Source organism: Triturus cristatus, chromosome 3_2 (assembly GCF_964204655.1).
Source record: "Triturus cristatus chromosome 3_2, aTriCri1.1, whole genome shotgun sequence".
Classification (NCBI taxonomy): domain Eukaryota; kingdom Metazoa; phylum Chordata; class Amphibia; order Caudata; family Salamandridae; genus Triturus; species Triturus cristatus.
In genome coordinates this window covers 515,025,101-515,313,458 of record NC_140584.1, presented here as the reverse complement: position 1 = coordinate 515,313,458, position 288,358 = coordinate 515,025,101, and the positions used below count along the sequence as shown (strand labels likewise).

Sequence of the window (288,358 nt, the reverse complement as noted above, 5' to 3'; positions counted from 1 at the left end):
TCCACGCACACCGCCAGCCAAGCACCATTCCACGCACACCACCAGCCACGCACCAGTCCACGCACACCGCCAGTCCATGCACACCGCCAGTCCACGCACACCGTCAGCCAAGCACCATTCCACGCACACCACCAACCAAGTGCCAGTCCACACACACCAACAGCCAAGCGCAAGCCTACACACACCGCCATCACATTTTGGATTTTTTTAGAAAAAAATAAAAACACAAACAAATTGCAAATAGATACAAATCTTCTAACAGAAAATCAGCAACTAAATACATTGCACTAACACCAACCTTGAAACAGAATCATATTTTCCAAAGAATACAGACCAGGCAGTTCACTTTACCACTCATGAATCTTCCCAGAAGTTTTTACGCGTGTGGTACGCTCGGAAACAAGCAGAGAGACACAGTGCAGGATGAGAGGGACAATCGGGGCAGTACATACGACTCTCCTTCCGCAAACCTCTTCGCCAACAGACTCTACATCTCCTACTGGGAAAATCTTTTGCGGGTGTGGGAGGAATGTGATCTGGAAAGTGGCGTTCTTTCAATCTAGCAACATCCTCCACCAGTCCAACTCTAGGAACACTTGCCTGTTCCACTACAACAAGGCTGCCTATTACAGACTCCTGAAACTTAGCAAAAGTCATCTTTGACTCAGGGCAAGAATCCTGGAACACAACAAAAGCATTAAACATTGCCAAGTGGAAAAGATGGATAGCCAACTTCTTGTACCAAATGTAAGCCTTACGAAGAGCAGTGTAAGGTTCCAACCTCTGATCTACTCTGTCAACACCACCCATGTACCTATTATAGTCTAAAACACATACAGGTTTGCGCGCTTCAGCGACCTGACCCCAAACAGTCACAGGTGCAGTGCTTTCATCATGGATGGAAGTCAGCATGTAGACATCTCTCCTGTCTGTAAACTTCACAGCAAGAAGCTCCTGGCAACGCAACGCACTGCACTGTCCCCGCACAAGCTTTTGACAAACAAGTTCTTTCGGAAAACCTTTACGGTTACAGCGGACTGTGCCACAAGCAAAAGTGTCCACTTTGGCCAATTCCCTGAACAACCGTACACCAGTGTAGAAGTTATCTACATATAAATGGTGGCCTTTGTTAAAAAATCCTCTTCCAAGTTCCCAAACAATTTTCTCAGTCACTCCAAAAGTGGACGGACAACCAGGGAGGTTAAACCTAGATTCCTTACCGGTGTACACCCTGAAATTAGAGACATATCCAGTCCTACTGTCACACAGCATATACAGCTTTATTCCATAGCGTGCCCTCTTACTAGGAATGTATTGCCTAAAAACCAAGCGGCCCTTGAACAACACCAAAGACTCATCCACTGCAATTTCTCTACCAGGGGCATAAATCTCAGAAAATCGATCAACAAAGTGATCAAGGACAGGCCTAATCTTAAAAAGACGGTCACAATCAGGGTGATCTCGTGGCAACGCTAAACCATTATCTACAAAGTGCATCATCCGAAGCAGAAGCAAATACCTGTCACGAGTCATGACTGCCGGAAAAATAGACGTTGCCATCAAGGGACTGCTAGACCAATATGAAGCCAATGATGGCTTCCTTAGCAAGCCCATCAAAAAAGTTAAACCCAAGAACTTCTTCATCTCTTCAACATTTGTGGGAGTCCACCGGGTAGCTCTAGAGTGTGGCTTAAGACTGGCACTGTTGTCCCTCAAAAACTGTTCGGCATACAAATTAGTCTGCTCAACAATCTCTGCCAAAAACACATCGTCCATAAACAACTGAAAAAAATTTACAGGCAAAAAGTTCTCGGTATTCACTCTAGACCCTGGAACACCAGTAAACTCAGGAAATTCCGGCTGCACCATGCCAGGGGCAACCCAGAGGTCATCACTTTCAACGGGAAGACTTGCAGCCCCAGCCTGCAGCCCAGATGTCTCTTGCCGCACTACACCAACGGAAAGGCTTGCAGCCCCAGCCTGCAGCCCAGATGCCTCTTGCCGCACTACACCAACGGGAAGCCTTGCAGTCCCAGCCTGCAGCCCAGATGTCTCTTGCCGCACTACACCAACGGGAAGCCTTGCAGCCGCAGGCTGCAGCCCAGATGCCTCTTGCCGCACTATCGGCACATCAGTCTCCTCCTCTAACACAGGCACTTCATCCGCACTAAGAGTATCTTCATCATCCGATGACCCCATACGGAGAGAAAACTCACTGCCAGAATCGTCCCCTGCCCCCTCTCCCTCAGAAGCAGAGTCAGTCTCTGACCCAATATCAGAGGAAGACTCAAACAGCAAACCAACAACCTGCTGAGCAGTCATCCTGCGGCTAGCCATTATACCTACTAAGATGGAAGACTGCACAAACAAGTCAACAACAACCAACAATGTGCAAACCAAGTAAGTAAAGAAATGTGTACCTTATATCAATAAGATCAATGTACTCAAAAACTATACAATCCAAAATCAAAAGAGACAGCTGCACTCACCAGAAACAAACTCTGCAGTGACACAGCAAAGACCAACGATATCAAACTAGAAAGAAGAAAAAAAAACAAATTACTCACAAGACAACAAAATACACATCGTGCACCAATGCAAAAAGTTTTTGAAACTCAAAAACCAAACATACTGCTATTATTACACCATTTGCAAAAAAAAACAGGCAGAGAAATCAAACACATTTGCATTGTACAAAAAAACAGTCTCTTACCAAACTACACAAACAGCAAAACCACCAGAACCAAAACGTCACCGTGAACAGAAGAAAAGCCTTCACCTAGAACAAAAAAGTAAACAAAAAAAACATTACAATTGGAAATCACAAAAAATATAACAATAAACATTAGAACATGCCATGTCACTACCCAAATGGTCAATCAGTTTGTGTGCCAGGTCAGGCAGAAAACAGCAGGAAAAAAAAGGCTATTCAGTCCCGGGGCAGGTGAGCCAAATACATATAACAAATTGCACCCTGGAAGCGAGGGGTCACTTCTATTTCTAATTGAACTAATTCCCTGGTGTCTAGTGGGCTTTTCTGCCCCCAATGGGAGCAGAAACGGCAAAAAAATAAAACCGATCTGCCCACAGAGGGGGCAGAAAAGTCTTCAAAACATTTAGGGGCCCAAGGAAGCGACCCTTGCCCAAGGGGTCACTTCCTACAATAATATTTATATCCCTGGTGTCTAGTGGGCTTTTCTGCCCCCCCCCCCCAAGGAGCAGAAACGGACAGAAAGACGACCAATCTGCCCCCAGGGGGGGCAGAAAAGTATTCTAAATAAATAGGCCGCAAAGGAAGCGACCCTTGCCCAAGGGGTCGCTTCCTACATAAAGAAAAAGACATCCCTGGTGTCTAGTGGGCTTTTCTGCCCCCCCTGGGGGCAGAAACGGGCAGAAAGACGACCGATCTGCCCCCAGGGGGGGCAGAAAAGTCTTCTATTCACTTTACCACCCTAGGAAGCGACCCTTGCCCAAGGGGTCGCTTCCTACATAACGAAATAGACATCCCTGGTGTCTAGTGGGCTTTTCTGCCCCCCCTAGGGGCAGACACGGGCAGAAAGAAGACCGATCTGCCCCCAGGGGGGGCAGAAAAGTCTTCAAATTATTGGGCCCCCCAAGGAAGCGATCCTTGCCTAAGGGGTCGCTTCCTACATAGCATAAACGACATCCCTGGTGTCTAGTGGGCTTTTCTGCCCCCCCTGGGGGCAGAAACGCGCAGAAAGCGGACCGATCTGCCCCCAGGGGGGGCAGAAAAGACTTCCAAAAATTTTGCCCCCAAGGAAGCGACCCTTGCCTAAGGGGTCGCTTCCTACATAGTAAAAACGACATCCCTGGTGTCTAGTGGGCTTTTCTGCCCCCCCTGGGGGCAGAAACGCGCAGAAAGCGGGCCGATCTGCCCCCAGGGGGGGCAGAAAAGACTTCGCCAAATTTTCATCCCCAAGGAAGCGACCCTTGCCTAAGGGGTCGCTTCCCAAATTCGAAATACTAAATCCCTGGTGTCTAGTGGGGCATCCCTACTCCACGATCGCGACGCTGTGCGCGATCGTGGAGCAGGAATGCCCTGTATTGAGACATCGGGGGAGAGGAAATACTCTTTCCTCTCCCCCGATGCCTCAATACTACAGATTTCACCGCCGCGGCCCCCACCGGACGACAAACACCTACCTCTGCTCCCCTTGGACGCGCTGGAAGAAATGGATTCCAGCGCGTCCAACGCTTCCTAATGACGCCGGCGCGCGCTGTGCGCGCTGACGTCATCAGAAAGCGTGGGGGGGCTCAGGGGGGGGTCGGGGGTGGCAGCGGAAGCTCTTCCGCTGCCACCCCCGTAAAGGGGGGCAAGATCGAGGCACAAGGGGGGGAGCGCCAGCGCTTCCCCCGGGGGCTGTCCTCATGACGGAACGGTTCCGTCATGAGCACAGCCCAACCGATGCTCATGACGGAACCGTTCCGTCATGAGCATCGAAGGGGTTAATGTAATAACTGCACTTTCACAATTGCTTTATTTACCTTCCTGCTTTCTCAAATTTGCTTGAAAATGCACCATTTGTCCACTCTTTTTTTCAAAATCTTCTTGGGGGGAACCCTCCGTAGGTTGTTCCGGCTCGCTCGCTACACTCGCTCGCTGCAGTGCAGTACGACAATAATTTTACGCCCACCACTTTCAAATGTCACCAGCCACCACTGCTCTCTTTGCTAGCTCAAGGATCATCAGGTGTAGCTCAGCCTTTGGTGCAGCCTCTCTTTGCACGTCCAGGGAACAGCGGGGCAGTCCTTCTTCGGTCCTCTCTCCAGTGCAGAAGTGATCTGATATCTGGGTGCCAGGGATACACCTTTTATGCCTAATACTTGCCCTTAGATCAGTAGCGCAACAAAAGTTGAGGGGACCCCCCTGCAAAGTACATGGAGGGGCTCCCCTCCGGAGTCAGTCAGGAGCACTCAGGCCAGGGTACTGTGCACGTAGGTGCCTATGTTACTCAACTGCCTCAGACACAGCTGCGGCTGATGCAGGTAAGAGCGGTGGAGCGGGGGAGGGTGCACTCGGCACTCGGTATTCTCCCTTCCACTCTGTCGACTCTCCAACACCCCACCTCTCCGCCCCACCGCACTTGCCTGCACTGGCCGCAGCTGCTCAGAGATGTGGTGGCTACTAGCCAATGAGGTACCAGCTAACTCCTTTAGTGTTAGGACACATGTCCAATTTTTATTTAGTTACATCACCCTGCCTAAGGGCTTGTAGGCCTGCCTTAGGGGTGTCTTACAGATATTAAAAAGGAAATTCTGACCTTTGTCATTAGTGAAAATGGTGAAGTCGAATTAGCAGTTCGAAAACTTTTGCTTTGTCACACTCGTGGTGGCACAAGTGCTGCAGTCCATGAGGGAAACTTTAACTTACAAGCCCTGGGTACCACGGTACCATATACCAAGGACTGATAAGTAATTAAACTTATGCCAAACCTGGCTGAACCAAATAGACTTAAACGTTCTATGGGTCAGGGCCCTGGCAATGAGGCCTGTTTAGCAGGGCTCAGTGCACTATCAGAGTGAGAAACTCATCGGCATCAAGTAACAAGCATTTACAATGCAATGGTCTCGGCATTGGTAAAGTTAGAGCTATTGGCATTGCTCATGACATTATTTTTGTTTATGTTTTTGTTTTTAAAACATTTAAAGAAACGGCATTGTCATGAGCAATGCCAATAGCTCTAACTTTACCAATGCCGAGACCATTGCATTGTAAATGCTTGTGTTCAAGTGAGAGGGCATTTCATTGGAGCAGGGGTTATGTTAGGAGGCAGCATTGTAAATTCTGCCACACTGCCAAACAAGCAACCAAGATGATGTTAATGAAAAATTTTCATTTCCCCAGCTCCTACGTTATGTGTTTAGAAAGTAAGTTGCCTAATTTAATTTAACTAGGTAATGTACTTTCTAGAAACAGTACGCAAAAGTCCAGGATATATGACTATACAAAGAGAGTTCCAACTGCCATGGGGAGCTTCAAGCAAATACCGCAGAAGGCAGTACCCAGCAAATCCAGGAACTTAGATCTGAAATATTTAAAACCAAGCAACACAGCAAACTAATCGTGAGAAGGTACAAAGGCACAGAAGTCAGAATGTCAAAATACTTAGATCTTGCACTCTGATTGGAGATAAAAACAATTTCTACGGTTGAAGTTTGGACTATGTGATGTAGGGGAGGTGTCACAATTGTGGAGACACGAAAGACAAAACATAAACTGACGTTTTTGTTTTTATAAAAAAAGAGTTCTTGCACATGTACTTTGCTGATGTCGGGCTGTCACACTACACAGGAAAAGGTTTTTTAATCCAACCATTTCGGGAAGCCAACATAGGAACCTGTGCTTCAGCAATTTTCATATGTTGTATTTCTCCAATTGATTTGTTCAAGGGAGAGGGCATTTAATTGGAGCAGGGGTCACGTTAGGAGGCACCATTGTAAAATCTTCCAGACTGCAAAACAAGCAACCAAAATGATGTTTCTGAAAAATGTTAATTTATCTAGCACAACTAGGTAACGTACTTTCTAGAAACAGAACGTAAAAGTCCAGGATATATGACGTTAAGAAGCATCATTTACTTCTTCTCAGTCTGGCACAATTTGCAATGTTTTTGCTTACAAAGCCTCAGCAAGTGCCTAATTTATTTCCTGCTGCTTTCATTACACAATTAGCAGGAAAAGGAGAAGCAAGCAACAGGAGAAGGACAGTGAGAAAAAGAAAAGGAAGGACAAGGGATAACGGAGGGGAGGGAAAGAGTAAAGATAGAGGGGAGGGGAGCGAATACTTACCCAAACAATTGTGTTGTCCACTTGGTGTTGCAGACGAAGTAACACCACACCAACAGCCTGCAGCGTTTCTGTTTCTGAAGTTGGCGGCTCCGGAAATCCTCACGCTGGCCGAATTTCAAAGCAAACCCCTCCCCTCCCAACTCGTCACCCTGTGATGACCTGGGGTGGTGAGAGGCTGCTGTAGTTGATTTACAAGCAGCCCCGGGAGTACAGGGCTGATACGGTACACACCCTGGGCTGCTTTAAAATGTGACGCTGCATCGCGTCATAGCTAGGAGGTCCCTGAGGACCCTAAGTACTGCAGACCTGGGCTGGCAGCATGTCAGCCGAAAGACTGCTTACGTTACAATGCTGCAACGCCCGCCATAATACTGGCACAAGCGCACTAGCGCATGTGCAATCAAAACCTGCCTGTCGTCCGTTTTGAGGAACGAAGTGCAGACTAGGCTGGTTAAGTAAGGCACTGAGTGAGTGCCTTTATTATAAGGCAAAAAAAGTTGGCCATATATATTACTCTGTTTCATTTATTTTATACATACATTATGTGGTCTGCTCCACAATCTTCGCTATTTCATCCACTATCTTTAAATCAGGATTTCCTGTCAATACTTTTTCCTGTATCTTTAGGTTGCTGGGTACAGCGGACCATTATCCCTAAATAAATGGCATTGTCATTTCTCTTGGCATTAGCTTTTTTTTTGCATATGTGAGGACTAACCATGTTATGCAAGGGCAGCCAACACATGCCATAAATGCCATTCTGCATAATAAACGTGGACAGTACCCAGATGGGGTCGTATGTACAGAGCGGTGCCTGATTTCCAACGACCAATCACACGATCACTGGGCTACATTTTATAGGGTTAAAGGGATATTCCTAAAGGGGAGAACAGTTACTCTTAAGTGTGCACCATCCCAAAACAGCAAGCAGTTTAATCACTTTTTTCATACTTTGTGCTAATAGCTCAAGGCAAGCAGAAATGGAGGCTTCGGAACTCGGGCCACCAGATGCATCGAACAGACAGACTCTGTATCCCCTAAAGAACCAGAACCAGACATTGCGGCATTAAGAAAGCTATTTCTGCTCATTAAATGGGGTTGTTAAGCCTGGGTGAATCCCACTAACACTATGGTACGTTAAGGAGAACAGACACTGGAAAATGAAGAATACGAGACTATTAAAAAAGCACTGGTAAAGGTAACAGGTCTTGTTTTTATGTGGTGCCTAACCCATACGGCAGTAGCGCATTAAAGCGAGACAGACAGGAGAGAGTCAGCAGGAGTGGACAAATGGGGCTTTAGCTGTAGTTTAGTTGTAAGGTAGGAGCGGAGGCAGAGGGCTGCCACTAAATATCTTTAGGAGAGAGGTGACTAACGAGGCTGAGGAAAGACGTGATGAAGTCACAAACTAGGGGCGGAATTAAGCCGATGGATGCAAGGGGCGGACCTAACAAAAAATTAAAATACAAAATGCCGAGTCGGTGCTCTGTCTCTCTGTCTCTGAGTCCTTGTCTTTTTTTTGCAGTTTTATATAAAGCGAACTCGACGCGATGGTATAGGAGCGCTTTACACGAGCAAAAGTTACATTACACGAGAACACATTTTTGTTAGGCTCGGGGAGAATAAGTGATTTGCCCAGAATCACGGGATGTTGAGCCGACGCCGAAACTCGAACCCGGTTTCCCAGATCCAAAGTCGGCAGCTTTGGCCTTAACGCCACAGTCTGACTCAACACTACTAGGGAATGACGACAAACTCGAACATTATGGACCAAAATATTCTCTTTGAACAGATGAGTTCTGTTATTTAAGCTCTGCGCTATATCCGGCTTTAAGATAGAAAAAGAACACGGGAGCTGGTAGAAAATTGTCTCTGGTTCAGACCAACGCCCGTAAGCATCTTGGTTCATGGAGGGGGCTCGAGCTGAGCGGCGGCAGACTGAAGTGCGAGGAGGATGATGGCGGCATCTGAAGAGAGGAGGAGCGCCCTGTGGGTTGGCCAGAGAGGACGAATGAGCTAACAAGCACACCACTGCCTTTCTCTGAGGCGAAGCAGAAATGCCTCGGAGAAACGCAGTGGCGTTTTCGGATTCCGGGGCGTGTTTTGCTTTTCTCTCCTCTTGCCATTGGCTTGAGGAGATAATTAGAAAAGTAACGAAAAAACACGCCCCCGAAGCCGAAAAGGACGGTGCCTGTTCGGAGTGACAAAGCCTCTTCTCCAATGGCTGGCCAGCATTCAAGAGGCCAGCCAATGGAGAACAGGGGAGAAGAGGGGCGGGTTCAAGCCCCTCTTCTCCAAGTCATTAAATCTCGCGAGCGAGACTGCACAAGCGCAGCCTTCGCTAGCCGAGACCTAAAAACTATAGGGATGAAGATGCAAAAAGAGGCTTTTCCAGGGCTTTAAGTAGGCTGGGTCTCACTGGTGCTTAGCACCGGCAGTTTTTTAAAGGTCGGTTCGTAACTGGTCTCTATCGGGCTCTGTTTCGTGCCCTGGCACAGGCGGTCCGTTTTTTTCTGGACTGCAGTGACAGCAGGCACATCGATGTGCTCGTGCTCACACTGCTCACTTCTCACTAGTGGAGAAGTTACGGCATGACGTCATGCCATGTGAGCGTTCTAGGGGAAGGGAAATCCTTTAAAGAGATTCATATTCTCTCTGGATTTCCCTTCTCTTTTTGACACTGAGGAGCAGCAACATTGTCGTGGTGTCACCAGGGCTTTCAGTGAAAGCTTTTTCAATATTATATACAAGCCATAGTTACTGCTTATTTATCTTATGCAACTAACAACCATTGACAAAGCCCATAGTCCTTACTTGTTGTAGGTATGCTGTTACTTGTATCATATATCTGGATGAAATGACAGAAACAGCAAATTACGAGTCGGAGGCACATTAAGCTAAGGATAGATTTTTAGCTTAGGTGTTTTTAAGCCACGCCCTTAATTACATTGGCCACGCCCCGTTGAAAGATCCCCCAGTTTTATCACCCCACTTAAAGCCCTGTGCTTTTCCTTACACTGTCCATCTCTGACTTTGGTTATATTGAAAACCTGCTATATTGTTGACCCAGAAGGAAAAAAATAAGGGTTAACTGGTATGCCACGAAGGAACAAGGGTACCAGGGCCGGCTTTAGGGCGGTGCGACCGGTGCCACCGCACCTGGTGCTGGCTTCCTAAGGGTGCTGTGTTTGAAAGTTTATTATGCTTTTGAAGCACCTGCTGCAACATTTCTTTCCCACGGCAATTACCAGGCCTCACATAAATGTCAAGATAACTTGTGTGATTAATTATCTTCCTGGAGAGAGATCAGCATTTTGTATAGTTGAGGTTTTGACTTAGGTGAAGTTAGTGCAGAGGGTTAATATGCCTGCTGCAAAGAACGTGTACCAAGTCGATTACAGAGTGCGTATGATGTAAACAGATCAGCAGGTTACTGCTTTCAAAAGAGGCATCCTTTTGTTACTTGCAATTTATAACTTAAAGTCCTAATATAGAATAGTGATCTATTAACTTTCATCCTAGAACTACATACACACTGTAAAGTATACATTATTAGAACATTGATTAATGTTGCAAAAAGGGTTAATTTGGCTAGAAATCGATTATTATTAAAGAAAACTCCCAACTATGCTGTTCCTTTTTCGACTCTGAGTTTGTGCTTCTCCTCACCAAGCACTCTTAAACGATACTGTCTACCAGTATGGATGACATGTGACTCCTACACTTTTAGTCCTTTGGCTTATGTAACATTTCCTATACACTGATTTACACATGTATGATTGATTTTCTCTGTGTAATGTGCGTGTGATGCAAAGTGCTCGGACACCCTACACTGGTATGAGTGGCGCTATATAACTAATTCAATGCATCTGAGAGAGTGTGGTTAAGGAGACTTGGTCACTGTTAAAGTGTGCTAGTGAGAGAATCCGTGGCGGAGGTGGTTATTGGGGGGGGGGCGCCAACAAACATTGTCGCACAGGGCACCACCAGCACTAAAGCCCTGAAGGGTACAATAAGACAAAAACAGTGACTGTGAATTAACTGTGAATTTATTCAATTATTGGCAAGTTAATGAGATGGGTGAATCCTCCAATGAGTTACACATCCAGTAACTTGCCAATAGTAATGAAATACGTCAACAGTCAGCGAGTCACTGTTTTTGTGCTGTGGTAGACCCGGAGCAGGACGCATCATGAGATAAATTCAGATATCTGTATCCAGTCTGATTTATTGATATCATATCGAATCCAGGGCTGTTTCTTTGCATTCTGGTACATAGGGGGAACCCACTCGGCACATTATTGATTAATAAAGCAACGGTGCTGCTGCTGTTTAAGTATGAGTTGTGATATTTTTAAATGGGTAAAGTTAATATTCCAAGCAATACTCATCGTACCAATTTTGAACAATTTAAAATAAAAATATCTCACACATGGACTGGAATGCAACTATATGTGGATGATATAGTGCGAAAATTATTCCTGACTGTTCCTAAATACAAACTGCAAATAATATTGATAAAGAGAAAAAAACAATTAGGATTGCCGCATCAATTCTCGTAGTGGTCAGGTCAATGCTGCCATCAAGTGGCTATTTAAAATATTACCGTTGTGAATCAAACTTTAAAACTAAAATTACACGCAAGCATTAACAAACTGCGGGGTCTATTTACTTAGGGCCTAATTCTGAGTTTCGAGTGTCCGGGTACTGCCAAACTCACGGTGGCTACGACTTTCCTCACCGCCACCGGTCTCATGGAGGTTTTTACTCCGTGAAACTGCTGGCGGCGAAAAAACATAGAGAGGGGGCCCTTTATGGCCCTGTGCACGGGGTGCATGAAGTGGGGTCCATGTTGTGCCCCCCTGTGTGCATGCACCCCATTCTTGCACAGCATGGACTGCACAGTTCATGCTGTGCAGAAACGTGCACTGGTGGTCCCGGAGCAGTGCAGTTTAAGACTCACATATGAACCATTAAACTACACCGCCATGGGACCGTCAGACCAAGATAATGCTCGTAATCGTAAATCCGGTATTTGCAAAGCAAGAACTACTCACCCTTACGGGTCTCAAGCCATTGGGGGCCGTTGTGGAAATTAAGTGAGCTATTGCCCAGAGTTACATGGCGCTGAGCTTATCTGCTGCCGGAGTCGGGGTTTGAACCCTGAGCCCTGTGCTCCGAAGTCAACTGCCCTGGCCGCTGCACCATACCTCTCCACCCACGTCACCGGCCCACTCCACTCAGGTGGGCGAGCGGGAGGTGGCCCTGTTTGGCAGTATGGGAGTGGGTCGGTGACATGGCGGCCCGCTCCCACACCGCCAAACATGTAATTAGGCCCTTAGATTTAACACTGTGTTTGCATCACAGAAATTGCACAAAACAATGCAAAATCTTTTTTACTAATTTAGGGGCATATTTACAAGCCCCCTGTGCCACCGGACCGTTCCTTTTTTGACACTCCAATTGCGCTGTGTGCTGGCCCATATTTACAAGGTCACGCAAAGCCAGGCTTGGGTGGCTTTCCATGGCCTTGTAAATATGGCTCCACAAAGATACGCTTGGGTGGCTTTCCGTGGCATTGTAAATTGGCTCCCTTTGACGCATTACTCTGCATGAAAGAGGCGTTCCATGGGTGTTGCTGTGTGTGTTCCCACACAACACCCATGGAATCTGATGTGTTCCCAGATTAACAAGGTTTCATAGGGCTGGGAATGTGTCAGATTCAAACGCCTCCTCAGGGGAGGCTTAAAAGTGTTGCAAAGAGGAGAAATACCTTAATTTGTCCTTGTTTTTTCCTCTCTCTACGTGTGTGCATTCTGCAGCACACATAGGGGCAGATTTACAAGGACTGGCGCATCTCTGCATATTAGCAGGGATGCGCCAGTAAAGATGCATCACGTAAAAATACCCTTGCGCCACCACGGATGCGTTGAATTTACAATGTGGCACAGCGTGGAGCAAGGATAGACAGATGCGTGTCGCATCTTTTGTCGTAAGGGCAGTGCTTTGCTGGAGTCGTGTCGCAAGCGCGACGCAACTCCAGCAATGCTCAGGGGAGGCCTATACTTATTGTGCTGCATCACTCCTTACGCCTGCTTCACGCAGGCGTAAGGTTTTGACACAGCGTGGCCGTAAAAGTGACTCAGTGAAATCTTGTAGCTTTCACTGCGTCACTTTTACGAGGCTTCCTTGCGACGGAACGCCCACCCTGCGTACATTATACCTGACGCAAGTATAATGTAGCACAGGGCTTTACAACATGACGCATCTCACTAGATGCGTCACGTAAATATGTCGCATAATGGCGCATTGTTTACGATGCCACTGCATCACAGAAGTGATGCAACGGTGTAGTAAAGATGTCGTAAGGAGCTTGTAAATCTGCCCCATAAAGAGAAGAAAATGACATCAATGATTGTTTATGTGCAAGAAGGTGTCCTTTCCTGCACATAAACAATCATCCCTGCAACACAAATACCTTTGCGCCATGGTGCAAGGGTGCTTGCATTTGCACTAGGCAGCCTATTCTGCGCCAGTGCAGAGGAAAGAACAGGGATGTGTTGTATTGCTGTAAATACGATGCATCTCTGCACTTTCCTAATGGTACAGCGCTGCATCATTATTTTGTAAATATACCCCTAACTTTCCAGCGCTAAACTTGTTTAGCACCCGGAAAAAAGTCTCGCAAAGCAGTGCTGCTTTACATAACTTAGCGCCAAGGGGGTGTACCATTGGTGGTGTATGGACATTCCCATGCAACTACCCAAGGTTTATGATGCTAAACCCTATTAACTTAAAAAAAACATAGACAGGGTTTAGTGTGAGAAAATACTATGAAGAAGAAATGCTTTTATTTCTCCTTTCTTTTCTGACTTTCTATGTGTGCTGCACTCTACAGCAGAAATACAAAGTGGGAAAAGGTTTAAAGTTAGTCTAAGCACTGTATTTTGTACTGGAAGTGTTCCCTTCCAGTACAAAACCTGTGCTAGACTCACGGAAACACCCTTGCACTATAGTGCAAATGCGTGTCCCTGACGCACAGCAGTATATCTCTGTGCTAGCGCTAGGGAGAGGGGAGGAGAGTGACATATTTCTGTAAAAAAGGCCCTCTCCAGCTCTCCTTCTCACTAAGCGCAGCGCTGCATTTGCGGCTGCTGCCCAGGGATCTGTGAGAATCTAGTAGATCTGTCCTTGAGTGTTTCGCAACAGTCTGACAGCGACTTGCAAGGGGACTTGACTACAAAATATTTTGTGGGCTCTATCGCTGCAGACAGTGTGTCACACACATTAGTGACTCTAGTCCATTGATATTTACACTGGAGGGAGAGGTGGATGCCATCGAGAATAGCCAGAGCAAAAAGGCTCCGGGCCCTGATGGTATGCCCATAAATGTATGGACCCATTTTTGATAAACGTGTTGAACTCTGTGTGTAGATCAGGGGTTTCTGGAAAATGGCCACATTCATTGAGTGTACCATTATTCAAGAAAGGCAATCGTGGGGACCCTACTTGCTACCACCCTCTTTCTTTATTACATTCCCCGGTAAAAGATATTGGAAGAATTTTACTTTCTAGATTAGAAGCCTGGGCTGAGAATCATCATAAAATTGTGGATATTAAGTTTTTTTTCCATAATTGTCTAGGGACCATCGATCGAACAATGTTTAAATTAAAATGTGTTCATCGGGAAGTAAACACTACTGAAGAAGGGGCCGTTATACTTGCCATTTATGGACTTATGGAGCAAATTTGACTGTGTTATCTACAGTATACTCTGGTGTATTCTTGGAGAATTGAGCATAGAAACCCCCATAATCAATCTCCTCAGGGAAATTTGTACAAGTTTTAGTGCCAAGGTGAGGTTTGGTATAAATAGAGAATGCTCTGCAGAGTTTGTAATATACATGATTGTGAAACAGGGCTGTGTCCTGGCGCCACTTCTCTTCACACTATCTAGAAATAATCTGAATAAGGTGCAGCACACTGTCCCTGTCCTGATTTATGCAGACAACGCAGTTCTTTTAGAAATGAGGGGGCTCTGGTTGACGCAGGTGTGAACCCACAACAAGCAGGGACCCTTTACTTCTTGTCAGGGCGAAGGATGACTCCCCAGAATAACCCCTGCTCACCCTCTAGGTGCGTGGCGCGAGCAGTCTAGGCTAAGTCTCAGGCGTACACGGTTAAGCAAATGCAATTACACATACAGTAAACCCCTTGCATGCACCACAAACGGACACCAATCAGGTAGTATATAAAAATAAGCTTTTATGTAGTTTCAGCAGCGTCAAATACAAGGCCCAGTAACGTTGAACTGATGGGGCCACAATTCTTAGGAATACGGTAAAGTTCTCTTTGTTACGGAAAGTTCTTTAGGCGGGCACAAGGTGACTGTAGGCCTCAGCGCACTCCGTGCTGAAGCGGCGACCGGGAAGCACACGGCAGATGACAGGGAAATCAGAACGTTGCGGACCCTGGATCCGATGCGAGCTCGCGGTCGAGTTCGTAAGTACAGTACCTTGTTTCTTGACGCGAAGGTGGGTGCGGGATTTCAGCGGCTCTTCGACAAAAGGGCGAGGCGGCGTCCGAGGCTCCCACACTTCACGATGGGTGTCTGATCTTCAGGCTCACGACAAGAGCGGGGTGTTGCAGGTGGCGGGTGAACAAAGCGGGGCAGCCGGGCACGCAAATACGTCCGGGCCGTCCGAGGCTTGGAGATGCTCACAAACGCCGATTCCGGCGGGAGGGTGAAGGTGCACAGCGACCCTCCAACGAGCGAGGTGACAGGGGCAGCCCAGCACAGCGTAGGGGGAGCGGCTCCGATCGAGCGAGGCTCTTCCCAAGGCGGGGGCGGCTAAGCAGTCCTGGTCACGGCTCAGGGAGGGACTGGGGCACGAGGGTCACAGCTCCGGCGAGGGAAAGGACACCACAGTCCAGCGGCAGGCGAGTGAAGATCAGGTAGAGCCCAATGGTCCTGGGGCTCAGTTCAGGGGGCAAGCTCAGTTCCAAGCCCTTGGAGATCGTTTTGGAAAAGCACAAGTCTTGAAAGTAAAAGTAAAGTAAAGTCTTCAGCAACAGGTTCTCTTCTCCCCTTTGGCAGCAAGGTCACCACTGCAGGCCAATCCCCCAGGATAGGGACAGTCTTCCTCCTCCTACAGCTTTCCCGGTGCCTCCTCCTCAGGCAGAGATTCTTCTTGGTCAAAAGCGGATCTAGATTCTCAGGAGCAGGGCTCCTCCATTTATACAGCAAATCTTTTGTTCTCCCAGGCCAGGGGGGCCCTTGCCTAGTTCAGTCCGGTTTCTGAGCACTTTGTTTACGCGATGCAGGCTTCTTCTTTCAGAGTGCAGGGCAGAGTCCTCAGACGCTCCACAGGGGGCGGAGCCGGCATTGAGGTGGTAAAGCACTGTCCTATTCAGAGCCTAGGAGCACTCCTCCCACCCATCTACCTGTCGATCGTCCTATTAACCACCAGGCTACCTAGCCCTGCCCATCTGGGTTCCCCCAGCCCTGTCACTCACACCAGCCAGACATCAGATACACATCACGCAGAGGCGGCTGAAATGTTTAGGCAAGCAAAGGCCAGCTTTCTAAAAGCGGCATTTGCAAACCCGGAATATTAAAATAAACCTTGCGAAAAGATGTACCTTATTATTCCGAGTTCAGGCATACTAAACTCGATCTTCTACCATGTTCCCTGGGTCGGTTAGGATCATAGGGTGTAACAATCCAAGCCGCCCATACTGGCCTATGAGAACAGGGTAGCCTTACAGTAGTGAACAACAAAATGGCGGTCATTCACTACCAGGACATGCCACGCATCCAGGCTTGTCCTACCTTATGCTTGCAACGCACCCTGCCCGTGGGCCTACCAGAGGGGTGACTAACATGAAGTTAAGGGAAGGTTTTAGGGACCGGCAAGTGTGGGCACCTGCCAGTCAGCATGTCAGTACCAGACTGCACGCGGGTTCTGCGATGGCAGACCTTAGACGTATTTTACCGGCCGCTTCTGTGGGTGGCACAACCCGTGCTGCAAGCCCACCAGCGGTGTTTGCATTTACATGCCCTGGCGCTCCTCGCGCACTTTACTGGGGTCTGATAGTAAATCAAACAATCCAATCATGGAATCCAACCAACATATACAATTTACAAGGGAGCACTCGCACCGCGACACTGGTTGGCAGTGGCACAGCGCGCTGAGCGGCCAACACCATAAAATCACATGAGGCACAGCGACAAAAAGAGGAAAGGAGACTCACGCCAAGGTGCCAGGTCTAACACGTGTCCCCTCCAGCTGAAAAGTGGGGAGAACTACCCTACCCCAGGGAGTTCCTCATCACTAAGGCGGAAAAATCTGGACAGACCGTCAGCATTGGCGTGATCTGTACCAGGGCGATGTTCCACCGTGAAATCCATCCCCTGTAGGGAAATGGACCACCTCAACAGCTTTGGATTCTCACCCCTCATATGCATCAACCATCTGAGGGGCCTGTGGTCCGTCTGAACCCGGAAGTGAGACCCAAACAAGTAGGGTCTTAGCTTCTTCAGCGCCCAGACCACAGCAAATGCCTCACGCTCAATAGCACTCCACCTCTGTTCCCGTGGAAGTAACCTCCTGCTAAGAAAGGCTACGGGTTGATCTAGGCCTTCCTCATTAATCTGTGAAAGAACAGCCCCCACACCATGCTCTGAAGCGTCTGTCTGAACGATAAACTCTTTGGAGAAGTTGGGAGCCAAGAGCACGGGCGCCGTGCACATAGCAGTTTTCAAGGCCTCAAAAGCTTTCTGACAGGTGTCAGTCCAAATCACTTTCCTGGGCTGCGTCTTCGAAGTCAGCGCTGTCAAGGGGGCAACCATGTTGCCATACCCCTTGACAAACCTCCTGTAGTACCCGGTGAGACCTAGGAAGGCTCTCACCTCCGTCTGGGTTTTGGGCGCCTCCCAATTCAGGATGGTTTCTATCTTGGGCTGAAGGGGTGCCACCTGGCCACTCCCAACTTGGTGTCCCAAGTACACCACGGAACCCTGCCCGATCTGGCACTTACTCGCCTTGATCGTGAGGCCTGCCTTGCGCAGCGCCATCAACACTTCCCAGAGGTGATGCAAGTGTTCCTCCCAAGTGGAGCTGAACACTGCGATGTCATCCAGGTAGGCTGCACTGAACGAATCCAGCCCAGCCAACACCTGGTTGACCAATCTCTGGAAGGTGGCAGGGGCATTCTTCATCCCAAATGGCATAACCCGGAACTGGTAGTGCCCATCTGGGGTGGAAAATGCTGACCTCTCTTTGGCCCCCTCGGTCAAGGCGATCTGCCAATACCCAGACGTTAAATCAAACGTGCTGAGGTAGTTGGCAGCCCCTAGCCGATCGATGAGCTCATCAGCTCTGGGGATGGGGTGTGCGTCAGTCCTAGTGACTGAATTGAGTTCTCTGTAATCCACACAGAACCGGAGTTCGGGTGTGGCTCCCGGCGCTGCAGCCTTTGGGACCAAGACCACGGGGCTGGCCCAAGGACTGCTAGAAGACTCAATTACCCCGAGTGCAAACATCTTGGAGACCTCCTCCTTGATGCATGTCCTCACCCTGTCAGTCACCCTGTAGGCCTTGTGCCGCACAGGTGGACTATCCCCAGTGTCCACATCATGGACGCACCAATCAGTGACACCAGGGACCAGGGAAAACAGATCAGAAAATTGTCCCAGCAACTGGCGACAATCATTCTGTTGCTCAGGGGTCAGGGTGGAAGAGAGGATGACACCATCCACTGACCCATCTTGCTCCTTGGCCGACAGGAGGTCAGGAAGAGGTTCTGTCTCCTCCTCCATCCCAGCATCTGTTGCCAAGAGCATGCCCACTTGGGACCTCTCCAAGTGGGGCTTGAGGCGGTTGACATGTAGGACCTGTAAGGGGTTCCTAGGAGACTTCAGGTCCACCACGTAGGTAACAGGACTCTTGCGCTCCACCACCTCAAAGGGACCGGTCCACTTATCCTGGAGCGCACACGGCTCCACGGGGGCCAAGACCCATACTTTCTGCCCAGGCTGAAGCTCTACCAGAGTGGCATTCTGGTCGTACCACCGCTTCATCTCCTCCTGGCTGGCTTCCAGATTTGCCTCAGCAAGTTGCCTGAAATGCCTAGTCTGATTCCTGAAGGCCAGCATGTAGCTATATACATTCTGGGGAGGTTTCCTGGTAGATTGCTCCCAGCCTTCCTTGACCAGACTTAGAGGTCCTCTGACTGGGTGACCATACAGAAGCTCAAAGGGACTGAACCCCAGAGACTTCTGTGGCACCTCACGGTAAGCGAAGAGAAGGCATGGTAAGAGGACGTCCCACTTACGCCTCATGGGTCCTTCTAGGCCCATTATCATGCCTTTGAGGGTTCGGTTGAATCTCTCAACCAACCCGTTTCCTTGGGGGTGGTAAGGGGTGGTGAACTTGTAGGTTACACCACACTCTTGCCAAAGAGATTTCATGTACTTGGACATGAAATTGGTACCTCGGTCAGACACCACCTCTAGAGGGAATCCCACTCGGGAGAAAATTCCCATCAGTGCACGTCCCACCACGGGGGCCGTTACTGTCCTCAGAGGAATGGCTTCCGGGTACCGGGTGGCATGGTCCACTAGGACCAGGATGAACCTATTGCCCATCGCTGTCCTGGGGTCCAGTGGCCCTACAATGTCAATCCCCACTCGCTGGAATGGAGTACCGACCACAGGGAATGGCTGGAGTGGAGCCTTCTGCTTCCTTCCACTCTTTCCACTTGCCTGGCAAGTCTGGCATGTCCTGCAGTGAGTATCTGAACTCCTGCGCATTTGAGGCCAATAAAAGTGGGTGACAAGCCTTTCAAAGGTCTTGTCCTGCCCCAAATGCCCTGCCAATGGCACATCATGAGCCAGCCCCAGTAGGAAGGCTCTGAAGTCCTGGGGTACCACCAGCGCACGGGCTGACCCAGGCTCAGCAACCTTAGGCTCTGTATATAGGAGGTCGTTCTCCCAGTAAACGAAATGTGATCCTGACTGATCACCTGCGGCCTGGTCTGCAGCCTGCTGCCGCATACCCACGAGAGAAGGGCACTCCTTCTGTGCCTTACAAAAGTCCTCCCTGGTGGGACCCCCTTCCTGCTGCCAATGGGTCAGCTCCGGCAGGTCTCCCAGTTCAGCTATTTGTTCCCCTGTAGGCTCCAGGGCATCCCCCTCAAGGTCTGCTTCCTCCTGGACCGTGGGAACTTCAGGGGCCGGCTTCCCGCGCCCCTTGCTCCTTCTCTCTGAGGCCGGTTTCTGGGCCTCCCTCTCAGGCTCCAGGACCTCTTGAGTACCTCTACTGGCTGCCATGGACCGTGTGGTGACACACGCCGAATCCGGCATACCCAACATCTCCAGGTGAGCACTCCGCTCCACCTTAGCCCAAGGTGAGCTCTCCAAATCGTTCCCTAACAAACAGTCTACAGGCATGGCGGGCCTCACAGCTACCTGAAGAGTACCAGAGACCCCCCCCCCACTCGAAGGGAACCTAAGCCACCTTGCAGTGCCTCTCTGTGTTGTCAGCGGCAACAACGGGATAGAATGCATTGGGGACCACCTGCTCCTGAGACACCAGGTGACACCTGACAGCTGTCACACTGGCTCCTGCATCTCTAAGAGCTTCCACCCTATGGCCATTTATGGTCACCCACTGCCTGTACTTCTTAGTGTTCTCAGGCAGCTGGGTTGGAGGGACCACTTCACGGTCTCCTAGCGAGACCAGGGACATCTCTGCGGGACCCCACCCACCTTGGACATCCCTCTCCTCCCCCAAGGCTACACTAGTCACCTGCCGGGGTGGAGCACCAGTGGGTGCTGGCTTACCAAACAACGGACACTTTACATCAGAGGCAAAATGCCCCAAATTGTTACACCTGTAACATCTTACGGGCCCCTTCTGAACAGGAGGACCTGTCGGGGCCCCGGTCGGTTTCTGGGGTGGGGGAGGCTGAGAACCCTTCCCTTGGTTCCCTTGGGGACTATTTTGGGGCCCTTTTTGGAACTGCTTCTGTTTACCCCTGTCCCCCCCACTCTACTGCTGGGGACCCTGCCCACCTTTGGCGTAATCTCCCACGGTACCCTTGTGGACCCTGGTACTGACCCAGCGGTCCGCCTCCTCAGCAAGCTTCCTCGGGTTAGTCAGCCTACTATCTATCAGGTGCTGGCGTAGCTCAGGAAAACAATTACTGGACAAGTGCTCCCATGCCATTAAATCAAGAAGCCCTTGATAATCATTTACCTTACTACCCTTTACCCAACCATCCAGCGCTCTGCAAAAGAAAGTCACATACTCCATATACGTACTATTGGGAATCTTAGTGCAACCCCTGAACCTCTGTCTATATAACTCAGGGGTCAACCCATACCTAGCCATCAATGCTTCCTTCATATGGGCATAAGAATTCTGAACATCAGCAGGTAAATCTAACAGTGTGTCCCGCCCTTCACTCAGGAACCGTCCCCACAACCCCGCTCCCCAATCTTTCTCAGGGACCCGGTGGGAAGACATGGCTACCTCGTAGGCTCTGAACCACTGCCCGATGTCGTCATTCTTGAAGAACTCCTTCACTACATCCTTGGGAATATAAACTCTTGGTTCCGACGGTACTGGCGGTGTGCTGCCACCAGAGGGATTAAGCTCCAAACTTTTTGCTTTCAGCTCCAGCTCCCTCAGCTTCATGTCATGCTCTAATTGTAGTTTCTTTTCTTCCATGGCTAATCTTTGTTTTTCCATATCCATCTGCCCATGAAGTTTTGCCATCTCCACCTCGTGTGCCCGGGTTGCTGCCCTGTCTGCCAACTCTTCTGGCGACAGGCCTCTGCCAAACTCATGGACACTTTCTGGTGGAACCATTTCCACCTGATTCTCTGGTGCCTTTGACTCATACCAGGCCCTCAGCGCCTTCACGAGTTGGGCCTTGTTTTTTAATCCAGTTTGGGCAATCCTGAACTTGGAGCAAAAACCTTTCAATTCTTCATTGGTATGATTCTGAAGTGCGTCTTCTTCCCAATCTACGTCCTCAAATCCAGAGATTATAGAAGCTGCCCTTCCGGCGGAAAGTGAACCAGGCATGGCTTTAACAACGGAGATTCTTGGCAAAACAAAAACAAATGCTAGTCTTGTGGCTGTGTTACTGGTCTGCTCTCACTACGTGGTGATCAGTGATTCACTATACGCAAACCACAAATGCAAATCCGTAAATCCTCACCGCTGCCACCAATGTTAGAAATGAGGGGGCTCTGGTTGACGCAGGTGTGAACCCACAACAAGCAGGGACCCTTTACTTCTTGTCAGGGCGAAGGATGACTCCCCAGAATAACCCCTGCTCACCCTCTAGGTGCGTGGCGCGAGCAGTCTAGGCTAAGTCTCAGGCGTACACGGTTAAGCAAATGCAATTACACATAGAGTAAACCCCTTGCATGCACCACAAACGGACACCAATCAGGTAGTATATAAAAATAAGCTTTTATGTAGTTTCAGCAGCGTCAAATACAAGGCCCAGTAACGTTGAACTGATGGGGCCACAATTCTTAGGAATACGGTAAAGTTCTCTTTGTTACGGAAAGTTCTTTAGGCGGGCACAAGGTGACTGTAGGCCTCAGCGCACTCCGTGCTGAAGCGGCGACCGGGAAGCACACGGCAGATGACAGGGAAATCAGAACGTTGCGGACCCTGGATCCGATGCGAGCTCGCGGTCGAGTTCGTAAGTACAGTACCTTGTTTCTTGACGCGAAGGTGGGTGCGGGATTTCAGCGGCTCTTCGACAAAAGGGCGAGGCGGCGTCCGAGGCTCCCACACTTCACGATGGGTGTCTGATCTTCAGGCTCACGACAAGAGCGGGGTGTTGCAGGTGGCGGGTGAACAAAGCGGGGCAGCCGGGCACGCAGATACGTCCGGGCCGTCCGAGGCTTGGAGATGCTCACAAACGCCGATTCCGGAGGGAGGGTGAAGGTGCACAGCGAGCCTCCAACGAGCCAGGTGACAGGGGCAGCCCAGCACAGCGTAGGGGGAGCGGCTCCGATCGAGCAAGGCTCTTCCCAAGGCGGGGGCGGCTAAGCAGTCCTGGTCACGGCTCAGGGAGGGACTGGGGCACGAGGGTCACAGCTCCGGCGAGGGAAAGGACACCACAGTCCAGCGGCAGGCGAGTGAAGATCAGGTAGAGCCCAATGGTCCTGGGGCTCAGTTCAGGGGGCAAGCTCTGTTCCAAGCCCTTGGAGATCGTTTTGGAAAAGCACAAGTCTTGAAAGTAAAAGTAAAGTAAAGTCTTCAGCAACAGGTTCTCTTCTCCCCTTTGGCAGCAAGGTCACCACTGCAGGCCAATCCCCCAGGATAGGGACAGTCTTCCTCCTACAGCTTTCCCGGTGCCTCCTCCTCAGGCAGAGATTCTTCTTGGTCAAAAGCGGATCTAGTTTCTCAGGAGCAGGGCTCCTCCATTTATACAGCAAATCTTTTGTTCTCCCAGGCCAGGGGGGCCCTTGCCTAGTTCAGTCCGGTTTCTGAGCACTTTGTTTACGCGATGCAGGCTTCTTCTTTCAGAGTGCAGGGCAGAGTCCTCAGACGCTCCACAGGGGGCGGAGCCGGCATTGAGGTGGTAGAGCACTGTCCTATTCAGCGCCTAGGAGCACTCCTCCCACCCATCTACCTGTCGATCGTCCTATTCACCACCAGGCTACCTAGCCCTGCCCATCTGGGTTCCCCCAGCCCTGTCACTCACACCAGCCAGACATCAGATACACATCACGCAGAGGCGGCTGAAATGTTTAGGCAAGCAAAGGCCAGCTTTCTAAAAGCGGCATTTGCAAACCCGGAATATTAAAATAAACCTTGCGAAAAGATGTACCTTATTATTCGGAGTTCAGGCATACTAAACTCGATCTTCTACCATGTTCCCTGGGTCGGTTAGGATCATAGGGTGTAACAATCCAAGCCGCCCATACTGGCCTATGAGAACAGGGTAGCCTTACAGTAGTGAACAACAAAATGGCGGTCATTCACTACCAGGACATGCCACTCATCCAGGCTTGTCCTACCTTATGCTTGCAACGCACCCTGCCCGTGGGCCTACCAGAGGGGTGACTAACATGAAGTTAAGGGAAGGTTTTAGGGACCGGCAAGTGTGGGCACCTGCCAGTCAGCATGTCAGTACCAGACTGCACGCAGGTTCTGCGATGGCAGACCTTAGACGTATTTTACCGGCCGCTTCTGTGGGTGGCACAACCCGTGCTGCAAGCCCACCAGCGGTGTTTGCATTTACATGCCCTGGCGCTCCTGGCGCACTTTACTGGGGTCTGATAGTAAATCAAACAATCCAATCATGGAATCCAACCAACATATACAATTTACAAGGGAGCACTCGCACCGCGACACTGGTTGGCAGTGGCACAGCGCGCTGAGCGGCCAACACCATAAAATCACATGAGGCACAGCGACAAAAAGAGGAAGGGAGACTCACGCCAAGGTGCCAGGTCTAACAAGTTCTTATCTCCGCACCCCTATTGATCTGCAGCGACAGATTAATGCTTTCGTGGATTTTATTGCAGATCTAGATCTGAGGTTGAATTTTGATAAAAACTTAGTTATGAAATGTGGACCAAAGGCTGATAAATCCTGCCAATTTAAAGTTGGGGAAAACCAATAATCTCAAACTAACACCTTTTCCTATTTGGGAGGTACTCTTCCACGATCGTGGGTCTTGGAAACATCATATAATGGCAAAGAAACTCCAATTTACAAAATCTGTGATGGCTTTATTTAATTTTGCAGCCTTACAGGGGCAGAAGCCACTGAAAAAATGGGCACCATTTATAAGGCGAAGTGTGTTTCAAGGGTGATGAATGGGGAGTTTGGGAACACGGTAATCTTTGAGATTTGCAACCACCCAAGCATCAGTTTTAGGAGGCTGCTTGTGGTTCCCCACAGCTGTACCTCATTTGCTTGTCATCCAAAGTTAGGTACGCCCTTTCTAGAGAATTAAATCAATATGCACCCTGTATTATTATGGACCAAGATTGCCACCCGAGAGGAGGCCCTGTTGAACTGTCTGGTTGTTTCAGATTGTTTATTGCTGGACCAAACCGCGGTTGTTCCTTGGCTTCAGCATATTAAGAATGTTTCCAATAGGCCTTGTAGATCTTATTTTTTTGTGACTCCAGAATCCTTAAATGAAATTGACAAGTTGGAGATAATAAAAAGCTCTGTAGGAACCTGCTAGAGGAAGAAGGGTTCAGCAGCGAATGTGGAAAGTCTGGCATCATCTACAACAAATTGTGGCTGATTTGTGAGGGCCTCCAACACTATTTGGAACATGCATGCAGCCCACAGCACAGGTTAGTGTCAACTAGGTTTAGGTGCAATACTGTTCATCAGCTTGTTACATTCCCTAGAATAAACGATCGGTCTGTCCCACTGATGATATGTGACTGTGATGGTCATTTGGAACAAAGCACTTTGCACTTTATGTTCTTTTGTGTATACTATGTTGCACCAAGGAAACAATATCGATTATCTTTTTTAAAGCAAAGGAATTTCAGGCAATGTAGGACAGCTCTTGTATTTCTACTGCAACTTTGCACAGTAGAGATTGGTTGTGCTATAACCACTTACATATTGCAAAGAGTTACTATTCGGAAAACTATGGGTGACATGTGCTGTTAATCTACGTATATTTTGACTACTGTAAATATTACATTGATTATTTTAAGTGACTTGGAATGTACTTTACAGTTGTACTTTTATGTTTTTTAATTAAGCTGAATAAAGCTTTTTTTCGTCTTCTTCGAAATCCTTAAGGCTAAAACGTATAGCCGGGGGTTTTATAATGAAACACAGCAGAATTCTGGTCTGGGAAAACAAGTTGCCTCAACTAAAAATATGATCACAAGAGTTACCCACCAATAAGTATGGATTTCTTGCATCATGAAAATGATAAAAGCTACAGATTTTATTCATTTAATGGCACTGTGTCAAGTGAGCTTTGGTGTGGGAGTTTATCATCTACTAAGCTCAATATTAACCTGCTCAGTTTTAGGTGGATGTAGTCAGTCTCATAAATAGGATTCTCCTTCATAGAATGTTACAGGAAAACCTTGTAGCACTTCCAAACTTACGAGAAAACTTTGACCTATTACTCTCTTGAACACGGAGCACAAATTGTTGCTCAATATATTAATAATCTGGCTAGTTTATTCGTCACCTAGAGATAGAGATCAAAGAACTACTATAAATATGACAGCCAATTAGTGGTGAACACTCATTACCCCCAAGTCCCTCCAGTCCTTGTCCCATTCCCTACTTATGGAGATGACCATCTCACTGACAGAAAAAAGAACAGAGGAATGTTGGCAACCCTAACCCAACCCCCTCCCACTGGGAGTACTTTACCAGTACTTACCCAGCATTTCGCCTGTTCTTTTTGATGTCTTTGACAGGGATGGGATGAGGTGTTGGGTGCCTTTTTTCCTGGCAGCTGTACTGTCGGGGGTCTGCCGCCCCCGGGTTGCGTCCATGTTGTGCATTTTCTTCTTCCTTCTATCTGTGATGGGCTGATTTGGGTATGGGGCTATTGTGTATGGTGTGCCATGGAGTTTCTGGCTTCTGTTGCGTGGTCTCTGTTTTCAATGGCAGTGTCTCTGCCAGATGTGTCACTAGTTCCTCTGTGGCAGGGTTTGGGTCCCTGCGGTTGTGGCAGGGTTCCATTCCGCAGACGGTCCCAGCATTCCTCTTTTCTTTTTTCTGTCAGGGAGATGGTCATCTCCATAAGAAAGGAATGGGGCAAGGACACCGGGGCCATGAGTACTGAAGATTACCAGTACGTAATAGAGCATTCCATAATAGATTATAATAATTATGCCATTGTAAATAGCTTTCCTCTAACTGTGGCAATCTTACATGCTGAGATGGTGTTTGGCCTGCTCAAATGAGAGTATTTGTGAATAATTACCCCCAGGTCCCTTATGTCCTCATCCCATTCATTGACATAGCGGAGATGATCATCTCCACAACAGAAAAAAAGACAGAAGAATGCTGGCACACTAACCCCGCCCCTTCCACTGGGAGTATATAAACCGCACCAACCCAGCATTTTCCCTGTTCTTTTTTTCTGTCTTCTGACAGAAAGGGATGTGAATTTTGCTCTTACCTGCTGAATGCTTCTGGGATGTCTTGTCAGACTGCTGGGCTGTCCTCTACGTCCCTGAAGTCTTCTTCGTTGTCTCGTCAAGCTGCTGGGCTTCTCGATGTCCTGTTTCGCGGTCTCCTGGCCTGCCTGGCTTGTTGGGCGGCCGGTCCTTTGTGGCTGGGGCGTCGCTCCTCCCGGTCTGTTCCGGGCTGGAGGTCGCATCTTCCTGTGGCTGGGCCGGTCAGAGAGACGCGCTGCTGATGCTGTTTGGGGCACCTCGGACCGGTCTTGGTGAGGCCCCTGGCGTTCCTGGATGCCGGTTGAAGCTGTAAGATTCGGCTTTCCTCCCTGGACGCTGCGTGGACACCTGGGGATGCCGGTTGCTCCTGGTTTTTACATCTGTTGACTCGGCGCTCGTGGTGTGAAGGCGTCTGGGCTGGTGTTTGGGGGTCAGTCTTTGTGTGATGGAGTTTGACTGCCCTTGTGGTAAGTACCGCATAGCGGTTTCTTTTTCCATACAGTATCTGGTGTCAGTTTGCCGCTAGTTCCTGGTAGCTACATGTGTTTGTCTGCTTGCCTATGGTGGCCCACAGGGAGCCTGGGACGTATTGCCATATGCTGGGGTTCCTGGTCTTTCATTTCTCCCTCAGCACATGGGGGTCTCTGTGAGTACCTTTCTCAGTTGTGCTTGGATTCGTGATGTTTCTCACTTGATGTCCGAATCTTGCCTGATGTTTTTTTACAGGTTGCAGAGGTTCTTCTACTTTTAGTATCCTTCTCTTGCTGCATTGCGGAGTCACTGTGGCCTGGTGGTTGTGGTCATATACTCTTTTTTTCGTTGGTTCTGTGTTTCACTCCCTTGTATTTCACTGCCTGTGTTGGCTGTCTGCAGGGGGTGGGGTTTTGGTTCCAGTTTGCCTCTTTCCCCTCGTGCCAACTGCTGCTATCATATATGTTTCTATATGGATGTGTCCATCTGTGCTGCTTGTGGTCTGATGTTGCACTTCGGAAGGATTTGGAGCTGGGGGCCATTGTTCGGGCCTCAGCGTCGCTGCCACTTCCTGGGCTTCTGGTGTTCCCTGGGTTGCGTGCTTTCTGCTTTTTTACCCTGCTGCGCGTTTCTTCAGCCTTTGTCCCCTTTGCTTCTGCATCTCTTTGCGACGAGCCATGCAGGGCGGGTCTGTTGGTGAATGCGGTGTCCTTGTCTGCCTAGTGGCCCCCTTTTTCCAGTATGTATCCTGCGCTGCATTTTGGTGTCACGCGATGGAGCCTGTCCTGGTCTTCGGGTGCCGCTACCCTGTTGTTTTGGTGCTGGTATGTTACTGGTTGGCGGTCCCTGTCGGGGTGTTCCGCTGGGCGTGCCTTGGCTTGGCTGGTCACGTTCCTTGGGGTTCCCAGCTGTTCCTTCTTTGCCTCGCTGTTCCTGCGATATGCTGTTGTCTTGTACTTCGCATGGGCCCTGGCGACTGGTTCTGTGCCCTGTGCGGTTCCACTCCGCGGCTTCTTAGGCTGCGTGCTTCCCATGCTGCACCCTGTGTGTACTCCTAGTTTAGGTCCTGTGCAGCCTGGGGAGGCCAGGGATTGGCCGGGGGGCCTCCTGGCTTCACGGAGCCTTTCTCTTCCTTCCTAGTGTTGGTTCTGGCTTTGTGTGGCATGGGCTGCCGGTGTTGGTCCCGGACCCTCCTGCATGTGTGGCTTATCCTTTGGGCTGCTTCGTGTGGCCTGACTGGGTGGTGATGTGTTCAGCGGCTTGCCGCTTCCGTGCTGGGTTTTGCTGTCTTTGTTGATCAGGGGTCTGGCACTTTCATTGCGCTGTTCCTGGCTTCTGTGGTATACTTGGCTTGTTCCTTGTGTTCCCCGGCTGCTGCGCTCCGCTGGGTTCTCAGGGGCCAAACTTTGAGAGCATATAAAAATCATTGGATAATTGATAAATCTGGATAAAAAAACTGAATATAGTGAATGCCTGGCAGTGAGAAATTCATTTTATTTTTAGGGGAAACCATCTGTGTGCACCCAGAGATGCCATGTTATTCAAGTATCCTCTCCAATGGAAAACTTCACTGGCAGACTACATGGAGAGCGGCCACAATCTTGATGTAATCTATGGCGGAACATCCACGTTGCTCAAAAAAGATGACTTTACAGACCTAAACTAGTGTCAGGATATAAAACCTTGGCGCAGTTGGAATCTTGACTAAAGCAGCAAGGGAGTCAGAGTAAATGTGTGATGTCTTGTGTATTGCAAACCAACCAAACAATACAGTTAAAGAAATAACGCACTTAATGATCCATACCAAGTGTTAGCAAATGGAGAACGTTTTAATAGGAAAATGTGCAAAAATGAACAAGACAAATCATTTATTGAGAATATATAAATAATCTGTGTTTATCAGAAGCATCAATTCAAAAGAATGGTTTCTAAAATATCCTCCAGAAAGTAGCATCATAGATAGATGTTTCTATAGGTACTTTAATTCAAGAGTGTTCACGAGTCAGTGGAGTTAGACCGGAACATTTAAGGGGCATATCAGAAACACCCGGCGATAATTATCGCTCAGCGCTCTTAGCGTGAGGATAATTATCGCCGGGTAACGTGGATTTTTATCGCTGAGATAGCGTGCTATTAGCAACGCTTATCTCCTCAGTGATAAAAATCCTCACGCTAACTGCCTAACGTGAGATTATTGCTGGAAACCCAGCGATAATCTCACGCAATGTGGCGTTAGCTTGCTGATAGGGACTCACAAACTTAGCCATGATATCCACCTTCCATAGGATATCATGGCTAAGTCAGTCCCGAAGCAGGCATACGGAAAGTAGCAATAACAGGGGGTATCGCTACTTTTCCTGACGCTATGCTTCATAGCGTGGGGCTTGATGATAGGAGAAATGTCGCTTAGCGACATTTCTCCTGTCATGTTAGGTCAGGAACGCCCACTTTGCATCTCATTAGAGATGAAAAGCTCGGCGTTAGGAATCCTGACGCTAAAGCAAGGTTTCACGCGTTAGCGTGGCCTTGCTAATTAGGCAACAAAATTATCGCCGCTTTTCGGCAGAAAACGGCCGCAAAGTCGGCAATAATTTTTTATCGCCTGCTTGTAAATATGCCCCTATGTGTGTGTTGCCATCTGCCTCGCTAAGCTGGTGTTGGTTGTTTCACAGGTGGAGACTGGTACTCTAGCAGTAGCGGTATCTGCTAAGCCTTCAGGACAGTCAAAGTAAAGTGTTTTTTTTTTTAATTTGTCCCATCAGACGATTCACATAGGGGCAGATTTACAAGCCCCTTGCGCCACTTTTGCGTCACTTTTCCCATGTTAAAAGTGACGCAAAAGTGGCGCAAGGGGCTTGTAAATCTACCCCATAGACTTCAGCCTCTAGGAATCAGATGGAATGGGCTCACTAGAGTTGGAGCGATTCTTAAATATCCTCCTGGCAGCAAAACTTTTAAGGTGAATCCTACAAAATAGTCACAAATCTCTTCTGGAAAGGGCGCTGCACCAACCCCATGGATTCTGGCGTTCTAGAGAAAGGCTTCCGCAGTAGGAGGCAGCTGTCCATCGCAGTATTGGTTCATGGGTCCCTGTGGACTAGGGCATCACTGCGGTATATCGGCCCCAACCCATTCCTGGTTTTAATGGGTACGGGAACTTACCTGGTAATACAAAAGGAGGAAAATGTGTGTGGAAATGGTCACAGAATCAAGGCAAACATGCATAATTTCAACTTCATTCCAGGTTTAGCATAGTTCCCCCCTTCCAGGCCTTGTAACTTAGAATGGGTGAAGATTGGTGTTAGAAAGGGGTAGACGGACCGGGAGGGTCGGCCGGGGTCAGGAGGAGAGGTCTCCGGGGAGAGCCGTCTCCAGCGATCGTACAGACAAGTAACTTCCCCCCCACAGACAGATACCACACACGGATAAGGTTCAGGGTTCTTTATAAGCACTTCTTAGGGTACGGTTGAATGGTACAAGGAGGTCTGGACTCAGGGGTCCCCTCGATTCAAGTCTCTCAAAGCAGGGTAAGGGGTAGCGGGACAGTCTGTCTACCAGTCAGGTAGTTTGGATGAGATGATGATTAGCTCACAATCCTCGAGCTTAGTTGGTACGGGCCGCGGCAGCGCCAGCAGGTCCCGGTGGAGATGGTCGGTACACGGTCCGCGGCAGCGCCAGCAGGTCCCAGTGGAGATGGTCGAGGTACGGTCCGCGGCAGCGCCAGCAGGTCCCAGTGGAGATGGTCGAGGTACGGTCCGCGGCAGCGCCAGCAGGTCCCGGTGAGGATGGACGTTACAACGGGCCGCGGCAGCGCCAGCAGGTCCCGACGAGGATGGATGTTGTAGAAGGCCGCGGCAGCGCCAGCAGGCAGGACGATGGTTCACAAGAGCGGGCTACGGCAGCGCCAGTAGTCCGTCAAGGCTGAGTTCTCTCGGTGTCTCTCGACTCCAGGATACAACTGCCTTCCGGCTCCGGAGTTGCCCCAGTTATAGGGCAGCCGCCCTTTGATGTCCGGACCCTCGCACTTGGAGGTCGGAGGGCCCGGGATGAAGGTGTCCAGACACCCAGCAGGGGGTGGAGCCAGCGCCTGGGGGAGCTGGAGGCGATCGGCACCTGGCGGGGGAAGAGCTCTTGACACTTCGTCCTCCCATTGACCTGCCAAGTGGTCCGCTCACCTCCCGGGTGGATGGTGGTGCCGGGATGTCGGGGCCGGCCAGGCCCGGGGTTAGGGTCGGGGCTAGGCCACGCGGCCTCGTGGTGCAGGGCCCAAGATGGCGGCTTGAACCAGCCGGGGGAGCCGGTGGGGCTGGGCCCCGTGATGAGTAGAGGTCCGAGGGCAGAAGATCCGTCGTGAGACGGGGTGCAGGTGCTTTTCGTGGGTTATGCCTGGTGGGCCGGAGCTCGGGCCCTGTCGTGCGGGGAGGGAGCAAGCCCTTCGTGTGGCCTGTCCAACATGCGTCCCCCCCAGCTGAAGGCGGGGAGAGTCACCCATCTCCTTGGGGACTCTCTTCGTTGAGGCGGAAAAAGTGGGACAGGCCATCCGCGTTGGCGTGGTCTTGGCCTGGTCGGTGCTCCACAGTGAAGTCCATTCCCTGCAGGGAAATGGACCAGCGCAAGAGTTTTGGGTTCTCCCCCCGCATCTGCATCAGCCACTGCAGGGGTCGATGGTCGGTTTGTACCCAGAAATGGGTACCGAAGAGATAGGGCCGGAGCTTTTTGAGGGCCCACACCACTGCGAAGGCCTCCCTCTCGATGGTGCTCCAGCGCTGTTCTCGGGCCAGGAGACGTCGACTGATGAAGGCCACCGGCTGGTCATGACCTTCGGGGTTTAATTGAGAAAGGACGGCTCCGATGCCGTGGTCGGAGGCGTCGGTCTGTACCACGAATTCCCGACTGTAATCGGGGGCCTGGAGCACAGGGGCGGTGCACAGGGCGGCCTTCAGCTTCTCGAAGGCCGCTTGACAATCGGGGGTCCAGTTAATCCGCTTCGGTTGGTTCTTGGACGTGAGACCCGTGAGGGGCCCCACGATGCTGCCGTAGTCCTTCACGAACCGCCGGTAGTAGCCGGTGAGCCCCAAGAAGGCTCGGACCTCGGTCTGGGTGACGGGGGGCTGCCAGGACTGGATGGCAGCAATCTTAAGTTGTAGCGGGGCCACCAGCCCGCTTCCCACTTGGTGCCCAAGGTAGGTCACAGACCCTTGGCCAATTTGGCACTTGCCGGCCTTAATTGTGAGGCCGGCCCGCTGGAGGGCCTGTAGGACCTCTTGGAGGTGACGGAGGTGGTCGGGCCAGTGGCGGCTGTATACAGCGATATCGTCCAGGTAGGCAGCGCTGAACTCTTCGAGCCCCGCCAAGACCTGGTTCACGAGGCGTTGAAACGTGGCGGGGGCATTCTTCATGCCGAAGGGCATGACCTTGAATTGGTAGTGGCCATCGGGGGTAGAGAAGGCTGACCGTTCCTGAGCCCTGGGTGTGAGGCCGATCTGCCAGTAGCCCGCTGTTAGGTCGAAGATACTGAGGTAGCGGGCGGCCCCCAGCCGGTCGATCAGCTCGTCTGCTCGGGGGATCGGATGAGCGTCGGTCCGGGTGACAGCGTTCAAGCCCCGGTAGTCGACGCAGAATCTCAGTTCAGGTGCGGTGCCGGGGGCAGCGGCTTTGGGGACCAATACAACCGGACTGGCCCAGGGACTGTCCGAGGGCTCGATGACCCCGATTGTAAGCATCTTGGCCACCTCCTCCTGTATGCAGGCCCGTACCCGATCTGGTACGCGGTAGGCCCGGTGTCGGACAGGGGGACTGTCCCCGGTGTCCACGTCGTGCAAACACCAAGGGGTGACCCCGGGGGTGAGGGAGAACAGGGTAGCAAACTGCAGCAGGAGGTTCCGGCAGCCCTGGCGTTGCTCCGAAGTGAGGGCGTCAGAGAGCCGGACCCCGTCCACGGAGCCGTCATTCTCCTGAGTCTTCAGAAGATCCGGGAGGGGTTCGGAGTCCTCCTCTGCCCCACTGTCCGTAGCCATCAGGAGGCTGAGTTCTGAGCGCACAAAGTGTGGTTTGAGTCGGTTGGTGTGGAGGACCCGAAGGGGGTTCCGGGAGGTCCCCAGGTCGATGAGGTAAGTGACGGGGCTTTTGCGCTCGACCACTTTGAAGGGCCCCGTCCACTTATCTTGCAAGGCACATGGTTCGGTGGGGGACATCACCCATACTTGTTGTCCAGGCTCGAACTCAACGGAGGAGGCATTGTGATCATACCACTTCTTCATGTCCTCCTGGCTGGCCTCGAGGTTCGCCTTGGCCATCTCTCTGAAGCGCCGGGTCTGGTTGCGTAGGGCCAGGAGGTATTTGAAGACGTCTGGAGGGGTCTTTAGGGGGGCCATCTCCCAACCTTCTTTTACTAGGCTGAGGGGCCCTCGCACAGGGTGCCCGTACAGGAGTTCGAAAGGGCTAAAACCGAGGGACTTCTGGGGAACTTCTCGGTAAGCGAAGAGGAGGCACGGGAGTAGTACATCCCACTGGCGACGGAGGGGCTCTTCCAATCCCCCAATCATCCCCTTGAGGGTGCGGTTGAAACGCTCCACTAGTCCGTTCCCTTGGGGGTGATAGGGGGTCGTGAATCTGTAGGTGACCCCGCATTGTTGCCAGAGGGACTTCATGTATTTGGATATAAAGTTCGTGCCTCGGTCGCTGACGACTTCTCGGGGGAAGCCTACCCGGGAGAAGATCCCCATTAGGGCCCGGCCAACCACCGGAGCTGTCACGGTCCGTAGGGGCACCGCCTCGGGGTAGCGGGTGGCATGGTCCACCAGTACTAAGATGAACCTGTGTCCTTGTGCCGTGCGGGGGTCCAGAGGCCCCACGATGTCTATCCCCACCCTTTCGAACGGGGTGGTGACCACAGGGAAGGGTTGCAGAGGGGCTTTCAGCTTCCGACCACTCTTCCCGCTGGCTTGGCATGTGGGGCAAGATCGGCAGTGGTTCAGGATGTTGTTCCTCATTTTCGGCCAGAAAAAGTGGGTCACTAGGCGGCTGTACGTTTTATCCTGGCCCAGGTGTCCAGCCAGGGGGACATCGTGGGCCAGGTTGAGCAGAAAGTCTCTGAAGCGGAGAGGTACCACCAGTACTCGACCGGCCCCCAGCTCGGCGATTCTTTGCTCGCTGTATAGCAGGTCGTTATCCCAGTAGACCCAGTGAGTTCCGGTGGAGTCCCCTGTGTTCTGGGCGCTGGCTTGTTGGCGGAGTCCCTCGAGGGAGGGACAGGTCTTTTGTTCCTGGCGGAACTGTTCTTGGGTGGGCCCCCCTTCTTGACGCCACTGAGCCAGGTCAGGAAGGTCCTGGGGTTGCGCGTCCCCTTCGGTCGTCGAGTCTGGGAGGCTGGCCTCGTCGTTGTCTTCTACTGGGGCGACTGGGGGTGGGGGTGCTGGCCATTCTGGTTCTTCTGATCGAGGGACGGCACGGGCGGCCATGGACCGGGTGGTTATGCAGGCCCAGTCCGGGAGGCCCAGCATCCCCAGGTGCTCTCTTCTCTCAACGGTGGCCCACGGGGAACTCTCGAGGTCATTCCCCAGGAGGCAGTCCACGGGGGCATCGTCCCGGACCGTCACCTTCAACAGGCCGGAGACCCCTCCCCATTCGAATGGGACGCAGGCCATTTGACACATACTTTCAGAGTTGTCTGCCGAGCGGACGGGGCAGAGAATGTTCGGCAGGATCTGCTCGGGCTTCACCAGGTGACAGCGGACGGCCGTCACACTGGCGCCTGTGTCACGCAAGGCCTCGGCTCGTTGTCCATTAATGGTCACCCACTGACCGTATTTCCTGGTGTTAGCGGGTAGGGGAGCCCGCGGGACCATGTCTCTTCCCCCTAAGCACGCCAGGACCATGGCGGCCGGTTCCCACTCTTGCTGGGCCGGCTCATACTCCTCTGGTTCCTCCAATGATCGCTCTTCCTCCAGGGCGGCAGCAGCTACCTGGCGGGGCTTGGGTGTTTGGTTCTGCGGGCAGCTCGGGTCATTGGCGTAGTGGCCGACTCGCTGGCATCGGTGGCACGTGACGTTGGCTCGGACCCCAGGACGCCACGGGGGGTTGCCCCGACCGGCCGGAGCCGGGGTGCTGGCCACGGGTGTTGCGGGCAAGGCGTCTCTCCCTCGCCCCTGGCCCCCTCCTCCTCCCCGAGGACGGTGCTGGCCTTGGTTGTTTCTGTTCTGTTCGTGTGGCCCCCTCCGGCCCACTCGGGTGCTTTCCCATCGGTCAGCTTCGGCGGCGAGCTGCCGGGGGTCAGTCAGCTTACTGTCGAGGAGGTGCTGCCTGAGCTCGACGAAGCAGTTGTTTGACAGGTGCTCCCATACCATCAGGTTAAAGAGTTGTTCGTAGGTGGTGACCTGGCTCCCCTTTATCCAACCCTCGAAGGCACGGCTGAAATAGTTCACGTATTCTACCCAAGTTGTACCTGGGATCCGGGTGCAATCTCTGAACCTCTGGTGGTACATCTCGGGTGTGAGGCCGTAGCGGGTGAGGAGGGCAGCCTTCATGTGGTCGTAGGACGACATTTGGTGATCTGGGAGCTGTAGTAGGGCATCGCGACCCTCGTTGATAAACCTCCCCCAAAGTCCGGCTCCCCAATCACTCCGGTCGATCCGGTGGGAGGTCATGGCGATCTCGTAGGCTTTAAACCACTGTTGTATGTCGTCTTCTCGGACATACTCGCGGACAACATCCTTGGGGATGTGGACTTTTTTCTCGATTGGCCCCGGGGTGTGTGGTCGCTCAGGCACCCCCAGTTCTTTATTCTGTTTCCGAAGTTCTATTTCCGCCAGTTTGCGCTCGTGCTCGAGCGTTATTTTTTTCTCCTCCAGCTCTCTCTGTCTCTGCTTCTCTTCTCGTTCATCTCGGAGCCGCATGTGCTCGAGGTTGAGTTTCTGTTCAGCTAACTTGAGTTCCCCATCCATCTTGAGTCGTGCCATTTCCAACTCGTGCAATCTGGTTCTTTCTCTTTCTCGGATCTCCTCCTGCGAGAGGCCCGTTCCCCGCTCCTCGGGAGCCGTGGCGTTCCCCTCTGGTGTGATGCTGCTTTGGTCGGAGGGTCCGGCGACCCCAGTTTCTGTCCATGACTCTAGGGCGTGTTTTAGATCATCTTTGGTACTCAGGCCGGTGGTAGCAATGCCAAGTTCTATGCAGAATTGTCTCAGTTCGCGGTGGTTGTATTCTTCTATTTTATCCATTTGGAATTTCTCGGTGGAGTTGCTATCTTTGGCTGACATCGTGTTTTTGTCGTGGGGTGAGCTACTCTCTGTACGATTACGCGTTGATTCGGATCGCGCCGCTGGCCACCAATGTTAGAAAGGGGTAGACGGACCGGGAGGGTCGGCCGTGGTCAGGAGGAGAGGTCTCCGGGGAGAGCCGTCTCCAGCGATCGTACAGACAAGTAACTTCCCCCCCACAGACAGATACCACACACGGATAAGGTACAGGGTTCTTTATAAGCACTTCTTAGGGTACGGTTGAATGGTACAAGGAGGTCTGGACTCAGGGGTCCCCTCGATTCAAGTCTCTCAAAGCAGGGTAAGGGGTAGCGGGACAGTCTGTCTACCAGTCAGGTAGTTTGGATGAGATGATGATTAGCTCACAATCCTCGAGCTTAGTTGGTACGGGCCGCGGCAGCGCCAGCAGGTCCCGGTGGAGATGGTCGGTACACGGTCCGCGGCAGCGCCAGCAGGTCCCAGTGGAGATGGTCGAGGTACGGTCCGCGGCAGCGCCAGCAGGTCCCAGTGGAGATGGTCGAGGTACGGTCCGCGGCAGCGCCAGCAGGTCCCGGTGAGGATGGACGTTACAACGGGCCGCGGCAGCGCCAGCAGGTCCCGACGAGGATGGATGTTGTAGAAGGCCGCGGCAGCGCCAGCAGGCAGGACGATGGTTCACAAGAGCGGGCTACGGTAGCGCCAGTAGTCCGTCAAGGCTGAGTTCTCTCGGTGTCTCTCGACTCCAGGATACAACTGCCTTCCGGCTCCGGAGTTGCCCCAGTTATAGGGCAGCCGCCCTTTGATGTCCGGACCCTCGCACTTGGAGGTCGGAGGGCCCGGGATGAAGGTGTCCAGACACCCAGCAGGGGGTGGAGCCAGCGCCTGGGGGAGCTGGAGGCGATCGGCACCTGGCGGGGGAAGAGCTCTTGACACTTCGTCCTCCCATTGACCTGCCAAGTGGTCCGCTCACCTCCCGGGTGGATGGTGGTGCCGGGATGTCGGGGCCGGCCAGGCCCGGGGTTAGGGTCGGGGCTAGGCCACGCGGCCTCGTGGTGCAGGGCCCAAGATGGCGGCTTGAACCAGCCGGGGGAGCCGGTGGGGCTGGGCCCCGTGATGAGTAGAGGTCCGAGGGCAGAAGATCCGTCGTGAGACGGGGTGCAGGTGCTTTTCGTGGGTTATGCCTGGTGGGCCGGAGCTCGGGCCCTGTCGTGCGGGGAGGGAGCAAGCCCTTCGTGTGGCCTGTCCAACAATTGGAGTGGAGATACCGGTGGAAATTGGTGACATCAACACCTGTATATCTACATCCACTTGCTGCCCACTCAGAATGGGGCTCTCTATGGGCTAATATTCAAGGACAGCTCTTCCGGTTTTCCATAGCAGCAAACATGAATTTGTTTTAGCAAGGCAGAGAGGAAAGCATTACTTGTTACTTGTCTTCTAAGTTAACTCTGTAGTGCCAGTGGGCCAACCATGAGTATCTCTATGGAAAACTATCACACAATTGGTGCATGATCTTAATATAATCCCTAACAATTGCTACGCTCCATATACAATGTAATGAGGCTCCTACAGTACCCATGCTAGTGACGCCCAAACCCTCAGAGCATCCTTTACAACCTAAAACTCACAACAGTGCATGGTACCTTTGTGACTATGGAGCACCCCTCTTCTGTCCAACTCCATTAACCTCTCGCCAGTTCAGCCCACTTCAAAGGCTTACCAGCACTTTCTGCTGTCACTGTTCCATGTTCTCCCACAGTGCAGTGCAGCACAGGGTTTGAAGTATGCCCTTTTAGGAATGGAGTTAGGTTATAACAGGACAACTCAATGACAAATGTTCAGGCAGTGAGCCTAGAATAGCTCCTTCTGACCTTCCAGGGTATTTTATGTGTTCCTTTTGAAACTCTTGGCCTGACAGATGGCGTAAGCAGGGTTGATAAGTGGTGTGAAGAGGTATGAAGTGGTGGTTCTCCTCCTGCCTTCAATTGAATATGGGGCAGCTCCTTAGTGCAGCTCCAGTGGCCTCGCCCCAAAAGGTATTCATACTGCGCAATCCTGTTTCATCTGGAGGCCCCAGACAGACGCTCCAGTGCTACTTCTAACCCTGACCTGTTTTTTAAGTCAAGACCCATCTGTTTGCCACACAGTGGCCACGAGAACACCAGCACTGCCCAAGGAACCCGAGGAGCTGTGGCGCGGGCCATGAGCATCCTGCTGGCAGACAGCGTCAATGCCTGGGACGTGCAGGTGCTGTAGCACATGTTTTACCGGTAAACCACATGCAGGGGGGTTTCTCCTCTTCTGTTGCCATCGCTGTGACCGCTGACTTATCCAACCCGTCCCTTCAGCCAAGTCGGATGTCGGACCGCCAATCCCCTACTGGCAGTGGATCCTGGGAGATGCTGGTGCTGCAGAGCATGCTCTAGTTGGTGAGCCAGATGTAAGGAATGAGAGGCACTCTGTGACGAGACAGCTCAACCACCCGGGGAATGATGGTATTGTGGCATGAACAACTATTGGCTAGCCCTCTCTGGGCCCTATCTACTTACTTGCTCACCCCGAGACTATGAGGATGCTCCACAGCTCCCACCATCTACCCTGTTAATGCCTCCACATCACTTTCATGCCGAGTCCTGTAGATCCACATAACAGCAGGCCACCCCTGAGTGTGAGCCACCATCTACTGCTACCTGGAATTTTCCCTACTGCATCATTGTTACCACCACCTGAATGGCAGGAAGATCCCTGCTTCGGACACATACTAGCCCTCACCATCCTACGTTATTCTCCTAATTGATGGGTTGCTATGAGGAGGGGAGACACACTTCTTTGACTCATTCTCCTCTGTCAGGCACCTCCTTCCTGCTTGGACTGTGCAAATGCCTTGCAAGAAGATGCAGCGGCAACTTATTTTTGCAGAAGCAGTTAAACCAAGCACTCTATTGACCCTGTTGCCCACACAATGGCACCTGGGGTGGTGCTAGAATCTATTATGGCTGAACTCAAATGTATCCAATCTACAATCTCCATGATTCAACATCAGAAACGAATAAGGAACTTAAGACAATTAAGAGCGAGATGTTGCACCTTTGCACCAGTCTAGGTACAAATAACAGGTGACATAGGGGATATTAACAAGCCAGGCGATAAAATTATCGCCGCTTTAGCGGCAGAAAACTGCCGCTAAAACGGCGATAATGGGCTTGATAATATGCTCTATGGCAGTGGTTCCCAAACTGGGGTCCGGGGACCCCCAGGGGTCCGTGACACATTCCCAGGGGGTCCGCAGACTGCAGTTTTAAAAGCACTGCAAAGTTCCTTGTATAATGAGCAGTTTTTGGGCAGCAATAAAAGTGTCATGATAGCTCCAGTGATTAATCTACATGCTTGAGAGAGATGGGGGTTTTGTCCAGTGGCAGCTTTGATTCATCTAAGGAAGTGTAGATGTTTAAAATGACTGCTGCAAACAATGTCTACCATGCATTAAAATACCAGTATTTTGTTTTGTGCATAGCTCAGTGGGTTCCTGCTTTTGCCACGAAGATTACTTTGTTATTGTGCAGTTCACAAGTTCCAATCATAATCTAGCACAGTGAGCTATAAACTGACGTCAAAGAGCTGCATGCAAACTGCATGGTACAAGTTAGTAAGTTATGCTTTTTCCCAGTCTTTCATGATCTCGATGCTGCTAAAAAGGTTTGCTTGGGTAGAAAAAAATCATTATTATTAAAGTCAACGCTAACCCCTGTGTTATATTCTGAATCTCGAGTTTGTGCTTCTCCAGAGCAAGCACTCTTAAAAATACGCCTACCAGTATGGATGACATGCGAATCCTACACCTTGTAGTCCCCTTAGCCTTATGTAACATTTTCTATTAACTGATCTACACATGTATGATTCATTGTCTCTGTATGTGTGTGATGTAAAGTGCTCTGACACCCTACAGTGGTATGAGAGGTGCTATAAAATAAATTAAATACATGTGCTATGGTGAGATGAGAGGCACTGTTGGAGGGTAGTATTGAGGGAATCATTGAAGATTGTCAATCATTGAAAATTGTCAATCATTGAAGATTGACAAAAGATTGTTGTATCCTGGTGCATAGTAAGGTCATTATTTACTATGCTTTAAAAGCTAATACAATTCAAAATATAATGACAAATGTCTTGTAAAATGCACCATTTCCCCCAAATTGTTTATGGGGAGAGCCCCTTTAAGCCCCCTTTGTAGTGGTCAGGCTCACTCGCAGCACTTGGTGTGCACTGTACAGGGACTGGTCTGACAACATTTGCCAGTGCAACGTTAGGTTTCCAGTCCAGCCTTGGCAGGAGGAGCAGCTTCGGGCAGCGAAATAAAACCAAACAATGAAAAGTTAGTCGCTAGATGCAGCACCATCCTTCTCATTAAGATTTTTTTATTTTTGCAAATATTTTTATTATAAAAATATTAAAATCTTTAGTAATTTAAGTCTAGTTTTTGTTTGATGTGCACACATGTGTTTATTTTTTTCGAATTACAGTTTTAATGTTTGACATTTAAATCATACAAATTGCTTGGGGGTCCCCGGCTTCCAGCAGTGACTCAATGGGGGTCCTCAGGAGTGAAAAGTTTGGGAACCACTGCTCTATGGAATTCCAATTGAAGCCATGTTAAATGTTCTTCACATCTAACATGGGTTTCAATTGGAATTCCATAGAGCATATTATCAAGCCCATTATCGCCGTTTTAGCGGCAGTTTTCTGCCGCTAAAGCGGTGATAATTTTATCCCCTGGCTTGTTAATATGCCCCTAGATGAGTTGGATCTTAGGGTTACGGAGGTCATGACATGAAGCATGGAACTCTGGAATACTACAAAAAAAAGTACAGACTTGGAAGACCGGAGCTGCAGGAACAACATCCAGAAATTTGGCATTCCAGAGACGGGGGACACAAAGGACATTGTGGCTTTCCTTCAAAAGATTCTACCAGATCTTACTGGTCTCACATTTATGCCTCCCATGGAGCTTCAATGAGCACACCGAAAAGCGAACCGCAACATGTCTGCCTGCACCACCCCAAGCAGATAATGTTCAACTTTCTCCGGTTCCAGCACGCATGAGCCATTCTGTCCACGGCACATAGGCACAGGTCTTATATATATAGTGAACACTGAGTTACTGTCTCTGCTGATTTCTCTTATGAAACTCGCATTCTCTGGAAGAAGTTTCTTGCACTACGTCTTGCCCTCAGGAAGCTTGATCTGCATTTTGGCTTGCTGGACCCAGCAATTATGATATCACAGTGAATGGTCGGACCAAGGAATTTTGCCACCCAGGGAATTAGAGCTATGGTTGGAAGGGGAGGAGACCCACTCCGCCCACATGGATACTTGCCAATCCTCTTTGAAGGCGCCCTTGGCTTCCCTCGGTCTCAGTCTCTGGTAACTAAGGGGCCGGTGTAGTGAAGACACAACTCCTTGTAGTAGTTCAATACTTTATTGAACAAGATACATAAACAGGTGAGCGCCAGGATACACCTCTACTTCCACCGCCGACCAACTGCTACTCTCCCGAATCCGAATGTCACTTACTCAGTGACATTCCATGCACGCTCACACTCTCACCTTAAAGACACATCCACACATACCAACACATCAACATCAAAGTAGGACACAACACATCCCCCCCCTAAATAACAAACACGACAAACCACCAAAAATTAAAAAAAAAAAAAAAAAAAAAATAACAGCTTCCATCCAGGAACACAAAACAAAAACAACACTACTACACAATATACTCCTTGAGCCAACTAGGCAAAATCCTTTTCCTTTTTCCAATATCACCTTCACCTAAAACAGCACTTCCATGTGTAGGTACCGTGACGCTTCCCTGTGCTGGAGCTACCATGACTGGCGGACGCATCACAGACCCTTCCCCCTCCGTAACAACAGAAGAATTCCCTTCACCCTCATGAATTAATTTATCCTCCTGAGCCACCTCACAATCCCTCGCTTCCTCAGCAGCTAACTGCGATTGTAGATTACTGTTCTCAAAATAATCCTCCACCCAGTCAAAATCTACTCCTTGATCTCTCATACGATCATCTCCATCCCGACCGCTAACCACGGCTATGTCTTTCAAATTCCACACTCTTCCATCACTCAATCTCACAGAATTCCTCAAAACCTCCATTACTTGCTTGGGTGCCTCAAATCTACTCTCTCCTTTAACGACTCTGAAAGGTTTCCTGACCCGTACCCAATCACCAACCTCAACATTGACCTCCTTAGCACCATGCACTCTGTCATAATAAACCTTTGCCTTTGAATGCACTTCTTCCAACCTTCCCCGTACATCACTAGGAGACCACTGTTGTACCTCACTTTGTACTAACCAATTTGGATTAAACTTACTTCTAGGCGTTCTACCCCTCATCATAACAAAAGGAGATAACCCAGCTTGAACTTGAGACGTAACTCTGTATGACCACACAGCTTTCTGTACTTGTATCCTCCAATCCAGATTTTTGTTCATTGAAGCCTGTATGACTCCTTTAATTACCCTATTGAAACGTTCTACCGTACCATTCCCACTTGGGTTGTACAACGCAGTAGTTTTGTGTTTAATCCCACACCTTCTAAAATACTCCTTTGCCATAATAGAAAGAAACTGCACCCCATTATCTGTAAGAATGCAACCCGGCAACCCTTCCATCACAAAAATGTTATCTAAAAATCTCAACACAGACTGGGTGTCCGCCCTTTCCACAATTTCCACCACCGGCCACTTGGTAAACAAATCAATAGCTACCAACCCATACTCTTTCAATTCACCCACCGGTCCAAAAATGTCTACCGCAATGGTATCCCACGGCAACTCAGGAATCAAACCCTCACTCATAGTGGGTCTTAGTGTTTTAAGAGACTTATCTGCTGAGCAGCAAACTGAACAACTCTTCACAAAATTTTCAACCTCCTTGTCAATTCCAGGCCACCAGAACATGCCCTTCACAATCAACTTTGTCCTGACAATCCCAAAATGCCCTTCATGGCATAATTGTAAAATCCTTCCACGCAACGTTGTTGGGGGAATTATTCTATCTCCTCTCAACAACACATCCCTGTCTAGAACCAATTCCATCCGTACCTCCCAATAAGATTGCATACTCCCGGTGACACCCGCCTTCCTCGGCCACCCATTAGAAACATATTCCAACACTTTTCCCAACACCTCATCCTTTAACTGCTCCTCCAACCATTCACCTTTACTAATAGCGGATGCACCAGAATCGTGTATGAAAGCCACACTACAATTCCCCCACGGATCATCCACACATTCCTCCAACGGAGTGGGCAATCTTGACAGACAATCCGCCACCACGTTTTCCTTTCCCGGAACATGAACCATCTTATAAATGAACTCTTTCACCCTCATCGAAATTCTGGCTAATCTAGCCGAAGCAACTGCCGTACCCTCACTAGATAAAATGCGAACCAATGGTCTATGATCCGTACGAATCAGCACCGGCTTCCCCCACACAAAAGCATGAAAATGTTCAAGTGCCCATGCACACGCCAATGCCTCTCTCTCTATGATCGGGTACTTACTTTCCGCTGGTGACAATGCCCTAGATGCAAATAGAATAATTTCCTCCTTTCCATCTTTACCTCTCTGTGACAACACAGCACCAAGCCCCTTGTCACTAGCATCCGTGGTCAACAAACTCTCCAAATTCGGATCAAAACTGGCAAGGGCATTCACCGCTTGAAGATCCACTTTGACTTCCATAAACTCTCTCTCACACTCCTTGCTCCACTCAAATTTGACGTTCTTCTTTAAAAGAGAACGAATATTGTAAACTTTTGACGCAAAGTTCTTTATGAACTTTGCGCAATACTCCGCCATTCCCAGAAACGACCTTATCTCTTCCTTAGACACAGGAGCTGGTGACTTAATAATGTTCTCAACCAAGGTAGGTTTAGGTCTCACCCCTTCCTCACTTATAATGTGTCCCAAATATGAGACACTCCTTTGCGCAAATTTACATTTAGTCAACTCAACTGTTAATCCCACAGACTGCAACGTTTCCAAAACCTGAATCAGTTTGTTATCATGTTCCGCTATACTTTTTTCCGCAACCAAAATGTCATCCTGAAAAAAACGCACACCATCCACATCACCAAACAACCTGTGCATTAGTTTCTGAAAAACCGCTGCAGCGGATGCAAGCCCGAAAGGCATTCGTGTAAATTGGAAACACCCAAATGGGGTAATAAATGCTGTTAAACTTCTTGAATGTGGTTCCAGTACGACCTGATGGTAGGCCGCGGATAGATCGATGGTAGAGAACCACGTAGCCCCTCTCAATGACGCTACCATCTCATTGATTTTAGGCAAAGGAAACTTTTCTATCACGATATTGTTGTTTAAATGGCGCAAGTCTATGCACAAACGGATTTTTCCGTTGGACTTGCGGGCAACTACGACCGGAGAAATCCACTCCGATGTCTCCACTTCTTCAATCACCCCCTTGCCTAGCAAGTTCTGTATTTCCTTTTTCACCTCATCCCTAATTAAAATCGGAATGGGCCTTACTTTGTGTACTTTTGGTATTGCATCCTTTTTCAACACAATCTTGTGTTCAAACCCTTTGAGTTCCCCTAAATCTTTCCCAAACACCTTAGGAAATCTTTTGCTCAAAACTTCACTCATTTTACTGCACTCATCCATTATCAGCACTTTCTCCACACTATTAGGGTCTAAGATTATATGCAAATCCTTCTGATCGAACCACCCCAAAACTGACGGTCCCCTCTTAGCTACGTACAACTTCCCTCTTGTGGACCTTCCCTTAAAAAGGAATGTTAACCACCTGAAACCTAACATGTCAATCTTTTCTCCTGTATAGCTAATGGGATTTACATCTGATTTGTTTAATTGGTTTCCGATCTTCCCAACAAATTTTTCTTTCCATATTTCTTCATTAATGATTGTGTAGGGTGACCCCGAATCCGCATACACCATCACCTTAACCCCACCTAGAGATAACTCACAAATAGGTTTCCCATCCATAGAGTTATCCTCTATATTCAACATGAAATTCCCTCTTACACTCTTTACACATTCGTCCTCACAATTATCATCCTCCTCATCACCATCCCAAATGTACTTTACATTACTGCGCCTACGACACATTTTGCTAAAATGCCCCAACAATCCACAAATACCACATTTTTTTTTTAAAGCAGGGCACATTTTGCTAAAGGCCAAATGCTCCTTGCTATCGCAACGGTAGCATCTTCTTTCCTCAGTCCTAAAGTCTCTCCCCTGGTTCCTCAATGGTTGATTTGTCCATCTCCCTTGTGGACGTTGAACGTTAGGTTTAGCTTTACTCTGTATTTTGAATACTCCTTCTGTCATCTTTTCCGGTTCTTTCTCTGCTGCCTTGACCACAGTTGCACACCTCCCTGACATTTCCGATTTTCTCATAATGGCCAAAACGTCCTCCAGTGGTGCATCACCATTAACCCATAAGCGGTCCTGTAGAGGTGAATTGTTGTTGTGCATGACTAAATGATCTCTAATTAAATCATCATGTAAGTCACCAAATTTGCAGTCTATCGCCAATTTCTTCAGATCATCCAACCAGTCATCCACAGTTTCGCTTTTAGCTTGCTTCCTTTGAAAGAATCTATGCCTAATTACTCCAATACAAACCTTTGGGGCAAAATATTTGTCCATATCCTTTATCGAATTCTCAAATGTATTTAAATTTGTGTCTATCACTTTGGACATCCTCGAATAGGTTTTCAACCCCATAGGCCCTAATGAATGTAAAAGTATTCTCTTTTTCTGTTCAGGTTTCATCTTCCCAGCTTCGTCCACCGCTGAAATGTAATTTATAAAGTACTCCTTCCATTCTAACCATTTAATACTTGGTTCCGCTCCTGTCGCCCAAAAGGTGTGTGGATTACTAATAGAGTAATTTTGATGAGCTATCTCCACACTTGTGGGGTCTCCTTCATTATCCCCATCACCCATGTTTCAACTTAAATGTGAAGTATTTTTTGTTTTTTTTTTTATCTTCTTTTGTTCCACTACTTTGTTCGTGGTGTTCCCCCCGGCAGCCTCACCTGTTTACGCTGCTTTCCGCTGCTCCAAACCCCCTGTGCCTCCCTTTCTACGGCACTTCTCTTCGGCGCTCGTATCCTTATGTTGCCAAGCAACCGACACCAAAACAGTTCCTCCAAAATGGCCACTACGTAGGGTCACGCAGCGTGACCTTGCGTGATTACCTTCCAATGCGCATGCTCCTGACGTGTCCGGACGCACCTCCTACGTCAGAAGCTCACACGCTCAGAATTCTGGAATCTCACCACGAATCGTATCACGCTCCCAGCGCGGGCCTCTCAACTGTCCGAAATCCTTTCCTTTCCAGCACGTATGTACCACCAAACTTCCTTTCACTGCTTTAACCTCGTCTTTGATGTCAAAAATCCGATGCAGGAGGGGTCCGATGATTCACGATATAATCCACCTTGCTGAAATCAATTTCCGTTGTTTTTTTTTTTTTAAAGTCCTTTGCGCACCGCTTCTCTTCTCCTTATCCCATCCGATCGTCGCCAATTGTAGTGAAGACACAACTCCTTGTAGTAGTTCAATACTTTATTGAACAAGATACATAAACAGGTGAGCGCCAGGATACACCTCTACTTCCGCCGCCGACCAACTGCTACTCTCCCGAATCCGAATGTCACTTACTCAGTGACATTCCATGCACGCTCACACTCTCACCTTAAAGACACATCCACACATACCAACACATCAACATCAAAGTAGGACACAACAGCCGGACAGAGCGCACAGCAAACAGGAGACTTGCTTGATTACATCTGACAGGGACAAGTCCTGCTCGCCTTTGAAACCTTGATGCTCGGAGGGTCGTAGCTTTCGGCAGATCCTGCCCAGGCAGTGGCTTTCTCTTCATTCACTACTCCCTCCTCTTCCATGACTTTGGATAGTTTCTCTGCATTCTGGATAGGCATGCCCGAATTGTTGGCTGCTTCTATCACCCCGTCAGCGGATTGTTAGTTAGAAGGGCCTTTTGTTGGTGAAGCCTTGTGTTAGACAGAAACCTGCTTCTTTGTTGCAAATCATTCCATACCCCCTTTCCCAGCAGTCCATCACCATGGCCTGCCATTGACTTATGGATCTACATACCTGGTTTCATAAAGCCATTGGTATGACCCACTTTAATAAATGGTAAAAGGTACTAACATCCCTCGGTTCTAAACACCCAGACATTGTTCTCTGACAGTAGACAGACTTATCCACCTTGGAATCTGCCAAATTGAAGTGTGATTGGGTGGGTAGTGTGATATTGGCCTCCAGATCGGATGAGCCCTCTGAAGCGCCTGCTAACCCCGCTGGTGCTAAGAGAAAAAACAGCGTTGCCATACTTCTCCATAAGAAGCTGCAGTTGAGAGTTCTGAAGACTTGGACTGATGACCACGGTCATTAGGCCTTCACACAGCTCCATATTTCAGATTATACTTTTGCAGTAGGCTCTGTTTATGCTCCGCTGGGAAATAAACTTCACTGGTTTGCTAAACTGACCAGGCTTTTAACTGAATTTGGCCCAGGTCCTGTCATTATCGGAGGGTGACTGGACCATGGTGCTGGATCCACTGCTTCACAATTCGGAAGGTCCTGAGCCTCAACGAGTGTGAGATAGAGTCCTTCTGAGTGACATTATGGCTGACTTTTTTTCTCCTTGATCCCTGCCGCTTATTGCACCTTAAGGGAGAGGAGTTGGCCTAACAGCTAGGGCGGTCGACCTCGAATCTGGAGAACTGGGTTCGAGTATCGGCAATGACGCTGAACATCCTGTGATTCTGGACAAATCACTTAATCTTCCCATGCCTAACAAAAATGAGTGTGCCCTCATGTAATGCAACTGGTGCTATGTAAAGTGCTCTGATACCTGATTCGGGTCAAGTTTGCGCTATATAAAACTCTGTGAAAAAAAAATTAAAAGGCGAGAGATTATAGATACATATCTCCAGCCCACAACAGGGAGTCCAGATGACTTCTTTCTCACAATGACATCTGTATTGCCAAAGTTCCATAAATGTGACATCCAAGTGGGAAGTGTCTCGGATCATACCCTGATTACTATCTCCCTGAATCTTCACATGGTATCATCCAAATCATGCACATGCTGCCAAGATGTATCTAAATTCAGGGTGCCAGATGTCAAACAGAAACTCCTTTCCTGGCTCACGGAATATCTGGACCTCAGTGGTCTAACTGCTCCCTCGAAGCACATATTATGGGCGGCGGGCAAGTCATACCTTAGAGGGCAGCTTATGATGGATGCTAATGTCACAAGAAAGACTGCAGAGCGCAACAGATGGGCTCAGGAAGACAAAGTCAAATCCCTGCAGGCAGCCTATAGGAAGCAGCCTACGCCAACTCTGTTATGCTCCCTTCTCAATAAAAAACACAAATTGTATACGACCTAAAATTGATTGAAGAGAAAGTGCTCATGAGGACTAAACAGAAAAACTACGAGCAGGATGGAAAGGCAGAGCAGCTCTTGGAACTACAGCTCACACAAAAAGAGGCAAAGACAGCAATTCCAGTGATACATGATGCCTCTGGATCCCTGCTTTCCAGCTCTAACCTCATTTCATGTGAGTTTGCCGCCTTTAACTCTGATCTTTACTCCTCAGACTATTCACATGATACTAACGAATCAAAGAATCCTTCTTATCGCGGATTCACCTTCCTGAAACTCCCCCTCCACCTCCACCTCAGGGAGGAGATGGAACATGACATTAGAAGAGGTGAGAGAGGCTCCCAAATGGATGGCAACTGGCAAGGTGCCTAGTGATGATGGATTCCTTATAGAGTTTTATAAAATTATACGGTCATTCACTGTGCCCCTCATTACAGCAATATTTCCAGAGGCTAAAGCCTCAGGCTCTTCGCAAGAGGAAGTCAATAGAGCTCATATCGCATTGATTCCTATGGCGGTTATTGATCTGCTTTTCTGTACTAACTACCACCTGATTGCCCTCTTGAATTGTGACATGAAAATCCTGGACAAGGTCCTGGCTAATGGACTGGGTAAGGTTATCTATCTTCTTGTTCATGAAAACCAAGTAGGATCAATGACAGGTCACTCTTCCCACATTTACGCTCTCTGGTGCATATCCCACTGCAGACTACTGTGAATATTGAAGCAAAACGTTTTTTCTCTTTAGATGCCAAAAAGGTGTTTGATCGGGTGGAGCAGTCCTTTCTTTTTTCGTATCTTACAGCGTTTCAGCATAGGTCTCAGCTTCCTATGAATGGTCGGCTGTCTATCACAGCTTCGATGGCCCAGGTCCTTTGAAATGGATTTCTCTCAGACCGGACACCAATTCAATGTGGCACGAGGCAGTGCTGCCTTCTGTCGCCATTGCTTTTCCTGTTTATTTGGGATTCTAATGTTCCTAGGTTGGCCACGGCAAAGCTATATGCGGCCATGGACAGTATTTCACTCCAAATTATGTCATCAGACCCCCATAACCCTATCCTTCTGGAAATGCACAAGATCTGCAAATCGACACAAGCACCTACAGGAGGATGGGTTTATCCACCTGGAAGCCCCGTTATGGCATGATGAGGCTGTGTCCATTTACTCTAAGCCCGTCATTTGAGAAGACTGGTGCCTCAAAAGCATTCTTACAATGGATCATGTCATAACTGATGGAGCTGTGACGTCCTCACAGTTCTCTCAACCATGTATGACCTACCCAGATCCCATTTTTGGAGGTACCTACAGCTGGAACATTGCTTTCAATCAACGTCGAAGACACACACATGGCTCCATAAAGCATCTTCGTTACATTCTTACTTGGTTTGCTGGGGCCATTACAAAAAACTGATCACAGGACAGTATGACCTACCGATCAACAGACTAATCTGGAACACCTCCTCTCATTATGGTGACAACAATTACTTGGCATCTCCTATTATCTGACGCAATGGGTGTACCTCATGGCTGACCATAACAGAGAACTCTGAGAATCACGGACAACATTTATTTATTTTAAAATTCTCCATGATTAGTACTGGTCTCCCAAATGTCTCTTTTGGGCGAAAATGGCACCATCCTCCGACTGCTGGAGATGTAGCTCTTTTCACAGCAATATTCTGCACATATTATGATCCTGCCCCTGAATAATGCGCTATTGGGCGTGGGTATGGCAAATCCTCATGGACACATGCGCTTTGGGCCAAGCGCCTTCGTCTGCCCTCATCCTGCTATGTGACACTTAGGGGATCCCCCCTAGTAACCAGGCATGAGAAATGGTGGCAATCTACAGATACGATGACAGCGAAAATGTGTATCCTATGAGATTGGTCCAGGCCCTTAGTTCCCGCCCTAGAGGATTGAATGAATAGCATGGCGCAGACGGCGGCATGCGAACACCTCATTTACATATTGAACAACCAATCACAGCTTTTCTTTGGACATCTGGAGTGATTTTTACACCTGTCTTACTGAGGATAGCTGAGGCTCTCCATGACATGTCAGAGGGCCGGTGTTGCCTAGCCATTAATCCTGGACATTTTAGCAGTTATATTGCCTCTTGGTATACCAAACTTTTACTGGTGAATACATTTATACCCACTCCCCATGAGACCGAATATGCTTTACTGCATCGTTCTATGTGGTGTTTTGCCGCCTTTATCCACTGACACTGTTGAGATCTGGTGTTTCGATTGGACAGAACAAATGGTTAGCAGGGGTATGTCATAAGTCTTTCTAGATCTGCTTTGTTGTCTTTACACTGCTGTTATGTTGTCTTTTTGTTTTCTTTTTGCACTGTATGTGATGATGTACTGGATACTTTATTCTGTCCGGATATTAATACAAAATATTTCAAACAACTTAGATTCAGGCACATAACATTTAAAAACCTATAGGTGTATTTAGATATTTTTGTAAATTTAACAGCTCCAACATGTTTAAAGAATGTATGTTAACTACATAAATTATGAGAATTGTAATGTTTGAAACTATTTTATGCCTTGTAAATGATTACTGTGAATTACATTTAATATAATTGGCTCATCCTTGCTTTTGTAAATATCTATCATTGTTCCTGTTACTGTAACCTAAATATGGTGACATTTAATATGGAGCACACTATGAAGGACTTTTCTTTCCTTTCCCTGAACTACTTCTATGTAGGGCTGGCAGGAGTGGGGTATGATCAGGATTAGAGGAGGGACTATTTGTATTTTCGAGGCAGTGTTGAATCTTCCTCAGATTCCTTACATGATTAGGAAAGTCTCTCAAATTAAGAGTTTTATTAATATTGCAATTAACTTATTATCTAGACATGGATCATAATAGGTCAGAACTGCAACACATTTTTAAATTAGTTTTTTAATATGTTCTATTGCTGGCATCATTGAATACATATATATGTGTATATATATATATATATATATATATATATATATATATATATATTACCTACTGGCGGTCGCCAGTAGGTAGTTATAGTTAGGACCACGTTTCCATAGGAAAACCTCAACATTCTATTTTGAATAACTTTGGCGCCGGTCGACGAATCCTCGCGAATTTCTCAAAATAGGTGGGGCGCTACGCTCCGCTCCTACCCTGAAAGTCTCGGGGGGATCCGTCAAGCGGGGGCTGAGATAAAAGGGGGGTCCCAAAACGCGTTTTTCCCATGCATTTTTCCATAGGACCTTTAGAACGAGCTACAGCCCGAACGGCTGAACAGAATTACTCAAAATTTGGCAGAGAGGTAGTCCCTAGGTCAAGGAAGTGCCTTTTGTAGGTTTGGTGTAAATCTGTTCAGTAGATTCTGAGAAAATAGCCTTTAAATCAATATATATATCTGAGCCCGCTTACGGTACGCTTACCGTACGCTTACGGTAAGCGTACGGCGGCGTGCGCGAGCGCGATTCTGATTGGCTGTTAGATCTTAGTAAACATTCGAATCGGCCGAAACCAGGAAGCGGCGGCCGCCATTTTGTGTATTTCACTCTGAAAAAAAAGAGTGAAAACAAGGAAAGGGGGCAATGAGGAGAGTTACAGACCCCCTAACATTTGTAAGGGGGTCAAAGAAGGACAGAAAAGTACAAAAAAAACATTTATTGATTTTAAAAAAAATCACGGGGTACGCGTACGGTAAGCTTACGGTAAGCGTACGGTAAAAAAATAAAAATAGATAAATGAAAAGCAGATTTAAGAGTTTAGAAATTAGGGAGCTCTAAAAAGAGCTGTTGTGTTTATGAAGTCATTTTTTTAGTGGTACCTACAAGTAAGTACCGATGCAGAGTCTAAGGTTCAAGAGGAAGACTCTGTTCCCTTCATCATTGAAGTGCACACCATCTCCTCTATAAATGTCTTGCATGTCATAACGCAAGTTGTTGTGGTAAATGGCACCCATACCATAGTCACGGAGGAAAGCAGAAACAGATTTGTTGATGTGCTTTCTTGCTTTGTCAATCTGTGGACAGAAATGATTGGACCAGTTCCATTTTTGCCTTTGGCATATGTTGGAAAACACAAAGGCAGTTTTAGGGAAAAGTGAAAACAGTTGTGCAAAGGTGTCCTTCATAAGCATTTCCAGACCTACCCCAGTCAAAGTGCCTAGGTCATTGCCACCACAGTGCACTATTATGAGGTCAGGGTGTTGGATTTGAATGAAGGATTTCACCAATGGCATCAATTGGTGCCACTTTAACCCTCTCTGACCAATCCATCTAATGTCTACATTTGGCAAAGCAAGGTCTCTCACCATATCTGTTTTCTCTGCATACTTTTCACTCCAGAAGACATAGCTGTGCCCTACAATCCACACTGTGAACATCTTCAAAGGAGAACTGGATGCACTCAGGAGGTGTCTTTCAGTAGAATGGCAATATGAAAAGAAAGACAGTTTGGAAATGGAGGCATACATATTTTTTTTAAAACAAAAAGAACTGATTGGCTGTTTCATACCATTCTAGAATAAAAACTAGGCTGTATGTGAAAATTAATAGAAGCATGTTTTGTATTGGTACAAAAAAATGTGTAACCAAAGAACAGTACTATGGATTTGCTGTTAGGTTTGAAAAGTCAAGCACTCTTGCTCTGTGGAATTGAAACATTGTGTGTCGAACTTCTGACCTAACTGCACACAGCAGTGTTCCATGAGCTGTTGCTATGGTAGCAGGCAGAAGTCAAGTTGGGGGAAGGGTACTAGGCAGAAGTCAAGTTGGGGGCAGGGTACTTTTGGAAAAGGGTTCGTTTTCAACCAATAGAAATGTGTGATTACATGTGAAAAAAAGGGGGAAGCACTGAGATTTGAAACTTACATGTATATGTGTGGAAAAATAGAGGGAAAGTTTGCCATTATCTGGTTCTGCTGAGAGGAGAGAGGTGAACACAACAGAGATCCTGGCTCTGATAATCTGCTGTTTGAGTGTCACATTTCTTTCACAACTAACTAATTTTAAAGGTGAGTTTACAGTTTGAGAGGGTATGTATGTGGTAACTTAAGAAATGAATAATAGAAATGGGAATTGTTTTTGTTGTAGTTACACATGGTGGTTTCATAATGTGTCAGTGTGTAAAAGTGATTTACACTTGCCCCGAAAAAAAAAAGAGCAGTAAGTGTGCTTTCAAATTGGCAAAGAAATTTCGTTTTGGGACTAATGTGAAAACATGACTCTGTGTGCATAGAAGAATTATAGGCAGAGATTTATTGCGTCTTGCTCTGGTGATTTCACAGTTGCATTAGATGGAAAGGGGGAGCGAATTTTTGGGGGAAGAAGCAGAGGCTTAGCACACACCCATGTGCTTGCCATGTATAGTCATGCACAGTATTTAGAAGCCAGTGGGGTTTTCAGGTTTAAGTCTGTAATGCAAATACATTCAGCATCACTAAGGCTGGTTGCCCTTGGTGGAGTGTAGGCAGTCACAGAGAATGCACATGGTGGTGGTCTGAAAAAAAAACAGCTTGGACACGTGCAATTAAATAAATCAAAAATAGTGGTTTCATAATGTGTCAGTCTGTAAAAGTGATTTCAAATTGTAAAAAGAGATTTTCACTTGGCCCGAAAAAAAAAGAGCAGTAAGTGTGCTTTCAAATTGGCAAAGAAATTTCGTTTTAGGACTAATGTGAAAACATGACTCTGTGTGCATAGAGGAATTATAGGCAGAGATTTATTGCGTCTTGCTCTGGTGATTTCACAGTTGCATTAGATGGAAAGGGGGAGCGAATTTTTTGGGGAAGAAGCAGAGGCTTAGCACACACCCATGTGCTTGCCATGTATAGTCATGCACAGTATTTAGAAGCCAGTGGGGTTTTCAGGTTTAAGTCTGTAATGCAAATACATTCAGCATCACTAAGGCTGGTTGCCCTTGGTGGAGTGTAGGCAGTCACAGAGAATGCACATGGTGGTGGTCTGAAAAAAAAACAGTTTGTACATGTGCAATTAAATAAATCAAAAATAGTGGTTTCATAATGTGTCAGTCTGTAAAAGTGATTTCAAATTGTAAAAAGAGATTTTCACTTGGCCCTAAAAAAAAAGAGCAGTAAGTGTGCTTTCAAATTGGCAAAGAAATTTCGTTTTAGGACTAATGTGAAAACATGACTCTGTGTGCATAGAGGAATTATAGGCAGAGATTTATTGCGTCTTGCTCTGGTGATTTCACAGTTGCATTAGATGGAAAGGGGGAGCGAATTTTTGGGGGAAGAAGCAGAGGCTTAGCACACACCCATGTGCTTGCCATGTATAGTCATGCACAGTATTTAGAAGCCAGTGGGGTTTTCAGGTTTAAGTCTGTAATGCAAATACATTCAGCATCACTAAGGCTGGTTGCCCTTGGTGGAGTGTAGGCAGTCACAGAGAATGCACATGGTGGTGGTCTGAAAAAAAAACAGTTTGTACATGTGCAATTAAATAAATCAAAAATAGTGGTTTCATAATGTGTCAGTCTGTAAACGTGATTTCAAATTGTAAAAAGAGATTTTCACTTGGCCCTAAAAAAAAAGAGCAGTAAGTGTGCTTTCAAATTGGCAAAGAAATTTCGTTTTGGGACTAATGTGAAAACATGACTCTGTGTGCATAGAGGAATTATAGGCAGAGATTTATTGCGTCTTGCTCTGGTGATTTCACAGTTGCATTAGATGGAAAGGGGGAGCAAATTTTTGGGGGAAGAAGCAGAGGCTTAGCACACACCCATGTGCTTGCCATGTATAGTCATGCACAGTATTTAGAAGCCAGTGGGGTTTTCAGGTTTAAGTCTGTAATGCAAATACATTCAGCATCACTAAGGCTGGTTGCCCTTGGTGGAGTGTAGGCAGTCACAGAGAATGCACATGGTGGTGGTCTGAAAAAACAGCTTGGACATGTGCATTTAAATAAAAGAAAAAAAAGTGGTTTCATAATGTGTCAGTCTGTAAAAGTGATTTCAAATTGTAAAAAGAGATTTTCACTTGGCCCGAAAAAAAAAGAGCAGTAAGTGTGCTTTCAAATTGGCAAAGAAATTTCGTTTTGGGACTAATGTGAAAACATGACTCTGTGTGCATAGAGGAATTATAGGCAGAGATTTATTGCGTCTTGCTCTGGTGATTTCACAGTTGCATTAGATGGAAAGGGGGAGCAAATTTTTGGGGGAAGAAGCAGAGGCTTAGCACACACCCATGTGCTTGCCATGTATAGTCATGCACAGTATTTAGAAGCCAGTGGGGTTTTCAGGTTTAAGTCTGTAATGCAAATACATTCAGCATCACTAAGGCTGGTTGCCCTTGGTGGAGTGTAGGGAGTCACAGAGAATGCACATGGTGGTGGTCTGAAAAAAAAACAGTTTGTACATGTGCAATTAAATAAATCAAAAATAGTGGTTTCATAATGTGTCAGTCTGTAAAAGTGATTTCAAATTGTAAAAAGAGATTTTCACTTGGCCCTAAAAAAAAAGAGCAGTAAGTGTGCTTTCAAATTGGCAAAGAAATTTCGTTTTAGGACTAATGTGAAAACATGACTCTGTGTGCATAGAGGAATTATAGGCAGAGATTTATTGCGTCTTGCTCTGGTGATTTCACAGTTGCATTAGATGGAAAGGGGGAGCGAATTTTTGGGGGAAGAAGCAGAGGCTTAGCACACACCCATGTGCTTGCCATGTATAGTCATGCACAGTATTTAGAAGCCAGTGGGGTTTTCAGGTTTAAGTCTGTAATGCAAATACATTCAGCATCACTAAGGCTGGTTGCCCTTGGTGGAGTGTAGGCAGTCACAGAGAATGCACATGGTGGTGGTCTGAAAAAACAGCTTGGACATGTGCATTTAAATAAAAGAAAAAAAAGTGGTTTCATAATGTGTCAGTCTGTAAAAGTGATTTCAAATTGTAAAAAGAGATTTTCACTTGGCCCGAAAAAAAAAGAGCAGTAAGTGTGCTTTCAAATTGGCAAAGAAATTTCGTTTTGGGACTAATGTGAAAACATGACTCTGTGTGCATAGAGGAATTATAGGCAGAGATTTATTGCGTCTTGCTCTGGTGATTTCACAGTTGCATTAGATGGAAAGGGGGAGCGAATTTTTGGGGGAAGAAGCAGAGGCTTAGCACACACCCATGTGCTTGCCGTGTATAGTCATGCACAGTATTTAGAAGCCAGTGGGGTTTTCAGGTTTAAGTCTGTAATGCAAATACATTCAGCATCACTAAGGCTGGTTGCCCTTGCTGGAGTGTAGGCAGACACAGAGAATACACATGGTGGTGGTCTGAAAAAAAAACAGCTTGGACATGTGCAATTAAATAAATTTTTAAAAAAGGTTTCATAATGTGTCAGTCTGTAAAAGTGATTTTCACTCGGCCCGAAAAAAAAAGAGCAGTAAGTGTGCTTTCAAAATGGCAAAGAAATTTCGTTTTGGGACTAATGTGAAAACATGACTCTGTGTGCATAGAGGAATTATAGGCAGAGATTTATTGCATCTTGCTCTGGTGATTTCACAGTTGCATTAGATGGAAAGGGGGAGCGAATTTTTTGGGGAAGAAGCAGAGGCTTAGCACACACCCATGTGCTTGCCATGTATAGTCATGCACAGTATTTAGAAGCCAGTGAGGTTTTCAGGTTTAAGTCTGTAATGCAAATACATTCAGCATCACTAAGGCTGGTTGCCCTTGCTGGAGTGTAGGCAGACACAGAGAATACACATGGTGGTGGTCTGAAAAAAAAACAGCTTGGACATGTGCAATTAAATAAATTTTTAAAAAAGGTTTCATAATGTGTCAGTCTGTAAAAGTGATTTTCACTCGGCCCAAAAAAAAAAGAGCAGTAAGTGTGCTTTCAAAATGGCAAAGAAATTTCGTTTTGGGACTAATGTGAAAACATGACTCTGTGTGCATAGAGGAATTATAGGCAGAGATTTATTGCGTCTTGCTCTGGTGATTTCACAGTTGCATTAGATGGAAAGGGGGAGCGAATTTTTGGGGGAAGAAGCAGAGTCTTAGCACACACCCATGTGCTTGCCGTGTATAGTCATGCAAAGTATTTACAAGCGAGTGGGGTTTTCAGGTTTCAGTCTGTAATGCAAATACATTGAGCTTCACTAAGGCTGGTTGCCCTTGCTGGAGTGTAGCACTGTGGACATGAGCTTTTTAAAAAATCAGAAAAGTGGTTTCATAATGTGACAGTTTGTAAAAGAGATTTTCACTTGCCCAAAAAAAAGAGCAGTTTGTGTGCATTCAAATTGGCAAAGAAATTTTGTTTTGTGACTATTGTGAAAACAAATGTAGTAATATATTTAAATACAATAAAGGATTTTTTTTTTTGTTTTTTTCAGGTATTGCTGAAGAACAGTGAACAAAATTTAAGATGCCTACAAAATCTCGAGTTCAAAAAACGCTAAAAAAAAAACTATATTTGAAGACAACTGGAGGACCAAAGTTAGTAGAAGATGCTCATGTTGGGAAAAAGAAAAAATCTTCTGGTAAGCAGAAAAAACAATTTCTTAACAAAATATTCAAAACAAAGAAAAATGTACAAAATGTCTGTCCTCGGAAAAATGTAACAAAACATAGAGAACAGCAAAAAATTGAGAATTTAGTTAATGCAAATATACCTTCTGCAATTGAAAAGTTTAACATAAACAGAAAAACAGCGTTTAAAGAGATACGTAGAAAAATGTTTCAGAGAAGAGTTATGTCCAATTTGATAAAGGATGTAAAGAAATATAAGCAAAAGGCAAAATATTACAAGAGAAAAAAAGAAATTGAAGCCATTGCAGCAAAAGCATTAGAATTAAAAAGGAAACTATTCATATTAATTTTGAATAGGATGCGTACATTAGATAAAATGGTTAATGTACTGAAATCACAAAGCAAAAGCAAAAGAGTAGTGAACAGAACAAACTTTTGTAAAGTGTTTTTAGGAAAGTGGATGCATAGTTCAAGTAGTGAACCTTTTTTTAATGAAGAGAGCTATTTTCAAAGTAATAGTTTGCTGCATGCAGTTGACACCAGAGGTCGTTCATACGAAGTAAAAAATGGTTGCATAATGGAGAAGGAGATAATGGTTCCAAGAGATGAGGTACAAGTGATGGCAGATGAGGCAATGGGGAGACGTCCTAAAGCCCCAGTGTACACTTGGAATTGTAGTAGTATTTGCACTGTGCGTCAGGAATCTATTGACAGATTTCGAGAGTTTCTAAGAGAATATAGTAAAAAAAGTGTAAAACAAAAGATTAAGGTGCTTCAAAGTCTGGATCCATGCAGAGTGAGAGAGAATACTGGTTTGCAGGGTCATTCTCTTGCTTGTCTATCTAGAAAAGTGTGCAATAGTGTTTTCCATCATTTTAGGATGCTGGCTGTTCATCATACTGAAATGAGAAAGTTTGTGAGACGGTTGTATTTTGCCAAAAGTCCAGCAATAAAGTTAAATGAATTGAATAGGGCTCTGTTCCGAGGAACGGTATCAGATGTAGAGAAGGTTGTTGATGAAATTCAGTTTTGTTACTTTGGTCCTGAACAAAACAGTGCAGAGAAGGACACAGTAAATGAGGCAGAAGTGGAAGAGAATGTAGAACCCTCTGTAAGTAACACATTTAATGATCACATAACAAAATTTGCAATAGTCTCTAATGAAAGACCAAATGTTACTTGTATTTGTTGCCGCAGAACTCATTATAGAAAACAAACTAGGAATGTTGATCTCTACAGAAAGAGTGAAAATGAAGATAATTATAAGTGGATGGATTTTGCCACATATATATTTCTTGAAAATTGTTTTGAATTGGGTGAAGATCAGCGTATTTGTAAATACTGTTACAACAAGTTAGAGGAAAATAGAATGCCGACCAGAGCTGTACATAATAATTTAGAATTGGATGCTATTCCTGCTGAACTTTCTGAATTAAATACATATGAGTCTATACTCATTCAATGTGTTCATCCGTTCCAGACCATAGTACGTATGGAGCCCAAAACTGGTAAATTACCTCCTTCAGATTTACTGAGAGGTTTAAAAGGTAGAGTGGTGTATTTGCCCTTGGATTTGAAAAAAAATATGGAAACTATTGATGCGGATACTTTGGAAACTGAACCATTAATTATTCTGGTTAATGGTGTACCTACAAAGAATAAGAAGATTTGGCAGGAGCTGGTAGATGTGCGGAAAGTACAAAGAGCAAATTTGTATTTGAAAAAAAATAACAAATGGTATGAATCAATTTATATAGAAGAAGAAGAAGAAGAAGAAGATTTTCAAGAACACACAGAAACACCAACTGGACAAATTGAAAAAGTGGACAAGTCAAAGGAAGAAGAAATTTATGAACATTTTAGCATACATCCTCTCCATTCGAAAGAAGTTATGGGAGACAATATTGATCTCTTTCAGATGAAGAAAGCAAAAGGAAATCCCGTGAGTGTATGGGAGGAGAGCTTGGAAGCTCGATGTTTTCCCCAGCTGTTTCCTAAAGGAAAAGGAGGACGATACGATGAACGTCCAGAACAGATTCCAGCTTCAGAGTATCGGACTACAAGACTATATGCTGAAGATCCCAGATTTCGACAAAGTATTCCTTATTTGTTCCATCTTTTATTTGAAAGCGACTTGTCTGCACTGTCTTATGCAGTAAATCACATTTTAAAAAGTGGAGTACATTTACAAAATGTGTCTGCTAAGGATTTTATGGAGAAAGTGCAGCACCGAGATGATCATTTGGAAACACAACTGATCAATCTGATGGCTTGTCAGCGTGGGACAAATGAATATTGGTACCGACGCCATGGTGAACTAAAATGCATGTTACGCAATTTAGGAACACCAACATGGTTCCTTACCCTAAGCTGTGCCGAGTACGCTTGGGATGATTTACTGGATTTTCTACGAGAGGCCAATTCAAACATTAAAAACATCGAATACAAGACAGCAGGAGAACTGTGCTCATTGGATCCGGTTAATGTTTGCAGATATTTCAATCATAGATTTGAGGCTATGATGTCCTTCATCTGCAATAAAAAAAATCCACCCCTTGGAGAAGTAGTGGATTTCTTTTGGAGAAAAGAGTACCAGGCAAGAGGTGCTCCTCATATTCATATGCTGCTGTGGATCAAGGATGCCCCAAAGTTTGGAACAGATACTGATGAAGCAGTGTTATCTTACATTGAAGAATATGCAACATGTGGTATACCAAAAAGCACAGAAGAGAACAAGTTAAAGGAGCAAGTTCTACGTTTCCAAAGTCATCGGTGTGGAAAATACTGTCGACGGAAATACAAGAGCAAAGAAAAATACTACACTAAATGTCGATTTGGATTTCCTAGACCTGTTCTTTCAAATGGAAGAGTCAACAGTTTTATGTCAGCTGTGAGACATACTATCACAAGAAAATCACCTAAGAATACCTACAACCTTAAAAGAAAAGAAGAATCAAAAAATATAAATGACTACAACCCAGTCATTTTATCCATGTGGAACGCTAACATGGATATACAGTATGTAGCTGACAATTCCATTGCTGTTGCACGATATGTAACGTCTTACATTACGAAATCAGAAAAAACAGAATTGAAGGAAATGTGGGAAGAGATTTCTCACGAGAAGACTGTCAGTAAGAAGCTGTACAGTTTCAGTTTGAAGATGTTATCGCATCGAGAAATTGGATCCTACGAATGTTCAGATAGGTTATCTTCTGCAAGTCTCTACTCGAAGTCAAGAAGAATAATTTGGGCAAGTTTAGGCCTTGCAGCAATGAGAAATCGGGTACTGAAATCTGTTGGAGAAATTGAATATTTGGCTGAGAATGACCCAGAAAGTACAGATATATTGAAAACAAACATGTTGGACACATATTATCCCAAGAGAAGTCATCATCTGGCGAACATGTGTCTCTATGAAGTGTTGCAGAACTACATTTATTCACGGAAAGCTGCAGAAGACATCAACAGTGGAAAATATAAAGTTGTTGGTGAAGAAGGATGTTTGGTGAAGCAAACCAAAGGAAGTTTGATAAATCACCGGAAGCTGAGTTGCGACACTACCGACAAGAAAGAATTTTACTACTTGGCTCTTTTACAGTTGTTTAAACCATGGCGTACAGAGGATGAACTACTGGGAGAATTCCAGAGCTATGAAGATTCTTTTAATGCTTGCAAAGACAGCATACAATGCAGTACATTCTCAACTTATCTGCAAATGTTAAATGAAGAAATTGAACAGGAAACTACAATTGCAGCAGAAATAGCTAGAGACAGTTCTCAGGACAGCCAAAGTTCTGGAACACTCAGTCAAGATCCCCTAGGACAACCAATCGTTGAAAATGAAGCATCAATAGCCATGAATGAAGTGGAAACGGCTATGAATCAAGCTCAAGAAGAATTTATAGACTTACAAAATTTGGAAAGACAACTGAATCAAGAGCAGCAACACATTTATGAAGAGATCAAAAACAAAATTGATCACGGATTTCTACATGAAAAAAAAGAGTGCTCATGCACATCATTTCATCCAATCAGGATGTATGTAAGCGGACAAGCTGGCACTGGAAAAAGTTTCCTAATTAAAGTCATCAGAAGCTACCTAAAGCAAAAAACGGATTCTACTTTGTCTTGTGTGGTTACTGCTCCAACTGGGTTAGCAGCATATAACATAAAAGGAATCACCTTACATCGTTTGCTAATGTTACCAGTGGAGCATGAGAACAAAATACAATTCAACAAGCTAACTGGAGAAGCATCCTTGGAAGTTTCAAGAGTATTGAAGAAGATGCAAGTTCTCATTATTGATGAGGTGAGCATGGTATCAAACTTAATGCTTGCCTTTGTGCATTTAAGAATGCAGCAAATTTTGAAGACAGACTATGACGTGTTATTTGGTGGAAAACACGTCATAGTTTTTGGGGATCTTTTGCAACTTACTCCAGTTAAAGGACAACCAGTGTTTAATACTGTGACACATGAAGACACGAAGAAGTCATTGGGAAGCATTGGAAATACAAATATTTGGTCCTTCTTTGAGTACAAGGAACTTACAACTAATATGAGGCAAGCAAACGATGAAGAATATGGAAGTATTCTGAAAGATATCAGAATTGGACTACTCACAGAAGTTGGGGAAAAAGCATTACAGAGTCGGCTGCTACATAATTTATTTCCAAAGGAAGAAATAGTTGCAGAGAAAATATACAAGAATATTGCAGAAAACAAAACTGTCATCTGCTTAATGCCAACTCTACGTGAATGCTCAATATTTAATGAGGAGCTTTTGAAATTGGAAAAGGAAGAGATCAGGAAATTGGAAGCAGTGGACAAAATTGAGGATGGAAGAATTACTATCACAGTAACAGGCAAACTGAAAAATAAATTGGACTCACTAGAGAAGAACATCTCCAAAACAGCAGGATTAGAAAAAAATCTATATGTTTGCATGAACTGTAGAGTATTTTTAAGGAGAAATTTGGATGTTGAGAAAGGCTTAGTGAATGGAGCGATGGGAAGAGTTGTGGGTTTTATTAATTATCAGAAAAAAGAAGGAATTGAATGTTTACAGATAAAATTTGATCAGATAGATGAAGTTAAAGATATTTGTCGTTGTACAGTTCGTTTTATGCTTGTGAAAGACTTATATGTACGTAGGAAGCAGTTTCCGTTTTCTCTAGCATATGCTGTAACTATCCACAAGTCTCAAGGATTGACTGTAGATTGTGCATTTGTGAACATTGGTTCAACTGTGTTCAAAGAAGGTATGGCATATGTAGCTTTGTCACGAGTCAAAACATTATCAGGTTTATTCATGATAGACTTTGATGACTCAAAAGTTAGTGCTGATACAAACTGTGTAAAGGAGTATAATAGATTAAGAAGAAGCTATGCTCCTCATTTAGGTCAGTATCCTGTGTTGGAGAAACGTGTAGTTTCTCGTAAAAGGAGAAATGAGAATATCTGTAATGAAGATATAGAGAAGAGGAAAAAAAAGAGGAGTGATGTAATTGCAAGCAAAAAGAAAAAGGACAATGAAGAACAGGTTGTAGGATGTCATTTTGAAAATAGCTCTGGTGTCAACTGCTACGCTAATGTAGTGCTGAATGTTGCATTTTATCTGGAAAGTTTGCAAGAGCAGATAATAGTAAATCAGGGAAAAAGATTCTGTTCAGAGCTGAGTCTCCTTTTTCAAAAGCTGAGTAAAGATAAAACTCAAATAGAAAGTGCTACTGATATTAGAAAACTTTTAGATGTATGTTCAGGACGAACACAGTTTTCTCAAAATGAACAGCAAGATGCACACGAATTTTTGATGTATTTTCTTCAGGTAGTGGAAGAAGAAGGAGTTCCCATTGACATTTTTTTTGGTCTCTCTTATAAATGGGAACATAGTTGTGATAATTGTTATAATATATGTGGCTCTATTGTTGATAATGAAAGGTTTATTTATTTGACATTGCCAGAGAGTAAAACAGTCACTTTTGCAAAATTAGTTAAAGATGCTAATCATAGCATGAAATGTGGTGAGTGTAATTCTGACATGTTTTCAACATTAATTTTAAGGGAATACGGACAGTATGTAATTTTAATGATGCAACGATGTAGAGCTGATGGTTCAAAATTGGATACTTTAATAAAGAAGTTTACAGGACAGCAATTATCAATTTCAGGAAAAACTTTTGTAACTGTTGCAATAATTTTCCATGATGGACCTACTGTTACTTCTGGACATTACACAGTTTATCTAAAATGTGAAAAAGGCTGGACACTGTGTAATGATTCCCAATTGATTTTCAAACAACGTTTGCCTTTTGATTTAGCAAATTCCTATCTAATCTTCCTGAAACCTAAATTTTAGAGAGACTTGGCAAGATCTGGACAAAATAATTTTACCATTTTACTGGATTACCATTGCAATTTTGTAGAAAAAATATTTTTAAAATTATCATTTGGCCTAAAGGAAAGATAACCAATTGTAATGTGGACTTTTTTAATTTTTAATGCAATTTTGAAAAACCAATAATTTAGAGATAATCGGTAACTTCTGCACATTTTAAATTTTGGAATGCTATTGGACTGCCATTGGAAATTTTTTCAAAAATGATTTAAAAAATTACTATTTGGCCATGTGGAAAAGTAAGCAATTCTATTGTGGACTAAATAAATTATTCAAAAAATTTTCGTGAACCAAAATGTTACAGAGAATCGGTGAGATCTGGACAGATTAAACTTTAGAATTTTAATGGATTTCCCTTGGAAATTTATTCCAAAAAAAAAAAAAAATACTATTTGGCCTAAAGGAAATGAAATCAGATGTATTTTGGAGTTATTTGAGATATAATATTGTGATTATACTTCTGAAACAAACATATCAGACGGTATTTTAAAGAAATAAGTATTGTTTTTAGATGATATTTTTTTAGAATAATATGCATTTCTGTAATGATAAGTTTAAGTGAGAAGAGATTCTGGGCTTTTTTAATACAATCTTTGAGATTGTTATTTTTTTTTGCCCGCTGTAAAATGATGAATGCAATTGCTTTCACAATTTATAGTGAAATGCAATATATTCTGAAAACAGCAAAAATAAGGCAAAAATATTTTTGGGAAAAAAATGTAAATATGTATACTGTATTATAAATTGTTAAAAAAATATTAATACTTTTTTCATTTTTTTCAGATCGATATAGAAAATTTTCGAAAACTACAACCATTTTTAAAACTATTTTTAAAAAAAACAAATGAATAAATATTTTTTTGAGTGAGTATGGTAAGTCAATAATAATAATTGTAGTCTCTCAAGGACCTTGTAATGTGATAATTGATTTTTAGTGTTTTTTTTAAAAAATAAAAAAAAGGTACGCGCACCGTACGCGTACGGTAAAAAAAAAAAAAAAAAAAGGTTTTAAAAAACATATGTAAAAAATAGATGAAAGGTAAGGTTGGCTCTTAAAAGAGCCGTTGTGTTCATGCAGGGACAGAGGAAAGAAAGATTGGGAATATTAGACGGTACGACAAGTGTGCTGATCTATTTTACTGTTCACTAGGGAAACACTGGTCTCCCTATAAGTAATTAGATCGTGACAAGTGGCGCACCGTACTTCAACCCTCGCAAACCGAGGGTTAATTTCCAGAGGGCCAGCAGAAGGAGATGCTCCCCCCACAGATGAAGGGCTCACCTGACCTGCAGAGGAAGGAGTCAGCCCTGCAGATGATGGTCCAGGCTGAGCTGCTGTGGATGTACTGGCTCGTCTTTCTGAAGAGTTACCTCCAAAAAGATGACCATGTGTCCTTCCGTGTACATCCTGGAGGTGCCTCTTCATGGTGTGATTCCCAAAGGAATACTTCCTGTCAGGATTACCTCTAGAAAGTACACGCTTACACAGACAGCAAGTAACTAAGGGTGCATTCACCTTTTGCTGGCCTTCTGGAAAAGTAAAATAATCCCAAACATAAGAAGGCTTTTGTTTCCTCGATCTCTGCCTCAAGACAGTGCTGCTGGTGCTAGCCTCACTCTCAGAAGAGCTCTGCTGTTCTGCCATCGTATCCCAAAGACAAACCAGCTCCTTCTCCCAAGGGATCACAAGCAGAAATGAGGGGAATGGGTGTGGTGTAGGAGAGTTCTAGAACTGAAAGTAGTTTCAACCAATCAAAAGTTGTGTTTCAAGATCACATGACCTACCGTACGCTTACGGTACGCTTACGGTACGCTTACGGCAAAAAGTACGCGTGCGCGTAAAAAAGACACGCGCTTGCGCGCATGCGCATAACAGTCACTCCCCGGCACTTCCGCGTAACGTGCGCGTGTGGCGTAAGCGCGCACGCGTCCCACGCGCAGTACGCACGGCTACGCAAAGTGCGTAACTATACGCAAGCAGCGTAGATAGATTACGGACGTTGCGTAAGCCGTACGCTTACCGTGAGCTTACGGTACGCGTACTAAAAAAAAAAAAAAAAAAAAAATCTGGAAATAAATTTTACATGTTTATTTTAAAAAATATATTAAAAAAAAATATTTAAGGATTTTAAAAATTTAAGCATAGTCTTTATAAAAGGAAAGAAAATTAAATTAAAAATATGTTTGAAAAAAATGAAAAAAAAAAAAAAAAATTAGCATTTAAAAAACCTTGCAAATTCACTGAAAAAACCATGGGTTTCACACACGTTATAGTTAGGAATTAGCATTTAAAAAACCTTGCAAATTCACTGAAAAAACCATGGGTTTCACACACGTTATAGTTAGGAATTAGCATTTAAAAAACCTTAGAAATTCACTGAAAAAACCATAGGTTTCACACACGTTATAGTTAGGAATTAGCATTTAAAAAACCATAGAAATTCAGTGAAAAAACCATAGGTTTCACACATGTTATAGTTAGCTGGACATTTTACTCGTAAAAAACCAATGAAATTGCCCCGTTATAGTTAGTTCAGCTAACTATAACTCGCGCGCCCGCAATGCACTGCTGATGACGTCACATATTACATCACTCATGACATGGTCAGTGACATCACTCATGACATCACTGATGACATCACTGATGACATCATCCTTGTGATAGAGTGGCAGACCTCCTCTCACCTTAATATAAGCTTTGATACACACATTCAAAAATAGAGACTAAAATTTTCAAAACAATGGACATACCAATACCAGTTACAACAATCTCTTCAGTAATTCTAAGATCCACATACACATCCACTCATTCACCAACAGTCCTATAGTCACTCATACATGTACTCACTCATCATATGTACTCATACACCTATACATCCTGTTACATAATGCCACTCATCCATAGAGTTACTCACACACATAGTCACTCATGCTAATAAAGAATCAAACATACATTCACCTGCATATACAGTTATACACACACCACCACACTTACTTCTACGGAAACTTACACATACTTAGTCTTTTAAACAATCACTTATAGAAACACATACTTATTCATACAGGAACTCTTTCAAGCTCTCACATATACTCACATATATACACCAATAGTCACATATACTAGTTTTAAACATATGTAGTTACTCATAAAGACACTATTGAGACAGTCATTCACTCACTAACACACCCATACACACACTCATCCACCCATACAGTCCTGCACACATGCTGTGTTCAACACACACAAAGAGTGAATTATTCATTCATGCACCTATGCACTACATAATACCCCCCACCGAACCATACAGACACTCAGACTGATACTCAAAAAAACAACTAATAACCTATATAGACACCCATGTAGCTACTAACCAACCCATGCAACCACTTATACACAAAGTGAGAGACTGATACAGATATTTTCATATTTAAACATTACACACTAAGCCATGTATTCACTATGATACACTTAATCAGTCAATTACACAATAAATTTTTCAAAAACAAAGCATCCATTTAGACACTTATATACCCATTTATTCTTCCATTGACCTTGAGAAATACATATATAAAGCATATTTAATTTTCAGAAAAACACACATTCACTGGATGATGTCATCAGTGATGTCATTTGAGATGTCATCAGTGATGTCATGAGTGATGTCACTGACCATGTCATGAGTGATGTAATATGTGACGTCATCAGCAGTGCATTGCGGGCGCGCGAGTTATAGTTAGCTGAACTAACTATAACGGGGCAATTTCATTGGTTTTTTACGAGTAAAATGTCCAGCTAACTATAACATGTGTGAAACCTATGGTTTTTTCACTGAATTTCTATGGTTTTTTAAATGCTAATTCCTAACTATAACGTGTGTGAAACCTATGGTTTTTTCAGTGAATATATATATATATAAATTCACTGAAAAAACCATAGGTTTCAAACACGTTATAGTTAGGAATTATCATTTACAAAACCTTGCAAATTCACTTAAAAAACCATAGGTTTCACACATGTTATAGTTAGCTGTACATTTCACTCGTAAAAAACCAATGAAATTCCACGTTATAGTTAGATCAGGTAACTATAACTTGCGCGCCCACAATAAACTGCTGATGACGTCACATAGTACATCACTCATGACATGGTCAGTGACATCACTCATGACATCAATGATGACATCTGAAATTACACATTGTGGATTGCGGTCGCGCAAGTTATAGTTACCTGATCTAACTATAACGTGGAATTTCATTGGTTTTTTACGAGTGAAATGTACAGCTAACTATAACATGTGTGAAACCTATGGTTTTTTAAGTGAATTTGCAAGGTTTTGTAAATGATAATTCCTAACTATAACGTGTGTGAAACCTATGGTTTCTTCAGTGAATTTGTACGGTTTTTTAAATGCCAGGTTATGTATTTATTTTTTATTTTTTTTTCTGGTTTTTCACTATGCGCACACCCTGCGCGCATGGTGCGCATAGCGCACCGTGCGCGCGCTGTGGGCGCTCGGTGCGCTTTGCGCACCGAGCACCCACGTTGCGTAGTCCATGCCGTGCGCACCTCGCCTTTTTTTACGCAGTAACATTTCTTTTTTTCTCCCTTGTGGGTCCTTTAATTTATTTAATAAATGTGATTGTTACTTCTTTATTTTTATTTTTTTATTTTTTTTTCCGTGCGCGTACGGTAAGCTTACCGTTCGCGTACCCCGCGATTTTTTTTTTAAATTATTAAATTTATTTTTCGTACTTTTGGGTCCTTCTTGGACCCCCTGACAAACACTAGGGGGTCTGCAACTCTCTTCGTTGCCCCCGTTTCACGTTCCCCACCTTTGTTTCTCAGTGTGAGAGACAGAAAATGGTGGCCGACACTTCCTGATTTCGACCGATTCGAATGTTTACAGTCATGTAACCACCAATCAGAATTGAGCTCGCGCACGGCACCGTACGCGTACGGTAAGCTTACGGTAAGCGCACGGAGCGCGCTTACAGATATCTATATTGATTTAAATGCTATTTTCTCAGGACCTGCTGAACAGATTTACACCAGACCTACAAAAGGCACATCCTTGACCTGAGGACTACCTCTCTGCCAAATTTCAAGTAATTCTGTTCAGCCGTTCGGGCTGTAGCTGTGTCTAAAGGTCCTATGGAAAACTGCATGGGGAAAACGCGTTTTGGGACCCCCCTTTTTTCTCAGCCCCCGCTTGACGGATCCCCCCGAGACTTTCAGGGTAGGAGCGGAGCGTAGCGCCCCATTAGTTTTGAAAATTTCGCGAGGATTCGTCGACCGGCGCCAAAGTTTCCTATGGAAACACGGTCCCAACTACAACTATACCGCCAGTAGATAATATATATATATACATATATATATATATAAATATATATATATATATATATACACATATATACACATATATATATATATGCACCACCGCAGAAAAAGCGGCCCGGAGGCTCTGTGAATTTCGAGCCATTGTCGGACCATTGGCAGGGCATTGATGTATTTGGCATCGCACTACACACTCCGTGAGGAGCCTATTGATGGCTGAATTGTGAACATTATTTCGATTGGCAGTTTGAGTTCTAATATGAATCGAGGCTTTGAACAAAGACTACTGCTCCCATAAGACACTGTGGATATTTAATGAGGCTGCACCTGGGGCCAATAAAGGTATTGATGTTATTTAAGCAGCCGTCTTTTTGCCTTTCATTTAACTGCCGCTCGCTGCCTGTGATCAAGGACAAAGGAGATGTCTGAAACGCGTAAGGCTGATGATTTACCCATGGATTGTGGTATGCGCTGCTGCCTTAAATGAAGTTGCCGATGGTGAGTGCGTCCTGAAGTGTGGACACTTGTGAAACTTGGTATAAAACACGGCAGTCCAGCCGTGGGGACTGCACCACCGCAGAAAAAGCGGCCCGGAGGCTCTGTGAATTTCGAGCCATTGTCGGACCATTGGCAGGGCATTGATGTATTTGGCATCGCACTACACACTCCGTAAGGAGCCCATTGATGGCTGAATTGTGAACATTATTTCGATTGGCAGTTTGAGTTCTAATATGAATCGAGGCTTTGAACAAAGACTACTGCTCCCATAAGACACTGTGGATATTTAATGAGGCTGCACCTGGGGCCAATAAAGGTATTGGTGTTATTTAAGCAGCCGTCTTTTTGCCTTTCATTTAACTGCCGCTCGCTGCCTGGGATCAAGGACAAAGGAGATGTCTGAAACGCGTAAGGCTGATGATTTACCCATGGATTGTGGTATGCGCTGCTGCCTTAAATGAAGTTGCCGATGGTGAGTGCGTCCTGAAGTGTGGACACTTGTGAAACTTGGTATAAAACACGGCAGTCCAGCCGTGGGGACTGCACCACCGCAGAAAAAGCGGCCCGGAGGCTCTGTGAATTTCGAGCCATTGTCGGACCATTGGCAGGGCATTGATGTATTTGGCATCGCACTACACACTCCGTGAGGAGCCCATTGATGGCTGAATTGTGAACATTATTTCGATTGGCAGTTTGAGTTCTAATATGAATCGAGGCTTTGAACAAAGACTACTGCTCCCATAAGACACTGTGGATATTTAATGAGGCTGCACCTGGGGCCAATAAAGGTATTGATGTTATTTAAGCAGCCGTCTTTTTGCCTTTCATTTAACTGCCGCTCGCTGCCTGTGATCAAGGACAAAGGAGATGTCTGAAACGCGTAAGGCTGATGATTTACCCATGGATTGTGGTATGCGCTGCTGCCTTAAATGAAGTTGCCGATGGTGAGTGCGTCCTGAAGTGTGGACACTTGTGAAACTTGGTATAAAACACGGCAGTCCAGCCGTGGGGACTGCACCACCGCAGAAAAAGCGGCCCGGAGGCTCTGTGAATTTCGAGCCATTGTCGGACCATTGCCAGGGCATTGATGTATTTGGCATCGCACTACACACTCCGTGAGGAGCCCATTGATGGCTGAATTGTGAACATTATTTCGATTGGCAGTTTGAGTTCTAATATGAATCGAGGCTTTGAACAAAGACTACTGCTCCCATAAGACACTGTGGATATTTAATGAGGCTGCACCTGGGGCCAATAAAGGTATTGATGTTATTTAAGCAGCCGTCTTTTTGCCTTTCATTTAACTGCTGCTCGCTGCCTGTGATCAAGGACAAAGGAGATGTCTGAAACGCGTAAGGCTGATGATTTACCCATGGATTGTGGTATGCGCTGCTGCCTTAAATGAAGTTGCCGATGGTGAGTGCGTCCTGAAGTGTGGACACTTGTGAAACTTGATATATATATACATATATATATATATAGGTACCAACTTAATTGATCATTGATTTGTGACTTTGCTTTGTTTGACTTTAAATTCTTCTTGAAGAAAGAAGGCGTTGGACTGTGTTTGATTTGACTCACAAAATTATTGATTAGATAAAGATTTTAAAACTTTCTGAGTTTGTGGTTATTTCAAAGGTAAATGTAATGTCATTTCTACTTTAAACTAACTCAGCAACCTGATTCATTGAGCGAAGGAAAATTATTGACAAGGAGATCGAGTTGGTAAGATTTGGTAAAAGTGAATATCAAATTACAGGTAAAACACAAAACTGATGTCAGCGGGTTTTTACTAGCGTATTTGTATGAATGTTATGGGCCCAGGTATGTGTGAGTAACCCAAGCTGGTAACCCGCTCCATCAGACAAACACATAGAAAGTGCGCCTAAACAGACACTCAGACATTCTTTAATGGATTTTAATTATCAGTTTAAAGTACACAATCTCAGACATTCAATCCCTCAATGGATTTATACAAATTCTTTCTGTCTGACCACATGACGCGTTTTCGCTACAAATTCATAATGCCTCGAATACATTCAGACATATTACAACGTTATGCAAACATGTTTGTTAATTTATGCATTGTATAAAGATAGTTTAAAGCTATTGAGTTTTCAAATTTTCTTTGATTGTCTGTAATATCGCTGCTGAGATACCTTGAAGATCTGTAGATCCCAAGGTTTGCAGCTAAAAACTTAATCACAGTATATTCTTCATTGTGTTCTTTTACAGCCTCTGTTATAGTAGGAGTCAAACAGTAATTTATGCCTGTATCTCTTTCCATCTGGTTGCATTTTAATATCTGGAAGGGCAACGCAATTTAGATGACTGTTTCAAAACATCCCAAACATACCAATACACACAAGTGGAATATATTTTAAATGCCAACAATGATGGCCGGCTCAAATCAAACCCGGTAGTGATCAATTACTAGTGGCATTTTCAGTTAGCGGAAAATGTTGCGTGGGCCACAGAAGTAAACACCGTGATGGCTTGTATATAAGGAAGACGTGGTGCGGCCTTTTGGCCGTTCTCATTGGTCGCAGCTTTAGATTCAATCAGGAATTAATGTGTCCGTGGAACATCTCGAGAAATGGAGGGCTATTAGTTGTGCTGATCCGTACAAAAGAACTGTGTGTTATAAGATTGCTCTTCAGCTGCATGCCAGCTACCGAGGTAAAAGAAATGAACATTTGGTCAATTGAATATGTTTGAAGCTTTGTACAGGCTCTTCTCTGTAAACCTATTTTGAGGCTGAGTTTCAGAATCTTAGTTATGGAATATTTGGTTTGATTCGGAGTGACATTGTAGACATATAGCTTAGAAATGTCCCAAACAAGCTGTATCTTAGTTGATTAAGTTAGTGTTTTTTCTCTCCAGTCCATAGCGCACTCTCGCCATGCCTATTCCGCAAGCAGGACCCATGGAAGTCTTCATAATAAGCAATATTATTCACTCTTCTGTAGCGACCGCCATTCCTATACACTTAGAACTTCACATATCTAATAATGAGCCACTCCCTCTGATGAGCGGTTACCAGTATTTTGATACATTCAACGCGATGTCCAGTCACTTGATCCATATTGGTGAGTTCAAATTGCCCTTTATTAAACGGACCCAGATTGTTATACATTTGGCATTCATTGCTCTCCGTGGTTTTCATCCTTCCAAACTGCACATGTCCTAAATGTAGGATATCGTCAGGATGTTCGGGAGATCCAGTAGCTATGCTGATCTTACTTATGTTGACCGGGCTGTTGAAAATAACAGTGAAAGTGCTTCCTGCCTGCACATTCTTTCCCCAGAAGAACTGACCACTGCTGCGGCATATGTGCCCCGGTTCGTACTGCTCGTGCACTTCTAGGGTGGTGAAACAGGAGGCGGGTGGTAGGGCATCCTTGTTTGCAGAAACCTCTTGAACCTCTGGCTGCTTTGGTTTGATTTTAAGGCTTTGGAAAGAAGACAAAGTGCCGACGTGCTGGAAGAGAGTGGGCGTCACATTTATCATTTGCTCTTGAGTTTTAGATTTGTAGAACTGCTCCAAAAGCCAGTCTCCCGGCATTTCATCATAGAACATCAGCAGAAACCGTGCCAGTTTTGGAAGATCTTCAGCATGAAACAATTTCCCAAGATATCCGAGGTTTGAGTAGGATATTGTAGTCCATGACGAGTCTATGTTTTGGAAGGATTTTTTGATTCCTGTCAGAAAATTTGCAGCACACACTACGTCATCTTCAAGCATTAAGTAGTACTCAGACAGGGGTGCACAGAAATTGACCAGGAAGGCATAGTCCACGTTCTGCTTTGATCTGAATTTTACCTTTTCTTCTGGATCGTCAAAGTTTCTTTTGAGACCCTCTAGAGTGGGATAGTTTTCCATAGAGCTGCAAATAACGATAAGGTTTCCCGCATCAACCTGCGGACGGAATATCTCCCCAATCTGCTTCGCCATCTCTTTATTATCTGAAGGATCTGTATTTGCTAGGTACACGACTAACAGCAACTCTTCCAGTTCTCCGGCGTTTGATGCAGTGAAAATAGATTTAATTGTGTCTATTAAATAATTATGCGAGTTCCTTTTTACTGATGATATGCCAATGGACAGATATCCTGAAAAATACAAGCATTACAATCAGTGACAAATTAGGCACTTAGATAAAATAAGAGGTTTAAAACGACATACGTATATTGGGTTAAGGTTTAATGCTTTACTCTCGATGACTTCATTTTGCTGCATATATTTTATGTTGTGATTGTTATGCATTCTGGAACTTGCTGAATTTTAGTCTCTATTTTCTACTGGAATTGCAGCTAATGATACACAAATTAGCGAGTAGGGTTTTTTCAACTATGATAATACAATGGGTCAGGGGGTACAAGCGCAGCAGGTAAAAAGAGAACAGATGTGCATTGAAACGAGAAAGATAGCCGGGACAATTAGGCTTTTTTTTAAACTTCACCTGATTCTTACTGTTCTAAAGAAATGTTTAAACAAAAATGGAAAAAACTTTGATAATATGCCTGAATTGGCAAATAAAGAGTAGTTTGGTAAACAGAAAGGACAGGAGTAGAATAGCTGAATGGCTCAGCATTTAGAAAAGCCTAGTCAATACAAATTACAACATGGTGCTAGATAATCAGGTAGATCAATGTTGTAGATTTGCACTACAAAATTGTAGAAATATGACTACGGGTCTGAATATAAGTTGCTTGTTCTATTCCAATCCGTGCGTAAATTGCTGTTTACGCACTGGGCGGAATTACTAGTCAAAAGGTATTTAATGCATCTGATAATTATTGGATGCGTTAAATATCTCAAGATTCTTTAAATTTCAGCAGGTCAAACATGCCGAAATGTATCAGTGGACAGGTGTACAGTATTTACTGTGCCATGCTGATTTGGTTTGTAAACACCAAAATCCATATGTTATTCCCCAATTACTCGTAATAGGTGCTATTTATCACACCCGATAAATAACGAACCCCAGATTATCATTACTTACCAGGTGTTATTAATAGCACCTTGTTGTGTAGTCAGGCCCAAAGTAGTTGTTTCAGTTGGTTGGTTAAAAAAATTGAACAAAATAGCAGTTCTTTGTTAGAGATAATATCAGAAGTGTAGTTAAATCTGAAGTGTAGTTAAAGAAACAAAAGTTAAAATGAACATATATGGTACTAATAGACTTTAATCAAAATTGTGAGTCAAAGTGCTTGGAAACAATTTAATTTGATCATCTAGTGACTGATAAGCATAGAAGACTATAATCCACCACTCGCCCATCCTTCCATCCATCAATCCATTCATCCATCCATCCTACATCCCTCATCCATTCACTCTGCCATCAATTCACCCACTCTGTCATTGATTCACTCATCCATCCACTCTGCCATCTATTCAATCATCCTTTCACTTACTCATTCATACCTTTACTAAGCCATCTTTTCACCTGTTCATCCACCTATTCAACTTTTTACGCTGCCATCCTTACACCTGTCCATCCATCCTTTACACTGCCATCCTTTCACCACTCCATATATCTATCCTTTTTATGCATTCACTCATCCACCCATTCCTTTACTCTGCCATCCTTTTCATCCGTCCATGCACCCCTCAGTACACCCACCCATCCATCCAGCAATCCCTGTACTCTGCCATACTTTCACCTGTCCATCTATCTATCCTTCATTCACTTTTCACCCACTCATCCATCTAGCCACTAATTCATCCACTCATTCAATCAATCAATCAATCAATCAATCAGGGGTTTGTAAAGGTCGGCTACTCACCCGTGAGGGTCTCCAGGCGCTGGGGGGAGTCTGCTGATCCGTCTGGGTGAGGAGGTTCAGTTGAAGAGCCAGGTCTTGAGGTCATTCCTGAAATGTGTCAACGACTCGGATTGCCTGAGGTGGAGAGGCAGAGAGATCCAGGTCTTGGGGGCGAGGTAGGAGAAGGATCTTCTTTCGGTTCTGGTCTTGTGGATCTGTGGGTAGGAGCAATAACCAAAGAGTGTTCCCTTTGTGATTCTTCCTCAATTATTAACACAAATAATAATAGCTCATACTCATTCATACATTTAAAGCATACAAGCAATAAGTCTTGTTTAAATTATATCTCCTCCTTTATTTTACAAAACAGATTATACAAATCGTTGATAAAAACACTTCATGAATACATTTTAATATCCCATTCATTTAAAAACACAGTAGTTCAACTTTGGAGTACACATCTCACACATTAGTTATTTATATTGATCTATTTGATGTTTATTTTAATGTGTTAGATGTGTACTCCAAAGTTTTTGAACTAACTTCTACACTTGGATAAAAACTAAGGATTGTCCCTTGGAGGAGAAATTAATTATAAATAAGAACTATGGTGTTTTTAAATAAATGGGATATCAAAATGTATTCATAAAGTGTTTTAACGACGATTTGCATAATCTGTTTTGTAAAATAAAGAAGGAGCTATATTTTTTCTAAGAAAAAGGCTTATTGGTTGTATGATTTAAATGTCTGAATGAGTATGAGCTATTATTTGTGTTGATAATTGAGGAAGAATCACATAGGGAACACTCTTTGGTTATTGGTGCTACTTTACCCAGTTCCCTTTGTATCTGAAGTACTCCTCTCTGTTTTGGTTTTGGATTCTGTGGGTTGGAGGCCAGGGCGAGTTGAGAGGAGCGGAGTTGTCTGAAAGGTGTGTGGAAGACAAGGCGGTGGCTCAGATATTCTGTTCTTGTGACGTGGAGAGCTTTTTAGGCATGTTTGAGGAGCTTGAAGGTGATTCTCTTGTTGATAGGGAGCCAGAGGAGTTTTCGAAGGTGTTGTGTCATCTAACTGCAGCTGGGGATGTCTAGGACTAGTCGGGCTGTGGCGTTTTGGACATTCTGTAATTTCATGAGCTGTTTCTGGGTGACGCCGGCGTAGAGTGTGTTGCCATAGTACAGTCAACTAGTGATGAGTGCGTGGGTGACCATCTTTTTGGATTCTGTTGGGAGCCATCTGAAAGTCTTTTGGATTATGCGGAGCGTGAGGAAACAGGATGAGGATACTGTGTTGATTTGACGGTTCATAGAGTGCGAGGAGTCCAATATGATGCCATGGTTGCGTGCATGGTCCTTAGGGGTGGGAGGGGTTACTAGTGCAGTGGGCCACAAGGAGTCATCCACTCATTTATTCACCCACCACTCACCCATCCATCTTTCCATCTTTCAGTATTCCTTCCTTCTTTCTCTTTTCTCTTTGTCCATCTTTTGTCCCTCCTTGCTCCTGTCAGGAGTTCCCATGTACATTCCATACCCTGCTTAATTTGTCATCATGCGTCAGTTATATTGCAGTGTACGGCCCCTTGATACACTAGTTCTGTATTGCAATGGCGTGAGTCATTTTGCAGTGTATGCCCCCTTGGTACACTAGTTCTGTATTGCAATGGCCAAAGCTTGTTTAAATGCTCAAGACTGAGACAATATAATGTTTGTATTAGCCAATGTTCATTTTTTACGAAGCATTGTAGTAACTAATGCTCGTTTGCGTGCCTATGCATTACATTTCATGCGCGCCGGCATTGTTGTTATGGTTATATGACAACTCCATGTTGTGGCAAAGTTCCCAGGTCACATGCAGCTGTCACTGGCTTTGTGCATGTTTCCCGTGCAAGTTCCTGGGTCATGTGTATAGCAAGGCACCCAACAATGATCTCCTGATTGGCCTAATAGAAGCCAGTCCCCCACTTGGCTTTTTCTTCCGGATTCCATGCGTCGTCATCTTCATTGCTAATTGGCTCCCACAAGTTCCTACGAGCTGGCTCCAACAAGTCATCTTCGTTGGCAAGACATCGAATTCTTGAAGCCTCCAGCCACAGCTAAGTGCCGCTTGATGGATGCTCGGAGAGCATGTTGTGTTTTCTTGAATGACTGAGAGATCCTTGGTGTAATTTGTCCTGTGATCTTGAACTGGGATCGAGGGAAGATATCAGACTTTCTCTTTATTCTTCCCCTGACTATTTGTGTTTGTGCATGGTTCACACAGACAGTCTGTATGTCATAGGTGAGAAAGTACATGAACAACACGATTTAGTTTGCACTATGTGAATCTCTGTAACAGTTCGCATTCTAATGTGAGACAAATGTGTAATGATGAGGTTCAGGTAGCCGGAGTGTAGTTTAAGATGATTTATTTAGTCTTCGTTGCAGGTTGGTTAACCCATGCAGCGCAGCCCCACCAGGAGCAGCTTGCCTGCTGCTCAGCCCATACTCCAACAGACACACCTCACGGCACAGGCATCCAAACCTTCCATTCGTCACCACTCCAACATTCCACGCTGCACATTCACACTGGCTGAGCAGCCAAGGCCAAAGCAACAGGGGAGATGCATAAATATAAATACAATATACCACAAAGTCTCTGTTCTTTTATTGTGCACATAGCATGACTATTTTGGGACATTACAGTTGTGAATCTTGGACGTGCATGTTTGAAAGTGAACCAGTTTTCCTGATTACTGGCAGATTTCAGTCACCTGCATAAATACATGTGTGATTCTTCCCTATTCAAGGTGATTGGCTTCGGTGCTTGTAATTTTTATACAATCATGGTGACATTAAGAGAGTGCCTTTGTAATACGATCTTTCCTCCATCCATTATAACTAAAGGTTTACAGAACAGACGGGACCTGCCCTGCTCTCCAAAGATTCGGAAACCCGGCTGGACCAGGTGGCAGACGCAGCTGTGTGTTGTTTCTTTTCTCTCATCCAATTCCTTTTCCCTTTTGGGACACCTGCCGGGACCCCTGTTCTCTTCTAGCAGTGCCAAGAGGTGTTCTAGGCTGTTAGGGGGCTGTTCATCGCCCCTGCAGACGGCCTGCTCTTCAGCAGGGCCGGACTGGGAGCCAAAACCGGCCCTGGCAAATTGCTTGACGGCCCCACTCCCCCCTCCCTTGGGGGGTTGGTGGTGCCACCGAGCTCTTAGCCAGAGCCGGTTTTCGGACGATTTTGTTACAGGGCCGATTTTGCAGCTATGCTGCAAAACCGGCCCCCACCCGTGCGGCGCACCGGGGAATTGCCCGGTGCCTGCTACGGCCAGTCCGGCCCTGCTCTTCAGGTGAGTGGTCGCAACAGCTCCTGCTTGCTCTTCTATCGATGCTCTACTCCTTTATCATTTGAATTATGAGCTTTTGTCTGCTGAGTTGCAGACAGAAGAGGCCCATAACGAACCCTGCTCCTGCTGTAGCTGCTAAATCGGGGGCTTCAGAATGCCGCTGCTGGGGAATTTCTGGCTCAAATCTGGCATTGGGTGGTGCACTTAGATATATCATTGCTCTTTGTCATATTCTGTCTGTACTCGGTAGATTTTGAGTGTGTCCCTGGTACATCATGACAGCACCCTAATTAATCTACAGGTGGCAACTAAACAACACTTTTGTTTGACTTAGTAACTCTTTTTTTAAATTAATCATCTTTACCTTCTAGTTGTTATTTCACTGATGTTTCCTGTGATGATATCAGAAACAAAGGTCACATGACATCATTTTTTGATGTCATCAGGTTCAATGGTCATGTTTATCACTTACTGTGATGCCAATAGGGTAGCAAACGGGCATGTGATATCACTTCCACTAACCTGATATTTTGCTCAATTAGGGGCATATCAACAACAACCGGCGATAATTATCGCTAAGCGCACTTAGCGCTAGGATAATTATCGCCGGCTAGCGTTGATTTTTATCGCTGAGATAGCGTGCTATTAGCAACGCTTATCTCAATAGCGATAAAAATCCTCACGCTAAGTGGCTAACGTGAGATTATCGCTGGAAACCCAGCGATAATCTCACGTTAGCTTGTTGATAGGGACAGACAAACTTAGCCATGATATCCTCCTTCCATAGGATATCATGGCTAAGTCAGAAAAATACCAGACGTAAAAAAGCAGCGTTAACCACGGTTAGCGCTGCTTTTTTTGTCTCTAACAGGATTAGCGATATTCTTGATAATAGGAGAAATGTCACTTAGCGACATTTCTCCTATTATTTTACTCTGGAACGCCCCCTTTGCATCTCATTAGAGATGCAAGGGGAAGCGTAGAGTAAATGGGTGCTAACATGCAGATTTGCATGTTAGCACCCTGTTGTTGATAGGGTGCTAGTTTTATCTCTGCTTTTTTGGCTTTTAAAGCCAAAAAAGCAGAGATAAAGCCCTTGTTGATATGCCCCTTGGTGTCCATGGGTCATGGGAACATAGCCACTGCAAAGAGAAAACTGTACCTGATAATCACTAGTATGAGGAGTAACATTTAATTTCTTGTTTAAATGTGCCTTGTTAATAAAGAAACAACGCCAAGCACAATCATACAGGAAAAACATAAAAAACACTTTTAGGATAAGACCTGATAAATGATAGAACAAATGTTGCTTGCTGGAAAAGAGAGGCACACCGTGGACACTGAGTCGCCATTACTACAATGGAAAGTGAGAATTACTATAAGATCGCTTATACGTATACATTCCCTGAATGGACATTGCGGCAGAACGAAGGAAACGGGACGGTTTATTATGGGGCCACTCCTGTTGAGAAATGTGTAATCTAAACAAGCGTGCCTGAAAGGAAGGATGGTGTATTATGGGACTTGTACCTAGAGGGCCAGAACTTCTACTAACTGACATTGTAAAACAAGCTCGCAATGGTTGTGTCTACAACAGTCCCTTGTTTATTACTGTCGTTCATCAACAAATGAGAGCATGCACAGTGACATAAATACCCGGGAATTAGATTACCCATGCGAAAGCCAACATTGAAAAAGACATTGCTTGTTAAAACTCTTTTGTTGGTCAATAAACTCGAATTTCGGAAAACCTGTGGAGTGCTTTTGGTTTCTTGTGTGCTGTTGTGAAATAAATTGTTGACATACAGCCACTTCCACGTAGTACAGCACCCGTTCTGAAAAGTGTTCAGTCACTCTAGTGTTTGAAATTCATTAATCCTGCTAGAACCATCGCTTACCGGAAAAGAAATGCACACCAGGGACACTGAGTTGTCATTACTACAATGGAAAGTGAAAATTACTAAATGAACACTTACAGGTAAGCATTCTTTTAATGGACTTTGCGGATGAATGAGGGAAACAGGACAGTTTATTATGGGCTGCTACTATTGAGAAATGTGTAATCTGAGCCAGCACGCCTGAAAGGAAGGATGGTACATTATGGGACTTGTACCCAGAGAGCCTGAACTTCTACTAACAGACATCGTAATACGCGCTGGCAATGGTTGGGACTACAACAGCTCTTTGGTGATTACTGGGGTTCATCAACCAATGGGAGCAAGCACAGAGAAATAAATACCTGTGAATCAGACTACGCATGCAAAGCCAACATTAAAAAAGACATCGCTTGTCGAAACGTATCTGTTGGTCACTAAACTCAGATTCCTGAAAACCCATGGAATGAGACGTTTTCTGCAAAAGTAGGAATAAAATGAGGTTCCAGTCTGGCCCAGGTGCGCATGTCACAAAAATTAAACATCAACAGGAAGCACTTACAAAAATAAACATACCAGGTGCTACAGTTGAAGTTCCACTTCAGTAAAGCACACACATTCATAACTTCTTGGGTCTGACAAAGGCAAATCAAATGTGTTTCTTCTTGTATACCAAGTTGAAACACTATCTGAAGTCCTTAATGGGGGTGAATGCATCATTGATCTAATGGAGTGCAATCTGATCTGTAGTGACTGTGACGAGTAGTTTCTTTCTTGTCGTCTCCTGGTGACAGCAGAGTCCATGGTTCACCCATTTAAATACCCTAAGTATGCACATACCCAAAATTCATAGTATCACTCACACACCCACTCAAAAACACACACACCCATAGCTCCACTCACAAATTCAGTCACAGACCCAGACAAGCACTCACACACCCACTCACAGATGCACACACCCACTCACAGACCCACACAGGCACTCACACATCCACTAACATACCCATAGCACCACTCACACACCCACACACAGACCTACACAGGCCCTCACACATGTACTCACAGACCCACACAGGCACTCACACACCCACTAACAGACCTTTAGAACCACTCACACACCCACTCTTAGAGACACACACAGCCACTCACACACCCACTCACAGACCCATAGCTCCACTCACAAACCTAGTCACAGACCCACATAAGCACTCACACACCCACTAACAGACCCATAGCACCACTCACACACCCACTCACAGACCCACACAGGCACTCACTCTCCTACTCACAGGCACTCACACACCCACTAGCAGACCCATAGCACCACTCACACACCTACTCACAGACACAAACAGGCACACACATATTCACTCACAGACCCACAAAGCCACTCACATGCCCACTCACAGACACACATAGGCATTCAAACACCCACTCACAGACCCATGCAGTCACTCACAGACCCATTGTGTCACTCACAGACCCAGTCACAGACCCATACAGCTACTCACACATCCACTCACAGACCCATACAACCAATCACACACCCACTCACAGACCCATACACCCACTTACTGACCTATAACCCACTCAGACACTCACTCTCAAAGGTAACAGGTTAGAGTAAAGAAATTAAAAAAAATAAAATTGGAATTCCGTAAAAAACATTATAGGTAGAAAATAGAATTTAAAAAACATAGAAATTAACTGAAAAAAACAAAGGTTACAGGAATGTTATAGTTAGGAAATTGATTTTAAAAAACCTTAAAAATGTCACAACAAAAACAAAGGGTATAGGGTTGTTACAGTTAGGCTCAGTGTGAGTGGCTCTATGGATTAGTGAGTGGGTGTGTGAGTGCTTGTATGGGTCTGTGCATGGTTATGTGAAGGATTGTGTGGGAGTGGGAGTGGGTGTATGAGACATTCTATGGGGTTGTGAGTGTGAGTGATTCTGTGGATTATGTCATCAGTGATGTCATCAGTCATGTCATCAATCATGTCATGGACCATGTCATGAATGATGCAATATGTGAGGTCATAAGCAAGGCATTATGTGGGGTGTAAGTTATAGTTAGCTCAGGTAACTATAACTGCTACATTTCACTGGTTTTGTATGAATAAAACTAGGCCTAACTATAACGTCCCAGTAACCTTTGCTATTTCAGTGATCTATATATATATATGTGTGTGTGTGTGTATATATATATATATATATATATATATATGTATGTATATATATACATATATATATATATATATAGAGAGAGAGAGAGACAGAGAGAGAGGAAGAGATACAGAGAGAGAGACAGAGAGAGAGGCAGAGATACAGAGAGAGATGTAGATATGGATATAGATATAGATTTACAAAACGTACATTTGTATTCAAAGTAACACTAGAATTAATACTCACTTTTGCTGCTTGGACGATACCCCAGCATATATTTGTAAGGAATAGGTAGAGGGTTCATAATTTCTTCGCTCACATCAAAGTGTTGAAAATGTTGCTTGGCAGATGATATTTCAGGAAAATCGGCTTTTACTATTCTGTTCAGTACAGCTGCATCCTTAAGAAGAAAATACATGAAATTCTAAGAATAAGATTATGTAAAAGTGATCCAGTCACTTGATTCTAATGTTTTTGTCTGTCTCAGTTCAAAATGTACCAAATGTAGAGGTCAGGGATTGCTGCTAAAAGCATAAAAATGGCCGGTGGAGGGGTTGACAAAATAGCGCTTGGACTACGAGACATAACATCTTACCATGTTAGGTGTTTGAACCATGGATACTGAAGTGAGATGGAACTTTCTCAGGTTCTTCTGAAGTAAGATCTTATGTTAAAAATATTTACACTAGATAATTTTCAAAATCATAGAATAACATGCATTCTTGATTTAATCAACTCCAGATGAGGTTCTTTGCAAGACAGGATCATAAGAGTATGTAAATTGCTTGTTATTCTTACCTTAGAAATTGTTAAACAATTCAGGTCCAGGTCACAAAGCTATTTCTGGTGTGTGTACATTTAAATTACATCTACGAATACTTTCGTTCAATAATGCAAAATTACATTTGAAATTCACCAAAGTTTTTGTACTCCTAAAAGATGTACTTACACAGAGGTTTTTTCATGTGAGCAAATTTCTTACTGTGCTAAGGGAGTGAGCACTCAAAGCAGGAAATGCCCTGAAAGTTAGTAAACACATTGGGGCAGATCTATATTGAAGATGTGCCACTTTTACGCCGCCGTTGCGTCACTTTTGTGACGCAGCGGCGGTGTAAACCCTGCACCACGCTGCGCCATATTTACATCGTGACGCATCTATGGAGATGCGTCACGATGTAAAGCCCTGCGCCACGTAAAACCTGCGTCAGGTTTCACGTGGGCGTGTCGACAGAGGGGGGGGCGTTCCGTCGCAGGAACGCCCCTGAAAAGTGACTCAGTCAAATCTATAAGATTTGACTGAGTCACTTTCCCAACGCTGATGCGCCAAAACCCTGCGCCTGCTTGAAGCAGGCGTAAGGCTTGACGCACCATGTTAGGGATAGGGTAGGTTGGAACAGTGCTGGAGTTGCGTCGCGCTTGCGACGCAACTGAAGCACTGCGCCAACCTTACGCCATCGGATGCGTCACGCATCTGTTTATTCCTGCGCCATGATGCGCCGCATTGTAAATGCGGCGCATCATGTGTGGCGCAAGGGTAAACTTGCGTGACGCATCATTCCTGGCGCATCCTTGCTGATTTGCAGGGATGCGCCAGGAAACATAAATCTGCCCCTAAGATACTTAAATGATTTTGAGCATTCACAAACTCCTTTTCAAGGCATACCTCCCCTGTAAATGGTCAGAGATTTACTCCTGGCAAGATCAATGGTAAAGTATTTTCCATGGTGGAAAAGGAAAAGTGGCACCCCCAAATTGGTCAGGATGTTGAAAAATTTAAAATGTTAGCAAATGCAGTTTCATTTGCTCTTGTGTCCTGAAAAAATAAACATATGTATGTTTTTGCATGAAAAATAGTACTTTCAAAGCGTTTTCAGGATTATGGAAGAGAAAATGAGACTGTTGTGGGTTTCCAGGCGTAACCTAGCAATATTATGAGAACCTGCAAATGTTTTGGGAATTTCAAGCAGTTGTGAAACTGCACTGTGCGAGTTAGTAAACCTGCGAGAGCAGATTTATTACTTATTTAGAGTTTGGTGGCCAAACTAATAGTTCCCCCACTCTATTATGGAACCATCATGTTTCAATCAACGGAAACTTTTGACCAACAGCCTGCTTGACATTGGACTATCAGACAATGGACGCAAGACTGTTTGCTTTATTGAGGGCGGCCATTCCGACATCATAGTGTCTTGTTTGGGACTACCAGTGAAAACCTCGAGCTGATCCCAAACAGGAGAAAGACCACCACGCCCTGGGAAAAAAAACTCTCAGGGCATCGCATCCTTTATTTTTTTGTTTTTCAACAATAAACTCTGACTTTGGGAGTTTGTTTTTCAAAAAAGAAACTTTGCTGTGCAGGCGCATTGAACATGGTGTCTGCACATCAAAGTTTCATTGCATTCAAAGCAGACGTCTGGGCTGTGGCTGCTTAAAAGTCACAAAGATCACTGCCTGGCTGGCTGAGAGCTCTAAATATGGTTGGCTTTAGTACACCAAGGCAGAAGAATACATCTCTCTGCTGACCCGATGGAACTGAGTGCAAATCTCCAATTGTGAATAAGTTCCTCTCTCTTTGACTCATGCACATCCTTTTAATTTACAGTAGCCTGAGGTAACTGAGGGCCTGACTTGCATTTCAGTGGGTGGGTTACTCCAGCACTAAAATAATGACTATCCCGTCCCTTGAAATATAAATCATATAATAACCTATGGGATTTGTATTTCGGCAGATGGGATATCCGTTAACATTGTGATAGAGAAACCTGTCTGCTGAAATCTAAATCAGGCCCTAAGTTTGATAAATGCTAGATTTTCACAAACCTAGGCCCAAGTTTACTAATGGCTTGCGTAGTCCTTGCGTCACACAAGGCGACGGAAGGCACTGCAAGCCCTTAACTCAGATTTACTAAGGCACACTAAGCCACCTAGTGTAGTTCTGCCTGGCATAGTAAATCAAGAGTAACACAAGGCAGCTTAAGTGAATGCCTTTCATTACTATTCATTGGTAAGGCATTCAAAGGGTGGAGTTTGGGCTTTCCCACGCATCCAACCATGAACTCAGCGCATTTCCGGATTTACTAAGAATAGTAAACCTGGGAATGCGTCTAAATGTATGCCGTCCCCACAAAGGCCTAATGAGGAGAAATATATGTATTTCTCCTCGTTATTTCCTCTATGTGCGATTCATTCTGCGGCACACATAGACAGAGGAAAATACCTCTGAGGATTGTTTTTGTGCAGAAATGTGTCTTTTCCTGCACAAAAATAATCCCGCCTGTAATGTAGGCACTCTTGCACCATGGCGCAAGAGTACCTGCGTTGGCACTAGGCTGCACATAGGCTGCCAGGGCAGAGAGAGAGCACGCATACGCCATATCTTAGTAAATATGGCTCATTCCTGATGTCTCCATTTGACACAGCGCAGCGAGTTGTCTTGCTGGACTGCATCAAATATTAGCAAATCTGGGCACTAATGGCTACAGCTACAGTTTAAAGTTAACATTTGATAAATATAAAATCTGAATACATCAATTTCAGCTACAGACTGCAAAACTGGTGAAACATCTGGAAATATAAACCTTGGCTACAATATTAGGAATGATAAAAATCTCCAAGGTATTCAAATTGAAAATTGGACCATGTGGGAGTTCATCACTTGTTGCATAGTCATGAACAAATGGAAATATTGTGCAGATCGTCACAGACACTATCGCTACGCTGCATATTAAATGCATTGTTTAATAAATATGAAATTGAAAGTTCTTGCTTTTAACTTTATTATTTTTAGATTAATTTCATATTAGTCTAAAATAAACGCTGGATTCATTGATTTGTTGGTCGATCGAATGGCATATAATGTAGAAGTGTAGCACTAATGAAATAGCAACTCATTTTGTAGTATACAATATCTAAATGTTCATACCCGTGAGGAAGACAGTAGTATGAGGAAGTGATTAACAATGTGAGAGGTTAAAGAATATGCTTAAGACATTTAAAAAACGTTTTTGGGGATCATATTTAACCTACTCTAAAATGAAACTTATTATTTACATTTCGATTGGACTTGTTGAGCAGATTGGATTTGTGAGACAGGAGGAGCAAGATGGCGGATTGACGCCGTCTAGGAGAGTAGAGTCATGGAGGCGCTTAGGAGGCTCAAGATTTGCTGATGAAAGATATGGCAGTGGAAAAGCATGAAAAGCATGAAAGCACGAGCAGCAGGATTGCCACTGCCCGCGTCCCACGCAGGGGGACATCAGCAGGGCAGCCCTCTAGTGGCCGCCCGTCGGAGCCTCCCCCCCCCCCCCCCTTGGTCCATCGCTCCCTGAGGCCGCGCCTGTGGGGAGGGGAGGCCCCAAAGGGCAGTGCTGGGGGAGGCGGGCCACTGGGCCGGGCGGGGCCAGGCCCTATTTATGCCTCCCGCCCCTGCAGTTCGCCCTCTGCTTCCTGTGTGCTCCTGGCCGCGCGAGATCCCACCCTCTCCGCTTACCCTGCACGGCGTAGGAAGCGCGCAGCTGGAATGTTATAATGTTTTTTCTTGCGTTGCAGGCGGAGTTACAGGGCGATCTGGAGGCAGAAGGGTACAGTAAGGGTACCTCTGCGACAGTCGGTACAGTAAGGGTACCCCTGTCCGGCACAGTAAGGATGCCCGAGCCAAGGTCTGTGAGCCGAAGGAGGTTCTGAGAAGACCGCGACGGCGCCCCGTTAGTCCTTCGGGCGGTTGGGGGGCCTGACCAACCGGGGGTGTGCCATAACACGCTCCGCCCCCGTTAAAAGGGGCGGGAGTATTAGACAGATCACGTGATCCAAAGGAGGATCCGAAAAGAATGTGCCGCACTGCCGGGCATCGACCAACCGTGCGTGCTGGCTCGCAAGGCGGGCGGAGCAGCGAGGGGCTGCCTGCCCTGGATCGCCCGTAAGATAACCCACTCTATCGTCATACTTATGTTGTATGAAATAAACCTGCAGCAGTTCTTCACCCATAACTAATGTGTCAGTGTAATCTTTGGGTGATGTCTGTGCATACGTTTGAGTGGAGCGGATGACGGTGTGGTCACTAAAGATAATAAGAAAAATATTACAGAATCCAGAAACGCCAAACTCGGTGAGAAGATCGGCAAATCTTTTTTTTTAAATAAAACAGAAAAACGGCAATACGGCAAACACGAAAACCTGAAATGGAAGTGGGATAGTGTGACGGAATTGCTGAACGGATACATGCTCGTTGGTACTTGCTGGTGTTCTGGCGGTCTGTGCAACAGGTGGAGGCTCACGCTGTGCTAATGAAAACTGATGAAAACAACCTCATAATCTTGGCGCTCTGTGCTTTTGTTTCCTCAGGGAGGAGAAACGCTCCCTGAGAAACGCTGAGCTTGGCAAAAATCACCGGTAAAAACGGCAAACGGCAGACGGGCTAGTGGCAAGCCCGAAGTGGATGTGGATTACTGGTGGAGGCTCACGCTGTGCTAATGAAAACTGATGAAAACAACATCGTAATCTTGGCGCTCTGTGCTTTTCTTTCCTCAGGGAGGAGAAACGCTCCCTGAGAAACGCTGAACTTGGCAAAATCACCGGTAAAAACGGCAAACGGCAGATGGGCTAGTGGCAAGCCCGAAGTGGATGTGGATTACTGGTGGAGGCTCACGCTGTGCTAATGAAAACTGTGAAAACAACATCGTAATCTTGGCGCTCTGTGCTTTTCTTTCCTCAGGGAGGAGAAACGCTCCCTGAGAAATGCTGAACTTGGCAAAATCACCGGTAAAAACGGCAAACGGCAGACGGGCTAGTGGCAAGCCCGAAGTGGATGTGAATTACTGGGCAGGAATTGCTGATAGATACATTTTTGCTTGGTAGCGCTGCTTGCTGTTGGTGCTTGATGGTGCTCTGGCTCTGGCGACCTGTGCAGTTGGAGGTGGCGCTGGGGAGCTGAGTGCAGCTGAGTGCAGCTGAGTGCAGCTGAATACAATTGAATGCAGGCGACAGTAAGGACTGACTTTCGGTGCTTGCCGTACACTAGGGTAGCGGAGTGTTTGGCTGCCCAACGACGAGCTCAAGAGAGCCGGCGAGCTGGTCGCCACGGTCACTCGGCGGTTAAATTGTATTTACTTCAATGGGCTATGGCCCCACCGAAAGCGATGGTCAGGAGTACTTGCGCTACTAATAGAGCACTGGTGAGTACAACAGCGACTCGGGGTAGTAACATGGATACCGAAGGTGTGGAAATACAGAGGGCGGACTCTCCCAGCTCAGCTTTTGAACTGGGGAAGGTGGGAAAACCTGTTGTGCAATTCTTGCAATCAAAGAAGTCAAGGGATTTGTTTTCTTCTGATATTGTGGCGGAAGCTGATACTCTTAACAGTGGCAAAATATTAGCAGATATGGTGAATCAGGCAATCGGGGTGCAACACAGTAGTGTGATTTCTATTTTTTCAGGGCACACTGTTTCAAATAACTTGCAGGGATCGCCTCAGACACTTCCTCAGCCTCAGTCTCAACCTCAGCCCAAGGAAGTCTCAGATAATGAGAGGGTCCCAGATTTGGCTAAGGGCTCGATTGAAGTGAGGGCTGAGCAGGGGAGTCCTTTCATCAGCCCTGCTGAATCAGCGACTGTTCGGGATCCCCCGAGAACACCGGGGGCACTCAAGTTTGTCAACCGCGGAGAGGATGAGACAGCAACGGAGCCTAGAATATCTAAGTCTGGTCAGAGTAATCCTGAGACGATTAGTAGCCTTGGCAATCTTGGTAATATTGGGACCCCTAAAAGCCCTAGAACTCCTGTAACTGCAACTGTGCCTAATGAACTGATATTGGGTGATTTGAGTATCGTGTCTTCGGCTTCTGTTATCAACACTGACCAAGCACAAGAACAGAGCCAGACCCAGACCCCCTTTGTGATGCAGCATGAAGTCATAGTCGGCCAACAAAAGAAAACTCCAGGGACAGTAATTGTTAAAAAGAAACATCAAAGCCAGAATCAAAAATTGAAAGTGGTGAAGGAGCTGAAAAAAGCTTTTGGGGGTCTAGATCAGGCAATAGAAGACAAGATGGCAAAACAACGGAAAAAGGAAGCTACAGCGCATAACTCAATATGGCGATGGGTACAAGCAAAAGGTGGGGTCAAAAATACGGTATCAAGACTATCAGAGACTGACATGATTGATGAAGCTAGCGGAAGAATGGGGCTGGTGGCTGAAGGCACCGGTGACCTAGGATCTGGCCCTGGGTCAGCTTTGATGATGTCGCTGGGAGAAACGAGCATGCAGCAACTATCTGGCGATCTGAAAAGTAAAGAGGAGCAAGGAATTGAAACTAAGATGCTCTCGCTGATTCTCCAGAATCTTAAAGACCAAAGAGAAGTGACTAGAGAAGCTCTTCTCCCATGTTCGATTAGACACCCAGGGCATTCAGCAGTCTCTAAAAGAAGTTACTACTAAAGTAGGATCACAGGCCGGTGAGATTGCTGAACTCCAACAGCGAGTGGCAGACACGGAAGAAACAGCTACGAAAACGGCTAGCATAACTGAGAAGCACGATCACATCTTGGCTACGATGCAATTTAAGCTAGAAGATCTGGAGAACAGGCAGCGGAGACAGAATTTGAAGATGTTTGACATTCCAGAAGGACAAGAGGGCACAGACCCCAGAACATTTATAGTGCAAACACTGCAGAAACTGTGTCCGGACCTTAGTGATTGGGATTGCCAGATCCAAAGGGCTCATAGGGTGACAATGGTCCAAAAGACAGCCGGTATCCTAGACCTTTCTTGATTTATTTTGGCAATTTTTTATTGAGGCAGGCTGTTTATTTAAAAGCTGGCCCAAGGTCGCCTATGTCTGTTGATGGTAACTCAATTTTCTTTCGTTCTGATTACTGTATGGTAACAATGGACAGAAGATGGCAGCTTAGGCAATTGATCGACCCAATGAAAGCTGCTGGAGTGCAGGCATATCTGCAAGAGCCGGCTCGACTAAAAGTAATTTGTGGGGGTCAATCTTATATGTTTCTTTCAGAAACTGAGGCAAAAAAGGTGGTATGTGGATGGTAGAAAGAGGGGACAGGCTAAAAGGGGGAAAGGTATATCTCTCTAAAGTAAATTCTTGCTCTCTTATTTATGCGAGAGTAGAATTTATTAGTGGTAAACAGCAGAAGTTACTACATTAATGCTTTTTCTTTATTTTGGTCTCTGTAAGGAAGGGATTTATTGTGGTATATGACAAAAATATTTCATTTATGCTTTCCTCTGTTTCATGACTTGCTTTTTCTCATGTTGAATAACATGGAGACCAGAAGCCTCTGGAACCTCTGTGACCTGGACTCCTAGTGGGCTGCCAAAGTTAATGGCAGCTTCGAGAAAGGGGATGATTCCTCCTTCTAGATGCTGGGGGAGGTGGGAGGGCCAATCTCTAGTAGAGATTAGGGGAGAGGGAGGGATGGGAGGGAAGAGTTGGGGGCTTAAAGAAGAAAAGGTCAACGATTGGGTAAAAAGCAATGATAAAAGTATTCAGATAAGTAAGGTGGCTACTAAAAGGAATAGGTATTTTATTTTATATGGAGGGGGTTAAATGCCTAGCATGGAATGTTGCAGGGTTAAATAGTAGGATAAAGAGACGACTTGTGGCAGAAGAGCTAAAAATGCATAATCCTAGTGTGGTTATGCTAACAGAGACACATCTATCGTATAAAGACCGGGGATTGCTAAAACAGTTAGGGTTTGAGGTTATAGTATGTTCTACTCAAAGTGCTTCTATACGTGGAGTTGCAATACTAAAGAACAAACGGTTTAGGGCTACAGTTGGTAAGACAACATCGGATAAGGGAGGTCGTTGGGCTATTTCACAGTTTATATTAAAAGAGAAGCCACAATCGAGAAAGAATGCCTTGCTCTTAAATGGGCGATGGAAGCCCTACAGTATTACCTCCTAGGACGCCCCTTTCTGTTACTAACTGACCATGCTCCTCTCACCTGTCTCTCTCTCCACAAAGACTCCAATCCCAAGATCTTACGGTGGTTTCTTTCTTTGCAGCCTTTCACCTTCGAAACGATTCACATGCCGGGTAAACTCCAAACGAATGTGGACTATCTTTCCAGGGTTCCGATGCTCGAATGGCCCGAACGTCCATTCCCGGGGGAAAGGCAGTGTGATGGAGAGCGACCCCCTAACCATCACAACAACGGCGGCGACCGACCCAACATGGCCGCCGTCAACGATCCCGGAAGTACAGGCAGCGGACTAGTTGCCTCTCCGGAAGGTGCGGGTGTTTCCGCTATAAGTGGCCGGCCGGAGTGGACGAGAAGTCGAGAGGTGGAGGAATCGAGACTCGAGGCGGAAGACGAGTGGAGAGCGAACGGCGACCAGGAAGAAGAGTGGAGAGCGAACGGCAACCAGGAAGAAGAGTGGAGAGCGAACCGCGAGGAGAGTGGAAACCCGGGACGGAGCGTTGAAAAGTGGAGAGCGAACGGCGGGAAGGAGAAGAAGGACGACGACAGCTCGAGGAGCACTGCCCCTGAGACCGCTGTTCTCCCAGGAAGTAAGGAGACTGGGTCTCCCATCACCACGGCCCCGGGGGAGGGTCGTGGCAGCAGGCAAGTGCCGAGCGGGTATTCGGGATTCTTTAGTGGGCTGTGGGGACGCATGAGGGGCACCCACGGACAGTCACCTACTATCCCTTCACCTTAGGCACCCAAACACGGACGACAGGGCCCTGGTGACGGGCGGCACTACCTTCTCCCTCCCCCCCTTTTCTTTAAAGCAGTATCCAGACTATGCTGTAGTCTAAAGCCTGGTTTCTTTTTCTTTCCTTTATCCCTCCCGTTACGTGCCTAATCCCACGAGCATCTGTGTGAAGATATTGGGGAACCAGAAGAGGCCCGAGTGACAGAACCAGCCAGAGGGACTCTAGCGTCAAGGAGACCCTGCGGAGTTATCTACCTATGTGATGTCAGCATATGAACCCTTAGAAATAAAAGAACGCCAAACCAGCAACTTACTTGTGTGAATAGTACTTGCCCGAAGGAGGGGTTTAGAGGGTGAGGGAACTCCCCACGAGGGAAAGACCACAGTACCCAAAGAATTTATCATTGAACTGGCAAGTTTTGCCCTAAAAAAAAGTTTTCACATTTGCAAGTGAGTTTTTTTTATCAGACAAAAGGTGTGGCAATGGGTTGTCCCTTTGCTCCAGAACTGGGGGTTCTGTATATGTCAATGTATGAGGAGAAATTTATTTACAACAATAACCCATTTAAGCAATTCATAACAACTTGGCTGCGGTTTATTGATGATATTTGTATGGCATGGTCAGGAAATGTTGAACAATTAATGCAGTTTTTGATTGGCTCAATCAAAGATCTTAAGACATCAAGTTCAGCATTAATTTTTCATCCCAAAAGATACCTTTTCTGGATGTTGAAGTGCATCCGGCTGAAGGGCGTCTAGTGACAACACTATATAAAAAACCTTCAGACAGGAATAAGGCTCTGTTATTTTCGAGTAATCATCCTAGAAGCCTAAAAGAGAACTTGCCTTATGGACAGTTTTTAAGGATTCGGCGGAATTGTTTTTACAAGGATGATTATAGTTCTCATGCCAACAACCTTGTTGAAAAATTACAAGATCGAGGTTATCCCAAAAAATTGGTGAGAACAGCCATGAAGAGAGCCTGGTGGACTCCCAGAGAAACATTGTTGAACAAAAAAGAAAAATCTTCTACAGAACGCCAAGTATTTGTTACTACCTTTTGCCTGAATTCTAATCAACTAAAAAAAGTGATCAATCAGAATTGGTATTTAGTAGAGAACTTGGATCCAGCTTTTGCGAGCTCCCCCCTATTTGCTTTCAAGAAAGAAAGAAGCATGTCTAATCACATAGTTATGGCAGCATCCAAAAAAAACTTTGAACCAACATTAAGACAAATGATGGGTCTAACACCTATAACAGGACATCATAAGTGCGGCACATGCCTGTGTTGTGATCAAACGATTGAAGGAGCATTGTTCTCCCATAAAGGTATCTATTGGAAGCATGATACTTTTTCCAATTGTAAGACGAAATATGTAATTTATGGAATTGTTTGCCCATGTCCGATGTTGTACATCGGCAAAACAAATCAAGAGGTCTGACACAGAATAACGCAACATAAGTCTCGATCAGGAAGAATGTTGAGACTGCCCCGCTTGTTAACCATTGGAACAAAAAGACACACACGGAAAAATACCTTTGTTGAACAGTTATTTCAAAAGTTGAACGTGATCCCCGAGGAGTTGATCTGGAGTTAAAACTATCACAACGAGAAGCAATGTTGATTGTGAAATTTGACACTGCAATTACAGGTTTAAATGAATTATCGGAAATATATAAACTTTGAGGGTTGTAAGTTTGGAATATATTTTTTCTCCAACACATCCCATTTTATCATGTTTTCACTTATGGAGTCATTTAATATACTGGGCGACAAGTCCTCTACATTCCAATACAGCAGTGAACTACATTTCCCAGGAACCCTAGTGGTTCATTCGCGGGAGCGTTGTCCGACAACGATTTACAAGCCAACGCTATTTTATGAGACAGTCTTCTACAAATAAACAAATATTTCACTCAAACATTGCATTCGCTATTGAGCTTGGCGAACGCTGTGGCACAACATTGCAATTTACATTCCGTCCGGGCGACAAACTACATTTCCCATCATCCCGAGCCTTCCCACAATTCCATATTGACGTTATACGGAAGTGCCGGCTTAGATGCAATTGAACTGCACATTGCCGGTCGAAACGTTCAAAGAACATTGTCTCTGCCACGGATTAGGTAAGAAGCGTTTCACGCTGAATTAAATCTGCCCGGCCGCTTTGTTATTTGTTGATTTCACTTTTCATTTCAACTTTTGAGCTGAAAGTAACCAGCCTTCCGTTTGTTGGGTTGTAGATTTGTTGGTATCCTGAAGGATCTTTACAGACCGTTGGGTCATTTACCGAATTTTTGTATTACATTCAAAGCATACGGCAGGTATGTGGTCGCCCTATTTTATATTCATGTCAACTACAAAGTTGGTTTCCATTTGTCTATTTTAGACACTTTTCCCTTGTATTGCAGCTCCAGGCTTGTTTTCCCCAAAAAATGGCTTAAATTGAATGAGAGGAGACAGGTCAACTGAGGCAGTAGCCTCACTTAACATCACAGAAGTTTTGGCCATCTACATAGTAAATCGTTTTTTGGATTTTGGTTTCCATCTCATGACTATTATTGAGTAAAGTCTTGACAGATTCTTTCACTTCTATCCTTATTATTGTTATTTTTATTCATTGTTTCTAGTGGTCTCAATTAGAGAATTCCGAAATTGTACTCATTGGTGAGCCGTCACTTGGTAAGAACTCTTGCGGGGATATTGCCTTAAAGGCGGTTTGTCTAATAGTGCTGCGCTCTTGGGTCTGTCAGTAATTATAAAGTAAAATCTTCTTTCTCCTTTTTCTATCCCACAGGGTCTTGGTCCTGAAGAGAACTCCTTTCCACAAACAAATTTAGACCTTTTTCTTCTTTTTTTATACCAAACACTGGTCCAAGTTGTTGTTTTTTGTGCATTGTAAAAAGAATTATGTGTTAAACTTTAGAACGAATTACCAATAGTAGGATTTATGCACATCAAATTAAGTTGGTTAACCCTTTTCCGTGTTTGGTGAGGTCCTTGGTCCATTCAAACTGTTGATATAGGTAACCAAGGATTGGATATATGAGTGTGTGTGTTTTGATGAATGAGGAGTGGTGTATGAATGATTCAGTTTGTATGTTAATGGTGAGATTTGCCAAATTGGCAGCTAGTCATTGTCGTCAATTCTTTAGTACGTGATTTGTGTAAAAATTCATCGTGGTGTTTTCTATTTTATGTGCGTTCAAATCATTCATGGATAAAAATTCAAATGAACAAAAAAGATGTTCTTCTAATAAATGCTATTAATTAATACTGACGTGGTGTGTTTGAAGTTCTCCCTCGTTTTCTTTATTATTCAAACTGTTGATCAGTATTGGCAATCAATTTGTTTTTTATACTAAAGGGCTCAGCCTTACTGATTAGAGCCACACCCATTCTTGTTCCCGGATGACCTGGCATTATTCTCTACAGACCCAGGGTGAGCATTAGGGGAAATACCAGCGGCTGCTGCTGGGTTTGGTCAGATATCAGGGTATAAATTAAATATTAATAAGACCCAAATATTAATTAATCATAAACCGTTAGCTGTTATACAGGGGGAATGTCCAGTCGTCACTTATCTGAGGGTGCGGAAATCTGCACAAATAGAGAAAATCATCATTCTGAATTATGAGGAGCTGCTGAAGGATACAATTAAATCATTTAAAAATTGGCCCAAACTACCGATAGGTATTATAGGTTGTATTAATATTATTAAGATGAAAATCCTGCCCAAGTTTTTATATCTTTTTCGCTCTATTCCAACCCCTTTTTCAAACGATTAGAAGAAGCAATTAGTAGCTTTACATGGGGATACATGAAATCTAGGCGACTGATAGAAAGATTAAAACTACCATTTGGTCAAGGAGGCTTGGAGCTACCTGATTTTAAGATGTATTTCTGGTCAGCTTTTTTTGGTCGCTTTCATAGTCTGATTAATCCTGCGAGTACTCTGGTGCATATTTACAAGGCGGCGATAGGAAATTATCGCCGCTTTTGTGGCCGTTTTCGGCCAAAAAGTGGCGATAATTTTATCGCCTAATTAGCAAGGTCACGCTAACACGTGAAACCTTGCATTAGCACACCTATTCTTAACGTCCAGCTTTGCATCTCTAATGAGATGCAAAGTGGGCGTTCCTGACCTGACATGACAGGAGAAATGTCGCTAGGCGACATTTCTCTTAACCTCAAGCCCCACGCAGGAAAAGTAGCGATAACCCCTGTTATCGCTACTTTACTTACGCCTGCTTCGGGACTGACTTAGCGATGATATCCTACGGAAGGTGGATATCATGGCTAAGTTTGTGAGTCCCTATAAACAAGCTAACGCCACATTTTTTGAGATTATCGCTGGGTTTCCCCCAATAATCTCACGTTAGGCAGTTAGCGCTAGGATTTTTATCGCTTTTGAGATAAGCGTTGCTAATAGCACGCTATCTCAGCGATAAAAATCCACGCTCGCCGGCGTTAATTATCCTAGCGCTTAGCGATAATTATCGCCGATGTTGCTGATATGTCCCTACATTTTTTCATACATTTATGTTGGGGGAAGAAAGTAAAATGTTTCTGTATAGAATAATGGACCCTAATTATTTCAAAAGGGTTAAATATAAGACCGCTCGGGACAGAATATATATCTGGCGGGCGATCTTGCATAAAGGCAATATATCTCCATATTATGATAAATTTCCTCTGTATTGTAACCCTGCTTTACCCAGTATATTTCACGATGCGGTGGGGAAAAATTGGATCAGATTGGGAGTAGGATGCTTGGGTGACCTTTTCGATTATAATGGTATTATTGCTTTCGAGAGACTACAACTCATATACAAATTGCCAAATCATATGCTGTTAAAATATTATCAGATCCGAGACTTTATAAAGCATCTGAAGTTGACTAATATAACTGGTTCTGAGGTTTGGGATTTCATATATGATGAAGTAAAGGATCTATGATTAGTAAGGTTTATAAATGGCTGAGCAGCAACAGAGCAGATGATTGTGGAAGATTGGCTAATCAATGGAGTAAAATATTGGAGATTCCTTTAGGGGCTAGTACTTTAATACAAGCATTGGGCACTATAAAAGAGGTGGTGCATTTCTACTAATCTGAGATTGCATCAACATCGGCGATCTGTCTTTTCTATTATACACCTGAAAGGATAGTCAAGTGGACGGTTAACAATATAATTACAGATAGGATGAAGTGCCCAAGGTGTGATATGTATAAGACAGATATCAAACATATGTTTGTAACGTGTTTGGAGCTAAACACCTTTTGGCAGGATGTCCAGAATATTATCCATCAGAAATTGAGGTTAGAAATACCCCTGCCAGTAGGGGAAATTATGCTGGGCCGTAGCAACATTGGATCTAAAAGTAGTGGTCTTTTAACTATTTTGCTAGTCTCCGCAAGGCTGATCATTGCTCGAGAATGGATATCGCCAAAGCCTCCAAATGTGATGGACTTCTTGTGTGTTTTGCTGTTCGCCCTATGTGGGAAGCGTATGCCCAGACGTGGGTCCCGTGCTCACTACGCCATTGAAGTCAAGCTATCCTGGCTGAAGAGGTGTGAAACCCCAAAACCGGTCCTAGGATGCTTGATTCCGGTCCAGGGAAGACATGGCTTGGCAGTTCGGGCTGGACTGTTCCCATGAGGCACAGGGTCAAGACTGATTTGCATATGGCCATGTCTGAACTGGGGTGGCATGGTGAGCAAAATAACAATGGATTAAACCCAGATCTGTGACTGGGGGTGAATGTTTTGCAATGTGCAACATTCCGTCCATCATCTTGTGTGTTTTGCTGGTGGCTCTTAGTCCAATAGACATATGATATGGAACATGCACTGGCTAAGTCAAGAGGCATACGTTCAGCTGTTAAATGTAATAAAATATTGGGGTTTTGGCTTTAGATAGCCTCTTGGAAATTTTACCATACTTAACATGGTGTAAATAAGAGGGTGAGGTTCTTGAATGTATCTCGGTATTTATTTATTTCTATGTGATTCTTGTTTAAATACCTTATCTGCGATATACTTTTTTGATATTGGCGGAATGCGGCACTGATACTGTTTTGATGTATTTGATTGTACTATGTATTACCTAATCATTGACAAATAAAAATATTAAAAAATAAAAATTAAAAAACGTACTTGTTGAGCAGAATACATAGAACATCTTCTAATTGTGTTCAACTTTTGCCATTGTCCTCTAACAAAAATTGCTGGATGCCCTATTTGAAAACTAGCCAGCGTTTAAGGTTCACTTACGTTCTAATCTTGGCTTCTCCACATTACAATTACCACAACATCCTGATGGAAATCTATTGTCTCCCTTTGCCGGCCTCCACCTTCTTCCAAACAAGATGCATCTTTTACAGAAAAGCCACTACGACCAGTACCCCTGATTATCTTTTCAGACAAGCTCACCACCTCTGGTGATTCTGGGCACACCTGCTGCCAGGACACCATCACACTGCAGAAAAAGAAGTGTAAAAAAAAGAAGACAAAATGCCATTTCCATCTATGCACTCAGTGACTGCACAACATCTCCTTATCCACCAGGACAGCCCCAACACTGCTCCAATCTGGAAACAGTTAATGACTCACCTCTTTAAAGAAAACCACATCACAATACATTAACCAACCCCAACTCAGCTGCTTCTATTACTTGTTAACTTGAAGCTTACCTTTGACCATGTACAGCTCTCGGCTGCCTTTTGGCTAGGTTCGCGTTACAGAAATATCATATACATACATAAACAAATACAATGCAAAATCTCTTCATCTGCAAAAGGTTCTCTTCTCTTCCTTAGAAGGCCTGCTATTGTTTAGAAATGTGCTAAATGTTACTCATATCTACTAATGTATCCCTATTCGTACCTCCGCTCAGGATTGCAAAAATGATTACTGTATCCCGCATTTTCTACAATCTCCTTTAACATATTAAAACTCTTAGAGAGGGAGTAGGTGTCAACTTCGGCTGCTAAACTACTCAACTATCAAACTGGCCTCTAGAGTCTTGAACAGTTTTGCATATGAAACAGTTCATTCCTGTGCTTGCAAAACACATTTCAGCAATAACCCATGCTTTTCTTCTGTATGCAATTATCCTGATTTCTTATACATGTAATCAGCACCATGCTCTTGAAGACACTACCTGCAGACCTGAAAGTGGAAATTCTGGCTTAGTGCGGATCAATGTCTCATCTACCACACCACAGTAAAAACAGGGAAAGGCAATTTACTGAACAAATTGCAGAACACGTGGAACTAAACACTCTTTTTATGATCATCAATCAGGCTGTTGACCCTAACCTGGTCAACATCAGAGAAGTAGTGCTCCTTACCGTGGACAAAGACAAGAAAACTAAACTGCTTCACCTAGATCTCTCAGATGCACATGACTCATTAGAAGGCAACATACAGCTAGCAGTTGCGGCCGGCATGACTCGTGGGTGGGGGTCGCGCGAGGAGGGGGGTTTAATTTAATAATAAATTACAAAAAACTGACTTTCGCCCCCAGTCCACAGTTGCGTCGAGTCTCCTCTCCTCTCCACACAGGAAGCAGGCAGCCTCCCGCCCCGCCCCTAAGCCAATCACAACGCTGCAATGGCAGTGTTGTGATTGGCTGGGAAGTCTACCCCCACAGGTGTCTATGGCGAGGCCATTTTCTCTATGTAGGCTGCACGCAGCCTACATAGAGAAAATGCAGAGTGTGCATGACTGGTTTGGTCGGCCCTGAGGCCGACCAAACAGGACCCACAACATTGGGCTAGCCACTCCTTCCCTGCCTGGAGCAGGATCGCCCACCCGCCCGTCTCCATCCAAACCCTGCCTTCTTCTTTCTCGCAGTGCGAGAAACAGAAACATAAAATGGTATTCATAGTACCATTTTATGTTTATGCTTCCCGCACTGCGAGAAAGCAGTGGGGCGATGCTCCTCCGCCCACGGGGAGGAGCCGCCCCCGACAGCTAGAGAGTGGCGTGCTGAGTAGCTGGATATGTCTAAGAGTGGATCCAATCCATTATCGGCAACTCCAGTCAACAAGGACTAATAAGGTCAGTGAAGATCCCCCACACAAGTGTTGACAATTTGTGTTGGTGCAGCTTTCAGAGCTTCTATAATACTAATGGGTGATATCTCAAGTCTGCACCAGTGCTACTTCAGAAAGTGGTCTTTTAAGCTGGCATTGCAACACGCACAAACCACATGTTTCACTAGATGAAACAGAGACTCCTCTACATTAAAACAGCTAGTGCTGATTTTCTTGGAGCTAGGGAAGCAGAGCCAACAGTTAGAACGGCCCTCATGCCTTGGAATGACTTCATCGTCCACAATGAATGTGAGAAACCAAGGTATTATTTCATTTTGTGCTTTTTTTTTATCCCCCAAGTCAATGTTCAAGGGGGTCAACATGTTGCTCTTCATAGTTTGGAAAATTCTACTTCTCCAAAATGAACGCTGGGAGTGGCTGACATAAAAGCTGGGTGTTTATTAATCACAGGTTATTAAAAAAACACCTGACTAGTCTGTCATATCAGGGGTAGTTAAATTGTCTCTTAAACGTCAAAGCCAGCCTACTTAATTCCAATGAGTGTAGGTGAATGCAAAGATATATTTCAAAGTTCTTTGACCATGCTCAAAGCATGTTGGGGCAGATGAACAGGATAGCTACATACACTGACTGACATTCCACTGCATGTCAGCTATAAACTAATTTGCATAGGGCAGGCCAATATCTACAATGGCACAGTAGGTGAAAACGATGGCCTGTAAAGTGGCCCATAACGTTTGCCGGTGGTTGGGATTCATTCGGGAATTCCTTCTATGACCTTGTTGTTGTTTCAAGGAAAAATTGAAATTTGGAACTATCAGAAGCTAATGCAACAGCTCTGAACTAAATACTTCAATGCAAATTAAAGTGGAAATTTATGGAAAAAACAATTGCAAGACAGCGTGAGAGCCTAGAAATCGGAGACAGTGATGCTGTCAATAAAAGGCATATTTGAACAGCTTGAAAAATTTCTAGTAGTCCAGTGGCCCAAGCGGTGGAACACTCTAAAACCTGTGCTACTTGTGAGCTTCAAACATTTAAAAAACAAATGTTGAAACTTCCCTAGTACTTATCTAGGTGGGGTGCGAATGAAGGATGACGGACATTGGTCAATAACAGGAAAGAGGTGGAGCGTGATGAACCTATTCCTTCTTTCACAAACTTATGCTAAATACCTTAGAACTCTATGATGATTGAAATATGGATGTACAGTATTTTAAAACCTAAGGAAATAAATATATATCATTGCAATTATACATACATGCTAATGTTAAATAGTGTGTACTTGCTAATCTTGTTCTGAGAGCACCAGGGGCCCTCACACAGAATCGTGTTGCCTTAACATGTCCCTCAAGCTGCCATAACGTTTCTTGAGAAGGAAGTGATTCTAGGTGTGTTGGCTTCCTCTATTGCATAAAACATGTTTATTGGTTGACAATAATGAGGGGATGTTTTAGATGGACATGACATATTTTAGTCTAGCTTTCGAGCTGCACTGACATAAGCAGAGCTCCTAGAAGGGGTCCTTTCAGATGGATGATTCTTGAAGGCATCTGAGACCTGCCAAATTCTAACTTCTTACCCCCCTGCTTGGCCAGGGCATCCAGGAGACTGATGCTTGTCACAACGTTAACATAAGCCCCTGAAGAAAACATAGTTCTCCCAATTCCTGCCTTTGCTAGAAGGCTCCTTTGTTGTACTTTTAATGAGAACCAAATGTAAGGATAATACACTCCCACCATTGTAATCTTAGGGGTTTCACTTCACAGTTGTTTGGTGCTATGCTTCCCAAATTTTGGTTTTTGTTCTTTTAGATTAAACAACAACTTCTGTCTATATCCTTATCATGAACGCAGGAGCTCTCAACAAGAGTTCTTCTAGGAAAGGCCAAATCTGATCTTTGCCAGGCCCAAAAGGACACCACATACAAAGGCTTCACTGCCTTCACTAATATATCTTATAATGTAACAAAGAGCCATACGGCTTTTAGAAACCACAGATGACAAAGTACGAGCACAACCCCACAGCTGCGACGCAAAACAAATGACCATTGTCCAAATCAGATAGGCATTTCCCCACAAACAGCCGCAATGTACATGGACATGCATTCAGTATGTAACCTGCGCCAATGCGGAAACAAACATGGAACACACTGTCAAACCTCATCTCCTCTTCACGTTGCAGAGGGAAGAACAACACCCCCTGCACAACGACGTGCCATGTCCATGAACAAACAATCATGAAAGCATGGACCAATGAAGGAGTAGTGATTCCCCCCACGTACATGTCGCCCATGTCATGGGACTTGAGTCACAGGGTGCATCCCTGCATCATGGCGGCACATATCAGAGCCCAAAAGAATCCCTGTTGTCACTAGTAGGCCACAAATGACAGCCAAAATGGAATGAATTGGGACACATGTGAAACGCCGAAGAGTGGGACACCGTAATAACTGTGACACACAGAACTGGCAGTGCGAATACGTGACACCCCAAACAGCCCCACTGCACAGAGGTGACACACCCACCATCCATCAACAAATTCCAAAATTGTCAGCACAATATGTCGCACCAACACTTGTCTGAGTGAAGTGCCTGTACAGATGAGTGACATGCATACAGGGAATGTGTATTGGAATGTATTTATTAGCACATGCTGTGCCTGTGGTCAGTCAACGCACTGTCCCATTACTGCTAAGGACCGTCACAATGTGACATCAACCAGAGAAGAAATTGAAAATGATGTAGTCCCTACAGGCTATTCCTGCTGCTGCTAGAGTGGGGTGTGGGCCACCTGCCTCATCTCCATCATCATCTTCCGGTGCATCTGGCACTCGTATCCATGAGGCTTTGCTGCGTACACATATGTTGTGCAACACACAACATGCAATGATCATCTTGCACACGAGGTCTGGGCTGTACAGGAGCCTTACACCTGTGACGTCCAAGCACCTAAAACTTGACTTCAAAACGCCAAATGTGCGCTCCACGATGCCCCTGGTGCGTTTGTGTGCCAAATTGTACTGCCTCTGAGCCTGTGTGTTCAGGTCTTGGAGGGGTGTCATCATCCAAGCGCACAGTGCATATCCTTGGTCACCTGTGACAGTGCAGAGAGACATGAGTCAAGACAACGCACTGCATGATGTTTTGGCAGTCTCACTGGTTCCTTGGTGTGTGACATGTGTGAATCTGAAATTCCTGTATGACATGTAGTGCGTGTTGCAAATGGGCGGCACCACTGTGTATTACATAGCCTCACTGCTGCACCTCCCCCCGAACACATTCACCCGAATGAGGACCGCAATGAGGACCGCAACCGGCAAGTCCCTCATTCCTTTCCACCACCTCCCCCGTAGATAACTTGGCACCCCGCTCGCAACCACACAGTATGCGGTCGGCGAGGCTGTTCTCCATTAGGTGTTCCGGAGTGTGGCTTGAAAAGTACAAGTGAGTGACAACACCGCTGGGGGAAGATCTACCCGTTCCCCTTACTAACGGAGATCGTTTTTCTTCGTAATTTTTTTCCCGCGCTAGGTCTACAAACAAGACGGTGCTCCAGATTTTTTAACAAATTACTTGTACCTTCTCTTTAGGTGTACGAGTGTCCACACCCCCTCAGTCGACCATGAGGCATAGTATTGCCTGTTAAGATGTATGTATTATCGTGCTTTTGTCAGTCCTTTTGTGTATTTTGTCATGTCAGACGCATGTTTTTTGTTTGTTTGATTATATGTGCACTGTGTGCATTCACAGACACTTTTTACTCAAGTTATAGCGAAACGCCCGCATGAAGGATTTATTTGCTGGAGAGCAACATAGTGGCACAATAAGAAAACATTAGTAATGAGTATTACAACACAGGTGTATAGTGTAACCACCATTGTTTTTTATAGAAATATTGCATATTGTGTCTTTTTTTCCTTTAACTTCTGTATTTTTATATCCTACAGACCTTATTAGACGTACATTACGTATGTATTATCCTTAACGCATGCTTATTAGGCGCAGCATTTTTTCACTTATCTTTGCACCGGAATTAGGTCTACTAGGAGTGGTACTTGCACTGGGCTGGTCCCAGTGTAGTCCTGAGGAAGAGCTAGGGAAGCTCGAAACTAGTCGACCATATGCTAGGTACACTTACCCATTAAAGTAGTTTATTCTAGCATATTACCCACCTTTTTAACCAATTAGCTAGGAGCAAGAATAAAATATATTTGGCCCACTAGTTGATTATTTTAATTCACTTCATTCCACTCCATACCACGACACTTGCACCACACATAATTTGGTTTAGTGCTCCTACGTAATCCGCAAGTTGCAGCATGCCTCAGTCCGTAGAGGACTGAGAGGACCCCAATGATGAAGCATGTCACCTTGGGGAAATCCTAGTGAGTGAGGGGACTCAAGAAAGGAAGTGTTCTGCCCCTTTCTTTTCCTTGGGTGTTTTTCGGGAAACAAGTGTCTTCCTGACACCCCTAGGTTAGGTTCCTATAACCTGAAGGTTCAGGCTATTTATTTATCTACCAGCGAGATAGCATCACATGCACCCCTACGGCACACCATTCTCATGCCTGTCTGTGCATGTCCTCAAGCCTGACTACGACGCAGTGATGATGCTGAGCAGAATGTGGCCGGTCACGTGTGTAGGCCCATTGTAAGGACAGGGCTGACACATATGTAGTGCACCGGCCTAGCTGAACTCGACATGCAGTTGAGGGTACATCTTAGGCTCATGCTGCGCCAATAGCGACACACACAACAGTTGGCATGTGTGAACCCTGACCCCGAGCGGACATGCCCTCCGCCATGTACCCCTTCGGCCAAGCTTGTACACCACGGGCATGCCACATTGCAACATTGTCGATTGTGGGACGGGTGGTGCAGACACTACAACAGAGACACACGCATCAGCCACATCTTTGGCAAAGGCCTACACTGCAACACACCCAGATCCACGTGTGGAGTAGCCACACCCCTACGCAGTACTGTCGTATTCCTGGCCACCCCGCTTACCTTCACAGGGAGGTACAATACCGTTTCATGTCCCAGGTCTACACTACTGCCACGGTGACATTGATGCGCACGCTGTACACAGCACAATGTTATGTTGAATGACCCTGGTCCCTCATGCATACATACCAACCACACAGACACACTGGGTGAGTTTGTGGGACTGGCGCCCAGCCCCTTTCATTGCCAGGGTCAAATCTCCAGTGATGCCTGTGCTGGATAGGTGTTGAGTAGTGTAAGCCACCACTCAGGAGGTGGTTGGAGGCTGCCAAAAAGCACAACAGTGAGCAGACAATCAGCAGTACAAGGTACGAACATCATGGGTCCCTGACTTGAGCAGCACAGAGTTCATGTCTCCGGATGCACAGCAGCCGGCACAGGTACACCGCCACGGGACGGTGACTTGCGGTGCACTGAGGAAGGGCTACGCAAGCTGAGCGTGTACTCGTTGATGTCCAAGGGGAATGTCGGGGTGGGTGGCGGGGGACAGTGGAAGGTGTCGTTCCAGGGCATGATGCAGAGGGCAGAAGCAAGCAGAAACAGGCTTGTGGTGGAGTTGAATGCTACAGACTCCACTTTTCCACCTTGCCAGTTTCAGCTACATGTAGATGAGGACAACCTCCAGACTATGGGCTCAGATGCCACTGACATTCAAACAGAGATTGCCCATGAATTTCAGGGCACACACTCAGTGGCACCAGAGCTGGAAGGGGATGCAGTCTGCAATGAGGCCTGTACAATGACATGTAGGGAGCAAGACTCAGTTCATATTGTGTGACCTACTCCAACGCAGTGTGTTCTGGAGGCAGCGGTCAGCATGTGCCCACAGCCACTTGTGGTAGGCATGCACTGCACAGAGTCAGTGGCACCAGTGCAGTTGTCGGTAGTGTCTCATCACCTCCGTAAAGGTGAGCCTTGTCTCCTTCTGACTGAAGCCCGTCTTCCTCTTACTCCTCTCCTTGTGTACTGTGACATGAACACTCTCCTGAAGAAATCAAGACTCAATTCCAAAAGTGCAACCTAGTTGGCCGCAGTGTCGACTGGAGGCAGCGGTTAGCGCGGTCCAACCGCTGTCCAGCCATCTCCTCCTGGATCTCTCACACATGACGTTGGAATGGCATTTGTATTAGATTTGTGGCTGACGTAGGTAGTGGCACCAGAGCTGAGCGGGTGTGCAGCCGATGAGGAGGCCGTGTCCTGCCTGTGACGGACTGCATTGGATTGGAGTGAGGCCTGAAGGACCACAGTGCAGGCCGAAGGCCGGAGTCAGCAGGAGCCCACAGACACGTTTGATGGGAGTCCTATGCACAGACTTGGTGGCACCACATCGGAGGGAGCATAGTGACTTTCACTCAGCCTTAAATCATGTACTCTGCCATGGTGTGTTCAAGACCGCTGTGTATGCCGGTGGAGTACGTCAATGATAAGCGAGTTCCGCGGGCCTGTGTCACAGGGGCCGTGATGGCCCGAGGAGTCTGCCAAGGTCGGGGGCCTCGGGCTTGGAGCTTGCACCGGCACATGGTGGGCCCTCTTTGACACACGCCGGTGTCGGCAGGTGGGCATTGAGGCCAGGGTGCGCAGGGGCGAGCAGGACTGGTTTGGGGACCAGCGTCCCTGGGTGCAGCAGGCGCGCATGCTCGCAGGCAACCCTGCTCACGGCGTAGGCCTCGTCGCGGGGTGAGAGGCGGTGCCCTGGCAGGGATGTTGGAAATTCTGGAAAAGGACCATGCCCAGGGCTACGTGCCTTATATTCACACCCCTACGCTGACCTGGCATACGCCGGGCCAGCCCACACCGAACACGCTTACGGGGGGGCACGTAGCAAGGTAGATTTCCTTGATCTCCCCCACTGACTGGGGTGACATGGTTGCATCCACTGTCCACTACACTCCAAACACCAGTGGTGTGTGTCGACATGGATATGTGTGTGGTCTGCATATTACAGTCTGTCCAGCACTACCACGCCACACTTGGCAATGTGTGCAGTCTCATTCATCGGTCAAAATGCCTCCCTCGCACATGCCTGGTCCCCACCTCTTCCGACATTCTGCTATTGTGTGGCCATGCCGTTAATGGCTAATGTACACGGCTGGCCCAGGTTCCCACAGTGAGTTGTACTGTCGTGTCTGATGGGTGTGCATGTTGTATGTGAGCTTGTGACGTGTCCATTTCCTGTGTTGTGAGTTTCATGATTGTGGAGTTGAGGTGCGTGGTGTGTGCATTTGGTACTTACCGACGAGCAGTGCATTTCCGTAGGTGCCATCCTGGAAGCTCTGGTTGATGATGGACTGTCGGAAGATGTATGAGTCATGGACACTGCCTGGGTAGTTGGCGACGACATTGGTGAAGAGTCCCCGGTATTCCACGATTGCAAGCACATTGATGGAATGCGTGTGCTTTCTGTTGCGGTAATTGTGTGCAGTGTCGGCAGGGGGCACAAGTAGTACATGTGTGCAGTCAATTGCCCCCAACATGTGCGGGAAGGCAGCTATGACGTAGAAGCCTTGCTTGGTCTCTAGCTGTTCCTGCGCAGTGTGGGGGAAGTATAGGTATTGGGGTACCAAGCTGATGATGGCATCCAGGACATGTTTGAGGAACTTGGATAGGGCTGGCTGTGAGACTCCTCTGACTCTGGCAGTTGTTGGTTGGAAGGTACAAGAGGTCAACAGATGCAGCACAGCCATCAGCGTTGTCTGCAGAGGAATGCTGGTTGTCCGCTGTGTTGGTACCATCAGCCTGTGGGCTATGATGTTTAGGATGCAGAGGATGGTGTCCTTTTGAGCCTGTAGTGGGCAATTACCTACTCTGGTGTCATGTCTGTGAGGCTGGTGCGTTTTCTGAAGGTCCGGCATCTGTGTCTGTGCTGCCTCTGTGGTGGTTCAGGGGGGCGGGAGAGGTCCGGGGGGGTGGCGGTCCTGGGGGTGGCAGCGGTGGGTGTTGTGGGCCTGTTGGAGCTCAAAGCTGCATGATGAGTAGCTCCATATCATCTGTTGTTCTTCAGGTGTGGCTCTGAGCTGGACTCCCTTTTGTGGTGCAGGCTGCCGTCCGACTTTACACCAAGTCAGAACAGTTGTTAATTTCCTGCTGCTAATGTGCCCTATCGCATGTTTTGAGTTCGTATTGCCGATCTGGCTGGTCGTTGAGAATGTTGAGGAGTGGTGTTGTCACGGCTTTTGGCACGGGGACGCCTACGCTGCATCTCATTAGCAATAGTGTCCGGGGTCATCTGTGGCGATGTGTTTTGCGGCTGCTATCACGGGTTTACTGGTGCTATGGGCTGTTCACACCAGCTTGTGAATGGGGCGTTAAATTTATCACAACTTTGTCTGTGATAAAGTGCCGTTAACTCAGCAATAGCTCCTTGAGAACATGCCCCTATATTGCTTGCACATCAATAATTGTTCTCTCCCACAAAAGGTACCCTGCTATCAAAACATTACACCACACCAATCTCACCACGCGGTTCTCTTTGGATAAGGGTGGGATGATTGTGGTGCAAGATGTATCCAAGTATAAAATCGAAATCTTGAACCAGTTACAAGATGGAGTAAGTTATTGCAAACTGAGATCGGACCCCTCTAAAGAACTTGCCCTAGAGATATTAACACTCACAAAGGATGGTCTTGAGCAAGGTTACTTGAGTAATCTCGAATTCCAGTACCTCAACCAAAGAGAACCGCGGCTGCCTACTATCTATACGCTGCCCAAGATCCATAAGGACATGCAGAATCCCCCAGGACATCCCATCGTTTCGGGATGTGGATCTATGCTTGAGCCTCTGTGTAGGTATATTGATTTCTTTCTAAAGCCTATTGCGGAAAATAGCCAGGCTTTTCTGAGAGACACTATGCAAACTATCAATTTGATTGACTAACATCCATATGATCCCAGTGCATAACTCCTGGTGACGTGCGACATCGTATCGCTGTACACGAGCATACCGCAGCAGTCTGCCCTAGAAGTCATGAGGGACGCCCTTGAACAACGACCTGCACCCATGGCAGTACCCACTGAATTCATCATTGGATTACTCTCCATAGGCATGATGAAGAATCTTTTCTTTTTCCAAGGCAGTTTCTATTTACAGACAAAAGGTGTGGCGATGGGGGCAGCCTTCGCCCTCGACTTGGCCATTATCTTTATGGACCATTTTGAGAAATCATTCTTATTCCACAACACAAATCCCTACACTTACCAAGTGTTGCTATGGAGGAGGTATATCGACGATGGACTGATGATATGGGCTGGGAACACTACAGAACTTGACAAATTTCATGTCTGGCTTAACCAGAGGGACCAGGACATCCAATTCACGATGCAATCTGACGTCAACGAAATCAACTTCCTGGACATTACCATTCGCAACGAGGATGATAAACTATATACCACATTATACCGCAAACCAGCTGAACGCAACTCTCTTCTCAGATACAACAGTTATCATCCTCGTAGGTTGAGCGATAACCTACCAGTGGGGCAGTTTCTCCGCATCCGTAGAAACTGTTCCAAAAAGACGGACTACATGGCTGAGTCTGCGGACCTTAGCAATCGCCTGCTGGAAAGGGAATACCCCAGGAGACTTATAAAAAAATGACAGAAGAGGGCATGGTATAGCCCGCGGGAAGTCTTACTGATACCCAAAGATAAGAACGAGGGGGCACTACAAAGGATGATGTGTGTGACTACTTTCTCCACACGGAGCAATGCAATTAAAAAAGTGATAAATAAACACGGGGGCCTTGTGTCGGATGACATAGAACAACTCAACTTACCTATGCACTCTTTCAAAAAAGCAAACAGCGTCAAAGACCATGTGGTCCGTTCTTTTCTTGAAACTGTAGAGACACCATCACTCCAATCGCTTTGGAATTTACCACCGGTATTAGGGCATTTTAAGTGTGGACAATGCAAGGCATGTCGGACAACAATCCAAACGAAGAAGTTTCTTTACAAACATCACGCGATTGAGCTAAACTCCCTCACGAACTGTAACACAACCAACGAGATCTACGAAATGATCTGCCCCTGTGGATTGATTTTTATGGGCCAAACGCAGCAAAAAATTAAAGCTCGCATCCTGCAGTATTGCAGCTGAATTAGATGTGGTACACAAGGAGCGCCCCTCGTAGAACATTTCAAAGCTGCGGCACACACTTCAGATGAACTTGAATGAGTGATCCTCGAAAAAGTAACATTAGGCCCAAGAGATTGCAACATTAGCTCAATTCTGAACACAAGGGAATGCAAACGGATGTCCTGCCTTGACTCTATCCAAAATGAGTTGAACAAACTGGACTCCAGCCATGCCCAATTAGACTGCCTTGTGTCAGAATAAGTCTTATTAGGTGCTTTGGGCCCTTACATTCCACTCACGAATGATCTCCATTCTTAACTATGCTGAATCTGTTATAGTATATTGTATAACGTACCATTTCCCTACTGCATGACAGTCAAGTATACTATTCTTCTAACGCGATATGATTTTTTCCATATTACCTACCGGACAATATTGTTTAGCACACTGTCCTGTTCTTTGTGATATAACATAAACGGTATCCCATTTCTAGTTTGTATTGTGTTGCACAGTACACCGCTACTATGTCAGACCTAATGGTAACAATTGTTTTCCATTTAAAATATTTTTTCCCCCCTCTAAACAATGTGTTACTACGATACGTTTATCTCGATTTTGCAAATTTGACTATAGACCCTCCTGCGTGAGTGGTCCTAGTCTATATTCTGTTTGTTCTAAATACCCGGGTTAGAATACAATCATGCACCAGTTGATTACTTGCCATTGTATACCGCATTGGAAGTCTTTATTTAGTTTCCGAAGACTATGACGCGATGCAGTTTCACGCTCTTGTGAATAGCATCTAGCGTCTGCAGACGCTACATCACGCACACTCTAGCGAGTGTTCCTATTTAAATTACTGACTTATCATTGCTCCGGTTCCCTTAGCCTCCACAGGAGCATCCCCGCGAGTAGCGGTGAGTCTTCAATATACGTCCCCTTTTTAAGTGTATTTTGTTAACTGGGTTAGTTTATTACCATCTGTTTTTCTAGCTGAGGCTTTTCACTTTTTGTCATTCTTAGACCGAGCACCGCCAGGTCACCCGATTCATTTCTGGGTTCCCTTTCAGCTGAGCGGTGAGTGTATTTAGTCTTTTTGAGCTTGTATATTTCACTATGGGCTAATTGACCAGTTGTAAAAATTCCCCTTTGTTTTTAGGTCCGCATTAGTAATGGTGCACTCTTCTCTATATTTCAGAGGTTTTTTCTAAAGTACCCCAGCCCATTAATCGGGTTTGGATCGGGCGAATAACGTCGCAAGGACATGTCAGTTGCCTTTACAAATTCAGAATTAAGTAAGTGATTGCACACAATGGCACTTTGCCCAACAACTTTTCCAATTCTTCCCAATAAGTTTGGGCATTCTCTGTAAACTGTACCTTATTTCTGCAGGTACTGGTTTTTCGCTCTCTTACTCACCAGGAGCCTACACGCCCTTCGTTTTGCTGAACATGCCCTTTCTCTAGGGCCTTTTATGGTAATTGAGGGGACCAATGCCCCCCTTTTTTCCACATTCAAAAGTAATTTGTCTAGTTTTTCCTTTATTCCTTTCTTCAACTTAAGTTGTTTTCTATACTCGCCTCGTAGGTGCCCCTCCTCCTTTCATCCCAGTCCTGAGGAAGACCCGCACGTAAGGTATTGAAGAGCCTACATAGCTACAGGGGTCGAAACGTCGACACTCTAGACTCTGCCAATATAACCAACAGTGATTAGTCCACTATGGTCTATTGTCTGAACAATGGCTACATGATAATTTATAGAGAATATGTTATGAATCTATTGGCTGAAGATAATGCCAGTCTGTAATATACATATGAATCTGTGATTGTCACTACATTTCCTTTCCTTATACCCTTTTTTAACCCCTTCGCTGCCAGGTCTTTTCCCCTCCTGTGCCACGCCCTTTTTTGGCTATTTGGGGTAGTCCGCGCTGAGGCCCCTGTAACTTTTTGACCACATAAGGTATCCACGCCAAATTTGCATCCTTTTCTTCCAACATCATGGGGATTCTAAAGGTACTCAGGGTTTGTTGATTCTCCTAGAGGGGTCACAGAAATGAGCCAAAATACAGCAAAATTTTGGGTATTTTCGGAAAAATTGGAAAAACGGGCTGCAAATGAAAGCATCTGGGTTTTTCCCTGCAAATGTTATCAAAAAAGGGTTTGTGGGGTTGAAATCACCATTTTCCCAGCTTTTCGGGGATACCAGACTTTTGTCAGAACCCCAACATTTTTTACACAGTTTTGGCATTTTTCTGGGACATAGCCTAATTTTGCCATTTTTTTGTGCTTTTGACCTCCTTCCAGTTAATGGCAGAAATGGGTACAAAAGCAATAATGGATCCTGGAAAGCTATACATTTTCGAGAAGAAGACAAAATTCTGAATTCAGCAAGGGGTCATTTGTGTAGATCCATCAAGGTTTTTTTATAGAAACTAACAGTTGAATATTGGATAAATTGAAAATTAGTTGAAAAAAAAGCCTTTCGTGTCAATGTTTTCACCTGTAACTTCTTCTAATTATGATAGCTCTTTAAAAGCAATATACCATTACATCCGCTGACACGTAGTGCGCCTACGTTTTGGGCCCTTGCCTGTCGCGGGTACTTGGGCCTCCCACACAAGTGAGGCACCGTTTTTATCGGGAGACCCGGGGGAATGCTGGGTGGTAGGAAATTTGTGTCAGCCCGGTGATGCCTCAACTTTCCCACACAAAAAAATGTGTGAAAAAGGTGATTTTTTCAGCTAAATTTGAGGTTTGCAGGTTATTCTGGGTAAGGAAACATTGGGGGATCCACACAAGCCATACCTCCCTGGAATCCCCCGGGTGTCTAGTTTTCAGAAATGTGTGGGTTTGGTAGGTTCCCCTAAGTGGCCGCCGAGCACTGGCCAAAAACCCAGGTGACCCCCCTTGCAAAACCAGGTCGTTTTGAGGTAGGCAATTTTCATGTCGCCTCAATACGTTTTGGGCCCTTGCCTGTCGCGGGTACTTGGGCCTCCCACACGAGTGAGGCACCGTTTTTATTGGGAGACCCGGGGGAACGCTGGGTGGTAGGAAATTTGTGTCAGCCCGGTGATGCCTCAACTTTCCCACACAAAAATGTGTGAAAAAGGTGATTTTTTCAGCTAAATTTTAGGTTTGCAGGGCATTCTGGGTAAGGAAACGTTGGGGGATCCACGCAAGCCATACCTCCCTGGAATCCCCCGGGTGTCTAGTTTTCAGAAATGTGTGGGTTTGGTAGGTTCCCCTAGGTGGCCGCCGAGCACCGGGCCAAAAACCCAGGTGACCCCCTTGCAAAACCAGGTCGTTTTCAGGTAGGCAATTTTCATGTCGCCTCAATACATTTTGGGCACTTGCCTGTCGCGGGTAATTGGGCCTCCCACACGAGTGGGGCACCGATTTTATCGGGAGACCCGGGGGAACGCTGGGTGGTAGGAAATTTGTGTCAGCCCGGTGATGCCTCAACTTTCCCACACAAAAATGTGTGAAAAAGGTGATGTTTTCAGCTAAATTTGAGGTTTGCAGGGCATTCTGGGTAAGGAAACGTTGGGGGATCCACGCAAGCCATACCTCCCTGGAATCCCCCGGGTGTCTAGTTTTCAGAAATGTGTGGGTTTGGTAGGTTCCCCTTGGTGGCCGCTGAGCACCGGGCCAAAAACCCAGGTGACCCCCTTGCAAAACCAGGTCGTTTTGAGGGAGGCAATTTTCATGTCACCTCAATACATTTTGGGCCCTTGCCTGTCGCGGGTACTTGGGCCTCCCACAAGAGTGAGGCAACGTTTTTATCGGGAGACCCGGGGGAACGCTGGGTGGTAGGAAATTTGTGTCAGCCCGGTGATGCCTCAACTTTCACACACAAAAATGTGTGAAAAAGGTGATGTTTTCAGCTAAATTTGAGGTTTGCAGGGCATTCTGGGTAAGGAAACGTTGGGGGATCCACGCAAGCCATACCTCCCTCGAATCCCCCGGTGTCTAGTTTTCAGAAATGTGTGGGTTTGGTAGGTTCTCCTAAATGGCCGCTGAGCACGGGGCCAAAAACCCAGGTGACCCCCTTGCAAAACCAGGTCGTTTTGAGGTAGGCAATTTTCATGTCGCCTCAATACGTTTTGGGCCCTTGCCTGTTGCGGGTACTTGGACCTCCCACACGAGTGAGGCACCGTTTTTATCGGGAGACCCGGGGGAACGCTTGGTGGTAGGAAATTTGTGTCAGCCCGGTGATGCCTCAACTTTCCCACACAAAAATGTGTGAAAAAGGTGATTTTTTCAGCTAAATTTGAGGTTTGCAGGGCATTCTGGGTAAGGAAACGTTGGGGGATCCACGCAAGCCATACCTCCCTGGAATCCCCCGGGTGTCTAGTTTTCAGAAATGTGTGGGTTTGGTAGGTTCCCCTAGGTGGCCGCCGAGCACCGGCCAAAAACCCAGGTGACCCCCCTTGCAAAACCAGGTCGTTTTGAGGTAGGCAATTTTCATGTCGCCTCAATACGTTTTGGGCCCTTGCCTGTCGCGGGTAATTGGGCCTCCCACACGAGTGAGGCACCGATTTTATCGGGAGACCCGGGGGAACGCTGGGTGGTAGGAAATTTGTGTCAGCCCGGTGATGCCTCAACTTTCCCACACAAAAATGTGTGAAAAAGGTGATGTTTTCAGCTAAATTTGAGGTTTGCAGGGCATTCTGGGTAAGGAAACGTTGGGGGATCCACGCAAGCCATACCTCCCTGGAATCCCCCGGGTGTCTAGTTTTCAGAAATGTGTGGGTTTGGTAGGTTCCCCTTGGTGGCCGCTGAGCACCGGGCCAAAAACCCAGGTGACCCCCTTGCAAAACCAGGTCGTTTTGAGGGAGGCAATTTTCATGTCGCCTCAATACATTTTGGGCCCTTGCCTGTCGCGGGTACTTGGGCCTCCCACACGAGCGAGGCAACGTTTTTATCGGGAGACCCGGGGGAACGCTGAGTGGTAGGAAATTTGTGTCAGCCCGGTGATGCCTCAACTTTCACACACAAAAATGTGTGAAAAAGGTGATGTTTTCAGCTAAATTTGAGGTTTGCAGGGCATTCTGGGTAAGGAAACGTTGGGGGATCCACGCAAGCCATACCTCCCTCGAATCCCCCGGTGTCTAGTTTTCAGAAATGTGTGGGTTTGGTAGGTTCTCCTAAATGGCCGCTGAGCACGGGGCCAAAAACCCAGGTGACCCCCCTTGCAAAACCGGGTCGTTTAGAGGTAGGCAATTTTCATGTCGCCTCAATACGTTTTGGGCCCTTGCCTGTCGCGGGTACTTGGACCTCCCACACGAGTGAGGCACCGTTTTTATCGGGAGACCCGGGGGAACGCTGGGTGGTAGGAAATTTGTGTCAGCCCGGTGATGCCTCAACTTTCCCACACAAAAATGTGTGAAAAAGGTGATTTTTTCAGCTAAATTTGAGGTTTGCAGGGCATTCTGGGTAAGGAAACGTTGGGGGATCCACACAAGCCATACCTCCCTGGAATCCCCCGGGTGTCTAGTTTTCAGAAATGTGTGGGTTTGGTAGGTTCCTCTAGGTGGCCGCCGAGCACCGGCCAAAAACCCAGGTGACCCCCCTTGCAAAACCAGGTCGTTTTGAGGTAGGCAATTTTCATGTCGCCTCAATACGTTTTGGGCCCTTGCCTGTCGTGGGTACTTGGGCCTCCCACACGAGTGAGGCACCGTTTTTATCGGGAGACCAGGGGGAATGCTGGGTGGTAGGAAATTTGTGTCAGCCCGGTGATGCCTCAACTTTCCCACACAAAAAAATGTGTGAAAAAGGTGATTTTTTCAGCTAAATTTGAGGTTTGCAGGTTATTCTGGGTAAGGAAACATTGGGGGATCCACGCAAGCCATACCTCCCTGGAATCCCCCGGGTGTCTAGTTTTCAGAAATGTGTGGGTTAGGTAGGTTCCCCTAGGTGGCCGCCGAGCACCGGCCAAAAACCCAGGTGACCCCCCTTGCAAAACCAGGTCGTTTTGAGGTAGGCGATTTTCATGTCGCCTCAATACGTTTTGGGCCCTTGCCTGTCGCGGGTACTTGGGCCTCCCACACGAGTGAAGCACCGTTTTTATTGGGAGACCCAGGGGAACGCTGGGTGGTAGGAAATTTGTGTCAGCCCGGTGATGCCTCAACTTTCACACACAAAAATGTGTGTAAAAGGTGATTTTTTCAGCTAAATTTGAGGTTTGCAGGGCATTCTGGGTAAGGAAACGTTGGGGGATCCACGCAAGCCATACCTCCCTGGAATCCCCCGGGTGTCTAGTGTTCAGAAATGTGTGGGTTTGGTAGGTTCCCCTATGTGGCCGCCGAGCACCGGCCAAAAACCCAGGTGACCCCCCTTGCAAAACCAGGTCGTTTTGAGGTAGGCAATTTTCATGTCGCCTCAATACGTTTTGGGCCCTTGCCTGTCGCGGGTACTTGGGCCTCCCACACGAGTGAAGCACCGTTTTTATTGGGAGACCCAGGGGAACGCTGGGTGGTAGGAAATTTGTGTCAGCCCGGTGATGCCTCAACTTTCACACACAAAAATGTGTGTAAAAGGTGATTTTTTCAGCTAAATTTGAGGTTTGCAGGGCATTCTGGGTAAGGAAACGTTGGGGGATCCACGCAAGCCATACCTCCCTGGAATCCCCCGGGTGTCTAGTGTTCAGAAATGTGTGGGTTTGGTAGGTTCCCCTATGTGGCCGCCGAGCACCGGGCCAAAAACCCAGGTGACCCCCCTTGCAAAACCAGGTCGTTTTCAGGTAGGCAATTTTCATGTCGCCTCAATACATTTTGGGCCCTTGCCTGTCGCGGGTACTTGGGCCTCCCACACGAGTGAGGCACCCTTTTTATCGGGAGACCCGGGGGAACGCTGGGTGGTAGGAAATTTGTGTCAGCCCGGTGATGCCTCAACTTTCACACACAAAAATATGTGAAAAAGGTGATGTTTTCAGCTAAATTTGAGGTTTGCAGGGCATTCTGGGTAAGGAAACGTTGGGCGATCCACGCAAGCCATACCTCCCTTGAATCCCCCGGTGTCTAGTTTTCAGAAATGTGTGGGTTTGGTAGGTTCCCCTAAATGGCCGCTGAGCACGGGGCCAAAAACCCAGGTGACCCCCCTTGCAAAACCAGGTCGTTTTGAGGTAGGCAATTTTCATGTCGCCTCAATAAGTTTTGGGCCCTTGTCTGTCGCGGGTCCTTGGACCTCCCACACGAGTGAGGCACCGTTTTTATTGGGAGACCCGGGGGAACGCTGGGTGGTAGGAAATTTGTGTCAGCCCAGTGATGCCTCAACTTTCCCACACAAAAATGTGTGAAAAAGGTTATTTTTTCAGCTAAATTTGAGGTTTGCAGGGCATTCTGGGTAAGGAAACGTTAGGGGATCCACGCATGCCATAGCTCCCTGGAATCCCCCGGGTGTCTAGTTTTCAGAAATGTGTGGGTTTGGTAGGTTCCCCTAGGTGGCTGCCGAGCACCGGGCCAAAAACCCAGGTGACCCCCCCTTGCAAAACCAGGTCGTTTTGTGATAGGTAATTTTGATGTTTCCTCAATAGGTTTTGGGCCCTTGCCTGACGCGGGCACTATGCCTACCCACGCAAATGAGGTACCATTTTTCTCTGAAGACTTTGGGGAACGCAGGGTGGGTGGAATTTTGTGGACCCACGCAGATTCCAGAACTTTCCGACAAAGAAATATGAGGAAAATGTGTTATTTTTAACACATTTTTAGGTTTGCAATGGATTCTGGGTAACAGAACCTGGTGAGAGCCAGTGAAGTCACCCCATCCAGGATTCCCCTTGGTGTCTAGTTTTAAAGAATGTACAGTTTTGCAAGGTTTGCCTACGTGCCAACTGCGCTAGGGCCCAAAATCCACAGGTATGCACATTGCTAAAAAATAATCGGAGCCCAGTGGGCTTTCTGCCACCCTGGGGGGGAATCGGGGAACGGGGTTTCATCCTGATATGCCCCTAAAGGGGCAGAAAGACTGTGGCTATTTTTTGTGGGGGTGGGGGCATTGGTATGACCATTTTGGGCAGCCCCCACCCCCACGCATAAAAAAAGCCTGCATACTCGCTGGCGCCTACTGGGCTTTCTGCCCCCCCAGGTGGCAGATCAGGGGCCACTGCCACCATCTGCCCTCCCGGGGGGGGCAGAAAGACTGGAATTTCTCTGGGGGTGGGGTGGGGTATTGTCATGCCCATTTTGGGGAGCCCGTACACTAATAAAACAAAAAAATCCATGGTTTCTAGTGGGCATTCTGCGCCCCCAGGGGGGGCCAGATTGGGGGCTACAGCTCCCATCTGCCTCCTGGGGGGCAGAAAGACTGACATTTTTGTGGGGGGGAGAGTGGGGGCATTGGCGTGCCCGTTTCGGGCAGCCCACACCCTAAAAACAATTGCGCAAAAAAAATCCCTGGTGTTTAGTGGGCTTTCTGCCCCCCCCCCCGCAGGGGCAGATTAGGGGCCAATGCCCCATATGCCCCCCGGGGGGGCAGAAAGACTGTAATAATTGGGGGGTGGGTGGGGGCATTGGCGTGCCCATTGCGGGCAGCCCCCACCCTAAAAATAAAACTAAAAACTAATCCCTGGTGTTTAGTGGGCTTTCTGCCCCCCCCGGAGGGGCAGATTAGGGGCCAATGCCCCATCTGCCCCCCGGGGGGGTAGAAAGACTGTAGTAATTGGGGGGGGGGCAGCCCCCACCCCTATTTTGTTTTTTACAAAACTTCCCTGGTGTCTAGTGGGCTTTTTACCCCCCCGGGGGGGCAGATTGGGGGCTTATGCCCCCATCCGCCCCCTGGGGGGGGGCAAAAAGACTAAAATTGCCAAAAATAAACAGGGGGGAGCAAAGGCCCTTCCCCAAGGGGCAGCTCCCCCCTCCCTGGTGTCTAGTGGGTGGATCCCTGCTTGGGGATCGCCCTCCTGTGGCGATCCCCAAGCAGGGATCCACTGGGGTGGGGTACCATTGGAAAGGGGAGATTCTCCCCTTTCCAACGATACCACTCCCGTCTTTCTACATGCTCAGGGGGCTGTGATGGCCCCCTGAGCACGTACAAAGTGAAACCTGAAATGAGCCTCTTGGGTCATTTCAGTTTCACTTTCACTGTAATGACGTCGGCGCGACGTGCGCGCCGATCGTCATTACAGTGAAAGGGGGGGGGGGCTCGGGTGCTGGGGAAGCTCTTCCCCAGCTCCCGAGGCTATTTTTGCAGAAAGGGAATCCCTCTGGTGCCCGCACCAGAGGGATTCCCTAGGGTATGCCTCATGACGAGCTGGACTCGTCATGGGCACAGCGCGACTGTGCTCCATGACGAGTCCAGCTCGTCATGGGCATACAAGGGGTTAAACCTCACTCGAATCACACAACTTTCCATATTCCCCTCTTCTCCTGGGCACTTACTCCTTTTATAATAGCATTTGATGCTAGAAACGCTGTATGTCCAGTGTGATTAAACAACATTGGTACATCATTCATATAATGTCATCCCTTTTATTTGTTTTCCTAATTTTTGTATGATTTGTGGTTGCTATTGAAATAGTATTTACTGGGACCACCCTCCATTGTACCACTCTCACCCCCTGGGCTGATCAACCCTTGATTCCTTTCAGAAATTGGGTTAATGTTAAGGGGGCGGGCCCCACTGAAGCTGGACCCACAATCATTATCAGGTTGAAGTAACAAACAAACCCCAAATTTACTTGTGCTCAACCTCTTAGTAGCTTGGCACAGGGAAGTCAGACACAACTTAGAGGCAATGTGTAAATAATTTGTCGAACACTTCAAACAACAACACAGTGAAATCACACCCTAAAGGATCCCACACCAGATTGATAAAAATTGATTAATCTTTAATAAATAAGAAAGATAAAATTACAAAAATCCAATCAGTAGAATTGGAGATATGTAATTTTGAAGATTTCAGTGAAAATAGCACCAAATTGAAGTGCAAACTGTAAATATCTGGTCGCCCCGGACTGGGACAAAGTCATAAGTTTAGGCCGACCACGATTGAGCGTGGGCCAGCTACAGGTACCTAGGTAGGCCCTATGAACAAGAGGACCTTAAATCAGGATTGCTAAATGTTGCGAGGTTCTGCATCGAGGATGCGCTGCGGTGTGCAGCCGAGGTGATGCATCGGTTTCGAAGAGACCTGAAGCTGTAATACGAGGTCTTTCATTGTAGTCGAGGATCCCGTCGATGATGGCTTGCGATGCGAAGTCCGGCATGTAGGGTGTGTCGTGCAGTCGAGGCAATGCGTCGGTTTCAAGGAGCTGCGATGCGAGAACCTGCATCATCATCGATGCTGCTGTCGACAAGAGATTTGCGATGCAAGGGCCTGTATCGGGGAAGCTTTGCACATGGAGGTTCTGATGCGAGCAGCGTGGCCGATGCAGAGTTGTTGCACAGCAGCGGCGATGCATTGGTTCTGCTCGGGATCACACCGTGCAGGAGAGGAGATGCATTGCTTCTGGTGAACCCACAGATGGGCTGGCATAGCACCTTCAGGCCAGCTATCAAGGGTCCAGGTCTGGGGTGGCACCACTTGGCAGGGTAGGACTCACAGGTGGCAGAGCACAGGCTTGGAGTCACTCTGGGGTCCTGGGTTCAACAGATGCAGGTCCAGTCCTCCTCACTCAGGCAAGAGGGCAGCAGGTGGGAGGCTTTTAAGAAGGTACTTAGAGGCCACGTTCTAGGTTTGTCAGGAACGCTCCCGTTTATGCTAGGTATCACGATGGCAAGGAAAGACATGTCACCATAAAGATCCCTGCAGCCAAGTATCCGCGTTGGAGGAGAATTAGTCCTGGTTGGAGGTCTTTCCTGTGTGCAGTTATTGGTAATTTGAAGCACCCCTTAGCAGGGGATCGAGACTTGACTGTGTCCACTTCCTGTGGTGGTGCGCGGTCTAGTTGTACGCCCTCGAGACGCTTGGATGGGCTGATGCGCATGCGTGGAGATCGCGCGGCGCACTTCAACGATTTGAAAACCGTTGACAGGAGCGTTTTTCCTCAGCGCTTTGCGTCAACCCAGTGAAGTACCTCAGAGAAGATATAAGGCGACTCAAAGTTTTCAGTAGGGAAGTAGTGAATGCTATCTTGTAGTTTTTCATGTATATTAGTTTTCTCAAGCCTTTTCTGAAATTCTTTACCAGAGAAAAAAGGTGAAGACCAGAGCAGCTTCAGACCTCCGTTGAGCAAGAAAGGCGAGAGTCGAAGATTGGTAAGGAGAGCAGCTTCTGTGAAGAGAAGAGCCCCCGTCTCACAAGTAAGAGTGTTCAAGTGATTTTCAAGGCTCACGCATTCAGACAAAAGAAACTGTTGGTGATAAGGAGTAGCAGTAACAAGGAACCATTCAATCTAGAGCTCTAGAGGTTACTGAGAACTGAACTGAAAAGAACTAAGTTATGGTTGGACTTCCAAATTGATTGAGAACTACTTTATAAGGAACTCAGTATATTCTTCTATTTATACTTGTTGGATACACTATGTTTTCTTATATGAGAAACTTCCTAAAAACAAGGTGACATTCAAGCTCTTGAGAGTGGTCCTTCCAGTCAATCAGATTATTACACAATTCAGACAAGGCATATAGAGAGGAGCTAGCCTCAGCTGAGACTCAGGTAAATGGGTATAAAATAGAGAGAGGGCAAGAGAAGTAATTGAGAACTTTGGGCAAGTATATGTTGTGTTCTCTCTTGCAGGTGACTTCCTTTCTGAATATAGAAGTGAGGAGAGCGACCAGAGTCAAGAGGCTGTCTCTCTTGTTTTGTCTTCCACTTCCCCTTTCCCCCGAGCTGAAGTCAGTGACAGTTGCCTTCACCTGTTGCTGGCTTGGGCAGGTTGGAATTGGGACAAGCTCATCTGCCTCCGAGGGAATCGTCCCCCTGCCGTAAAGCAGTTCTGACAGATTGAAGTGCCTACCTCTTAATTGAGGATTGCAGATTCCCTCCCGGGCAGTATGGCTGAGGGTATAGATTTAAAATCCTTGACTAGCATTTTGACCAATATGCAGGAACAATTAAATAGTGCCCTAGACGATAACAAATCCCTGAGGGAGGAAGTTAGGAGGTCTAGTCAAGAATCCATGCAAACTAGGCAGAAATTAGATGAGTTGGTGGCTTCAGGGTCAGTTCTTAAGGGTCCCCCACCTTCGTCAAGTTACCCCTCCTCTGCAGACATTTCCACTCAAGTCATTCACGCAATCTCGCCAATCATTCCTTTGGCACCCCCGGAAAGATTTGGTGGAGATCCTCTTAAGGCGCAAATATTTTTGACTCAGTGCTCGTTGCACTTTTTATGTCGCCCAGTGATCTTTGCTGAAGATCAATCTAAAGTGGCCTTTATCCTGTCGTATCTGAATGGTGATGCAGCTGCCTGGTCTATATCTCTGGTCACCCGGAATGATCCTGTTTTGTATGATTTTGAAGGTTTCAAAAAAGAATTTTCTAGGATTTTTGATCGACGCTCTGCATCCCAAGCTACGGATAATGAGTTGTTGGAACTCAAGCAAGGATCTCGAGACCTCGTAGGATATCTGGCGCAGTTTAACAAATTGATTGTAGAGACTAATTGGCCTGAAGAAAAGAGAGCAGCCATATTTTATAGAGGAATAAAGGATGAACTAAAAGATGCGCTCGCCCAAATTCCTCGAAGACCCACAGAAATTTCAGAACTGATAGATTTGGTGCTACAGCTCGATCACAGATTGAGTGAGCGGCGCAATGAAAAGAAAAAAGACTTTCGACCTTTTCCTCCTCGCTTTGACCGAGTTAAGACGGAGACTCACAAGGCTTCAGAAGGGGCTTCCACCGAAGAACCAATGCAAATTGGATCCGTTAGAGGGCCCCTGACTAAAGAGGAAAAAGAACGTCGACGAAGTGCGCAACTCTGTTTATATTGTGGATCAGCAGGGCATTTTGTAAAAGAGTGCCCAAAAAGACCAAAGGTTTCTCAGTAGGGAAAAGACAGGCTTCACCCGTAGAAGGAGCTGTGCGGGTGGAAGCAATGACTAAGTCAGCTCAAGAACCTCAGCAAGTTGTGAACACTTTACAGTCTGCCGCTCCCCATTTGGTAGTCTCCTTTACCATAAGCTTTCGGGGATTGGAAATAAAGAAGGTCTCAGTGATGATAGATTCAGGGGCTACCGGAAATTTTTGTGACATCAATTATGCCCGCCAGCAGGGAATCAAGTTTGTCAAAAAGGAAATTCTGGAGGCAGTGAGGGCTGTGGATGGTACAAATCTATCTTCAGGGCCAATCACTCACGAAACTGAATTAGTTCAATTGAATGGACTGAATGGTCATTCTGAGCAAATGACGTTCAATCTAATTGATGCTCCTCAGTTCCAATTAATATTAGGACTGCCGTGGCTAACAGAGCACAATCCAAGCATAAATTGGAGTAAGAGAACAGTTGTCATGTACTCCCCCTTCTGTAAGGAAAATTGTTTCAATGATCAGATCCGATCTAAAGAAGAATCGCCAGTTCAAGGTTTGGTTCATCATCCAGTTCAAATCTGTTCAGTGGAAACCAAAGAAATTCCATTTGAGTACAAGGATTTATCATCAGTATTTGACAAAAAAGAAGCTGAAAAACTCCCCCCTCATCGCCCATATGACTGCAAGATTGAACTTGAGCCTGGGGCAGTGCTCCCTTGCAGCCGTATATATGCCCTTACCGAAACTGAGAATCAATTTTTGAAATCTTAACTAGACCAATATCTAGCAAATGGATTCATACGCCCCTCCCAGTCCCCAGTTTCCTCTCCCCTATTTTTTATCCCCAAGAAAGATGGAGATCTTCGAGCATGTGTGGATTACAGAGCCTTGAATCAAGTGACTGTAAAAAATCGTTACCCTCTTCCTTTGATCTCAGTGTTACTGGATCAAGTAAAAGATGCCAAGGTGTACACTAAATTGGATTTAAGAGGGGCATATCATCTGATTAGAGTGGCTGCTGGCGATGAGTGGAAGACAGCGTTTCGCACCCGTTATGGATTGTTCGAATATCAAGTAATGCCATATGGGTTGTGCAACGCTCCCGCTGCCTTCCAGCATTTTGTAAATGATATCTTAGGAGAATTTTTGGACCGAGTGGCTGTGGTGTACATCGATGACATTTTGATTTTTTCACAAAACAAGGATGAGCATGTGCAACATGTGCGAGCCATTCTCACAAGGTTGTTTGAAAATCACCTTTACGTAAAATTGGAGAAGTGTGCGTTCCATGTTGAAAGGGTTGAGTTTTTGGGTTTTGTGCTCACCCCTCAAGGCGTCAGTATGGATACCACCAAGGTGAAGGCAGTGCAAGAGTGGCCATCTCCAACGAATGTCAAAGAGATTCAAAGTTTTTGGGGATTCTCCAATTTCTATCGAAGATTCATCCCAAATTTTTCCCGTGTGGTAACCCCCATTACTCGTCTCTTGAAGAAAGGAGTGAAGTTTATCTGGGGAACAGAAGCTGAAGAGGCTTTTCAATTTTTAAAGAAATCTTTTACTCAGTCTCCAGTTTTACTGCATCCCAAGATTGAAGATCCTTTCTATGTAGAAGCTGATGCTTCGGATGTCGCTATTGGGGGAATTCTCTCTCAACGCCATGCAGACACCGGACAACTCCACCCAGTAGCCTATTTTTCCAGAAAGTTGACTCCACCAGAGTGTAATTATTCAATTGCTGACAAGGAGTTGTTGGCAGTGAAATGCGCTTTTGTCGAGTGGCGACATTACCTGATGGGAGCTAAGCACAAAGTCACAGTGTTCACTGACCATCAAAACTTGCAATTTTTAAAGTCTGCTCGCACTCTGACTTCCAGGCAATTGCGATGGTCCTTGTTTTTTGCGGACTTCAATTTTGTGATCACTTTTCGGCCTGGGGCCAGTAATGCTAAAGCAGATGCACTCTCCAGAATCGACTCCAATTCCCAAGAAAAGATCCAGGAGTCTCAATTTATTATTCTGGAGGAGAAAATTATATCAGCCACAAATCTTTCAGATTTTTCAACTGAGATTAAGAGATCGATGACAAGAGCAGAAATGAATCAATGGGCCTTGGAGGAGGAAGGTAGAGAACTAAAGAATGAATTACCTTACTATGAAAATCGTCTTTTTCTTCCAACAAAGGCTCTCCAGAAAAAGGCCCTGAAGTCCTGCCATGACAATCTATTAGCGGGTCATAAAGGAATTTGCAAGACAGTTGAATTAGTGGAAAGGAATTTTTGGTGGCCAGGGATGAGACCGCAGATACGACAGTTTGTGTCCACTTGTGAACGATGCTTAAAAGGGAAATCAGACCGTAAGGCCCCGCAAGGGCTGTTAATGCCATTGTCCACTCCACCACATCCTTGGCATACGGTTTCTATGGATCTAATTGTAGATCTCCCTCCAAGTCAAGGATTTAATACCATCCTTGTAGTGGTAGATACCTTTTCAAAGATGGCTCATTTTGTCCCACTTAAGAAAATTCCCAATGCACCAAGTTTAGCTCAGTTGTTTTCCCAACATGTTGTGAGGTTACATGGAATTCCAAAGGTTTTAATTTCAGATCGAGGCTCACAATTTGTTTCCCATTTTTGGAAGGCCTTCACTAAGAGGTTAGGAATAGATGCCCGCTATTCCACTAGCTTTCACCCGGAAACAGATGGGCAGACAGAAAGGGTAAATCAAGATCTAGAACAGTACCTCCGGCTTTATCTATTAGATCAGAGGTCAGAGTGGTCAGAATTGGTGTGGGCAGCAGAGTTCGCCTATAACAATGCCAAGCATTCTTCCACAGGAAATTCACCTTTCTATCTAAATTATGGTAGACATCCTAGTTTAATATTAGACAAGGAAGAAAGCCCAGTCCCTGCAGTTGAGGTATTTGTAAAAGAAGTTCAAAATTCTCTAGCTCAAGTGAAAGAAAATTTAACTAAGGCTAAGACTTCTTACAAAACTCAGGCAGATAAGAAAAGCAGAATCAGTCCAGTTTTTAGCCCAGGAGATAGAGTGTGGCTATCCACTAGGAACCTCAGGTTAAAAGAAAATCGAAAGTTTCAGCCTCGCTTTATTGGTCCTTTCCAAGTTGACAAGATGTTAAATCCAGTGACAGTCAGAATCCATTTGCCTTCCTATCTCAAGGTCCATCCAACGTTTCATGTATCCCTGCTTAAAAAGAGTCCACCTAACTTGAGAAGTCAGGCACCTTCTAAACCAGTTTTGATTGATGGAGAAGAGGAGTTTGAGGTACATAAAATTTTAGACTCCATGTTTAGGAAGGGTAAATTGTGTTATCTGATTGACTGGAAGAACTTTGGTCCAGAGGAAAGATCATGGGAGCCTCACACCAACATTCATGCTCCAAGATTGATCCGTGAATTTCATAAAGCCAATCCAGCAAAGCCTAGATTGGGGGAGCGCCTTTTGGTGGGAAGTACTGTCAGGAACGCTCCCGTCTATGCTAGGTATCACGATGGCAAGGAAAGACATGTCACCATACAGATCCCTGCAGCCAAGTATCCGCGTTGGAGGAGAATTAGTCCTGGTTGGAGGTCTTTCCTGTGTGCAGTTATTGGTAATTTGAAGCACCCCTTAGCAGGGGATCGAGACTTGACTGTGTCCACTTCCTGTGGTGGTGCGCGGTCTAGTTGTACGCCCTCGAGACGCTTGGATGGGCTGATGTGCATGCGCGGAGATCGCGCGGCGCACTTCAACGATTTGAAAACCGTTGACAGGAGCGTTTTTCCTCAGCGCTTCGCGTCAACCCAGTGAAGTACCTCAGAGAAGATATAAGGCGACTCAAAGTTTTCAGTAGGGAAGTAGTGAATGCTATCTTGTAGTTTTTCATGTATATTAGTTTTCTCAAGCCTTTTCTGAAATTCTTTACCAGAGAAAAAAGGTGAAGACCAGAGCAGCTTCAGACCTCCGTTGAGCAAGAAAGGCGAGAGTCGAAGATTGGTAAGGGGAGCAGCTTCTGTGAAGAGAAGAGCCCCCGTCTCACAAGTAAGAGTGTTCAAGTGATTTTCAAGGTTCACGCATTCAGACAAAAGAAACTGTTGGTGATAAGGAGTAGCAGTAACAAGGAACCATTCAAGCTAGAGCTCTAGAGGTTACTGAGAACTGAACTGAAAAGAACTAAGTTATGGTTGGACTTCCAAATTGATTGAGAACTACTTTTATAAGGAACTCAGTATATTCTTCTATTTATACTTGTTGGATACACTACGTTTTCTTATATGAGAAACTTCCTAAAAACAAGGTGACATTCAAGCTCTTGAGAGTGGTCCTTCCAGTCAATCAGATTATTACACAATTCAGACAAGGCATATAGAGAGGAGCTAGCCTCAGCTGAGACTCAGGTAAATGGGTATAAAATAGAGAGAGGGCAAGAGAAGTAATTGAGAACTTTGGGCAAGTATATGTTGTGTTCTCTCTTGCAGGTGACTTCCTTTCTGAATATAGAAGTGAGGAGAGCGACCAGAGTCAAGAGGCAGTCTCTCTTGTTTTGTCTTCCACTTCCCCTTTCCCCCGAGCTGAAGTCAGTGACAGTTGCCTTCACCTGTCGCTGGCTTGGGCAGGTTGGAATTGGGACAAGCTCATCTGCCTCCGAGGGAATCGTCCCCCTGCCGTAAAGCAGTTCTGACAAGGTTTGATAGGGACCTGCAAAAAAGAAAAGGCACTGAAATGCATGGCTCTGGAGAAGGATATTCTGGAGCTGGAAGCCCAGGCAGGGAGAGAGGAAGAAATAACGGGGGAGGCAATTCGCTGCCTTCGCCTACGACTAAAGGAGCTCAGAGAGCTTCTGAAGGATGGGGCCAGAGCAGTAGCCAGGGCCTCCCGACACAAAATCTATCAGCTAGATGATAAGGCCAGTAAACGTCTAGCGTGGCTGGACAAACAGGAGACTTCGGGACGATGGGTCGTGGAGATTCTAGAAGACCAAGGGATGAGACAAGTGACGGGGCATGAAATTGCAGAGGCATTCACCTCCTACTATTAAAGGCTGTATACATCCACCTCCGGGTATGCTGAGTCGGATTGTGTTGAATTCCTGAGGGACAGTAAACTACTGGTTTTGACCGCTGAGGAAAGAGATGGGTTAGAAGGAGACTAGACTGTGGAGGAGATCCGAGGTCTGCAGTCGGGGAAAGCTGCGGGGCCAAATAATCTTCCACCGGAGCTGTTTAAAATCTTGCCGGATAAAACGACCCGCACCTCCTAACAATGTTCCAAGAAGCGAGCCGAGCCGGGGGTTTTACTGGTGGATCGCGCTTGGTGCTGATCTCAGTGGTATGTAAAGAGAGCAAACCCCTAATGAGCTGTGGATCGTATAGACCAATATCGCTTCTGAATTTCGAGGTGAAGGTCCAGGTGAAGGTGCTCGCCTTGCACCTGAAAATAGTGATCCACTCCCTAGTACACCTAGATTAACCGAGCTTTATGTCACACAGGGTTACCAGGCTCAACCTGCGTAGGTTGTTTCGGGTCCTACATGCCACTGAGCAGGACCACGCGGTGCCCTCGGCTCTCCTGTCCCTGGATTGCAGGATGGCTTTTGACATTGCAGAATGGGACTACTTGTGGGCAGTCATGGTGCGTATGGGGAAAGGACCAAAGTTTATTGGCTGGATACATTTATTATACGAGCAAACGCTGGCGAGAGTAAGTGTCAACACCACAGTATTCCGCAAGTTCACCATTCAGAAGGGGACAAGACAATGGGGCCCCTATCTCCAATACTGTTCCCCCTGGCACTGGAGCCTCTGGCTTTGTGGGTTCAGCAGGACTCACTGATGTAGGGCATTCCAGTGGGTGAAGAGTGGGAGGAGCACATCTCCCTATATACTGATGACGTTCTGTTGTATGTCCAGCGCCCCAGGCAATCCATTGACAGAATTCTGCAAATCTTCTGTATATTCGAGGATTACTCAGGCTACTGTATTAATTGGGATAAGTCCCTGTTGCATCCATTGGCAGGGGGGCATTCTAAATTGACATCAAGGCGCGCAGTTCCACTGGAATTGGATGTGTTTAAATACTTAGGGATCAATATAACAACAAGCCATCAGTGATTTTCTCAAAGCAACCTAACACCCCAACTGTATAGATTTAAGAGAGATGCCCAGCGTTGGAGGTCATTGCCTTTAACGCTATCGGGCCAAGCTGCCCTATTCAAAATGATGACAATGCCCCGCCTACTCTACGTCCTGCAAAATGCTCTATTTACGATTCCTACACCTTCTTCTGAGGAATTGAGGGACAATTGCGTTCCCTCCTATGGAATGGAGGAGCAGCACGTACAGCCCTACATAAATTACAGAGAGGTATTTACTACAGGGGACTGGCGGTCCCTGACGTGAGATTGTATTATTGGGCCACCCAATTGGCTACGGTGAATGACTGGGCGTTTGGGAACAGGACGGAACCAGCCTGCAGGGTGGACAGAGCACATATGGGAGCCAGGGGCTACGCACACCTAATCTATGATAGGAGGGTGGGTCGGGTGCTGTCAGCACATACACAGACAGTACTTAAATCCTGGTAGGCAGCAACACAATACTTGGCTAGGGGAGACAGAGTGACAGCAATGACCTCCCCCCCCATGGGCCAGTGACCAACTAGACAAAGTGGATAGACTGAAGGGCTTTGGTAAGTGGGAACTGCTGTGCTTTGTAAAACTTGTTGATGTCTGGAGGAGCCAGGGATTTGTGAAGTTTGAGACCCCTCAACAAGAGTATGAACTGGATCCAGGGGAATAGCTCTGGTAGCTGCAGCTGAGCCATGTCCTCCGGATTCACATGGCGAAGACCTGACCGAGGCATCCCCAATGGAGGATAGACTCCTGACACACCCCTTGGAGGGGAAGACAATATCAGTAATATATAAAAAGTTGGTAAATAATACACCAGATCCTCTGGGACCATTGAGGGCCACGTGGGAGGGAGCTATCAGTCTGATAGAGGATTAAGATTGGATATAGGCACTACAGGGGCAGAGGGAGGTGGCGATCAGCTCCTGTTTCTGTCTAATCCAGTTGAAGATTTTCCACCCCAAATATTGCTCCAGGAGACTACTGTATTGCTTGGGGTGGGTGGATTTATCATGGTGTCACAGGGAGTGTGGCCAGGAGGGAACATTTTACCATCTTATATGGGAATGCCCAGAGACACAGACATATTGGGATAATGTTGGAAGAATTATGGTGCAGGTGACGGTAGTGGAGGTACCCTTGGAGCCGAAATGGTTTCTGTTGATGGTCCCGGGGGAAGAGCATGGCCCAGATACACTACGATTTGGCTGGCATTAGCGGCGGTGGTGGCAAAATGCAATATAGCCAGGTGTTAGGGAGCCCAAGCTTTACTAAAGGTGGGAGATTGGGAGAATGATCTAGATTGGTGTTGGTTGGCAGAACGTATGATTTACCAAAGCAGAGGCTGCCTGAAGAAACGGGAAAAGATTTGGGGGCACTGGCAAATGTACCGAGGGCTGTGAATGGGGTTTTAGACACACTATGTAAGCCACTTATTATTGGTGTTGTATCCTCTCTGATGTAAAAATAGACAACTGTAAACACTCTGGTCGGATTATATGTAAGACAATAGTATCACTGATGTACTGCTGTTGTGCTGTTTGCAATACAAATGTTAAAAATTTAAAAGAGGGCAGCAAGTTAGCACAGCAGGGCAGCAGTCCTTCGGAGCAGCATTTCAGCAAAGTGGCAGTCCTTACAGCAGCAGATCAATCCTTCTTCCTGGCAGAGTATCCGCATGTCCAAAAGTATAATGAAGAGTTAGTGCCTGAGGTCCAATATTCATCCCAGAGTCTTTCTTCGAAGTGGGAGAAGCTTCTAGAGGTTTTCCTGCCCTGGCTTGAGGCTAACTACAGAGGGTGTGCAGCCTTTTGTGTGGAGGCAGGACACAGCCAATTCAAGTGTAAGTAGGGCTGTGCCCAGCATCACCCTCTCATCCTGGAAGTGATGACCCATCCAGGCACATCTAAGCTATCTATTGTGTGCGAGTGTCTTGGAGGAATACGAGAAACACAACTGTCAGGTACACCCAGTCATGTTACCCAGAGACAGGCTGCAGGCACTTATGGCTGAGGCAGGAACATGCTAACTTTCTAAAAGTGCCATTTTCAAAATTGTAATTTGAAATCCAACTTTACCATGGGAGAGGATTTTTTATTACAATTCCAAAGACACCAAATATGAACTGGTCACCTATTTCCATTTGAAAGTTACAGAATACTAAGTGTTATAAGGTAACTTCAATGTATATGGGAGAGGTAGGCCTAACTGTAGTGCAAAACAAATCTAAATGTTTTTTCTACCAGGACATGTAAAACTATTTTTTTTTAAAGTATATGTCCAACATTTTAAATACACTGCACCCTGCTATCTGAGCTGTCTATGGCCTCCCCTAGGAGGGGTAACTTACATGTATTAAATAGCAAGGTTTGGGACTGGCAAGAGTTTTATTTTGCCAGGTCAAAATGGTAGCTTAAAACTGCAGACACAGGCTGCAATAGCAGACCTGAGACTTGTCTGGAAGGGCTACCTAAGTGGGTGGCACAATAAGTGTTGCAGATTCACTAGCTGCAACTTACAGGGCCAGGGTACATGTTGCACCATTTTACTAGGGACTTTTAAGTAAACTAAATATTCCAATTGGGGATAACCCATGTTCTAAGGAGTGAGCACATGCACTTTAGCACTGGTTAGAGGTGATAAAGTGCACAGAGTCATAAGGCCAGAGGAAATGAGGCCAGCAAAAATAGGAGGAGTGAAGGCAAGAAGGCCAACCTGCGGCTGACAGCTCTAACAATTCCTTACAAGAGAAAAGGGCAGAAAGTCAAGAACTAAATATGTTTGGCATTTCAGAAGTCTGTCAATAGGCACTTCAGAAGTCTGACATATGTTATGTGGCATATAATCAGGGCCACTAGAATTATGTGTTTCTGTGGCTGCAGCGTTTTCCGCAAAATAATGGATTTTTCCTAATTTGCCATATAATGCACCATCTATAGCATCATTTAAATAATTTTTTTAAAAGGACATTTTGTGTCTAACTCAAATACCTCAATAGTTATTAAACAAAAAGCGTTACACATAAATCTGAGCAGTGGCAGATCCTTTGTAAAGTTTTACCAGTCACCTTTCAGTTGCTGATTATCTTATTCAGGTGGTAAACTGGTATAAATGTGGTGCAATTTTACCCAGACTCTTTTAAAAGTTGCTAAAATGTCAAAATGAAGAAATTATACTGCTGGCTTGTGCCACATTATGCTGCATTTTTTAGCTTTCCTGTTGCAAAATGTGGTCCGCCACTGCCACATAATTCCACTGGCCCTGAGTATAATACCATTGACATTCCCAGCTTTTAAGCCAAATGTATGTTGCACTGTGAGACTTATAATCTTGCTTTGAATGCTGCCATTATGGGCTCAAAACCCAAACACACAAAGTGCTGTTGGATACAATGCCAGAATTTGTTTAATGTTTTATGCATGACTTTAAGCCACTTGCTAGCTCTGCTTGAGATTTTTACAAAGTCACCTAGTCTATTTAAAAAAATGCTAGTTTCACACATAAAATAAGTAAACTTGGTTCCCACATTTTGTGAGGGTTCACTCTTTCATTCACATCATGCATTAAAACAAACATTGGCAATTCAAATAATGTTATCTTTTGTGTATTGGAAAGTCCAATACCAAGCATCCCATCACACCAAAGGCACAACATAGGCAGCAGCAGTGCAACTTTTCCTAACATACATAATAAGTAAAATACAGGTCGAAGGAGCAGGAGCGACATTGCACGGTTGTCTCACACAGACAGAACATGTACAATTAAGGTAGTTACAATTAAGGTAGTTAAACACACAAAAGAGGGACTGAAAGGAGTTAAAGGACTGTTGTATGTTCTGTGTGAACATATGAAAATGTATGAAAAGGACAACAGTCCCAGCAGAAACAGCCAAACCTCCAACGTAATTGCTATACACTGTGGGGCAGATTTACGTTTCCTGGCGCATCCCTGCAAATCAGCAGGGATGCACCAAGAAACGTGCAACACGCAATGCCATCGTTGCACAACTACGGATGCGCCGCATTTAGAATGTGGCGCGCCATGGCGCAAGGATAGGCAGATGCGTGTCGCATCTGCCGGCGTAAGGTTGGCGCAGTGCTGGAGTTGTGGCGCGGGTGCGATGCAACTTCAGCACTGTGCCAACCCGGCCTATCTTCCACATGGTGCATCACACCTTACACCTGCTTCAAGCAGGCGCAAGGTTTTGAAGCAGCGGGGTCGGAAAAGTGACTGAGTGAAATCTTGTAGATTTCACTCAGTCACTTTTCCGAGGCGTTCCTGCACCGGAACGCCCACCCTGCGCCTGTACGCCCAGTGGCGCAGGGCTTTACAACGTGACGCATCACCCTAGATGCATCACATTGTAAATCCCCCGCAGCATAGCGCAAAAGTGGCGCACGGGGCTTGTAAATCTGCCCCGTATTCTTACATGGAATGAGGAATCCTCACCTGCTGGGTGTGGTATGCTTCATCAAAGGGCTCCATATCTAGTTCAGTGACGGTTCCAAGATTACTACTGTTCAGTAGTTGTTCAGTTTCCTAGTAATGGGTTCCCTAGTTTGAGTGAGGTTACGTCCCACAAGGCAGCAATTATGTTCTCCTATTGTTAAACTAAGACGTATATTAAAATTGTGTGTGGGTGAGCTAAAATGGTTTCCCTCCTACAAGATTCAAAACTGAAGGGTCGAGCAATAGTCACTACTTCTCTTTTCTGTCACAATATTTCAACACATGAATATTTCCTCTATGGGATCAGGCACCTTATTTGGGATTGCTGTCCTTGGAATCTCGCATCAGGTATTGTGCAACCGTCCCCAATTCATGCGGTGTGTTATGCAACTGCATTCAATGTATCCTTTTTTCATATTATCGGCAACAGCAGTGGAAATAATGCTTCTTTACACAACAGTCACATTGTCGGCAGAAATACTGTAAGGTTCGGTCTATCAGAGGACAGGCATAACTAGAACAGCAGTCCCTCAAGCTACACCCATTACAAGACATGTACAAATTAGGTAGGAGCAGTGCACACTTTTCTTCTTCGCAGACCAGGTACATCATGGCGGTAACAAAGCAAGCTTCCCTCCCCGGTGCAAAGCAGCACAATTATTCGCTCCTTCCCCAAAGAACAGATTCAGCAGGGCAGACTAATACAAGCTTTCACCGCTCACAGGACATGCGCATGTAGGTGACAGACAGATCTTTGGAGCGAATGCTTAACTCACCGAAAAGAATGTATCGGGGGATGAATGAGTGAATATGCAAGTTCTAACGCCCTTCTCACCTAGTTGATATTCAACATCATCACCCTGAAAGTCCTGCTGCTATCAGTCAGAGACCTGCTGTCAGTGTTGTAACTCCTGGGGCCGTATTATGGTGTAGGCGCATTTTTATTGTTTGCGTCCTATTATCATGAATGCAAACTCATGCTGCCCTGCGGACAGCGCATTCACGTGAAATACAGAGCGGCTCCTTTAAAGCCACACTGTGTTTCACAGTGCAGGCGGCAACCCACCTGCACTTTCAAAGGGGATTAGAGATCCCCTTGCAGGTGGGTGCAATCAGCGACTACACCTGCCTGCAAGGGGAAGTCTGGGGGGTCCATAGTGCCCCCTTTACCTCCTGTGGAGGGCTGATCTCAGTAGGAGCACTGACAGTGTGCCACCTTTAAAATGGCGCACTGTCAGTGCTCCTTCTGAGGGCTTCTTTGCCTATGCACCCGCATCGGTAATACAGCGCGGGCTCCGAGGCAAAGGGATTGCCTCATTTGCATGGGGCAAAGCGGGTGCAAACGTCCGTTGCACCACCGGGGCACTTTTTGTAATACAGCCCCCGGTGTCATATCCTGCATTATCGCTGTTGTCACTTCCTTTAGATACAATTTCTGTCATTTACATGCACATTTGTGAAAGGCGAATACAGAGAACTTTCCTACCCGTGGTTTGAAAGGCCATGGAAAGAGAAGCATGTCCCAATTATGAAAATGTAAAAATAAGATTGCAAAAATTCATTTATGCTGCTCTTTTGTTCTCCCTCATCATTGCCCTTTTGGCCTCTGTATTCCAAATTTCTCTATTAGATATTCCTTTTTCTGTCTCAATCTCCCTCTCTATCCAGCCTCCACCTTTAGTCATTCTTTCCTTTGCTACTTTGTCCATCTTTCTCATTCTTTTTTCCTGCTTTACTCCCACGTGCACTTCTTTGATCTGCATTTCTATTTTTTCCCCAGTCTCCTCTCATTTTCTCCTTGTTTCACCTTAATTTGTAATTTCACCTTTGTCTCTTACCATCAATACCCTAGTGCTCTTCATACACACTGCCCCTCTCTCCCCCTCTTCTTTCCCACTTTTATATATTATACATAATTCTGTCACACTCTTCTCATTTTCCCAGTCTATCACCCCTTCCATCTCTTACATAGCCCCTCTCTTTCTTACATTTCACTTCTACTTCTAGCTACATCTGCACATACGATGGCCATCACAAGGAATTTTACCATCCCTAGTGCAAAGCACATTTTTCTCTACCACCTACTCTAGCAATGGGACCACATTTCTGCTTGTACTGGAAATATGAAACCCCTTGCTGGTGGTTGCCCGGGCATCCACCTAGTTTTGTCTTTCGCAAACGTGCCTGCTCGTATATGTCTCACACAGTCCTATTTTCTCTGTCTCGCATACCTTCCTCTCTCTCACCTATTTCTGTCCATCTTCTGGTACTCTGTTCGCTCTATTATTCCCAATTCCCAATGGCAGACCATGTACACCATTCTTCCTGAGTCAGCTCTCCATTGTATCTGATAAACTCCTTTCTCACATCTCCCTTACACATATCTTCTCATTTTAGCTTCTCACACCCTTCTCTCAAAGACCCAACTTTCTATCCCATACACTCCTCTTACCATTCCATTTTCACTCCCATGCACTCATCTCTCACAAAAATGCTCCTCCCACAGACATTCTATTCCCACTTTCAGGTCCTCCTTTCCCCGCAAGCCCCATTTTCACGTTCTTCTCGCATGCCTAACCTCCCATACACAGAGCCTTCTCTTGCTCATAATATTTTCTCTCTCAACCCGTATTCCTCACAAGCACTTTATCTTTTTCCCTCTCACTTGCACAGATGCAGCCACACACAGATGGCTGTAGTTTATTGTCCGATCACTAGTTTGAATGTGGGATGATCATGTTTGAAAATTACACTGGTGGAAACAAAGCTGTGTCTCACAATTTGTCAATGCAGATTTAGAGGCCATGCTGGCTGACAAAGAATGAAGAGAAAATCCTATGCAAGGCTGTAATCTTAAAACAATTAGTTTATTTCAAGCTCAAACATAGATATTTAATGGGGAAACTGGAGCAAAATGAAAGTGTCAGGCCATTTACAAATTCGTCGAATTAGAGTTGATTTTTTGGTTTTCAATGCATTGAGAAGTAGCCTTTATCTAGTAGGTTGTTGTTATTTGGAGCAGCCCATACACAGCCTATCCATATCTACGGGCCAGATGTGCGAAACTACTTTGCGGTCGCAAAGTCTGCAGTTGGCTAAATCCCAGTGGATGAGACTGATAAATGGCTTGTGCAAACGTATTAAACCCATTTATCCATTTGTTAACCTGTTGGGTTTAGGAAATAATAAGAAATGTCCTTTTCAAAGGGGCATGCTTAGGGTGTCCCTTCCAAACAGCGATTCGTTCTGGTATATATTAATGTTTAGCCACTGAATTCCAGTCACAACCGAAAACAGTAATACTTTACCACCTCCTCAAGGGAGGTGGTACGTCATTCCCAGAGAGACCTTTTTTCCTTAGAGGATATTAAACAAATATATGTTTGAAGAGTGGGCAGTGGCTTATCTTAAAGAAAAAAAGTTAAACAGTTCCTTTTTTCTTTTGAAATGTATCCCTATTTTCTTTTGAGGAAAATGGATTGTGTTTTAAAAAAAAACATTTGCTTTACTTAAAAGCAATCATTAAACATAGTGTTCTCTGACCCCAGCAGGTCACCATCCCTGTGATGGCTGTCATTCCTGCTGGGTTGCAAATTGTGACCTAGCTCACTAATATTCAAAAGGTCGGTTGATTTGCAATGCACTAGTAATAGTGCCTACATCTGGCCCTAAGCTCTAGATAGGTACACAGGTAACAACCTCTTGAAAAAGGTTTTAAATGTGCACTTCATATGCACTGGGCAAATACAGTCTCGGCGCTATGCTGGTTCAAAATGTTGATGGCTGCCAGAGAGTAAGGCCATTGAATATGTGGAATGTACAGGCATGCAGTGGATACCTGGTGCAGATTTTGCCAGGCTGGCATTCACTCACGAGTGAAAAGCTGGCCAAGGAAATGTGATCTTCTTTTGGCTAATATGATTTTAATACCCATTTACTAAGTGTGGTGTCAGCAGTCGAGACATATATTAATATGACTGAGAGAGCACAGCACAATGTAACATAGCTACAAAATACATTGAGAGATATGCAGCAAAGGAATCAGAGTGAGTCCAAGGTTGTGTAAACAGATACCTCAATGTGACTATGAGGGGGGACTAACGGATGGATGAAGACTTGAATATTAACATGATCGCAGCTATATCACACACTAGCCAAGGTGAGCATTATAATATTAGCATGTCTCCACATCTGGAACATGATATTTCTGAGAAGGAGTATGCTTGTGCCCAATGCGGTCTGTTAAAATCTCAGCTCTTGCACAAGAGTCTGCGTCTCTGATCAGATAGCCGCCTCGCTGCGCCAACTACTTTAAATGTGAGTGAGCTGCCAATATGTCGTAGTGATGTCATCAGATGAGCAGGGAGGCAATCGATATTCTACTGTGTATGTCACCCCTTCCCTATGGCACTGCAAGTATGGTAAGACTGACCATAACATTCCTTGGCCACCGCCAACCTGCCAACACAGACTGTCCCACCATGTGTCACACGTTATTGTCTCTTCTCACACGGTCTCCCAGGGCAGAGCCGATATCACACGGTGAGAGATTCCGAGGTGGAAACCCCTGTGCAGTGTAGGTTTCCTGCTCATATTTGGTGGCTTGGCACTGCTGATTCTCATGGGGGGAGAATGGGGGGGGGGGGGGGGCAAACTCCCCAGGACCTTAGCAGCAGCTTCAGGGGCTTTAATTTTGTGGTTGGGGTGGGAATCAGTTCCCGGCACCAAGTCCCACCCCCACTTAATGACTCAATGCCAATACCTCATAAAAGCAAAGGGATTACAATCCCAACGCCTCTACAAACCCCTTCTCTTTAAGACCCCACCTCTTCTCACACGGTGATATTTATTTAAATGTTGGTAGGCCAGGCCACTCTGACATTACCAGTATGCAGCCCACCTGAGATTTACTATTTGTTTGGATTTTAAAATAGAAATATATATGGCAAAACAATGTATGCTTGGTGACAATATGTTAATGGGAGTAAAAATTAATTCTTCGTAAAGCAATTTTTCTCAAATTTCCTTTGCAGGGGTATTATCATGTGCTGAATAAATGACCCATCATATATATGTCAATGGCACGATGCTGTATATGCGAGACCACCATTACCTGTATCTCATTTTCTTGACAGAAGTCTTTGCGATTGTAGTTCCTGTCAGTGACCAACACTATGAGGCATACCGCGAAAAAAGTTAAAATAGTTGTGAATCTTCGGAAGCAGGCATATTTATTGAGGTTCCCCAGTTTCATTGTGGCTCCTCTTCTTTCTTGCGACCCTGAAATATAATTATACAATTAATCATTGTGTTAACTGTAATGTTCAAATATTTACTGTCTAAGTAATACCGCACTTATACATAGGACACTAGACACAAGACAGAAGGAGTTTGCCCTAGAGACTGCAGAAGCTTCATTATATAGGTGTGGGTCAAAGGTCGTGAAAATCTGACTTAAATGTTTGGATCAAATGGAGGGTGGATGACAGATGTGTCACTGGTGGCCTGGCTTTTCTTTCCTTGCTGAACTATATGGAAATCTGAAGGTGCATGGCCGAAGGCAAGGTACATTCCTGCATTTTAGGAATATCAGTCACAACGAAAAACCCAAACAGCATGGAGCTATAAACTGACGACTAGGACAATACGCACTATTCAGAGGCCGAAAATAATGAGTCAATCAGAGAAGAATTCAGAAGTCGCACTGATGTTTTATGTGCTATCATCTTCATTGAAATGGAACCTCAGTCAATGACAGTGCACTATGGGTGTGGTAGGGTATGATAGAAGCATAAACCTTCACCGCTATTCATTGATACTCATCCAAGATATCAGAAGTGTCCTCTGAAACCCAAGTAGAAAAACTCTTTATAGCGGGTGCTGACATAACTTAAATCCATTGAAAGAAATTGGTTTTTATAGTGCTTGGAGGATGGCCATTTGCCTGCGAGGTCAGTGGCAGCTCTATCTATCTATCTATCTATCTATCTATCTATCTATCTATCTATCTATCTATCTATCTATCTATCTATCTATCTATCTATCTATCTATCTATCTATCTATCTATCTATCTATCTATCTATCTATCTATCTATATATATATTCACTGAAAAAAACATAGGTTTCAGGCACGTTATAGTTAGAAATTAGCATTTAAAATACCATAGAGCAGTGGTGTTCGGGCATTGTAGGGGGTCTTGCTGGGGGTGGTGTTTCAGGGTTTAGGACAGTGCAGTGGTGTTCGGGCAGTGTAGGGGGTCTTGCTGGGGGTGGTGCTTAAGGATTTAGGGCAGTGCAGTGGTGTTCTGGCAGTGTAGGGGGTCGTGCTGGGGGTGGTGTTTCAGGGTTTAGGGCAGTGCAGTAGTGTTCGGGCAGTGTAGGGGGTCATGCTGGGGGTGGTATTTTGGGGTTTAGGGCAGTGCAGTAGTGTTCGGGCAGTGTAGGGGGTCATGCTGGGGGTGGTATTTCGGGGTTTAGGGCAGTGCAGTGGTGTTCAGCAGTGTAGGGGGTCGTGCTGGGGGTGGTGTTTCAGGGTTTAGGGCAGTGCAGTGGTGTTCGGGTAGTGTAGGGGGTCGTGCTGGGGGTAGTGTTTCAGGGTTTAGGGCAGTGCACTGGTGTTCGGGCAGTGTAGGGGATCATGCTGGGGTAGTGATTCAGGGTTTAGGGCAGTGCAGTGGTGTTCGTGCAGTTTAGGGGGTCGTGCTGGGGTAGTGTTTTAGGGTTTAGGGCAGTGCAGTGGTGTTTGTGTAGTGTGCAGTGCATGTGCTGCGTCGCTAGGAAAGACCTAAAAAGCGTCGCTAGGCAAGACCTAAAAAGCATTGCACCAAGATGGCTGCCAAAACTTCCTGGATTGAAGTGTTGGCAGCCAATTAGAGCCAAGCTTGTGCTTGTGTAGTTAGGTCCCGCCCAGATATATAAAGATTTTTTCCTTTAATATCTCGAAAACTACTGAACGGATTTACACCATTTAAAAAAAAGGTCGCTTTATGAACCAAGCACTACAGCAGTTCGGTCTGTAGTCGTGTCTAAAGTTTCCTAAGGGAAATAACATGGATTAAACATTGGGACCCCCCTTTTGAAACTTTCTCGAAGATTCGTCAACCGGCGCCAAAGTTATTGGGAAAAGAAAAAACACTTTTTGAATAGAAACAAGGTCCTAACTATAACTACCTACTGTAGGTAATATATATATATATATATATATATATATATATATATATATATATATATATATATATATATATATATATATATATATACATTTATGTCGTGCTCCGATCTAACATGCATTTGCCGGTATGTTGAGATGCGATCGGAGGATGTTTTCTATGTCTATTGCTCAAATCACACACCTGATGCATCTGATAATGAGGTTGTTCACTTTAAATATTGCTGTCACGTCCTCAAACGTTGTCATGTGATCAAGGCCCCACGAGGGCTGAAACGCGTAATGGCGGCATTGGTGTTGGGCACTAAATAAACGCTGGCACAAAAAGTACATTGGGTACGCTTCGTCTTTTGCCAAGGATTTTGGTTACCTGAAGGCGTTTTCTCTTCAAGTTATCTTCGAGACTGCTTCCTCGAATTGGCGTTTACCCCTCCTTCGGTTTTGGGCCGTGCGGCATGAAGCTCTGATTCCAAGGCTTTGGAATCCCCTGTTCTCCCGAGAAGGAGGAGTCGCGGTTGCCCCGGAACAGCGGAAGGACTACAAACAGTGTGGAGTGTGGAGAGAGTGTTTCCGGTGATCGTTGGTCGGCGGATCAGTGAAACCGGGTTCCTAACCTCCCAGATCGACACACGGTAGGAGTCCCGTTGAGAGTTCCGTGAAGGAGTGTGCCAGGTTTGCAGCGTGATATTATCGACGCACCAAACCTGTTTTTTCCAAACATTTTTCAAGCCCACAAAGTGACACCATGTCCGCAGACACGTTGAGGAGTAGGGAGGAGGCGGCAACTGATATGTTTATTGATCTCCCGATAGGAGAAAGAGTAACCAATTTGGTGTCTAACAGCCAGCCGGAGTCACCGCCAAAAATAAAGGAGCTGTTCAAAAACCTAGAGAAAGCAAGCAAGGCTGAACAGGCTAAATGGTGGGAGCACCGCTCGCTCACCCGATACTTGGAGGTGGGAAGGATACCCCGAGGTTTGCGGATCATGCTGGCTCCCTCATATGATAACCCAGACCCCCGGATGCTGTTGGAGTGGGCAGAGAGTAACCTGGAGTCCTCCCGCCATCTGGTAATAATACTGTTTAAGTACGCGGAGAGTGATAGAGTTACCCTGCAGAAACAAATTGACGAGTTGAATATCGAAATTGAGAAATTACCTGATGCATCTCTGGTAACAAAGTATCGGGAGGAAATGGCAATACGACTGCGCCGAGAGGAGGATGTGATAAAGAAGAGGAAGACGTATAAATTTCAGCGCGACCGCCTAGATTATGAGCATGGTCAAATCTTCACATTCGCCAAAAAATACGACAGCGTGAAAGCGAATAAGAAGTTTATCTCTAAAACAACTGATGCAACAAAACAACCTGCCAACACTGCCATACCTGATACCTCTGCCTCTGAGTTAAGTTCCAATGTGGATAGTGAATCTGACAATGATCAACAAAGGGCGCAGAGGTTGGGGTTTCGCAAATTTACATTGACCCAGGAACTGGAGTGTATGCGCCAAGATCGCAAACAAACACTGCGCTCGAGTGTCCGAAGTGCAGATACAAACAAAATGCCAACAGAAAACGGAGCGCAAGGAGGAGATGCAACAAGTTGCGCAAACGGGAACGCAAAGAAACCTTACAAGAAAACCCGCAAGCAGTGGCAACGCAGGTAAATTCATTATGTAATCAGAATGATCCTCTGACTGTCATAAATCTCACTGATACTGTACTAAGTGAACAAGAGAATAACATTTTGGCATTAGGACTAACGTATAGTGCCAACAGTAATTTTGACTATGCAAATACTAAAATCGATGTATTCAGATTTGTTCGTAAATTGAAACTGCGAAAATTCTTTTCAACACACAAGTCAACCAGAACAATGATACCCACACAGCCTGTTCTAAGTCCCACCTCATTAACAGCAGGGGATGCTGGGCTCCTACAGGACCTTATTCAAATGCAGGATGAGACCATCACACATCCAGCTAACCTTGGTCTGGGGCAGGGAGGAGCTATAGCACCTACCCCATTCAAACCTAAATCTACTTTCTGTCCCCTCATGTTAAAAGATAACATCGATATGTTCCAAGACAAAGTATCACAAGAACTAAAGAGTTTGCATCTTAAACAATCCAATATCAATAAGAAACATCGATATCGTGACTTTGCTTATCACCAACTTGTAAAGAAGTTACAGAACAATGTCAATATTGTGGTCCGCCAGTCGGACAAGGGCGGCAACGTGGTACTATGGCCAAGAGACATGTACATGGAGGAAGCATTGGGCCAACTAAATGACAGACAATGTTATAAAAGATCCACAATGGCGGAGGTGAAACAGGCATGGAACTTATTCCATATGAAGTTAATGGGTTGGAGAAGCATGGGTCTACTAACAATGGACGAGTTCAAATTTCTCAAGAATGACCATCCAGTGATGCCGATAATTTACTTCATTCCTAAAATTCATAAGAACAGTGTGAAACCACCAGGCCGTCCCATCATTTCCGCCTGCAACAACATTGTGGAACACACTAGCAAATATGTTGATTTCTTTTTGCAGGATTTTGTAAAAAGTCTTCCATCATACATTCTTGATACTGGTGATTTATTGAAGAAAATGGAGGGTTTAATATGGCAACCAGGGTACCTTCTTATATCTTTAGATGTATCCTCCTTATATACTAGCATCCATCATAGGGACGGTTTAAAAGCCATAGAATATTACTTAAATTTGAGACCCATTCATTTTCATCAGCATAACAGAATGTTACTGTCAATGATCAACATGTGCCTTGAGAATAATTTTTTCCTGTTTTCCAACCAAGTATTCCAGCAGGTGAGGGGCGTGGCTATGGGGGCATGTTTTTCCCCAAGCTATGCTTGCCTCCATTTGGGATACTGGGAGGAACATGTCCTCGTACCCACATACTCTAAAATTATGTCTGAAAACATTGTCAAGTGGTACAGGTATATTGATGACCTTTTAATAATTTGGAATGGATCAGAAAGTGAAGCTAAGCTATTCATAGACAATCTCAACAACAATGAATTAAATCTTGGCTTCTCTGGGCATATTAGCGACACCTCTATTTGTTTTTTGGATGTTGAAATTCGGGTTTGTTCTAATGTATTACAGACCAGTTTGTTCAGAAAACCAACGGCGGGTAACGCTATACTCCATGCTACTAGTCATCACCCGGCACATGTAATTAGGAGTATCCCATACGGGGAAATGCTTCGTATTAGAAGAATATGTAGCAATGACACTGACTGTAGTATAGCACAAAAAGACTGTAAAACTAGGTTTTTGAGTAGAGGTTACCCAATGGAACTCATTGATAAAGCCATCTACAAAGCCAATGAACCAGGTAGGGCACTAGCACTACTAGGCAGAAAGAAACCGGTTTCTGGTGAACACACGGAGTCAAGATTGATTCTGACATATAACAACCAACATCAGACCATACGCAAGATCATAAAGAAAAACTGGGCACTGATTGTGAATGATCCTGTATTGGGGAGTCAATTACCACGATCTCCCAGTATCTCATACAGGAGGGCCAGGTCCCTTAACAATTGCCTAGTGTCCAGTAGCCCCGAAATCAGAACTAACAGTTCTTGGCTCAATAGCAGCACAGGTTTTTTCAAATGTGCAGTATGTAAGGCCTGTAAAAACGGGGTCAACAAAACAGAATATACTACTCCCCTTAGTGCGAGTCCTGTCCCCATTCAGCACAAACTTACCTGTAAGACTGAATACGTGGTGTATGTGCTGGAGTGTCCATGTGGCCTGCGCTATGTGGGTAGTACCAAGCTGCAGGTCCACAAGCGGATACTCCAGCACCTAGGAGCCATCACCAATGGGGACACCACGTACCCAGTGGCCAGGCATTTCAATGAGTCTCACAATAGTAACCCAGCAGGCCTGAAATACTTTGCCATAGATACAGTCTTGCCCCTAAGAAGAGGTGGTAATCGAGAGGCATTGTTGCGCAAATTAGAAACCAGGCACATTATTCTCATGGATTGCAAAACACCAAATGGACTCAATGCTAGTGAAGACTATTTTACCTGTCTCTAAATATTTTTGAAAAAATTATGTTTTAAAAATAACTGTTTCAGCATTTTATCATATAAGACTGCCTTCTCCCGAGACCAATTTGGTCTCTTTTTTCGATTTTTATATAACATATATTTTTTTATACACACACACTTGGTTTGCACATATTTATGATGATTTTATCTCTGCATCTTTTTTACGTACAGCAATATGACATTCAATGATGGGTATGACTAGCATTTGTCTCACATTATTGACATAGTGTCTAATAGGATCTAAGGTAACAAATTCAGAACGTGAACACATGCATTATTTTTGAACTGATTAAATGTTCATTAGCTATTCTTTGTAAACAAGGTACTCTAAATTTTATATATGATATTTATTTATTTATTTATCTATTTATCTATATTTATGCGGGCATGTATCACATTTTGTATCTATTTTACAACTCACACATGGTTTTAATATGTATAAAAACAACAAGGTTTTTTTAAGAACATGTGGCTAAATATGTAATGCTTTTGTGTTTTATTCTTTTATGTATATATTTATATATTTATATATTTATATACTGTGTATGTTCTCGGTAGATTCTTGTCCTTTACCCCATTTCCCGTATTATACGGTGATTCCTAATCATGTATTTTACATTTATGTCGTGCTCCGATCTAACATGCATTTGCCGGTATGTTGAGATGCGATCGGAGGATGTTTTCTATGTCTATTGCTCAAATCACACACCTGATGCATCTGATAATGAGGTTGTTCACTTTAAATATTGCTGTCACGTCCTCAAACGTTGTCATGTGATCAAGGCCCCACGAGGGCTGAAACGCGTAATGGCGGCATTGGTGTTGGGCACTAAATGAACGCTGGCACAAAAAGTACATTGGGTACGCTTCGTCTTTTGCCAAGGATTTTGGTTACCTGAAGGCGTTTTCTCTTCATATATATATATATATATATATTTCGGCCAGTGAATAGTGCGTATTTTCCTAGCTATATATATATATATGAGGCTGGGCCTCATGGACTTTCTTATCTCGCCGGAAATGTATTTGTTGGATCCGCCAGAGTATCACTAGTCCATAGTGTTGATGTTCGAACTGTATGTACTGTTTGTTGGTGCACATTTCTTTTATGAAACAAAAAAAACGATTTAAATATATTTACCTGTTTCGTGACTGGCATAAGTTAAGCAAGGGAAAAAAGGATTTAGGCGAGTCACGCTATAGAAGTCCTGCAGCTGCCATTATTGAAGTTCAAACAAGGCATCCAGCAGAAAGGTGTGCATGCGGGCACCATGAATATGAAGATTGGCGTGCCACACTTTATAAAAGTGAGAAAAGCAGGATTTTGCCGGTGCGCTGTAAGAAAGTCGCCATATGCGCTGTTGAGTAAAGATGTAATAATAAAAAACAAGCCTTTGCAATCCAATAGGACTCGCATTTACGCAATGTTTATTGCATTGCAAACGGGAATGCGGTCGTGTGGGGGAGGCGAGAAGGCATGAACAACGGGGGTGGGGGGAAGGGGCGAGAAGGCACAGACTGGGATATGGATGGGAGGAGGGAGAGAAGACCTTAATAAAGAAAATAGTGCTCACAATCTAAATTACATATACTGTGCAACACTCGAAGTATATATATATATATATATTATTTAAATCTGTTTTATTGTTTCATAAAAAATGTGCACCAACAAACAGTACGTACAGTGCGAACATCAACACCATGGACTAGTAATACTCTGGCGTGTTCCAAAGCATTTATATCCCTGGATAGGCTGCCTCTACTAGCCTGGCCACTCGTATCCTAGCAATTGCAAGGGAGGTGATCATAGCGCGAATGGTGGCCTTGTAGGTGTCCCACAGGGTGTGACTGTTGGTGTCCGGCATGGCGTTCATCTCAAAGTAAGATTGAATTGCTTGTCATATTTCTGCCAGCTTAACCTGGTCACGCAGTATGTATGAGGGAAGCCGCCAGAGAGGCGAGGAGTGAACGGACATCCCAATGCCTCCCAGGGAGATCTTGACATGCACATGGTCCGAGATAAATATGTCCGATATGCTTGCCGAGTCCAGCATTTGGATGAGGGATTGCGAAATAAACAAGAATTTGCAATGCAATCAGTCTCGCCTTTGGGAACCTATATGTATTTAGCTCTGCAGCACATTAGACTGGGTGCTGAAACATATACTGTTCTTTAAAATGGAGGGAGAGTAAGCACCAAACTGCTTGACACGCCAGGTATGGTAACACAAGGAGAGAAATATTGCCTTTCAGCGGGAAATAGTATAGTCCAAAGCTCTGTTTTAAATATAAAATCAGGGCCTTTGGTGGTCATATCACTGAAAATACAAAATTTGAAAAAAATATTTTTGTCTACGTGTGCTCGTGGAAGACAATTTCTAGAGCGTGCTAAAGTGATTCTGGTATTTTACTGACCTCTGCTGGTCCTTTTCTATCAAGACAAATAGCGGCAGTTGAACAGAAAAAAAAGTCTTTAGCGGAAGCAGGCAAGTCCTAGGGCTGAGTTCCAGAGCCCACATAGTACATACACATATAAGTATATAATAAGTATATACTAAAGTATATACAAGAGGTCTTGAATGCTCAACCTAAACACACAAAGGAGAAAGAAGGAGGATGAGAAAGACTTAAGTACCGTCACAAAGTGAAACAGCAGGAACCAGTCAGAGGAATAAATGAGCCAAGGGTGTCAGGTACTGGATTAAAGAGGCCTGGGGTGGTTTCAATTCTAGAGAGCCATGGTATTCGGCCCACCGACATTTATTTAATAGGGCTTCCGAGGTACTCATTCTTTGACAAATTAAGGACTGATGCATCTGAAAAATGCTTTTCCTTCGACGATGCACGCAGCACTCATGCCACTGTGGTGCAGTGCTTTCCTATTTACATTCCACTCGCAGGCTCCCGCACCCCGCCTGTGGAAGTGCTTCGGGCTTGTGCTCTGACCAACTTGCACCTTTAATGGACTGTAATGAAAGTGAAGTTCCTAATGCGCTGCAGGGCTTGGGGTTCACTGCTCCTGTGTCCCGGTGGGAGAATCACCGAGCAGCTGAAGCACCAGGCAGGAAACGCGGAAATTACCCGAGAGAACAACTGCCAAGGTTTCAGGTTGCTATGTGTGACATTTTCATAATTTTTGTGTAATTATGAGTGCCATTGACTCCACTATGGGTGACACTTTTCTCGCAAGCAAAATCAACCAATAAAAGATGAGGGAAACATAAATATCAGAAATCTGACCCATTTGAGCAACGAGAAACTCTAAGATCTTAAAACTGCTGCAAATTCATGAGGTGGCTGAGTCATAATTACAACGAAATTATCAAAATATCATACATAGCAATCTGAAACCTTGGCAGATATGAAAGAAGGTGAGCATCACTTCACATGACATAGCATTGAAGATCACGCCCATACTTCTGTTCTTGACACCGAGTCTTGTTTACTTAAATATATCATAAAAGTGATAGGAAGTATGTGTTTTATTCTATTGCTATTTTATTGCTTCTCTTGTAAAATGCTGATCATATAATAAACTTGTGAATTTTGGTTGGCATAATGTATTGACTAATAAGAATAAAAAGGCAGAAGCAATGCCAATTATACCAAAAGAAAAGAAAAGGAGCATGGTAAAACTAGGAGAATAAAACAAATCACTTTTACCAGGTGGTGTTTGTTGTCCAAGACGAGGCAGTGCAAAAAATTAATGTGATGGGAAAACGTTTTTCATTTGGAGTGGGGTGAACTAAGTCGGTAAAGCTGTCACTGCAGGGGCCACCTTATTCATAAGCAAATGCTGTAAGCAGGAAAGTAAGACTTGTGAAATAACTACTAATATTAGCCTCAGATGTCACAACTTGAAAAAAAAAAAAGCGGACAGCTAGAAAGCAGGTCACATGGCTCCGCTAAGAATTAACACTAAAAGGAGCAAGGACTTGCGTTTATACTGCAGAACCATCTTACAGGGTGTGAGAAGCCCAGCGGCCTCGGGGCCTAAAGTGTATATTAATAAGAGTCAGCTGACTCGCGGACTCCGGCTGGTGCATTAGCAGTGTCATGACAGCATGGTGCTGGGCAAGCCTCAGGAGAGGCTGGGAGATACACACAGTGGTCACAGCAGGCTGTATTATTTCAAAATGTAACATCAGTGAAGTGAGCAGTCCAGGGGTCTGGCGCACCACAGTTACACAATTCACTTACTTGAACGAGTCAATAAACTAAGAGAACTGCATGTATTCTGTAGCAAAGAGAAACCTTTTAAGTCATTTTTAAAACATACTTACTGCATATTTGCTATGCCATGGATTTTAGAACAAGCTGCGCACGCTTCACCCTGCAGAAGAGCCTCTCTTCCTCCTGCAGAGTACATCTTCTTGCCCGCGCTGTGACCTGGGAAATGTCTGGGAGCCCCAAGAGATTGTCACATACAGGAGACTGGTCAGGCCAGGAGAGGTAGGGGACACGTTTGTACTCAGCAAGGAATGTTCGAGTACTTAAATCTCTGATTGTTTTAAATTAAATCCTGTATGTTTATTTTCTAGTGTAAAAAACACTTAAGCCACTCTCTTTGATGAATGGGTAAACCCTTCCTCTTGAAGCAATATCGTGATCGGAACAAGAGGACAATACTCCCTGGGGCACACAATTGAAAATGTCTGAAATCAGTTCTTAAGTGTGTTGGGTTGCTAAATTTTACTTAGCTCACGTGTATGGAAATAGAGAATTTTCCTATTCTGCAGCGTACATGGAAATGATGGTCAGTTTGATTGTCTTGAAAATAAATAAATTGCTGCAAAGTCATTTTGTTTGGAGCTCTGCTGTCCTCTTGTGGGGTCTGTCGGCACTGACATTGGCGCAGCGAATAACGGAAAGCCGGAGAGCATACATTGTCTTTCGTCTAATTGCTGAACCGTGGATATTGTCTCATCTACAGGGTAGGTTATATAATGTCGTGACCCTAAAGCACTGCGTAATACAGATTAGAGTAATACCAACAAGCATTGGGTATGCAATGGGACTCGCATTTAAGCGAGAACTATTGCATTGCAAATAGCAATGCGTGCGGGCGACGAGGCACAAGAGGGGGCGGTGGTGAGAAGGCATCGGACTGCGTGAGGGGGACACAGGAAGAAAGTAGTCGGTGTTGTGAAGGGGCCAGTAGCCATGGAAGGACACAAATGACTGGCATAGCTGTCATGGGAAGGGACTAACAAGCTTAAAACCAATCGGAAGGCAGAATTTAGAACCTAAGCCAATGAAGAAGATGGGCCGGAGAGTGGGCTGAGCTTCCACAAAGCTTCCACACTATAGTGTATACTGCATGCCTTACAAAGCGATGGCAACCGATTGGCGCTGCAACGCTAGGCGAGACCTAAGAATAAGAAAGTTGTCTGTGCTGTGAAGGGGCCAGTAGCCGTGGAAGGACACAAATGACTGACATGGCTGTTATGGGGAAGGACTAACAAGCTTGAAACCAATCGGAAGGCAACATTTAGAACCTAAGCCAATGAAGAAAATGGTCCGGAGAGTGGGCAGAGCTTCCACAAAGCTTCCACACTATAGTGTATACTGCATGCCTTGCAAAGCAATGGCAGTGCATTCGCGCTGCAATGCTAGGCGAGACCTAAAAAGAAGTCTATGCACGAATATGAACGGTGGAGATGGGAATAAAAGGCAAAGTCCTGCCCACCTGGGGCCTTATAGTGCCAGGCGTCTATCAGGCCCAGGGCTGTGATGTCCCGTTGTAACGCTGCAGACATTGTCCCCGTTCCCTGGTAAGATGCCGCCCAGCAGTCAAGTAGGGAATCCCCTACCAAGTTAAAGTCTACCCCAAGTAGAACAAGGCCATCCTCCTGTGTGGCAAGGTTCTTGAGAAGACTCCTTAAATAGGTGTCCTGTGATTGATTGGGGGCGTACACATTGATCAACGTGAAGAATTTGCCATTCAGCAGAGATTTGAATTTTAGGTAACAGCCCTCCCCATCCCTTGTCAAGTGGGTTTCCTGCAGGTTGAGGCCCACTTTAATAAGGATAGCCACCCCTGCCGTTTTAGCAAGAGATGAAGCCCAGTATTGAATGGGATACTTGGGATGGGTTATATGCTTCGTGTCGGATGACAGTAGATGGGTTTCCAGGAGGAGGATAATATCTGTATCCTGCATCAAAAGGTAGCACAAAACCTGTCGCCGTTTATTGGGGGTATTTGGACCTTTTACATTGAGTGAAAGAAACTTGAGCTGCACCATTGATACCTATGTGAGGAGACAGTGTAAGTGTACGTGGACCCTCCCCTATCCTCGAAGGAGAGGGTATGCATATTATCTGAGATCTTGCCACGCTCTTATTTATGAGGAACAGAAAGGGCACCATGGTCCGTTGTCTACCTTGCTTCGCAGGGGATGTGACTGCAGAAGCTGGGTGATGCAGTAGTGCAGGGTTTGGTATCGCCCGCTCTCTGGTGTTTTAGGGGTGGAGAGAAAAACAGAGGGAGGAGCATTCCAATAGCAGGTAAAACAAAACAGCCGATTGGACCATAGCAGACCATTCAAGTCCTGGAGAGACCCTACGGTACCTACCAGTGTCACTCTGGGGAAGTCACTCCCCTTGAAGACCAGTTGAATGGGGGGGGTGGGTGAAGAAGGTCGCATTGCAGGGTGTGGTCTCAACGTCCAGCGGCCGGCCTGTAAGGGGGAGGGAGGGGCCCTCTCCTGGGACCCGGGGTCTCGCTAGAGAAGGCTGTAAGGGGAGGGTCTGGAGGGGGTAAGAATTGCAGAAAGGAGTGTTAGAGCCCAACAGACCCATGGATTCACAACCCCGTCCGCTCGCTGAAGTGTACTTCTTGCCAATTTAGGCTGCAGGCCGATAGGCCACCGGGTATGGGTACCCGGGGCCTGAGGGTTCGAGCACAGGAAAGTTCAATTTCTATGGGTGGGTCGGCAAACGATCGCTCTCTAGAGACTGCAAATGTTGAATGATATCCTGCTTGGCGTGTTGAGTGGAGCAGCTCCCTTGTGGGGTCATGCCCCTGGATCGCAGCACAGTTGTCCAATCTGGATGCAGTGGGGTTCTAGACCGGGCATTTAGCGAGGGTGGGCTGATGGTTGGGAGTGCATCGACAGCTTGAGTAATTGCTGCACTTCTCTTAGGGATAGTATTGCCCTCCACCGGGCCTCCCGCGTAAAGATAAAGGCAAACGGATGGCCCCATTGGTATTTGGCATTCAGTTCTCTCAGTTTGTCTGTGACCTGTTTGAAATCCTTGTGCCAATGCAATGTGACAGGGGAGAGATCTTGGAATATTTGTTTGCGATGGCCTTCATATATCAGCTCCGGGTTCTCCCTGGTGGCTCTAAGATAGCTTCCTTCTCTGTGAAGTAGTGTGCTCGGGTGATGATGTCCTGCACCAAGCCAGGGCCACCGCGTGGAGTCCCCGTCTGGTGGGCCCTGTCCAGGGTGGGCAGTGAGGCATCGTCGTCACCTCTTACTGTCTGGAGCAGGTCTGCAGTGAAGGTCATTGTGTTTTGTCCTTCCGCACCTCTGGGGACCCCACGGATACGGAGGTTGTTCCACCTGCTCCATTATCCAAGTCTTATTGTTTGATTCAGAGCTCTATATGTTGTTCTTCTAGTGCTGACATCCTGCACCAGAGGTCCTCTTGCTCCTCCGTTCAGGTATCGAGGGTCAGCTCCAAGTCGACCACCCTCCCCCAATTTCAGCCACATCGCGGTCAGGTCTTAGAGACAAGTCAGATTTACGGGATCCAATTTTGGCCTTTATTTCTTGCAGGAAATTGGTCATGAAGGCCTGCGTGAGAGGACTTGTCTCTGACTGCCCGGGGGCCACCGCCATCTGGGGATTCGGGGCCGCCGCAGCAGCGGTATTTGGTCTCAGTCACAGAGATGGTACCGTTATATCTCTGGTGGGGGCCAAGGGGTTCTCCCTGCCGGCCTTCACATGAGGCATGCTCCTCTTGGCCTCCGCCGCCCCAGCTCCCCAAGGCCTCCCCACACGGGCATCAAGGCCCGGGGCCAGGGGTATCACAATGTACGGTGCAGCCAAGTAGTAGCTCGAATGTCTCTCTAGGTCCGCCTATCTCTAGGATCGTAAGTCCACTTTATTCTAACTTGGGGGTCCCTCATAGCGCAATGCAGGGGCTCAGGATCCCAACATGCCCGCAGTGGGTTTGATCCGAGGCAGCCAGAATGTGAGGTAGAAAACTAAGCGAGGAGGTTGAGATTCGCGGTGGGCGCCCTCTGCCTCAGGTTCTTGAACTCCGTTTCCCAACGGAAAGGGGACACTCCCCCAGAGCCCGATGGTCTATCAGGTCACCTTTCTCTCGACTGCAGGGAGTATGTCTGTGGAGTATGGATGATGAGGGCGCTGGAGGGAGTAGGGCCACACCCGCTGCTCGATCATGCAGCCGATCTCTCCCTTCCATCCCACTAGTCCCCGCAGCAGCCCTCCGCCAGGGTGCTGGATCATTCTGCTAGTGTACTTACGGTGAGAATGCAAGCAACAGCGTCCTTTGCTATGCCTCTTCAGACCCAACTAACTAGGGTCCTCCCCAGAGGGGCCAGGCAGGGCCCAGGCCAGAGAGCGGTGGCATGTCAGAGGCAGAAGTTGAGGTGGGCATGAAAGAAGACTCCAGGGCCACACAGTGAGAGGGACAGGGCCCAGCTCAGTAACTTTTTGCTTAAAAATATGCACGGGCCCAAGTGATTCTCCACCCGGACCCAGTCCGCTTGGCATAGCCAGAAGAGATGCCGTCAGGGGGGAGGGAGCGGGGAAACCACTCGCCACGCAACCACACGGCCGATTGCCCCCCTCATCCCACCTGGGAGCGAGCCCACAGAGGTTTTTTTGCCCGGTCTGGGCAATGACTGCAGGTTGGCGCGTCAGGAGGCCTCTTTTGGTTCATGCAGGCCTCAAGGGGATCAGTCGAGGCAGGTGAGCAGATGCGGGTAGGGGCCAAGACCATCCTCTGCCAGGCTTCACATCACAACCAGATTAGGGGGCGCCAAGAGAAAAGGCAGCGGGGAATCCACCCACCGTGCAGCTAAATGGCCGATCGCTACCCCACCCCCCCAACAACACACCTCTCTCACCTAGCCCGGTCCGGTCGATGAGAGCAGGGTGCTGCAACGGGCCCTCCGATCCCTGTGCCTCACGGGTCTTAGCCGATGCGTGCAGTCCTCAGACGAGGGAGACGTGCGGGTGGGTGCAGGCAGCAGCCCTCAGGGGGGCAGTAGAGGCCTCCGTGGACCCCAGTCCAGGCATGTGGGGCCCCAGTCAATCCCACCACAATTCATGGGCAGTCCGCTGCTGGCCGGTAGGGATGCTGTAGGCAAAGCCCATCCAGGCCCCAGGGTCCTCAAAATGGCGCCTCTAAGTTCCGATGGCTGAGCCGCCCTCCAAGCCAGGCCAGATAGTCAGCAGCAGGGCCGGTCTTGGGTTTCTCCCGCCCAAGGCCCGTGAAGCAGCTCCCGGAGTGGCCCCCGTTGGCAGCCAGCTAACTCTAGGTGTCACTGAGGAGCGCTCTCTCCATCTGGCCTGACCACAAGATGGTGGGTCCGGCCCTTAGTCGTTGCCGGGCTCTCCGTCTTTCAATATGCTCTGGAGGCTAAAATCTCCCTAGAGATAGGGCTGGTGCAGGCTGCAGTAGGGCGATGTGTCTGCCCTTGATCCCCAGGATTCAGCAGGGCAGACCGCGGGAGGACGGAGACACCGCACGGTGCGCCCTACTCCATCTGCAGCTTATCCACGCAGCTGGGGTAAATTTTTAATCCCCTTGCCGTGCTCCTGGCCCGGAAAGAAGGGATAGGGTGGTGGATGGCCTTTTTGTTTATTTTGTTTTCAGTTTTAAAGAGATAAATTTGATTTAGAAATGGATAATTTTGAATCAAATCATAAAATAGAGAAGACATCAGGAAGGCATTGAAACGTATATTTGGAAAGTAGATTTTGGAGTGGGCACAAAATTTGTATGATGGCCAGAGCATTGTCCAGCTGTAAAGAGATGATTGTTGTGCTGTGTTCAACAAAAGAAATGGGTGGTTACATGTATATACAGCGATTAATAAAGTGGGGCAAATTGATTGGTTGTTAATGCGTAAAATATGGGAACCAAATCTCCCCATCAGGATTGAATCATTATTTTAAGCATATTTGAACTTTGCACATTCCCACATAAATGACGCTGTTTCCATTCTTTAAGAATATATGAGCTGTACCTGAAAGAAAAAGGTGTGTGCCAAAGCAGTGATCTATGCTGTAATCTCAAAAGATTAAGGTCCCATGGCAGTAAAAGCAACCAGACATAGCGCAAAAAGAAACACAAATTAGCAAAACCAATTTTCTGTCATTCACTGTCAGTCTTTTGGCTTTGTCATTGCTTGTTTTTTTTTTACATGGTTTTTGTAAAATTGATACTGGGCTCTCACTAATATAAAATAAAAACTTTAATAAAAATATATTTTTGTCCTCAAAAATTTAATTTTGCCATAGCAGTCCCTGGCACTGAAGTGAACTACTTTGTGTAAGGATGCTCCTTGTTAAAGAGCAGAGTGCCAGCGCTCACACTGCTACACCGCTACATCGCAAGGTAGATGCAATGCAAGTAGATATGGATTTAAGAATAATATTTACATGCTAATGTTGTGGCAGGTGGCAGCAGGCAATCCTCACTTGCCTTGAGCTGCCCATAAGACCATGCTTGTGCTCGCACGCTGTTGTGCATCGTGCTCTATCAGCCAATTCTCGCCCGTTGCGACGGTGGGTGCAAGGCCGATAGACAGAAAGCCGGTCGGCAGTAGGAGCGTTTGCTTGAGTTCCGCTCTCCCCAAGGCTGTCTTACTTTAATAAATCTTCTACATTTGAAAAATTACCTTGTCTTGTCATCCCGCAGCAGCCAACCTTGAAAATGTAGTGGTAAGCAATGTAGAGGATGTGATATATTTTGGGTTGATATCTACAACATTGATGTAGGTTTGAATAACCTGTGAATAACTAACATTATGACTTTTGGGCATAGAAATACTTGGGAGGAATTTTGGAGTGCATAGGCAAGGCATTTATTTGGCAGAGAAAACATGGGCTTGTGCACCGCTTGCACGTGTTATTGATGAAGCCTCACATGTCATATGTTAGTTTCGTATATCACACTTCTACAATGTTAAAGACAGTTTACTGACAGGCCTAAAGTGAACCAACACAGTGGTTCTTTCTTTAGTTTCTTAGCTTGCAATGAGCAACACATGAACTGAATCATGCACATGTCTGAGGAAAGGAGATATAGTGTATTCCAGCATTTGCATTACAAGCGCCTATGTGCACAGTCCAAGATGAGTGCATATTGTGATAGAAGAGTACTTATAGCACTGGGGGCTATAATTTCAGACTAATGTAGCAGAATGTCTAGATATTAATTGGAATCAATTGTATCTACAAAAGAGCACTTAATCTATGAAAGAAACAGTGCCGGAGCCCGAAGCTCTGCTCAGAAGCTGGTGGCCACAATTGAACTTTGGCGCACCAAAAACAAGGCCAATAGCCTGTAATCAAGTACAAAGTCCCTGCCTCGCTATCTCGAACTTTTAGGTTCCTGATTCTCCCTTTGTGAAGGTTGCTGTCTTTCTCCTCCTCCATCCATTTTCCCCTCTCTAGCACTTGAAAACATGTATTGGTCCTCAAAAATAAGTGCTGGTAGTCTCCATCAGCAACCACAGGCTTCAATAAAGCACTGCTAAATGCATGTCATAGGAGCATGCCGGCACATGGGAAATGTGGCACATTCTTTGGGAACATTTGCCCAGATGCAGGTCTGCAGACCAATAACATCAGAACCGAGGATATGTCAGCTAACTCAAGACCTTCCACCAAGGAGGAGTTCTTGGGCCCATGGCCACCACCATGAGTAATTGGACAAGGACAGATTTATCACGACCATTTATCACTGGTGCGGTGTTACAAAAACTGACAGAACATGGTGTAAAAGCTTAAATTGGGATTTTCTTTGATGCTCAAATCCTCATCTGCACTGAAATGTTGTCCTAAAGTGTCATCTGGTCACATTAGGCCCAGGCAGGAACACCACCATTGTACTTCCTCACGTGTACAGTTGACATCTTAACATGAACATTAACATTTGACACACATTTGCTTGTGTGCTTGTCTGGATAATGTTCCATGAAATAACTTTGCTTACATTTACACATCTTCGTAGACATATCATCAGAGCCTTGAACATTCTGTATGAAAGCTAAAGTTCACTGAGCAAAATGTTGTTGTTTGTTATTGTTGGCTCGGCGACAGCTTTTTCAGGATATAATCAATAATGACAGCCCGACTGGGACTTCGGCATAGCAACATGGGTGAATAAACATCACTCCTTTGTTTAGTCAGAGGAGCATTTCGCTGACAATGTTAAAGTCGCCCCATGCCGGGTCCAGCCCTGTCTACCTCCTGGGAAGGATGGTGCCCAGCTCTACACCAAGATGGGCTCCCAGATGAAACATACACACATGTAGCTGGGGGGGTAGATCACCCTACTGGGATTCTGGCAGATTCACCCACCCTAGTCACACTAGAATAGGGAGCACTAGGTAGGAGCATAGCTATAACAGTACTTATATGCAAGTACATATTCTATGTAACAGTACAATGGTTGAATTGTTGATCTTGGTTACCATTCTGGTGATGCTGATTACTCTGTTTTGTTTCCATCTTTTAATAATTGCAGTGCAAATATTTTACACATGAATCTTATGGATTCAATAAATATTGAAATGCCAATTCGAGTATTTCTTGTGTCTATCTTTGGACATGCATGAGTTACCAAATGAAAGGGTTCTAGATCTGTTTCCACAATATCCTTGGGGAGTCAGGGTTGTCCTGTTCTGAGGTTACACATACCACCTGTTACCTCGGTAGGTTAGGGGTACAGATGATGCACTGTAAGCTAGCCAGGACTCAGGCCAACATATCCTAATGGTGTACGTGGAATCAGTCTTGCACAGTTTTGACGTTTATGTTGTCCTACAAATGTTTTAATGAGAAAGTATGAAAAGTACGACAAAAGTAACACAGAGCTTTGTATTACTTTGTGTCAAAAGGGTGGCTTATACGTGGTACATGCGCATTCCCATATGACCACCAAGGGCTTTGATACAAAACCCTACCTACTAACAAGCATTTGCAAAGCCAATAGGTTTCGCCTATGCGAAAACTATTGACTATTGTCAATTTCCTTTACTTGTTGCATAGAAGTTGAGCTGGCATTTTGCTATGTGGCTTAAAGTATAATAAAACGATATTACTATGATGTGGACAAAGCCAACAGGTTGTGCATAGGCGAAACGTAATGGCTTTTCAAATGCTTGTTTAGTCTTCCCGTCAAGAACCCCCAGCAGTAGGCAACTAATGAGGCCTCTTGCTTACTAAAAATATAACAATGCTCACAGCTCTTGAAAAGGCACAGGAACCCTGTTATCGAACATGCACTTAATGAACAATATATAACATTCATTCGGTTTAAAAACAAGCTGCATTATTTTAATTTAAACTGTTACAATCAATTAGTTGATATGATGCATTTACATCACATTACCACAGTAGATTAGTTCATCCATTGTAGAGATATGTATGTAACCCGAAAACAAAGGTTTGTGTCAGCCTGTTCCATCTAATTTTTCATCCTTTTGTGGTCGGTAACATGTAATATTGCATGGGTTATAACTAACACCTGCTACTAGCGTATTAGGGACCACACAGACAGTAGAGAGCACCAACTAAGTGCAGTAATAACTCATCAATGAAGCATTAAAACATCAGCAGGGTCCCAGTCAGTAAATGCGTCACAGTGCTCAGTGCTTTTCCCAGAAGTACTCAGAGGTATGTGACAGCAGTCCTGGGTTACAACACGTGCTGCACATAAAACCTGAGATGGCCAGTCCTGCTTACAGTGTGTGAAATGTGGTCTTTTCCTTCGAGAAGTGCAATAAGAATGCTAGGAATTAATTTAGCAAGTAAAATGGTGAGAGAATATGGCACTAGGTCAGAGCTGCCGACCTTGATACTGGGGACAGATTTGAGTCTGCATCTGCTGAACATCCTGTGATTCTGGGCAAAGAATGAAAGGAGCTGTGTTTTGAAATTACAAGCTCGTGCAATAATGCAGCAATAAACAGCAGCGGGCAGTCACTAAATGTTAGTTCCCTGCTGGTTTTTACATTAGTATGGTGCGACAAGTATTGCGTTCACACATGCAATGGTGCTGGGCAAAGTCACATGAAGTTGGCCTGTCTCTGTTTGCGAGTCAAATCATTTGTAACCTTGGTTACTAGCATTCCATCACATAAGGCAGAAGTCTTCAAACTGTGGGGCGTGCCCCCCTGGGGGGCGTGAATGGGTTCCCAGGGGATGCACAACTGCCTCTGCAAGTAACATGTAAATGAAGATGGCCTGGAAGTATGGCGATGTTTATTTGCTGCATTTCCAGGCTGTCTTTATTTACATGGGGCAGGAGGTCAGAGTGTCCTGCTGTGGGCTTGGCTGGGCAGTGTCTGGAGTCTTGTCTCCGGCACGCCCACACTTTTTCACAGGTCTTTAAAGACCATTTGCATGCCTTTCTAAATTGTTTACAGAGGCTTAGTTTTTTTCCTGGTTCCAGTATCCCCTGGACCCCACTCTGCCTATTCCTTACATTTGTATTTTACATTTACTGCTGTAGTGTGAAAATGCATTTCATGAAAAGGAATATAAAGTAGGGTTGCCAATAGAAAAATGCCAGCCATGTATGTCTAAAGAGCCTGCAAAGACCTTGTCTGGACACTAAATATGGTTATAAATAAAAAAGTATGTATTCATTTGTAATGTGACTTCTCTGTCTTTGTTCCCTTTAATTATCAGTCCTGGATCATTCAGGCAGCCCTAGAACACAATTAAAAATGCTTTCTATTTGCTGTTCGAAGTTTGCACAGATAAGTGCTGAAAATAGGGCTTTAGGTAACTGTTTATTTTTGTACAGTCTGCGACATCAAAATAATGAGCAGGCACCCTAATCATAAGACTGGAATCAGTGGCGGTTTCGGTGGGAGGGCGTCGGGGCTCCGCCCCTGTTAGATTCACAATGCTGCTCATAAATGATTACACAGTTTTAAAAAGCTTTAAAGAAAAATTCCCCCTTTTATTTTAGACAAGCACTGTCTGCCCCACTCAGGGACACCGGCTGGGCAACATCAAGCTGATGCGGTGGACACTGGCACGTCACCAGTGTCACGTGACTCTGCAATGCTTGCTGCTCCCCGGGCGGGCCCAAAGAAGCCTAAGTGTTTTGCCCGGCTGACAACCTCACAGCCCTGAAAGCTGTGATGTCATCAGCTCGGCAAAGACCTAGCTTCAGGGCCTAGTCTCCACCCCCTGATAGCATGGAGGCAAAGTTAGCCCCGGGCGTTTAACCCCTTGAGTGCCCATGACGAGATGGTCTCGTCATGGGCCGCGGTTGCGCTGTGCCCATGACGAGACTATCTCGTCATGAGCCCCGCCCGCTAATGAAACGCCCGGCACAGGGCGTGGAAAGGGCGGGGCACTCAAGGGGTTAAAATACAAGCCCGGTATCACTAAGCCTCCACGTCAATGAGAGAGTGGAGAGCATTGGCACCACACCCTTTCCCAACTTGTTACAGGGTGTGGGTGGGACCGCACCCTGTGACGAGTTGGGAAAGGATGTGGCAGGTGGGAAGCAGGAATCGAGTCTGCGCACTTTGCGCAGACTTGACCCGAGTCTGCTTCCAGCGCAAGTCTCTGCAGTGGCAATATTATTATTATTATTATTATTATAGTCGGATTTGTAATACGCATGGCTGCCCCAGCGACGGGGCGTCCCAGCGCCACCAAAGACATTGAGACTGAGCATGGAGGGGAAAAAGTTATGCCGGGAAGAGCCAGGTCTTTATGGCTTTCCGAAAAGCAAAATGATTTTGAATCCCTCTGACAGAGACTGGGAGCGAATTCCATAGTTTCGCCGCAAGACTGCGAAAAGAGCGACCTCCAGCTCTAGCTCTTAAAACTCGAGGAATACAGACCAGGGCTTGGTCAGCAGACCTTAAAGTGCGCCGCGGTGCATAGAACGCTGGCAAATTGGCCAGCCCCGAAGGTGCTTGCTGCGTCAGAATCCTGTGAGACACACAGAGTGTTTTAAACTGGATTCGTTTCTCGACTGGCAGCCAATGTAATTTAGGCAGAACATGAGATACAGAGCAGGATTTCGGGAGTGCCACAAGAATGCGTGCCGCTGCATTCTGTATTCTCTGACGTTGAAAGCGGCGGTGCCATTTTAAGAAATTATTCCGACTGCCTGCGTGTTTGGAGCCAGAGGCAGTCCGAGTCGTCTGCTGCAGTGTAGTGTATGATAGTTGCTTGCCGCTGCGCTGCGCACAGCGGTGACTGCTGTTGTGTCATGTCGGACTCGGGAGAGTAGGAGCCAGAGCGGAGGACTCTGTGAACTCGGGAGCAGTTCACCACCACCAGGTAACGCCCAGTCAAAGAGAGGTCATTTTTTTAATTGAAGAAAATCTAAACATTTAAGTGTCTTGGCTCAGTTTTCGTTTGTTGACCTCGATAAACAAAAATGTAAAGCATCTTTTGTGGTTCAAACCATTTTGCTTCAAGATATGATTTTCAAGTAAATGCGCCTCTGCCTTCCTACTGCTGAGCAGGTGCACAAATAATAGGAAACGTTTAAATCCTCTAGCCGACTCAGAAGATAATATGCAACCTTACAATGTCGGGCTTGTTCAGAGCATGTTGTGACATCACGAGCACAGAGCAACTGAAAATTACGTTTATTTGCCTGATGTGTGATTGGAGAAAACTTGATAGTGTTGTGCTTGTCAGTAAATATAAGAAAAGTGTAATTCACATCCAGGTTTACTTGTCTGAACCTTTTGCATGTCATTGTAAAAGTTCTACCAAATAAAAACAAGCATTGGCATAGCCAACAGGTCTCGCGTTTGGGACCTTATAAGTGTTTTGCCATGTAACAGTTGCATAACTAAATACTTATAAGGTCCCAAAAGCGAGACCTATTGGCTATGCCAAGCGGCCGTGTGGCCGCGAAAGTGATCGCAATCGCGATCAAACATCAAAGCGGCCGCGAAAGTAAGCTCAGTCAAGCTTCCGTGCTGAAATCCGTGCCAGCTCTGATAAACGTGTGCTGCTTGTACGTCAGAGCTCTTTGGCGGCCAAGGCATGTCCTGCTAAACATAACTCCAGGTCACCAGCATCAAGCCCACAAATAGGCTATTTGGCACCCTGTTGGAGGTCTGTGCTGGATGGTGGAGCAGCGACCTTCACCTTCCACTGCCTGATGCCCAGAGCTTTCCCGAGCCAAGGCCTCACCTACTGGGGGCTTCAGGGCATGACGCCCCTGACAACAGCAGCGGGTGACAGTCTTTGTCCTAAAATATTACTTGACCGACGACAGGCGGCGACTCTGAGAGGTTAGCAGTGTGTAGCAACACCAAGGCGCCTGGGTAGCAATTCACGGTTAAGCGTTTCTCACCGCTAGATTTCACTCCAGAAGAGTGGTGAGGATGGTGCATTGTTTCCTAGAGAGTTTTCTTCTCTCAGTGTCTTTGGCAGTCTCGTATTTCCCCTTTCACCGGGATCACATTCGCGCATAAAATATTCCCTTCAGAAACCGAAACATATTTTTGCTCTTAGGCCATATTTGTTTTAGACTGACGAGGGCACGGGACCTTACCCAAACAATAAAGTTTTGCAAGAATGATAAAAGAACATACGCATTGTGACAGTCAGTAGTCTGAAGCCAATGCTTGTTTCTGTGTGACTCTAGTTTAGCAGTGGAGTGTAGAGGAGCTTTGGGGAGTGAAACGTGCTCTAGACAGGCCAGGTAGGGAGATGCCACGGTCTGATTGACTGGCAAGCTTTCATGTGCCACCACTGCCATCTTACATTATTTATTTTGCTTTGTTAAAAAGGTTAGTTTTTCTCTGCTTTTTTTAGTCGGAAATGTGTTCACAGCGTGACTGCGTAATCACGGGGCTGAAGTGCTAGTGAATGGGGTGATCTCCCGGATGTAAATTAAAAACAAGCATTGGCCGCGCGCGAGCGGCTGGAGACGCAATATGTGGTGGGGGAGGGGGAGAAGCGGGAGTTGTGTGTGCGCGTGCGTCATCGTGATCGCGATCGCTCTGAAAGCGAAAGTGATTGCGATCGCGATGACGCACGAGTTTTCAAAGTGCTGCTGGCGTCCGGCTGCGTGCGTGCACGATCGCGTGAACGCAAGCGTTAGGCCAGCCAGCAGCACTTTGAAAATCCCACATACAAAATGTCTCTCCGAGCCAGCGCATGCGCTGGGCTCAGCGAGACCTAATGAGCAATTCAGATGCTGGAGTAAAACCCTCGCCCACCAACCTAGGAGGCATGCTTCACATCGGGTTACTCCGCCATCATAAAAATTCAACAGTTATCTCTGCTCACAAACCATATTATTGAACCTATAAAGAATAATTTTTACCCATGGCTTCCTAGCTCCACAGTTGGCAGCATATTCTCTTGACTATTTTTCCACCTATCAACATGTCCCTTTAAAGAGACAGTCAGTTTCAGCTTCCTCGTCACTGATCAATGCGTGCATGTTTACTTTACATTGCCAACATCATACTGTCCGTTTCTTACGGCAAGGTACTCGTTCACTTCCCTCATCCACAAGAACAAATGAAGCTGTTACAAAATTAAAGTTTTATGTGAGTTTAAAACTTCTTTCCACAGACATTTTGTGAAGGCTCCAAACTTGGTGGTTACAAGAGTAGCGTGTGCATCATAGGCAAAGCTGGGATTTTGTCTGGTGCTTATGTTCTGATAAACAGCTTGCAGTCTGAATAAAACAGTGGTTTGCAAAAAGCTCAGCTGACACTTCTGCACCTTCGAAATGCGAGCAAACAATTTGAGGCATTTGTCAGGATATAAACACAGGCCTGGGAACAGATGGCTGGCTGAGTTTGACGGGGGCAGGGAAGTAGTGGTGGTAATCATGACATGTGGGCTCGGGTTGTAGCCTGTAAACTTTGGGACAGCAAATCCCAGCCTTGCATTTGTTGCGCACTCTGCTCTTGTTACCGCTGACTGTATCCTCGTTCCAGTAAACAAATAATAGCAAGTGTCTTCTTGTGATCACCCAGACACATTTAATAGTGCTGTAGGTATGTGGCATCGGTGCACAGAGCCATCAAGGGCTCCTGGAACCCTGAGGATTGCTTTATTTTACTAAGCATACACCAGGAAGGGCCGCTTCAGTTTTCCTGACTGCACAAGGTTAATTGTTTCTAGGCCAATCCCTTTCTTTCACCTCTCGATCTTTTAGTGATATTTCATTATTATTGCTCTTTACTATTTATTTATCTACCTTTGCTTGGACCTTATTTATTCTCTGTTTTATCTCGTCGTGCTTGTTAATTCCTGTATTCCCCTAACTGCTCTGTTGGAGTTACGAATTGAGTTTGGATGCAGCCTATGCAAGGGTAAGGATAACAGTATTCCAGGAAGCATTTGACTTATGCCCTCGGATTAGATCTATGCACAGGGGCCTAAAAGACCATAGGTGTTCACCTAGCACCCCCAGAGATAACAGTCCAGAATAGCTCTTAACGCATTCATCGGTAATGAGAATAATGAGGGCTAGAACATGCACATACACACAACAGGTACACCATCCTGGGGACCAGCGTGCTAGAAAGAGGACCTGTAAAGTGGTTATGCCCCAGTCTTACTTTTTAAATTTCACCGCTTTTTAACTGTTGCTGTCTGCCAGCCACAGAGTCTTTTGCTCAGTCTGTCGAAGGGGGCCCTGGAGGCTTCAAGCAGTGATTGCTCACACTTTCTGTCTCAGCCTGACTTGGCAGGAGTCTCCATCCTAGTCTGTGCCTGCTCCCCCACTGAGCGTAGGGCAGGATGCTCACATCCACACACAGCCCTGAGATATCACTGCAAAAAGACCTAGAGCATAAATAGCAATAGAACAACTACATACCTACTGTGAAAGAATAGCACACAGTGGCGCAGATAGACAGAGCACGTGGTAGGCCGGTGTCTGATATGTATCCGATTAGACTGACAGTTTTGCCAGACACTGTCTTTGTTAGAACAGATTCACAATTGCTTTATTAACCTTCCTGCTTTTTCAAACTTGCTTGAAAATGCACCATTTGGCCACTCTTTTTTCAAACTTTGCTCAGGGGGATAACCCTTCCCAACCCCCCCCCCCCCCGAACCCTCCTAGGTTGTTTGGGCTCACTCACTACTCTCACTCGCCACAGTGCACAACAATTCTTTTACGCATCACCTCTTTCAAATGTCACCAGCCACCACTGACTGGAAGTTTGTTGCAGGATCAGCACATTATTTATTTCCTCCACCATCGATCCCTGATTAATGCAATAGTTGAACTTATATCTGAAACCCTACGCCACCGTCAATAACATGCTGCTTTACTTCAAGTGTCTGTGAATGCACCCTGCATTCAGACAACTCACTCCTCATTCTCACCCTTCACTTTCACGCTCACCCTGCACTCATAGCACATAGTTATGGATTTCCCGCATTTGCCACATAATCCATCATCTAATGCGTAATTTGCAGATTAAAAGAAAAACTTGTTTCTAGCTCAAGCGGTTCAAAAGTTACTAAAAATGCAGCAACACATGTTACCTCGCAGTGGAAGGTCCTTTCTAAAGGTTGACTGGTACCTTTCTGTTGCTTATTGCTATATGTCGGTTTTAATGTGTTACTTATGAGGGGCAATAAAGGCCAGGACAGTGTTAACAAGTGTAAAAATTGCAAACGAATGCAGTAATGCTATCACAAAATATGCAGCATTATGCAGCATAATTTGCCTTTGCTTGCTGCAAAATTTAGTTAACCATGCTGCATAATTTGGCCTTCTCCTGACACATAATTCCATTGGCCCTGTGTATAGTGCTATGAGGTGAATATGTAAGCCATTATTTACAAACAGTATTTACATACTCTAAGCTAGGCAGCTGCAAAATGATCTAGTGATTGAGATAAAACAAGTTCTTACAAAATATACTTTTTAGTAATAAGTAATCAAACTGTATCTAATGCAGACATTTTTGTAGGTGTCTCCACTGTTCCACATCTCAGCTGAGAACACCCTTACATTACATCTCAGAAAGAATACATCTTTGCCAGCATGAAGCTTTAAGCAGATCCACTGGAATTATTCAGCAAAAGAGGACCACACTATGCAGCAGGTTTGACTAAATTCTACAGCAAGAAAAGGTAAATTATGCGCCACAATGTGCCACTTTTTGTGGTTAGCATTACTTCAATATTTTGTCATTTTAACTCAAGGTAACGCTGTCAGGGGAAATATTTCACCTCATTAGTACCAGTTTAACACCCAAATACAGCAGTAAGCAACTACGAGATTACCAGTCAATCTTTGCAAAGGGCCTTCCACTGCTCCGGAACACTTTGTCATGCGTTAAGTAACTTTTGTTCCGTTTGAGCTAGAATCAAGCTTTTTTTGTTGAAATCTGCAGATTGTGTAGTGAATGCAGTGAACTGATAATTATGTGGAAAATGCTGCTGCTGCAGAAACTCGTAATTCCAGTGGCCCTGGCTTTAAGTGACTCAATCAATTAATGGCTGGTAAGGAGGCTGGTTTCTTTTTTAACTTTTTGCGCTACCACCACACCCTACAATTTCAGGCAGAGGAATCTCAAAGTCAGTATTAACCACTCAGGTGCAGTGTGAAAGCTGAGTCCATGGGGTGGCAGGTAGAAGTCCAGCAGGGTTGCATTCATATGCAGAGCCCTAATTCTCTCTATCCCTGGGGCCTCACAGTAATGGTCTAGGAGACAGAGGAAAGGATTGAGATTTATAGATATTGTCAAAGAGAAGGCCCAGAATAGGGAGCACTGTATGGGGACTCATTTTTTGTGTTTACAAATTGCCATCGACAGCTTCTTCAGAGAGATACCCCAAAGAAGGAGACAATATAAGTGTCTTTTTTAAGAGTCATTCATTAGTGAAGCTGGTACTGCTGCCAAGTGTGTAAGTGGCCACTGCTGGTTATCATTGAGGAAGCAGATGCAGCAGGACTGGGGCCCAAGGATTTGAGGGGCCCACTGCATCACAGTTATGACGGTCTACCTTTAAAAAAGGGGCATCTGAGCTTATTTTCCTTTCAAGCATTAGGAACGAGGTGATGATCCGTCATGGTCGGGAAGAGGTAACAGATGCAGGGGGGATAGCCTTCTAATCATGACTGCAATTATCATTAGTGCAGCTGGTGTAGTTGCATTGGTGTCAAAGAGTGTGAGGGGCTCACAACACCCCAATTATGGGGAGCAGTTTGTTTGGGATAATATCTGTTTTTGTTTGATGCATTTGCTGTTTTATAAGTGTCAAAGTCAAAGTAAAAAAAAAGTCTTTATTTCGAATATTTCATCATAAAAGACATGTTAATATTTCATCAGGTACAATTGATTAAAAATTGGAATAAAAATTAGCACAATAAACATAGTGGACCAATTAATAAATAACACGTTAAGAACAGTAATAAAAAAATATTAAACAGTACAATTTTGCAACGACTTGAATCTGATTAAGACCTACACCACAAAAGACACAACTTTGTTATTTGGGGCCAGAGAGTTTGTGGGTATGTCGCCGGTTCCGTAGAAGCCATGCCCAACTAATAAATTTGGCTACACCAATAACCACAAATGTTGATGTGTCAGACTTTAATATTCTGCTGGCAGCCTGAGCTGATCTAACACCCAGTTCACGGCATACAGGGCGCAACCACAATCGTCTAGGTTGGTGGTACTCTGGGCAAACAAATAAGAAATGGTCGACTGTTTCAATATGATCCTCACATTTGGGACATTTATCATTGCCAGTTGTATTCCAACTTTTAGTAAAGCAGTGTAACGGAAGGGTGCCAATTCTAAATTGATGATATAATTTCCGATCCTGCTGCTTGGTTATTACGTCCCAGTACACCTCGAGGGAGGATTCATCCTTGACAGCCAAGAATGTTATAGACAAAGAGCTGCCAGTCAGGGAGGCATGGTGCTTACCCTTGATCCATTGCCAGTAGGTGTCCCTAAAGATCTTTTTTGGGGGGAAGACAGCCGTCACAGGATTAGACCATAGTTCGCCCATGCCCATGTCAGTCAAGATAAATTTGATTTCTGACAGCCAGCTAATTCTATGGGAGCCCCCAAGGGCTTTAACCTCCAGCAGTGCCTTAGCATATAGGGACAGTTCTGGGGTAGTCCATAGGCGTCGCCAAAACGCCAGTGGCCTATACCGGACCATGTCCTCAACAGGCTGACAACCTAGGTCATATAGAAGGGGGATACGTGGAGATGATTGGGGTAGCCCTACTGCAGACCTCAGAAATTGATTTTGCGCCACCCTCAGGGAATCCAATTTACTAAACCCTCATAGTTCGGCACCATACATTACAGCTGGGAGAATTTTGGACCCGTAAATTTTGATCAGGGGGGCCATAGGTTTAGTTATAGATTGCCTATGTTCTTTAAGTAAGGCTCCACCTAATTGTAAGTGCTTAAGGCTGAAAAGATCAATCTGGGGCTTCCAACTTAGATTGTCACTAAAAGTGACCCCCAAGTAAGTAAAGGTGGATGTCTATTCCAATGTAGCTCCACCCATTTCAACCCTGGCTTTTACTGGACGGGCACCACGAAGGACCATAAACTTGGTCTTCCCCACATTTACCTCAAGCTCATGGTCGCGGCAGAACAACTCGAACTGGGACAGTGCTAGCTGTAGCCCCTGTCGTGTTTTCAAAATTAAAAGAGTGTCGTCCGCGAACATGAGCAGGGGGACTTTCATGCCAGCTATGGAGGGTGCATCTGTCGGGAAGTTTAGAAAATAATTAGTTACTCCATTAATAAACAAGGAAAACAGGGTGGGGGCCAGTACACACCCTTGTCTAACCCCTTTGGACACCTCAAATCTTGCAGTCACCTCCCCTGGTTTACCCCAGCGAACCTGGGCATATGTGTGTGCATGCAAATTAATCAGCAACCGCAGTAATTCTACCGGCATAGCCATCTCCCGAAGAACTTCCCACAATTTGGGCCTTGGCACCGAATCAAATGCAGACCTTAGGTCCACAAAGGCTGCAAAAAGCATGCCACCCCCAAGATAAACTTCCTTCCAGTATAAAAGCATAAACCTGAAGGCTTGGTCAATGGTTCCGACATGCTTCCGAAACCCTGCCTGTAAAGGCGTTAGTATGTCAGTTTCGGAAATCCAACTCGTAATGCGACCCAATAGCAGGCGAGCTGTTATTTTTTTAACAGCGTCTATAAGGCTAATCGGCCGATAGTTGGCCGGCAGAGCGATCACCTTTCTTATAGATCGGCAATATCTCTGCCCCGAACCAAGAATCCGGAACCGATGCTCCACTAGCCAAAGCATTAGCTAAAGTGGTCAAATAAGGGACCCATAGGTCCTGCTCCTGCTTAAATAAATCTGCGGGAATGCAGTCAGGTCCCGGGGCTTTGCCACTAGGGAGAGATTTCAGGATTGTCTCTACCTCACTAGGAGCAAACTCTAAAACTTCAGCGCCGCTATATGACCATGATCCATCTTCTGACCCATCCCTGGACTTAAACTGATTTTCAAAATAGCTGACCCACTGTTCAGGTTCAACGTGGTTAGACGGGGTCATGTCCTGCGGGTTCCTACCCCATTTTAGGAGGTGCCAAAAATGACACATATTTCTACCCTCACACTCCTCGTATAGCTCACTCCAACGTGTTTCATCCCAATTTATCTTTGCTATTCTTTGGGCAGATTTATAGGCAGCTCTGCAGCTCCTAATGGTTACCGGAAGCCTAGATTTAATAGCTATTATTAAAGCGTTACAGGACTCTCTACAGCCTGCATCAAACCACGAGTTTTCCCTCAAACATTTGAGCTTGCCAGTAGCAGGGATACTTTTAATAAAAAAGGTTTTGAGCCCCTCAAAACGTTCTCTATGGATACAAGGGATGCTGCGCATAATCCCTTCCTCAGACTCACATCTGGTCAGCTTGCACAAAGCTGAGTTGACCAAATTCCTAATAGCAGCCCGAACGGGAGCATTGGAAGCAATCTTTGGCCAACTAACCCTTCTCAGGTCATTGGACAGGATAACTTGCGCGTACGCAGGACTACCATCATCAGTGCGGGGGCCAGTAAAACTACTATCAGATAAGGACAGCTTCAGGGGGTTGTGGTCACTTTCTAACCTATCAGTCACCACCATGTCTATGACGGCCGGCCACAACTCACAATTAACCAGGATATAATCAATTCTACTCCCGCTTCTACCGTTGTTAAAAGTTAGCTTCCCAGACCTGTCCGATATCGTTCTGCCATTAGCAGCCCTCAACCCCTTTTCGAGGCACAGGCCCTTCACATATAGGGCTGCTTGGGTCCATTTCCTAATGGGATTTAATCCCAATTGAGGAATTCCCCACACAGAATCCTCAGCCTCAGACAGTTTTCCATCATCATTCCCCAGGGGTTCGAAACAAGTATTAAAATCACCTGCCACCACCCTATGACCAACTCTGGGTGCAGTACAAAGTAATTGTTCCAATAGATAGACTGACGGGGAGCATTTGCCTCCTGGAAGACCCCTCAGATAGATATTAATGATGAGGATATTAAGGCCCCCTGTAGAGGTGACCCTGATGGCCAAAATATCAGGATTGTCAGTCGGGACTTCCCCGACTGTAATACCCTCACATTGGCGTACCCAAATAGACAGGCCTCCCACCGGTCTACCTCTAGGACCCTTAATGGCTGGTTTAAAATAATTCACAAACCCTACTCGAAATATAGGATCGACCGCCCAAGTCTCCTGGAAACACCATATATCTGCCTGATCGGCAAAAGCCACCCAATCTGGTATAACCAATTTGGGTTGCAAACCAGTTATGTTCCAAGAGGAGATTGTTAAATTATGGCGAACAGATGTTTTATTCTCCACCTGGGAGGCCAGATTAGATTGGTTAACAGGGCAGGCACTTGGTGAACTTTCGAGTGCAGGAATTAAGGTTGGAACGGGTTCCTCACCTTGGGCCAATGAATTCATTTGAACAGGTAGCTCCCGACAGGATGGCAATAAACTCCCAGATACTCCAGACCAGGGGACGTCAATACCATCCCTCAGTCAGTCATTATCCTCCAGGGTGGATAAGACAGAAAAATGGTTATTTGACATAATAGGCTGAAAACCCTGCTGAGGAGCACTATACAAGACACGGTGCTGCTTGGGGGGCAAGACCCTTACAGGTCTATAAAATTAGCCTAAGGGTAAAATCATAATCTCCTCTGGGGAGGGAGCATAGTGGGAGGCCATCTCCAATATATGTTCTACCAATAGAGGGGACCTAAAGCTCAGCACCACACAATCCCCTACCATGGACTTTTGGGAATGGCCAACCCAGGTTACCCGCCTAACCATTTTGAATTCCTCAAACAGTGATTTACTAGCCCCAAGTTTGTTCCCAAGATAATACAGAGCTTTATTTTTAAGATTAGACCAGTGCTCCCTAGACCCTTCTGGCAGTGTTGGGACATTAGCTAAAATAACTGTAGGGTGTAGCTTCCGGGGGAAAATGTAAACTTAGTAACGTATCAGAGACCTCTGTATTTTGGATGACGGGCCTTAACATATTCCCCATAGGCTGTTGTTCGGTCAACGGTCTTCTTACAGTATTAAGTGGGGGTATGGGCCGGTTAGTGTGAGCTCTAGACACTATGGGGGCCTGGGGGTTACTTACATGAGATCGTATCATGGTGACAAATAGTAGCCCCTTCACCAGCATGACTGACCATTTCCTTGGAGTTCTGCTCGGGTAATGATGTGGCTAACAATTGTGTACTTTCCAAATTAGCTTCAATACGATTAAGCCTTACCACCACAGATTCTAACTTATCCAAGACAGGTTGTATGAGAGACACTAGCTGTTCCCTGAGTAAAGAACATAGGAGCTCGAAGCTCTGCTGAGCCATAGGTTGCAAGGGGTTAGTACTTACAGAGGCAGCAGGATTCCCATGGGTTTGAACCCCCATGGTACCAGGGACAACCCTAGGAGCATTTATCTTATTGGGTCCCCATCCTTTCCTTTTCATACAGGGTGGCTCTCTGGCTTTAGTTCCAGTTACCCTTTGATTCGCCCGTGTGGTTACCATAGCTGGACTAGGGGGGGGGACTTGCAATTAAAGAAGGGTCTGTGAGCCCGGACCTAGATGGTAAACTTACTGGACCCATTGGGGAGCAATTACCAGACCGAATGATCGTTGGGTTGTCGTGTGCAGCTGTGGACTGAACACAAGGTAAAACTGAGGTAGGATCCAGAGATAGCCTTCGTTCCACAGCTAATATCTTATCATTGATTACTGTTTCTGCCCTTGTTAGGTAATCATCAAGGGTCCCCACAAACCTACCCTCGGCCTTCCTCTTACTCATGTTAATGAATATCTAAACACCTAATAAACCTGTAATAGGAATCAGTATGGACAGAACAAATACCCCCCAGTTGATACTAAGTAAATCAGTGAGGCCCTACAACGGCCAGACTAGTCATCGGGTCCAGAAGACAAGAGAGTGGGCCCAGCCCGGCCTCAACCGGCCACTGACGGGCAAGGACGGGCCCGCCTTTGGCCCGGGCTTCTCCTGGGCGCGGCCCGGCGCGTCCCTCGCTGCAGGTCTAGCGGTGTGCTTAAATCACCTCCCCGGTGCTGTCTGATGACGCTGGTGTGGAGCGCCCGGGGCTAGGGATGCTGGGATATTGAGTTTGTAGATGGCCGTTCCCTTCACGGCGAAAAGAAGGAGCGCTGGACCTCGGTGAAGGTGTCACCCCCAAGGAAAGCCGTTCCCCTCACGGCAGGCACAGAGCTCAGCAAGGACTCCAGGTATGTAAGAGCGCGCGTCCCGCGCTGCGGGTCTAGCGGTGCGCTTAAATCCCCTCCCCGGCGCTGTCTGATGACGCTGGTGCAGAGCGCCCGGGGCTTGGGATGCTGGGAAGTTGAGTTTGTAGATGGCCGTTCCCTTCACGGCGAAAAGAAGGCCTCCCTTACTGCACAAACGCACTCATCTAACGCAGGCACCCTTGCACTAAAGTGAAAGGGTACCTACATTGGTGCAAGAGAGCACAGAGTGCACCAGCGCAAGGAGAGAGCAGAAATGCTCCCTATTTTGTCAATGCAGAGCATTTCCGTCTTCTTCCTTTAACACAATGCAGGGCAGCAAGTTGCCTTGCTGCGTGGTGTTGCATTAAAGAATAGTAGATATGCCCCTTGAGACTTGCATCTTCAATGCAATCATGAATATGTGTGCTGGTCATAAAGTCAGTGGGCTTCATAGACTCATCAAAATGTAGTGCTTACAACTTCAGCAGCTCAACATTGCTGTCTGCCTCACTGTCAAATTAATTAGTCCTTGACCTTATCAATGCATTATGGCCAGATGTATGAAGCCATTTCGCATCTCTTAATGGACCGAATCGCTATTTCACGACGTAAAGAAATGCTAAATTGGCTTTTCATATGTACAAAGCCCTTTAAGCGTTTGCAAATTGCGATTTCTACCCAATAGAAATAGAAATTTGCGAGCTCCTTAACCCGTTCCGTGCTCATGACGGAACCACTCCGTCATGAGCCACGGGTGCGCTGTGCTCATGACGGAGTGGTGCCGTCATGCTGCAGCCGTTAGCGGCCGCTCCGCCCACGCGGCGCTAATTGCCCGCCTGTGCGGGCGATTAGCGCAGTGGGCGGAGTCGTGACGGAACCACTCCGTCATGAGCACAGCTCGCCCGTGACTCATGACGGAGTGGTTCTGTCACGAGCACGGCGGCACCGCACCTCCCCCCAAACCCCCCCAGCGGCGCGGTGGAATTCCTGCCGCGGCGAAGGGGTTAATAGGTGATCACAAATAGGGATTACCTATTTGCGATTCCTATGCACATGTACTGCAAGTTGGTGGTAACCATGGGCAATTTTTAAAAAAGCACCCAAAGTTGCGTTTTTTAGAAGTGTGATAGAGCGCCCACGTGCGCCTAGGGCATATCTGTGCTCTACATATGCACCACTATATTTGGGGTGCATTACGGGGGGCCTTCCATTTAAATACACATTAATTCCCTTGATGTTTACTTGCAATACTTTACATTACAGTACAACATTCTTTTAAATGCCAGACCTATTGGTATTGGTAATGCTTGTTTCAGTGGTTGGCCTTTACGTACTTTGTACACTTCAACCTATCTGTCTGAATACAGAGGAACTATTCTTCTCAGAAAAGACAGATCAAAGGCTATTGGTTCAATTTTTCTGCTTATTCGGTGAACTTGAAATCAGTGCATGAGAAATAAAGTAGGTTTTTCCTCTGATACCTTAACAGCCCTGCTATCATAAAGGAAAGACAACAATGGATGTCCACAGAATACAGTCATTTGAGACCAGTCACAAAAAATGCAAATTGCGATGTAGACTGAGAATGTGCGTGGCGAAAATGAAGCTGTGTTCTCTATAATGTATTATGCACCCCATACCTGCTACTACATCCATGGTTGCTTGAAGTGTGCTGTCGTACGTAAGGTTAACGTACTTGGTGGTCAGAAGGAAGCAGTCCTTCCTCTGTGTTTGTCTCGCCTCCTGACGTCGTGGCCAATCGGATGTCGTGGTCGGCCGTGACGTCAGGGGGCGGGGAGAAGAGGGGAGAAGAGCGCTATCGAGGGTAACGGGCGGTTGTATTCCCGCTTGCTCCTCGTGGGCCTTATCATTTGTACTCGCAAATAAAGTTATTTTCCTCCCAGCATTTACGCCTCGACCCCTCATTCCTGCCACTACAAATGGCGACGAGGGTGGGATTTGCGGTACGGCCCACGAGTGAGTCCTGCTTTTCCTACGCCTCGGGCGCTCCCCTGTTGCTGCCGTGCAGCGTGCTGATGGGTTTCCCCCTGTGATCCTGCGGAGGCTCCCGCTGAAGTCGTCTCCTACCTGCTGATGCCTGCCTGGGGCTGCCTGTCTACTGGCGAGTTCCAACATCGCCGTCTGCTGCCGAAAGTGTTCCCGGGAGTGCCTCGACCTGCCTGCCCACGTGTGCACCTCGCGGTGAGCGGCTGCGGGGGTGCTGCGGTTCTCTGATCTTCGGTGGCCATCCGGCTGCCACGTGGTCCCCAGGTGGTGTGCTGCGAGGTCCGATTAATCTGCCCTGGTGGGCGAAGTGCCTGTACCTGCCTTGGCTTCGGGTGGTGTGCCCAGTTCTTCGAGCTGCTGGGGGTGCCTGTTGTCCGGTGATGGCTCAGCCCGTCAACATCTGCGTGCCTCCCCTGTTCCTCGAGTCCCCTGGTAAGCCGTGCATGAAGTGGAAGGGGTGGCTGCGCGCATTTGAGAACTACATCGTTTCCATAGACGGTAAGGGGTATAGCCCCGAGCGCAAGAAGGCACTGTTATTCGGACTGCTAGGGAAGGCTGGCCAAGAGGTTTTCGACAGCTTACCAGTGTACGTGAACCCCCCGGGGGCCCTCGCTCCTCTGAATGAGTATCAGGAGGCGGTTAAGCGGCTTGAACTGCAGTATTCCGAGGAAGGTAACATCATGGTGGGGCACCACAAGTTTGCACTGCGGAAACAGGATGAAGGAGAGACTATCGAAGAGTACATTGCATGCTTACGCGTTTTGGCCCAAGAGTGTGAATTTGCGGAGATGACTGATACATACATCAGGGACCAGGTGGTGTTCTACTGCCATTCCAAGAAGGTGCAGGAACGGTTGCTGTCTTGTAGGAACCCTTCTCTAAAGGATGTGGTGGCCATTGCGAAGGCCATAGAAAGGTCCATGGTGTCCACTAGGGAGCTTGCAAGCACGAGCCAGGCCTCGAATGTGTTCTACGTGCAGGACAAACATAAGAGTGCGCCCAAGACTCCAGACAAGGCGGCGAGCGATAGAGGGGGAGGCAGGAGGCCGCTCGCTTGCTTTAGATGTGGGGCACGGGATCACTTGGCGGACAGCAGGGTTTGCCCGGCTCTGACCAAAAGCTGCACCAAGTGCGGGAAGGTGGGCCACTTCGCGGCGGTGTGTAAAACCAGGAAACCTGGGGGTTGTGAAAGTGAGCTCGGTGAGCGATGGCGATGCGGATGCAAATGCGGACATAGTGCTGTCCATTGATGCTGTGGACGGCAGAGTGAGTGGGCCCATTGGCTCCGTCCTGATTGGTGCCATTGAGCTGCCATTTACGGCTGATTCTGGTTCCCCTATTACCTTGATATCTGACACGACATTTGATGTGAAATGGCAGGGTGTGCGACTGCATGAGACGGATGTGTACCCGAAGGCCTTTGGGGAACAAGACATAGTGATGAAGGGGTACTTCTGCGATACTCTCACCTTTAGAGGGCGAACTGTAAAGACAAAGATCTATGTGGCCGAGAAGGGGAGGAGCCTGGTGGGGTAGATGGGCCTGGCGAAGTTGGGTGTGATGCTAGTCCCTGGGGCTGACGATCCCATAGTTCTGCGGGACGACTGGGTCAACTATGTCCAACCAGATGAAGTGCATGGCGGGTTGGCTGATGTCATTGGCAAATTTGAGTCCATCTTCAAAAATTAGGTAGGATGTGTGAGAGGATTTGTGCACGCCATACAGTTGAAAGAAGGGGCGGTGCCGATAAAGCATAAAGTCAGAACAGTTCCCCTCTCCGTTAGGTGTGATAGAGGAAGCAGGCGCATCAGAATGGGTGTCCGCGATTGTGGTGTCCAAGAAGAAGAGGACAGGGGACATTCGGCTGTGTGTGGACCTGCGGTCCTTGAACAAAAGTATCCTGGTGAACTGCCATCCGCTACCCAACATTCAAGAGATTCTGTCATCCACGTCAGGGTCGAGGTTCTTCACACTGATCGATTTGAAATCGGCATACCACCAGGTGTGCCTCACGGAGGAATCCAAAAAATTGACCACCTTCATCACCCCGTTCGGAGCGTACAGGTACGTCCGGCTTCCCTTCGGCCTTGCATCGGCATCGGGTGTCTTCCAGAAGTTGATGGATCTGCTCTTCTGCGGCATGGAGGGTGTCGAGGCATTCCAGGATGACATACTAGTCCACACGCAAGATGAGAAAGGGCACTTGGAGCTGCTGGGCAAGGTACTGGAGGTGTTGCGGGAGAAAGGGATGACGGTCTCGAAAGACAAATGCAAGTTCGTGGAGAGCAGGATCGAATACCTGGGGCACGTTCTGACCCCGGAGGGCATTGCGCCCAAGGAGGACCTGGTCAAGGCCATACGAGATGCCCCCTGTCCCGAAGATAAAGACGCCTTACGATCGTTCCTGGGGCTCAGCGAATATTACTCGAAGTTCACGCAGGGTTACGCGACCACGGTGGAGCCTCTGAGGAAACTGCTGCGGAAGAATGAGAAGTACGTGTGGGCGCAGGAACAACGCGCTGCCTTCGAATCCGTCAAGCAGGCCATTGTTGCGGCTCCGGTGTTGCAACCGTACAACAAGGACCGCCGGAATGTAATCACGGTCGATGCCAGCGCCAAGGGTATCGGCGCAGTGTTTTGCCAATTCCAAGGGAAGAAGGAGAACACCGTTGCATTCATATCCCGGTCACTGAGCGACACCGAGAAACACTACAGCACCATCGAGCGCGAAAAACTCGCATGCGTCTGGGCAGTGGAAAAACTGAAGAACTATCTGTGGGGCAAGGAGTTCGAACTGGTCACGGATCACAAACCCTTGATTTACATGATGGACGGTGAGGGCCGCGGTAATGGAAAGGCCAGCTCGAGGCTTCTGCGCTTACTGTCCAAACTGCAAGAATACCACTTTGTCATTAGACATATCAAGGGCGGCCTTAACAGCAGGGCGGATTGCCTATCGCGCCTGCCAGTGACTGGTGGGGAGGATTGTTCCCTGGATGACACGGAATGCGTGGTGGCAATGGTGGACGCGACGGCCATTTGCGATGGGTCCATCTCTGAGGAGGAGTGGCTGGTGACTCAGGAGAAAGATATGACTATTCAAAGGGTGATGGACCACATGACGACTCATTGGCCTCCGGTCCGGAACTTGCACGGAGCACTCAGAAGTTTCCAGCAGATAAGCGCTGAACTTACTATTGAAAACGGCTTCTTGAAGAGGCATGAGCTGTTTGTGCCCCCGGAAGGTCTGAGAGACAAGCTAATCAGGATAGCCCACAGGGGTCACCCGGGCAGTACTGCCACAAAAAATCTCCTCAAACAATACTACTGGTGGCCAGGGGTGTGCAGCGATGTATGCAGCTTCATAGACCGATGCGGACCATGCTTGAGAGCCGACAAACATTGGAAGACGGCGAAGGGGAGCTGCAGATGGTGGACATACCGGTCGGCCCATGGAGCAAGATTGCCATTGATTTCGCAGGCCCATTTGCCCTCCTGCCGGACGACTGCAGACATCTCATTGTTCTTACGGATTACTTCTCCAAGTGGATCCACTACAAGTTTGTCAGGGAGGTAAACACTGAACGGGTGATCAAGGTGCTGAAGAAGAACTTCGCGATGGAGGGGCAGCCGAAGATTATGGTTTCCGACAACGGCACCCAGCTGGTGTCCAGGCAGATGACGGAATTCCTGGCCAAGCTGGGGATCAAGCAAGAGAAGACTCCACTGTACAGCCCGAAGAGCAATGGGCAGGTCGAGCGGATGAATAGATTCCTCAAAGAAGGCGTCCAACAGGCAGTCGCGTCCCACATGGATGTGAAAGCGTTTTTGGCAGACAAGGTGCACACTTTTCATAATACACCCAATGAAGTCACCGGGCACACACCGTTCTATTTGATGAGAGGGAGAAGGTGCATGAGCGAGCTTACCCCCAAATTTAATAAGTGGTATGAAGTGAAGGATGAAAATGAGGGTGTACCTGATGAGAGGTTGAGAGTCAAGGAGTGAATTGTGGCTAAGCAAGAAAGCAACAAACGGTATGCTGATATGGTAAACAGAGCCAAAGCAAAAGAAATTGCGCAGGGAGATTGGGTACTGGTGAAGAAACCTAACAAAGTGATGAAGGGAGAATCTGTATTTCAAACCCCTGTACGTGTGCAAGGAACGACAAGAGGGGCAGTGTGTTTGGAAGGAGGGGGATGGCGTAGTAAGGACGACATAGTCAAGCTCAAAGCTGGTCAAGAGGAAACCATCATGAGAGGCGGTCATGTGTGTGAGACCGAGAGCGATGGCGGTGTGCTTGAATGGCAGGATAATGAGGCCGCTGGCGAAAGCATGTGCGATGTTGAGAATGGGGGTAATTCCCCCGTACAAGGATGGACCGGACGAGGAAGCGCAGACAAGAGTGAGGGTGTGAGCGCTGACGGGGTGGGACAACCCCAGTATGTTACTCCAAGCAGGCCGACAAGGCATATCAGAGCACCCAAGAGATTCGAAGACTTTGTTATGAGATGATATTGTGTGTGATTCTTTAGTTTGTTAAGAAGGGAGATGTCGTACGTGAGGTTAACGTACTTGGTGGTCAGAAGGAAGCAGTCCTTCCTCTGTGTTTGTCTCGCCTCCTGACGTTGTGGCCAATCGGATGTCGTGGTCGGCCGTGACGTCAGGGGGCGGGGAGAAGAGGGGAGAAGAGCGCTATCGAGGGTAACGGGCGGTTGTATTCCCGCTTGCTCCTCGTGGGCCTTATCATTTGTACTCGCAAATAAAGTTATTTTCCTCCCAGCATTTACGCCTCGACCCCTCATTCCTGCCACTACATGTGCTGAGGATTTACAAGTCAGTGAACTGTGAAAAAGGTGTCATGAGAATAATAGGTTTGTAATTGAAATTTATTACCTTCAGAGTAATGTACCTCAGACAATTTCCTAGTCACATTACAGTGATAAAAAGGAAGTGCTAAGCCAAATAATTTAATAAAGAAAGCAGATACCTGACCTAACGAGAAAACACTCTTTAAACTACAAACCTGTGACATTTTTGAGAATGTATATGCCTGGTCCCGCTTCATAGATGATATTTTTTTCATCTGGAAGGGTGACCAGACTTCCCTTGATGAGTTTGTCCAATGGGTCAACCTAGCTGATGAAAACTTGAAATTTACGGTGCATTCCAGCAATAAAAGGATTGAATTCCTTGATGTATGGGTTGAACACAAAGACAACCTTCTATATGTCTCCCTATACACCAAGCCCACCGCCAGGAACACACTGCTCCAATTTGACAGCTACCATCCCCGCTGCCAAAGAGAGGGTATCCCTTTCAGCCAATTTCTCCGGCTTCGAAGAAACTGTACTGAAACCAAGGATTTCCTCTATCAGGCTGACATCCTGAAAACCAAGCTTCTGAATAGGGGTTATCCCCCCAGACTGATTAAGAACTCTTTCAAGAGAGCCAGGTATTATAATCGCGATACCATATTCCAACGAAAACATGACAAAGTCTCTGACCGACTGGTTTGCGTCACTCGGCACTCTAACATTAATCACAAAATCCGCCAGGTTATCAATTCCCTTTGGTACCTTCTTAACATGGATGACAATGACCGATTGCCCAAACCCCTGTTTGCATTCAGAAGGAACAAAAACCTTAGGAATCACCTTGTCCGTGGCAAACTACCAGAATCCGCTCCCTCCTTCCGCCAAATGTCCATTACTGGCCTACCCCCATCACAGGCAACCACCGCTGTGGATCCTGTCAAGCATGCCCCAACGCTTTGGTTGAACAAAACCTTATCATCAATAAACGAACCATCAAATTGACGGAAATGACCAATTGTCGAACCACTAATGTGGTTTACGCAATTCTTTGCCCTTGCGACCTGACCTATATTGGTGAAACTGGCAGGGAATGCCGTCTGAGGATTGGTGAACCCAAATCCAACATTCGTCTAAAAAAATCAGGGGCTCCCCTTGTTTCCCACTGGACTAGCCTTGCCCACTCAGAACAAGACCTTAAATGGACTGTCCTGGAAAAAATACCCACTCCAGTGGGCAAGGACCCCACGACCTTGAGAAAAAAGAGGGAAGTGTTTTGGATTTACTACTTGAACTCTGTAGCCCAGGGCCTCAATGAGACCTGCCCTTGGGAAAATGCCATAACATGAACTAGCTCCCTATGATTCACCTATTTGTCCCCCTGTTGGGTCCTGTTTTACCCTATGATTACCTACTTCTCCCCTGATTGTTATCTAGGAAGACATTTCCATTGATATTGACTTTTCCCTTACCAGTGTTCGATTCTTTATTCTCCTCTTTACAGTATCACTTAGAAAGTTTTCCTTAATACTGTAATTTCATATAGTCTTTTCCAACTTCATTTTTGAGCATAAGACTGATGACTCATTTTCAGCTACATTCTATATTTGGTGTTGTACTACGCCTTAGCACGTTTTTTGTGCTCATCCCCGCTGCCCCATTTATTTCCTTTATTCATTCTTTATTTGTCACTTTAGCATTTTCACCCACGGTCCCGTTTGTTTCTTACTCTTTCCCATCTGTCCCGTTCCAATATGGCCGCCAAAATTGATCGGCCCCTCTAAAATTGGTCCCTTCTTTGTTTTCATACCCTTCCCATTCACGCGAGAACTCTCATCTCTAGTTTTTTTAATCAGTCGGGCCGTATTTAAATCCCGGCAGACTGAGCTCGGATCTCCTTCGTTATCGGAATTGATCTTTGCTGCCACTTCCACGCCGGATTGACAAGTTTGTTAATGGTAGGAATCTCCTTGCCTTTTATTTGCCTATTGCTTGCTGATTGGGCCTGCAGCCTCTGGTTGCACTTACCTGTATTCTCAGATCCTCGTCTCTTCTACCTCTTATGCCAGGCATATGTCCGTATTCTATCGCTACGCCTCTGGTCCTCGTACCCTCATTCCACGTCATTGGGGTTTCATCTAGCGCTTCGATGCGGCCTGGGATGTCTTTACACTGACCCCTGCGCCTATCAGTTATATATATCCCCTGTATTAGACCTCTTATTGTTTCCTTTTTTCCCTTAGACCCCTCATCAAACGGGCGAACTTGTGATTAGCCTTATCCTTGCTTCTTTGGTTGCGCTTGTGAGATATTGCTTTGCGGAGTTTCTCTCCACTTACCGCCTCGTCTGAAGGCCTGCCATACGCTGGGTACGTTTTCTGTTATCTAGTTATTGTCTTACGTTCTACATTACCTGAAACATATTTTAGTGGACCTTTCCGCGTACCCTTGGCTTTCTCTTTACAGAAAAATCTTTTGTGTTTTTTCCTGATAGTTTGGGATACCCGTATTTGCTATACCTGGGGGGTTTTCACCCTTGACGACCCCCTTAACCTCTGTTCAGTATCAGCCTATGTACCCCAGACCACTATTGATTGGACCCTATTCTGGGTAAGCAACGCCTACTCCGCATACCTTTATTTCATCTTTATGTCTGTTTGCAGGCATTTAGGGTACCTAGGTTATTTATTATCTCTTATGGATTTCAAGGGTAGTTTATTCCTGTGTATTCCCGTTGTCTTTTCCTCCATAGATCCGATTTGTCCTCTGATGTACATCCTTATACTCCTCTATACCCTACAGAAGACCTGAGTTGTAAATGGCATCCTTGATATAAAGGTACGATGCTTCCTCCATTGTTTCTACTCTTTATCTTCGTCTTTCTACATATTCACCTTTCCTATTTGTATGATTTACTTTTGTTTTATCTCTTGGTGATTGGCGAACCACAGTTGTACTTCTTTGGATTTTATATCCTCTACCTCACGGGTGTGTATCTACCTCGTTGCTTAAACCTTGATTACTTTAGTCTTGACTCTATTCTTCTGGGTGCACCTCGATTTCATCCATCTCTAAGCTCTCCACCAGTTCTGGCCTTATATGTTATCCTCTTATATATCATTCTGACCTTGGGATTTTTTGACTCGATATTGAGATTATTACCCCCTTATCCTTATGTTATCCCCCCAATATGCTAATACTTTTTAGCAAACTATGAAGTAGACACCTTAATGCAATTGTATACTGACCAAAAGGTTTCTGTCTAAATGGTATTAATATTGATTTGTTGATTTGTTGTCTTTTGTTTTTCCTATGACCTGGCAATAGGCTCCTTCTGTGTTGTCCCACACGCCTTACATCTTCGTTGCCCTGATGAAGGTGTAGTTCACACCGAAACGTGCGTCGGCCTCTGCTCCCTCGTGCTCTCTGAGAGAATTTATTTATCCCTACCAATTGGGAATGCACGAGCCTACCTGAATTGTTACCCCTTTTCTGTTGAAGTTCTATATCGCTGATGCGATTTTTAAACTTTATTGGCAAATTTAAATGTATATTGTGTGTATTTGTATCATATTTGGTCTATATATGAACGTGTCGTCTGAATGAGTGTATCTTTGTTTGTCTTTACGTGTGGGACCTCTATGTATAGACAAAATATTTTGTATGTTATATGGCTTATCCTTTATGCAAAAATTATCATTGTTGAATACTGTTATTGAAATAAAATATGTTCTTTTTTATCTCTTTTGTTTTTCCTATTATTCTGAGTCTATTTCTGCCCTTGGCTTTTTCTTATAAATGTGACCCAATCCTGGGCCTAATGATATCAGACGTAGTGTAGACAGTGGGTTCTGTTCTTTCTTTGAAGGCCTTTTTTGTTCCCTATTTCCCCTGTCTACCCATCCAAGCATTAGGGACCCCCCTTCGTTTAAATAGTGTCTTCACAGCCCTGAGCTGTGGGGGTTTTGTTTCTGTTATCCGTGCCTGTACCCTCTGGTTGGTGCTTTTTTGGGCTGTATTTGATGCTGTGCACCCTGTCTCCTTCTATTGTTTATTTCCCTTACTGGTCTTTACTGGTGTTGATTGGTCTTGACATTATATATATATTTACCTTTTTTCTGCCATAGGACCCCCCCTTTGACCAATCTACTCTTTCCCTTTCTCCACGCACTCTATCCGAAAAATATCATGGAAAGCATCAAAACTTTTGGCTTCTCAGATGAAGACTTCGCCCGCATGATCGGGATCACTACTGATAGCAATAAACAATTCACGCTATCTAGGGGCCTCGAAGAGGAATGGACAAAACTTTTGAACCTCAAGAAGAAATCCAAACGCACCGAGGCACATGCCAATTTTATGCTGGAATATCTTAAGGCGGGCACCATCCCTATAGGCCTACGTGTCCATAACATCCCGGGCCTATTTGTCGAACTCAGAATGTTTCTCGAAAAATGGGCCCTAATCTCTAATAGATGCTCCAGAGATTGGATGATGTTGATAGTTGAAACCGCGAGAGAAGTCCTGTCCATACTCAATAAAGAAATTGAGGAAATGGAAGAAAAACTCAAACGTGACAATGCTGTTGAGGTAGGCAAAAATAAACTGGAAGAGATTTCTCGCGAACTTGACTCATTCTCGGAATATCTTATTAAGAGAAAGACTGACAAGTTCAAAAAAGACATCAGACTTTTCTCCCAGGAACGTGCTTACCCATATTTGAACCCTAACTTCTATACCAACACAGAAGGAACCTATTCCAGCTATCCTAACACCCCTAACAGCACTAGATGGAACAATAAACGGGTTGTCACGTTTTCTGATACCACTGACTCAGATAGCGAGGAACACACTAAGTATAATCCCAACTATAACCCGGTGTATCAACCCAGACAAGAAAACTACGACAATACCACTCCATCGAATCATTTTTTAGGGAATCGCAGAGGCAATTTCCGTCCCAGGAACCGGAACTCCAGACAGAGGGGTTTCCGTCAGGATCCAAGTCAACCTCAGATGTACATCCAAACGAGGCAACAACAATATTGGAAAACATAAACAACATCCCTGTGTTTAACCTGTCATGTAAAACCATTAATCCTGAGACGTCCAAACTGCTGTCTAGAGGACTGTCCTTTGTTCCATCTACTTATTTCAATAAATTTGAATTTATCAAGGACCTCCACTCTTTCTTCCGAAAAATAAGACTAAAAAAATTTTTTCAGACCAGGCCCACCGTTGATAATAATGACAACTTATCCGGACTTAGACCCCCGTCTGAATTCACTCCATCCCTGGACTCCTTAGGACCCGAAGTCCATATCTTTGAGAAGGCAGTGCTTACTAAAATCCAACAAACTTTACAATTTGTTCCTCAACCGCCTCCCAATCTCTTTAAAGAGGAGAATGACGCTCTCAGCAACCTCAGAGCTGATAAACAACTTACCATCAAACCATGTGACAAGGGTGGGGGTATTGTCATTTTTGACACTCCCACCTATATTGATAAAATGAACACTCTTTTATCAGTGGCCAAACATTACAAGCACATTGCCATCAACCCTGAACCGGCCCTGAAACATCGTATCTTGACGATTGTTCGCAACGCTGTTGATGATGGGTACTTGTGTACCAATGAAGCCGAGTTCCTTACCCCTACCTATACCTGATTACCTATCATCTACGGGGTACCCAAAACCCACAAAAATGTGTCTGATCCCCCCCCCCCTCAGACCCATTGTCTCGACCATTGGGGCGGCTACGGAGCCCCTGTCTAAATACGTTGACCAGTTTTTAAAACCGTTGGTGGCTAATCTTGAATCCTTTGTAAAGGACACAGGCCATTTCATCGCTAAGATTGAGAATTTGGATTACCACAGTGACAGAGAAATCTTGGTCACCATGGATGTCGAGTCCTTATATACGAATATCCCCCAAGAAGGAGCCCTATCAGCTATCCAAGAAATCCTAGACTCAGAACCTGACATTACCAACGCCCCCCTCATTCTCCAATTTCTGAAACTTATACTGGGTGAAAACTACTTTGAATTTAACAATGAATTCTACCAACAAACCCAGGGAGTCAGCATAGGGGCAAGCCTGTGCTCCTAGTGTGGCTTGCCTTTATATGGGGATTTTTGAAAGGACGAACATCTACAACGAGATCGCCCCTTTTTTTGAGAATGTATATGCCTGGTCCCGCTTCATAGATGATATTTTTTTCATCTGGAAGGGTGACCAGACTTCCCTTGATGAGTTTGTCCAATGGGTCAACCTAGCTGATGAAAACTTGAAATTTACGGTGCATTCCAGCAATAAAAGCATTGAATTCCTTGATGTATGGGTTGAACACAAAGACAACCTTCTATATGTCTCCCTATACACCAATCCCACCGCCAGGAACACACTGCTCCAATTTGACAGCTACCATCCCCGCTGCCAAAGAGAGGGTATCCCTTTCAGCCAATTTCTCCGGCTTCGAAGAAACTGTACTGAAACCAAGGATTTCCTATATCAGGCTGACATCCTGAAAACCAAGCTTCTGAATAGGGGTTATCCCCCCAGACTGATTAAGAACTCTTTCAAGAGAGCCAGGTATTATAATCGCGATACCATATTCCAACGAAAACATGACAAAGTCTCTGACCGACTGGTTTGCGTCACTCGGCACTCTAACATTAATCACAAAATCCGCCAGGTTATCAATTCCCTTTGGTACCTTCTTAACATGGACGACAATGACCGATTGCCCAAACCCCTGTTTGCATTCAGAAGGAACAAAAACCTTAGGAATCATCTTGTCCGAGGCAAACTACCAGAATCCGCTCCCTCCTTCCGCCAAATGTCCATTACTGGCCTACCCCCCATCACAGGCAACCACCGCTGTGGATCCTGTCAAGCATGCCCCAACGCTTTGGTTGAACAAAACCTTATCATCAATAAACGAACCATCAAATTGACGGAAATGACCAATTGTCGAACCACTAATGTGGTTTACGCAATTCTTTGCCCTTGCGACCTGACCTATATTGGTGAAACTGGCAGGGAATGCCGTCTGAGGATTGGTGAACACAAATCCAACATTCGTCTAAAAAAATCAGGGGCTCCCCTTGTTTCCCACTGGACTAGCCTTGCCCACTCAGAACAAGACCTTAAATGGACTGTCCTGGAAAAAATACACACTCCAGTGGGCAAGGACCACACGACCTTGAGAAAAAAGAGGGAAGTGTTTTGGATTTACTACTTGAACTCTGTAGCCCAGGGCCTCAATGAGACCTGCCCTTGGGAAAATGCCATAACATGAACTAGCTCCCTATGATTCACCTATTTGTCCCCCTGTTGGGTCCTGTTTTACCCTATGATTACCTACTTCTCTCCTGATTGTTATCTAGGAAGACATTTCCATTGATATTGACTTTTCCCTTACCAGTGTTCGATTCTTTATTCTCCTCTTTACAGTATCACTTAGAAAGTTTTCCTTAATACTGTAATTTCATATAGTCTTTTCCAACTTCATTTTTGAGCATAAGACTGATAACTCATTTTCAGCTACATTCTATATTTGGTGTTGTACTACGCCTTAGCACGTTTTTGTGCTCATCCCCGCTGCCCCATTTATTTCCTTTATTCATTCTTTATTTGTCACTTTAGCATTTTCACCCACGGTCCCGTTTGTTTCTTACTCTTTCCCATCTGTCCCGTTCCAATATGGCCGCCAAAATTGATCGGCCCCTCTAAAATTGGTCCCTTCTTTGTTTTCATACCCTTCCCATTCACGCGAGAACTCTCATCTCTAGTTTTTTTAATCAGTCGGGCCGTATTTAAATCCCGGCAGACTGAGCTTGGATCTCCTTCGTTATCGGAATTGATCTTTGCTGCCACTTCCACGCCGGATTGACAAGTTTGTTAACGGTAGGAATCTCCTTGCCTTTTATTTGCCTATTGCTTGCTGATTGGGCCTGCAGCCTCTGGTTGCACTTACCTGTATTCTCAGATCCTCGTCTCTTCTACCTCTTATGCCAGGCATATGTCCGTATTCTATCGCTACGCCTCTGGTCCTCGTACCCCGATTCCACGTCATTGGGGTTTCATCTAGCGCTTCGATGCGGCCTGGGATGTCTTTACACTGACCCCTGCGCCTATCAGTTATATATATCCCCTGTATTAGACCTCTTATTGTTTCCTTTTTTCCCTTAGACCCCTCATCAAACGGGCGAACTTGTGATTAGCCTTATCCTTGCTTCTATGGTTGCGCTTGTGAGATATTGCTTTGCGGAGTTTCTCTCCACTTACCGCCTCGTCTGAAGGCCTGCCATACGCTGGGTAAGTTTTCTGTTATCTAGTTATTGTCTTACGTTCTACATTACCTGAAACATATTTTAGTGGACCTTTCCGCGTACCCTTGCATTTCTCTTTACAGAAAAATCTTTTGTGTTTTTTCCTGATAGTTTGGGATACCCGTATTTGCTATACCTGGGGGGTTTTCACCCTTGACGACCCCCTTAACCTCTGTTCAGTATCAGCCTATGTACCCCAGACCACTATTGATTGGACCCTATTCTGGGTAAGCAACGCCTACTCCGCATACCTTTATTTCATCTTTATGTCTGTTTGCAGGCATTTAGGGTACCTAGGTTATTTATTATCTCTTATGGATTTCAGGGGTAGTTTATTCCTGTGTATTCCCGTTGTCTTTTCCTCCATAGATCCGATTTGTCCTCTGATGTACATCCTTATACTCCTCTATACCCTACAGAAGACCTAGGTTGTAAATGGCATCCTTGATATAAAGGTACGATGCTTCCTCCATTGTTTCTACTCTTTATCTTCGTCTTTCTACATATTCACCTTTCCTATTTGTATGATTTACTTTTGTTTTATCTCTTGGTGATTGGCGAACCACAGTTGTACTTCTTTGGATTTTATATCCTCTACCTCACGGGTGTGTATCTACCTCCTTGCTTAAACCTTGATTACTTTAGTCTTGACTCTATTCTTCTGGGTGCACCTCGATTTCATCCATCTCTAAGCTCTCCACCAGTTCTGGCCTTATATGTTATCCTCTTATATATCATTCTGACCTTGGGATTTTTTGACTCGATATTGAGATTATTACCCCCTTATCCTTTTGTTATCCCCCCAATATGCTAATACTTTTTAGCAAACTATGAAGTAGACACCTTAATGCAATTGTATACTGACCAAAATATTTCTGTCTAAATGGTATTAATATTGATTTGTTGATTTGTTGTCTTTTGTTTTTCCTATGACCTGGCAATAGGCTCCTTCTGTGTTGTCCCACACGCCTTACATCTTCGTTGCCCTGATGAAGGTGTAGTTCACACCGAAACGTGCGTCGGCCTCTGCTCCCTCGTGCTCTCTGAGAGAATTTATTTATCCCTACCAATTGGGAATGCACGAGCCTACCTGAATTGTTACCCCTTTTCTGTTGAAGTTCTATATCGCTGATGCGATTTTTAAACTTTATTGGCAAATTTAAATGTATATTGTGTGTATTTGTATCATATTTGGTCTATATATGAACGTGTCGTCTGAATGAGTGTATGTTTGTTTGTCTTTACGTGTGGGACCTCTATGTATAGACAAAATATTTTGTATGTTATATGGCTTATCCTTTATGCAAAAATTATCATTGTTGAATACTGTTATTGAAATAAAATATGTTCTTTTTTATCTCTTTTGTTTTTCCTATTATTCTGAGTCTATTTCTGCCCTTGGCTTTTTCTTATAAATGTGACCCAATCCTGGGCCTAATGATATCAGACGTAGTGTAGACAGTGGGTTCTGTTCTTTCTTTGAAGGCCTTCTTTGTTCCCTATTTCCCCTGTCTACCCATCCAAGCATTAGGGACCCCCCTTCGTTTAAATAGTACAAACCTGTGACAGACCACACTGCCAAGAAAATGCCACCTATGAACACATTGCACCACAGTGCAAATAGTTGTCATAAGGGGAGGGGGGTCAAAAGACAGTGATGTATGCCTGATTATTGTAATTAGCATTTGCGTACTCAAACAAAATGTTGGCAAAATTACATGAAATTATATGCTGGTACACAAAATGTTGGGGCTATATTTTACAGTGAAAGCCGTCTTTGCCTCCACCTTGGATGCAAAGTGCACATTTGGTGCTAAAGAAATAGTACAAAAACCACATTCAAATGCCTCAAAAGTCATTTACTCTGGGCCTTATTTATGAAAAGTGTTGCATCGCTGCAGTAAAACAGTGATGCAACACTTTTCAGTGAGCCCTCCGTGCGACACCTTGGATGCGCCATATTTACTGTACGGCACTCCATATCGCAAGGATTTACAGATACATCAGAAATCCTGACGTATCTGTTGGCGCAAAAATGGTGTATTGCTGGAGTGTGTCCGGAAACAGACCCAACTCCAGCAATGTGTCATTTCACATGGGGCCAGCCCCAGGTGAAAAGGCCTGGTTCACCCCTGACGCCTGCTTCAAGCAGGCATAAGGATTTGACGCAGTAACGCCGTAGAAGTGATGCAGCAAAATCTCATTGATTTCACAGCGCCACTTCTACGTGGCTTTTCTGTGTTGGAACACTGACCCTGCTTATATTATACCTATCGCAGGTATAATGTAACGCAGGGGTTTACAAAGTGACGCATCTGCCTAAATGCATAACCGTGTAAATATGGCGCAGTGTGGCACATTTTTTACACTGCTGCAGCGTCACAAAGAGTGACACAGCGGTGGCGTAAGGGCCTCATAAATGAGACCCATGGCTTTCAAGAGCTTACTCTAAATATTCCCGGAACCAGTGCATAATTGTGTGACATGGCTTAATAACGTATTTTAGTGAATTTTGCATAACAAGCATAACATGAAGTTACTGAAACTACACGGGATTTCGCCCTGATAAGGGAACCTTCTCATGGACCTAAGCTGTAAACCTCAACCGTAGGTGTCATAAGATTCACCTGGCTGTTTTGATCAATGGGATCTGAGGGATGTCAGTTACATTCATGGATTAGTGGCCTGTAGCGGATGTTGCTTTGCCCTTTTCATCACTAAATAACTGGCAATAACCAGACTTGCAGGGAGGTCATGGCACATTGAATTTGAGAGAGTATCCTATGATGAAAGAGTTTCCCCTTGTATGCACTTCCTCCATGTGATGATTTTCATCTGCCTGGGGTTGTCCACTTTTGTTTAGTAAAAGACCTCTATGCAGATTACCTCTGCTATGTCCTGAGACCCCAATAACAGGGCCTCAGCCACATGTGCTCTGTCAAAATAGTGTGCCTTTGTTCCCTCAATAAAGTCCTGCTTTTCCGGACGTGGTAGGTTTCATTTTAAGCCAAGCGCAATGATCCTTCCAAATGCTAAAATATTAATTACTAGCACATTAAAAGGCAACAGTAGAAGTGCAGGGCGTTTTAGCCTGGTGCATCTGATTAGTCATGGAATTGTTGAGGTTGTTAGTAAGCCCCACAGTGTAAGGCATATTTCAGATAGCTTATAATAAAGCAATCATGACCTCAAAGCTCTGCTACAGAACACTGTCCCATAATGTTAATTATAAGTCAACTGATAATCTGGAACTAGAGTGTAATGGTGGTGATTATTTCCAAATTTAAAACATATAGGCAATTTAGCTTTGAAAAACCAAGGGCCTCATTTACTATTGTAGCTTGCAGTCACAAAGCCTGTGAGTCACAACATCAACGGCTTGTGATTGCAAAATAATACGTTGTAACGTACTAAGAGTGATGTGGGACTTGCAAATTATTTTGCCATTGACAATGTATGCTTTACATCCCCGAATGAACCGTTAGCAAAATGTGGCATACATTGGGCAGCCCTTTCCTAGTTGCAGCCATTGTTTAGATATCAACTCCCAAAAAGGCATTTAACAATTCTCAAAGTGAAAGCAGCTCACGAAGGACAGATTACACTGTGTGAATAGAGGCCCTGGGCATAATCAGAAGCACGAGCAGTTTGCTGGTGTTCACATCATGCCAATTATTGTTTGTTTGCAATATAATAAAGGCATTTTGTGATTGCAAACGTTGGTGTGAAAGTCTTCCTTTCCCGACGGGCCTCCATAGTCGCATTGCCAGCCCTTTTGGTAGGAGACACAAACAGAATCCTCCTTCATTAATATTAATGAGGGAGGAATGTGTGAATCCTACTGAATAGTCAGTTTTGTACAGTGACTAGCATATGCTTTTCAGAGCGAAAATATTCTCAGGATACAAGTCAATCATTGTGCAAAAACAGCAATGTCACCTGAGAATGATACATCAGGTCCCAACTATTGTCAATGTCTACTGCACTTATATATGAAAAACTGTCTGGCTGGGCCAACCAAAACGAATTAATGCGTCCATGGTACATACGGCTATGGGGCAAAGCTGTTTCACTTTTTAGGTCGAGCTTTAGCGGTAGCGCGCATGTGCTGCTTGCTGTGCAAGACATTCAGTAGTAGAGTATGGGAGACAAGCTGCCCTCACTCTCCGCCCATCTTTTTTATTGGCTTCCGTCTTTGTCTTCGTAAATTCTGTCTTCTGATTGATTATGAGGCTTGTTAGTCCCGCCTTACTATGGCCATACCGTCATTTGTACTCTCCCATGGCTAATGACCTCTTTACATCGAGTGTTACACTGTACGGTACGTGTTATTTAGAGCACTATTTTCCCCCCTCCCGCGGCCTCACTCCTGTTTTCCTTGCCTTCTCCCGCCTCCTGCCGCCCGCACTCCCATTGTCCGTGTCTTCTCGACCCCCTCCCGCCCGCTCGCCCGTGCCTTCTTCCCCTTCCCCCGCACTCACGTTGTCCATGCCTTCTCACACCATTCACCCATCCCCTGCCCAGCACTCCCACTGTCCGTGCCTTCTTGCACCCCTAACCCCCGCCCGCCCGCACTCCTGTTTTCAATGCAATAGGTGTTGCATAAATTCGAGTACTATTGCATTGCAAATGCTTGTTTTATGTACGGGAACTGTCGAATTTCTAACATTCTCTTGACAAACATTGTCATCTTTAAAAACACCCAAGAGATTTTGCAGCAGAAAGGTGATGACTTTTGTGTGTGTGACAACATTGGCACGAGGTCCACCTCGGCTGAGATTAAAGAAATAAAAGCACGTAAAAATAAACAATAATAATTTTGAATACATGAGCCTGTCCATTTTTAAACCGAGTGAATTAAGTGGGATGGCCGAGTCACCTGCCGATTTTGGACTTGTATAATGGTCGAATAGTTTTTAAAATATTTTCATTTCAAATAAGCGATATCCAGATAACCTCATAAAGTATATTCAGAAAAAAACACAAGTATAAGCATTAGTGCTTAGATTGTGGACTCTGAATAAATGAGGGTGCTTTATAAGTTTTATATTTATGAAAATATGCAGTTTTGGGGGTTCTCGTCTGGTGATCTACTCTGTGCGGCTTTGTGCTGTTAACATAATATTGCAATGTCAACCTGTGTATGGTTGGCCCAAGAAGTGACGTTTTTAGAGACTTTCAGCAGCAAGCTTCTGCCGCTATTTGTGCAGTCCATTCCCTAGACCAGCACTTATAAAATTCAGAAAATGTTTTGATACGAAAAGGTGCACTGTGGTAACGAGGGCATTGTAGCGCGTGCAGCTGTTGCTGCCTTGATTGGACATCGACAGTTTGTGTATTGATTGGGTGTGAAGTGGCACAGGACAATCCTACAGCCTAGATAAACCAGCCCAGGGGGGCTGGGGCCGGGGCCCGTGAATCACACACTTCTGGTCGGGCCTGGAGCGCGTGCCTCCTTCTGGCACTTGGAGAGTTGGCAGCTACAGGTGGTTGCGCGGCTCAGCACACAGCACAGCTCTGTGACGCCGCCACCCTATGGGGGCGGCGGCGTCAGTGCAGGTCACCTCAAACGATGGACGTGGGCAGTGGGCATTACCCCCTGTGTTTCTGCATTTAGCTAGGACCACCATCGAGCTGCAGGCATGCAATGTGCACGGTAGACTTTCAGCAGCCTGTTCCACGTGGCTGTTTATATATCATTTATTAAAATCTCCAGGATTTTACAATCATTTTGTCGACAATATTAACAGGTTAAATTCGCGGAGGGATGGTCCCTTTTGAAGCAGACAGGTTACACTTTTACACTGGCTGTCATGTCCGCCTTCTGTTCCATGGGTTGGGATGTTGTTCTGTCTCATTCACTAAACACAAACGTGTAAACCCCCTAATAATAGTACGCCGCCACAGGCTTCTGTGGAGGTTGGAGTATTTAAGCGGATTCTTTTCGGTGTCAACTCTGCTGTTGGACTTACTCTGTGTCTTGAAATGTTAATAAAAACAGCATTGGCAAAGCCATTGGGTCTAGCCTTGGCAAATGTATAATTTTTTTTCATAATTTTGATTTTTTGTTGTTGCTGCTAAGCGGTACATTAGCTGATACAAGTTTAAAAACAATAATACGTAAAAATGACGCCATCTAAAGGCGACCTGTATATTTTTACAAAGGAAAAAAAGTAAACATGGACCCATCACAAAAATAAATTAAAATGAATATGAAATAAAAACACGAAGGAAAGCAAAGATTGGTCCACCAACTTCAGCACTAAACGCAACTAAATTTTAGGCAGATCACTACAAGTAAACTACTGCAGATGTGCACAAGCAGAATGCGTCACTCACAGTGAAGAGAGCCCATGGCTGGAGTGGGCAGACCCTTTTGTCTGTGAGGTATGCTTTGGTGAGCTGAGGCAAAACGTAAATGACTCCTGAACAGTCCAGTGGATGAAGAGGGACAAGCGAAATCTATGTGTGTCAGGAGAGAAGAGCTCCAAATCTATTTCTAGGTCAGACCTTAAAAAAAAACTCGCAGGGATTCTAACCTATGACCTGCAGCCAGCATGCAGTCATTAACCCACTGAGCCCTCCTTCTAATCTGTGAAGGGGATGCTTCATGCCCTTCAAGTTTGAATAGTTCAGCTTGTTCTGCTGTAGCTTGACTCTGTATTACAGTATGCCTGTTTACTATATATTTACACTGTTGTTGATTGTGACCAGACTGACTCGGCACACATGGGCTTTCGCTTTGTATGTTTGCAATACTTGTATTTTGCATTGAGTTAATGTACCAAGATGGATTTAAAAAAGCGTTGAATCCTATTTTTGGATATTCCGTATCTGGATCGCATAACCACACAGAGGTGTAAATAAACACATTCTCGCGCCTGGTTTGACGTTACTGAAATCTTCCTGTACCTTGTAGAGCTGTATTTGAGGGTGTAATTCACGTTCGCCCTCATTAAGCAGGGGTCTTAACAAATATATGAAATAGGATGATTTCATGACATCTTTGCCTTTTGAGAGAAGGGTAAGAGAAGGGGTGGGTCAGAGGGATCCATTTTAGGCCCATGGTACCAGCATGTTCCTGGAACCGGAAGTGAACGTCGACGGCGTCGCTGTGAACTAGGCCCTTTGTGCATTCCTACCGGGGGTGTTTGCACAGGGCTTGGCTGTACGTGGAGGGTGGCTGTAATCCGAAACTGGAGTCTGTTTTCAAGGAAGGCGACTAGCAGGTTTTGCATAACTGTCAACGGCTTTTATGGTGTTTGCTTTTCTTTGACTGAAGGAAAAATACAACCTATTAATGCCATTTATTAAAACAAGCATTTGCAATGCAATAGGTCTCGCCTTTGCGAGGGTTTGAGCTATTGGCATTGTAAAAGACAATGTCTTTTATTTATGTGTTGGTTTTTAAAACAGATAAATAAAAGGCATAGTCATTTACAATGTCAATAGTTTAAACTATCGCAAATGCGAGCCCTATTGAATTGCAAATGCTCGTTAATTGCCCTGCCATACCAACTCTGAGCTTAGAGTGTCAAATGAATCAGACACAAAAAAAGGTTTGTGTTTTCGTATAGTTCTCCAACCAACCAACTATTCTTGGAACTAGAGCTTTTTTAGAATGGCTCCACTACAGACCGTGGGGCTCCTCTGCTCAATCCGACAGTTACCACCTGGGAATGCACTGTAATACATTGAAGAGGACTGGGCTGACCTGGATGCAAAGAGGTGCAGCTAGAATGCAGGAGAGATTGTGGACTTACCTTTTGAAAATCCTTCCATGTTAGATTTTCCTTCAAATTCCTCTGGGAGTGTTTTACATGGAACAGATCAGTGGGGACTATCATGGTCTCAGGCGATCCAGAGATTCTGGATAAGGAAACCTCACCCACTCTTTCGTGGCATGCTTTATCATAGATTACCTTACCCCCATCTCCCATCCCTGGAGCTCATCCTTTTGTAGAAGGGAATCTTTATAAAGCAGCACTGGTTAGTTTTAGTGATCCAGGTCTTAAAATTATCAAAAGGGTAAACCAAACAAGTTTATTAGCAGTACCCTGGTAGGTTTAAAAAGAAGAACTATGGGATGCACAGTGAGTACTATGACTCTAGCATCCCTCATTGAGCCAATATGGTTTGGGCTATTTACTACATCTACAAGTCAAAGGCCTTCTTCATGGCTTAGAGAAATCCCTACCTAAACTGAGCGTTTATGCGTGCAGTGAGACTCGCCATTAGGAAGATATTAGGAAGAGCATTTAAATATTTGCACCTCTAAGAGTAGGGTTATCAACATAACAAGCCTTAAGAGGATATAAAAAAGGTTCTAAACATAATGACTATAATTGGACCCATAATGTCAGTACAAACACAAAAGTAGTGGTCAAAGGGTAAAATAGGGTGAGAGCGCAGCAAACAGCGCTATAAGTGTGAGGGAGTGAGTAGAGGCAACTAAATACAGACACACACTATCATTCGATTTACCCTAGCTATGGGTTAAAACTCATCATGGTCAGGAGAAGGGGACACCACTGAAGTCAACAGCTGAAGTGGGTGAAAAAGTCATCAATATTTAAAGCTGGCCTTCATATTAACCAGGGCCCTTTTGAACCTTTCCCCTTTTAGGAAAATGCAGCATTTGTGTCTTCACAGAAGTGAAAAAAGAGATTGATCTAAGCTTAACAACACAGTAAGTTTTGAAATGACATACAAACTGTAACTCAACAAATGCTGCAAAATTAATTCAATAGGATTGCCGCTGAAGCATAAGAGCATTACATCTGGAATAGTAAGAACACATATTATTAACAAACTTTGCAGCACAATTAGGTGCAAGAAAAACATGACTAAATTGAACAAATACTATGTTGACTTTGGACATACCAAGAATGATCTGGAGTGGTGTCTCATCAAAACATTAAGGATGCCCTGCTGGAATATTTCTCTAGATCTTGTTAAAATGTGAGCCTCATTGGATATATTGTCTGGGGACATAGTAGAAGGGCCGTAATGCTGATATATCTTTCTCCGAAATGCAGAAGGGGCCATAATAACATCATGTACTCTGCTGCATAACTAACAGCGCATCCAGTACATCTAAGATACAACGATGATATGACCCATTATACTATCTATGCTTTTTCAGTAATACTGTCAATTACAGGAACACCCCTCTAGTTGACATCTCCTATGTGTTCTTATTCCAAAAATCAAACTGATTAGGTAAATTAGATTACCAATTTGTCTCTAACACACACAATATCAAAATGTTTTGTCATTAAAAGATTATTTCAAATATAATCTGAATTATTTCTATGCAAGAGGGCAAATATCTGTTGTCACAATTATGTGCAATTGGAATTTATACCTAATTGTTCCTGCTATGCACATATATCCACTATGTCTTAGCCTTGCTCTCTATATCAGACGTGGTGTGTGAACCACATACTGATTTTGAATAAGCCTGAGATCAACAACCTGGTAGCTATAGCACACAACAGACAGGCTAAATTTAGAAGCAATGTGTAAAGTATTTATGCAGTACTAAAACAGTAATAAAGTTGAAATGCAAAAAGTAGAAATACCAAAATGAAGTAGAAAAATAAAATGTTATCCTTTCTTTTATCGCACCAAATGTGAAAGTTAAAAAATGTTTTGTGTTCAATCATTACTAAAACAAATTTGAGGTCATGATTATTGAGTAAAATGTACCTCATGCATAAGTAAATATGTGTTTAAATCTCATAACCACCTGATTTCGTTTTGTGTGCACAATTGTCTAAAGCCCAATTCACACACAATGTTCTAAAAGTGGCATTTTCTAAACTGTTACTTAAAATCTGACTTTACCATTCTAGAGGATTTTTTAAAAGGTTTTTTGAAAGTTATTTTTTTGCAGTGTATTCAGACAATAGGACATCAACAAAACAATGTCAACTTATCGTACATCTTATATTGAGTCTTAGATTCAGCATTTCACCAGGTAATGAATGAATAGTCAACATAGTGAAGCAACAGTCTCCGCTTATTCCCTTATCCTCTCCTATAGCCCTCTACAACCCTGCCTAGTCCCCCCCAATTGTTTCCCATTTCTTCAGGCACCCTCTGCTCAAGTATATCATAGGCTCTGCTTGCCAGCTCCAGTCAAGATCAGTTTTCCAGTCTTCCACTTTAGGCAAAGCAGCAGCTCCCCAGTTCCCTGCAATATTATGCTTTGCCACCATTGCAGCTAGAACCAACCACAGTTTTTTATGTTTAGGTCAGGTTTCATCCACAGGGATCAGCAATAGGAACCATTCCAGCTATACTGGTACCACCATGCCATTAACCCTTCCGATGACATTCCAGTATTGCTGCACTACTGGACATTTCCACAACAGGTGGTAGAAGGTTCCCTCCTATCCGCATCCTCTGTGACATAAAGCATTCTCCACATGACCTAGTCGGTGGAGTAGCATTCAGGGGTAGTATATTAGATGGGAGGAATTTTAACTGAATAAGGTGGAATCAGGAAAGTATTGCTACCTCCCTCCGGGCTTGTATGGCCTCCACCTACTTGTCTTCATCGATGTGGGCCACTGCACTTTCCCATACTGCCCTCAGTGTCAGTCAGTCATAAAGTCTTTATTCGGTTTAAGTGCAAACCATAAAAGCATACTACAATAAATACATATTAAAAACAAAGATTTCATTTTTAGGAAATTACCAAGCTTAAAAAGAAACATCATTACAACAATTGTTATTACAAAGTGTCATTATCTGATGAAATAAAAACATTAAAAAAGGGGTACAGTTCATTTCTTCAAGGTACGAATTACCACAGTTAAAAAACTTGCAATATTGAAAGTTTCCCAGACATTGTTTAAAAGCTGTAGGTACAGAAAAGCAGGTCTCACTTGAACAAAGCCTTTATCTCTTAAAATTGGGATTAAAAAACGTTTCCTGATGTCAATAAAGTGCTCACAGAAGAAAAAGAGGTGTATAATGTCCTGGGGGGAAAAGTTATCACAGGATCAAGGGCCAGGGTCCAACGCCCTTTTCCAGTCTATCTTAACTCCGATCAATAGATGTAGTTGGTTCAATCTAAATCTGGTTAAAAGAAAACGGTGATTTGGATTTGTTACATATCCGAGGTAAGGTTCCATAAAAGGTGTTGTTTGACAGAGCTGATGGCTCCTAACGGAACCTTTAACCAGCTCCTTCTCTTCCCTTACCAAGGTAGATATGCACCTATGAGTTTCTTTGCACCAGTTGATATCACCTTTTACCAGAGTCTCGGGGGAAAGAAACAGCTCTGGTCTGCCAAGCTTTTTCGCCAGGGTCCAAATATATTTCAACCAGGGTACATTCAAACCATGGTCGAGCAAGAGACAGTCTCTCAAAATAGTGTGATTCAGGTGTAAATCCGGGTTAAGCCAAACGCTGATCCATTTGAGTATCGGGGCCAGAGCAATACTGTCTTCAAGATAACCGATGCCCAGTTCCTGATGGACAATATAATTAGCGGTAGAGATCGGGACTGAGAGGAGATTTTTTAAAAATCTATCCTCAACAGTCTGAATGCTTTTGGCGTTGTTAATACCCCAGACCTCCGCTCCGTACAAGGCTATGGAGAGACACTTAGCTTTGTACACCTGGATAAGGGCCTTCAATGGTCTGGCACCCAGTTTTCTTGCAAAGCCCAGAACGCCTACTGTTGCTCTTGAAAACACAATCTTTTTAGCCTGTATTTGGGTTGCCCCAGAATCTCGATCATCAAAAAGAACGCCCAAATAAGGAAAAGAAGAGACCCTGGATAATTGATGGCCCCCACATAAAAAAGTTTTGGATTTTGCGGATTTAGGGCCAATAACCATGACATGTGATTTGATAAAATTAACAGATAGGTCCAAAGCCTTCATAAAATCAGCGAATGAGTTTAACAATCGCTGGAGGCCCACTCCCGTTCTGGAGATTAGAGCGGCATCGTCAGCATATAAAAGGGCAGGGACTGAATATTTCCCTGCACGGCGGATATCTTTACATGTGGCGATAAGGGTATTGTCTAAATCGTATATATACAAAGTAAAAAGGAGAGGTGCCAAAATGCACCCCTGCCTAACCCCATAAGATATGGGTATATCTTTTGTGCAATTACCCTTTTGATCATAACGAACTGTAGCTATTAACTCTCTGTGTAGGTCCGCTAAAAAGTGGACGATGTTTTTGTCAACACCAAGTGCAAGAAGCATGGGCCATAGTTTTGATCTATTGACACGGTCAAAGGCCGAAGACAAGTCCATAAAGGCGAACAGCAGGGTTCCTTTCTTGGCCACCGTGTATTTACCAATTAAAAGTTGTAGGTTTAAACATTGGTCTATGGTGCCCATCCCTTTCCTAAATCCATACTGGACCATAGAGAGTTTTCCAGATTCCTCTAACCAACCATTTAGTTGGGCGAGGACGACCCTCCCCAGAACTTTCACTGAGGAGTCTATAAGAGAAATTGGTCGATAGCAGCTCGGGTCGCCTCTGTCCCCCTTTTTAAAAATAGGAACAATGACCGATTTCGCCCACGTTAGTGGGTGTAGGAGAGTAGGGTCTGCTTTCTATGTTCACCCCCACTTTTTGCTTTTGCTTTACTGGTTTTCGACTTAGATGTGGCTGTGGGCCTGCTAATCAGACCCACAGCCCTGCTGTTCTCTCTCTAAATTACTACTATGTACTTTAGGTGCATAACCCATTTGGATAGGATCACCTTATTGGCCCCTGTACAGTGTACCCTAGGTACCCAGGGCATAGGTGTACCCTAGGCCTACCAGGGGCTGCAGCATGTATTGTGCCACCCCTGGCCTGGCCTTCCATTTTGACACAACTGGCTGATCACTCAGCTGGGGCAAGGTCGTGTAATCACCCCTTGCTTAGGTGTAGTATTCCTATACCTAACTTACAGATAGACACATGTGTACCTATCAGTCACTCCTATGGCAGGCCTTGACAATCCTGGAGGCAGAGTGCTTGGTAACATGTGAGATGGTGCTCTAGCATGAGCTGAGCCTGTCTGCAGCTTTCGGAACCTTGTCCTTATAGCTGTTCTATGATATAGCCTACCATATACTCTTAAAGTGCCTTATAATCTTAGACGGTTATGGTAACTATGGTTGGGCTTTATCAAAACATGTCGTGTAAGGTGTCTAACACTCGGGAATAATACCCCCATGCCATTTCTGGACATGAGAATATTATTCCCCCCTTCTAGAGGGAAAGACATGTTAAAATCATACTTCAACTGTTAGCCTCTGACCAAAGCCTCAGCATCACAAAATGGATGCTGCTGCCACGACACAAGTCTGACCTCCTGCTGCTGGGAGTGATCCCAGCCAGGGAGGCCTGGACAATAGGTTTCCTGCTTGGGGAGGTGCTAGCACCTCCCCAGACAGCCTTTAGTGTATTGGGGCAGGGTGGGCTGAAAGGAATGAGACATGCCTGGGGCACACAAGGTGTTCCTTGCATAGTCCAGTTCAAACCGGCGCTGGGGCACTCCAGCCCCAGCTCTGGCGCGAAACTGGACAAAGGGAAGTGGGTGTAACCACCCCCTCCCAGGTCCCACCCATAAGGCGTGACCTAGCAGGTATCCCAGCCCCCCAGATTAGTATAAGAGTGGGAGTTGGGCCTCAAGACTTCAGATTATCCTGAACCTGCAAAACTGAACAGAAACTCTGGACCTTCGACATTCGACGAAAGAAGAAGACTGAAGAATCTCCCTTGTAGCCAAGGAGTGGCTACCCTGTGCAAACAGGCACCATCAAGTGACTACCCTTTGCTTTGTGAAACGTTCGACGAGGAACCGACTGCAGAGCCCGACCAGAGCCTTGATTTCCAGACTTCTCCGACCCTCATCCACATCTGCAGCAGAGCTGAGATCCGTGGAGGCGACGAGCGACGTGGGACCGCCTACCTGGGAAAAGTGGCTAGTAACTTACAGCGCAGCTTCTGAGGTACCCTCGAAGTTGTGCACCGGGGATTGAGAAGCCCCAACCCCAAGCACCATCTGCACCGAAGACCAGCCCCCCACACTCCACGAGTCCTGCGTGGGGCCCTTCAGCATTTTCCTGCTTGCCGCGTCTGTCCGGTTGCTTGCCCGCTGGCTAGTGGCCTCTGTGACGACGCTCCCTGAAATCTTCTGCGCTGGTTTGGCTCCTCCAGACTGGCTCCCGCTTCTCTGCAAAGAAGAAGCACCCCAGACCTTCCTGGTCTGCACCAGAAGCAAGTCCCTTGTTCTTCGTGGGTTCCGCTTGCCAAGGCTTGGTGAGTCCTAGTCCAACTTCGACGCCGCCGACAGCAAGAGCCTTCGTGGGACAGCTCGCCTCCTGGTCCTGGTCGTCCTCGACGCTTCCTGGTCCTCCTGGCTGCAGCGACAAGCTTCACCTTCACCTGCAACTCTTCATGACATCGCCTGGTTCCTTCCTGGTTCCACGTGGTCACTGGCTAGTGACCTTGACTCTGTCCCCTCTGCTTGCAGGTTTCTTCTCTTCTTGATCCCAGGCTTGGGATCCACCGGACACTCTCTCCTGACTGCCTGTCAGCATCTTTCTTCAGGCATCCATAGGAGTCGACGACGAAAACGACGCATCTTCACCCCTATGCACCCGCAGCCTGTGGGCTAGGTAACTTGGGTACTCCGGTGCTCATCAGGATAGTGACTATCCTAGTGTCTAGTTTTCAAGTCTCAACTTCCTAGCTACTCCGGAAGTGTCCTAAATCTATCTATTTCTAAACTGTAACATTGCTATTGACTTTTACGCATTACGCGTGAGTGTTTCCACTCTGCACACGAATCCCGTGGGCCTCCCACTTCCTAACTAACGCTAGTGTAGTGTAGCCCCAGCGATTCCCTAGGCCTAGGCCTAATCTATTTCCGTGACAGTGGTTCTTATACCACTTCTTTAGTATATGGTTTGCGTGGCCCCTAGGGCCTAACTGTATTACTTACCTGTGTGACTTACTGTATGCATTAATAAGACTGTGTTGTACTTACCTCTAAACTCATAAAGAGTGCTGAGGGTTTGCTTAGAATAAATACACTTTATTTTATATATATATCTGTTGTGGTGTCCTTTCATTTGGTATTCAAGGGATTATATATGGTATCACAGCTGGCTTCACATGCCATTCAGAGTTTAGCCTAAGACTGCTCTTGTCCATGCTACTACTAGGATAGCTGGTCTATAAGGTTGACTTTACAACCAATCACCATAAGGGTATTTGGACTGATATAAGGTGTACACTATAACTAGTGACATCATACATCAGGCCAACTTCTCACATTGGTGAGCAGCGGTTGGGATCTGAGCTTGCTGTTGTAATACCATTGTAATCTTGAGATACTAAATTGAAAGATCACACAGATATTGTCTAGGTACATATAACATAGATTATTATACTTAAGTCCTACTGGACTTTGTAGTTGTAGGTTGAAGGGAATAACACACCCTGACTACAACTACTAGAAAGGTTTAGTAGATACAACTAGTGTAGGTAGGTGCACACACCACACCCTCACTAGATCATGCCTCTGGGAGGAGATCAAGTAGATGCTCTCTCAGGAGGGGCAGGTCTGCAGAAGACCCCCTCTAGGTATGATACCTTAACATTCCAGGAGATGAGACAATTGTGTACCTCCAGAGGAATAAAACAGGGTGCAAACCCTACCCTCCTTCAGTTAAGACAACTCCTAGAGGAGTATGATGCTCAGAGGGCATCACAGGAAGGTGCCCTAGGCACAGAGGAGGGTCTACCCACCACAGAGGAGTCAGATGGGCCTTCAGATGGGGAGGTAGACAGCCAGAGCCAAGTAAAGAGACTTAGCCAGGCTAACTTAAGTTTACATGGGAGTTTGCATGGGATCCCCCCATACAGGCCCACAAGTAGACATTCACAGAGAAGCAGGAGGGACAGATCCCCTTCAAGGGAATCCATCCACTCCCAGGTCTCTAACATCTCTAATGCTTCCTCTCACAGGGGAATGACTTCACCTGAGAGAAAGGAGCATGCAGCCAGAATGAGGGAGGCTAATCTGAGGATTCAGAGGGAAGAACTTGCCCTTGCCAAAGAGAAGCTTGCTCTGGCTAGAGAACAAAAGTTAAGTGGGTTAGAACCCACTGGTGGCAGCAACATTCCTAGAGATAGAGACAGGCACTATGATAATAGAAACCTGAGCAAGATTGTCCCTCCCTACAAGTGTGGGGATGACATCCACAAATGGATAACTGCTTTGGAGAGGGCTTGCAAAGTACAGCAGGTACCCCAAAGTCAGTGGGCAGCTATCTTGTGGCTCTCCTTCTCTGAGAAAGGAAGAGACAAGCTCCTCACAGTTAGTGATGAGGATGCAGATAATTACACTGTCCTGAAGAGTGCTCTGATTGATGGGTTTGGCCTAACCACTGAACAATACAGGTTGTTGTTCAGGGATACCCAGAAGACACAGACTCAGGACTGGACTGACTTTGTAGATTGTGCCACTAAGGCTCTGGAAGGCTGGCTATTGGGAAGTAAGGTTAAGGACTATACAGGATTGTATAATTTGATCATGAGAGAACAAATACTTAACAACTGTCAAAACCAGCTATTGCATCAACACCTGATTGATTCTGATCTGACTTCTCCCCAAGAATTGGGAAAGAAGGCAGATAGATGGGTCAGGACTAGAGGTAAGCAGAAAAACCAGAACCAGGGCGGTGATCAGAAAAAGGCAGACCAGAAGGGTAATGATCAGAAACAAAAAGACCAGAAGTCTTCACCAGGCCCCCAAAAGGCTCAGGGGGAGGGTGGTTCCAAAAAGGATAAGAAGAAAGAAGGCCAAAAGAAACCATGGTGCAACTATTGTAAGTCTACCTCACATTGGTTTAGTGAGTGCACCAAAAAGGATAAGCCCCCAGCCACCATTGCCCCTAAGGCAACTGTACCCCCTAGTTCAGCTGTAAGTGGTGGTTCCCAGCAAAAGGGTGTAGTAGGGTTAACCCTGGGAACTGAGGAGGATTCTGGCCTAGTCAGAGTACCTACTCAGGCTGTCCTGATCTGTGATGGGGACTTAGCTTTGTCCTCTACTGTAGGCCCCAGTAACCTGGGCAAGTACAGACAGACACCTTTTATCAACCAAAGAATGGCTCAGGCCTACAGGGACACTGGGGCTAGTGTCACAATGGTGACACCTGCTTTTGTGGACCCTGGACAGATCATACTAGGTGAGAATTACCTAGTGACCAACGCTAGCAATGCCACTACCTCCCATAGTGTGGCTATTGTTAACTTCTCCTGGGGAGGGGTAACTGGCCTCAAGAAAGTTGTTGTTAGTTCAGACCTTCCTGTAGAGTGTTTACTGGGCAATGATCTTGAAACTTCAGTTTGGTCTGAAGTGGAGTATAGGACCCATGCAGAAATGCTGGGGATAGATGCACATGTCCTTGCTGTGACCAGGTCACAGGCCAAAAAGTGCAACACCGAACAAGTGCTGGATCCTGAAACTATGGACCAGGCACAATCCAAGAGAAAGAGCAGTAGGGTTAAGGCTGTGCCTTCCCCCCTGCCTCAGGTGGTGGATCAGCCCTCCCAGGAGGATGGTTCTGAGAGCCCTGAAGGAACTGTCCTAGAAGAACTTGAACCTGATCAGGTTGAGTTTCTTGGGACAGGGGGACCTTCCAGGGCAGATCTGAGGCAGGCTCAATTAGACTGCCCCTCTCTTGAACCCCTCAGACAGCTGGCTGCTGCTGAGGCTGCAGGGAATGCTCAAGGTACCCATAGAGTGTATTGGGATGAAGGGCTACTGTACTCAGAGGCTAGAGACCCCAAGCCTGGTGCATCCAGGAGGTTGGTCATACCACTGAAGTTCAGAGGCTTCCTTCTAACCTTGGCCCATGATATTCCCCTTGCAGGACATTTAGGCCAGAACAAGACTTGGGACAGGCTTGTCCCTCACTTTCACTGGCCCCATATGTCAGAAGATACTAAGGAGTTTTGTCGCTCCTGTGTCACCTGCCAAGCCAGTGGCAAATCAGGTGGCACCACAAAGGCCCCCCTCATACCACTACCTGTGGTGGGGGTCCCCTTTGAAAGAGTGGGCATAGATATTGTAGGACCAATGGACCCACAAACAGCATCTGGGCACAGATTCATACTGGTGATAGTGGACCATGCCACCAGGTACCCAGAAGCAATTCCCCTGAGGACCACAACAGCTCCTGTTGTGGCAAGGGCCCTGCTTGGAGTATTCTCCAGAGTGGGCTTTCCAAAGGAGGTCATTTCTGACAGAGGTGCCAACTTTATGTCAGGATACTTGACTGCAATGTGGAAGGAGTGTGGTGTTAACTATAAGTTCACCACACCCTATCACCCACAGTGCAATGGGCTTGTTGAGAGATTCAACAAGACCCTAAAGGGAATGATAAAAGGATTACCAGACAAGCTTAGGCGAAGATGGGACATCCTTTTACCCTGCCTTCTGTTTGCTTACAGAGAGGTCCCACAAAAGGGGGTTGGCTACAGCCCTTTTGAGCTTTTGTTTGGGCATCCTGTAAGAGGACCCCTGTGTTTGGTGAAGGAAGGATGGGAGAGACCTCTCAGACAACCCAAACTAGACATAGTGGATTATGTACTTGGTCTCCGCTCCAGGATGGCAGAGTATATGAAGAAGGCTTCTAAAAACCTTGAGGCAAGCCAAGAACTCCAAAAAGCTTGGCATGACCAAAAGGCTGTACTGACTGTTTACCAGCCAGGACAGAAAGTGTGGGTGTTGGAGCCAGTGGCCCCAGCAGCACTCCAAGACAAATGGTCTGGACCCCACACTATTGTTGAGAAAAAGGGAGAAGTCACCTACTTGGTGGACCTTGGGACTCCCAGAAGCCCCCACAGGGTGCTTCATGTCAACAGATTGAAGGCATATGTTGACAGGGCAGACATGGGGCTACTCATGGCTACAGATGAGGGGCAGGAGGAAGAGAGTGACCCTCTCCCAGACCTGTTGACTCAGAACCCTGATGATGGCTCAGTTGATGGTGTGGTCTTTTCTGACAGCCTCACTGTCCATCAGCAACAGGACTGCAGACAAGTTCTGCAGGCCTACAGACATATGTTCTCTCTGACCCCAAGTCAGACAAACTGGTGCACCCATGAGGTGGACACTGGTGACAGTCTGCCTGTGAAGAGTAAAATCTACAGGCAACCTGACCATGTCAGGGACTGCATAAAAGTTGAGGTACAAAAGATGTTGGAGCTGGGAGTCATTGAACCTTCAGAGAGCCCTTGGGCTAGTCCTGTAGTCCTTGTGCCAAAACCTCACACCCAAGATGGTAAGAGAGAGATGAGGTTTTGCGTGGATTACAGAGGTCTCAATGCTGTCACTAGGACAGATGCCCACCCAATACCTATTGCGATGAGCTCATTGACAGACTGGCAGCTGCTAAGTTTTTGAGCACATTTGACCTAACAGCAGGCTACTGGCAAATCAGACTAGCTGAGAGTGCAAAGGCCAAAACTGCTTTCTCGACCCCAGGAGGACATTATCAATTTGTGGTAATGCCCTTTGGTTTGAAGAATGCACCTGCCACTTTCCAAAGGCTGGTGAATCAAGTCCTTACTGGGTTGGATGATTATTGTGCAGCTTATCTTGATGATATTGCTGTCTTTAGCTCCACCTGGGAGGATCACCTGGTCCACCTGAGGAATGTTTTAGAGGCCCTGCAAAAGGCAGGCCTCACTATCAAGGCCACTAAGTGCCAGATAGGGCAGAGCAAGGTTGTATACCTGGGCCACCTAGTTGGTGGGGGTCAGGTTCAACCACTGGAGAGCAAGATCCAGACCATAAAGGACTGGGCTCCTCCAACTACCCAGACTCAGGTCAGAGCTTTCTTGGGCCTGTCTGGGTACTACAGAAAGTTTGTTAAGAACTATGGGTCCATAGTGACACCACTTAATGACTTGACCTCCAAGAAGATGCCAAAGAAAGTTCAGTGGACAGCAAGCTGTCAAAAAGCATTTGATGACCTGAAGCAGGCCATGTGCAGTGCACCTATTCTGAAAAGTCCAGACTACTCCAAAGAGTTCATTGTCCAGACAGATGCTTCTGAGTTAGGTGTGGGAGCTGTTCTTTCACAACTGAATGTAGATGGTCAAGACCAGCCCATTGCTTTTATAAGTAGAAGGCTGACCCCTAGAGAGAAACGTTGGTCAGCTATTGAGAGGGAGGCCTTTGCTGTGGTTTGGGCCCTGAAGAAGCTGAGGCCATACTTGTTTGGCACTCACTTCAAGATTCAGACAGACCATAAGCCCCTCTTGTGGCTAAATCAGATGAAGGGTGAAAATCCCAAACTTCTTAGGTGGTCCATTTCCCTACAGGGGATGGACTTCACAGTGGAACATAGACCTGGGACTGACCATGCCAATGCAGATGGACTCTCCAGATATTTCCACTTAGAACATGAAGACTCAACTGGTCAAGGTTAGTTTAATGTCCCTAAGTTTGGGGGGGGGTTGTGTAGGAGAGTAGGGTCTGCTTTCTATGTTCACCCCCACTTTTTGCTTTTGCTTTACTGGTTTTCGACTTAGATGTGGCTGTGGGCCTGCTAATCAGACCCACAGCCCTGCTGTTCTCTCTCTAAATTACTACTATGTACTTTAGGTGCATAACCCATTTGGATAGGATCACCTTATTGGCCCCTGTACAGTGTACCCTAGGTACCCAGGGCATAGGTGTACCCTAGGCCTACCAGGGGCTGCAGCATGTATTGTGCCACCCCTGGCCTGGCCTTCCATTTTGACACAACTGGCTGATCACTCAGCTGGGGCAAGGTCGTGTAATCACCCCTTGCTTAGGTGTAGTATTCCTATACCTAACTTACAGATAGACACATGTGTACCTATCAGTCACTCCTATGGCAGGCCTTGACAATCCTGGAGGCAGAGTGCTTGGTAACATGTGAGATGGTGCTCTAGCATGAGCTGAGCCTGTCTGCAGCTTTCGGAACCTTGTCCTTATAGCTGTTCTATGATATAGCCTACCATATACTCTTAAAGTGCCTTATAATCTTAGACGGTTATGGTAACTATGGTTGGGCTTTATCAAAACATGTCGTGTAAGGTGTCTAACACTCGGGAATAATACCCCCATGCCATTTCTGGACATGAGAATATTATTCCCCCCTTCTAGAGGGAAAGACATGTTAAAATCATACTTCAACTGTTAGCCTCTGACCAAAGCCTCAGCATCACAAAATGGATGCTGCTGCCACGACACAAGTCTGACCTCCTGCTGCTGGGAGTGATCCCAGCCAGGGAGGCCTGGACAATAGGTTTCCTGCTTGGGGAGGTGCTAGCACCTCCCCAGACAGCCTTTAGTGTATTGGGGCAGGGTGGGCTGAAAGGAATGAGACATGCCTGGGGCACACAAGGTGTTCCTTGCATAGTCCAGTTCAAACCGGCGCTGGGGCACTCCAGCCCCAGCTCTGGCGCGAAACTGGACAAAGGGAAGTGGGTGTAACCACCCCCTCCCAGGTCCCACCCATAAGGCGTGACCTAGCAGGTATCCCAGCCCCCCAGATTAGTATAAGAGTGGGAGTTGGGCCTCAAGACTTCAGATTATCCTGAACCTGCAAAACTGAACAGAAACTCTGGACCTTCGACATTCGACGAAAGAAGAAGACTGAAGAATCTCCCTTGTAGCCAAGGAGTGGCTACCCTGTGCAAACAGGCACCATCAAGTGACTACCCTTTGCTTTGTGAAACGTTCGACGAGGAACCGACTGCAGAGCCCGACCAGAGCCTTGATTTCCAGACTTCTCCGACCCTCATCCACATCTGCAGCAGAGCTGAGATCCGTGGAGGCGACGAGCGACGTGGGACCGGCTACCTGGGAAAAGTGGCTAGTAACTTACAGCGCAGCTTCTGAGGTACCCTCGAAGTTGTGCACCGGGGATTGAGAAGCCCCAACCCCAAGCACCATCTGCACCGAAGACCAGCCCCCCACACTCCACGAGTCCTGCGTGGGGCCCTTCAGCATTTTCCTGCTTGCCGCGTCTGTCCGGTTGCTTGCCCGCTGGCTAGTGGCCTCTGTGACGACGCTCCCTGAAATCTTCTGCGCTGGTTTGGCTCCTCCAGACTGGCTCCCGCTTCTCTGCAAAGAAGAAGCACCCCAGACCTTCCTGGTCTGCACCAGAAGCAAGTCCCTTGTTCTTCGTGGGTTCCGCTTGCCAAGGCTTGGTGAGTCCTAGTCCAACTTCGACGCCGCCGACAGCAAGAGCCTTCGTGGGACAGCTCGCCTCCTGGTCCTGGTCGTCCTCGACGCTTCCTGGTCCTCCTGGCTGCAGCGACAAGCTTCACCTTCACCTGCAACTCTTCACGACATCGCCTGGTTCCTTCCTGGTTCCACGTGGTCACTGGCTAGTGACCTTGACTCTGTCCCCTCTGCTTGCAGGTTTCTTCTCTTCTTGATCCCAGGCTTGGGATCCACCGGACACTCTCTCCTGACTGCCTGTCAGCATCTTTCTTCAGGCATCCATAGGAGTCGACGACGAAAACGACGCATCTTCACCCCTATGCACCCGCAGCCTGTGGGCTAGGTAACTTGGGTACTCCGGTGCTCATCAGGATAGTGACTATCCTAGTGTCTAGTTTTCAAGTCTCAACTTCCTAGCTACTCCGGAAGTGTCCTAAATCTATCTATTTCTAAACTGTAACATTGCTATTGACTTTTACGCATTACGCGTGAGTGTTTCCACTCTGCACACGAATCCCGTGGGCCTCCCACTTCCTAACTAACGCTAGTGTAGTGTAGCCCCAGCGATTCCCTAGGCCTAGGCCTAATCTATTTCCGTGACAGTGGTTCTTATACCACTTCTTTAGTATATGGTTTGCGTGGCCCCTAGGGCCTAACTGTATTACTTACCTGTGTGACTTACTGTATGCATTAATAAGACTGTGTTGTACTTACCTCTAAACTCATAAAGAGTGCTGAGGGTTTGCTTAGAATAAATACACTTTATTTTATATATATATCTGTTGTGGTGTCCTTTCATTTGGTATTCAAGGGATTATATATGGTATCACAGCTGGCTTCACATGCCATTCAGAGTTTAGCCTAAGACTGCTCTTGTCCATGCTACCACTAGGATAGCTGGTCTATAAGGTTGACTTTACAACCAATCACCATAAGGGTATTTGGACTGATATAAGGTGTACACTATAACTAGTGACATCATACATCAGGCCAACTTCTCACAGTGGGAGGCCCTGTTGACAAGCATTTGTAAAAACATTAAAAAGGATTTTGGACCAGAGTTTTATATCTGATTTAAAAAGATAAGCCGGGACTCCATCAGGTCCCGGCGCCTTGTTACTGGTCATTTGAAGAATAGCGTTTGTCACCTCTGATTCTGTAAAGGTCAACGTATAACTGTCAAAGTTAAATAAGGGCCCCGCCCTTGAACCATCTCCATCATACACCTGTTTAAAATGGGCAAACCAAGCGTCCTCTTGAATACCGCATTCTAGCTCGGTATTGCTTTTACTGTTAAAAAAAGGCTTATTTACAATGGACCAAAATTTCGCACTATTTTTAATGACATCAGTGGACAGGAGTTCATTCCATGCCTCATCCCTAATTTCATTTTTACGTTTCTTTTGGGCCATTTTGTAGGCCTTCCTACAAATGGCAATTTCTGCTCTGTCAGGTGGGACCGCTTTAAGAGCTAACATAAGCTTCCGTTGGGAAGATGAGCAGCTGTGATCAAACCATTTCTCCCCTATTTTGGGTTTGTCCTTGCATACTTTTTTGAGATCACTATTCACCTGACAGCAAATTTGATCATAAGCTGTCAGAACTGCATCATTACAAATCCCGTCTTGTGAACACAATAGTATTTCATCCCCAACCGTCTCCCGCAAATTTTTAGTAAAATCCTCTGGGACCAAATGACACCATTTCAGGCGTCGAGTTTGGTCTGTTGGCCTTATGTCCAGTATACTGACAATAGGTTTATCCGTTGTTCTTTTTTTAAGATCATCAGTAAGAATTAACTGGACGGGATTGTGGTCACTAAGAACAGACCACTTAACCTTGTATTGACTTACATTACCAGCTAAGTTGGATGTAACAAGGATGTAGTCAATAGTGGATCCTGTTCCACTTCCTTTATAGGTCGGGGTGTTGTTTATGTTATTGACGGGATAAACCAAATTATTCCCAACTAGAAGCTCATCTAAGAATGTCCCCTGTGGTGTATGTTCAAAGTGTAGATTACCTTGATCATGTGGACCCAAACTGTCCCATATAAAACAATTTTTAAAACAGGGATGAATGTTAAAATCACCAAGCACAACGACCGAATAAGGATTTTTACAAGATTCATTATACATCTGTAAAAAATCAAATAGACTGCGTAAATGTTCATTTGGCATATTCTGACTAAATGAATTATAAAAATTTACAATAAGCCAGGTCCCATTTGAGTTGGAGTGAATTTCAACCGCTAGACAGTGAGGCGAGCCAGTCTCCACTTTACTGTATTTGCCGTCAATGGTTAGTGCAATAAGGGTTAAAAGACCACCTTTAGCCCTTCCCCTGTTGGAGGCCACTGCTGGTGACCAAAAAGCACAAAATCCATCAAACAGAAAAGTATTTTCAGTGTCCCAAGTTTCTTGTAGGCCAATAATATCATGGCCTAGTAGACTGTCCCTCCAGTTAGGGTCATGTGTTTTGTTGTTTAGACCAGCTATATTCCAACTAAGGATACTTGTGCCTAGAGGCATTCGCGAGACACTGACAGTAGCGTCCACTCTTTCATCAATAACAGTCCCCGGTACAGACATAACATTTTGGGTGCCCTCTCCACTTGTTGCTGACGCAGAACCACTAGTGACCGTGTCCTCTCCCTCTATAGAGGATAAACTCTCCATGATGGGTCTCAAAATGCCCCCAGCAGAGTCCACTCAATCATTAGAATCTAGGGTACTCAGAGCCCGAAAACGATTTGAGATGACAAAACCTTGAGGAAACTGGCTTTCAGGGTGACTTGCACGAACCTCCCATGGAACACTGCGGGGTAAGTTTATCTGTTGTTGATAAAAGTAGCCCAATGAATGAAGGGTAATACCCTCGCCAGTGTGAGGGAGCAGAGTAGCTTTTGATAAGATATTGTGCACTATGTGGGGATTACTAAAGTTTAATATTATACAATCCCCCTTTACAGTCTTGCGTGAGCGCCCCACCCAGGAAACTCTTCTCGCGGTCAAAATCAGATGGGATAAATGTACTGGAAAACCATAATTCCTATTTAACCACGAGACTGATTTATTTTTAAGAGATTCATGGGTTTCAAAGGAGGGGTTCTGGGTGACGTCCTTCAAGGGGGGAACATTTTTTAACACAACAACAAGTGGGGCACAGTCAGGGGGGAGATCTGGTTTTGCACCTCCTAAATATGTGCTTGCCGTTGCATTATTACCACTTAAGCAACTTCCAGGAGGTGAAGTGTTATTCTCCTTTGCTGATGAATCAACTACCAATGGGGCTATACTGTTTAGGGTGTCCTTTGAGGGCCTCATAGTATCAACAGAAACAGGTAGGCCCTCTGCTGCTGTAGTTATGTTCCCAGAGGAAGTAATCTTATTTGCCAAAAGATTACGTAGGCCTTCAATCTCAACAGATAGTTCGCCAATCTTAGTAACTAAGGGTTCAACAATTTTCAAAATTCTGGACTCTAAAAGACCTAACAGGGAATCAAGTTGATAAGAATCTAACTTGGCCGTAGGGTGGTTAGTGGTGGCTGGTTCCTTAGTGACCTGAGTTATTGGAACAGGGGCCGTCTTTTTATGAGTGCTTCGTGAAGAACCCTGTTTAAGATGAGTCCGTTTACGAGATCTTAACACTCTCTGGGTTGGCCGGTCCGGAGAGTCTTCAACGGTCTCGTTGACATCTGTTACTGGTTCTCTATTCACTTCAAGTAATTCTTGTTCGCTAGGGAAGTGATCATCCAAGGTTACTAGATCATTATTTTCATTTACACGATTTACACAATTCGTGGGATGAGATGAGTTAGAGGATACAGTATCTGTGTCATTAAACAAAGGGCTAGTAATCGATATCTTTGAACCCTGGCCTAATGATTTGCGCCTATCACTGTTGATTTTAGTGACAACTTTGACCAGGTAGTTATCTAGTGTTGCCATGGTCGTGGATTTTCCTCCTGCTGCAGCTTTAGCCATGTTTAAGATACCCCCTGGGAAAACCTAAAACTTAGATTACACTTCAATTAAACTAATAGCCATACATGAACCAAAAATAAACAAACTAAAACCAATGCTACTGGACCGGGATACAGTAAATGGGGCAGATTACCCCCACAGTATGAATAGAACAATAGACTTATAGAGTCTTACAGGTTAGTAGGGTGGCCCGTCCCGGCCTCAAGCGGTCCTCTAAGGGCCACAGAGGGCCCGCCCTTTGTTCGGGCTTCGTCCGGCGCCGGCCCGCGCGCGTCCCGCGATGCGGGAGGAGTGACGTTCTTTTAAGCGCCTCCGGGCGCTGGGATAGCGTGTGTGGGGCGCTAGGGCGCCTGGGAAATGGAGTTTTGCCCACGCGATGCAATGGCGGCAGTACCGGCCGAGGGACCGCCGCAGAGGGCCAACAGCACCCAGTAGGACTCAGGTGGGTGCCAACACCTTTCCCCCGTAGCGTTTCTCTGCCCTCAGTGGATCCAAGGGGTCCGAGGCACTATTTACAGTTTTCTTACATATTAATGATGTTGCTTTGCCTTCCAATATGTGGCTTAATAGATGGTCCTCTGGGGGATGCTTCTGCCAAGTCCTCCCCTTCTCGGATATGACCTCAGAGTGCATGTCCCAGCTGCATATGTCTCAGCCATTCTCCCTTCCCCATATCATACTCCCGCTACAGGGTGTCATACGTAACATATGCCTGTCCTCTCCAGTCATCACCTAGTGTATCCAGTCCGAGAAGTTCCCATTTTCCAAGGCCACGAAGACTGCCCACCCTATCACGTCAGTTGCTATTCCAAAGTGGGGTCATTGCTGTTAGTTTACCTTCCCAGCCCAGAAATGTTATCATTGCTCTCCGTGCCTCTATTACCGATCTGGTATGTGTCAGGAAGCCCCACTGCACTTTCCTGTCCCATGACCAATCTATCCACTCTATATGCCAGTTCCATCCTGTCCCCTAAAACCCAATCATTCATTGTGACCAACTGAGAGGCCCAGTAATATTGCTTAACACCAGGACCCCTCTCTGCAACTTAGGTAATGGTATGAGCAGCGACCCTCCACTCCAGAAAAAAATCCTTTGTTCGGCCTCTAATTTTTGAAAGAAGGGCGGGGAGATATGATAGGGTGTATTCTGCAAAATATACAGTAGGTGAGGCAGCATCATCATCTTGAAAAGGGCTGTGCGACCTATTAGAGTGAGTGGCAGCACCCGCCATCACTGGGCATCTATTTTGAATCTATCTAGTTGTGTCGTCAAATTCTGCGTAAAACTCTTGAGGATCTCTCTCTGTGCGGCATAAATCCAGACTGATCGGGCTGAATGAGAGAAGAGATCACCGTACACAGAGGTTTGGATACAGATTTTGCCAAAACCTTCACCTCATAATTGAGAAGGGAGATCAGTTTGTATGGCCCACACTCCGCTGGGGACTTGCCCTCTTTTGGTATTACCACTATCACCACTGTTCTCTGGTCTGGTCTGGTGGCTGACGTGGCCTCTTTAAACTTCTCCAGGAGGTGCAGCATCATTTTATCTAGCATGCATTTAAACATTTCCACTGGGAGGCCATTAGGCCTCACCGCTTTCCCGCACTGTAGAGCCCAGGCCGCTAAGCAAATCTCTTCTACCGTCAAATCACCCTTCAATCTTTCCCTATCGTCTGTGGAGAGCCATGGTAGGGTTATATCGCGTACAAAATCACTGCAGTGTAGTTCCTTGTGCCTGGTTGAGGATGAGTATAATTTTTCATATTATGCAGCAAACACTTCTGCTATCTCTTTCCCAGTTTTATATCATCGTCCTGTTCTGTCTACTATCCCCGGGACTTATTTATTTGCCACTTATTTCTTATCTAGCGTTGTTAGTAGTTTGTTGGCTTTATCTCCCACTTCGTACAATCTGTGCTGGGATGCGAACGCCTGTGCCCTGGCACTGTTCTCGAGTAAATCCTGGAACCGTAGACAGTGTCTTATCTTCAAGGGTGTCCCCTCTGCCTCCACCACCTGGGCTTCTAGGTTTAAAAAGAGCATTCAAGGGTGTGACCCTGCAGTGCCTCCATTTCAACACCTCCCAGATCGTCGCCATTGAACCCACCGACCCTTAATTTTCGACAAAAATGTGTTGGCCCGGAGTGTCATACTGTCCTTACATTTTGCATTTTTCAAGTGCCAAGGGTCAATTTTGGGGGGCAGCAGGTGGTCTCGAGTTGGACCCCTTAGAAGGACCTTCACTGGGGAGTTGTTGGATATGCCTCTTGCACCATATGAGGTGCCCTTAAAGTGTCCCAGATTGTGAATCTGTGTGATCATTTAGTCGAGTCTAGAGAAGCCTCCATGGGCTGCTGACCTGTGTGTGTATTTTCTATGACTGGGGTGGTGGGGACACCAGACATTGCCCAAACGCATAGCCACGGCAAAGTCCCCCAGGAAGCCCACCCTTCTCCCGAGGTCACCCCAAAAAACATCCATCTCAAGTGAAACCACATCATTCATATCTCCCCCTAGAAGCAGTTGTCCCTCTGGGAGCTCTAGGAGGCGTGGGCCCAGCCCATCTAACGTTGGAGCCTGCAGCCTAGGGGGAACATATACCGAACAGAGGTTGAATTATTGCCCCTCCCATCAGCTTCTCACTGCTGCAAATCTGCCCAGTGGGTCTGTCCATCTTACAGGTGGAACAAACACGAGTTTCTTTTTACATAGTACCGTCATCTCCCTAGAACCATTTGTATAACCTGCATGCGCTATCAATGTATATCCACACCTATCCAGCACCTTGCAATGGTTGCCCCGTAGGTGTGTTTCTTGCAATAGATCAATTTTTGGGGCATGTTTCTTAATAAATTGCATAACCACCGAGCGCTTGATTTTGCCTTTAAGGCCGTTGACATTCCAGGTCCACACTTTCAGTGATTGCGCTTGTGGTTCAGGCATAGCGATGGTTACCTACTGCCACCCCCCTGCGGACTATCTTGATGTTGGTCAGGTATGGCCACAGCCCCTGACACCCACTAGCTCTCCATCTGAGCACTGCATTCTCTTTCATAGCTATTCCCTTTTCCTCAACTTTTTCCCACAACCTCCTTACCTGCTACCCTGCTAAATTGGTTCCGCTTACCTCAACTACCCAACCAGCAGAGTGCTAGTCATCCAAATATGAACATTGAAAAATGACAATCGGGGGTGTCTCAGCCACACCAAGACAACCGGTAACTCTTCTGTACATTTCAACCCCTACAAGAAAACTATCACTGTCCATGGTACCCATGGAACCCAGATAGGTATTATCCAAGATGGACAGTGTCTAGTGCATGTCCAGTTCCCGACTGTGGGTTTCGTTGCTTCACTGCCACATGGAGCCACGCTTTTAATCTGTGTCTGGATCTGGCCCCATTCACTCTTACCATCCCAATGACCAAGTATATCAGTTCTCTTCACCTCCACTATCCACCTATTGGTCATCTGTAGTGGTCCTCTCTGTCTGTCCCGCCTGTGACTCCTCAGTCTCTTTACTCCGCTCCAGACCGCCGCAGCCTTGTTTCGGTCCTTTGTGTCTGTCCTACTGTTACCGACCTTCCAAGCAACTTTCAGGTCTTTTTCTGGGGACTCAAAGTACTATGTTATCCCTTCTGCGATTACTGAAAGTTTTACTGGGAAGGGCATTATATACGTAATTTCTCTTTCTCTTAGTTCCCTCTTTACCGCTTTGAAGCTTCTTCTTCGGCGTCTAGCTTGTAGCGTAACGTCAGGGACAAAACGGATTCGGACATTCTAATAGTTTGTCACCTTTCGACCGTCCGGCTTGGAGTATCACATCATGGTTACAGTAATTAAAGAGTCTCGCAATTATCATGCGTGGAGGGGCACAAAGGCCTGGGCATCAGGGCTCTATGGGCCCTCTCCACTGAGAAGAAGTTTGACAGTTTTCTGGGCTTTAATGTGTTTGAAATGAGGTCTTCTACGAAGAGGTCCACACCTGGGCCCTCTGCCCCCTCCAGGACCCTCACCACCTGAAGTTATTCCTTCTCACTCTTGCTTCCTGGTCTTCGAGCTTTGCCGCTATAGACGTGGCCTGTTGTGTTAGGGTTTGCACTATTGCCTCCAGACATTTCGCCGTGGACTGTAGTTGGGATAGGTGTGTCTCGGCTGTGGAGACTTTCTCTCTCAGAGATTAAAGAGCTGCCTTGATTAGATTAACTTTTATGGTCACGGTATCAATTTAGGGCTCGAGGGTGCCTTTGACATATTTGATTGCTGATGATTGCTCGTAAGGAGGGCTCCTCCGCTCATTCACCCTCCGCCGTCACTAGGGGCCCTGGGACTGTGTAATTGTCCATTTTGTTGGTTTGTGGCACCCCAGTGCCTTTGGACTTCACCATTATTATTCCTGCTGCCCAGTAAGGTTCGCCTTTGTTTGCTTTCACCAACTTTGAGGGGGGTGGAGGAAGCGAAGGTGGTTGGGTAACTTACTATCATTCAGAACCGCACTCACATCCAGGTCTGTCACTCTGTTTGGTGCCGTTCCCAATAACCAACTAGGCCAAAACCAGTTTTGGATCTCTCCACCTGGATGCCTCCAAGAGACTCCTGCCCCAGTCGCGTGTATCAGGATATAGGCCCAGGTCGTGTTTGGTCTCTCCTCCTCCACTTTTAGCTGGTCAACATGTTGCATCAGCCACCCTCTGTTATGGCTCAATAATGGGGTCCCCAGCCCCTTGTCAGTTAGGCCAATTCTTCGACTTTAGTAAAGGAGGGGGGTTTACCACCACTATCCTCCACTCGGGCCTCTATATTTCACTAGGCCTCGGACCAATCCCACCCTCCCTGCTGGGCTAGATATGCTTTGCCTTTTCACCACTGGGGTCCTGCCTCAGCATGTTCGATGCACAGGCCCAAATGTAGTGCTGGGCTCAGTCCTACCAGAAAGGGCCCAGCTCACACTCCTTCCTCACAGGACCAGGGATGCCCCTCAACCGTGAAAATCAGCAGGTTTTGGGGCTGCTTTGGGAATCGGCTCCCGCCCGACTCACCTCTAGAGCTTCCTGTGGACCACGCGTCATCTAGGCCCCGACCATGGGTAGTGCAGAAAGGCCTGCTACACTCTTCTGTCCATGCGCCCAGTCTGCAGTCTCTCCACGCTTCGTGAAACTGTTGTTCAAGCCACGGTTCCGTTCTGCTGCAGTTCGTGTAGGAAAGGAGGAGATGGTGCCAGCCCGACTGCCCCTCTGCAGGCAGTTCTCCAGTACCATCTTCTTCGGTCTCCACGCATCTGTCCCCGAGGTCATCGGCCACCCAGTCTCAGTTCACTTTCTTCCTGTCATCGTCAGCGTCCTTTACCGATTGTTGCCACTTCTGGCCACGAGAGACACTCTGCTCGCCTAGGTGGGGGCCCGCTGACCAGTCCCACAGTCCTCCTAGTCGTGTGTTGTTCTGGGATGCCCTTTAGGGCAGTGGATGGATGACGGATGTTGGGTTTGGTGAGTGGCTGCTCAGAGCTCAGCTAATTTGTGGCCAGTCTTGTACGGGACCAAGTCATGGCCCCTTAAAAAGGATTTTAAATTAAAATTGCTCCTACACCAAGCATGGCTTTCCTGCTTGCTCCCAGCAAAGTTTAGCACTTATAAATATAATAAGGTAACCGAATGTTATCCTATGGGAGAGGTAGGCCTCATAGTAGTGAAAAACTAGTTTTTCACTACCAGGACATGTAAAACGTTAAAGTACATGTCCAACTTATTTATTACAATGCACTTTGCCCTAGGCACTGTTTATTGCCGACTTTAGCATTTAGCGTCCCATGTATGTATTAAAAACAAAGTTTAAGGATTTGCAAAGGGGTAATTTAGCCTAGTTGAATTTCTGTTAAAAGGCTGCAATGACAGGCTGATACATGTTTTAAGGAGCTACTTAGCAGAAGAAGTGATACTGGCCCACTGGTAGCATTTAATTTACCAGCCCCTGGTATATGGTATGCCACTTTACTAGGGACTTATAAGTAAATAAATATTCCAATCAGGTGTAAGCCAATTTTGCCATGTATTAAGGGAATCAGCACAAGCACTTTGGTACTGGTTAGCAGTGGTAAAGTGCACAGAGTCCTAAAACCAACAAAACCGAATTCTGGAAAATAGGAGGGTGAAGACGAGAGTATGTGGCTTTACAGCTGGAGCTGTCTACCTCAAAGCTGGGGAACAAGGTTTGAGTCTCGACAGGGATGCTCAACATCTTGTGATTCTGGGCAAATAACTTATTATCCCGGTCCCCAACAAAAAAATTAATGTGTCCGTCTGTAATGCAACTGGTGCGCTCTTAAACCTTCAGGTCAAGTTCGTGCTATATAAAACTCTGGGGAAAAAAAGGCAACAATTTTGGGGAAGCCCACCCTAAAGCTGACCGGTCCGACGCGGTTAAATTTTGTAGTGTCATCAGGCAGTACACTGGCATGTGCCGTTACCTCTAGATATTCTGATGAACCGAAACTGAAGAGTGGGATCTGTGAGTACAAGAAAGAATGGGTCTTGGAAAGATATCAAAATTGAGGACTTGAGTTAACATTGAAACCACAATACTTGATCTTTAAGTGAGAAATAGAAAGCTACAAGAATGATTTAATTACAAGCAAATGTTTGAGAAGAAGAAAAAACAAAAGAAAATCTATTTATGGATCATATTGAGATTCATGCTTTACAAAAAATGAAAAGAAGAATTAATGTGAGACACAGCAGATAGTGGCGTGGACCACAGAAACGCGTAGGGATTTTTTTACAAGCGGCTTGCGCCACCGGTGCGTCACTTTTTCCCATTTTTAAAAGTGATGCACCGGTGGCAAAAGGAACTTGTAAATAAGCTCCTTAATGACTTAAGCAATAGCCCAAAGAGGCCCCTGGAGTAGCTAGGATCATGGGTCAGCAGAATAAACTATAAGGAATCTACATATTTGAAGATCTTTTTGCTAAATTAAGGCTGCGAAAAGAAGAGGGAAATTATCAGTCAGCAATGTTAGTTTTTGTTTTAATCATTCAAATGTTTGCTGCAAAAGCATTGTGAAGAAGCTTACTTTATATTACTTTAGTTTTGTAAAGAACCACCACCAGAAAAAGGTAGCCTCTTGTGGTTTTTATTATTATTTTTTTATTTTATTATTATTACTAAATTGATGAACATCTCTTAGTTACAAAAAGGAGCTAAAGAGGTGTGTTTAAAAGTAATTCTAAATGTGGAGTGAACCAGAAAGAGCTGCAAATAGCTCCGAGGAAAATTCCATGCAGTTAAGAGAAAAAAAGGCTTCTCCCATATGTTATTACATTTTGAGATGGTCAATAGATGAACTTAAGCAGAGCATAAAGGTCTATTGGTTTAATAGAGATTAAATCAATTCTCAAAACCTGATGGGCCACAGAAATTCACCGCACAATAAATTTGAAACAGGGCCTTGAATTTGACTTAAACATGAAGCCAATGGACACAACATAAGCCATAGCTGGCATCACATCATGTATTTTGGGGCGTGCCCAAGTAACCACTATTAGTGTAATGGCTATTTGGAAGTTACAGAACAACCACACTGTAACACAGTGGAAAAACACAAAATTCCTATTTTTACAACAATGAAAATTGGCAGAGCCAGGGATGGTACAAAATCCATGATAATACCAACATTTTTTGATGTAGGTAAACAGTTCTTGATTAGTACTTTGACAAGTAAGTCATATGGAATTAGGCCAGACTTGTGCTTGGAATTGCATAACCTAGGTTTTTAGTGCCTTCGTTTGTAGGTGGATCTAAGCCATCCACCTATTTATCGGCAATACGCATCTTGTAAATGTAGGTGTTTCAGCCCATTGGCTCAATTTCATTACCAGTTTAGTATTTTCCACCTAATTGAAGAAACTGACAATTGCCTGGTGATGGGTATTTACACCGAGTTTATTTCAAAACACAAACATGCATAGTGATAGTTATATATACTCCTTCTTGCCCCACACTTTTGTTTTAATTCTATTTTCACCATCAGGGAGCAGTATTTTCTTCATACATCTTCCAGGAAACCAGCCTTGCCTTATCTCTGTTTTTTATTTCTAAAATTGAATGCAAGAATTGAGATAATAGATATTTAAAAAAAGCATTGCATCAAATAAATATGCTGTCCGAAAGTGGTTCACCTTGTTCCGAGACACAGAAATCAACGAATCAAGGTTAACCAATCCCTGTCCACTACCACCCTAGTCACCTTGAGGGTCCACCCGTACAGTACCACATGTATGCAGATGAAAAATATCCTCCCCTGATGATATCCTTTTGCTCAACACAACATTTCATTAAAGAAAATTAGCTGACCAGCCCACCTCAAACTCAGCTCGCTCAAACCGAATTCTTCCTAATTGCCCCATCAAAAAGATCCTTAGACATTAAAGATTGGATGAAACATTTAACAGCCTTCAACTGCCTACCACACATTATAGATTTCATAAGATAACTAGGAATAACACTCAACAAAAATCTCACCATGCAGGAACACATCAGCTCAGCCACCGGAGTAGCAAACTTTCGAATGAATATTCCAAGAAAACTAAAACATTTCTTCCCCTTCAACAACCACAAATCAGCTGTGCAAGGTCTATTGATCCCCTGATTAGACTATGTGAGTGCAACTCTTTTTGGTTTGCCAAGATCCAGTTTGGCTCCACTAAGGACATCCGTCAACTCGGCTGCAAGGCTCATCACTAGATCCAAAAGGAACCACCACATCACTCCTGATCTGAAGGCACTAAACTGGCTCCCTTATGAGGCAAGAATACAGATGAAAATTGCTTGCATCACACATAAAGCCTTCACTTCAACAGACTGAAGGGCCTAGCTGATAAACCTGAACTGTCAGGTGATGGCAGTATGTCAAGAAGCACCAGCATCTTTCTATTGAAACCTCAAAAATTACGGGGGAAAAAACCTACAACCACACTTTCTGTGGATTAGCAGCTAGAATCTGGCCCCCTGAAGTCAAACTGAACCCTTCAAGCACATCCTTCAAAAAAGAAGTCAAACTGTTCTTAATGAACAAAAACCCTGAACCCAACAACCAATTTATCTGGGTACTTATCTGACGCAGTTCACCAACCAGGGTCTGCACTCACTGCTATGTCCTGATATTTAACTTACTCCTTCTCCTGATTTGTAATGGGTACTGGCAGCAGTTCTAGTTCTTGGTTGTCTTGTTTTCTACTTACATTTATATTACTAGGTTATCCTGCTTCCTACTTGTAGTAACATTTGTAAATTGCCCTGGTACCCTTCCAAGGACTAGTTTGCGCTATATGAAATTTTATAAATAAAAATAAAATAAATAAATGAAAATAACATTAAATGCATTTTTGGAAAATCATCTGTCAAAAGTGCTAAAAATCAGTGTAAACGTTGTACACCATAATGTGCATTATATTGTAACATAAGATAATGATAAATTTACCATGGGCTGTATTTGCATTACTTTTTTTCCTGAGAAGTATATTTTTATTTGCATCCCAAATGTAAGTTAATCCAGCAATGTCAAAATTCCCTTTAGATCATCGTGAGTTGAAACAAAGAGAGACTCATATCATCGCACTGAGACGGATGAATTGTTTTATAATTGCTTTTGAATAGTGATTCATGTACACGAGAATGCGCTGAAGTGCATTAGTGGATATGCAGCACACTACCGTATGGGAGAGTGCTTAGTAGGAAGACTATTGAACTGCAGTATGTGCCATGTGGGAAGATGTTGGGTGATGTGTGAGAGTAAGCAGAATAGTTTTGTGATGTTGTCGTAGGTTGCTGCATTCAGGTATTTGAAGGCAGCAAGAAGTGTAAGAGATAGAACACATCCAATTTATATTTGTTGTGCCTGATTGCAGTTCACGCCTGAGCTGTAAATAAGCAGTGTTTGAAATTGGGGTTGCTGGTTGGCAGAGTATGAAGCCTCTCCAAGGAGGAACCACAATCTTAGGCAGGGTAAGTCAGATACACAATTTAAATTAACCTATGCTCACCCTCTGGTAGCTTGGCACAGTGCAGTCTGGCTTAATTTAAGAGGCAAAGTGTTAAGTATTTGTGCAATACAACAACTGTAAAACTGTGAAAACACCACAAAAAGACTATTGGTAGAAATGGGATTTCTGGTTGGCAGATGTATGCACCCTGTCCAAGCAGGAACCACCACTCCAGTCAAGGTAAGCTAGATGCACACTAAAAGATAACCTGTGCTCACTCTCTGATAGCTTGGCACAGAGCAGTCAGGGTTATCTAAAGAGGCAATATGTGAAGTATTTGTGCAATGCACACTCTCAGTAACAAAAACTACACACAGGTTCAGAAAAATAGCCTATTAGATTCTGAACAGAACAAGAACAAAATGACAAAAATCATATATGCTTAAGTCGAGATTGAATTTTTAAAGAATAAGGGAAAAATAGCTCTTAGAAGCAAATAGCACTTTAGGGGTTATTTGAGGTCATGATGGACCAGTTCAAAGTCAAAGTTCGGGCTGACCGTCATGGAGCGCTGGCCAGATATAGGATCCATGCAGGCCCCGGTGAACCAAGTACATTTTCACTGCGCAAGCAGTGGGATGCATCATGAAGTGCTGGTCCCCCAAGTCGATGATGTGTCAATCTTTTCCACACGCTGATGGCGATGCATCAGTTTCGTAGTGGGGTGACAGACCTAAGAAGCACCTAGCGATGTGCCGGGTTTCTCAACACTGTCAAGCGGATGGATCGACCTCTCCATACTGCAGCAGCGGCAATGTGCTGTCCAATGCCTCAATCCCTGGAGGCAAAGTGCTGGTTCCAATGCAATGCGCCGATTTTACTCCCTTAACCGAGTTGATGTGCTAGTTCTGCTACTTGCAGCCAGGAGATGTGTCAAAATCCGTTTTGCAAATATCTGGGCTCTTCCTGTGAGCCAAGCATAGGGGCAGGGTCGAGACTTTGGTATCCCTGAGTCTCAAGTGACAGGAGACAGGCCAACAAGCCCGTGGTGCACACTGAGAGCAAAAGGCAGAGTGAAGCTCTCATTCAGCAAAGTCAGAGAGCAGCAGGCAGCTGGGCAACACAAGAGAAAAGTAGGCCTTTCAAGTTTGCATTCCTATAAGCAGCACAGGAGTCCTTCTGGCAATGTGCAATTGTAGTTCCAGCAGTGTCTGATTTTAGGGAGTCAGAGACCCAGTTCTTATACTCAAATGTGCCTTTGAAGTGGGGGTGACTTCAAAGAGTTATCTTTAAAGTGTACACGTATCCTTTCAACCAGTCCTACCTGCCAGGCTATCTGTTGGGGGTAAATCAGTGTCTTGTGTGGGGACAGGACACTACCTATTGAAGTGTAAGTGTCAGTTCCTCCCTTCCCTTCTGCCCAGGAAGAACCATCAGAATGCAGATGTATATAGATGGGTACTCAGACACACTTAGCCTTCCTGTGTTTGTGGCTGTCCTAGGGAAATGCACAATGTGTAGCTGTCTTTCACTCCAGATGTGTACTGGACACAGGCTGAAAGGCACACATTGCAGTAAGGGCAGAAAAATGCTCTCTTTCTAAAAGTGGCATTTCTAAAATATTACTGTTAAATCCAACTTTACTAGTAAAGAGAATTTATCATTACCAATCCAAAGATGTGAAACATAATGCAGCCACTCCCTTCTGATCTGGAATTACAGCTTAAACGTGTTTTAAGGAATTCTCAATGTTAAACAATGAGAGGAGTTGGCCTCACAGTAGTGAAGAATGAATTTAGGCCTCACAGTAGTGAAGAATGAATTTAGCTGTTTGTTACTACCAGGACATGCAAAACTTATAAGTACATGTCCTACCTTTAACTTACACAGCACCCTGCCCTCAGGGATACCTAGGATCTACCTCAGGGGTGACACATGTGTAATAAAAGGAAATTGAAGACCTGGCAAGTAATTGTAAAATGTCAAGGTGAAGTGGCAGTAAACTGCACACACAGGCTCTGCAAAAGCAGGCCTGAGACAGTTTTGAAAGGCTGCTCAGATGGGTTGCACAATCAGTGCTGGAGGCCCACTGGTAGCATTTCATTTGCAGGCCTTGGGTATATGGCAAACAACTTTAAAAAGGACTTACAAGCAATCTAAATTTGTTAATTGTGTGCACATCAATGTTACCATGTTTAAGAGAGAAGCACATGCACTTTAGCACTGGTAAAGTGTTCAGAGTCCTATGGCCAACACAAAGAATCAGCAAAAAGTGGAGGTAAGCAAGGCAAAATGTTTGGGGAAGACCACCATAAGGATGACAGGTCTAGCAAGCATTCTTGGGCATGCACTGCATGTATGTAGTCATGGTTGATATTTTACATATTCCTTTAAGCAAGAAATGACAGACTCATGTGGATGAACTGAATGCAGCCTGCCAAGGTAAATGATCTGCGTCCTTCCAGTCCAGAAGTAAATAGAAATAAGTCACAGGCCTAAACAGGAAAACTGCAGCCACTTAAATGCCCATTAGTGGCAACAGAGAAGTGATACACAGGAGGTCACTAAGCGTGAGATGGCCTGCCGGGATGGAGGTCCAACGAGAAAGCTCCAGAGTCTGGGATTAATTATCGATATATATTCCTGATATACCCTACCATTCACTGCATCACTATCTATCATCGCAACAATGAAACCCATATCAATGAATCTGGCATAAGCTTTTGAAGTTAGATTGGGATGATTTGAATAGAACCCACTCCTGACTGGCATCCAGAGGCTCGCTGCAAATCGCTGCTAAGATGGACCCCCAGCAGCCGCTCTCCCTGCCCTCCTCGTCTGCCTGTGCAGCTACTAGATGCCGGTCGCGGAAACCTGATACGTTTCCCATACAACTTGAGGAATTGCACCGTAACCCTCTTGAATATCAAGCCCGGCCTATAACTTGTCTGCCTTACCCACTTGCTACTGACCTGCTGAGTGCTTAGATGCAGTCGACCTGCAGCAGGGTAGTCTGTGGAAACTGGTGAGAGCCTTTCTCCCTGCTCTGCTCGGGCTATGGGCCCCTTCGCTGCCCAGTCTTTTGTGATCAGGAATGGTTATGTCACCCCCCCGGGGTTCTGTGCCCTGGAGGTCATTCCGGCACGATGGCAGCCCAATGCTGACGTATGACAGAGATCAGACTAACTTGCCCTTAAAGGTGCAATGGGAACTGGACTGCACATGGACCTTTAATTGCTGCACTTAAGAGCTTGCTCTCCTCACCTGAGACAACTTGAAGCTCCACAGCCTGTGTAATCGGTCTTCGCTTGCCAGCCTTGTGTTGAAGGCCAAATGGTTGTGTCTGATGCTGGCCCTGCCCATATCCTGGTGGTCTTCTACATGTCAGTCTGGCCAGCGCTGCTTGAATCACTGGAATTGTGCGGAGGACTTGGACGCTGCTCCTCTTTGTTGGGGTCCTCCTGGGTGCGACCACTGTTGCTGAACTCCTGTGGCCCCATGTTCTAACGGGTTGCTCGCTAGGATAGCCATCCATCCATTTTAGGGTTCCTCATCCAGCCATCCTGACACGTGGATCTCATTCCTAAAATAGCGGTCATTCCTAATAGAAACTGACATAGGTGACTAGGGTGCGGCCATCTTGGAATGGTATCAATCTTTTGGCGTCCACTGAAGCTGCACCACCTGATCTCCTACCAGCGAGCCGAGCACTCAACCTTGAAGCGGCCCGCTTGCACGGGGTCGCCTCTCCATCAGGGAAAGTGCTATATCCTGCCAAAGGAATTGACAATGCCCCCAAGCTATCTTCCCTCCAATTAATCCACAAGCTACCTCAAAATTGAAAAATGGACCACGGACCCTGCCTATCCTGGGTCTCTTCATGCAGGGCAATGAAAATGTGGACTATGCCTAAATCCACTGCACTGGAGCTCAACCCAGAAAAATCATAAACTACAACCTTCATAATTCAACTTTTATGAGACACCTGACTACAGACTTCCCTACAGTTCTCTGGTGATGAAAGAAAAGTAACACAATACAAGGGAGTGGCCATCTTTGAAAAGTGACTTTTGGCTTGCCCCTGTAACAATTACTGAGAGAGGATTTTGAACTCTCACGCCATCTTAAGACAATGACTCACCATCTGGCCGGTCTCATTGTCACCCTATTGCTCTTTATTTAAAGGGATTTCCCCTGCCTTTGCAGCATAGCATCTAAATCCCCCTGTTGATAACCACTATTCAAAGACTCAAAACCTCCCTCTACAAGTCCCCTTATAATGAGGAAAATTACAAGAAATACACAACAACCCTGCAGGCCGCCAGGGAACCCCTAACCCCTATAAAATTCAACAACCTGAAACCCCCGGGTCCACACTCTTTTTCCATCACTTACCCCCCAACCTCTCAAGTAACTCCACCAAAATCTTTAAACACAGATCAAAGAACACCCCAAAAGACTCACAGAACACCTCCACTACACTTCCAAAGGAAAAGAAAAAACAGACTTCATCTTTTACACTACCCACCAGGCCAAATGGAGAAATAATCTAGCAAAACTCTTCTGAATAACTAATGCCACCAACATCCCTTACAGCCACAAATTGCTGATCTCTAACATACCTACCTTCAAAGGCAACGTTACCATAACAATATACAGAAACAGCAAAGTCATGGTACGAGCCAATGAAATCAACCTACGACAATTTGAATACATATTCAGTAGGCTACACAACTCCATCTCTCATCCCTCTAATTATCTAACCACAACCAAACCCGCTCTCCAGAGCACATCACAGGGAATAACTCACCAGAAGCTCACACTCAATCCATATCTCTGACCTACACTCCACCCTTATGTCATTCGCCCCTCTGCCTATTACCCCTATCCCTCAGGACTCCACTCTTACTCCTCTCTCCCTCGGAGCTCCACCAACCACATCACTTCAGCCAGAGCTGTGCACAACACCATCGCCAGTTCCAGACTTCAACTCCACAGTCCCATGAACAACCCTTACCTCAGTTTAGCGCTCCTGATCTCCCATTCCCACACCACACAATACACTAACCTAGACTTTCCTACCGCTGGAAACTCCAACCCACGTTTAACCACCAAACAAACTATAGCAAACAAAGCACAAGGATACACACTGAATGCACACCCCATAGTTCACACAAAGGAAGATACTTGTAGCATTACAATGCACTGTCCAATTGACCCACAAACCCCCAGCCCTGATCAACAAATTCAAGACTAACCTACTCCTTAATACCCCTACTCTCTCTACATTGAACCTGTTGTCTGTGGCTGAATTAACCAAACATCTAACACGCATGGAAAAACAACTCGAGTCACTCTCTCCATGGAACCCTATCACCACGGAGACATAGTGGGCGATAAAAAATATTGATACGCACAATGGCAATAAACAAGGGTAAGGAGGATGTCAAAAAGAGATGTAAGGCCAGATACAATGGGTTACTTGTAAATTCAGAACGTTTACATACATAAATCATGACAGTTATTTTTTTTTTTTAAGTGTGCATTGTGTCCCCAAGTGAACATGGAACCCATAAAACAGTGTGTGACATTTTGTGACATAAAGAAATGGTTTCCATAATGACAAAGTCAACCATCAAATTAGTACACAATGAACACAGTCTTCTAATATGATCATAGAGACTGGTAATGGTTCGCTTTAGGTATTGTTTGCGACGTTTTGACCTCGTTATCAATAGGGAGTCTCTTCAGGACCTAGCAACGTTGGGACATCTGAACAAGGAATATGCTGCCCAAGTGACAGTGGTGCACCCCAGGGTGGTGAAAGTATTGGAAGGGTACTCACGTGGGACCTAGCCGGGAACCCAGTGAGGGGAAGGACAGTCTTGGTATGTGCTAAGTACAATAACCAGCATCCGTTTTCTTAAAACACACAACAGTCCGTTTGGTGAAATGGTAATTAGGCCCGATCGAACACGACAGTGCGTGTAGATTAGGCGTGTATCGTGTTATGCAGCGCAGATGACCGCAGGATGAATACACAGAAGCGTGCAGCAGCTACACATAAGAAAAAGAGAACCGCGCGAGTCTGTCTCCTCTTGTGGAATGACCACATTATTCTCTGACCTCACCCGACACTTGCAACTCCCCTCTCACAACATCATCAGTGAACCCCCTAGGCTGTTCAAATCCCAACCGAACAGCTAGAGAACAAGCCCTCTCAACAACCAAACTCACAGGCTGAAAAAAACAAGGTCCATGAAATGAAAAAGAATTTCTAAAGCGCATGGCTGCCCTTGAGCGTCCCAGCGCTACGTGTACACACAGACAGACCTCCTCTGAGCCGCATCCAGAGATGTTAGTCATTCTGGGGGAAAAGGAACGTTTTAAGGGATTTTCGGAATCTGGTCAAGCTAGGTTCTTTCCTCATGGATGTTGGGAGGGAGTTCCATAGCTGACCCGCGTTTATTGAAAAGCGGCGTCCTCCGGTCCTTGTTCTTTTTGCTCTCGGGATAGCTACCAGGTTCTCCTCGCCAGAGCGGAGCGTTCGTACTGATTTGTAAGGGCGGATCAGATCTCTGAGGATCGGAGGGCCTGTGCCTTGGAGGACTCTGAACACTGTACAGAGCGCTTTGAATTTCACTCTCGCTCTTATGGGCAGCCAATGGAGCGCTTTCAAGGCCGGTTTTGCTGACGTTCTTCTAGGTGTGTTCGTCAGCAGTCTTGCAGCTGCATTCTGCGCCCTCTGGAGCACGTTCAAGGTGTATTCCGGTGCAGCCAGGAAAAGGGCGTTGTTATAATCCAGTCTTGACAGAATAAGGCCCTGTACCAGCAATTTCCTAGAGTCTAATGGGAGTAAGGGCATAACTTTCCGTATTGAGCGGAGCAGCCCATAGCAACACCCTGCAGTTATTTTCGCCTGAGTGTGCATCGACAGCTCCGGTTCAAGCCAGCCGCCGAGACTTTTTATGGATCCCTTCGGGGTCGGAGGATCTCCTAAACAAGTCGGCCACATACATTTGGGGAGGGAGGTGCAGAGATTTCCCAGCAACATCACCTCGGTTTTGGAGGCATTAAGCTTGAGTCTTGAGTCGGCCATCCATGCCATGATGTTGGTAAGGCAGGCGGCAAACTTCTCACCATGGCTTTCTGCGAGCGAGAGCGAAACAATCAATTGGGTGTCATCCGCGTACGTTGCGAGTTTCACTCCAAAGGGTGCGACCTCCCCCTCCAGTGGGGCCATGTAGACGTTAAAAAGCGTAGGGCTCAGTGAAGAGCCCTGCGGGACACCACACTGAAGGGGGGTGGGCACTGATCTATAGTTGCCCTCGCACACTTGATATGTTCGATCACTCAAGAATGACATTAGCCAGGTGAGCGCCAGGCCTCTTACTCCCAGCTCCTCCAACCGGTGGATCAAGATCTTATGATCCACCGTATCAAATGCCGCGCTCAGATCCAGGAGGACCAGGGCTGCTGATCCTCCTGAATCTAAGATGCACCTGCCCTCTTCTACCATGGTGATCAGCGCCGAGTCAGTGCCTTGACCGGGCCGAAAGCCAGTCTGGGTGTGCCGTAACAACTCGTTAGATTCCAAAAAGGACGAGAGTTGCCGGTTAACCCATTTCTCAGCAATCTTTCCCATCCCTGGCAGTAAGGAGATTGGCCGAAAGTTGGACAAATCGGTGGGATCAAGCCCCGCTTTTTTTAGCAGGGCTTTTACTATAGCCTGCTTCCAACTGGGGGGGACCTTGGCGGCGGCAAAGGAAGCATTGAGTAGATCTACTGCCGGTCCCGCTATGACATCCATAAACTGCTTTAGGATGTACATAGGCATGGGATCCGTCGGAGAGCCACTTTTTTGCGCGGCCAACTCTTTACAGAAAGCTTCCCTGGTGATCGGGGCAAACTTGTCCAGCACGGCTCTATCAGTGGCCAGACGGCTCTCCCCCAAGGGCAGGCTCTGACGGGACACGGGGAGGCCGGCTATGATGTTTTGAATTTTCTGGTCAAAGTACTGGGCCAGAAGGTTACAGCGGTCCGTACTCCCCTCTGAGGGTTCTGGAGATACTGGAACTTTGAGCAGCTCTTTGAGAATTTTATAGGTTTCCCTTGAAGAATTGGTTGATGATTTTATCCTATTTTCAAGGTAGGCCGCTTTGGTGGCATTGCGCGCCACTTTATAAGTTCTCATGATGCCCTTGACAGAGACAATGTATCTAGCAAAAACGTATGACCCTAGGACAGCCCTGAAATCCACCCCCTCTAATATCTAGGTGATCACCAGAATTGGCAGGGACATCAAACCACCTAAAGTTACCAGAACACCATCAGGGCGCACTGAAATACCTTTAGCACCCCCTCTTAAAAACACACTACCAGCAGCACGGTAAACTGCATGCTCTTAAACTGAAAATCAACAACCAAACACACTTCAAAGTTGGCTGAAGCCATACTGCGCCATGTCATTCACAATGCGTTTGTCACAGAAACGTGACTGAACGAATCATCCTATCCGATTCTTGCCCTTCTAGTCACCCAGATTTCTCGATAATCAAGAAGGACAGGATAGACCGTCACGGTGGTGGCATTGCCATCATACATAAGCATAGTGTTATGAGGGAAGAAACAGAGTGCGGAACAGCAGGATACTTTTGATGTAGTTTTTATTAAGATCACAACCTGGTGTCAGTCCTCCCCAGGTGTCAGCAGCAACTGACCCCTATAGAATTTCCTCTGCCTTACAATCTATGATAGAACAATACCACAGAACATATACAAATATAAGAACTAGACACTTCATAACACATATCATTGCAATGGCTGAAACTAACACCCTCTTCTATACCACATTCGAATAGCTCCGCACTACCCTACAGCTAAAAGACAGGAAAGTAACAAACTTTTTTCTCATCTACAAACCACCAGGAAACAGGCCCTCCTTCGTGGAACAACTATCTGACCAATTAACACACTGCTCTCTCTCTCTAACTCGAACAACATAATCCTAGGTGAAATCAATCTACATTGGAATAACGAGAAGTATACATTAATACAGTCATTAAACAAACTCCTACGCAGCAAAAATCTTACCCAACACTGCAAGGCACGAACCCACAACAGAGGCTCAACCTTAGATGCCATCATAGCCCAAAACAAATTAATATTCATAAACAACATTCTCCCAGTTAACTGGTCAGACCGCCTCCTCATTCTGTTTGACATCAACCAAGCAGCAGCGCCTCCCAACCGATCTCGGAAAACCCGCCTATGGTGCAGAAACCTCAGTCCAATCCCTCTAACTGATCTAGAGAAAAAAAGCCATCCCTAATCCCACCTACCACAGACAACCTCAATACGGATGAGATCACTACCCTCTACAGCTTGACGATGAAAACTGCCCTGGACCAACTAGCCCCTCCTGAAACTAAAAAGGGTCAGAGACTCCCCTCAAAATCGGAGACAAGACAAATAAGAGCTGCTCGAGAATTCTGAAGAGCAAACTCATCCACAGCCCACCTGTACCAGCTAAGGAGACAATGCAAGAATTACAAATAACACATCCAAGAACTTTTTAACATCATCAGACAATAAATGTCTAAACCTTCCAAAGAAAAAAACCCTGTCTCAAAACTACAGAGTGACAACTTGGCAAGGTTCTCCAATGACAAAATCACTAAGATCAAGCTCTCCCTGGACTATGAATGAATGAATGAATGAATGAATGAGTGTAGTTTTATATATAGCGCAACGTTCACTCTAAGGAGTATCTTGGCGCTTTAGCGGAGAAAGAACACCTGAGAGGCGAAGAACTAAAATGAACTAAAATGGCAGAGCTTAGATAAGAGACCATGCAGTATTATCTGGAATACCGAAGATCCAGGTTTTTAAGGACTTCCTAAAAATGTGTTCCGTTTGTGTGTGTCTAAGTTGTGTTGGCAGGGAGTTCCAGGCTCTGGTCCCTAGGACCGCAATTGTCTTTCCACCTCTAGATTTAAGTTTGAAATTGGGGACTGTTAAAAGATTATCTGAAGATGACCGTAAAGTACGTTGCGTGGTGTATGGCTTAGTTCTGGAATTTAAGTATTCTCGTCCAGTTTTTTTTGTAGTTTTATAGATGATGGTCAGAACTTTGAAAATAATCCTCTTATGAACAAGCAGCCAGTGGAGGGTATTTAGTGCTGTTGCTGAGGAGGAGTCTCTGGGCAGTTTGAGTACCAACCTCGCTGCAGCATTCTGGACTACCTGTCAGGACCGTTTTTTCGGTTCCTGCATAAAGACTATTACAATAGTCCAGGCGAGATAAAATTAAGGCGACCTCAACCGTTTTCATAGCAGGCACCGGCAGTAGATCGAAGAATTTTCTGAGAATTTTTATTATTTAAAAACAAGTGCCTGCCTCAGCAAGAGCTTGCTTGTGGAAGGATAATGTGTGATCACATTTTATTCCCAGATTTCTCACAGTGTCTACTATATTAGGTGGTGGAGCCGAACTTGACGGCCACCACTGGTTAGGCCTGAATACTTTGGACTTGCCAAACAGCATAATCTCTGTTTTAGAGCTGTTACATTTAAGATGATTCAGTTTCATCCAATCCATCACTGACAGTGGTGACATTTTTCTTCCGCCACTATAGAGTTTTTATCAAGGGTTAGGATCAGTTGAGTGTCATCTGCATAGGCAATGGATTCAACATCATAAGTGTCCATCAGAAAGAGAAGTGGTGCCATATAGAGGTTAAAAAGGGTTGGGCTCAAGGACGAGCCCTGAGCAACCCCTGATGCAAGCCATTTGTTTCCCGATTTGTAACTTTCCAATGTTACAATCTGATGCCTGTCTTCTAAAAAAGATGTGATCCAAGCCAATACATTATACAGGATATCATGGGAGACAGTGTCAAATGCCGCTGACAAGTCCAACAGAACCAGTACCGCATCATTACCCTGATCCAGGGCAAGTTTTAAGGTCTCGGTGGTGTGGAGTAGTACTGATTCTGTTGAATGGCCGGGTCTGAAGCCAGATTGTTTGAGATGTAGGATGTTAGCTTCTTGCATGAAATCATTGAGTTGGATGTTAACTAGTTTCTCTGCAATTTTACTCAAGCATGGCAACAATGAGATGGGCCTAAGATTGGAAAGGGTAGTGGGATCCGAAAGTTTCTTTTTTTGAAGTGGCTTCACGACGGTGGTTTTCCAGATGTCAGGGATTTTAGCTAGCCTAAAAGTGGCATTAATGATCTGATTGATAGTGGGATTTATAGTGGGATCTCTCTGGACTCAAGAGTAAACATAAGCTCACACATAAGGTCCACTGTAAAGGGCACTTTTCATAGCTTAAAACTACAAAACAAAGTCAAGCCTTTCCTACCTCCAAATGAGCTCAAAACTGCAACACAAGCACTAGTTAGGCCCACACTAGACTATGGCAATGCCACACCTAGCTGCAACAGCCAAAGCACATGTAGTCCCCATGAGATCAAGAATGGTCACAGAAGCAAAGAAACACAATCACATCTCCCTCACACTGCAAAACCTAAAGTGGTTACTATCCAAGCATTCTGCTTCTTCAAAACTTCCTTTCTCACCTACAAAGCCCTACACTCTAGTAAACCAGATTACCTCGCAGCTTAACACACTAAAGCAGGACAACCAAGAAACCTGAGAAGCTCCATCACACTCATTTTCATCCTCACCAAAAGACATTTCCCGCACTTTCTCAGACAACGCCCTCAATGTTTGGAACTCTGTCCCAGTACATTTCAGAACTAACCCCTCCTTCACGAGCTTCAAGAGACAACTAAAAGAACTTCTCCTAAACCAGCATCTACATCTCTCTGGAAAATAGCTGTTAAGTCGCACCATGAAATCCCCACCTAGTTACATATACGTCTCCCACAAAGTCTACACAACAAATTTATTCTCAACTCCGAAATCATAATATTTTATTGCTGAATGAGAATGACTAGGCACCCAAACTGTACTTTTATTGCACTGGAATTGACTGATAATTGTCTAGAATCTGTGTTATTATTGTACTGTGACTGTCTGATATCTGTTGTTTATGTTGCTGTTAAGCACTCTGATAGACCTGGCACCTTGGCGTGGGTCTCCCTTCCATTTTTGCTGTTGTCTCATGTGTTTTTGTTGGTGTTAGGTGCTTTGGGCACTGTGCCACTGCTGTCCAGTGCCACAGCGCAAGTGCTCCCTATTGTAAATTAATGTATGGTTTAGTGATTCCATGATTGGTTGGTTTGGTTTACCTGTCAGACCCTAGTACAGTGCACCAGGAGTGCCCAGGGCTGGTAATCCAAATACTGCTGGTGGGCTTGCAGCACTGGTTGTGCCACCCACAGAAGCAGCCTGTAAAAGTGTGTCTAAGACCTGCCATTGCAGAGCCTGCGTGCAGTCTGGTACTGTCATGCTGACTTGGCAAGTGCACCCACATGCCAGTCCCTAAATCTTCCCTTTTCTTCATATTAGACACCCCTATGGTAGGCCCAAGGGCAGGGTGCATTGTAAGTATAAGGTAGGACATACCCTGGTGTGTATGGCATGTTCTAATAGTGAATTACAGCCATTTTCGTTTTTCACTATTGCAAGGCTATCTCTTCTCCATAGGCCAGAATGGGCAGTTTGATTATTACATTTTATAATCCTAACTGACCCAGGGAACATGGTAGAAATTCAAATTTAGTATGCCTGAACTTAGAATGGTAAAATACATCTTTTAGTGAATTTGGTTTTAACACTCTGTGTTTGAAAATACCACTTTTAGAAAGTAGGTCTTTTCTTGTCTAACCATTCAAACCTGCCTCTGCTAGGCTGTGTATTCCTTGTCTGGAGTTTGAGTGACAGGGCTGGGGGATTCCAGGAGACAGGGTGAGTCAGCCCAGTGGTGAATAGAGAGATCTGTATCTAGATGGGAGGGAGAAGTTGCACCTGGGATCTGAATAGGGCTGTGCCTTCCCTCCACAATGCTGGCTCCACCTCCTGTGGTGCGTCTGATGTCTCTGCCCTGCACTCTGAAAGGAAAGAAGGAGTCATGTAAACAAAGTGCTCCAGGACTGACCAGAACTGGTTTGGACTAGGCAAAGGCCTTTCTGCCTTCAAAGAACAAAGAGTAACTTGGTATAAATATTGGGACCCAATCCCAAGAACTTTAGATCACTTTGGGAACAAGAAGAAACCTTTGCTGAGGAGTGGAACCAGAAGAAACTGAGGAGAGACTATTCCTAAGCTGAAGTGCTGCTTGGGGGTTTGGCCTGCAGTGGTTGCCTGACTGCCAAAGAAATGAGAAAGGACTTTGTTTGCATTTTCAATTAACTTGTGAAGGCTCTCCAAGGGCTTGGAAAAGGGCTTGGAAAAGAGCTTGCCTCCTGCTGAAGTCTCAGGGACAACAGACTTCAACCACCAGCTCCCCAAGATTTCTTTGGAAGTGCCTGTAGCTGTTTTTGGGCCTTCTGAGGTACTGCGTGTCGCAAGTAGCTGGAAGCGCGACTCAAGAAGAAGTGTGTCGCCCTCACAGCCGCTGCCGTCGCATCACTGAACAAGGGTGTCACCACTGTAGCTGTCGCATTGCACGCATTACGAGAAGCGTCCTGCAACACTGAAGAAGCGTGTCGCCATCGCAGCCGCTGCCGTCGCATCACTGAACAAGGGTGTCGCCGCTGGAGCTGTCGCATTGCACCGCATCACAAGAAGCACCTCACATCCACGGAGAAGCGTACCGTCATCGCAGCCACTGTCATTGCATCACTGAACAAGGGTGTCGCCGATGCAACTGTCGCATCGAGCGGAAGCGTCTCGCATCGTTGGAGAAGAGTGTCACCGCCAAAGCCGCTGTCGTCGCATCACTGGACAAGGGTGTCGCCGCTGCAGCTGACGCATCGAGCCGAGACATCACGCAACATCGGAGAAGCGTGTCGCATTAACAAGAAGACGCCATCTTTGTTTCTTTGCACCAGATCTTCAACACATCACCGCCTTTGCGTTTAAGGACCTACCGCATCACCTTCCCTGCTTACACTTTCGTTGCCCTTCGTGTGGCATCTTAAGGTACATTGGCTCTAAGTATCGCATTTAAGACCTGAAGAGAACTAAGCTAAATTCTACAATTTTTAAGTACAGTATTGTGGATTTTTTTCGTTTATGGTCTTGTGTTAAATCTATATAAAGAATACTTATTTTTAATATAAAACTTGAGTGGTGTCCATCTGTAGTGTTGTCACTTGATTACTGTATATGTTCACAAATGCTTTACACACTGCCTCTGAGATAAGACTATCTGCTCGTGCCAAGCTACCAAGGGGTATTTTAGGAGTGTACCACCTTACCCTGACTAGAGGCAAGGGTCCCTATTTGTCACAAGTACCTACCTGTGCCAACTAGAGACCCCCAATTCTAACACACTCTGCAACCCCTCGGGTTCTGCCAGTGCTATATAAAACTCCTGAAATAAAATAATAAATAAAATAAAGCACTGGTTATAGGTGGCCAGGATAAATGCAACATACAAGTTGCCCAAGGCATGCACTGGTTACAAGCAGCCAGGATAAATGCCCTCTAAAGTTTACTCAAGAGCAATCAAGGAAGATCTTTAAGCACCCTGACTACCGGAGTAAATGCTCTATAGTATCCACTGGAGAGTGACAGAAGAGTGATCCATGGCAATGCACCAGAAAACATTTACCTATGGTAAATGAAGTATATCGTTTTGAAGAATAACCTACAAGTTTTCAAGAATTGTGAATGTTATTGTATTTAAATAAATAAATGACAGCACATGACACAACATTAACACGAAGATTTTAAAAAAATGCTACTATAAATCATTATGTACAATATGATGTAAGCATTGCAACCCTTGAGCCAATAAAATATTTTTGACACATTCACGCGAACATGAACTGATATTAGTGGACTGTTGCAACAACTTATAAGCACCATCGATAAATTTCGAACGTGTGCTAATAAAACTACACTGAAAACTAATAGTTGTATTAGCAAACTTATGAAATTCCATGCAATTTCAAAATTTCCATAAAAACCTGGAAGCGTAGGATGCAATTAAAGACTGTATTTGAGAACAGAAACTCCTTGCCTCAGCTTTCAACTTTCTGTTTAATAAGCAAGCAAATTATACAAACGCCTTTTATACATATTTAAACATCCCAAGCAGGCAGTTTTAAAACAATCAGATTGGGTGCAGAACCAGGAGCAGTGGCACCAGTTAATTATTTCAAATGCTACTAGTAACTGTAGCTGCCCCTCCCCTCGCTTTGTACTTTTATATAGACAGAGGATTAGGCAATGCTGTACAAATAATGCCCGAAAACGCCAGGGCTGCAAAACCAGTCCATCAGATTCGTGTACAGCGACATAGTTAAAGCCATTTTCATGAAAAACAATTCCGTCTCAGACAGATAGAAATATAAAACATGTCGGCGTTCAAATATTTTGGGATATTCTTCGTGTGGAAAAGAGAAAGACAACATGTAATAAGATGGGAGGAATGGGAGTAGAGTGCCTCAAAGAAAGCAAGATGTGCTCATCTATATAAAGTTCACTTAAAAACGCTGCTAAAGTGCATGTTCAGGGAGAAGACTGTGTATGTGGCTCGTGGTAAACCGGGGGCTTGGGGTAGAATTTGGGGGCAGTGGAATGTGTATCGTGGGACTATCTGTGCTCCCCCCCTGGTGGATACGTCTGAGGTTGCCTTGTCCCCCTGATCCTTGAGGGTTCCTTGCTTATCTGGCACATCTGAGTATAGATTTGGTTCTCCCGTGGCCCCCCCCCTACCTCTCAGTCCTCCTTCTTCTTGACCGCCATCGGGTGGTCGGGTGTGGAGTCCCCCTGCTGTGGTCCGACGCCCATTTCATGTCATCTCGCCTCGCCTTTTGTTTTTAGTTGTTATTTATGTTAAAAGGGTGTATCCTGATTTCCCTTATGTGCAGTCTGATCTTCTGTAATGTGCGGAGCCCCTGTGGGCCAGTCATTGTTTTTGCACTGTTTGTTCTCTTTTTTGACTATTAGCGGCCGGCCCAGGCGGTTGTAGGCCCGTGCTTGTACCCTTTTCTCTGCACAATAAAACTTTAAAAAAAATAAATAAATAAATAAAAAAAAACGCTGCTAAAGGTAAGTTTCACTTAACTGTAAAATTAAACTGGTTTCGTTAAACAAAATGAACAGAATCCAATAAAAACTACAATCGCAGTGTTATTTAACTCATGATATAATCTGCAACAAGCCTTAACCCATCCAAAGCGGTGGTGAACGGTCTTCAGCTGTGCGCAGAGGACCCTTGACGCGGGGCGTGGCCTGTGTCCAGGCTCTGCACGAGCTGCTCTGCTCATTGCACTCAAACCCCCTTTGTACGGCCGTGCGCCGTGTGCTCTCGTGCGTTGGGCTCCGTGCACAGCTTGTGGCTGTAGGTGAAGCAGTCAAGCCATCATCAATCACCCGGCAACCAGCACGAATCAGATCAACACAAGGCCCGTCAGAAAGACTTCGCGCCGAGTCTCATCCTACCAAGTAACCTGGGGCTGCACCTAGCTGCGCGCAGCCTTTAGTTATGTGCAGCGGTCACAGGATGCAGAGCCTGTGTCTGTCCCTGTGGCCACCTCACCACCACGGAGCAGGCAGCTCACGCCCATCGCCCATGAACGGACAATTCCGGGCTCTGCGAATAAGCCCTTGCAAATTCCATGCAATGATGTGCTTCTTCCCCTTATACATGTGCAGATGAAGCACATAATAGTACTCCACCAGTGGGGAAAAGAACTGGTGGAGACCACCATAACCGTTCTGCCGACAATGGTAGAATTCGCTGGACTAGACTGGGAAACCAAATCAGAAGCCAACTTCAGTAAACCAGCGAGCATAGTAAGAAACCTTGTCTTTGGAAACGCGAGACACACCCAAAATGTGTTTTAACAATGATCAACAGAACAATTGCACACACATGCCAAATACCTTAGGTTTTACGAGTGGTTGTGAAGAAATATTCCAGTACTAAACAGTGCCACAGTGAGAAGGAGTTCAGCTTTTTCCGAGCATTAGCATCATAATTTCAGTGCATTTTGGAGGAGATGTACTAACTTATAGCACACAGTGCAACAATTGATGCACTTCTTTGCGCTAGGAGGGGAACGCAGGGCAATGCCATATCTACTAGGATACGGCACTGCTGCTCTCTTCCTCAGTGATGGTACTCAATCAGGCTGCCTGGTGAGGCACATAGTGTGAAGGTGTATGTATAGTCAGAGTTTCAGAAACAGCTTTATTCGATTTTAAAAAACAAAACCATAAAAGCACACATATATAACATTTCATTCATAATAGGTAAAACAATTAAACTTTTAAAAATAAAAACAGGTTTTTTCCATATAAAAAAGACCTAATTCATAGAGATCCTGAATCTTATAATAGTTTTAAGAAACGTTGACACCGAGGAAATAAGAAATTCATCATCTAACATTTGCAATCCGACCAAAGCCACTCTGAATTGTCTCAGGCCTAATTTTTTTAAAACAGGTCGAAGAATACTTTTCCTGGGTTCTGAGTAATATTTACAAAAAAGAATACAATGAAGGGAAGATTGGACAGAAACCAAATCGCAAGGGCAGGGAATTAATTCCTTTAGCCAACAATTCGGCTCAGGGAAGGTAACCAATCTAAAAAAGATATCTGCCCTGAAGCGAGACAATAGCATTCGGGAGTAACAACTAGGGTCTAAATTCAAATATGGCTGAATTCCTTGATTTTGAATGAGTAGGTGGTTGGCCATGACAGTACTCTTGCATTTCTCTATCTGCCAGCGTTTTTCCGCTAAGAAATGCAGGCAAGTTTGCTTGAGCTTTTTTCTTGACAGACCCGCCATGCTATCTGGAGTGTCAAAGAATTCCTGATGGCCCATATCCACAAAGACATTCTTTAAGTATTTGAGCCATGAGATTTTTGTCGCCCCATCAAGACCTAGGCAGTCCCTTATTATATCCCTATTTAGGCCTGTCTCATTGCCAAACCAAACTTTATGCCACAATAAGATAGGCTACAGTTTAATACGATCCGAAATATATCGTACGCCCAGCTCTTGGTGACATACATAAGAGGAAGTAGACCCAGGCACAGCCAATAGGTAACGGAGGAAAGCATTCTGACAAGACTGAATGCTTGGGGTATTAACTATCCCCCAGATTCCTGCACCGTATAGCGCTATAGACACACATTTAGATTTATAAATGTCTATTAAGACAGGTACTGGGCGACCTCCTACCTTATTGGAAAAATGTTTGACAGCCCCTATTGCTCGTGAAAATGCTAATTTTCGTGTCTCGCCTGCAGCTGTCCAAGTGCCCTTCTTGTCAAAATTAATACCTAGATAAGAAAAAGTATTTACAGTCGCAATTTTTATGTTAGATAAAAAAGAATTACAATTAAGATTCTTCTTTTTAGTGCAGCACATGTTAAAGGTTTTACTTGTATTAATCTTTAGACCCCTGTTACCCATATATTCTGAAAAATTATTAATCGATCTCTGAAGACCCATTTGGGTCCGGGCCATAATTACAGCATCATCTGCGTATAAAAGAATGGGGATGTAGGAATTGCCAATTTTAGGATAATCTTGCATGTCTTCCAGGAGATAAGATGCTACCGAATTGATATATAAATTAAACAAAAAAGGAGCTAAAATGCAGCCTTGTCTCACACCCTTTCCTATAGGGAATTTGGAAGTACAATCCCCCTTGTCCCCATAGCGAACCCTAGCACCTGCCTCTCGGTATAATCCTCTAATGATTATTAGAAGGTTTGGGTCCACTCCCATGTCCTGCATTGTTTGCCAGAGTTTATTGTGGTTAATACAGTCGAAGGCTGAACTTAAGTCCACAAATGTAAGGAATACATTTTCATTTTTGGCCTCGACGTATTTAGCTACGAGGAGTGCTAGGTTCAATCCTTGCTCAGTTGTTCCCATACCTTCCCTAAAACCATATTGGAACTGAGAGAGAATACCTCTTTCATCGACCCATATTTGTAATTTGTTGAGTATAACTCTCCCAGCGATCTTCATGAGCGAATCAAGTAAGGAGATCGGTCTATAGCCTTTCGGTGTATTACGATCTCCTTTCTTGAAAATGGGCACCACGATGGCTTCCTGCCAAGTCAGGGGGAAGCCCACTTTGGTGAAGCTGTTAAAGACATTAGTTAAAAGTGGGGCCCATAGCTTAGTATTAGCCTTAAAAATGTCCGCGGGAATTCCATCCGGGCCCGGAGCTTTTCCCGCTGGACTCTTGTCGATAGCAGTCAAGACTTCCTCCAAGGAGAAGTCGACATTTATTGGGTAAGGTACTGTAGCCTGAAATCTAGGATTTAGCCCCGTTTCTACTACTGCCGCAGAGTCTTCTTGATAGAGCTCCTGAAAATAGGTCACCCATGACTCTTCAGTGATAGCTACTTCAATAGAATCTGTTGTATTATCGTTGAAAAAAGGGGCATTCACCGCTTTCCAAAAAGCAGTACTATCTTTTAGAAGGCAAGCTTCCCGTAGGGTGTGCCAGGCTTCCTGTTTAATTTTTTTTTCCTGTTTTTTACTGCCTGTTGATAAGCAGATCTGGCAGATCTAACTTCGACCATGACCCTAGGGTCTCGCTTTAACTGGGTCATTAGATGAGCATGAGTTTTGCTACATTCTCTATCGAACCATCTCTTCATCCCACTCACCCCAGGATTCCGAGGTTTCAGGAGTAACTTTCTAATTTCCTCAGAAATACTAAGGAAAGCATCATGAATTTTAAAGGGTTCCTCGTTCTCAGAGAGACAAATATTAATTTCCACTTCTTTAGAGCAAATTAATTTTCTAAAGAAGGCCACTGGTTCCACTTTGTCCCATTTTAGGGTATAACCATTCTTCCTAGCAAGTTCCAGTCTAAAGTTATATAGATTCTGGACTGTTGTATCTGACTTGCTTTTTTCCCTCGCGATCGTAAAGGACATACTAAGGGGCAAATGATCACTCATTGCTAACTCACGTGTTTTAAACCAGCGAATATAACAACAAAATCGTTTGGAAATTAACATAAAGTCAGTAACTGATTTGCAGCCCCTTCCTATGAATGTAGGGTTAAAAGGGGCTGGTGGAGAACAAAGTTCATTTACGAAACCCAAATCCAAAGAAAAAAGTATATCATTTAAGTAATTACCCAAAGGTGTGTGGGAGAAGTGTGCCGTAGGGACATCATCAACCTCTCCCAATCCGCAGATATTTTGGTTACTAGACGGGCATATAAAATTATTGAAATCGCCAGTCCAGATCACACAGGGGTCAGGGCCTTGTTTTTCATCTACATTTTTAAGGGTCTCGTGTAGTTCTTTCAGAGTCGAGGCCCATGCTTCCTTCGGAATGTTATTATAGAAGTTTATCAAAATTATATTTTGTTTGCCCCCAAACGTTAAAGACAGTATATGATAGAAGACAGAAACTGGAAAAAAAGACATTTTAGTTTCTTTTAAACAGTTTGATACATAGGTGCATAAGCCTCCTTTATTTCTCCCTCTTAATGTAAGGATTGCCGGCGTGTGAAAAGTACGGTAACCATTCATATGAATAGGGTCAACCGTCCAGCATTCCTGTAGGCAGATAATCGAATACTGTTTTAAAAACGAGATACAACTTGAATCCCCTAATCTAGCAGACAGCCCTGCAACGTTCCAAGACAGAAGTGTAAAATCAGAACCTGTATCTCCCTCTAGCAATGATCTCACATTAATAGTTTCGCAGGAAACCCCACATTCAGAAATTCCTCTTTCAGGCAGTGTATGATAGTTAATTTCCTCCTCACCCTCAATGATAATAGGAATGTTTTCAAGTTTATCCTGTTGGGAAATTAGCAATTGAACAGGGCGTGAGTCGGGAGGCAAAATTAACACGTCCTCAATTGCGACCTCCCGTGTGAGTTCAGAAGCGGTAGGATTTAGGGGTAGTCAGTCGACCATATCCAGGCAGCTAAATCTGTTTGTTGTTGAAAAGGCCTCCAGCCAACCCTGTTCGACTGGGGCCGGCCTGCCTCTTTGGAAATTAGTGTTTGTTTTATCTCTCCCTACCTGTTCCCACATGCTGTTATTTGCTTGGTGAGGGTAAAAATAGGCAAGGGGAAGTGGAATGATACTTGAGTAAGGCAGAAATGGTCGTGCCTGCTGGATGTATTTTGCAGCCTGTGTATCCTTAAAATTAACGCCAATACAATCCCCCGATATGTCTTTGTTCCTTCTGCCCACCCAACTGACTCTCCGGGCAAACAAGATTTTAGTGTGTGTGTGAGGAGGGAGTGGTCGGTTAGTATTGAGCCAATGCATTGTTTTATTCTTCAGCTCATAGTATGTTTCGATGGTATTTTCTTTCATACCAGGTACCCCTGTCAGTACGATAACGTACGGCGAGGATTCTGGCTGCAAGTCTAAACTATGTAGCTTGTGAGCACCATCATAATTAGAAGATCTATTTTCCGTTTCATTTATGTTTTGTACCATACCACTTTTAACTTTTGCGTTGACATCAGAGGATTTCTGCGGGGACATTACTCTTGTGGGTAAATTTTTGGGACCACAGAGGTTTATGGTATTGTTGTTACAGGCAGTGTCCTCTCCTTTATCCCGGGATAATCCCATTTGCCGGTCTAAAGGGGACGTAACCGAGGGGACAAGAGTTTTCTCCTTGGAGTTACTCACTAAATTGCCAAGAGAGAGATGTTCACAGAGTTCTCTAGATGAATTTGTCTTCAACGATTGATTGAATTCAAAGTTAGATGAAGCAATCTGTTCAAGTTTCTTAAGGCGCTCTTCAATCAGATTAAGTCTATCCAGGATCGGGCGAGTTGAAAGTGCTTAAACTTCCCCTATTTTTAAATAAAATCCATCATCAAGTTGCCTGGTTAAATCTACAGTTACTTCAGTCGGGGGTTGATCGACGGCATCCGAAGAATAATTAGATGCAAGTTTGGTATTTTTAGATTTCGTCGATCTTAATTCATTCCCCTTTTTTCCTCGCGGGGCAGGTTTCTGTTTTGGTTTGGCTCCTAGAGTTAAGGCAGAAGAGGAAGGAATAACCTCAGAAACAGCGTGTATTTGTGCTCGGGTAGATACGCCTTCTGTTTGGCTATTCATAAGGTCAGCCGTAGTAATTGCAGGCCTAGTTGTACTTCTAGCTGCTTTACTGACCTTTCTTTCGATCATTAAGTCCATACAAGCGTCACTACTTTAATCCTCACTAACCATGAGGTCAGTTAGAATAGGATTTGTGGTATTTGCCTTAGGTGTAACAGACAAAGCAATTTTACCTAAAGATGAACGTTTGTTAGAAGTAGGGTCCAAAGAAAGACGACGCTCTGTAACGTCAATTTCTCGTTCTAGGAGATTAGCAGCTCTTACAATAAAATTGTCCAAAGTACCTGCCATAGTAGTACCAACTACGGCACTTTTACCCCTAGGCATGTCTCCCACCAGTGACGAGAAGGTTACTTTTATCCAGCTGTGCTACGGGAATACACAGGGGGTAGTCCAGTCCTGTCTCTACAGGCTCAAACGGGCCCGCCCTTGGCCCGGGCTTCGCCCCGGTCTACGCCCCGCTCGCGTCCCGCTCGCGCTGGAAAAGGCGTACCTAATGTAGTCAGGGAAGGAGGAGGAGTCAGGAAGAGGTCCCCAGGTGCTGCCGATGATCTTGGCGCTAGGCGCCCTGGTCCTCGCAGTCCTGGCAGTGATCCCAAATTACGTTGCAAAGGATTAGTGTGTTTAACATCCAGCAGCTCCACCGCTTGCCTCACAGGAGTCGGAAGAACAGCAGGAAAGAACCAAGCCTGCGAGCGGCACCCCCTATGTATAGTATCTAGCATAGTTTGGTACCGGAACAAAAACCTTCCAGTACAAAAACAACTACGCTTAGACATACCTTAAAGCTTTTCCCACATTGCATGTGTGCTGTTCAGTGCAATGTCAGTGCAACGTGTATGCAGTGTGTGAAAAATGAGGAGAAATTAAAACATTTCTCCTTGTTAGTGCCTGCCTCGAGGTGGCATCACTTTTTGGCACTAAGCCCCGACTACCACTGTCAGTTGATAGGCCTTCGCTTCAAAAAGCAAGGGTGGTAGCAGAGAAATGCCCATGTTCCACCCATGGGATGCTCACTTAAAGCAAATGAAGTCAAAATTGCTATGTGTGTTACTTTCAGGGCTACGTTCCAGCAGAAAGCTAGTTTTGGAAAGTAAATACTTTATCAACACTTTGCACCAGGTTGATTTACTTTTCAGATTTTGCACGGGCACAAAATGTTGATAAATCTGCTTTGTTTACTCAATAACAACAGCACACTTTAGAAAAACTCTATTATGTGTGTTTTAAAATGTTGTCACTTAGTATTAATTCTAGCTCAGTTACTCCATTAGCTGTTGAAGATAGCTTTGATTTACAATAGTCACAACTACTAGAATTATACAACTGTCTGGCTATGGAGATGTTCGCATAGTTAGAAATTTGCTGAATTTGCCATGTAATACATCACTAGCTGAATAATCTGCAGATTTGAACCCCCAAAAATGTGTTTTCTAACTCAAACAGTTTAAAAGTTACTTAATATTGATGGCACGTGCTGCTGCTCAGTGGCAGGCCCTTTGATAAGCTGGACAGGTCGTCTTTCTATTGTTTATTGCTATATTGGGTGTAGGCTTGTACTAATGAGGTGCAACCAATGGCTAGAGAGCGTTACCAAGTTTTTAAAAAATTGAAATAATGAAGTAATACTGTTGGACCTGGCCCTTTTCACAGGGTTAGCCCAAAACTTGTTGCCTTCTTCCTGTATTTTTTCTGACCTGTTTTTGTTGGTGTTATGACTCTGGGCACTTTACAACTGCTGATCAGTGCTAAAGTGCATGTGACCTCTCCTGTAAACTTGGTAAGATTGGTCTACACCTGTTTGGCATATTTAGTTTACCTGTAAGTCCCTTGTACGGTGGTATCCTTCATACCCAGGGCCTGTAAATCAAATGCTACTAGTGGGCCTGCAGCGCTGCTTGTGAAACCACAGAAGTAGCCTTTCAAAGTTATGATGCTTAATATGCGGTCACTTCAGAAGCACTGCCTTGAAATATTTACCTTACTGCAAGATGACTCGCCTGATATTCTGGCAATTACTGAAACTTGGTTTGACGATAACTCTGGTCCAAACATGGCTGCAGCATTGCCCGCAGGCTATGATGCCTCATGGCACAATAGGCCTGATGGAAAAAGAGGAGGGGGAGTGGCAATCTTCTATAAAAAACAGTTGACAATGGGGAAATTAAAAGGAGAAAAACGAGAAGGAGCTGATATACTAATAGCTAAAGCTTACACCGATACCATGAGTATGGCAGTGGTGGTAGTATACCGACCCCCGAGAGCTCCCTCCAAGTTCATTGACCATCTCACTGAAATTGTCACTAACCTTCGCACACGGTTCCAACAGCTTTTGGTGGTAGGGGATTTCAACTATCACTGGGACCAGCTACCCAGAGAAGCACAAGCCCAAGAGTTGGATGAAACAATGGCCACATTGGGATTGCACCAGTTGGTAGACACCCCCACCGACGAGAAAGGTCACACATTAGATCTGGTCTACTCAGTCACTGGTTAACCTAGTAGAGACATCCCGTTGTGGATGGTCCGATCATTATCTTATCAGTTTCCAACTGACCCTAACTAGTTGGTCTCCCGTCCTCCGCCCAGATGGAAAATGGCGTGGAGTTGGAATAAGATTGAGGTAAATAGTTTGGGAGAAACTCTACGAGTTATGGCTCCCAGGGAAACATTGTCTGAGGATCCTGAAGTTATGTGCAAATCTATTTGCAATCAATTGACTACGGCCATTAATAAATTGGCACCAGCTCGCAGAATAAAAGCGGAAAAAAAGGGGAAGGGCGCCCCCTGGTTCACTGAAGATCTCAGGGGGTTGAAGCGGACCCTCTGCCACTATGAAAGACAGTGGCGTAAAACCTATGAGCCACAGACACTTCTGGAATATAGGTTTAAACTTATCAGCTACAAAAAAGCCATCCTTAAAAGGAAGGCCGATTTCTATGAATCCAGGATCCTGGCCGCCGACAATAAACAAAAATAAACTTTAAAAATGTTAAAAGAGCTCAGCCAAAAGCAAATGCAAGAAGCCCCTACCAGTCGGGAACTATGTAATAAGTTCCTGATGTTTTTTTCATGAAAAAATGTCAAAGATATCTTAATTGACATTCATAAAATTCCCACCAATCCACAGGTCCTGGTAAGGGCAAAGTCACTCAAGAATATAATGGAATCTATGACCACCTTTCCTAAATTGGACCAAGACTCTCTGCTCCACATTGCATCGAAGATTAAGTCGGGCTCACCTGCGGATCCCTGCCCCCCCAAAGATTTTCAAACTAGCCCTGCCAGCGATTGAGGTAGAAGTCCTTTCCCTGCTTAATCTTTCTCTGGAAACAGGGATAATCCCCAGAAAATTTAAGGAAGCTAGAGTGATTCCATTACTCCAAAAAGTGGGAGACAATACCACCTTTATGAAAAATTATAGACCCATCTCCCAACTCCCTTTTATAGCCAAAATCCTGCAACAACATGTTCTTAAAACCTTATTAGGGTTTATGGAATATCATCACTTACTTGGGGAAAGGAAGGCTAGCTTCCGAGCCCACCATAGCACGGAGCTAGTGATGTTGTCCATACTGGATGAAATCAGGCTCACGGTAGACGAAAAAAAGCTGTGTGCCCTGGTCCTCTTAGACCTGTCGGCCGCGTTTGACATGGTCAATCATGATCAACTTCTGACCAGAATCCGGAACATAGGCATTGATGGGACGATCCATCAATGGATTGCCTCCTTCCTGATGGACCGCACCCAAATAATTCAGATGGGTGATTGTGTGTCCGACAGAGGGCCCATAACGTGTGGAGTTCCCCAAGGGTCCGCTCTATCACCACTGTTGTTTAACATTTACTTGCGCCCTCTAGTGGTGGACCTGGCCCGGATGGATTGTCAAGTATTTAACTACGCTGACGACACCCAAATCATCCTACAAATCGAAAACACTCCCAAAGCCCATGCATGTGTAGAAGACATTCTGAGATTCGTAGTAAGTTGGATGACTCTCAATTCACTAAAGGTCAACCTGGATAAAACGGTGGTGTTGGCCATTACTACGGATAATAACCCATGGTCCTATTAATTTTGGCCACAGGAGCTGGGAGACACTCCGTCTCCAGTACCAGTGGTAAAAAGCCTGGGTATAAAAATTTACGCTAATCTTTCTTTGTCTAACCAAGTTTCCACAGTCTTTGGGACATGTGTGGGCCTACTAAGGCAATTGAGGAAACTCTCACCCATCCTCTCTTTCTCCACCGTGCGAACGGTGGAGACAGCAATGATCTTGTCTCGTCTAGACTATGGCAATGCGCTTTACATTGGGCTACCGGATAATCTGCTAAGTAAATTTCAGGTGGGAATGAATGACGCAGCCAGGTTGATTTTTAAACTTCCCAGATATACAAGGGCTACCCCCCTACTGCAAAAACATTATTGGCTTCCTATCAAGCAAAGGACCAAATTCAAGGGACTTTGTATCACCCATAAGGCTCAACATGGACAAGCCCCAAGCTACATCAAAGAGCGCCTTGTGAAATATGCCCAAACCGCTCTTTAAGATCCTCCGCGGGGAACCAACTATCCTGCCCGCGGTTTAACCTCATGAAAAAAGGAGGGTGGGCCTTCTCCGTCTGCATCCCACAACTATGGAATAATCTCCCATTCCATCTCCGATCTGAGAAGGCCCTGCTACCATTTAGGAAGAATTTGAAGACCCTCCTCTTCATTGAAGCCTGGGCTTAATTCCATTCAGTCAGGGGCCATACTCACCTGGGGGCACTGTAGCTTCCTTCCCATAGCGCTTAGAGACCTGCCGGTATTAAGCGGTTTATAAATCACAATTAACATTAACATTAACAAACCTGTCTCGGGCCTCTGCCGCTGCAGGGCCTGTGTGCACAGTTTATTGCCACAGTGACGTGGCATTTAAAGTATTTGCCAAGCCGGAGACTCCCCTTTTACTACATGTATGTCACCCCTAAGGTAGGTCCTAGGTAGCCCTAAGGGCAGGCTGCTTTTTAGGTAAAAGGTAGGACATGGGACTGTGTTGTGTGGCATGTCCTGGTAGTGACAAACAGTCTATTTGGTTTCTCACTGCTATGAGGCTGCTCCTCTCATAGGTTTGAATTGGGAATTCCCTGATATGTGCGTTCAGTGGTAATTCCTGCTGTGAAAGGGGTAGCGTGGCCATGTTTGTTATGTTTGGAATTGTGGTAATAAATCTGGCTTATTGGGCAAAGTGGATTTGATATTACTATTTTTGAAATGCCACTTTTAGAAGTCAGCATTTTTGTGTGTTAATGACTCTTTGTGCCCTGCCTGTGTTGCAGGGATTCTGCACATACACAGAACTATGCGCAGGAAACCAGGACCTTAGTGTGTAGTGGTGTAACAAAATACCCACCTTGGTGCCCAGAACCCCAATCCGACTAGCTATGGTGTCTCATTCGTTCTCCATGCTACAGCGAAGCTACCAATGATTAGACATCCTAGAGCATGTTACTCCGTCCCTCTCAGGATACGTGGGAACAAGAACACTCTTTCGTTCAAACTCTCGTACTTATCCACACCATGAGTAAATAGAGCCAAAGAATAGTTTAAAATGTTTATTTTAACTAATGCTCTATAACACAGTACACTAGCCAATACTAGCAGCAATATGCATAAGATCAAACAAATCAGCATTGTCACAATTCCATATAGAACAAAAGAGGAAATCATATTATAATGATGGTGGAAACAGGACTATAGCGCCTTGTCACCCTCCCCGTGCTAGAAGCTGGTTGATTATAATTATAGAAGACCTCCAGGCTTTGTCAGGGGGACCCCATACCTCCGAGTTCAGATGCAGGAATTTACATCACCGGACGAGCACAGCTCTTCTATCCTGGAAAGCGTTTCTCCAAGTGTCTTAACATGCATGCAAGGCAATATTAAAAGCACCAGATTTCCAGGTTTGCAGCTGTGTTCTATGTTATGGCTAGGGACGTGAGACTGACTAAAGCAAATCAACAGAGCTCATTGTTTTTTGACCTTGAACACGCTGTACAGACGAGGAGCAGAGTGTTCAACTAAATATGTGAAATGCAGACAGTTCTCATGTGAAAGCGAGCAAGCAAAGTGTTTGCGAGAAATGTGGCATGTAGTAATGTGAGCAAAAGCAGCAAAATGGCGGCCAAGCAAATAATAACTTATGCTAACTTAGCAATGTCCGCAGGTGTGTCCATATCCTCCCTACACCTGGTTGTGTATTTACCGTCTGGTTTAGACTGACAGGAGCTGGGGATGTGCCTTCACACTAGACAGTCACAATGGGGGTTAAGGTTATTTAAAGTACTGCCAAAACGAAGACTTTGTGAGTATAAGTGCAGGGTCTGTGATTCCATGATTTGAGACAATGTGTGTGACTTGCAACCAGATGCTGCTGGCTCTACATGCTGAACCTTGCCAGGGGACTATTGGGCTGCCAGTAGGAACTGCCATTGGGAATGCCTGCTCTGTTGAGTGGCCTACTGTCTTCTGGGCTGCAGGAGAGGCTACCACTTTGCCTGCCTTATGTACTGACCTGATGCTTGTTTCCCTTCTTGAGTGCGCCCACGTGACTCCAAGGATCCTAGATGGTGAGGAGTGCTGTTTCTACTCCTTGCCCTTGTGAAACCAGCGCATGGTGAGCTCTGTTTCTGCCTCTTGCCTCTGTGAAACCAGCTAGAGGAGGGATTTTGTGACTAGCGATTGGTAAGTAACGTAATTCTGGTTCAGTGCATGATGAGTGCTGTGAGTTGGTGAAAAACTAGAGGTTCTCGATCACCAGTTGGGCTCAGCGTTCCCCTCCATTTTTTCCCCACCAGATCCTGACTTGAGTCCTATGTTTCCCATGGAGCCTTTCTGTGCAACAAGGTACACTACCACTGGTAGTGAAGGGATCCTCTGCCATGCCTCGCTGTCAGAGGTCAGGGCTGGACCTCACGAGCCGCACACGGGTCAATGCATCACCCCGTGTCTTCCCCAGCTGCAGTTCGGCCGGCGGGCCATAAATCTCTTGAAGAAGCGGGCCGTGACATACAACCCGGAGAGAGCATTGCTGTCCCGCAGTACCCTCCCCCCTGCCGGTGAAGCAGTGATGATCTGGGCAGCGATGCAGCATCGACTGGAGGAAAGCAGCCCTCTCTCTCCAGAGCGCTGCAGTGTGCTCTCAAGTCTGGTGACTGCAGCAGCTGTCCTGCACATTCGATGGCAGCTGCACTCTGGCCCCTCAGTAAATGGGGGACTAAACCAGGTTGCACGCTTGTTTTTATCTTGTTTGTGCCCCCCGATATCAGGGCATACCTGGGGGGCACTGGATCTTGTCCCAAGGACGGGGTGAGACCTTGACAGAGGCCCCCTCTGCAAAGATCCAAGGATTGCCCTGAAGACACCATATTACCCATAGTAGGAGTGCAGATTGTCCTGTAGCCTACGTTTGGGGAACTGTTTACCATAAAGATTATAGTAGAGGCACAAGGACGCTGTCTCTCTGGGTTCCTTGCCGATGAAGGTGATTTGCCCAAAGTGGTTATGGTTCCAACTGACATGTGGTGATACCTGGTGATGTGGGTTTGCTCTAACGTAACTGCTGCATTTTCATGCCCTGATGTTACGATTTATGTCATTTTATACCTTGCATGATAGGATAATGAGTATCATTTCAGGTACTGCAGGTAATATACAGTGATGATGTTTTATGTTGTGTGCGACATCTAAGTATTTATGATCTATGTATGTGGTCTAATGGTTATATAAAATATGAGAGATATTTTTATATACTCCTATGTGGAGTCTCTTTTGTTTGTAGTTATTGTGTCACTGGTGTGTGTGTGTGTGGTGCGCAAACTCTTGGGATAAGCCTGACTGACCTGCCAAGCTTCAAAGGGGGTGAGCAGGGGTTATCTTGGGTTTGTATTTCCCTTACCCTGACTAGAGTGGTGGGTTATGCCTGATCTTATCTTTTGATCCGTTAGATCTGCAGATTCTCCACAGGGTGATATATACATAAATTATGAACCTTCATTTTTAAAAAACGACTGGACAGATTAACACCAAATCATTCAATTGACGGGTGACCCAAAACTTTCCAAGAAGGAGCTGAGTTGTTGAACTTTTCTGTGGAAAGATTTGTGAAGATTCGTCAAACAGCAGCAAAGTTATAATCAAACAGAAAAGTCCATTGTGGAGAAATATGGTCCTAACTATTTCTACCCAGTGGCTACCTAGTAAAGGGTAAAACAAGTCCTGCAAAATCCAAGGGAGAGAATGGGCAAATTCCTATTTATGATAAATGTAAATTATGTGAACATTCATAGAGAATTAAACATATTAACACTTTTTAAAGTTTAGGGACAGATAGAATTCTCAGTGTCAATGAATGGGTAATTTATTTAAATTTAAAGCTCCACATGAGAATACATTACTCGTTGCATGCTATTGGGCAAACATTATGTATACACTCAATCAAGTTAGATGAGCAAGGGGAAAAAACCTTGCATGTTCCAACATGTCTGGCGAAGTAACGGACAATCTGCTTCTATACATATATTTTTGTCCTTTGTTGATGTTCATATTTTTAAGTGCACTATTTGTACAAGCATGTTTGTGAGACTCCTTGACCTATTTGAAATGGCCAAGAGCTGAAGCGTGTCGGCCATCAGGCGTGTTTAACCAATAAACACTTGGGGCCTTAGAATGATGCGGGATGGATACCAGCCGACATGTAGTCTGCGGTTCTACCTGCCAAATTATGATCCGACCGCCCTAGAGGCAGTTGGAAACGTGCCATTTTGTATTGCGGCATGTGCAGCGGCCGGGAAAAGGGCTGCAGCACAAACCACAAAAGAAATAGGCATGTTTTAAACATCCATGCACCTTGTGCCAGGCACCCTGAGGTGTCTGGCACAGAGTCCATGGATGTTTGGGGGGCACCACATGTGGCCCCTAAGCCCATTAGCAGAGGCTAACGGGGATGGGGCCCCTGCTAGGGGCCTCTAAAGTCCCTTTCTGTCTGCCAATACATGGCAGTCAAACTGCCAAGTACAGGTCGCCCTTATTGTAGGGATTATGGTGCAACCGCCATCGGAAAGCAGCGGTCTGTCCCTAAAGCTGTTACTCCGACTGCCGGATCATAATCCGGCGGTCGGACCGCTTCTATGGATGGTGGTGGGACTGCCACTGACGGGCGGTCAGTGGCGGTCTCATGGCCATCGTAATGAGGCCCTTGGTTTTTGCAGCAGATGTTGAGTGAATGTAGTTTCTTTTTTGCCTATAATTTGAAAAACAGTGTGGAATAGATATCTAGATAGATAGATAGACAGACAGACAGACAGACAGACAGACAGACAGACAGATAGATAGATAGATAGGTAGATAGATAGATAGATAGACAGACAGACAGACAGACAGACAGACAGACAGACAGACAGACAGACAGACAGACAGACAGATAGATAGATAGATAGATAGATAGATAGATAGATAGATAGATAGATAGATAGATAGATAGATAGATAGATAGATAGATAGATAGATAGATAGATAGATAGATAGATAGATAGATAGATAGATACCCACTATCCCACAGAGCATGGATGACATAATGCCGGCTGACATCACTATACAAGCCTGACATCACATACAGTGATGGCCAATATGCACATTTATATTCTGCCAAATTCGTTCTGAGGATCCTTTGACATGGTCTGATGTGGCTTATCCATATAAATGGAATAGACTGTGTGAGTATGCTCATTGAGTATTATAGAGAATGAGGCCTTACAATGAGAATCATTAGGAAATGTTGGTGGTGAAGAGGGATTTTCCACAGAACTGTACATATATTGATTGGTGTTACCTGGTTAAAAATAAAAACAAATGGAAAAGCAGTGATGTGTTTATGTGCATGTTGAAGATGCTGTGCCGGAGCGCCCCTTCCCCCCTTCAATTTCCTTGCATGGTAGTAACGATAGGTGGAAGGACTATGACCCCTCATATTACACATCCCATTATATACATGTCATTGTAGGAATACCTACGTTTTTGAGACATACATTTCAATGATTTTTATTTCCCAATTCACTCTCTTGTGAATAAAAGAAAAGCATTAGAGAGTTAAAATATAGTTTTAAGCTAAAGGTACTCCCTCCCCCGGCCCCGGCCTTCCCAACTTCACAAGTTCTTGCATGTATGCTATTAGGAACTAAGTGCTGCTCTTTGTGAGCTCGCCCTAATTTTTTCATACTCAGTGTCTTCTGTGGGGAGCAAAGTACTGAGCAAGGATCTAAAATGGCTGAGTCAAGATCAGAGAGGACTGAGCTAAGACTTTACATCACTGGCACAAGATAGAATATTGGTGGTCAAGTATAACTCGGTGTTGGCCGGATTCACAGTCAAGGCTGAATGAAGACAGACAAATGATGGCTTAAAATAGCAGTGTTGATCCAGGTTGACACAGTTCTGGCCAAAGACCACTCAGCATAGGTTAAGATTACGTTAAGTGTTTGACTGCTTACATATTTCAGTGGCTCATAGCAGCAGCTTGCCATTAATCACCATTTTTTGTGTTGTGCCACTCGTACAGAGGGAATCTGCACATATAATACATTTGAGACTACAAACAAGGGCAATGAAAGTGCAAAATGGATACCTGACAAATGTCAGAATTAATCCCACCCGTAGCCCGCCCACAATCCACTCTTCTAGCTCAATTTGATGAGTACCTGCACTTATATTTTCCCAGTTAAACCACTGGCAATGCGACTCTAATAAAACAGCCTCTCTAATTCTTTAATCTAGTGCCTCGAGGCGGAATGTATTAATTCACATTGCCTCGTTTCCGCTTCTTGTATTTGTCCTTACCCGATAGGGTTAAAGTGTTTGAAAAGTCGCATACACCAGGGATTTAAAACTGTCATCATGGCAACAGTTTGTGATTTCATAAAAAGAGGCGCTCCACAACCCAGAAGCTGGCTGCTGATTTACTGAACTCCTTTTTATGAAACCAAAAGCTGCCGTGCATTCACACGCCCCCCTTCCTTCTGATATTTGCGCGAGAAGAAGGTGGTTGCAAGTTGTGGCTTACCTGTAACTTCACGCCTCTTCAAGCAGGTGTTGTTTTTTTCACAACGGTTTATGCGTGCTCGGAGAGTTCAGCAGTGACTGCTAGTTTAGTTCTATGGGCAGTCTCCACAGATGAAATGGCGTCCCTGGAGCGCTGTAATGAGTGTGGCCCCTCGGTGCGCACCTGTCTATGAATAAGGAAGCCAGCGTTTCACTCCAAGAACGCTTTCGTTTCTGGGTGCGGCGAGCACAACAAAGCCAGCCACGAATTCCACAGACTTGTTTTGTGAGTCCGACGTGATGCCCAGCAGCGGTCTACCTACATTGAGAGTCACAAGAGAGGCCGGATAATCTTGTTCCTGTTCCGTCTCAAACAGCCACACCGCTCAGCTGAGCACGAGCTGTAAAAGTCCCATCCAAGGGTGATTCCGCTGAAGGTTCCTTCCATTGAATGATGTCAAGAGTTGTCAATTCTGCCAACAAATGGAGGGAGGGTCTTCAACCCTTATTTTTGGTTTTCATTAGTGATACAGGGATGAGTGATTGAACCATTTGCCACATAATCCATTATCTGCTGCTTAATCTGCAGATTTTAACTAAATAGTAGTATATGTGGGGTAGCTGATGAAACTGATAATCAGGTGATCCATTTCAGCCATACTAGGAAGGGTGACCTTATGAACGAAATATTGTCGGAATTGGGTTTAGTGATCTTAAATAAACTCGATAATTCATCGGATCAGCTCCAGGCTACTTACTTGGGCAGGGGCTGGGCAACAACGATCGATTATTTCCTGATCTCAACACATCTGGTAAGCAGAGCCCAGAATTTTAGACTATTAGTCACTGCATTAAGCGACCACGCAGCCTTGGCTTTTAACTTGATCACTGAAAAGGGAAAGTTCAAACCATATTCCCTGATGACTGCCCTCGCCCAGAATAACATCCATCTTGCAAAAATGAATGGTTTTACTATAGGGTGGGGGAAGATAGATCCGGAAGTCATAACCACGAAGGTGATCCAAGCAACATATCCCGCCATCGTGAAGTGTTTAGATGGTGACACTAGCCAAGAGGAAGTGTTGTACAACTTCGGTATAATCTTGGAGGCAGCAAAAAACCTACTGACACGCAAGAATAAAGGAAACCCAAATCAAAAAAAAGGATGGTTCAATCATGAATGTACGGCAGCCAACAAACTATTAAAAACTGCCCTAACTAACTCTGAAAAAGATCAAGATGAGATCCGCAGGCTAAGGAGGTCATACCGTTTAGCCTGCAAAATAAGGAAGCAGAAAATAAAACAATCTTTATGGGACCAGTTACAAGAAAGCTCACGATCCAGAAATGGGGCATTGTTCTGGAGGGTAGTAAAGACTCCCTTCCTGTCAGATAGCGGTGATCAACCAACTATTGAGGTAGCAATCGATGGCCCAACATGGGTAAATCATTTTTCAAAAGTATTCAGGAAAACGCAAGTTCCTGATATACTAGACGCAGAAAACGTTATCCCCCAAGAAATTTTACTTCCGATTGCCCTAAATTTTGATCTCCAGGAAATCATAAAAGCTGTCCAGGCAAGTAAAAGTGGGAAAGCCCCCGGCCCAGATGGAATACCGATCGATTTCTTTAAGTTTAAACTCGATCTCTGGGCCCCAATTCTAAAGGTGGTCTTTGATGCCACCATGCAACGTGGTCTACTTGAAACGTGGTCCCAATCGATTATGATTCCGGTTTTTAAAAAAGGGAATAGAAATGATGTGTCGTGTTATCGACCAATATCATTGTTGGACTCACTTGGCAAAGTATTGGGGAGGGTGGTGTTACAGCGACTGCAAGAGTGGGCGGAAGACCATAATATATTATCGGACTTACAGTTTGGCTTTTGGGAGGGCTTTGGCACAATAGAGCAGGCCCTTAATTTAAGCCTATTGGTGGGGAAATATGTATCAGCTAAAGAAAGTAAACTCTACATGGCATATGTCGACCTCTCTGCGGCATTTGACTGTGTTTCCCATTCCAAGTTATGGTCCGTTCTCACTGCCTTAGGCATCGACTTCGCCCTGGTGAATCTCCTACGTGCACTATACTCGGGTGCCTCGTCCCGGGTCCGTTTTGGGGCCCGGGGCGAGGTATCCGAGTCTTTTGGGGTGGAACGGGGGGTGAGGCAGGGTTGTGTCCTGGCCCCCTTCCTTTTCTCTCTCTACACAAATGGCCTGGAGGTGGAGATGTTGCAAGGGGCTCAGGACCTCCCTCGCATAAAAGATCGCCTCATCCCAGCGCTTCTCTATGCGGATGACGCAGTAATTATAGCGCGTACTCCGCGAGAGTTGCAAAAATCACTAGATAGGTACTCTAAGTTCATGGGTAACTTGGACCTTAAAATAAACATCAAAAAAACCTACGTGATGGTGGCAGGGAAAGATAGAAAGCGGGGTAAGTCCATCTTCTTAGATAAAGAGAGGTTGGAGTTTACTATCCAATATCCGTATCTCGGAGTTATGATTGATGAAAAGCTCAATTGGAAAGCTGCAATTGATGCTAGAAAACATCATCTCCTGCGAGCTATTATGGCCCTTGTAAAATTCGCTCAAAAATTGGGGAAAAGACCTCCCGTAGAATTATTGCGCATCTATGTGGCGAAGTGCCAGTCAACTGCACTCTATGGGGCTGGTCTGTGGGGCCACAAAAACACACATGCTCTGCAAGTTGCAGAGAATATTTTCATGCGATTTCTTTTGATGACTCCGAAACGTGTGTCCACTTTCTCATGCCATGCTGAATTAGGCATGGCCCACATCGAGGACTTGGCAAAAATCCAACCCCTCTTACTATGGCGCCGTATCTGGGTATCAACAAGAAATTTAATTACAAAGGCGATTGTAACTGACGTAATGTCTTTGGAGTATGTGAGTAAAATCGAGTGGCTAACATTTATAAAAAGATTTCTTACTGATTTAGGTTGTCCTAAATACTATGATAACCCTGAATCTATGTCTGAAATCTCCAAAAAAGAATTAAAAATTAAAGCTCTCTCGCATTTGGAAGAACTCCGGTTAACCAAGGAGATAAGAAAGCCTTCTGTCCAACACTCCTTGATTGTTGCAACCACTTTGTATATTGAGCCATACCTGACCTATGTGGATTCCCGATTTGAGCGTCTCCTGTTGACACGCTTTAGATTGAATATCTTCCATAAACTTGTGGCTTTTCCCAAACGTAACTCTTGGAAAGAGGCATCAGTAGTATGTCCATGTGATGATACTTCAGAACAAACAACTATGCATACTGTTCTGTTTTGTAAGTTTTATGCTGAACATCGCACTTTATGGTTGATTCCCCTGTTAAGATCTCTTGGTTTTAAACAATGTCGTCCTGCTATGCTGCACTTACAATTTCTCAACACCACACTGATCACAAAAACTGTGGCTACGTTTTTAAAATGTATTTATAACCATAGAACAAATCTTGGTTGAAATATCTTCTGTGATTTTAAATATTAGAATGTAACTGTATATTAAGTAAGTTATGAATTTTCTGTATGCTCTTTTATGGTTATAAATGTCTGTGTATAACCGAATAAAGATGATTTATTATTATTATTATTAACTAAATAAAAATGTGTTTCTCGCTCAATCCGATTAAAGTGACGAAATACACGACGACTTGTATTCCTGCGGACCTGAAGGACCTTCACAGAGGTTGCCTGGTCATGTAAGTTTCTTATTGCTGTGTTTCAGTAGTAAATTAGTACCAACAAGGTGAAATCTTTTCCTCGACAGCGTTACCAGGTGGAAAAATAACAACAAATTAAGTGATACTATCACAAAATATGCAGCATTACCCTGCATACATTTCCTTTTCTTTCCACACAATTTTTTAAACCCTGCTATATAACTTGGTCCTCCTCTACCGCATAATTCCAGTGGCCCTGCTAATTTCTGCCATTTGCATATCCCTAGTGCAGTGGCGTCCACCACAAACAAAAAGTGGTGGGGTGGGTGGGGGAAGCGTTGGGGCGAGTTTAATAATCATAAAAAAAGGAAGACTTACCTGAATCTGCGCTGTTCTTCTACCTTCTTCCTTGTCCCAGCAGGCACTGGGGCAGCATCACAGACTCCCTGTGCAATCCCCGGGGATTGGCCTGAGCGGGCTTCTTTGTGCTTTGCTCAGGACAGGGAGTCTGTGCTGTTTTTCCAACCTTGCTGTTTGAGAAACCTAAGAGCGCATGTGTATTTGTCCGGCCTAAGACGGCCAGCCAAACACACATGCACACTTATAAAAGGAACAAACCTGTCCTCCTCCTCCCACCCATGGCCCAGGCCACTGCCCTGCCCCTCCCTGCACACACTGGCTCAAAAACATAAAATTATAGTATATCGTTTTATTTTTCAGGTGTGCTGCCTCTGAACCTTTGAGCCAGTGGAGCGATGCTCCTCCGCCATTGCTGAGGAGCTGCCCCTGCCCTACTGCCTACAAACCGTTGCACCCTCTAACGGCTGCCTCGAGCAGCAGAGTGAGAAAGAGAAACCTCCGCAGGTCTTTCTCGGTCCGAATGAACCCACTTCAATAGACAATGGATCAAACTTTGGTGTAACCCGTACACATTTTTAGGTCGAGCATTCGAGACCTCTTGTCTCAATACTTTTATGTGTATGTACTTTGTGGGCTCTGGTGATCAGCCCTAGGACTTGTCTGCTTCCCATTAGGGACTTTCTTTTTCTGTACAACTGCCTCTATTTAACTGTCTCAACAGAAAACGGCCAGTAGAGGTCAGTAAAATACCAGAATTGCTTTCTGTTTGTTCATCTCCCTCTATTTATAGGCTTGATAGAAAACGACCAGTAGATGTCAGTAAAATACCAGAATTGCTTTCTGCAGAGGGACCTTCTTTTTAAAAAAAATTCTGGAAACTACCTCTATTTAACTTTCTTAATAGAAAATGACTAGCAGAGGTCAGTAAAATACCAGAATCACTTTAGCATTCTCTAGATTCCAGTCCATAGAAATTGTCTTCCACGAGCACCCACAGACAGTAATATATTTTTCAAATTTTGTATTTTCAGTGATATGACCACCGAAGGCCCTGATTGTTTTAAAATCAAAAGCAGAGCTTTGGACTATACCATTTCTGGCTGAAAGGAAATATTTCCAAACATGTGTTCCCATACCTGGCGTAGCACTGAAGGAGTATGTAGTTCCTGTAGGGTGCAGAAAGAAGAGAAGGAGGCTAGGTTGTTCAACACCCTTACTCAGAAGTAGAGTGTGGGTGTCTCCCAATTTGGGAAGTGGGGCCCTCAAACATCCATTTGGGTGTCATGCTTCATCACATGGCTTGCTCCTCGTTAGGCTGGTGCTGCAATGCCTGACGGGCACCCTATGAGGGACTCTTTGCCTGGGATCATTTTCCAAAGCCGTTTAGGTGAGATGTGTGTGTGAGGGGCCTAGTGGTGTAGATGTGAGGTGATGTGAGGAGAAATAAAATGAGGCAAGGTGGTGCTCCAAAATGAATTTTAATCTGCAAGCCTACTCGTCTCAATTAAAACCAGAATAGGGATACCGCCAACTATAATGGTCGGAGGTGTCTATAGGTGTGTAGTCATGGTCAGCATGTTTCTTGCCTTATGTGTGTAAATCACTTGGCAATTCTTCAGGACCTATCTTGATGCACTATCTACATGGGTGGTTAGTTATGGAAAATTAACCAATCACTCTGATGACCTTTCAATGAGGTACCTTTATAATACAAATCGTGGGACTAACATAATGACATTCGAAACAGAGAGAGAAAAACGACTGTACATGAATAAGGTATGCGCATACAGTAATGATGCCTCCAAAATGAAATTAAAAACATGCCACAACCACATGCACAAGTGGTTAGTGCAACTAAAGAGTTGCATGGCCATACAAACATAATAAGCAGACTTGTGGCACAAGTGACATATACAAAACATACTGGTGTCATTGGTGGTAACCAATCACCGTAGGACATGGCGCGATGGAACTCACCCAAGTCAGGTTCAAGCCACGCCTCATCAATAGTTAGGCAGAGCAACGATTGTTACAAAAGCTAACTTCATGCTGGTTTTGAGGAGAGAAAGGGGGAAGATAAAGACACGATGGGTATAAGCAAAGATGGAAGGTTGCCCAAGGATGAGCATCCGGTCAAAGTGGCGTAGGTCTCTGGTGTCAAAGGGGGGAGAGGGGGCGAAGGGGGAAGAACAGCGGGGCCTGCTTACTTACAGTTTTCCTGGAGAACAGGTGCCGGGAACCTACCCCTCGCTCTGCCTCAATGGGAGGAAGCGAGGTGTGTGAAGCTGGTAGGTTTAAGTAGCAGCGAAACGAACTGGAAGTGGAAGGTCAAGGGACATGTGGCGGTCATCTTTGAAGAGGATTGAAGCTACAAGCTCCCGGTCAAAACAGTGGCGTCATCTTAGAACGTGGAATGCATGTGGCATCCACAGGTCGATAAATATATGACAGCCATCTTTGAAGGGGGTAGAAGCTTAAAGCTATTGACTAAAGCTATGGCGGCCATCTTATAACGTGGAATGACCATAGCATCCAGAAGGTGGGTACTGAATTGGATGGGTCAAGCGTGCGCGTGTATGCGCTAAAGAGTGTCCATCCTCGTGGGACATCTTGAGGCCAACACCATTGGCAGTATAAAGGGGTGAAGGAAGTCCCCAGTTGACTGACATTATTGGTCTGCAGGTCAAAGTCAGACAATCATAATGGGACACACAGGTCACGCAGTGGAGTGATTTCAAGTGGGTGAATTCCCGGCATTAGGATGTAAACACTGACACCTCTACATGTGATAAATCCCGATGGGATGTCATGATAGTTATCACATGTAAGAGGTGAATGAGGGAGTCCACAAGGCCATGGCGACAGGGACTATATGAAGCCAGGTTTGGTTATTATGGCAAAGTAGTTCGTGTTCAAGGGATACTGAGTCCCCGCTGGTGATGGCTAGTATCTGCAGTTAGTGACCTCAGCTGCATGCAGTGGGAATCAAGAGGGCAGATAGTAGGGGAAGGAGGAGGCTTTAATAATTTACCTCCTCCCACGGAATATCCTCATTGAGCCCATCTCTGTCGCAGGATAGCCTGAAAATCCAGCCTTGCTCTCTCCTGAAGAGGCCTTGTTTGCTAAGGTTGGGTTGGGCCTCAATCACTGCCCACCTTAAGCAATCAGGTGTGTGTCCCTTCTCTGTGAAATGTTGACAGAGTTTGGTAGATTAGTCGGTTACAGAGTATGTTGCTACGGTGCTCCATAATCCTGACCTTCACTGCCCTGGTTGTCATGCCAATGTACCTCTGTTTACAAGGGCAGGTAATGGTGTAAATACAATTGGTGTGAGATCTTTGGACCCATCTTAAGTTGGGCGATTGAGCCACATGCTGAGTGATCTGTGACCGGAGGTAGACTCCATAAAGTTGGTTGGCTATTCTGGCGTGGACCAGGGCAGGGACATGTGTGGACCAAGAGGTCCTTCAAGTTGCTGGTACGTTTGAACACAAACCTGGGAGTGGCCAGTGCGAGGTTCCCAGTCTGTAGGATAACCCAGTTGTTTCTAATGATTTGTTTAATCTTGTTTGAATGTGGGGTGAATGTTGTCACACAGGTCAGTATGTCCTCCTTATTTTTGGGTATTTTCTCGAGTAAGGCCTCCTTGTTATTGATCCTAGCCCTCTTCCTGGCAGTGTTAATGCTATGTACCGGGGAATCCCTTTGTATTAGGTTGTTTGTGAGTTGTGATTCCACATCATCATAATCCTAGGTGGTTCTTCAACTAATCCGAAGGCACAGGAACTGCCCAAACAGAAGGTTCTCCCTAAGAGCCTTTGGATGATGGCTCCCATACAGTAACAAACTGTTACGGTCTGCTGGTGTTTTGTGGACCCTGGTGTGTAATCTACTCTCCATCAGTGTTATCTCCAAATCCAGAAATGGAATACGAGTATCAGAGATGGTGTCTGTGAAGCGTAAGTACGGGTTGAGAGTTACATGTCTGTACATCCCCCTTCAAGAATACCAAGATGTCGTTTATGTACCTTCTCCATAGGAGTATGGTCTGGGAGAATGGGTTAGAGACTAACCCTGGGGGGAGCTTGTGTAGTCTCGCTACGCGGAATTCCGCAAAGCCGCAAAAAAACTCTGCGAGCTGCACAAATTTCCACAAACGCACGGAGTTGCTTGTTCTGCCCATTCGCAATGTGTTTTTCCTGTTCGGGAACACATATTGCTTGTTTGGGGACGCTTTTTGCGTGCTCGGGGGAAATATTGCGCAAACTTCACTGCGCGGTCGCCAAATGGGTGCGGCCATCTTGTTTTTCACTTTTTGCTAGGGTTCTGGGCCTGTTTTTCTATCCTCCCTATATCTGTTTAATCCTTTGTTTGTAGAAACTTTTTTCAAATCTTTTTTTATTTATTATCTATCCCTCTCTATTCCTGATTGTATATTTTGCTTTTTTCCTACTTTTTGCATGATTTTTTCCTGCATTTTGCACTCTTTTTCTATTACTTGCTGTTTTCATTTCTTTTACTTACTTTCTTAGTTCCTACCTTTTCTTTTCCGCCCCCGCCTACCCAGAACTATGGTAAAGGGCCGGGGAAGTCTAAGGTGAGGGCTCGGAGTGAGAGCCGTGGCGCCCACAAGGGGTGCAGGTACGGGCCTTATTCAGTGAGGTGGAGGTGGGTGCACAGTTTTTTTTATCCAGCACTACCTCCCCTTAACCCTGGCAGCTGGGGGCAGGCGGCAGGGTACGGGCTCTGGGAGCTTCACCGGCGGTGTGTAAGGGTGCGCCGGGCAGTGTTTCGATGCTCTGGGGTCCGGCGCACCCATAACCAATGGTTGTGTGGGTGGTTGTTGTTGCGAGTGTGTGTGTGGTTGTGGTTGTGGTTGTGTGTGTGTGGTTGTGGTTGTGTGTGTGTGTGTGGTTGTGTGTGTGGTTGTGGTTGTGTGTGTGGTTGTGTGTGTGGTTGTGTGTGTGGTTGTGTGTGGTTGTGTGTGGTTGTGTGTGTGGTTGTGTGTGTGTGGTTGTATGTGTGGTTGTGGTTGTGTGTGTGGTTGTGTGTGGTTGTGTGTGTGGTTGTGTGTGTGGTTGTGTGTGTTGTGTGTGTGGTCGTGGTTGTGCGGGTGCGGTTGTGTGTGTGGTTGTGTGTGTAGTTGGGTGTGGTTGTGTGTGTGGTTGTGGTTGTGTGTGTGCTTGTGTGGGTGTGTGTGGTTGTGTGTGTGGTTGTGTGTGGTTGTGTGTGTGGTTGTGTGTGTGGTTGTATGTGTGGTTGTGGTTGTGTGTGTGGTTGTGTGTGGTTGTGTGTGTGGTTGTGTGTGGTTGTGTGTGTGTGGTTGTATGTGTGTGTGGTTGTGTGTGTGGTTGTGTGTGTGTGGTTGTGGTTGTGTGTGTGGTTGTGGTTGTGTGTGTAGTTGTGTGTGTGTGGTTGTGGTTGTGTGTGTGTGGTTGTGTGTGTGTGTGGGTATGGTTGTGTGTGTGTGGTTGCGGGTGTGGTTGTGTGTGGTTGTGGTTGTGTGTGTGTGGTTGTGTGTGTGGTTGTGTGTGGTTGTGGTTGTGTGTGTGTGGTTGTGTGTGTGGTTGTGTGTGTGTGTGTGGTTGTGTGTGTTTGTGTGTGGTTGGGTGTGGTTGTGTTTGTGTGTGGTTGTGTGTGTGTGGTTGTGTGTGTGGTTGTGTGGTTGGGTGTCATTGTGTGTGGTTGTGTGGTTGTGTGTGGTTGTGTGTGTGGTTGTGGGTGTGGTTGAATGGTTGTGTGTGTGGTTGTGTGTGTGGTTGTATGTGTGGTTGTTGGTTGTGTGTGTGTGTGTGGTTGTGGGTGTGGTTGTGTGTGTGTGGTTGTGTGTGTGGCTCTGTGTGTGTCTGTGTGTGTGTGGTTGTGTGTGTGTGGTTGTGTGTGTGGTTGTGTGTGTGTGGTTGTGTGTGTGGTTGTGTGTGGGGTTGTGTGGTTGGATGTGGTTGTGTGGTTGTGCGTGGTTGTGTGTGTGGGTGTGATTGTGTGGTTGTGTGTGGTTGTGTGTGTGGTTGTGTGGTTGTGTGTGTGTGTGGTTGTGTGTGTTGTTGTGTGTGTGTGTGGGTGTATGTGTGGTTGAGTGTGGTTGTGTGTGTGTGGTTGTGGTTATGTGTGTGTGTGTGTGGTTGTGCGTGTGGTTGTGGTTGTGTGTGTGGTTGTGGTTGTGTGTGTGCCAGTAATACTAAAAGCATCTCAAGATAAAGGAACACAAACATTGAGTTTGTGGAAAGAGAAAGAACGTTATAAGTCAAACGGGCACAGCAAAGCATTAACACAGCAACAAAACAAACAAGATCGCTTAGCGAAGAGTGAGTGCTGATAATAGACACACACAGCCCATCATCTTAAGAGTTCGATTGCAGCCAATGTGCACTCAAACCTGCCCCCTCCTTGTGAGTTGCACCCCATATTTCATGAGTTGTAACTGCTGCACCCAGCATAGCGCTTTGAGATCTAAAGCGCTACATAGGTATAATCGATTAACCAGCCTCCAACATGCTGGGCTTTTAAAGAGAATGTGCCAAAAGTGTCCAGCTTCCTCATCATGTCCTCAAGAAAGCGCCAACGAAAGGACTCCCTGAATGGTGCAACGGACATGAAGCAGCCGCTGCGATCAGAAACAAACACTGTGAACGTTGTCCAGTTTCACAGTAACATTTCCTTAATGTTCTTTAAGTCACAAAACAGTAATACTAAAAGCATCTAAAAATAAAGGAACACAAACATCAAGTTTGTGGAAAGAGAAAGCACATTGTAAGTCAAACGGGCACAGCAAAGCATTAACACAACAACATGTTCTTTGATGTTTGATGTTCTTTGAACGAGAACATCAAAGGGGCACCGCGAAAGTGATCACGGGCGAAAGTGAAAGTGATCGCGGGCGCTTAATGAGCATGCCGAGGTTTGCCGGCCTCTGCTCCTAAGCGCGCGCCCGCGCACATGCACTGTAGCTCTAGGCTGGCCATGGTAGCATTTTTTGAGCCCTCACAAAAAGTCTCACCAGGTCAGCGCATGCGCTGGGCCAGGTGAGACTTAAAAACAAGCCCTGGGAAAAACAAGGACTGTTTTTTTTGCAAGGTTTTTGATTCAAAGGTTTGAGGTTGTACTTGTATTTCAGAATGGAATACTCCCTTGACTCACTGTAGTTTGCAAACACAACATATATTTTGTGCATGCCTATTATTTACCCTACACTTAATCACCTCCCTCCAACTCCGAGGCCCATTTCCCCTCCAGTCCCCTCCCTATGTCAGCCATGGGTGGTCTCTCGGCTGCATGGTAACTAGTACTTACAAATCAATCAGTATGTCATCATCATCATCCTCACTTGAGTGACATGATGTCATGACGCCGTTTCTCATCATCCATAAGACTCTGATCATTAACCATCATCATGTGCCTTATTGCAGTAGTGTAGTCAGGGTGAAAGTAAAATTGTATGAGCATTTGCTATTGATTTAACAGAGTATTGTCGTAATGGAAATATATAATTCTGTAGTACAGCTGCCCCACATGCAGACAGGAGTAAAGTACATGAGTCTGCAACACAAGTATGTCTGTCTAGGCCAGGAAACAAGCTGACTGAGCAGGCATGCCTACAAGATTAATTGTGCTAAACAAGAGAGAGGAAAAAGAATACTTCTACTCTACTCCATACTTTGTGCCTGAAAGTATAATCATCACATCCAAATCTCAGGGGCAGAGGAAGGGAAGTTAGGAGAAGAGGAGGATACGACAGCTGCTAGTGCTACTGCTACTACTACTATGCCACTATAGTTTTATGTGTGTAATTTAATTTTGTGTGACTGTTTTGCTAAGGGTATTGGTTACAATTCTCTTTTTTTTCCTTTCTTGATATAGCTACTCCTTCCCAAACCACTAGGCAGGAATTGGTGGCCAGGGCCCGGCAAAGGAAGCTGGAGGCCATCCAGGATGAATATCGCTGGCTGGTGGTCCTGGCGGAGGAGGAGGTCGCGGCAGCTGTAGCTTCTTCCTCCAATACCCCAGGGCCCAGCCAGCCCCCTGTGCCTCCGGTGGTATGGTGCTGTGTTCTGGCAGCTGCCCGCCGCCCATCACCAACATCTACTGCTGCCCACCCCTGTTGTTCCAGCAGGAACTTTCAGCGCCGTGTGATCCTCAGGGTGACGCGCCTGGAGGCTAAGCTGGAGGAGGTCCCGAGAACTAGCCGGCATCCCTACTGCTAGACGTCATCATCACCGACCTCAGTCTTTGACTCTTGCCCCTTTTTAAATCTTTTTTTTGGTGGGTGGGATGTTTGGACTAGTTGGGGAACCTTGGGGTTTACTTTTTCTTGAACTTGGACATGGACATTTATTTAATTTACTGGACATTGGTTGGGGTCAGGGAGAGGGGTGGGCCAGGTGTTGTGGATTTTTCTTCTAGTTTATATTTGTTAGGGTAATACATTTATAGTTTTCCAATACATATGATGCAAATCTTTTCTGGGGGGTGTTACTCTTTTACGTCACCTTGTTTGTTTGTTTCCCCCTTTTGCTGCAGGGCTGCAGCCAGTTTTTGAAATCTGCCAATAGTGTAACACACCAACAGATAGATGCAGTACCCTCAGTTGTCCTACTACCGTCAGTCTCTCCTCCTAGTCTATGCATTATGCAAATAAAACCCCTTTGTAGTATGTGCTCGGAAAGATGTGGGTGTGTGAAATAATACATTTCCATAGTATATACATTATTGACTTCCCCACACTTCTTCTCTTACCTGTGATTGATGTTTAGGAGAAGCAATGGCTGCATGGTGATGGTTTGGCTTCCTAAGGTGCCATGGTGGTGCAAAATAAGAAAATAAGACAAGTTAGTCACCTGAAGGAGACTAGGGTAGTAAAAGTACAGCAAGTAGTGAGTGCACAAGAAGTAATTAGTTAGGCATATTTCCATATGCAACGGCGGCGACATGTGGTGCCAATAACTCTGTTCAACACAAGCCGATCCCATATGTGTAACTGTGTCCTGAATGGCAGTCACCCCAAGTCTGTGGCAGCGACCACAGCACCACACTCCCTTCGATCAGTGAGGCATAATTCAATATGCAAGGCCGGCAACACGTAGTCCCACTAACCCTCTTTAACACAAGCCAATCCCACATGTGTAACTGTGTCCTGAGTCCTGAATAGCAGTCACCCCAAGTCCGTGGCAGCGACCACAGCACCACACTCCCTTCGATCAGTGAGGCATAATTCGATATGCAAGGCCGGCAACACGTAGTCCCACTAACCCTCTTTAACACAAACCAATCCCACATGTGTAACTGTGTCCTGAGTCCTGAATAGCAGTCATCCCAAGTCCCCGGCAGCGACCACAGCACCACACTCCCTTTGATCAGTGAGGGGTATTTCCATATGCAACTACAGACTCCAGTAGGCAAGTAACTATCACAGTCCTACACCCTACATATTATCCTTTTAGTATCCCCGCTTCTAGAAGTTTTTTTTAAATATCAGTTATAGCTTTACTACAATGATCAAATTAATCTTCAAATGCAAACTGACATGGACTAGCAGTCTACACTGCAGGCAGTACAGCTCGCAATTCCAATTTTAAATGCTAATTTCTAATAATAAGATTGTACTCAGAAAATACATCACTTTGTCATTGTATTCTATACTTATTTCATCTTTTCATCATATGCCTACACTGCACTCAGTAGGGCTCACAATGAAAGTTATTTCTTCATTCATTAACTACAGAGTCTACTAGGCAAGTAACTATTACTGGCCTCAAATCTACATAATATCCTTTTAGTATCCTTTCTTCTTGAACATTTTTTATATCAGTTAGAGCTTTAGTACAATCACCAAATTCATTTTCAAGTACAAACGAACACTCAGCATTCTACACTGCGGGCAACAGACCTTGCAATTTGAATTTGGACATGTGGTGCCAATAAACACTGTCCAACACAAACCGATCCAACATGTGTAACTGTATCCCGAGTCCTGAATGGCAGTGACCTCAAGTCCATAGCAGCGACTACAGCACCAGACTCCCTTCAATCAGTGAGGAATATTTCGATATGCAAGGCCGGCGACACGTAGTCACACTAACCATCTTTAACACAAGCCAATCCCACATGTGTAACTGTGTCCTGAGTCCTGAATGGCAGTGACCCCAACTTCGTGGCAGCAACCACAGCACCAGACTCCCTTCAGTCTTATTTGTTGTTCTTTTCTTAAAATATTTTTTTTATATGTAAATCTATACATGACTAAGATTCTTCTTTGTCCAACCGCACAGGGACACTTCCAAGCCCAAGAAGGTTATTGGGTGTATGATGGTAATGTGGAAAGAGGGTGCGTTACCTGCTGTTGTGGGGAGAGGCAGCGTCAAAGGGGTATCTATCACAGAAAGAACTCTGATATGTTTTCACAAATGCCTCGGACAAATGCCAGCTGACGGACTGAATCACAAAATGGTTTTTCAATGCTTATGTAGTGTGAGTTATGAACAGTTTGCACCCAGGCTCACAGAGGGACAGCTGTGGCAAGTCTGCTTGACTCACAGACGCAGTACTACGAGCGCCTCATTGTAGCTATCCCTGCCCTGCTCCGTCGTACACCACGCCACTCCGATTACGTTCCATTGTTGGCCCCAAATAGCTACCCGTCGCTGGCATACTCGCTGTTAGTGTGCAGGTCAGTGGTCTAGTTCTCAACATCTCACGGCCACTCTCTGAGGGCAGGTTTGCACACACACCACACCCATCCGGCACATGCGTCCCAGGCCATGTGACCACGTAAATATAACAGATCGACAACATCACATCCTTTATTGTCAGTGCTGACTAGATCACGGACGCTCCACGTGTCTCAACCATAAAAAGTCTTTGTAAAGTTGCGCAGAAGGTAAGTCACACCCTGATCTGTATAGCTGTCAGGGGCCTACCACCCCCTTGGCACGGACTTCAGATGGACAGGGTTAGTGCCACCCGCAGCTCATATGACCATCAGGGGTCTACCACCATGTGGCACGGACTTGAGTTCCACAGGCTTAACAGCCCCAAAAGCTGATGTGGTCTCCACCATTGATGACTCAGGACTCAGCGACATGTGTGAGATCTGCCGGGCCATGGAGAAGCTGATGTGGTCTCCGCCATTGATGACTCAGGACTCAGCGACATGTGTGAGATCTGCCGGGCCGTGGAGAAGATGATGTGGTCTCCGCCATTCATGACTGAGGACTCAGTGACATCTGTGAGATCGGCAGAGAAGCTGATGTGGTCTCCGCCATTCATGAATCAGGACTCAGCGACATATCTGGGATGCATGGAATTTTGAGGGGCACGTGGAGTGCCCACTGCTGCATACTCCGCTGGCACCAGGTAATTATTTGCTCATGGATGTGCAGGGGCGGTAGTGTCTCTCTCTCTCTCTCTCTCTCTCTCTCTCTCTCTCTCTCTCTCTCTCTCTTTCTCTTACTCTTACTTCTTTTCCTTCTATCTCTCTAACTCTCTCTCTTCCTTCTCCCTTTCATACTCCCTTTCTTTCCTTCCCTCTCTGGCTTTTTTTTCCTTCTCTGTTTCTCTGTGTCTCTCTCCTTTGATATGCCCATTACACACGTCCTTATTTTGTGCTTTATTTTCCAGGCTCTGTCGTCGACATCCATGGTCCCCACAGGAGTGTACTGCCTTGTTGTTTTGTATTGTTTTTGATACATTTTGTTTATTAGTTTATCGTTCACATATAAATGTTAATAAAAAAATAAAGTTTGAAAATAGTTTATCATTTACATATTTATGTTTATAAAAAAATAAAGTTTTTAATAAAAAATTAATAACGTTTTTGGTTGTTCTCTGGCTGTGTGACTCTTTCTTGTTCTTATTACTGTTATTTGATGGAGTCCACGATGGTGTTAAATTTTGGGGCACTTATCGCGGGAATGCTGGTGATATCTGCAGTTTGCTTCTGAATAGTGTGTTAGATTTATCGCAACTGTACTTCCATTAAAGTGCTGATAATGAAATGCAGACTAGCCGTTCCCGTGCAAAAAGACACGAGGTGCACCTTTGCAATTTATTCTAAATACTAAAATCCTGTATTGAATTGCACTGAGGTAGTGGCTGCACTTACAGTGTACACACAAAATCAATTAAGAAATCTCATTGTATTTATATTGATTGGGAATAGTGCGTCAGGTACTGGATCTTGACGAGATACACTGCTCAGTTCGTATATTGTTCTGCACACGAAAAAAATCACATCACAACTTTCACACCAACTGCAATGCGAAACAAATTCCGGCGATAAGCCACATTAGCACCAGGGATATTACACCTGCTTTCTGCTGGTGTTAACCCATTTACCACAGTGGAAAATCCGCCGCGGGGCGGGCGTTTCTGTGCGCGGGCGGGGCCGCGTCGGCCAACGAACGTGCGCAGCACTACGGAGGTAGTGCTCGCGACGGCCGTTGGCCGACACACGCAGGGAAATGGTTAAGCAGGACGACTACCTGCACCATGAAAGGGAACACAGCCAAGAGCCACACCAGAACACCCACAGGTGCCATAGAGTCAATGAGCATGATACAGGGATACCCATGAGGGCCACAAGACTCATTGCAACAACTCCAGAATGGCCAATGCCCCCCAAACCCGCATCTGAGCAAGTGTGTCCCTGTTGTCATTGTATTAGCATGATAGGCACGAGCCCTGCAACATCACAGTGTGCTGTCACCTCAGTGTTGGCAGTGAGCCTGGACATGTAGCTATGCACGCATCCTCCTGCATGCACAACCGGTGTGTGCTGGTCTGGGGTACACAGGTTAGCGCAGGGGTGTGCCTATCCGGCAAGGGGAACGGGGTTGTCTCGGACATGTCCATGTACAGGAAGTGCGTAAGGGTGTCTCTGTGTTCTGGTGTGGCCTGCCACAAGAGCCGCAGCAGTCGATGTTGTAAAGTGGCATGCACCACCTCCAAACGGCACTGTGATGGTGTAGCTGGAATGTAGCAGGACATGCGCGAATAGGCATTACAATGGTGTGCCGTACGAGTGCACGAGATACAACAGCGCACCGTACAAACGTGTGGGGGCTCATGGGAGGGAGTAGCAGCTGTTTGGCAATGTAACACACAGTGAACTCACCCATGTGCCACGTGCTGGGCATCTCATCCATGATGACCACGGTCGCAGACATCCCACAACACCAACAACCGGCATTTGTGCACATCCTGTATGAATGCAGCGTGGTTTTCACTTCAATGCCTGTTCAGTGGTGTGATGTTGGCGGGTTGTGCTCCTTGTGCTCCTTGTTGGTGTGTTTCATTTTGGCCATTGTTTGTCTATACTTGTGCTGTACTTAATTGCGCATGTGTGCCATTCTGCCCATCTCCCCTGTCCCCCCACTCCCTACTTCTTCCTCTTCCTGGTGCTGTTGTATCTATAATTGTGTTGCTCCACACATAAATACATGTAAAGAACAAATTAGAATAGTTCCTTGATTCTTTTAGGTTTCAATACTTCTCTCTGTTGGTTTCTTTTTAATTTTCTATATAAACCGTTTATTTAATATTCAACAACACATAGAAGTCAGAAGTGCAACGTATTCTATCAACATACTTTCTAGAACATTCTACAACATGTGAAGGTTAAAGGTTCATCACTTTTTTTAAACTTAACGATATGTTTTTGCAATATTTTCTCGAACATTTAACGGCACGTGCAGGTTAAAAGTTCACGATTGTTTTAAGTTCGAACAGTGCCTTCCAAAGGCAAGTAGCAGGTGTGGTTGAGTTGAGCAAATTTTATCCTATGATATGTACTCCACGTTGAAACTGCTTTTTCTTAACCAATCACAAAGCTGCTTTTCCACAAAACTAATGGGCACCCTACTTTTAAAAAAGAATGCTTTTAATCTCCCAATCACGTATCATTTTCTATGGCAAAAAAAAGTAGTTCCCCATCTTTAAACATATCTCTTATTCTACCAAGGAACTGCATGAGCTACAGACATCTTTCCATACCTTCCAGCCATACCTTCAAACTGCTAGTGTGGATCGTAGGACATAGCTATATTTTCTGGTTCGAGAGGTATGCAGAACACAGACTTATTGACTGACTTAGACCTAGATTTACAAAATGTGGACATTAAATGGTTTGCACAGAGAAGATTGAAGGGGCACCAATTGCTACCTTTGGTTAAAACCTCTTTGGATCTTCCACACCCTGGCGTCATGATTGTGCATTGTGGTGGAAATGACCTAGAGACATTGACTGGGGTAGGTTTGGAAATACTTATGAAGGACACCTTTGGACACCTCAGCTCATCACCAGGTGACTCTGGACAATAGCTCACTTTATAGCTCACATAATTTCCACGCCAGCCTCGAGGGCCTTCAGACCCATAGGGGTGAGTAGTTTGCGGTTTACAAATACTGTATTGATTTGATACGCGCAAATCTACCTTCGCACTCCCTGAATAACACCGCCTAAGCACCAGACACAAGTTACAATGCTCGAAACAAAAGTTCCTCCGAGTAGGTATAACTACATGCTGACACTACTTGACAGATGTGGCACAGCGACCAGAGCACATGACTTCACAGTTTGGACTCACGCTTTCATCCCTGACTCCGGCAGCACCTCAGCTTAGCACCATGAGACTCTAGACAATTCCTCACATATTTTCCGTACCCCAGGACTTTCAAACCAGTAGGAGTCAGTAGTTCATCCTAGCAGGTATAAACACATGCTGACACTACTTCCAGAGGTGTGCTGCAGCGGCCAGGGCACATGACTTCACACCATAAGACACACACTTTAGGGTCACGCTTTCATCCCCGACTCCCACAGCAGCTCACCTTAGCAGCATCAGACTCTATGCAATACCTCACTTAATTTCTGTACCCAGCACTTTCAGACCGGTAGGTATGAGTAGTTCACTTCGCACCCCCTCTATAGCACACCCTAAACACCCCACAGAGGTTACAGTGCTCCTACCCTCTTCTTTCCTACTTTTTTGCCCTTTTTTCCCCTTACTCGCTTCAACAGAATCACAAAATGGCGGCCAACACTTCCTAGTTGCAACCACTCGCAGCGCTCCCAACCAATAAGCAGCTAGCTCGTGCTCGTAACGCCTCAGCCAATCAAATGGCAGAATTCCCAAATATCGATATCTGTAAATTTCGATATTTCTCAAAAACTACTGAATGGATTTACACCAAATAAAAAAAAAGAGTGCTTTCTAGACCACAACCCTTCTCCGTGCCAAATTTGGGGTACTTCTGTTCACCCGTTCGACCTGTAGCCTTGTCTAAAGTTTCCTATGGAAATTAACATGGAGAAAAAACATTTTGGGACCACCTTTTTGTCTCGGCCCCCCCTGGATGAATCACCCCCAAACTTTTCAACATAGTAGCTGATATGAACAAAGAATTAGTTTGGAAAATTTAATGAAGATTCATCAAACGACGCCAAAGTTATAAGCAAAACAAAAAATGTTCTTCCTATGGAAACTTGGTCCTAACTATAACTACCTAATGGCGACCACCAGTAGGTTAAATATATGTATATATATAAATACACATATATATATATATATATATATCCCACCGCAGCGGCTCTTTCTTTCGGCACACGACGCTCTTGATGGTGCGAACAGCATGGAGACGGCAGAGCCAGCCGTTATTGTATCGTAACCAGTATTCCTTTTTCAGAAATATTCCACATGCACTTACTGGTATGTCGATGTTGCAAATTCAATTTTAATTACGGCAACAGCATTTACTTGGACAAGTTCACAACCCAACGCGTTTCAGTCTGCCCACGGACCTTGCTCACGGTAGCAAAACGTCTCAACCATTGTTTTTTTATACATTGATCACTTGATGTTACCTCACATCCTGGTTGTGTGTCGCCTTGCATTCTGGTCTTGGTAGTGTAATAAAGAAAAAGAAAAAGTCCTTATTGTGCAATTTGCCTGTGATTGTCTCCACCATCTCAATCATGGCAGTATCATTATTTCTAGTGACAGTGCAATGTGTTATAGTGTTGTTATGTGTTTTTGGGGTCCACTATTAACATTTTCAATATTTGTAAGGTAAACAATAGGCATATTGATTTCTGTTACAAATCCACGCATTCCATTATGCGTTCAATGACTTTTGATCACCAATTGTGTAGTGTAATTCAATAAAGGTTAACAGTTTTTTGTTCAATTACCCATTCATGCCCACTAGTGTGCCGTTTTTATTTTCCACCCTGCCCATACCCAGGTTTCCCTGTATTATTCCTATTCAATTCCTCCCATTGTTACTGTAAGTTATCACCCTCTATTGGGTATTGATTTCAATGTTACCATGGACTGGGTTATGTTCTTTTATTACTTTTTTAAATTATTATAAATGTATATATAGATGTATATATACTTCTAATTGTGCCCTCCAGTGGGCCAATTTCATTTGTGATACAAAACCTATGTCCTATTGAACCTACCTATTGGTGTGTCCCCATAAAATCGTGAAATGTGTGATTTAAAAATTTAATTTCGAGAATACACTCAGATCTTTCCGTGTAATTACCAGATTCCTGTCTGGATAGAGAGATTCATTTACCAAGGCTAATTTCTGACTGTGGTGTGCTATGCAGAGTATGAGGTATCAATACCTTATTTACATGAACCTTTTACAGTTAATAAAAAAGCAAGCTTCTCTATAAATGTGAGTACATCTCCTCGTTCTTATTGAGGCCATAAGGCGCCAAAGTTCTAAAAGACAAAATATGACGTGATTCTTTCTGTCTCAAAGTTTTTTTTCGGTTACCACCTCTCACATGGCAACCGACCATTTCCACAGCATGAAAACTCAATTTCTTCCAGTCACTTTCATGGTATTTCTACATATGTTCTGCAACAGCATAACTGCGATCTTTGTTTGCTGTTGCCCTTACGTGCTCATGATGCGCTTTTTTAGTTCACACACCGTGCTCCCCACATACTTCAGTTGACACGGGCATTCAATTATATAGACCATATATTGGCTTTTACAGTTGATCAGTTGATTAATTTTCCACTTCTTTTGATTCGCCATTGAGATCTCTTTTGTGTTTTGCGCAATTTGGCAAAGTTTGAATGTGGAACATTTGTAAAATCCTATTATTTGTAACTATGTCTTCTGTTTTTGTGATTCGAAGTGACTGTGGAATAGTTCATCTTTGAGGTTTTTAGGTCTCCTATAATTGATTTTAGGATGGTTTCCCACCATCTTGACCATAGTAGGATCCAAACACAAAATATTCCACTCTTTTCATAGAATTTGCTCGATTTGTTTTGATTGTGTAGAAAATGTTGTAATTAATCGGATTGCATCCCGCTCTTCATGACCCCAAAAACACATAATAACACTATACCACATTGCACTGTCACTAGAAATAATGATACTGGCATGAATGAGATGTAGGAGACAATCACATGTAAATTGCACAATAAACACTTTTTCTTTTTCTTTATTACACTACCAAGACCAGAATGCAAGGCGACAATGATTGAGACGTTTTGCTACCCGTGAGCAAGGTCTGTGGGAAGACTGAAACGCGTTGGGTTGTGAACTTGTCCAAGTAAATGCTGTTGCCGTCATTAAAATTGAATTTGCAACATCGACATACCAGTGAGTGTGTGTGGAATATTTCTGAAAAAGGAATACTGGTTACGATATATATATATATATATGTATATATATATATATTCACTAAAAAAACATAGGTTTCACACACGTTATAGTTAGGAATTAGCATTTAAAAAACCTTGCAAATTCACTGAAAAAACCATAGGTTTCACACATGTTATAGTTAGCTGGACATTTCACTCGTAAAAAACCATTGAAATTCCCCCGTTATAGTTAGTTCAGCTAACTATAACTTGCGCGACCGCAATCCACTGCTGATGACGTCATCCAGTGAGTGTGTGTTTCTGTAAAGTTTAAATATGTATAATATATATAGGGAAAGGCCTGTGGAAGAATGAGTGGCTGTACAAGTGTGTGAATGGATAATTTTCTAGGTGCGTAACTGACTCTATAAGTGAGTCATTTGAGATGTCATGAGTGATGTCATGAGTGATGTCACTGACCATGTCATGAGTGATGTAATATGTGATGTCATCAGCAGTGGATTGCGGTCGCGCGAGTTATAGTTAGCTGAACTAACTATAACGGGGGAATTTCAATGGTTTTTTACGAGTGAAATGTCCAGCTAACTATAACGTGTGTGAACCCTATGGTTTTTTCAGTGAATTTGCAAGGTTTTTTAAATGCTAATTCCTAACTATAACGTGTGTGAAACCTACGTTTTTTTTAGTGAATTTGTAAGGTTTTTAAATACTAATTTATGTATGTATTATTATATTTTTTATATATTTATTTTACAATAAACTACCTATGTATATAGTTATAGATTGACTGTATCCTGTAATATGGAATGGCTCAGCTCTTTTTTTTTATTTGGATAAAGTTGAACAGCATAGTTAATATCTTCTATAAACTTATAAACAGTTTAAAATGTCTTTTTTTTTTTTAAGGGTTTTTCACGGTGCGCGCACCGTGCGCGCACCGTTCGCGCATCGGCAATTTTTTTTATTAAACTAAATGGGTTTTTTTGATTTACGAGGTCCTTTAGGGACCCCCTTAGAAGGTCTAGGGGGTCAGGGACTCTCTACCCTGCCTCCTTTTCACGTTCTCCACTTGTGTTTTTAGCTCTCTTCTGCCTCTAAAACTCAAAATGGCGCACCCCGCGATTTTTGGAAAAAAACATAAAATGTTTTTTTGACCCTTCGGGGTCCTTCAGGGACCCCCTGACAAAGGCTAGGGGGTCAGGAACTCGCTACCCTGCCCCCTTTTCACGTTCTCCACCTTTCTTTTTCACTGTCACACACAAAATGGCGTCCGACACTTCCTGATTTCGACCGATTGGAATGTTGACTGACATCTAACCACCAATCAGAATTACGCTCGCGGACATTTGGTGCGCACACCGTGCGCGCACGGTGCGCGCATATAGATATTTATGTACTTTTAACTGCAATTTTCTCAGCAACTACTGAACAGATTGACACCATATATGCAAAAGGCACATGCCTGACATGAAGACTACCTCTTTGCCAAATTTCAAGTAATTCTGTTCAGCCGCTCGGGCTGTACCTTCGACTAAATGTCCTATGGAAAAATGCATGGGGAAAACGCGTTTTGGGACCCCCCTTTTGTCTCAGCCCACGCTTGACGAATCACCCCGAGACTTTCAGGGTAGGAGCTGAGCAGAGCGCCCCATTAGTTTTGAAAATTTCACGAAGATATGTCAACCGGTGCCAAAGTTATTCAAAATAGAATTTTCAGATTTCCTATGGGAACTCGGTCCTAACTATAACTATCTACTGGCAACCACCAGTAGATAATATATATATATATACATATATATATATATATATATATACACATATATAGGTTTTTGCTAATACCGGCATTGGGACACGCCCTCTCCGTCTGGAGCCCCGCGAATATTGGCAAACGTTGGTTGGAGTATGTAGAATACATCGCGGTGCCCCCCCGAGCTGAGACATTACCATTGGGTGATTATTTTCGCAAGGGGTTAGAGGAGGCAGCAGTGAACTGCCTGATAAGGGTCTAAACAAAGGTGTGAGCGGGACTATCATATCCAGGAATTCTGTGGTGGTATGCAGTCCAACGCCAAATATTTGGGAGCATCATTGATGTTTTGAGTTCCACTTCACTGTAATGAGGAAGCTCGAAAGACTGCATGTACCATCATGCATTATGCCTGGAGTCTTTTAGCGCATTCAACACACCTGTGTATGGGAGGAGGAGTCGAGATACCATTTTAAAGGGAGTGGTCTTTGAGTTCCAGGACTACGAACCAGCCTGTGAGACCGGCACTGATGACGGCCATTTCCAGCTAGAAACGCGTCTGCCCAAGCGTTTCACGGACTGTAAGGACAGCGCTGAATTTGCTCATTAAATCCTTTGTTTTGCCCGGTGCAAGTGTCTTGCTAATTTTCATGAAGATTAGCATTGGGTGTGTATATATATATATATATATATACATATATATATATATACATATATATATATATATATATACATATATATATTATCTACTGGCGGTCGCCAGTAGATAGTTATGGTTAGGACCTATTTTCCATAGGAAATCTTCAACATTTTATTTGGAATAACGTTGGCGCCGGTTGATGAATCCTCGCGAAATTTTCCAAACGTTTGGCCAGCTCCGCTCCGCTCCTACCCTGTTTTACGGTGATCCGTCAAGCGGGGGCCGAGAAAAAAGTGGGGTCCCAAAACGCGTTTTCCCCCTGCAATTTCCCATAGAATCTGTTGTCGCAGCTACAGCCCGAACCGCTGAACGGAATGACACCAAATTTGGCAAAGAGGTAGTCCTCAGTTCGGACTCGTGCCTTTTGCATATATGGTGTGAATCCGTTCAGTAGTTCCTGAGAAAATTAGGGTAAAAAAGTTAGTGATATCTATGGCCGCGGAGGATCCGCGGACCGTACCCGCACCATACACGCACCCTCCCCGAACCGAGCACGCACCCTCCCAGTCGCACGCTGAATGCTAATTGGCTGTCGAGTGTCTCTCTACATTAGAAACCAGGAACTGTTGGCGGCTATTTTCTGCCTCGGTAGAAGCGAGGCTGAAGTAGCAAGGGGAATGAATGTGTAAAACATATAAAGGGGGGAGTGTGGAAATACTCTGACCCTCTAGAGGTACTTAGGGGGTCCCAAAAGGACGCCCTGGGGCCCCCCTTTTTTTAAAAAAAACGGCAAAATACGCGCACGGTGCGCGCATCCTAACACGGGTGCACGGATTCTCACGCGTTGGGTGTGCGGATCCACGGCAATGTTTTTTTAAAAAAGACAAGAAATCATTGGTTGTATGACTACTTTCTACACTGAAAGGTAGGGTGTATATTTCTGTTTTTTAAAGGTATGATTCTTATTGGTTAACAAAATCAGATTGTAAGGAACATTATATATGATAAGCTGATATGTTGAAAAGTCAAGCACACTTCATGCCTTGTTTAGTAACATTGTGTGCTGAACTTGTGACCTGTGTGCTCAGTGCAGTGTTCCATGAGCTGTTTCTATGGTAACAGGCAGAAGGCAGATTGGGGGAAGGGTTGAAATGTATTTCAGTTGGAAAGGGTTGAAATGTTTAACCAATAGAACTGTGTGTTTGCTTTCGAGTTTATGTGTGAAGGATTGTGATTTGATGTTTACATGTATATGTGTGGAAAATGAAAGGGAAGCTTTTCCATTCTTTGTTTTTGCTGAGAGGTGCACAGTGCAGAGATTCTGTAAAACAAAATATGGTGAGTGACTGATATACTTTTTAATCTACAAAACAACTTGAAAGGTGAGTTATTTAATTGTGAGGGGATGTATGTATACTATTTTCATTTTAATCAGACTAATGTATTTCTCCTGCTAAAGTGTAGGCAGTACTTTTTTTCTCTAGAATCTTATTGACGGTGTGTGTGCATGTAGAAACCATTCTGTGATAAGCATTTGTGTTTTTCATGTGTTTGTAGACAGATAACTGTGCTGTTTTTATATTTTGGTAGAATTAGAAACCAGTCATTGTTTATGAATTTGTTAAATGAGTTATGTTATGTTTCTGTAGTAAAATGTAGTACTACTTCTAGATGAAGAAATGTGTTTTGGTATAGTGCAAGGGATAGTGTTGTTTGTCTAGAATCACACAGTGAGTCTGTGTGCATTTGGAAACCACTGTGAGAGAAGCTTTTGGTAACATCGTGTATTTGCTGACAGATAACTGTTTTAACTTATCATGTTGTGAAGTTTTAGTAGCATTAGAAGACAGTTATGGCTTATGATTTGATTAAATGAGTCAGGCTTTGACAGAAAAGTGCAGTCCTGAAATATGTAGATTGTGTGCAGTTCCCTTACCACTTGCACTGTAGTGAATGAGTTTTGGTAAACTCCTAGGGATAGTGGTGCTTGTCTAGAATCACACTGTGAGTTATTGTGTATTTGGGATCAGTGTGAGACAAGCATTTGGTAACATCATGTATTTGCTGACAGATAACTGTTTTAAAACCTGTCATGTTGTGAAGTTTTAGTAGCATTAGAATCCAGTCTTTGCTTATGCGTTGATTAAATGAGTCATGCTTTGACACTGATGTGCTGTACTTAAATATGTAGATTGTGTTCAGTACCATTAACTCTTCTAGACTAGTGAATGAGTTTAGGTAAACTCCTAGGATAGTGTTGATTGTCTAGAATCACACTGTGAGTCTGTGTGCATTTGGGAACCACTGTGAGAGAAGCATTTGGTAACATTGTGTATTTAGTGACAGATAACTGTTTTAAAACCGGTCATGTTGTCAAGTTTTAGTAGCATTAGAAGCCAGTCTTTGCTTATGCTTTGATTAAATGAGTCAGCCATAAACAATTTAGTAATCTATCTGGATCAGGAACATCTGGAACTAAACAAAGAAAAAACAAAAATCATTCGACTAGTGGATCATAAAAAAGCGAAATTTAAATGGTCGGCTAATGGGGCAACAGTGGAAGAACAGCATTCCTACAAATACCTTGGTGTAACAATAGGGCAAAATGCCTCCCACAAAGATCATAAATTGGCTCTCAAAGCAAAAGCTCAATCATTAATTTACTCGTACAAGCTTCTACGTAATAAAATCGACTGCCCGAATTACACGTATTTGTTAAAAACAATGGCCGCACAAATTTTGCCTAGCCTATCGTATGGTTTGGTCACCTGGTGTGTTAAGGAAGCTATCTTGCTAAACGAGCTATTGTTAAGGATTTATAAGTCCGTCTTTTCATTGCCTAAATCTGCATCTTCAGCCCAGGTCCGTCTGGAATTTGGCCTTCAGCGCCAAAAATTCAGAGGAATGAGCGGTTTCGTTAAATTGTGTTATAAATTTCGCTCTTCTGCATCTGACTCTATGAATAGATTATGTTGGGATGAAATTAGGGATCAGATGAACTTTGAAACACCGATGTCATGGGGCAACTTCCTGAAAACATCCTTGGATGAGCTGGAATTACAAACTGCATGGGAAAATGGGGACGACAAAGCAACTTTCAGCAAAGCTGCAAACGCATCAGCAAAAAGGAAATCTCTGCTGGCAGATAAAAATGAACTTAGCAAACGCCGGCACGGATGGACAGTTATTAACTCATATAATACCTTAAGGCCTCAAGCTTATTTATCTGCTCACTTTAGCCAGCATATAAAAAAGAGTTTTACGAATTTCAGAATGGGAATGCACGATTCAAAAGACCTGTATCCAACTTGGAAAAAGCCCCTTTCATCTGAGAACTGCCGACTATGTGGTTATAAATCAGAAACATTAATCCACTTATTATGTGCTTGTCCAGCAGTTTTGCCTGAAAGGAGACAGTGCTTAAAACTTATTTTTAATGCCTTGGAAATTCGTTCGAGCAGGCATGCGGTAATAAGATGGCTGGAGGGGACGTCCACCATCTTGGCCTGCCGCGGTGTCAAATTTATGACAATGGTCAGAAAACTTTTATATTTCGCTGACGCCGTCCAATCCGGATTATAGACATTTTTACATATTCTATCCACCATATTAGTTAATTGGGCAGTAAGCCACGTCCCTTTGTCAGCTGAAATAGACAGTAAAATCAATCAAAGTCCTTATTATTGGGGTTTCGGCGCTATGCAAGCACCGACTAGATGGATTTTGCAAGCAGGAATTATCGTAAATGTATTTAATGTAATGTAATAGTACTTTTTATACTTTTGTAATTTTATCGTGATTTTATGCAAATATTGATGGGGAATTGTAAAGATTTTAATTAATCAAACAATAAAAAAATGAATTAAATAATTAAATAAGAGTCAGGCATTGACACTAAAGTGCAGTCGTGAAATATGTAGATTGTGTGCAGTTCCCTTACCACTTCCACTGTAGTGAATGAGTTTTGGTAATCTGCTAGGGATAGTATTGTTTGTCTAGAATCACACTGTGAGTCTGTGTGCATTTGGGAACCACTGTGAGAGAAGTGTTTGGTAACATTGTGTATTTGCTGACAGATAACTGTTTTAAAACATGTCATGTTGTCAAGTTTTAGTAGCATTAGAAGACAGCTATGGCTTATGCTTTCATTATATGAGTCAGGCATTGACAGTAAATTGCAGTTGTGAAATATGTAGATTGTGTGCAGTTCCCTTACCACTTGCACTGTAGTGAATGAGTTTTGGTAAACTCATAGGGATAGTGGTGCTTGTCTAGAATCACAGTGTGAGTTAGTGTGTATTTGGGATCACTGTGAGAGAAGCATTTGGTAACATCATGTATTTGCTGACAGATAACTGTTTTAAAACCTGTCATGTTGTGAAGTTTTAGTAGCATTAGAATCCAGTCTTGCTTATGCGTTGATTAAATGAGTCATGCTTTGACACTGATGTGGTGTACTTAAATATGTAGATTGTGTGCAGTACCATTAACTCTTCCAGACTAGAGAATTAGTTTTGGTAAACTCCTAGGATAGTGTTGCTTGTCTAAAATCACACTGTGAGTCTGTGTGCATTTGGGTAAGGATTGTGAGAGAAGCATTTGGTAACATCGTGTATTTGCTGACAGATACCTGTTTTAAAACCGGTCATGTTGTGAAGTTTTAGTAGCATTAGAAGCCAGTCTTTGCTTATGCTTTGATTATATGAGTTAGGCTTTGACATAAAAGTGCAGTCCTGAAATATGAAGATTGTGTGCAGTTCCCTTACCACTTCCACAGTAGTGAATGATTTTTGGTAAACTCCTTGGTATAGTGGTTGTTGTCTAGAATCACACTGTGAGTATGTGTGCATTTGGGAACCACTGTGAGAGAAGCATTTGGTAACATCGTGTATTTGCTGACAGATAACTAATTTAACCCCTTCTGTGCCCATGACGAGCTGGACTCGTCATGGGCCGCGGTGGCGCTGTGCCCATGACGAGTCCAGCTCGTCATAGACCCCGCCCGCTAATGCAACGGCCGGCACAGGGCGGGGAAAGGGGCGGGCACTGAAGGGGTTAAAACCTCTCATGTTGTCAAGTTTTAGTAGCATTAGAAGTTAGTCTTTGCTTATGCATTGATAAAATGAGTCAGGGTT

At 45.3% G+C, this 288,358-nt stretch overlaps 1 protein-coding gene across 1 annotated transcript; it reads right to left on the bottom strand.

Moving 5' to 3' along the window:
- Nucleotides 1–72,789: 72,789 nt before the first annotated feature.
- LOC146857637 (alpha-1,3-mannosyl-glycoprotein 4-beta-N-acetylglucosaminyltransferase C-like) lies at nucleotides 72,790–259,370 on the bottom strand. The gene is made up of 4 exons (XM_085648202.1): nucleotides 259,197–259,370; nucleotides 140,438–140,604; nucleotides 84,263–84,416; nucleotides 72,790–74,992 (listed from the first exon to the last, which is right to left on the bottom strand). Exons 2-4 carry the CDS (start codon nucleotides 140,576–140,578, stop codon nucleotides 73,869–73,871), a joined length of 1,419 nt encoding a protein of 472 aa, XP_085504328.1. The 5' UTR covers nucleotides 140,579–140,604; nucleotides 259,197–259,370; the 3' UTR covers nucleotides 72,790–73,868.
- Between the last annotated feature and the right edge of the window lie 28,988 nt (nucleotides 259,371–288,358).

What these genes read in the sequence shown, in the direction of transcription:
- LOC146857637 (XM_085648202.1), bottom strand. Translation starts at nt 140,578, where the DNA reads ATGAAACTGGGGAACCTCAATAAATATGCCTGCTTCCGAAGATTCACA. An exon ending in GTCAAGAAAATGAGATACAG is followed by an intron (nt 84,417 to 140,437) that starts GTAATGGTGGTC and finishes TTTCTTCTTAAG; the next exon opens with GATGCAGCTGTACTGAACAG. An exon ending in GTATCGTCCAAGCAGCAAAA is followed by an intron (nt 74,993 to 84,262) that starts GTGAGTATTAAT and finishes TGTATTTTTCAG; the next exon opens with GATATCTGTCCATTGGCATA.